At 44.5% G+C, this 224,044-nt stretch overlaps 12 protein-coding genes and 6 long non-coding RNA genes across 25 annotated transcripts; 9 read left to right on the top strand and 9 right to left on the bottom strand.

The window, feature by feature from the left end:
* Positions 1–4,740: 4,740 nt before the first annotated feature.
* On the bottom strand, positions 4,741–8,044 carry LOC137478631 (selenoprotein Pb-like). Its single transcript, XM_068198603.1, has 5 exons — positions 7,900–8,044; positions 6,963–7,179; positions 6,651–6,863; positions 6,377–6,512; positions 4,741–5,751 (listed from the first exon to the last, which is right to left on the bottom strand). The coding sequence occupies exons 2-5, from the start codon at positions 7,163–7,165 to the stop codon at positions 5,506–5,508; spliced, it is 798 nt and encodes a 265-aa protein (XP_068054704.1). The 5' UTR covers positions 7,166–7,179; positions 7,900–8,044; the 3' UTR covers positions 4,741–5,505.
* A 1,201-nt stretch (positions 8,045–9,245) lies between these two features.
* HPDL (4-hydroxyphenylpyruvate dioxygenase like) lies at positions 9,246–12,406 on the top strand. 2 transcript variants are annotated; one of them, XM_068198629.1, is made up of 2 exons: positions 9,246–9,394; positions 10,527–12,406. In XM_068198629.1, exon 2 carries the CDS (start codon positions 10,538–10,540, stop codon positions 11,714–11,716), a length of 1,179 nt encoding a protein of 392 aa, XP_068054730.1. In that variant the 5' UTR covers positions 9,246–9,394; positions 10,527–10,537; the 3' UTR covers positions 11,717–12,406. The 2 variants fall into 2 exon arrangements, with proteins under 2 accessions (XP_068054730.1, XP_068054731.1); XM_068198630.1 differs by having other exon boundaries at positions 9,298–9,394; positions 10,536–12,406.
* A 323-nt stretch (positions 12,407–12,729) lies between these two features.
* On the bottom strand, positions 12,730–17,820 carry MUTYH (mutY DNA glycosylase). Its single transcript, XM_068198624.1, has 15 exons — positions 17,688–17,820; positions 17,348–17,481; positions 16,527–16,566; positions 16,159–16,232; positions 15,990–16,031; positions 15,842–15,913; positions 15,582–15,695; positions 15,223–15,320; positions 14,819–14,963; positions 14,657–14,732; positions 14,397–14,582; positions 14,070–14,215; positions 13,715–13,867; positions 13,524–13,574; positions 12,730–13,293 (listed from the first exon to the last, which is right to left on the bottom strand). Exons 1-15 carry the CDS (start codon positions 17,800–17,802, stop codon positions 13,189–13,191), a joined length of 1,551 nt encoding a protein of 516 aa, XP_068054725.1. The 5' UTR covers positions 17,803–17,820; the 3' UTR covers positions 12,730–13,188.
* A 306-nt stretch (positions 17,821–18,126) lies between these two features.
* On the top strand, positions 18,127–23,097 carry TOE1 (target of EGR1, exonuclease). The gene is made up of 7 exons (XM_068198626.1): positions 18,127–18,395; positions 18,475–18,515; positions 18,632–18,728; positions 18,887–19,045; positions 19,349–19,608; positions 20,921–21,092; positions 22,165–23,097. The coding sequence occupies exons 1-7, from the start codon at positions 18,282–18,284 to the stop codon at positions 22,945–22,947; spliced, it is 1,626 nt and encodes a 541-aa protein (XP_068054727.1). The 5' UTR covers positions 18,127–18,281; the 3' UTR covers positions 22,948–23,097.
* Positions 23,098–23,723: 626 nt separating this feature from the next.
* TESK2 (testis associated actin remodelling kinase 2) lies at positions 23,724–133,671 on the bottom strand. 5 transcript variants are annotated; one of them, XM_068198618.1, is made up of 12 exons: positions 133,251–133,671; positions 129,655–129,776; positions 91,824–92,124; positions 74,691–74,812; positions 65,549–65,597; positions 47,234–47,380; positions 38,866–38,948; positions 36,931–37,006; positions 35,138–35,221; positions 33,954–34,040; positions 30,366–30,501; positions 23,724–28,537 (listed from the first exon to the last, which is right to left on the bottom strand). In XM_068198618.1, exons 3-12 carry the CDS (start codon positions 92,040–92,042, stop codon positions 27,525–27,527), a joined length of 2,016 nt encoding a protein of 671 aa, XP_068054719.1. In that variant the 5' UTR covers positions 92,043–92,124; positions 129,655–129,776; positions 133,251–133,671; the 3' UTR covers positions 23,724–27,524. The 5 variants fall into 5 exon arrangements, with proteins under 5 accessions (XP_068054719.1, XP_068054720.1, XP_068054718.1 ...); XM_068198619.1 differs by lacking the exon at positions 133,251–133,671 and adding an exon at positions 131,910–131,992; XM_068198617.1 differs by lacking the exons at positions 129,655–129,776; positions 133,251–133,671 and adding an exon at positions 99,710–99,907.
* Positions 99,931–103,137, top strand: LOC137478666 (uncharacterized). Its single transcript, XR_011001723.1, has 2 exons — positions 99,931–100,177; positions 100,763–103,137. It is a non-coding gene; the product is annotated as an uncharacterized lncRNA (long non-coding RNA).
* On the top strand, positions 108,380–123,394 carry LOC137478646 (uncharacterized). Of its 2 annotated transcripts, none has more exons than XM_068198632.1 (5): positions 108,380–108,499; positions 118,096–118,527; positions 119,588–119,917; positions 120,250–120,410; positions 120,544–123,394. In XM_068198632.1, the coding sequence occupies exons 1-5, from the start codon at positions 108,433–108,435 to the stop codon at positions 120,568–120,570; spliced, it is 1,017 nt and encodes a 338-aa protein (XP_068054733.1). In that variant the 5' UTR covers positions 108,380–108,432; the 3' UTR covers positions 120,571–123,394. The 2 variants fall into 2 exon arrangements, with proteins under 2 accessions (XP_068054733.1, XP_068054732.1); XM_068198631.1 differs by having other exon boundaries at positions 108,382–108,499; positions 121,224–123,394.
* A 776-nt stretch (positions 133,672–134,447) lies between the features above and the next one.
* Positions 134,448–139,860, top strand: MMACHC (metabolism of cobalamin associated C). The gene is made up of 4 exons (XM_068198636.1): positions 134,448–134,601; positions 136,482–136,676; positions 137,038–137,190; positions 137,732–139,860. The coding sequence occupies exons 1-4, from the start codon at positions 134,530–134,532 to the stop codon at positions 138,041–138,043; spliced, it is 732 nt and encodes a 243-aa protein (XP_068054737.1). The 5' UTR covers positions 134,448–134,529; the 3' UTR covers positions 138,044–139,860.
* Positions 139,227–144,520, bottom strand: LOC137478664 (uncharacterized). Its single transcript, XR_011001720.1, has 2 exons — positions 140,573–144,520; positions 139,227–139,330 (listed from the first exon to the last, which is right to left on the bottom strand). It is a non-coding gene; the product is annotated as an uncharacterized lncRNA (long non-coding RNA).
* A 2,789-nt stretch (positions 144,521–147,309) lies between these two features.
* On the bottom strand, positions 147,310–154,546 carry PRDX1 (peroxiredoxin 1). The gene is made up of 6 exons (XM_068198642.1): positions 154,391–154,546; positions 151,571–151,687; positions 150,586–150,739; positions 150,193–150,315; positions 149,254–149,384; positions 147,310–147,691 (listed from the first exon to the last, which is right to left on the bottom strand). The coding sequence occupies exons 2-6, from the start codon at positions 151,674–151,676 to the stop codon at positions 147,606–147,608; spliced, it is 600 nt and encodes a 199-aa protein (XP_068054743.1). The 5' UTR covers positions 151,677–151,687; positions 154,391–154,546; the 3' UTR covers positions 147,310–147,605.
* Positions 154,547–155,875: 1,329 nt separating this feature from the next.
* Positions 155,876–177,413, bottom strand: LOC137478667 (uncharacterized). Of its 2 annotated transcripts, none has more exons than XR_011001724.1 (2): positions 172,716–177,413; positions 155,876–158,034 (listed from the first exon to the last, which is right to left on the bottom strand). It is a non-coding gene; the product is annotated as an uncharacterized lncRNA (long non-coding RNA). The 2 variants fall into 2 exon arrangements; XR_011001725.1 differs by lacking the exon at positions 155,876–158,034 and adding an exon at positions 159,932–162,662.
* AKR1A1 (aldo-keto reductase family 1 member A1) lies at positions 158,639–178,015 on the top strand. Its single transcript, XM_068198634.1, has 9 exons — positions 158,639–158,682; positions 160,914–161,009; positions 166,525–166,644; positions 168,344–168,495; positions 170,715–170,910; positions 171,505–171,704; positions 172,728–172,800; positions 173,740–173,826; positions 177,412–178,015. Exons 2-9 carry the CDS (start codon positions 160,920–160,922, stop codon positions 177,475–177,477), a joined length of 984 nt encoding a protein of 327 aa, XP_068054735.1. The 5' UTR covers positions 158,639–158,682; positions 160,914–160,919; the 3' UTR covers positions 177,478–178,015.
* Positions 166,651–168,196, top strand: LOC137478657 (uncharacterized). The gene is made up of 2 exons (XR_011001710.1): positions 166,651–167,716; positions 167,786–168,196. It is a non-coding gene; the product is annotated as an uncharacterized lncRNA (long non-coding RNA).
* Positions 178,016–179,904: 1,889 nt separating the features above from the next.
* NASP (nuclear autoantigenic sperm protein) lies at positions 179,905–191,145 on the top strand. The gene is made up of 15 exons (XM_068198616.1): positions 179,905–180,063; positions 180,817–180,867; positions 181,652–181,762; positions 182,271–182,351; positions 182,520–182,617; positions 183,346–184,203; positions 186,024–186,106; positions 186,967–187,043; positions 187,175–187,248; positions 188,230–188,418; positions 188,635–188,801; positions 189,211–189,264; positions 189,358–189,429; positions 190,347–190,478; positions 190,976–191,145. The coding sequence occupies exons 1-15, from the start codon at positions 180,002–180,004 to the stop codon at positions 191,027–191,029; spliced, it is 2,163 nt and encodes a 720-aa protein (XP_068054717.1). The 5' UTR covers positions 179,905–180,001; the 3' UTR covers positions 191,030–191,145.
* Positions 190,751–194,024, bottom strand: CCDC17 (coiled-coil domain containing 17). Its single transcript, XM_068198643.1, has 7 exons — positions 193,925–194,024; positions 193,683–193,809; positions 193,525–193,584; positions 193,314–193,444; positions 193,103–193,225; positions 192,701–192,870; positions 190,751–192,401 (listed from the first exon to the last, which is right to left on the bottom strand). Exons 4-7 carry the CDS (start codon positions 193,315–193,317, stop codon positions 192,261–192,263), a joined length of 438 nt encoding a protein of 145 aa, XP_068054744.1. The 5' UTR covers positions 193,318–193,444; positions 193,525–193,584; positions 193,683–193,809; positions 193,925–194,024; the 3' UTR covers positions 190,751–192,260.
* An 8-nt stretch (positions 194,025–194,032) lies between these two features.
* On the bottom strand, positions 194,033–195,650 carry LOC137478662 (uncharacterized). Its single transcript, XR_011001718.1, has 3 exons — positions 194,577–195,650; positions 194,156–194,347; positions 194,033–194,054 (listed from the first exon to the last, which is right to left on the bottom strand). It is a non-coding gene; the product is annotated as an uncharacterized lncRNA (long non-coding RNA).
* Positions 195,651–196,679: 1,029 nt separating this feature from the next.
* On the bottom strand, positions 196,680–212,593 carry GPBP1L1 (GC-rich promoter binding protein 1 like 1). The gene is made up of 10 exons (XM_068198627.1): positions 212,473–212,593; positions 212,053–212,182; positions 211,406–211,689; positions 208,700–208,772; positions 207,375–207,568; positions 203,303–203,443; positions 199,672–199,830; positions 198,820–198,944; positions 197,852–197,954; positions 196,680–197,612 (listed from the first exon to the last, which is right to left on the bottom strand). The coding sequence occupies exons 1-10, from the start codon at positions 212,530–212,532 to the stop codon at positions 197,466–197,468; spliced, it is 1,416 nt and encodes a 471-aa protein (XP_068054728.1). The 5' UTR covers positions 212,533–212,593; the 3' UTR covers positions 196,680–197,465.
* Positions 200,369–213,832, top strand: LOC137478656 (uncharacterized). Its single transcript, XR_011001708.1, has 2 exons — positions 200,369–203,207; positions 208,854–213,832. It is a non-coding gene; the product is annotated as an uncharacterized lncRNA (long non-coding RNA).
* Positions 213,833–224,044: the final 10,212 nt, after the last annotated feature.

A 224,044-nucleotide genomic window follows, 5' to 3' on the forward strand; every position in this document is an offset into this window, starting at 1 on the left:
AGTTATTCCTTAGCACCCCCTTAGATCCAATGTCCAGGAAGAGGCAGAGAGCATTGTCTTATAAAATATTTGGCCTTGCAAGCAAGAGGAGGGACACCTTGATTTGGTTGCCCATGGAGTTTAGCACCATTTTTAGATTTTCCAGTGCCTAGTAAGATCTCCAACAAAGCATAGACTGGAGTTGGAGCTTTTTGCTGTCAAACTGTTCAAATCCCCTGTGGATTCTCCACTGATTCATTAGCGCTGAGTTATTGCTGTGCTCCTCTTCCAGCAGGGACTCTAATAAAGTGGCTTTTTGCTAGCCAGCCAGTTATTTTATGAAACTTTCCAGAACTGACAAGCTCAAAGACCTCCTTCAGGTGTGACTGCAATTGTCTGTGTACTCAAAAGAGAAATGCAAGGACTGAAGTACCATCTCCCCTCTCCAAGCACAGGCTGAATTCCAAGATTAGGTGTGGGATGGCTGTTCTCACCCTCATGTTGACCCAGGAACGGCTCTGCTTGCCTGTGTGTCCCTGTGGTTGCTCAGGCTGGGATGATGCAGACCCAGACACCCCCTTGTACCCAGGCAGAAACTTCTGTCTGTCAAAACCTGTTGTTCCCTCTTTCCCCCACACATGACACTACATCTCTGGCTTTGCCAGGCCTGCCTTCCCCCAGCCCCTGGAAGATCAGCAACGTGCTGAGCCTCTGTCTTGCCACGGAGATTTCAGCACCCTTCCAGCAAACGCATTTGCTGTGCAGACAGCAATTAAGCACAGAGCAGCTGCTGGGAGAAGACCCTTGGCTTCCAGGAGGAACAGCCACCTCTCCAGCACAAGTCTAAAAGCACAGAGTGGTCCAGAAAGTTACTCAGTCCCATCTCTCCAGAGAGATGTCCATCCCGGCCAGGCTGGCTGTCTCAGGGCTGAGCTCAGCAGAAAACAACCCTCTTGGGCCACCGCCTCCCCCTTTCAGCCACTGAAGTTCCTTCTCCTTAATTAGGGATACTAAAATAAATGGGGGATCATTTTTTCAGGATACAAGAGTATGAATAAATGATGGCAAAGCAAGGGGTAAACAATGCTTCTGTTAGCTTTTAGTATGGGGTCTGCCCTGGCTTTGGAACATGAGTGGATCACAGGGTCCAGCTGGATGGGAAGTTGTAGTCAGGCATTTTGGCAGCTCCACCAAGCTGTGATTCCTCAGCTGCACTGAGGACCATCACTGTCACATCTGCCATCATCCCAGGCCGCCCTCAGCAGCGGGATTTGGGAACCCAGCATCACAGCTAACCTGTATCCAGGAGAGACATGTGGAGACACACATGGCAAATCACCCCTCACATGGCAGAAAAGGATTATCTTGCTGTCTGCTTTCCTGGCAGGAGGGAGCCTGAATCTCAGCAAAGCTCCTACAAACACAAGGACCAGGGTAAGATCCAGTCTCAGCCCTGGGCACCTGCCTGCAAATCCATGCATGAGCTGGCCTGGTGAGACATGTCTCTCCCAGAGTGTGGGTCGGGCTTTTTCTGCTCACACTGGGCTCTTTCAACCCCCTGATCTAAGCTGTAAATAACAGAACCAGACTGTGCTGGGCGGACAAAGAGAGGAGGTGAAGCCATAGAAAGCTATGCAGGGGTGAGAGCCTTGATATCTCATGGGGCTGGGGCTCCAGCTCTGCCTCCCCCAAATCACTCTGGATCCATCAGGAGGGAGGGAGGGAGATACTGGGATGCATCTCTTGTAGGGCATCAAATGGCCATGGAGTGGCTTGAAGGCCTTTGGAGGAAGGAGAGAGGTTGTAGGAGGAAACAACGGGAGAGCAAACCTGTTGTGTGCAGCTTTGCTCAGAAATCAGAGGCAGCTCCACCCTCTGTCCCTGGGTACTGCTTTGGGATGACTCTGCTCTCCCTCTGCCAGCAGACAGAAGATGGGGCATGCCAAGCAACTGGGTTTTGAAAACACAGGGGTTGGATTCTGTCCTGCTGGGGGCCTCCTGCCCAGTCTGGTCCCATGTTTGATGCTGAAGAGGGAGATGGGAATGAACATGGCCAAAATCTGACTCAATTCTGCAGCCCCTGCATCACTTCCATCAACCCCCCTGCACTGGTGGCCATGCAGGGAGCACAAGTCCCTGCTGCTGGCTCATCCTTGCTGCTGTTTCTCTGCTCTGTCCCATCTCCTTGGCCAATGCTACCCCAAAATTAACCTGGGCCTCTTCACCAAGGTCATCAGCAAGCTGGCCAAAGCCACAGATGACCTCTCCAGGTCTCATTCCCCAGCTCCTAACCCACAATGGAGATAGATGGCTGCCACCCCCAGGCAGCAGTAGCCACCCTGACCCCAGAGAAGCCAGAGGGGCCTGGCTGGGCTGGACTTGGGGGACAAAAATGCAGCCGCCTGCATTTATTTTGCCTAACAACAGTGATCCCTCTGTATATTTTCATTCTGTTTTCCTAGGCTCAGCTGCCTCCTCAATGAAATGTTTCCAAAGCAGCCTGGCTTGGCAGCACGCCAGCCACGGCTGCCAGATGAATGGGTGGAGGAGGAGGGACCCATTCCTCTTCTTGACACAGCATCGCTGCACAAGAGGCCTCTGTTGACATTAGGACTGGCTGTTCCTCCTTTCCTGAGAGGATCTGCCTGGCCCTCGGCAGGAGCAGCACACAGGGCCAAGGATTCATGTGACATGAAACTGACATCTGTCCTCCTCCAGGGTGGTGGCACAGCCATGGGTACCAGGGTACCATGGTGCACCCTCCTCCAGGGTGGTGGCACAGCTACAGATAACAGGGTACCAAGGAACAGCACTGCTAGAACCTGAAGTCAGCCCTTGTTTCTGGCCCTTGACCCCCCAGCTGAGCCAGCCCCCCAACAGGTGAGGATTTCTTGGAGCTCTCTGACTGTATTTACACCATGACTCTCCAAGACATTGGTGATGTAGAGAGCCTGTTTCCTCCCCAAAACACCTCTCCACCCCACCCAGAGCAAAGCTCTCCCTCAGCATCGCAGGAGTACAGACACTGACACAGGATTTGCAGAGCTCCAGGTTTCTGGCATCTTTCAAAGGTGAATCCTGTCATAGGGGACCCAAGCGTGGCACCCCAAACCCTTCAGGTCTTTGGACAATAATATATGGAACAGGATCAGTTTCACTCTAAAGCCTTGCCCCTACTCAGTCACGTAGGACTTCATCCAAACAATATGAACGCTCTTTCCCACACCTCAGTGTCTCTACCCAAAGCAAAATGCTCACCCAAGCTTTCAGGGCCAGAAATTTGTCTGCTGGCAGGTAACCAAATTGTAGCTGTTGCAGTGGACTACACACCCAGCACCAGATGGGATCCCTCTCTCTGCCATGGCTAATTGCAGCACTGGTCATCAGTGAGGGAATGCAAATCCATGTATGCCCACTCATCACCTGTCACCTCCTCCGCAGGGACACCTTTAGGAGTTGCACAAGGAAAGGATGTGGAATTTAATACAAGTGCTGATAATGCATCAGAAGGCAAAAGAAAGAGATTAAAGTAATCAGCATCCTTCCAGTCTGCACCTCTTTCCCTGACTGGCTCCTCTGGCATCTTCTGCTGGTGGCCAGCACCCAGCTGAGGCAAGCCAAGGACCAGAGGCTGGATAAGAGCAGCACCCAGCAGCACACCACAGGAACACAGTCTGCTCCTATCAGCTGTGGCAGGGAGACTGCTCTGCCTGGATCTGGTGGAAAAGAGGCCAACCATGCATCGATAAGATGAATTAGTTGTCTCAGCAGCACCAGCAAAATGAGCGAGAGGAGCCGAGCCCGTGAGGCCCGGCCTGCTTTGTTTCAATTACAGCAGCTGCCAGAAGAAAAAGATAACCTCAATATTGATGGCAGGAGCAGCAGACAGAGGTGCCCTTGCAGGATACTGGGAGCAGGTAGAGGAGGAAGCAGGAGGAGATGGAGGAGGGGGAGCAGGGGCTCAGCTAGCACCCCATGGGAGAGCCTGGCTGGTAAGAAAGACACATCTGATCCCATTGCTGTCATCCCTGTGAGGAACAGCTCCTTTTCACCCTGGTTCTTGTCCCAGTCACTGTGCAGAACATCCTCCAGCAGAGACGGGGTGCAGAAACCCAGCATTGGGACACAGCACCATGAAAACACTGAGCAGAAAATCATCTCTCTGCTCCCCAGTCAGGCTGCAGGGCCTTTAGAGGCACTGAGTAGGGCTGTGGGGGATGATGGATGGAGCTGGAGTAAAGGGCAGAGACAGGCCTGGGGCACCACAAGCTGCAGGCAGGCGTGACTACCTGCCAGGGGCACAGCACCCACCTGCCTGAGGGCTGGGGAGCCCCACGATGTGCCTGCAATGGGGACTGGTCTGGGCGCTGGGACAAGATGCCCATGGTGACTTTGGACTGCATGTGGGAACCGGCAGCAGCTTGGGGCAAGCACCCTGACATCACACCTACAAGCCAGGTATGGAGGTGCCAAGTCAAATATCCTCCAAGCAGTGCGGTGTTAATGTCCTGGACGCCCATCCTGGGAGGCAGCCAGAAGATAGGAAGAGATGGGGTCTTCTCTTGGAGAAGACTTCAATCTTAAACTCCTTTACTTCCAACTCCTGCTCGGGGGACATAAACCATCCTTGGCTGCTGCACCTTGGGGTCTACATCCAGCACTGTGTTCCTCCCTGTGCCCAGGGCACAGACCGGCACTGAGCAAGACCCCTCCCCCCCGGGCCCACCAGAGGCCAAACTGAGCAGTGGCCACTTCACTTCACACTTCACAGAGGTTTTATTCGTACTCCGGATATCCACGCTGCCCTCCCACCTCGCTTACCCCCAGGGAAGACCTCAGGACCCTCACCCTGTCCTCCCCGAGCTGTGCCCATTGGATACAGCCCCCGGGTCTCCAAGAGGGGACAAGGCCACCATCTTGCGGCCACCCAGCACCACTGCACATACCCGTGCGCACGGTCTGGGGGCGCCCAGGATGGGACAGCCACGGGGGAACAGGGTGTGGACCATGGGGAGCTGCCACATCCCACTGCTCTTCGTGCCCTCGGTCCCCTGGGGCCGTGTCCTGCGGGGCACACGCTGTCCCTCCCCTCGCTCCCTGGCCAGGAAACTGGGGGATTCCAGCACACCCAGGAGTGTCTGGATGGGCAGATGCCAGCAGTGCTGCTCCCATCCCAGCTCCGGCCCCTCCAGCCCCGCCCCGCTGCTCTGTGCAGTGTCAGCCAGCAGCGACCAGGGACCTCCTGGTTTGCACAGCGGGCTTCATTGAGCACAGAAAGGCAGGCAGTGCCGGATGAAGGCTCAGAACTGAGCCCTGGGGCTGAAAACACAGCACTGAGCAGGGTCCAAGGGGAATGTCCATCCCTATCACAGCGTAGAAGGGCAGCCCACATGAGGTATGCTGGAGGGAGTTGTTAAACCAGCGCTGCTGGTGACCAGCAGCCCAAAGCAAGTCCTTCCATGCCTCTGTGAAGCGAGTTGGGGTCATCTGCACACTACTGGGTTCTGCAAGGCTGCCCAGCCTGGTTTAATGCTCATCCCCCTCCTTCTGCTTCTTCCCCTTGTGATGGAGCTGGCCATGGTCTCCATGGTGGTGGTGAGCATGGGTAGCAGGCTTGTCATCCTCAGTTGGGTTTGTGTCTCTCTCGCTGTTGACCTCGTGATGGTGGTGAGGATGGAGGGGCTTGTGCTGGTGGACGGGGGACTCTGACTCCATCCCCTCGTGTTCAGGAAGGGAGCTCGGGGTTGCAGGGCCCTCCATGGTGCTGTTACCCTGAGGAAAGCAACACAAGGACTGGTGTGGTATGTGAATGCCCACAGAACCCTGCAGAAAGCCTGGGGGCACAGCTGTGAACTGGGAAGGCAGACCAGCAGTCATACAGAAAACTATGGGTCAGAGCAAATGCTCTCCAGCCCTGAGCCAGGGCACAGGGAGGACAGGAGAGGCTGGAGCACACAGGGCACAAGCCTCTAGACTTGCATCCCTTGGCTCAAGCTGTCTGTGGTCCAGAAACGGGAATTAGCATTTAGTATTTCTGGATGTACTTTTCTCCTGGGAAGTGACTAATCGCCTGCCAAGCTCAGAGCTACACCCTTCTCTTTGCTCTGAGCTTGCCACCTCTGCATCCACCGCCTGCCCTTTCTTATATGGGAACAGTCCTAGTTAGCATTCCTAGACATGGGATATGACCCCTTTAGTCAATTCCTTTTCAAACGGAAAGCTCTGACCTATTTAAGTGCCCTTATTCCAGACCTTCCATCACCTTTCCTCTCAAACACATCTGAGGGGAGCTGCCAACCCAGAGCCCATCCCCAACACGGACATAAGATTGCTCTTGCTGATGTGCAGTGCCAAGGACAGAAGGGATCCTGGCTCCAGCGAGCATTCCAGCTCTTACCTCCTGGGTAGTGTTGGGGTAGAGGGAGCAGTTGCCACAGAAGTCCTTGATGTGACTGGAGCGGATGGCTGCCTCCACATAAGGGAAGTGGAGGAAGCTGAAGGGCAACTGGATGTGGAAAGCCAGGCGGCCACACCTGAGGGGAGAAGTCATGGCCTGAACTCAAGACAGGGGTCTGGAATCCCCCCAGCCCAGCCATGAGAGGAGATTTTGGAAGCCCATCAAATGCTCTGTAACACCTATTAAATCCTCAGGCGAGTGGGGGGACACTCACCGGTCATAAACAAGGAAGTCGTCCTTGTCACCCCCCAGGACCTGCCAGACGTCAGGGTCCTTCTGCTCCGGCTGGAAGACGGGGACGCCGGGCGGGGCATGGCGCTGCAGCTCGGGGAGCATGGCGCGGGACAGCGGCGCCTTCTCGTTGACGATCATGTAGCGGACATCGGCCGTGCCCTGCCGGGCCAGCCGCTCCCGCAGGCCCCCGAGGCTGCGGGAAGGAGGCGCTGGGAGGGGCTGCCGGGGCAGGGGGCTGCCGTACACCCCCGAACTGGCGGGGACTGTTGTGGGGAGGAGGAGCGGGGCTCACCTGTGGGCCTGCCTCAGGCAGAATTGTCAGCTGGCCTTCAGCAGGGCCACCACCGTCACCTGCCCTGCCGCCCCCTCCATGGGGCTCGAGCCATTGATGGTCCATGCCGGTGCCTCCTGGCAGATCCGGCTGCTGTTGGCCGTCTCCTCAGAGGCCAGCCCCAGCCCCAGCCAGGTGGCCAGGGCCAGCACCAGCAGCCCCATCCTGGACCCTGGCTCTGGCAGGGGGACACAGGGTGTTGCTCTCCTCCCAGATCCACTGCAACCCCAAAACACCTCCCTGCACCCTGCTCCAGGGCAGACAAGGGCTGTGGGCAGTATTGGCCTGATCCTGGCACTGGGAGCCAGGACCCCTATCCCAGGCGGCAAGGAAATAGGTACAAGGTGGGGAATTGGGCTTCTTGCTACCGTCTTTTGTGGGCACCCACGGCTACAACATCCTGTTCTCCCCTGGCAGTGAAGACCCACTCCGCATCTCAAGAGATGAAGCTGCTCCTCCGCCCATGGGCCTTCTCCATTTCTTTGATCCCACAAAACAAACCCAGCCCCAGAGAGAGATCTGACTTTGCCCCAGAAGGGAGCAGGGATATGGCCCTCATCATCTCAGCTGCCAGTGAGCAGTCACTGGGACAGAGATGGTTTCACCTTCAGGTCACCTTGAGAGTCCTTGATGCCCCACAAAGCGCTTTGGGAGTACGCAGAGCCTTTAAAGCCCTTGAGTCTCCCAAAATTTGCCTGAAGCCCTGTCCTCCAATCTAACCCTGCCCATCCCAGGATATTGCCCATCCCTCTAATATCCAGCACACTTAATGGGCAAGAGGGAGGATATGGGTCTGGGGGGAACGGTCTGGGGAGGGAGCAGGGAGATGCAGGATCTGGTCAGGGTGGATGTGCCCCCACTCCCCAGCCCTCTCCCCGCGAGAACGAGCCCTCGATACCTCGCTTCTCCTCGCTGCCGTCCTCCCTCTCTCCCGGCCCCAGCAGCTTTCAGCAACTTCCAGCTGGCCCTGGTCCCCCTTTTATCTCCTGACCACTCTCCCCGCCCAGGAGGGAGGAGAAGAGCCTGGCTGGAGCGGGGACTGCGCTCCGGCCATCACCGCCCGCCTCGAGGGGACAGCGACAAGGCAGGCACTGTCCCCGTCGGTGCCATGTGGCCTCGGGGTGCTGCTGCCACAGCCCAGCCCAAGCCGTGCTGGAGCAAAGCGGTGCCTGGTGCCGGGCTGACGCCAGAGGGTGACAGGCGGTGCTGCAGGGAAGAGATGGACACAGCCGCTCCAAACCTGGCAGGCACAGGAGGGCTGGGGGCGTTGCCAAGGACACTGCTTACACCAAAGGGTTGCAGGACTGTGGGGTGACCTCCAACAGCGCCATCCCTGCACGAGGTGCCACAGGAGCCACCAGTGCCGTCTCTGCTTCCCTGCAGACAAAAAAGATGGTGTCTCCCATACACAGCGGGGTGCTGGAGCTCCCTGCCCTGTGGGGTGTCACCTCAAAAGCCGGGCTGTTCTGTTGTGCCCATGGCCGTTCTCAGGCCAAGCTTGGCCCCACAGCAACTCCCCAGTGTCCAGTTCCATGCCTCCTGTCCGGCCCCACACTGATGGGGCTGCGGTAATGTCGGTGTTTCCTTGGGAAATCACAGCGACACTGGATTCCACCCCCCAGCCAAATAAGAGGAGCTCATCACTCTGGCAGCACAAGGACAACTCTGCAAATATTTGAGCAGTTTATTGTACCTGGGATCTGTACAAAAACATGATAAGGCAGGGAAGAGCAAGCAGCCACAGTCACAGTGGGGGCAGAACATGATCCCAGACACACACAGAGCAGGGATTCGTCTGAAAACAGCAGGGGGAGAGGGGATCGCTGCTGAGGGGCTTGAGGGGCCCAGAGGTGTCTGCAAGGATGGTGAGCAGTCCTTCATGACTGACACTGGACTTTCCTCAGAGCTGTCACCCCCCCCACCTGCACGCTGTGCCCCCACAAGTGCCCACCGGGTACCCCGGACACTGTGAAGTGCCCAGCACTGAGCAGGGACACGTTTCCCCAGTTCACGTCCTGGGACTCGGGCTGGCAGGGAATGACCCTGCACAGACACGAGCTGTGCCCCAGGAGCCGCCGCCGCCGCCTGGCAGGCGCTTCCCCTCGGCTCATCCCGAGCCGCGGTGCCTGCGGTTTTCAGCCTGGGCGGCTTTTCGTCCGCAAACCGCGGCACCCGCAGCGGGCAGCGCGTCCTCCGTGTGCCGGCCCCGTCTCTGCTCGGGGCGATCCCCCCGATCCCCCGCCGGGAGCGCTCCCGCGGCCGCCCCGCAGCGCCCGGGCAGTGCCGGCGCCGTGCCCGGCCCGCCGTGCCTGGTGCATGCCGGGGAGGAGCGAACTGAACCGCCCCCGCGCCGGCGCTGCCCGGCGTCCCCTTCGCCCGCAGCCTTGACCCCGGTGAGCCGCAGCCCGAGGGCGAGCGGGGCCCGCGGGCACGGGGGTGGCGGGGCGGGCACGGGGAGCGGGGCCGGCGGGAGCGGAGCGGGGATCGCGCCGGTGCCGCGGCGCGCAGCGGGAAGCAGGGCCGGAGGGAAGGAGCGCCGGCCCCCTGCCCATGTGCTCGCCGGGCTCCACGCGGCCCCTCCGCCCTGGGCCGCTGGGAAGGAGCAGGGAGAGCTCGGTGCACACAGCCCCTTCAAGCGGGCAGGTGAAAGGGAATATTTCAGCAGGTGTGTGGCCCCCAGCCCACTGCACACCTGTGAGGACTGGCCAGAGCGGCTCGTGCATGCCCTGGGATCAGGAAGCCTCCGTGGGTGCTCTGGAGAGGTGATTCCGATTGGGGTTTTGAGCAGATCTTTTTTCCCCCTTGAGCATCACAGATATTTGGATTGTTGGGAAGGAAGGTCACTTTCCCGAAGTGTCCCTCCTCTGTGCCCCTAGGGCAAGGTCATTGTTCCCGGACTGTTGCAGAGAGCATGGTGGCTCCGCGCTGTCCTTGTTGGGGAGGGGAAGGGCACATCAGCCTATCGTGACCCCACTGCTCCCCTCCACTGGTGGGACACACCTGACAGGCGCTGGGGCAGCACAGGAGCGTTTTAGCTGTAACCAGTGTGTTGCTCCATGTTTACCAGTCCATGTTCCTGGTACAGGACATTCCCACCATAACCCTTGTCCCCATAATCTTGCTTACACGTGCAGCACACCTCCTCCACTGGGAATCCCCGCTCACCTCCCTTCGGCACTCCCAAATGACACGTGGCTCCAAAGGGGACCCGCAGACCTGCATCCAGGGCTCGGGGCTTTCCTGCTCTGGGACCTCAAGCATGGGGCAGGGTAGCAGAGGGGAAGGCTGGCAGGAAGGCTTGGCATCCTTGGGCAGCTCTTTGTAGCTGGTCCCGAAGGTGGCTGCCCTTTCACAGTGCAAATTGGCTCCTGAGACCCACTTATTTAAAACACACACGTTTAAAAGGTGCGAGTTTACACACATATGCATCTGTGCTTGCAAACACAGGTGGGCTCTGTGCAAGGTGGGGGAACGGCTTTTCCCCAGGGCCAGCAGCCCCCCTGATCCCCTGCATCCTCCCCGCAGCCTGCCCAGCCATGGCAGCCTCGCTGAGCCGCCCCTGCTTCATCTCCCTCCACCTGCCCTACAGGCAGGGCTGGGGCCAGCACCTGGCCAACACCTTTCGCTTCCAGCCAGTGGCCGTGCGGGAGACGCCGCGTGTCCGGCAGGTGGCCTTGCAACGAGAATCTGCCATCTTCCTCGTCAACGAGCGCCTGGCACCTGCCAGCACCTCATCCCGTGATTTTCTCTATGACATAGATCCCCAGCCCACCTTGGGCACGGCCTCCAACGTCTGCTTCGAGGTGGATGACGTGCCGGGGCTCTGCAGGCGGCTGCAGAGCCAGGGATGCTCCTTGCTGGTTCCCCCCACTGAGCTGAGTGATGATGCTGGTTCTGTCACCTACGGGGTGGTGAGCTCTGTCGTGGGCAACATCAGCCACACCCTTTTGGACCGATCCTGTTACCGGGGGCTCTTCCTGCCTGGCTTCCAGCCCATCCAAGGAGCCCCCTCAGCCACAGGGGATGGGATCAAGATCTCTCACTTTGACCACATCACATATGTCTGCCCCCGGGGCGGGGCCCGGGCGGCTCTGGACTGGTACCAGCGCTGCTTTGGCTTCCACCGCTTCCTGCTGAACCCCCAGGAAAGGCCGGCTGAGGGGTATGTGCTGGCGGGGCAGGGGGTGGGCATGCTGCTCCTCGCACTGCAGAGCGCCCAGGGCACCCCAGCAGACGGGTGCAAGCTGGTCTTTGCTGAGTCTCTCTCCCAGAATGGCACCAACCAGGTCGACACGTTCCTGGAGCAGCACGGCGGGGCTGGGATCCAGCACGTCGGCCTCTGCACCACTGACATTGTCAGCACGACCAGGGCTCTGCAGCAGCGGGGGGCACGGTTCTTCACACCCCCCACCACCTATTACAGCCAGGGGGGCAAAGCGGAGGAGATCCAAGGAGCTGGGCAGGACCCCCACATGCTGGCAGAGCTTGGCATCCTCCTGGACACCACAGTGCCTGGGGACAAGGGTCGGCCAGGCACCGATGCCACAGAGAGACTCTCTCAGGAATATTTGATGCAAATCTTCACCCATCCCATCTTCTCTGAGGAGACCTTCTTCCTGGAGCTCATTGACCGTCGGGGAGCACCCGGCTTCGGGGAAGGCAATATTCGGGCACTGTGGAAAGCTGTGCAGGTCTACATGGACCAGCAGCAGTAGTGCAACGCTGAAGTCCTCCTCCCCCAGCTCCCCATCTTCTCCAGTCCAACCCTGGGACAAGGACCATAAGATCCCATCCCTGGCAGGGCCCAGGTGGGCAGGGACCAAGGGATGGCTCCACATCAATCCAGAACCAGCTCAGTGTGGGAGCAAGATGCTCAGGGCCAAGTCCAGCAGGGGTGTGAGCATGGCCCAGGATGGGTGCATTTCTCCCCTGCCCTGGGTTCCCAGTGATTTACTGACCACATGTAAAGAACTTTCCGCCTTAGTTTCTGCTTAATTTATTGAGACTTGAGCCTGAAGCATGGCCAAGAGTGTACTGGCACAGAAACGCTCCCAGACGCTGAGAGATGAGGGGCTGCCCAAGGGGTGGATAATCAGAGGCCGTGGATTACGGCCGCTTACTGGCAGTTACCACCCACAGCATGACCAGCCCTGCGGGGTGAGTGGTGGCCTCTTCCTCCTCTCAATTAAAGAACTAACTTACAGGCACTGCTTTGGGTTTTTAATCCTCCTATTTAAGATGTGCTGAGTGCCAGGTCAGGATGAAATGGCCATTTCCATCACTCAAAGTGGGCGTATCACTAAAATTGAGATCACTGCCCCTAGCATCCAGCCAGGACTGTCCCTGCCAGCCCCCAGCATTGTGCATTTGCAAGGGTGCACCACACTCAGCAGGAACAGTGCCGAGCAGCCCAAGAGAAAAATTATAAAAGGAGGATGAAACCGTGCAAAAAGCCCTGGGGGCAGTTCTTCAGCCCCAGGGAGGAGCAGCCCACAGGCAGAAGCAGCACAGCCCTTGGGGGCTGATACCTGCCCTTGTAGGAGTGGTGCTCTGGGTGCTTATTTGGGGTCACCAGCAGTTAATGCTCAGCCAAGGGGCTCTTGGGTGCGTTAATGAAGAAATCCCTGCTCTCCCCAGCCCAGATCTAAGGATCCTGTAGGCTATCTTCACATTCCACCACAGGCTGCCCAACACCCCCAGCTTAGCACACCGCAACAGAGACAGTCACTTAAAAAAACCCACACACTTGAGATTTATTTTCAGGTCCAGTAAAAACAAGGGAGGGTACAGCAGCATCCCCAGTCACTGGCTGGGGCATGAGATGCAGGCAGGGGACAGGGCTGCAGGAGCCATGTGGCCACAAGCCTTCCCACTGCTGGAGAGAAACCCCTGCTGTCCTGAGTCCACAGTGCCAACGTGGTGGCAGTACAGGGCTGAACAGCCCTAGAAGGGCTCCCCCAGAAGGGCTCCAGCCAAGGAGGGCAAGTCTGGCTCCAGGATTAATCCAGGACCAGTGGCCACATCCAGGCACAATGCCCACGGGGGAGGCAGGGGAAAGGAAGAGTGAGAGACCATTGTAGTGCCATGTCCTGGGCTTGCTACAGCACAGGGACAGCACTGCCAGGCCCCGGGCAGGACTCACCCCAGCGAGGGGCTCTGGTGTCTCACACGAGGAAGGTCGGTGGCCTCACGGGCCAGTTGGTGCCCGGAGAAAGGCGTGGAGGGAGAGCTGTGTCCCAGGGCAGGGGCTGCCTGCTCCCTGTGCTTTTGCCCCCCGCTTCCGCTTGGAGCCCTGCGGGAGACACAGCAGGGCTCAACCAGACCCCAAGGGCCCCCACGGTCTCCAGGGATCCTCCCCTGGGTACTGGGGACACCCAGGGACAACGCCAGTCAGGCAAGCTCCCCTGCCACGGGCTGGAGATGCTCCTTGGCCTGATCCCAAACCCTGGGGCGCCTTCTGCACAGCACACCAGAGGCTGTCCCACAGCACTGGGGCTCCAGGCACCCTGGAGCACTGCTCACCTTGACAGGGCTGCTCTCCTTCCTGTGCTGCTTCTTGTGAGCTTTCAGCACCTGAAGGAAGAACAAGAGAGCCCAGAAATGAACAGTAGCTGGGTCCTTGAGCTGGGACAGCCAAGAGAAGTTGAGGGGATGCCAGGGGTTTTCCCAAGATAACTGAGGGAAGGGAGGAAAGGCCCAAGTGCCCCCCATACCTTCTTCATGGCTGTGGAAACGGCCGAGGCATGGAACTCATCCTCTGTCACCCAGCGGGATGGGGACAAGGCAGGGTCCAGGGTCACATCTCCATCTAGGTACAGGGAGTAGACCACATATGTTTGGTGGATGTGGGAGAAGATGTGGATGACCTGTGAGGGGATGGAAAGACACATGAGATGGGCAGCTGGCAGGCAGTGGGGGATGCAAAGCGCACTGAGCCTGCCAGGGTCCTGAGCAGTGGGGCAGAGCTTGGGAGGGGTGACAGTGGGGAAGGGACACCTTTCTTCTGTGTGCTACATCCCCATGGCTGAGCACAGGGGACTCACTGCATCCCTCCAGCTCCAGGCTCACCTCTCCGATAAACTGCAGGCCTTTTGCTGCCACCGGCTGCCCCATCCAGGCCTGGAGGTGATCAGCCAGCTCCTCCCTCTCCTTCTCCTCCTGCAGATCTTGAGCCAACGGGAGACTTGGGAACTCCCAGAGTCCAGCCAGGAGACCTGGGAAGGAGGCATGACAGAAATGTGAGACAGCAAGGGACACAGCCAGGGACACTGAGCCTCATCACAGCCCCAAAGAGCTCCTTTCCCCACCCCAGCAACCAAAGCCGCTCCCTCTATCCCTCATGAAGTGGGAAGGGTCTGCGTGGTGCCTTCATCCCCTCCTTCCCAGCCCCATTACCCGAGCTGGGTCTCTGCACAATGAGGTATTCTGGGGCCCCGTGGCAGCCCCTCCGCTCCAGCACACACGTGGCCGTCCGCATCACCCGCGGCGGCTTCTTCGCTGCCTTCCGGGGAAAGTTGGTCACGCCCAGGCTGCTGTCCCATGGCTCCGTGGCTGGGGGGCACAGGGGACAGTCTCCAACACCTGCAAACACCAGTGTAACAGTTGCTGCAGGGCTCAGACCTGGAGCTACAACAGGGATCTCCCCACATGCTTACCACAGTCTTCAACATCAGGCACTGGGGGGGCTTTTCCAAACAGCTTCTGGGAGGTGAAGGCCAGCTCCTTCTCCACCTGCAAGGGCAGACAGAAGTGAGGACAGGCTCATCCACCAGCCCACCTTGTCCCCAGGCATGGCAAACCCTCGGGACTACACTTACTCTGCGCCATGCCTGGCAGTGCTGTTTCACCGGGCACTCCCTGCACAGTGGGGATTTGGGCACACACACAGTTGCCCCCAGCTCCATCAAGGCTTGGTTAAAATCCCCTGGGCGACTCCTGTCCACCAGGACATTGGCCATGTCCCTGGAGAAACAGCAGTGAGAGGCACAGGGATCTCTGGGGAGAGCATGCCAGGACCTTTGCCTGCCTCCTGCCTGTCAGGGGAAAGCTCCTAGGTAAGCACAGGCAACAGAGCTCCTTTCACCACCAGCAGCACCAACTTCCCAAGAGTTCCCATACTCCACACCTGCCTCCCTTCACAGGCTCAGGTCCCCAAGGCTCCTGGGTGATCCTGCCTTTAGCCACAATCAGCACAGCTCCAGAGACAGAGCATTCCCCTTACCAGAGCCGGTCGATGACAGCCGGGCTGCTGGAGTCGGCACCAATGCATCGCAGGCGGCACAGGACCCGGATCACGTTCCCATCCACAACTCCCGTAGCCTGGCATCAGGAGCTGGGATTACCATGCTGGGATGTGCTCCGGACAAGGAAGGGAGCTGGGATGCTCCCAGGATGGAAAGTGACACAAATGAGGCCAACCCACTGGTCAAGCTGGGTGGGGGCTGCGATGCATCCCAAAGTGGGGGGAGAGCCAAGGGCAACCCTGGAGAGCCCTTGGCTTGTGAGACCCAGCAGCAGGACCTGTCAGGAGTGGGGCTGGGCAGCCGAGGGGGAGACGAGTCCACTGTCACCAGCTCTCACCTGTCCGTACGAGATGGACGCGATGGCTCCTGCCGTGTATCGGCCCACGCCCGGCAGCAGCTTCTGCAGGTCCTCAGCCGTCTGGGGCATCCGGCCAGCCAGCTCGGACACCACCTGGCAGGGAAGGGGCCAAGCTCAGGGAAGCAGCAGGAGAGGGTGTGTGCAAGGAACCCATTTTGCCCATGGGAAGATGGGATGCCAGCACCAGCCCAGCAGCCACAGAGCGCTTTAGAAATACCCCTTCCCCCCCACTCCAGCACCTTCCTTGCTGCTTCCTGCAGACGCTTCCCTCTGGAGTAGTAGCCAAGTCCAGCCCACAGCTCGTTCACCTCCTGCTCCGAGAGACACAGCGTGGTGTTAGTGAAAAGTCACAGGGCAGGGAGAGCACCCGGTCCCAGTGATGCTCACCTCCAGGGACGCCTGTGCCAGAGCTTGCAGCGTCGGCCACTTCTGCAGGACAGAGGGAAAGGGACAAGTCAGGGACAAGCAGAGTTCTGGGGATCTGCCACAGGCAGGAGGCAGCTGTCCCCTCCAAAAGGGGCAGCCTGTGGCACAGGACTGTGTAAGGAGCAGTCACCTGCATCCAGCGGTTGTAGTAGTGGATCACCGTAGCCACCTGCGTCTGCTGGAGCATGATCTCCGACACCCACACTGCAGGGAGCAGGGCAGGGGTCAGAGCAGAGGCACCAACCCCACCCACACCTCGTGCTGTGGCCACATTAGCACTGGCTACAAACCCTGCACAGCATCCAGCACATGGGACACCCTCCCACCCCTCACCTTCCCCATGTGCTGCCCCACAAGAGCTCCCCCAGGCTCCAGGTGGGCTCTCCAACCCCCCAGCACCTTGCAATGGGAATCAATGGCTCTCGTGGCCGCTTCAGGCAGCTTGTTCCAAGGATGGCACACAAAGCCACACCTCACAATGCAGTCCCTGCTCCTCACCTGCATATCCCCGTCTGTCGGCATCCGGCTCCGTCGCTGCCTGGAAGAGGAAGAAGATGAAGTGTGAGAAACAAGGTGACACAGGACCCCACTGCAGAGGGGACCTGTGTGTAAAATAAAACAGTCCATGGCGTGTTTTGAACATTGCAATAGAATCTGAAACGAAAACAAAATATTTTCCCCAAGCACTCAGAAGTTCTGAGTTTGGGTTAATCAAGTGACAGCCAAAGAACCTTCTTGCTGATGAAATCCCCCATGAAGATTTACTTATGAGGTTCAAAATCCCACAGAGAGCTATCCCATACCTGAGCCCGCCTGCACAGGAAGCAATTGGAGGCAGATGTAAATCCCATAGAGGGGCTGTGCAGTTCCCACCATTCAGACATTGCTGAAAAGCTGATGCCCACCCTCAGCACCACAATGACTCTCGAGCCACTGCTGCCAGGCTGAGCACAGAACAGGCAGGAGTTCTAAAAACACGTCCAGCAGGCTTAAAACAAATACATGGGAAACCTTCTCCATGCAGCACTCGCTGCTTCAGGGTATCATAGAGGCAGGAACAAAACAGGATTAAAACACAGCTAGACTAACCTTGCCAGAGATAAGTACTCCTCTTGAAGGTTATATTGGAGAAGTGTGCCCTGCTTTTACTCTTCACACCTAGAGATTTGCTCCAGACCACCCACCACAACACAGCCACGACTAGCTGGGAGCACTTCCATGCAGGTAGGGATGCATGACGGCGGGAAAAACACCATGGTCACATCAGCCAGGCTCCCTTAAGGGAGCTCCCATCCCCGCTTCCCGATGTCTCCTCTTACCAGTGTCCTCCAGGGAAGGTCCCGCTTGCATCGGTCGTACCAGGCGAGCAGATTCCGCCGCAGGGCCTCGACCTCAGCCGGGTCGCTGAAGAGATGCCGGGCGGGCGGCGGAGCGGGCGCTGCAGCCGGGGCCCCTGCCGGGAGAGCGGCGCGAGGTCAGCGCACGGTGGGAGACGGCGAAGAGCCGCGGGGCTCAACCGCAGCACAGGCGGGAGCCCGACCGAGCCGCTGCCGGGTGCACGCGCACCGAGTACCGGACTTTACGAGGACCCAGCAAGCACCGGAGACTGCCCGGGCTGAGAACACCCCACACTCCCCCAGCTCTCCCGCTACCCGGCACCTCCGCGGGGCGACGCGCGCTTCCCGCTCCGCCCCTGGGGCGGGGCCGCGCTCCCGCCGCTCCGCCGGAGCGCCCCGGCCGCCGCCGCCCGGGCCCGGGCCCGCGCGGGGCCCATGGCGCAGCCGCCGCCGCGCGCGCTTTCCCGGGAAAACGTGTCCCGCCCCACCCCCGCGCGAGGGCCAATCAGAGCGGCGGCCCCGCCCATCGCCGCCCGCCAGCCAATCGAAGGGAAGCGCGCGGAGCGGGCTCGTACCCGCCCTCCCCCGGAACGCAGGGGTGGGGGGCGGGGCCTCCCGGCGCGCTGGAGCCAATCAGCAAGCCGGCAGCGAAAGGGGCCCGCCCCTGCTCCCGCCGGCCCGGGCGGCCTCGGCAAGGACCCGAAGGAGCTGTTCCAGCTAAGCGCCTGTGGACCCAATTCCAAATCTCGGTTGGAAACGGATTTTGAGAACGGTAAAAATCCCCACCGGGGCCGGCAGAAGCCGGGCCGGCCGCGAGGGCGGGCGGCGCCGGGCGCGGAGCGGGCAAGGCGTGCGGGGCCCGCGGCGGGCAGGCGGCGGGCAGGCGCGGCGGCGGAGGCCCCGTGCGAGCGCGGCCATGGCGGGCCCGGCGCGGGTGCCGGTGGTGGATGTGCAGAGCGACAACCTGGCGGACCTGTGGCCGTCCATGGTGCTGGCGCTGCGCTCCGCCACCTTCGTGGCCGTAGACACGGTGAGCCGGGGTGGGGGCGGCAGCGGGGCGGGGCGCGGCGGGTCCCGGGGAACCACTGACGGTGTCTGTCGCCCCGCAGGAGCTGAGCGGCCTCGGCGCCAGAAAGTCGCTGCTGAGCCCGTGAGTGCCCGGTGGGGCGGGGCAGGGGGGTGCGTCTCTCGGTACCGGCTGCGCGGTGTCCTCTCCTGGGGCTGCGGGCAGGCCGGAGCCGTCATGGCCCGTTCTCCCGTCGCCAGGTGCATCGAGGAGCGCTACAAGGCCGTCTGCAGCGCCGCCAGGACACGCTCTGTCCTGTCCCTCGGCGTCGCCTGTTTCAAGCAGCTCCCGGAGAAGGTGCGTGCACGAGCCGTGGTGCGGCCGTTTTCTCTTGGTCCGTCCCGGGAGTCGGGGACGCGCTGGGAGCTGGAACTCCCCCCTGGAATTGTCCCGGCTGTTTCGGCAGCTCCCTCTGACAGGTGTCCCCGGGTTCTTTTCACGCTCTCCTTGTGCAGTCCGAGAACACGTACCTGTGCCAGATCTACAACCTCACGCTGCTCTGCACTGAGGACTATGTGGTCGAGCCCCAGTCAGTGCAGTTCCTAGTGCAGCACGGCTTCGACTTCAACAAGCAGTATTCCCAGGGGATCCCTTACCACAAGGGCAACGACAAGGTACAAACCCCCTCCCTTTTGTACACCTCAGCCTGCTCTGCTCCAGGTTTCTGGGAGTGTGCTGCCTTCCCCTGCTCCTGTGTGAAGGTGGGCGCACGCTGGGGTCCCGCGTGCAGCATTATCCCTTTCGCCTCCCCGCTGCTTTAAACCCACTCATTGCAGTTGCTTTTCCAAATGCTTGTGTGTCTGGTCAGAGTAAGTCATAGCTGTGGGCAGCATCCTGCTGCTGCAGGCTCTGAGGGCTCTCCAGGGTGACAGCCAGTCAGGGTGCTGAGGCTCACTGACCAAGCCTTCCTCACGCAGGGCAACGAGAGCCAGAGCCTGAGCGTTCGGACGCTTTTCCTGGAGCTCATGCGGGCGAAGAAGCCGCTCATTCTCCATAACGGCCTGATCGACCTGGTCTTCCTGTACCAGTGTTTCTATGCTCACCTCCCGGAGAGCCTCAGCACCTTCACCGCCGACCTCTCCGAGATGTTCCCGGCAGGAATATACGACACCAAGTACGCCTCGGAGTTTGAGACTCGCTTTGTAGCCTCCTACTTGGAGTACGCCTACAAGAAGTGGTGAGCAGCACACTGGTCCTCAGAGCTTACAGGAGGAAAGGCAAAGGGAAAGTCAGTGTGTGTTTGTTTTTCCAGGCAAGGGGGCTGTGTCCTTTCACTGTCCCACTGACTGAAGGTGCTTTTCAGGTGACTCTGCCCTGGGCTTTTTCTGTTTCTAGAATGGATTTGTTTTTTAATAGACCTTACCTGTTTGGTGGGCAGCAGCTGAAAGAGAACTTCGGAACTGATGCCAGTAGAGGACTGATCACAGTGGCCTGATCTGAGATCTAGTTGGGTCATTGCCTGGCTGTGGTCCAGTAGTGCCACAGGGTCATGGCAGGAACTCACACAGAAAAGAAACCAGGGCTGTCCTGCAGGTCTGCTAATTATAATTCTGTTTTGTGAGGGATACTGCAGTTAAAGGGTGGGTGCTCCCTGCATTCCTTGGCACTGACCAGCTCTGTCACACGTCCTGCACATGAGATGCCCACGGCCCACTCTGACTCCCGTCACTTCCTTCCAAGCAAGGGTTGTTCTCTTGTTCAGGACACGCGTCTGTGCTTTGCAGTCTGGCCCCACATTCTGCAGGCCTCACACAATCTAAACAAGTCCCTTGCAGTGATAAAGCCCCGGGGATCTCCATAAAGCTCAAGTCATGCTCTGTTTTGAGGAGAAATGGTATTTTTTGTGACTGTTTTATCTCAGGAAATACCATTTTGACAGGTCTGAAAACATTCAAGATGGCTGTTCTCAAAACATGAGAGTGCTTTGTTTTGACAAGATAAAAATAACTTTCTAAGCTGACATCTTAAATGTTTTAACCCAAGTTCTCGTTAGGTAGAGCCTTCCAAAGGTTTTGGCCTTTTAACCAGCTCTTGGGACAAAACAGAGATCAGATATTTTTTCATGAAATGAAAACCCTTTCCTTGTTGTCCGCATTGCCCAGGTTTAACCTGCCTGGGAGGTGACTGCTGGATGTTCTGCACAGTACCTCATTTTGGGGCATCTTTTCCTTGTCCATTAGCATTATGAAGACAAAGACATATCTTAGTGCCCTTTACAGTTAAAAAACCAAACTGTGCATGCCCTTCTCCTGTAACTTCAACAGAGCATCTGCTTTCCCTTCCTCTATGTCAACATAAGAAAAAAAAACCTCTGAATCAGCACGAAAACAACTACTTACTATAGCTGCTCTCCTGGGATTGAATTCCTTTCCAGCACCCCGGGCTGGAGCTCAAGAGCAGGAAAGTCATGGAGTCGAGAGCTGGTGGAGAGCAGTGTTTGCTCCCTGCCCTGGTCCCATCCCCCAGCAACTGTGCTCCTCTTGTTCCAGCAAGCGAGAGAACTGCAAGCTGAGGGACTCCAGCGGGCAGCACCTCACGGTGGAGTTCTGCAGTTACCCTGCCAACATGTCCCGCTACATCGACTACCGCTACTGCTCTCTGGAAGAAGACGGCCACAGCGCTGCAGGGGGGAGTAAGGTGCCTGTCTGTGAGAAATTTTCGGTAAGCAACGCAAATCCCCGCTTCCTTCCTGACTCCATGGAAAGGGGCACATGTGACCCGAGCCAGAAGTTGTAGGAAAGCATCTAGCAACTTCCCCTCACCTGCTTCATAGCACAAGGAACATTTTCGAGCTTCAGGTGGCTTCATGACAGACAGCGCAATAGTGTGCTTTGCTTTGAGGCTGGGAATCCTACAGGCTTCATTAGGAAGAGTCCAACAGAGTCTATGGCCCTAAACAGAGGGACAGTATGAGTTGCAGTATCCCTTGCTGTCTTGGGGGGGCTGCAAGTTCTGCGTTAGTTTGGCTTGTCCTACAAGAAAGAAGTGCCACCACTACCCTTCCCTTTATCTTCATTGGATATAAAAAGTTATTACCTGTCAGTAGCTTCTGGCACTGTAGCACAGGGTGATCCACAAGAGCTCGTCCTAGCGCAACTGCAGCAGCAAAGAGCCCATCTGGTCAGATCATAACTGGCTTCAGGTGCTTCATGGAGAAAAGGAGCTCTTCCACACGTTGTATATTCTGTCACAGAACATAAGTTGGGGAAATCTCTGGAAGGTTCTCATCCAGCCACCCCCTCAAGTGTTGCTCAGAGCCTTGTTTGGTAAATTTTGAAATTGTGTAAGGACAGAGATTAAAAAACAACTCCAGGTACTTGTTCCAGTGCTTGACCACTACGTGAAAAATGTTTTCCTGCATCTCTAGTCATAATTTCCCCTCTTACCAGGTCCCCTCTCTCTGTGCTCTCATGAGAGTTTAGCTTCATCTTGCCCATAACCTCTGCTGTAGGTACTTGCAGACACCAACTAGATATCCCCTTCCCCTTCGCCTTGTCTTTTTCAGGTAGAACAAACCCACCTTTCTTAGCCTCTGCTCATGTGCTGTGTGCTGCACCCAGTACAGCGTGTCAGCACCTTTCCTGTGTGCTGGGGATCTGTAACTGGACACTGTCCCTGCTCCAGCCTCGCAAGCCCTCGGTGGAAGGGAATGATTAGCTCCACTCCATGTTGTTGTAATTGCTGCTCTAACCAGTAAGATGGAGGCTACAGACCCCTTTCTCTTTCTCCCTAGGCCTATGGGTGGTGTCCAAAAGGGGTGAAGTGTCCAGAGTCTCATAATATTGACCTCATCATTGATGAGGACGACAAGCTTTGGGAGAAGCGAAAGAAACGGAAGCACAGATGGAAGCATCGGAAGAACCCGAAAGTGCTCACGACAGCATTCCAACAGGAAAGCTCAGGGGACAACATGGAGCAAGCTCAGAACGGGGAGGAGGGACCGCCACGGAAGCAGTGCTGCTATGAGCCTGCAGCTGCTACAGAGCTGGCTGAGATCCCACCCAACGGGGAGGGCAGGCCACTGGAGGACATGGAAACAGAGGTCAGCTCAGACACCAGCACACAGTGGGAAGAGAATCTGGGGAGCACTCAAAGAACTGACCAGGGAGCAGCTGCCCAGAGCCCTTCTGCCAAAGGAAATGCCTCCGACAATGACCAAGTGGAGAAGAAGTCAAAGGTTCCCGCTGGGTTGGGCTCAGCCAGTCACCCAGCCACCCGTGAGACTGAAGCAGCAGGTGCTGCAGGAAAGGAAAAGGAAACCCATGGCCCTCCTTCGCAGGGGGGCACACACCGAGCTGGCTTTGATGCGTTCATGACTGGCTATATCATGGCTTATGTCTGGATGCTCAAGCAAGGGAAAAATACAGACGCCGGCGCAGGGCCCTGGTTGCCAGACTGCCATAATAAACTGTACCTCAGTGGGAAATCAGTGCCACTGCAAATAGTGAAGAGCTTGTTTTCTAAATCTTCCAAAGCTCACAGTGAGAAGATAAAGTTGGTGTGGGACAGTGCATAGAGCTACAGATCTCCTCACTGAACTGTGCTTTTTTTGTCTCCTCCAAGTTTTGGAGGTCTTTCTTCCATCAAGAACTCACCAAAAAGGGAACAGGTTTCATATTCTTGTTTGTGTTTTAACATCTGACCAATTAAATTGCTCTCAGTTGGAGTTGCCCGTGTTCCTTAGTGGCATGCTGGGATGTGAAGGCAGGGATGAGGCTGAAGGGGGAAATGCGCCTTTGGTTAGAGCATGCACAGATGAGACCTTTGCCCCTACAGAAGAGAAGGGAAGGAGAAAATTCCTCTCACGTGGGCCAGCTGATTCTAGAGCTGGCTAACTGCATGCAGAACCAAACCATAGCAGGTCTTCAGACTTGTTCCAAGGGGAGAAGCAGTGGGGCTGAAAGCCAGATATGTGATCCTGAGAAACTGCACAGCTTCCTGTGCTGCTGAAGCTGTTTAGGGCTAGAACAGAGCAGCCACCATGGCAAGCGCCCTCCAGGCTGCTATCAAAAGCCATCTTATCTGGTAGCTCACAAGATACAGCCTACCCTTCAGAGCACTGTAACACAGAGCAGAAAAAATCCTTGAGTCTTATGGATTCAATAGTGGAACTCTTCAATGAGATGCAGGAGAGAAATAACATTTACTGAGGATGAGTTTTCCTTAGGTATAACTCAGCACTGAGTAATAGCAAATACAATCTCAAGCCAGGTATTAATGGCATTTGTATTTTAAGTAAGTATTCAAGCCAGCTTTTTTAACTTAAAGCACTTGTCCTCTTAATCACAAGACTCAGACCTTGATTTCATTTTTATTTTGAAAGCAAGTTGGGAAAGTTTACAAAACCTGACCAAGAAAAAAATTATGAAAATATTTAAGTGGATTCATCTTTGGTTACTTCTTATTGCAGTTCCAATAAAACATACACCATTTCTATAGTTCAAAAAAGTCAGAAGGTCAATCAACATAAAAACAAGACGTGCTTTCTTTACATATTCATAAATATCTGCAATATTAGAAAAGTTGTTTTGCAAAGATTTTTTTCTGGCAGTGTTAACTTACTATTATACACAGGCTACAAACTTCTTCCTAAGCCTTTAATTACAAGTTCAGCTATTTACAGACTGCAAAATATTAAGACGTAAAACTCCTTCATAAATACGAAAATAGATCATCTCGCAAAGATCTTTATACTTAATCAAATATCTGGCTGCCCCTCCTCCCAAAAAAAAAAGGTTATTTATTTTGCATAGAAATGTAGTGACATGCAATATAAACAATAGCATTAAGTGCAAACAGGAATTATTCAAGTGTCTTTAGTTGTACTGGCAAAAAATACCAACGTTATGTTACACATAATACATCAATGCCTCTCCAACAAGTACAAGTCTGCTACAGCCCCTTGGCTGTGCTGCTTTTGAGGGGCAGCAATTCACATGCATTCTCTTGGCTGCATTTCATCAGCCTGCAACCACAACAAAAATAGCTTATAACAGACATTTAATTGAACTCAAGATGGATTTAAAGTGAATTAAAAACATCTTTGATCTCTTCAGGGAGATGTGTAGCAATGTGTAGAAAGTACTTTAAAAGAGCAAGAACTGCTCCTGTAAAGTGAAAATCACGGTAAAATCCAATCATGATAAAACTTTGTCACATCACTATAAAACAAGGAGTTTGCTGACCACATGTTCAAATTCATGTTTATCAGTATCTGTCAGAAAATGGCCCTCTGTAGAAAAGCAACCTCAGTAGGCACAAAACCTAGGAATTACTAGGTGCAGCCTAGATTCAGTTTTATGCAGCCAAAGGGATGAGATGTTGTGACTTCCAACTGCATCCTTGGAAACAGTGGGTTTCAGCAACCACTTTGCAATTTTAAAATGACCTTTTACTCCAGTTTCATACATGTGCCTCTTCCCACGCAGACCAATCCAGGAGAGGCCTGAGCTGCTACTCCTTGGCATTTCTGTTTCTGACATCTCCACCTCAGTACCAAGAGCCAGAAATGTTGATAGTTGTGCCCAATGCATGTCAATTGGTTGTGCTTAGAGCAGACAATTAAGAAAATAAAATTTTAGCTCTGCCACTTTGTAAGAGCTGTTCAGGGCAGGGAGATGTTGCAAAGACAGCAGTGTAAGAGAACTGTGAGGTCACTGCAATGGGTGCCCTGGGGGTACCCCAAGCCTGACTGCTCAAGCTTTGCAGTCAGTGTCAGGGAGGGCAACAGGCTTCATGATGAGGTGTCAGCACTGACAGCCAGGGCTCGCTCACAGGAGCCCCAGGGCAGCCAGAGGTGTGCGTGTGCTCTCTGGTCAGGCTGCTGGACAGCTTGCCTCAGCCTGGTGATCCAAAAGTAAACTACTCATTATTGCTTGTCTGTCTGAAGTCACACCTAAATGCATCTTCTGACAACAGAAGCTGGTGCTGATCGTTTCCCTCCCAGAAGATAAAATTGTAGCAAAGATAAAAATATATTAAAAAAAAAAAAAAAAAAAAAAAAGGCAAGCAGGCACCAGGAGGCAACTGAGTTCTAGTGTTTCACTGTCCTCGAAGTTAGACACACACAGTGGCAGCCATACAAGCTGCTCTGCACTCTGCAGACACAATACAGAAGACAAACTACTCTGCAGCACCTTCAAAAGGCAGAGAGCTGTGGGCCAAAAGGAGTTATCTTAGTGAGCACAGGCATTTTCTCTTTCAAGCAGCCAACAGCTGCCTAATCTGGCATGGAGTACTAAACAACTCAGCAACACTGGGCTTCTCCTTTCATTCATAACAGCCACTGCAAAGGGAGAACTGCTCAGGTTAACAGACTCTTCACTAGAGGAAGTCATAGCTGTAACTCATGGAATAGCTACCTACACCTCAGGAAAGATACACATTCCAGCCAAGAAAGGCTTTCTCCATCCTTTCTTTGAGATGGGAGAAGAGTAGAAATAGTCTGCCTTCCATCAGAGACCAGCTTACAGTATCCAACCTTAAAAGAGAGCAGGAAGAATGTAACAGGCTACCTGGCTGAAAATCTGGACTCCGCTGCATCACCATCTTCTCAGCAGGTGTGCAATGTTTCCCTCATTTAGGAATGATGATATAGGTTAAAAAAATCCCATAAAATAAAATCTTAAAAATACCAGGTTTTTTGGGATGATAGTGGAAAAAGGCAGGATGTTGCACAAATGTCACATAACGAGCTTTCTTACACACTGCATCCCAGAGCAGGGATCGCTGATGCTGGTTCCAGCAAGCAGCATTAAAGCTCATGTTGGGTTTTTCACAGGTACCTGCTGGTGGAGGGAAATAAAAAAAATAAATAAAAAAAAGAGATCATCCTATTCAGTGACAGGAGAAACCAATAAAGACAGCAGATTCTTTCTGTAGAGGAAACAAGTCAGTTTAGGACAAGCTAATTTTCTTCAGTTTGACAATTCAAAGCCCTCCTGTGAGTTGTGCTCTCCAAGAGCACTTGTGGGGCTGCAACACTGCTGGCAACTTCCCCTGAGCAGGAGATTCCTGTCCTCTGTCAAGCAGGCTAGTGAGGAGCCATCATTACTGCAGTGAAATCAGTGAGATGGGATGTTGTACCAGAGAAGGGAGGTGAATATGACCCTTCTAGCTTAGTGATAATAGTCAGTTGTGATGTAGCTACTGTATTTAACTATTGTGCAGAAACAGACTATGATGTCCACTCAGCTATTCAGAGATAAGGGCCCAACCTCTGCAAAAGCTCAGTACAGCTGGCACTTTCAGGAGCAGTTTCTTCAGAAGCCCAGAAATGGCAATGCTGGAATATGCTTCTCTGTGCCCTGGGCAAATCTTCCTCCACATTTGGGCTGAGGTACATAAAGAGCTGTACAAGGAAGCGAGCTTCCCTGCACAAATGTATTAAACATCATTACTAAATCCCAAGGGAAAATGAAACACCAGGGAACAGATTCTTCTTGTTAATCACAAAGTACTTGTCATGTGACTCAGCCTGCAGATTGTGACCAGCATGAGGGGTTTTGTTTTTGCTGCTTTTGAAAGAAGAGCTTGTTTAATGCTACAACAGCATTCAAAGCAGCTCTGGGACTAGAGAGCATTCCTATCTGCTCAACATAGCTTGGAAAGACTTCTGTGCCTGTTTCTGAAACAGAAGCTCAGACCCAGGTGCACTGATGCAGAATGTTAATGAAAAATCTGCAGTGGCTTAGAGGAGATGTTCAGTTAGAGGAAGAGGGAAAAATCTAAGGGTCAATCTTTCTACTCTTCATGGAGCTTAAGACCTTAAAATGCCCCATGCTGGAAATCCAGGTCAAAGTGTTTATATGGTGCCTACTCTGGCTGCTGCCTCCTGAAAGGACTGTGGGACCCACATGGCCATTCTGGCTGGAGTAGTTCCCCTTCCTAATGCAAATCAGGAAAGGGAATAAGCACAATTTGAAATACAGTTTTATAAAATAATCAGTCTCTTCAGACACTATCTGCAGCTATCTGTCCTACAGCCAGTTTCCACCATCTGTTGAGTTTCCTTCAAATGTGAAGCCCAGCACTGCAGAAAAAGTTTAAGCAACTGGGAACAACTCAAGGACACATTCAGTTTGAGCCCTCTCTTCATATGTCACAAGCTGACTTTGTGCTGCCACTTTGTGAGATGTTGGAGGAGGTCTGAGACAACAGGGCAGGACTGTCCCCATCCTGCTCCCTGAAGGGCCATGTCTCTCTCTTCAGCTCAGTGGGAGAACTAACACTGAATAGAGGCTTTGTAGACTCTAACAGAGTAATGTTCAGCAGATCATCTTCTACCTCCATCTCTTCAGAAGGGAGATAACCTGCAAACACTTGTGGGGAGCCACGTCCCTCAGAGTTCACTGAATTCTCAGCTGGGAGCTTTTTGTAAGATAGCAGCCGAGACTGGGCCAGCACTAATGGTTGATCACATGCTGGATCTCCACATGTGTTCTCAACAGGGCAAAACCCATTTTCCTCCTGGGCCACTGGCCCATCTGAACAGTCCATATCCTCTTCTTGTCCTGGTGCAAGAAGAAACTCTGGTCTCTGAGGCTTGGCATGAAAGGGGGGAATCTCTGACACACCATATTTAGTGCTACTCAAGAGTTTTTGCCGAACCTCTGCACCTAACTGGGCTGGGTCACACCTGCCAACAGTTGAAGACAGTCCCCCAAACAGGCCATATTCCTTGTGTGGTAATTCAGGAGAGAGCGGAAGTGATCTGCATCTCCTCCCAGGAAGAAGGGAAAGGTCTTGCCAGTCTGTGCTATATGCCTGCCGGAACTGGGACGGGCTGGCTTTCAGGCCTCCACCTGCCTCTGGAGAATGCAAGTCAAACACGAGGGAAATCACAGACTTGCTTGGCATGTCAAAGAATTTGATCTTTCCCCCCTTGAGGTCCTCCCGGGCACTGAAGGGATTAACTTTGCGGCCTAACCCTTTGCTTGGTGTGTAGTAGGGGTCCTGCACGTTTATCTTCCTGGAAGGTTTGCGAGAGAAGATATCCGACTGGCTGCGTGACAACCAGATATTCCGCCGCGGACGGGGTGACTTGGGTGGGATCTTATCATCCAAGGAACTCAAACGTTTTACTCCTGGTCCTTTGTCAATTGATCCTGAGTAGAAAGAGAGAAATACTCTTAGCTTAAACAAGCTCCATATAGCTGTGCTCCCCCTGCTCACTCACAGAGCTTTCATGACCACTGTAAAGAAAAAAGCTGTGTTTCTGATATTCCAAACTATGTTCCATAATCACATGTCTGCTCCTTCCTTTTAAATTCCTGCACAAACACAAGTACACTGTTCTCTTCTCCTCAGTGTATTTTAGAGCCCCTGCAAACCTCTTTGCTGCCAGTACACTGCCACAGCAGAGATGGCACAGGGTGGTGTTGAAAAACCTTTTGCATGTTTCTAGATTTATTGTCCTGGCTTCCAGCAGAGGTTGCCCAAGGTCTGTTGGTGCTACTGACCACGAAGGAGAACCAGTACAAAATATGGTTGTCCAAGAAATTGGCACTTTTTCACCCTGATGGGAAATGTCTAAGACAAACAAAAAAGGTCTCTCCTTGTACCATGCGGATTTTAAATCATTCTATCCCAGCCTTCTTTCAGTACATTATCCAATACAAAAGTGGAGATATATCAGAGTCTGACCCTAATGAATAGGAGTTTAAAAGTTGTACATATGTCTGTGTATTTGCACCCATTGCACACATACACACATTTATAAATAAAAGCGGTATCACTGGATTAGGATGAGAAACTGGTAGATGTTAACTCCCCAAATGTTTGGAACATGCATCTGTCATGGGCTCTCAAGGTGTCTCTGAAGAGCTGTGTTAGAGCAATAACAAATGGGTATAAAGAAGCGATATCTCCTTTTGATTACCATTTCCAGAATAAGCACATATGGATTTTTACTTTTCCCTTTAAATACTGCCACAGTTTAGACTAGAGCCATTCCATGTAGGAAAGACTATGGAAGTCAAAGAGCAGCATGTAACACTTCTTGGAGAAGTACTTGTTTTGTACATGTACTCCAAAGGGAGAATGCCAAGGAAAAAAAAAAAAAACACCAAAAAAAAACCACCAAAAGAAAAAGCCCAACCCAAAAAAACCCTAAACAAACAAACAAATTTCCTTTTTAACTCACACCTCTTTTAAAATGCCTTCCAGGTATGGGAGAACTACCACATGCACGAACTCTATGTGGTTTCATGTAGAGAAAAATTATTTCAATCTACAACTACATTACAGATCAATAGTTATGTCCATATGGTGCATATTTGTATATATAAAAAACTATTTTTAATGTACTCTTAAATTTCTAATGCCAGAAGTGTACTAACATAAAACACCCAAGTCAGAATACAGCCCAGGCTACAAGAGTTTGCTCCCCACACCAGGTGGCACCAGACAGCTTTAGAGAAAACCTTTCAAGGCCAACATTCCCAAGCAGACCTGGGACTCATCTGTTCTCGTCTTTCAGAGTATTTCTAGGTACTTTATAATACTCGTGCATCTTCTGTGCTCTTCCTCCTGAAGGAATTTAAGAAGCCTCTAAATATTACAAGTAACATACACCAAAGAAATTATGTATATGTACGAAGTATGGCAGCAATAAATCAAAAGTTGATGGATTTTTATATACTATTAGCAATTTACAAACCCATTCCCAAATGAACTCTAAATTTCATCTCAAGATCTTGGGGACAGAATATTATCAAGCACTTTAAGAAACAGTTAGCTGGTTTTTTCACCAAAGGACATTCTGAAATGCAAAGCATATAGCATTGCTCCAGAATAATTTTCAGGGCTTGTGTAAAATCATTCATAAACCATAAATAAAACCATATATAGCCAAAATAACAATTTTCAAAATACGAAGCTTTTTCTCCTCTTGCTGTGAGCACCCAGCAATGTTTGTACAACACAGACACCTACCTTTTGGTTTTCTTTCATTGTTGTCAAGGTTCAAGAACTTTCTGTCTCGCTCCGAGTCCTCATTTCTCAGGCGGTTTAACATTTCCTCCAGTGTTTTGACAATATCAGCAAATGAAGGACGCAACTTTGGATCCATCTGTGAATGCACACAAATCAGGTAAGTCCACGTGGGTTTGTCCATTCTATTCTGCTTACACAGTGGACAGAGAGAGGGACAATCTAAGGAAATGAGAAAATTCAAAATGGTTTTAAGTGTATTATCATTGCAAAAAAATATTACAGAAAGAAGAGGAAGACAGTATTCTATTACACCTCTCACATTTAATCATCAATTTGTAAATATTCTATGAAAAGGAAAAATTTTAAATTGAAAACATGGGAAACTATCAGATTCATGGCTTGTGAGGGGAGTTGGTTGGTTTGCTTGAAACAGCTTGGATAGTTCAGGATTTCTTTCTGGACTCTGGTTATCAAACAGAGATTATGTACCAATGTTCTTTCAAAAGGATTACGCAAAACAACATGGCTATGTCAGTCTTTAAAAGATTGTAATTATCCCATCATCTCCTTGTGGCTTTAGTTAAAACACACCTAAAATGGCACTGCTGATCTTAAAGCTGAAAATGTTGTACTTTTCCATCTGTTAATTAGCCATACAACTCAGTGCACTGGTCTATCTTGTAAGGAAACAAGGGTGGTTATAGAATTTGACAAAGGTTTAAATTAGGAAAAAGAAAAATCCATCTTTCCCAGGTAAAATATTCCCCCTGCTCATCAATATGTATTAGTCTCTATTTCTCAGTACTTATTTGGTCTCAGTATTTATTTATTCACTTTAGCAGATATAGATCTCTAAACAAAGTCCAACACTAAAATTATACCACAGGGCAAGCAGCTTCCTTTGAGCAGTAACTTTAAAGCATTTCATCATTCTGAGCACTGACTCTGTATATATGTCACAGGCTTCACTACTGTAGGTATCAACATCTAATTCAGCAGCTGAAAGTTACCTTCATTCCAGTAATAAAATCAATTCTGCTTGACCTGATTGCTGTTTCCAGCCTGCTAAAGGCTTTCTCAGAGTGGACAAGCCCAGACAGATCCCACCTCTACAATGGGAACAGTAGTGCTTTGTACACAACAAACCCCAAAGACCTCCGTGATACTGCCCTGCAAGTTGTTTGAGATGGATCCTTCTGAAGACAACTGGTATGATCAGCAATGCCAGAACACCTTCTAGCAACAAGGGGTAAGGTCTTAAAAATTCCTATGAACAGTAACAAAAATTAAACAAAGAAACCACACTTGAAGAACTCAACAGCAGCAAGAAAATTGTTCTAAAGCAGCAGCTGGAATTTACTGGCATTAGAAAACATTATTCTGCGTTCCCTATTCCACTGAAAGAGTAGGGCAGGGGCAACACTGAAGCACACACTGTACTCTGACAAACTTTCTAATCTGGGAATCTTACAGAGCTGCTGCAAGCTACAGGAAGTTAGAGGAAGTAAAAGAGCTCTCTATTTTAATTTCTGCTAGGTAAGATCCAAGACAAGAGCAGCAATGGAAAAGTTACTCAGAGCAGTATTTGCCTCTTCCATCCCTGAGCAGTTGAGATTCTGCTCAAATGGAAGAGAAGGTTCTTTCTCAAAGCAGCAGATGCCAACAGCTTAGCTCATCCTGGTAAGCTTTTTGCATGATCATTTATGATAACATTTATTAAATATTCCACAAGTAGGCTAATAATTGTTGTGTTCTTGCAGGTGCTAATAACAACTTCCCCCCCCCTTAAAAACAGTAAGTTAAATTTTAATCCACTACTCATACATGTCAGTTTTTACTGGTTTCCTTAGGGTGCCTTAGAACACATTTCCTGGCTGTAGAGAATCCCAGGGCTTTGCACATTAGTTCAGCTGGGCTATACAGTTCACACCTTGCTGACCTATTAAATAATAAAAAGGTACACAAATGTCCATGTCTCAGAGAAAACTACCACACCGATCATCTCTTACTGAGGCACAGCATGCTTAGGAAGATATCTGTTTACTCCTTCCCTTCTCCTAGGTGAGTGGTATGTGAATTCCAGCATGCCCCACACTGAAATCAGCATATTAATGGCTGGATCACAAGACAGTAATTTCCATTTCAATTCAGCAAAGGGACATTTATTATACAGGAAGCTGCATTTGACAATAATGAGTAGTAGAAAACCCTTTTGCTCTGAGCACACCAAATTTTACATGAGAATATAAGGTCACTGCCCCTTCCTTCGTGAGAAGCTTTACTCTGAATTTCTGAGCTGAAAAATTGCTTTGAATCATGCACCATGTGTTTGGATGCAATACCATTTCTGCAGTCTGCAGGTGGGAGCTGAGCTTTCCAAAGTCAAATCCTACCTCTAACCAAAACATTTAGTGCTCATGTAATCAAAGGGCTTCATAAACATGAGTGAGATGTACCCCTCCAGGTGAAGCAAGCTCTGCTGTACTAAGGTGAAATAAGAGGAGTTAAATAGCTCATCCATAGTAAGTTCCACAAACAGTTTTAGAATTGAATTATACTATGTGGTGCCAAGAGCAGCAGTCACTGCCCCCATTCTCACCTTTATACCACTCTCCCCTTGAGCATGGGCTTTTGTACTAATACAAAGTAAAGAGAGACATCAGGTCAAAAATAACCACCAAAAGCACAAGGAGATGAGACTTCTTAAAAGCATTCACTTAGACACAATGCTGGCATCAGTTCCAGCACAGCCTGGTTGTGAATCCAGGGCCAAGTTTTGTGCAGTAAAATTTTTTAAAGTTGCCTCTACTTAAGTTGAGCAAACTGGAGATTCCCAACTTCAGCTGAATGTGGTGGAAGATCAGGTTCTCTTATATTATATAAACTGGTTTACTATGCATTGGTACTAGTAACTCTGTTGCAGGATAAACAGCAGAAGAGATCTACTGCCCTGGAGTTTTCACAATAAGGAGCCATGAAGGTATCTACTATCACAGTTTTACTTGAATAATTGCCAGAAAAATTTCTCCATACAGCACATGGCCTATAGGCTTACAGATATTAAATCATTTCAGTCACAGTTTGGATTTTATGACACAGGCTAAGCATTTGGATGTCAAACCCCTTTTCCAAAAGGCATCATACAGACACTTCAGAACAGTTTAATGCCTGCTCTTATTTTGTTTGTCCCCTCTGTTTATAAGAGCAACTCAGTCCTTCTTTCATAGCTCAGTAGGTCTGCACACAACAACAGCTGGATTTTGTCAGCCCGAGGGATAGCCAGTGTCAATGGCATCCAACTGGTTATGGTCAGCCTGAGCAGCCTGCAAGAAGCTGCTCAGTGTGCCAGACCTGTTTGTTTGGCAAGACAGAACACAGAATTGCAGAAACACAAGACAGACCTTTGAGCAAGGGGAAGGGAAGGATTATAAAAACTGAAAGGGACTTCCGGGGTTGTCAGAAGGTACACTGCTTCTAGAGGCAGGCTCTTCAAGTCTCTTCTGTAAATGCTTTAAGCTGTGTCTTCAGAAACCAGAGGGATTTAGAGAACTCCAGTTCAGGCCTCTCCCCTTCAAATAAGATACTCACATTACAGCAGTTGAAGGCCAACTGGAGGAAGTCAGGAGGACAGTCTCCCACCATGTGCTGGAAGGAATCATAATCTAATCCAAAATTCTGTACAAATGACAACAAAGTGTAGAGAAATAAATGAGGTCTTCTATCTAGCTCAAAGCATCTTCTTTTAGGGGGTCCCTATGTGAAGTTACCAGGAATAACCATGAACACCTTTCTCAGCAACCACATAACAGAGGAGTTTGAGAAAACTTCATGCATACTCCAAACTGCAGCATTCCCAGTGGGGATTACTGATACAGGATAGCTGTATGGGCTGACATCAAAGCCCATCTTTCCTCCTGGATTCAAATGCAATCCATTGCACTTGAAATGTTGCCCGTGTGGATTTGGAAACAATACCATATACTATGGTGTTTCACTGTAGTGATTTTCATAGTGCAAATTAACAGCCTACTCCAAAACCAGAGGCTTTGCTGTGATGGTAATGTATCAGTTAAAATGGCTAACTTTTCAGTGGATGGTAGACTGGTAATACAAATTATCCAGTTCCTTAAGTGCATGTCTATAAAATCTGAAGGGCAGACTAAAAAATAATCTTTCATTTATTGCAGTCTGAGACTTAAGCAATTTTCCATTTTCAGAAATGGAGGGGGATAGACAATTTGGAATAACCCCACAAAGGGTCAAAAGCTGCCCTGTCGATGGGACTAATAAAGAAAAAAGTATCTTTAGTTAGTCAATTATAGCTCAGATCCACTGTGCTTAGCAGAGTCCACACAAAAATAAGGGTTAACTTATTTTAGCTGCTGTTAACACAGCTCCTACCCCTTTCACAAGGGGGGGGCTGCTTAGTGCATACAGAATGCCAAAATGTCTCACTGTGAACCTGGCAAGAAGTCTACATGAGCTATCACTCCACAAAAGGAAGAGTTCGCATTGCAATGTTTTCAATGTCCTGCCAGTTAGGGGCAGAAAGGATTCCCATGAGGATTGCAGCTGCACAAAGTCTCTGAGAAACTGTCTTCAATGGAGCTTCCTACAGCAACAGCATAAAGAGCAAAAGCCTTTTACAGGCTATTTCTAATGTCACACCTATTCATCCTATCTTTGACAGCAGTGGCAGAAGTTCTAAAGGCTGAGCTGTTATCATGGCAGACTCACCACCTCCCACCAGTGTTATAAACACAACCACTCACCTCTGTGCGAGGGAGATAGTCTGGGTCTGCCTGTATTCTTGCTATAATCTCACACAGAATTATGCCATAGGAGAACACATCTGCCTGAGAGAGAAAAAAAATTAATAGACACATGGTTCAACTATGAATGCTCAGCATCCTTATCTGCCATTGAGTTTCTGCTTACCCCAAATGGCTATCATGAAACAACTAAACAACACCATAGCCTCAAACACTGAGCAACTGCATTAAAGCTAACATTTTCCATGTGAAGAAACCCATGCTCACAGAAAGCATTCTTGTTGTACAAATAGCAATGATAAATTTAAAATTCTTTCAAGAAAAAAAAAAACACCAAATCACTCTTAATTCAGCAATGCAAAAACTAAAAAAAAAAAAAAAAAGTTTAATCCTTCCTTGCATGAAGAATAGTGAAGTTCCACTTGATGTCCTACACATGGGAATAATTAAAAACATAGCCAAAACATGACATGCCCATATATCACTGTGTTTAGAAAAACAGGTTATGAATACATGATTCACAGCCTAGCCAGAACATTAATGCTATTTTTAAGAAAAATTCTATTTTCCTCTTCTCAGTTCAGTACCTCTGGAGAAAACTGTCTTCCCAAAGCTTGAGATACCTAGCAGCACTGTATATCAGGTTTAATTTCCATGACGTTTAGTAACCACTTATCTGACTACCTCTGGAGCTGCACAGCTCCTCAGATTTCCACCCACCTGAATTTTTCAGGTAATAAAATTTAGGAAAACATGTAATGCAAGTCTACAGGGCAGAAGCATGAATCCCTCATCCCTTATCAGGCTTGTTTATATGTCACCTTTCATGCTGATGAGATATGACATCTCCTTCCTCTTTTTGTCCTCCCCATGGTCGAGTCAATGAAGAATGTAGCATCAAAGATTTGGTTACTTTATCATTAATTTAGGTCAATTAATCTCTTTAAAAAGCTTTGAAATGGTAATTATGACATTAATTACTGAGGCAGTTACTGCTTTCCGACAAGTTAAAAGTACCACCAGTTAAACAGAGTATTAACTAGTAGATATAGAGAGGTACAGGATGTGGGCTTTATCACATAAAAGCTGCACTGGCAGAGCTGAAGTAATGGAGACAGAATCCTGTGTAAAGAAGAGACTGATTGAAAACACCACTTCTAAAACCCAGTGTGACCTGATCCTCCTCTGAAAGAAACACTTCCCAATGACACAAACAGGAAAACTTAGAAAAACCTTTGGAGAACATTTTGTCTTATCAAGGCGTCTCACCTTAAGACATGCTGGTTTACTTTTTAAATTTATACACACATACATAGACATAGATATATACATAGATGTGCATATATATATATATACACACACACACACATATACTAACACACACACACAGAGAATTGTGCAAGTTTACACACAGACCTTTTACTTCTACCCAGATTTCACTGGTGTACAGTTGCGAAGCAACTTTACTACATTTCTCAGACTTGGTTAAATTAAATTGTGTTAGGTCAATAAAACATTACTATGTATCAGTATGTGGGGTATTTCAGAATGGAGATAGCACAACAGAGAACAATCATGAAGCCAATTCTATTTTCATATAAGATTAAACACCATGAATTACAAATATTAGGTATTTAATTCCCACTCTCCCTTAGCCTGAATGATCTACTGAGTACAGAAATATCACAAGTGAAAATAACAATAGTTTTAATATGATGGAAATTCTTAAATCTTGCATACTGCTACAGAAGAAAAATATTTGACAACTAACTGCATTTATATCATGTACCTACCTTTTCATTGTAGGGCTCATCTCTGAGAACTTCTGGTGCCATCCAGAAGGGTGAACCCACAACTGGTAACTTCTCACTATATAGATGTGGGATAGATAGGGATGGGAGGTGGTGGGAGAGAAGGAAGGACCATTAATTAAATACTCAAGCATTGCTACTAACTTTCCCAATCAATTACTCATATTTTCAGTTTAAAGTGCACAGCCACTTTAAAAGAATGTTTTATTTTAAGGTCAAGCTGTTCAATAGTTTTTATTGCCTAACTCTTGGCAGAGTTGGCTCCTTCATCTACACATAAAATAAAAAAAACACCATAAAGGTTTGTGGACATCGGTTTTGGGCTAGATGCCAAGTTCTCCATTCATCCAGCAAGACATGCAGGTATCCATCCATAGATGTATATGCAGCTCTGAATGAAGTCAAACTTATTTATTATTAAAATAATAAAGATTTTAAAACTGTATTAAAAACAATTAAAAATCAAGGTCTACCTATCCTTGCTATGGAAAAATTGAAAGTACTCAGAATAGACTCAATTTGAAAAACTTGCAGTTTCCATAAAGTTGAATACTGGAGCCTTAAGAAAGGCTCTAGCCTGTCACCCAGCTGATCTTGAGGGAATACCTATTTAAAAAAGAAAAGGCCTCTGAAGGCCTCAAAGTAGCATGGCTTGTTACCAGCAAACTGGAAAGAACAAAGCTGCTTTTGAAAATGGAGATAAAACTAGATAAAAGCAAAATAGTGGTTAATAGTGCTAATGTAGCAATTCTATTATGTTGCTGGCTTTAGTCTCAAGCTATCTTAACTGTAATCTCAGTTTTCAGGGCATCTCAAAGCTGAGTATTAAGGGCACCTTAAGGCACCTGTAGTGTCTTCCTGATTTTGTCATGGAAGCTTCACCTGAATACAGCTGAAGCTTTTAGCACCTCACAGGGTGCTCCCCAGCAGCTACAAGACAGACATTGGCTCTACTTATCAGTAAGATAAGTAGATCTTGTAAATTAAGATGTTCATTTTGTTAAGCTTTTAGATCCAATATTTCACCAATATTAATGCAGACCTTCAGATCTCTCAATGTATGGTTTTGGGATATGTGCATTTTAAAAAACTGTGCAGAGCTGAGATCAACTTTTATTGTTTCCTCTGCAGTCAGAAGTGCTGGAAGGCTTTCATTTATTTCACGCAGAAGCACACACTGGAGAAAATATGACAGCATTTCACAGTCAGAATACTCTGCAATACACAAGTCAATATACAGAGAGAACAATGAAATCCTTGTCCTTGATCTCTCTAATGGAGGGACAACAAAAGGACTATTTTCAATTGTGACAATAGCTTGTGACAGTCCTCTGTGCATTCCTCAAATGAATTAAGATTATCATTTTATCCTAGGGAAAATTGTAAGCTACTGTTAGACAGCAATTTAATATTTAATTTTATTTTACTCTGTTATAATCCTTAAAAACTAACCCAGGGGTTAAATAAGAATAATGCTGGAATGACAATAAATATTGTTTATGAAAGTGCAAAGAAGCTAAAGTTGCTTGAAATCAACAAATGACATTTATTACAAAATAATCCCAATCCAGAATGCTGGACAGTATTTTTTTATTATTGTGTTTGCTTTGTGTTTTGGGGTTTTTTAAACCCAGAATTCCCAGTACCACCTTAAAAGATCTACCAAAAAGCTTAAGCAAATCCTTTAGTGCTTGGAACATTTTTGAAGCATAAATGTTACCACTAAATATCAAAATGGACAGTAATTAAGGCAGGAACTTTTTGGCTATCCAGCCTGCAGTTCCAGACTGAAGACTGAGGGTATTTTTTGAAAGTTCTGTACCAGAGTGCAATAACAGTCTCAGGGATCTGGCTCACTAGAGCTTCTGACCTGCACTTGTACTACAACTCTCTCTCCATTTAGATTAGCTCACATACCTGTGATCAGGAATTTTCTCTGCTAAACCAAAGTCTCCAACTATTGCTGAGTATCCATTCTCATCATGTTTGATTAAGCAGTTCTGGAAAAAAACCAAAACAAAAACCAAACAGAAGAGTTACTATCTGGGCATGAAACCTCTGTAACATTCCAGATTAAAAATAAAACAAGACTACAAATATAGTTTGGAAGATATTCATCTATGAGAAGCTTTTGTCTAAGAGCAATAACCCTTTTTCCCCACCCTCCCCCTGCACAATCACATGTCTATCAAACTTAAGATGCTGCAAACAGCCTTCCACTTAGATAATAATCCACTTTAAAACTTGCTGAGAAGGCAGGCAGCCACAGGCAGCACATACCCTGCAAGGTTTTAACAAGAATTAAAATTATTTAGCTCCCTTATGCTCAAATATGCAATACATGCTGTTCACTATGACACCTTACATTTTCTCTTTACAATTTGCCTGCACCTGACCAGAATACAAGATCAGAGCAGACTCTAAATGCCTTTATATGTTTGGTTGCATTAACTACTGAAAAGGAACTCACTGCTTTGCAGTAAACTTCCATCAGAAAATCTAAGATGTGACCAAGTTATATATGCTTTTACAGTCTCAAAATTCTTTATTTTACATTACATCATAAGACATTATTTAAGAGAAAAGTAATAGGGAAATGCTGTCAGTCTTTTCCTTTCAGATGTGCCCTCCAGTGTCAGGATGGAGGGCAACTTAAGGACACACACAGATAATTGTGCTCTAACAGATCACATCACACACAGGGTATTATCAATTTCTTTTTGTTATTTATTTACAACTCTGACAAATATGCTTTGACCATTCCAGTATCACATCTTTTCCCACTTCACCAAACGAATCGATAGCTGATTCCCTGCATTTTGTTCTGTCTGGCGATAGATGGAACAAGGCAGAGAATTCGTTCCTTTCCCACATGTTGTTCTGCATCCTCCTGCGGGCAGTACAACAGCAGTGACAGGCAGCAAACCCACTGGACTCCTACCGAGTGGTACCCTGCATTAATTAGCTAAACAGCAGGAAACACTTTCTGCCTTTATTGTGCCTGGGTATACAAAAGCCCCTCACTGACCCCAGAGCATTAGCTTGTCTGTGTAATGCAACTACCAAGAAAAGTGAATCCCTTGTCTAAAGATCAAGTTCAGGTCATCACTGTTTACATTATTCAGAGATGATTGTGGCTTAGGCCATGAAGTGAGTTTTCTTCCTGCCAATTAAAAGGTTAAGCGAGCCACTCCTGCAATCCTGTAAAGAAAATGCATGCCAGCCTCTTGAAACACATGCCAGGCTCCTGAGATGCAAAGCTTTATTTGTTTAGCATGACTCAAGTATAATAACTACAGTTAGTTTGGGGATTCATAAACATGTACCAAGTTATATCAACTGTGCTTGCCCAAAGAGCAGCAAAGCTTCTCAGTTGCGGGCTTTGTTATCTTTTATCAAAGAGTGCATTCATTCCGCTTGCCTCTCTTTAAACATTTGGTCACAGTAAGTGGACTTAAAACTGAGAAGGATAAAACTACTGAAAAATCTTACTCAAATGATTCACACAAGTGGAATTTCATTGTGTACCACACAGAAACAAGTCCATGAGGACACCAAAGATTTTGCAGTGTTCAAGAAGGCTGATACTATTTTATGCAGAAAAAAATTCAGGTTACTTTTCTGCCATAGATTTCTCAGTGACTAAAGATGATTCTTAATTCAACATTTCTTTTAAAAAACTCTGTAATTCATAATCACTAGTTTTGAAATGTAGATTTCCTTCTTCCATTATACCTTTAATTATTTACATTTTATTCATTTTGAGAAGCAAGACTGCAGTACTTAATTTTACCTTCTCGGTTTTACGGATCATTGTCATTCTCCAATAACCCTTGATGTCCAAAATTTTGAGGAAATATTTACATCCCAACTAAGAACTACTTTCAACGTAACTAAAAATCTGTCTACTGATCTTAAGATCCACAATAATCTACAAGCCTGCTTTGTTACCAAAAGGAAGCTTAAATGAAACATCATCCTGACAGCAAATATTCCTTCAGCTTCTTACCAGCATCTAATCTCATCCCGTTAGACAGCAATACATCAACTGAAGCTGAACAATCCTACCCCCCCACCAAGCCCCAGGCAGTCTCAGCTTTCAGGTGCAGCACTGAACTATTATACAAGTAGGTTATTCCTAGATAAATCATACATTAAATCAATGCTGTCTGACAGCTCTGAGCCCCTCCCCAACGAGCAGGATTTGCCGGCAGCAGAGCCAGGCTCCCTTTCAGCGCAAGCCTTTGGAGAGAGCCAACAGCGCAGGTACCCCACTGCTGTGGGGTCCACAGGTTCTGCAGGAGAGGTCTCTTCACCAGGAGAAGGCACCAGGGGAAAGTCTTGGGCATTCCTGCTGTAGGGTGAGCTGCTCTGCTGTGGTGGGCTGCACAAACTGTTCTCTCTCATTAGTGGATGCTTGTCTTTTGTTTGCACATGAAGAAGCACTGAGTGTGAATTTAAATTCATTAGGATACATATTCCAATACAAGAGTGACTTTTTTATTCACACTTAAATCAGCCACAGGCAGGTGACATGTACCATACAATAAAATTCCAGTGTCACTATAAATGCTCACTGTAGTGAAATTAAATTGATTTAATTCATCTGGGGCAAATTTTTACATTGCTAAGCACTGACTTCCTGGAACCCAGAAAGAATGAAAGCCCATTGCTAACAAAATCAGTAGTAAACCCTTTCTATATACACCAGCATGGTCAGATGTCACTTCTCCAGCCTGTACTGCTCATTCAGGGCAAGATTGTGCAGATGGCAAAGTTACATTCTGTGCTGAAATTCTCCAAGCAGTCAAGGAGAACCCTCAGCTCCACCATATTCCTTTTCTCCACACTTCCCACCCTAGTAAAGCCATTACACAACACTGTGCCAAACCCACAGCACAGACAATGGAGTTACCAGATCTAGATGCAATTCATAAATAGGTGACATAACACAGCCCACTGCGGTTCACGTGCACTCAATGAAAGACAGAAAGAATTCACATTCTAACAACAAGTTAAATCAAGATCACAAAGGGACAAAGCTTTGGTAGAATCTAAAAGGTTGAAAAGAGCTTTTGAATTTAATCTGGAAGTGGTATCTTAGTAGGAAAAGCACAATAGTACAAACTACACTGTTTCTTCTAACAAAGTGATACTTCTCAGTTTCTGTAAAAAAATAGTATATCAGGTATGCAGGAGTTCCATTAATGGATTTTAGCTCAGAGATGCAAGAGTTCATACCCCTCAGTAGTGCAAAGAGCCTCTCAACAACTGCCTGTGAAATGAAATGCCAAGCAGCTTCACAACACGAGCTTTGAGAAAGCACTTTTGACTTACTATTGCACTATTTATATAAGCTGTAAGGCAATAAAACTTGGTGACCTTTTCAGGCTTTCTTTCTGGACCTCTAGAGACAGGGATGTTCTTTCCTTTGGCAGCTCACACAGTCAAAGAGGGCAGTATTTGACTTCAGCTGAATTTTTGAGGGTTTTTTCCCCTACCAAAATAGGGACCTCATCAGTCCTTCCCGAGGCAGTCTCTTAATAGAAGCAAGGAGCTCTGTACATGAGTCTGAAAGAGTTAACAGAGCTGTTTATGCAGACAGATGTGAAAGAACATAAAGCCCCCTTTGTGTGTTACAGGAGCTTAACATCTGCTTTGCACAGCATAATCCTACTAAGACGAACGCAATAGTCGACTCCCCCTTTTACATAAACAAAAATTAAAATAGACTCAAGATTTTCAGAGTTAAAAATAAGTTACTTAGATGAAGAAACATCATAGTTTCATTTTATGGTATTACATACAAGCTAAACTCCTCAGAGATTTTACTGCACTCCAGAAAACACAGTGCAGTGTCATTTGCAACCTTCTGATGACTGTTACCAAATTAAAATACTTAAAGGCCAATTGAGATGTATCAGCTGTTCAAAAAGTGCTATTCCCTAGGAGAAACCCCACTGAGAATTAAATGGGTAACAGGAAGTTTACAGTACTAGACACACTTTTGAAACTATTATGCTTAAGGGAGAGGGTCCATTTGGTTCCCGAAGTATCCGTGGAAGTTTAGTATTGAGACTATCATTAGAAATAGCCATCTGCAACAGCTAATTTTTTCAGTGCAAACTGTCCAGACAAACTTATTCCAGCACAAAGGGGACCTTGCAACTGTAGCACCAACTATGAGACTCATCAGACAAATGTGCTGTTCACAGCCTGGGGTTTATTTGTTTTAAAGAAGCAAACAGCAAGGTAGGAAGGCAGGGCATGTCACTTTAAAGCTCAAAGGCAGTGAATTTATGTTACATCAGATAATCCACAGTAGTTGCTTACACACATGACTCTGTCCCATAGTAACTGAAACTGCTCCTCTCTCAATGACAGAAGGCTGAGCCATTACACACTGTGAAGTGAAAGCAGATGTTGGCAGGAATACACACACATACACATGTGTTTATATATATATATGTGCCTAGAGATTACAATTTCACCATAGATTTTATCATCAGTGAAGCTCACAATGTTCCCCTAAACTGCTCACAACCTACTATTGATTATAAAACCTTGTTTTCAATTATACATAATTCTGCAAAACTAAAAGGCATTTGGAGGTTTGCCTGTTTGTTTTTAATCCAGAGTTTTGGTAGTGGATTTTTAGGGAAGGGATGTAAACTGTCAAAATATCAGTCTATGATATCATACCGAATTTGGCCTGTTCTTGACTTGAAACATGGTGAGACCTCTGTATAAGATACTTCTGTTGCCATCTCTGCAAAGAGTAAGCTGGGATAGAGTAGAACAGTATATGCTGTGTGAGGAATTTGAGAGCACAACTAAGGTGACAAGACAGAACACAAGCCCAAGCCAGGGACTGGCAGGGACCAAGACCAGGGAAGAAGCCAACAAGGCTGGCAGTCAGGACACATCTATGGCTTCATTTCCATGTAAATCTTTTAATGACAAGTCAAAAGTGCAAACACCACATTTCTTGGCCTATACAAAGCCCAAGTCACTCTGCCAACACCCCTGCTCTGTGCAGGCTGCAAATGGCCAGTCTGACCACTTGTACCTGCTGACAGATTCAAGCCAGGCTGTTGCTATCAAACTAGGGCAACTCATCCTGATCAACTCCAGCAGCCCAAGCCCAGAGCCCAGGCACGGGGCTGCTCATGACACGGGGAAGCAGCGGCTGTCGGGGCAGCACATCCCTTCTAAGCAGTACTGCTTCTCTTTTTGACAGAAGGTCATCAGGAAGGGCACCAGTGGGATATGAGGGCTGACATGCCCCTGGGCTGTCACATCGACTATAATGACCTACATCTACTCTACTGCTCTTCCCTCTGGCCTCCTGCAGTATCAATGCTGTTCTGCTCCTCTCCACATAGTGCAGTTAGGAAGCGAGATCACCCTGCTATATACTAATGGCCCAACCCACTTATTTTCCAATCCTAGATTGGCAGGGGACAGGAATTTTTCCTCCTTTAAATTGTTAGGCATCAAATACATTGACACATATAATGCTAAGAGCAAGACAACTCTGCTGCCATAACTGACACAGTAAAAATCTATGTAACACACTATCCACTCCAGGAAGCTGCAAGAATTAGAGGTTTACCAGAAACAGAAAGGCACAAGTATGGGTCTAAATTAATTAAAATTAGTAAAATTCATAGTAAAGGGACAGTTTGCAGTGGGCTATCATCCCAAGTGTAACATGTAAAGCATGGAGACATTCCTGCACAGAAAGTCTCAGTTTCATTCTGTTCCCACTTCAGTCAAGGCCAGCAAATTTCATAGAAAAATACTCCATTCTCCCACTTTGCAAACTCAGTCTGTTCTGACTTTTGCAGATGTCTAAACTCTTGTCTTTGCCTTCATTTGAATAATAAAGCCATCCCATCAATTAGTGAAGTTTACTGAAGAAAGAAGGACAATACAGAATAGTATTGAATTTCCCCTTGTTCAATCCAAGTTCTCTCCCAAAGCAGGAGTCCATCACATCTTCCTTCAGCTTGCTCACACACTGACTATTTACTAGTAAGAATGAAGACAACTCATCCTATCACCAGTACAAACCTGGTAAAAGCCAAGGCATATTCTCAAGAAGCAGCCAAAAGCTGTAGTCTGAGAACTATGTTTTGCTTTTCATTGTTTTGCTTTGGAACAAAGTTACTTTTTAAAAACTTAGCCAGCCAGCAGTGCAAACATTTGCCCAACAGATTTCAAGTTTATTTCATCAATACCTTAATATGCTAATAAAATTCATGAGTTGTTTAAGGTGAGTGTTTAAGCCCAGGTGTTTCGTCTACTTCCTTTCCAAATAGAACAAGGAAAAGTGCATACATCACATTAAAAAAAATTATTAAACTTAAAAAAAACAAAACAACACCAAAACAACCCAAAAATCCTGAAAAAATTGAAAAATACAGACTATAGCTGTCATCAATTAAATTCTGTATTATTCTTACAGCTGACAGCTTCTGATGTGACCCACACAGATACTATAACTTTAGTGCTAAGAACCATCCAAATATAGCATAACTGCTAGTGAATTTTTAGGGTTTGATTTGTTGTTCATTTGTTTTTGAATAACCTGAACCACTTCCCGTGGCCTCTGATGAGTTTGCTCTTCCCGGGACATCCTACACCCCTCCCAGCGGGTGCAGCTTTCCAAACAATTGGCATTCAACAATAGATAACACTGAAGCATTGGCAGGGCAGCTCCAGAGAATGACATACAGTTATGTAAAGCTTGGAACAAAGGCATTCACAGGGAGCCCAGGAACTGGATTTTCATATGACTGACCATCACAGTTACATTTGTAATAAATGCTGCAGGCACTCAGTTCTCCTTAGTTACTTTGGTTCCTTGCAGTAACTCTACTCTTAAATGCACTAAAATATATCCTGAACTGAAAAAGAAAGGGGAACACCAAGCTGTCTTTTCAGATATTTTTATGGATCTCTTACCTGCACACTCCAAGGTGACTGAAATGGAGCTTTCTGAGTGTATCATGTCAAAGTGACATGACTCCCAGTTTGGGCATTTTTCACAAATTTGATATTCATCCTTACAGAATTCAGTGCCTTTCACTTGAAAGAACAGCCAAGAAAGTATTTTATGACTTCACCGAAATACTTCTTTCATCTACCAGCTGAACTTTTTTTTTCATCTTGACTAAATGCAGACTCTATGTCTGTTTAACACTGCACTAAGGAAGCTTTAAAAAGACCCCTAAAACAGGATAAAGGACTAGTGGCCTCATTGGCAAACACACTCTGTTGTAGTTTTATTTTTAAAAGCTGTTTCTAATCCTAAAAAATAACACCTTTTAGACTAAATTAACATTCTTCTGGATGCTTCTGACTGAAGCGACATGATGAGGCCTTCTCAGGAAGAGTTTTGAAAGACTTTCATCTTGCAGGCCCCCAGTGAGTTTAAACCAGCTCATTAGCACCAGACAACAGGACAGACAGGACAGCAAAGCTCTCAGCACAGGCTGCAATGGGTGGTAAGAGCCAATGTGAATACTGGGACAATCTGCTCACACAGCTTAGTGCTCCTATGTCAATACTTCTAGCTGAGCTTGAATTATCCAGCTACTTCAGCCAACTAAATTCATGCAACTTGTCACCAAAGCAACTAGAAAAAATACATCTATATCCACTGAAAACTCTGCCACTGATATATTATTCTGGGGGAAAAAAATCAAAATTTGAAAATTTTAGGCAAACTATATTGATTTTACTGACTTTAAAAATGAAAGAAACATAATCCAGAATTGTACACAGCACTTAAGGCAGAATTAGTAATGAAAGGTCACTCTTCCTACAGAAGATTTGTGAAATACACAGGGAAACAAAAACAACAAGGAGATTTTGAAGTGTGTTTGTAATAATCCCCTCAATTTGGGTTCTTTATATGATTAACCTGTTCCAAATGTTAGATTGTCGTGCTTAATTATCCAGGGATTTAAATACTTTACTGAACCAGAATTCAGAACTAGAAAAACTCTGCAGCTGCTTTATGAGAAATCCTAATCTGAACTCATTTAAGGGATGATCTTTCTTCATGATAACAATTTCTCTAGTTTCCATACCAACTACAAATATGTTTTCAGAAAAGTTTTAATTCTATAGACAGCATTTCAATTTGTTTCTCAAAATGTCTTAGATCACACCTCATATAATAGCAATTCTCTGCATGGAATGGAAGAAGGGAGAAAACCCAACAATCAGTTGCAGCACCTTCATTAGGAAGTTCCCTTAATTTTATAAACAATACCTTGGATGTAAGGTCTCGGTGGAAAATGCCTTTATAGTGAAGATAACTGATTCCCATAGCAATGTCATATGCCAGTTTCACCCTCACTGTCCAGGGCAGATGCTGGTTGCCATCTAGTAGCTGTTCCAGGTTACCACAATTGATGTACTGAAAAGACAAAGCAACATTTGTAATTAATTATTTAACTTAATATTTTGTCAGGAAGGTAAAATTCATCACTACAACAAATGACTTCAGCTCAGTTACACATTAAAACCTGTTTTTCATATGGGCTTGGCAGGCACAAAGTTTGCAGATTAAGAGAAGCTGAAAATGTCTCCCTTCACCACCTCTACCAATGCCCTTATGTTAAAGATGTAACAGCCACCACTGTATTAACTCTATAGTATTTAAATAGACCCTTCAGAAACACCTACAATATATCACCCTCTCATTCCAGTTGGAGGAAAATTAGCGCAAAAACAATGCAGAGTTGACTTTCATATAGAATTAATCAACAAAGGCAGAGCTAAGTATCCAAGTGTAGGTCATGGAGCCTGATCAAGTTCCCAGTTTCCTTAAACTGAGACAGCATCAAAGAAAAATATTAAAATGTGCTGCTGTAAGTTCTGTTTTTTCATTGCTGTATCTACGAGTTCTAATTAGCAATATGATTCCCACTGTGTTCAGTACTACATCAACCCCATCAAATGGTAGCCCTCACAAAAAGGAAAGCACAGTAAATAAAAGATAAATGCTACAAGAGACAGTGAAACAAAGCAGCACCTAAATGATACTAAGTAATATAGCCCAGGTTAAGACAAGGGTTATGCTTTATGTATAGACCCTTTATAGCACACCAGCAGCTATGCAGTGTTTAAGCAGCTTCTTGTTACACACCCAGTCCCCCACCAGGGACCAGGCAAAGAGTAGCTCACTCCAGAAGGAAAACCTGGCAGCAATGCAGTGACTTCTGTCAAGGAAACCCAAGTTAAGCTGACAGAACAATTTGCTCCCAAGCCTGGCCCACACATGTGTCCCTCTGCCAGACTGCACCAACTTCACTTCTTTGTGCCTCACAGGTCTCCAACTCTTTCTCAAATGATTTTCCTGTGTCATTCACTCGGACAAAACATGTGGCACCATTCTCATGTTTAAAAAAAAACCCTTAATTGCAGCTTTTGCTGTTTCAGAAACTTGGAACCTGCTTGTATTTTGTTGCTCTTCCTTGTGTCTTGGAGCCTGGGACACCAGGCAAACATGAGCCATACACCCTGTAGTGTGGATGGATGTAGCTGATCTCCCGAGGCTGTGCTACAGCAAGGAAAGAACACACACAAGTTGGATTCTACTGGTAAGTCTGGGGGGGGTCACAGGTCACCTCCTCAACAGTTTGCAAGAAACAGCTTCTTCCTTACAGCTTGGGTCCACCCAGTCACTACTGATCTCACCAGTGAATTCTGCAAACCCTTTCAGCAGATACACACGTTCCACAGGTAACTATTTGAGGAGGCAAAACAGTCAGGGCAGAGGAGGCACAAAGCGATTTTACCTGGCACAGAGCCCATCGGGAGGGGCTGCCGCAAAGCAGCCGGGGGCTCCCGTGCGCATCCCTTGGGAACGGGGCTCATCCCAGCCCATGCACAGCAGCGCATTTCACTGGCAGTCCAGGGCATGACCCCCTTCTCTCCAGAACAACCTGCTCCTTGTGTTGGAGTTCATGTGCCAGGAGAGCAGAGCAGCCCTGCAACAGGTCACTCTGAGGCTATGCGATCTCCCATCCTTGGAGAGTTTCAAGACCAACCAGAGCTGTAGCCAACCTGGTTCAGTGTTGGAAACAATGCTGCTTTGAGCTTTTCCAGCTTTGATCTTTCTCATTTCTTTTATCTGAACCCCTAAGGGAACCAGATGACCTTATAGAGCATGCAAGGGAAAAAAAAAAACAAAACCCCCCCAAAAAAAAATCAAAAACCATGCTCAAGAAATTTAGATTTTTTTTAAACATAAGTTGCTATCATGCTTAAGGAAAAGACAGTGGCTAAGATTTCTACAGTAACGTGTTATATATTCCCAGCCTCCTTGAAACAGTGCGAACAGCACTTCTCATCCAGCCATGTTCAAATCAGAGCAATTCTGATCAACCTGGAACAGAAAGCACCAAAGAACCTGGCTGAATAACTCCATTATAAAATGACACTTAGCAATTATGCCAAACCATTTCACCTTTCTGACAGGCCACTAATAGACCATCCATAAAGCACCACCATACTTTAATTCATCGGAAAGACAATGCAAGGGGGGAGGGAATCCCTGACCTAGCTTCCATTTTCTGTTCTCTGAACTGTGCCATTCCATGACACAAATCGCTCCAGAAATGCTAATAAACAAGCAGCCCCGAAGAGTATTGACACACACAATGAAGTGGGACAATAGCTGGATACTATATCGAGCATGCTCTTACTTTGCTTTTCAATACAGCAGCCTACTGATTTGATCCATTGTTGCCATGTTAGTTAAGTGCATCCAATATATACATTCCTGCAGCACTCTTCCAGTCAAACAGGCTTGCAGGGTCATTCACCCATCTTAACTGCAAGGACTGGATTCTAGCATGGGCTGGGTGACAGCTGACACACACATTGCACACAGCATCCATGAGCTACAGAAGCGACAGTCAAACCTGTTTCCAGCATATCTACAAAATCCTACCAGGCCTCTTTGCCACCCAGCAAGTGCACAGCCCTCATTTATCAGAGATGTGAGTTCTGGCTTTGGCTCTAATTTCTATGCTTATGAAGCACATGAGGCTGACCAGCAAGTGAACAACTGAACTAAGATTTTCCTAGACATCTTTAAGGCTTCAGTTGATCTCAGGTTTTAGCTGGCCAGCAGGCAATATTTGCATGCTGAGATCTGAATTGTTCCTAAGGCAAGCACTGCACAGTGCTCCCTCAGTGTCATATAAGTAATCCAAGTCTTCCAGTCATTCAGGCTAATAATGCAAACAGCCAGCCTGATGGCCTATTTTTTCCAGAGGACTTCAACAATGCCTTTTCAGGACAGACACAAAACTATGTACATTACTTCCTAATTGCCAGTGCAACTGAAAGAGAAAAATACTCATTCTCAGTCTCTTACTGGCACAAATCAGCTCTGTGTGGTAAGAATATCCTGAAGGATAGAAAATGTACCTCTCCCAAAGAGAACGCTGGATTTTATTCTCTCCCTGACACAGTACTGGAACAGTAAGGCTACAGCTCACAAATTATCTCAAAACATTATTCTACTACAACAACAACAACAGCCATCACATAAGTCTACAAGCAATTGGAATAGAGATCTGACTGGGCTACGACAATGAAAGCAAAGGGCACTACATTTCTTAGGAACATCGCAGCTAAATGGAGCAGTGTTCAGACCTTTTCAAACCCTGTATCATCAGGTTGCAGTGAAACAGCTACCCATTATTCCTCATGCTACTTTTCTGTCATGTAACTGGACACCAACAGCCAGGTTATCTGGTTGCCATCTGAAAGCAACAGCTATAGGTTGTTTATTTTTGCATTTACTACAACTTAACACAGCAAGTTGAACACTGGTTTAAAATACCTTGGCATCTTAGTCCACAAAAATATTCTTTCTTTAAAGGATCCGAGATAAGAGCTCATACCTTTGTTGTGAAAACAAAAGTTCAGCTAAATTGCATTTCTGGTACCTCTCCCAAATGTTATGAAGAAAGAGGGCAGTAGCTCCTTTGAAGGACAAGTTACTCGGAATCTCAGCCAAGCACAGATGATTTCTGGATCAAAGAACCTTGAAGAGGTTTCTGATGTTATCATTTACTGCTATGAAATGCAGAAGCAGCAGTGTGTAACTTATCCCTGTACAACAGTCATGCTACTTTAACCTAAAATCAGCATAATAGGACTGCTACCTTTTAACACAATTGCAGTCACATTATCAGACTCAAGCATATGAAATGAAGAAATTCAGCATATACAAGTACTTAAGCACAGTATCACATGCTTCATTTCAAGAGACTAATAATGAACTTCAGCTGTAAGATAATACCCAACTTCAGTTGTCAGATTTTAGCTTCAAAAATCAAAATAGAAGTTTAAACACTAATATGAGAACTAGAAGCTCTTAAAGAAAAGGCACATCAGAGTCACATAATTCTAACAGTTATTTCTCAAAAACAAAGATTCCAAATATTGCCAAGTCCGAGTGAGAAGACTGATGGGAATTGCAAAGAGTTTTCAATGCTGTTTCAGTGTGTAGGTCTGATATAAATAAGCCAACAGATACAACACAGGAAGGCAAAAAAAAAAAAAAATTGGCCTGCTATTTAGATGACTTTAAATGTCACTGCCTGTCATTTGAAAAGCAACAAATAACCACAAGACGCCCCTGTACTGTTGGCCAAATGTTGCCGAAGACAAGGCATTAAGTGGTTAAGAAAAGTATGTGTGGAGAGTGTATTTAAGGTGACAAACCAAATGAGGCAAGTAAAGTCAGGGACCCAGAACACTACAAGACAAACATTGAGATAGCAACAAATGAATATACTGCAAAAACACATTGAAGAAACAGATAAAGATGCAGGAGAAAAGATAAACTAGAATCGTGGCTGTAGCACCTTCTGCATGGAGTAGCAAGACATCAGAGCAAAACCCAGAATAAGTAATTATAGACTGAAGGGAGACCTGGAAAGCAAAATAAAGTATTGCAGACATTATTAACAAATGGATGAAAGAGTGTCAAAATAGACAGAGCTTGCACATTTGTATAATTTCTGATGCTGGATGTAAGAAGGTAACTCTCATGCCTAATAAAAGGAAATCGAGAGCTTTTCACCAAGCTTTCTGCAGAAGTTTAAAAGCAGTTTTAAACCGCCTGTCTCAAGGAAGACACAACCTCGTCTTCAGTTCTCATCTGTCACACTCTGCAGTCTCTAAGTGACTACTCTGAAGGCTTCTGCACAAGCCACTGTACCCTTCTGTCACAACTGGCATAACTCGCTACAGTGGAAAGACTGGAAGTTTCATCTTTTCCCCAAACTGTTTTCATTAGCTTCAGCTGTTCAGAACTGGAAAAGAAAGACAGAATCATGATATTCAAAACTACATTATGAGATACTACAAGTTGATACAGCGAGACTGACGATGCAATTGACTTTTTTTTTTTAATTTGAAGTAGGTTCCTAGACATCCAGTTGTTAAAAATCCCACAATTTAAAAAATCTACAAAACTACCTGACCTAAGTAACCTTCCATTTCCATTCATTGTATCAAACAATAAATTAATCATTGAAACAGAACAAGTTGGATATTCAATTTGGTCTGTGTGAGTATACTTTTGCTCAGCAGGTCAAGTAATGTTGCCACAGAGAAACACACAAATACTGAAAGAGAACACAGGTGAAGCAAACACATTTCAGAACAAAGATCAAACTTTTTAATGGGGGCTGACAAGGGCACAAGTGGCTTGGAAAAACAGCTTGATTGAAAGAACAGAAGCAAAGCCAAGTCTTCTTTATCTGAAGGCTCCTTTACTTTCCTGCTCCTCAGTTCTGAAAACTGAAGGAAAAGAATCTGTAACCTGAAATCAATTTCTCATCTGCTTTTCTACCAATACAAACAATCCTGCTCTTCAATTAAAAAAATATTTATTTTCTTTAAAGGTGTTAACCATTACAGGATTAAAATAAATTTAAGTGCCAGCTATTCACAGAGGAAAGGGTCAGCTTTGTCAACTGCCATAGCCTGGTCACTCTTCAGAACTCAGAACCAAAAGCTAAGAAATGCAACAGATCTACCTCTGTTTCTTCTTCTGTGTCAGTTGTGGCATTGATTAATTCATTGGCTCCTCCTTCTGAAAAGACATGTACAGGCATGGCTTCTTTTATAAGGGCAAACAAGAATTAACATGCACTAACTCAGGAAGGAGCTGTAATGAAAACCATTTGTTGCATTCCAAACATTCAAGCATTGGCGTGGAAAAGAATTCAGCAAGATTTGTCTTCCCTTAATTCTCTAATTCCAACAGCTCTTATGGTCAGTATGCTGAATTTTGCCCTTTTCTGTCATTCCATTCAATCAAAACATAACGTTCACTTGGCTGCTTGCTGCTACAAACAGATTCTTGTTGGTAAGGCTTCAGCTGAGGCACATAGCAACAATGCACTGCTGCAACACAGGGATGAAGGCAGTTTTATGGACGCTCACTCATACTCAGGTCTGAAATACTGCAGGAAATAAGCTTATTTTGTTGGAACCGGAAAACACTCCCAGTATATCTATACAAACTGACCTTGATAACCATTTTTCCTGCAATTATATTAGTAGAAAAAAAAACAGAAAGCAAAGAAGGCCTAACAAAAACCCCTGCATTTATAATCTGAAGTCGTAACCATTTGGATTCAAAGTGGAGCCCAGTCTCAGTGCAGATAAGAATCTGGAATATGGCATAAATTAGCACACAGGCATGGAAGAGAAAGTACCTTGTTGCTGACACAGGCAAGAGAAACAGCATCTCTACAATAACACTTCTGTTAAGAGCAGAAGGCTCTATCCACACTGACAGCATTTCAAACATACTAGACTCAGTTCTGCTGAGAAGCTGCAATTCCTAACAAGGAGCTTCTCATTTAAATAAGGTCTTTCTCACCTTTCCCACATAAATACCAGCAGCAGCAGCCCACAGATTATATGCCTGCAAGATGGCAGAAAAATAACCCTTTGCTTCACTTTTTGAAGTCTGTGAAACAGCTACAAGGATCTACTGAGAGCAAACTTACAGCACATGAACACCTCTCATAGTACAAACTTTAAATTCTGCACAAGGAATACTCTCCTTGAGCTGTTTCAGAGTACTTTTCCAAGCCTCAACACTCCCACGTCCACTCAACACATCCACTTACATTTGAGGGTGCCCAAACACTTTATTGGCAATTATAGAAGGCACCAAGATCCTCTAGTAATAGCAGCGTGCAAAAGCAAACATTAAAGGAATTTTCTTGTACAACTCAGCTTCTGAATGTTTTGGATGGCTGGTAAGTACAGCAAAGTGAGGAAGTGAAACTACAGAACACTTGTTAATTCAAGAGTATGTTTCCTGGGATCCTGACTGAAAAGCAGGGAAATAAGAGAAAGCACTACATACAAACTAAATTTACTGAAAACATATGAGAAAAAAATTCCAAAGCAAAAAGTTAAGTGGCCAGCATCACAGTACCTAACTGGACTGCCTCTCTTCATATACAGAAGTAACAGGAAAATCTAGAGCTCAAGACAGTGTTCAGTTCTCCTCCTCTCTCTCCCCCCCATACTGTGACAGCTGAGTTTACATCTCCTCACTCTTGTTAATCTAGCCACCAATAAAAGAATTCAGAGGCTGAAATTCAAAAATGTTTTCATTTTTTGCTTGAGGCAATGGCAAATGGTCCAGTTGGCTTACAGTGAGTGTCAAAATAGATATTAAAAACCCCTCCCCAAAAAAACCCACACAACCCACACACAGAGCACCCACCCACATGTGTGTGCCTCACACATGGGCAGAAGAGAGGCAAGGAATGAGACAATGGAACTTGCTGTTTGCAGTCGAACATTTATCTGCCTCTTATCTTTCTTCAATCCTTGAGACATTCTAAAAAGGAGGACGAGACTAGCACCAGCAAAATATTTAGCAAGCCTTCCTCAGACCACAACATATTTAGATGCACCTATCTCAAATAAAATAATGAATAAAAGTTGCTTGTGCACTATTACAGGCTCTGAAGTGATAAAACAAGTCAATCATCCTCCTGTGAGAGAGAAGGGAGAAATAAAAAATTTTAAAAATAGAGGAGAGGAAGGGAGAAAAGCTCAGAAGTTCTCACTGAAATAACTGGTTGCTCATCACATTTAGCACCTGCATGCATAATATAGACTGTGCACCTCAAGTTAGACTTTTAAAGTCTTGGCTTCTGCCTTTAAATGAGGACTTCTTTAGTGTCTCTGATTATAGCTCTTTCTACATCTGAACTTTCCTCTTGTGAGAACCCACCCTTCTCGCCTAACCACACAGTGCCAGATGCATCTAAGCAGCTTGCCACTGCCTGCAGCACAATGCAGGGCTCACACAGCTTTCACCACTTACCTGCTTTTGGTAAAAGCACAGACTTTGCCTGGAGAGTTGTCCCCATGTGTTTAATCTACCTGGTCACCACCAGCCCACAGCAGGTTCTTCCTTTAACTGACCTGCCAGCATCCCTCCTCAGAGAGTGCCTGTAATGCCAGCTTGCATCCTCCAGAAGCCAACATTTTTTGTCAGCTTTTTTCCTTCCTGTAACTGAGCTTTCTACTCCAATTTTTTGATAATCAATTCCACCTTTCTGTCTTCAGAATAAGTGTGAAGACCAGGTAGAGCCACACGAATTTCCTTCCAAAATGAAGGCCCCTGCATGGCCAGGTACAACCTACCCAAACAAATTTTTAAAACTTCTCTGTTAAGTATTTTTCTGGAAACCCAGTTCTTTGATCAAGCAATCAGACAAGATGGTTAGTTTTCATTCATTAAAAAAAAAAAAAAAGTAAGCATCAGATGTAGGGGAAAATATTTGAAATATCACCTAACTTAAATAAGGTCCTTTACATGCTTTCCAAAAACCTGACTTTTGATATTTAAGCACTCAAAACTGCAAAGCTACAAATCAGAGAGACTTAGCTGAAACTCCTGTGGAGACCTGTATCATTTTTGCTGGAGAAAAAACCAAAGGGTCAAGCACACCACGTACGCCACAACATGAAGCTGCAAGAATATGAACTGGAGGTGGAATTTCAGTCAGAACACTAAATTTCCTGCCTCCTGTCATTGAAAGCCAGGCTCCCTTGTGTGATTTTAAATGGACTTTTTGGGTACATGCAGCACATCAAGCTGTGTTTGGGACTGAAGTCTTCTTTCTTTTTAAAAAATTCATAAAAATATCGGGTTCCCAAGGAAAACCATATAAAAGTAAAACATATGTACTTTGTCTAACTTCTGTGAAATAACTTGACTGTGTTGGACACATTGCCTTTTTTTGTTACAAAATACATGAAGCCTTAAAGTTACAACATAAGGTTTAAATGAAGCCTTAAAGTTACAACATAAGGTTTAAACGGTGTGACACTTTCTAAAAACCACGACCATCCCCTTCCCTTTTCTGCAAGCCTTTAAAACTCTACTTACTTTGAACAGTCTAATTTACTTATTACATGTACCATGTTTAGATTTGATTTTGCATCCACTGGTGCATACAGATGTCAGGTCAACACCTATTATTAATCAGCCTGACTCAGCTCTCACACATAAGGTACACACAGGTACCAGTCTGCAACTCTCACAGCTGGTTGAACAAGCTCAGTGCAAGTGTCTACAGAATCATTTCAACAAAAAATGAGACATCTTTAGCTGATAAAACAGATAAGGTTCTTTTGACCTTCACTCAGCTTTCTCAGAGTTGATAAACTATATTGAACCGTCACTGTTCGGAAAACAGGATTTTAACTTTTGTTGCTTTCTCATGCACTCTTTCAAAAAACACAGTTAGGGCAGACATCCCCGCCACTAAACCAGTACAGCTGGTTTGGTCTAGCTCTCTCCAGTTAATCAGGGCATGGCTGCTTCCAGAGGCACCTGTGCTTCTTGACAGGATCAAGGGACCAGGAATGGGTCTCCATTTCTGCAAACTGGTATGTGTCTTTCATATGGGGATGTCTCAAGTTGAAGAGAGACATGCTGTACTGCTCTGAAGAGAATAAAACCAGAGGAAAAGGGACACCGCTTTGAAGATGAAACAGTACAATGCCTTGCATAGCACAAAGAAAGGATGAGGTAGAGCTGGCTGTCAAGGCACAAACTACATTTGCTGAGAGCACATTCAGCCACTTTTTATAAATTAAACTGAGAACCTAAGTGAACTGTTCCAGCAAAACTGAAACTGACAGTCCATATGCTGTGAAGAGTGAAAAAATAAGACCAAATATGGCTCAAGTGTTGACAAGTATTTTTAAAATTGTATTATGAACAATCAAGAGATGAAGGGAAGTGTCAGCACCAAACCAAGTTTATAAAAAGAATTATAACTGCATTTCAAAATTATCAAAGATGTAGTAGAAATCATTTTGCAAGTGACACAGAAACAAGTAAGCCCAAGGTCTACCTGTAATACCAAACAAATACATACACACATCCATGGACTTATTATTCACATTTATACTTTTTTTTTTGGTCACAATAATTTAAGCAAAAGCTAAAAAGTATACTTTGATAAAAGAAATCCAAAGCACATCCCAAAACTTTTCACTTTAAAGAACTAGGATTTTTATAATTTCAAAAAGACTGCTAGGGACTTTGCTAACACCCATTGCTAGATGGTTTGCCATCTTATAAACACATTCATATTGGAATATAAACAGAAGGTTTCTGATTTTCAGCTGTAAGAAAAATCCCTATTGCCTATGCCTTTCTCCTTTCAGCAGGTAGCTGCTGCATGCAACAACAAAGGTGGTAAAACTTTGAGCTCTTCCTAACTGAGTCCTGGTGCTCATGTGAAATGAAGTAGAAAGCACAGGCAATAGGCTTGTCTTTCTGTACAAATTTAGTTGGTTGGGTTTTTTAACCCCAAAAGATTAAGTCAATATTCAGATGTGCCAGTAGGCAAGCACACAGTAACAGCTTTTTGCATCTTGTAGGTTTACCTTATCTCTATTTTAATAAAGGATGATAGAATTAACAAGATATTTAAAAGTACCTACTAACTTGCAACAATTTTTCTGTGGTAAGTGATTTTTCTCAAGAGCAGAAATATAAAGGGCCATCAAGATGGTCAGAAGGATGGAGCACCTCTCCTATGAGGAAAGGCTGAGAGAATTGGGATTTTTCAGGCTGAAGAGAAGGCTTCAGGGTGACCTAATTGCAAGCCTTCCAGTACCTGAAGGGAACCTACAAGAAAGATGGAGAGAGACCTTTTAAAAGGCCTAGCAGGAATGTTTTTAAACTGAGAGTAGGTTTAGATTTAGCTCTTAGGAAGAAATTCTTTGCCATGAGGGTGGTGAGACACTGGCACAGGTTGCTCAGAGAAGCTGCGGATGCCCCATCCCTGGAAGTGTTTAAGATCAGGCTGGATGGGGCTTTGAGCAACCGGGTTTATTGGAAGCTGTCTGTGTCCATGACAGGGGAATTTGAACAGGATGCTCTTTCAAGGCGCCTTTCAACCCAAACCATTCTGTGATTCTATGACCAGCTCTTGGCAACCAGCCTCAGCCAGCCCTAGGTGGCCCTGCTTGAGCAGGGAGGTTGGACCAGGTGACCTCCAGAGGTCCCTTCCAGCCTCACCCATTCTGTGATTCTGTGAAAAAAGCACTATACAGACAGCAAACAGTCCTAAGAGATATCTCATGATCCATTCACTGTAATTTAGTGCTGGAAAAAATAGTGCCAATGAAATGGAATGATTTCTCACCTTTTACATTACAGACTAGCCTAGTATTGCTAATACCTGAGCTAATACCCCACTTTGTTTTAAACTCTACTTCTGGTGCCACGACCTCGCTCTTCTCGGGTCCTACAGTGAATCCTCACACAGTCATTAATGGGGAGTGCAACTACTGCTGCATCAGACAAGGTTACCATTACTCTTCTCTAGAGGTCAAATCCCTGGGCTCAGAGTGAATGGTTTTCTGTTGACCCTGAGGCAAGTACATGCAAGGTCTCACTCTTAATGATTCCTGTAAGGGAAAAGCTAAACAACCCAAACAACCAAATTAACAGAGGAAATAACATGGGTATGTGCTGGCTGGACTTCTAGTCTTATGACAAAATCAGCAAAAAAGGCAAGTAAATAATAGCAACAGACACTTCTAATTTTATACCACATAACCATTCTTGTCATCAGAGCATATTTTCCTGGAACCAAATTTATCCAGGTCGAAAACTCCAGTCCATTCCAGGAAACATACAGAGTTACCATAGCTTAGCAGAGGACTCAATACCTCTGACGTATTTTCAATAGGACTAAACTTACTCTTCTGGTGCTCGGGTTTTATACCTGTGGAGGCCCAGATTGCCTCTGCATGTTGCTTTCCAGCACTAGCACAGCACCACTGAAAGCACTCTTCATTCATAAAGTGAAGCTGTAGCACCAATTAATGCTACAAAAAGTATCTGAACCACAGACAAAGAGGATAGAACCTCTGCAAGCAGAGGTTTATTACAGCATTAATCCACAGGTCATGTTATTCATTGGCTGAGAGATCACAAGGATAAATTTAATCTGCAAAATTTTATGCATACTTTGAGTTCTAATAAAGTTTAAACCACAGCCCTTCTGCTGCATCCCACAGCCAGGAGGCATTTAAAAATTTTGGCTGTCAGAAGTCATCCGAAAGATCATTTGTCATCATTGCATGGGGTTTTTTTTAAGTTACTCCAAAGTAAATACCCTCTTTACACTGTTCTGTATCAAGATTCATTCCCCTAAAGAGAAGATACTTAGAATTAACAAGTATATTCTGTATCTTCTGAGCTGTAAATGGAAACATCCAAGAGACAGCTTGCACCATAGCTCATGTTGTTCCTCCAGAAAGCCAAAGTAGTGACCAGTGCCACAAAACCATAAAACAAATAACTTTACATACTGCCCAAGACCTTAATACATTCAAGGAAGATGATTTATGTATGCAAATGAGACCAAATTGAAGCAGAATTGGGTCCCAAATCTGAGGAGAGATAAAGGAAAAAATTACCTTTAGAGTTCTCCCACCCCTCTGCTTTTTTCCTCCTCGTTTTGAGTTTTCTTTTTCCAATACTTCAGTCAGAAGGACTATACAAAGCATCTAAGAAATATTTCAACAAGCAAGGGGAGGTAATGCACAAGCATTAGGTAAATAAAAGATACTAAGGAACACAAACTGATCTGGGAGCCTCTAGTCAGTACAGCTTTATTGAACACATTAGGTAGTACCTAACAAGAATTCCAGGACTTCCCTAATAAATCTCTGAATTGTTGGGGTTTTTTGCTAGAAATTGGACAGCAGTATCCAGGAAATAAGTAATATTTTCTAACAGGATGAAAATGAGAGTCCTTTAATTTATTTTAATTTTCTACTTGGTGCTACCTTAAGCACAATTGTAATTTTCTTTTCAGTTGTCTCCAAGCTCAGGCTCACCAACTTCACACCACAGCTATTCCATTTTTTTTTTTGGTTTTGTTTGTTTGTTTTTTGAGAAATACCACCAGAGCCAACTTATCCAGGAACTAAATGTCACCTGGTAAACAGGTAATACCTAAAGCAGGAACAATTCCTTACCGGCATGAAATATTTGCAGAATGGCTGCTAATGGGAACTACAGTTCCAAAGACACCAAGTTCTCCAGAGTTGACAGCCTACTGCCAGCACCAAAGCTGAGCTACATATTTGCAGTGCTAATGAGTAAAACTAAAGTTACCCAAACAGTATGAATCACACTGGTGGAACAAAACTAGGGATTAGAGAGTCTTACAGGAGATGAGGAAAGGAGGGAGCAGGGAAGGAGTGGTATTTCAGGCCTTTTTAAAACTCTCACATGTGTGCAATTGCCATCTGGAAGGCAAGGTATGACTATATACCTTTACTACTACTACAATTTTAGCTGTAGCACAGAGCTTCAGAAGAGGAGACCTAAGTGATGTCTGTTTGGTTTTCTCTATTCTAGGGTCAAAGGGCCTCAACAGAAAGATAACCAAGAACTGAGGGGAGGAAAATGAAAGAAGAATGAGATACTTTTAATTATTTATTCTGCTTGTGAAAGCTGTATATCAGAAGAACTTTCTCACTTTAAGAACTTACCTTCTCTTCCTTGTAAAAGGGCAACTTAGCACAATTGAAACAATTCAGAGATTTTAAAGCTTCCAATAACTTTTCCTTCTAATTAGTGCTATCTCCAAAAGTAAAAAAGAAAATATGCTAAAAAAGGAAGGTCTCCAAAAACCTGAAACTCCACTAATTGCATTTATTGTTTACTTAAATTATTGGTGCTGAGGTAACAGCACCTGAAAACCATGGCTGTCCAACTACACGGAGTGCTTCTGATTCCACTCCAGCTCTCCGGTGTGGTGTCACGTGTTCCATGAGTCTGACCGCACAGTTCACCAGCAAGGACCAAATCTGAAAGACTTCAGGAGAGCATCTCGGGCAGCTCTCAGCTCCTGGCTGAAACAATACTGTCCTACCCCTCCATCACCTACCACATGCTCCGATCACACTGCAACAGCCCTGCTCTCTGCCTGAGAAAGTTCCAGTGCATGGCAGATCCCACACTGAGCAATCAGATTTTACTATCATCCAGTATGAATTAATAGTCATAAAACTTCTGTTGCAACAATTAACTATTGTCCCTGAAGCACTGCAATTTCAAGATATCCTAATCAACACACAATAACTTTCCATTCCTCATCATCTATACACACAACTGCCAATGCTTTAATTTCCTTCAAGAAGGAATTACCAAGCTGCATGACTCATTCTGTGCATATATAAATATACATCTAATTATAACAAGATTTTAGCCTGACCTGTCTCTTAGAAATTCAGATAAACCTGTTTAACTGAGTTCAATAAACAATTCAAGATCTGCAAGAAGGTATTAAGTGGCTTTTATATGCTAGACTTTATGCTGCTATGTTATCTGCTTCAATATAATAGCACAGGCCTATAAAACCTACAACACACAAATTTGTTTGTCTTCCATCTAAAATGGATGTTTGCTCATGCAGCCATCCCATGGTAGATGTGTATGGGATAAAATCATACCCAGCTGCTGTTGAGCCATGGCTGTTCCCCCCTGAGCACGCACTGTCTGCTTGCCTGGCAGCAGCACCGAGCTGGCCTCCGAATGCTCTGCAGCATCCCATGCTGACACCTGAGACTCTGCTACTCTGCAAGTTTCTCCAGACTTATGATACTGCTGTGTGCCAGGAATTGGAAGTGAAGAGAGTTGTCAGATTAGGAAAGTGGCTGGAAAACACAGAGAGGCCTGAGGGAAAGGCTGAAATGAGTTTGGAGAGGCATGTGAGTACAGCAGGAAGCACTGCAGATTCCTGTAGCTAAAGAAACAAACCAGCAGCTTCAGATTAAAGCCGAATGCTGAGAAAGGAATACCCAGTTTCTGGTTTTAGAAAAAAAAAGCATGGCAAATCTCTGCTCATGAGTTCAACACTAGTGAGGCAGTCTAATGCCTGCCAGCTCATTTGGGTGATACACCTATTAAAGCATTTACTTTGCTTTCCTTAAATGTTTCTTAACTGAGTGCTCGCAGGGATAGAGGTCCTTGGCAGCCTAAATTGTTCTGTCAATCTAAGGATATTGAATTACTTTAGAAGAGGCATGTACCATAGCTTCTGGCCTGAGAACTTAAAAAAAACATATTGGATTATCAAAACTGATAAGACTGTGGATTCAGAACAAGGCCAAAGTCCTAATGAAGTCTATAATTAAACAATTCCATTCTTATTTTGAAAAAAAAAGAAACCAAAACAAACAGAAACTGCCTCTTGCTCAAGAGTTTTAAAAACAAAAGCCACTTGAGAGAGGAAAACTAAATCAACACAAAACGCTGCCAAAAGGGAAAATCCCAAGGCATACATAGGATCAACACCTTCCTCAGGCAAAAAACCTGCTCTGCATGATCCATTCCTGTGTTCAAGCCACCTGTGTCTGTAAACATGCAAGAAATCTGTAATGCTTCTAACTCTGCCTTCCAATAACTAAGTGCTGCATATTCCTAATGTAGCCCCTTAACAGGCTTACAAAATCCCCAGTGCTCTTCTAACACCATTTGAGGTTGCCCTGCCTGTTAATAGCACAAGTTGTCTAAATCCAGTCACCAAACATCTGGCACAAATTCTCAGCTTCTTCTGTTATGAAAATATATAAAATAAACATGATTTCCCATCATGCTGCCCTCAGACATAAGCTCTAAGTGATGCTGTATCCCTTATACATAGGCATATCATCAATTGTACTCTCAAAACACAAGAAGGGATAATTAAACTCATTACAGAACAGGTCCAGCACAGGCAAGCAGGAGAGGACTCTCCCAGCAGTGACTCAGACACCTACTGACCAATGGGCCTCTGAATCAACAGCTTCATCTCCAAAGGACTGAAACCCTGGCAGAAGTTCTGAGCACTTGTAGTGCCAGGCTGGTGTCAATTATGCTGAGCACTGGGAGCAAGGAGACCACCTTTGTGGACCACAAGCTGAAAAAGCCACGAGACAGTGGCCAATTTGTTTATCCTCCTGGGCTATATTTGAACTGGTGATTCACCCTGTCTTACTAATAACTCCTTCAGCTCATCATTTCAGCCCCCTTCTCCAACCTCCAGAAGTCTTCAGAATTCAACTATTACTCTACACACACTTGAAGATGAAAAATGCTACTACTGTTGCCAGAAAAGACAATTGCACCACTTGGAACATATACAGTTTTTAAATTTTAAAAGCTCTCTAAAATCAAAGAATAGCTATGTTTCCCTACAACATCCATTTCTGTCATGGATTTTCCTATTGAAGGCATTAATGCTCACCTTTGTCCACAGAAGAAAAGCAGTAATCACTAATTATACTTTTATAATGTCACTAAAGCTATTCTGTTTCTCAAAATGTTGCAGTAAACTTCATCAGTCTAAAACTTTTCCTTTTTGGTCTCAAGATGTTTCAGGAATCTCTTCTGTTATTCTGAATTATAACTATAAAAAGTTATTCTTTGAAGTCTTTCTTAGATTTATTTGCTTGCCAAGAACTCAGAAATAGCTGAACAAAGCAGCAGCTACAAAGTTAGCTCACTATGAGGAAGCATCTGTGCTGTTTTCATTTTCTTGGCTTTTTGGGTGGGGAGGGTTATTTAAATGGTAAGCAACTGCTGTGAAGGAAAGGAAAAAAATAACCAAACAAAAAAACCCACATTGAGCAAAATCCTCCAAGTTTTAGTATGATAAAACAATATGAAGCTCCACCTCTTCTACGATAATATTTAGTGAGTGGAACAGCCCAAAACCTCCCTGTTTTAATTTACCAGATATCCAAAAGAAATCAGCAATAATATTAGCAAAGCCTCCCTGAATAACTTGATCAGCCATCTTAGGAATGTTTCCTCTACTAAGCACAGGGAGGGGGGAAAAAAACCCAGAAAGAATAAATCAAATAAACTGTCCCTCTCATGGCAAAGTGCTCACACTCATGCTGTGTCTTGAAATTTCTGGAACTGTCTTTACCTTTGTTCCTCTAGAAATACAGACATTGAACCAGAGTGCATCACTCCAATAGCAGCTAGAATGAGAACTGCAAAATTGTCACCCCAGAAGGTGAAGAAATTCATTGCCCACATATGTGCATCTTTGCCTCAGAGTGGCATCTGTAAGTTACAGAAAATGATGGTGACACATATCCTGCTAACTGGCATACAGCTCCTCAGTCTCCTCATTTTACAGCAGTTCTTGGCAAGCACACCACACCAGGAACCTGCTAAAATTGCTAATTAAACACACTTGTCTTTGGGAGGGTGGGAAAGGGGTAATCTTTTAATTGAGCAGTTCCTACAAAACAGAAGTAAATAAGAAGCATTAACTTTACAAACCATGAGTTTCCTTTCAGTCTGTACCCAAACTAATACAACAGGCAAAGCATTTTATTGATTTTGACTCAAAACAGGCAGCACTATTCCTAACAAGAGAATACTCTCATCTTGTTTTTCCTGAGCAGTACAGGGGGATTAAAGAAACAACCCAATAAAGCTGGGTGGGAACTCATATGAATGGAAACTTCAGCTTCATATTTGATACCTAGATCTTGGCCAGGGTACATGGGCAATGGAATAATTCCTTTTTATGGGACCCAGATTAAGCTGTAATGTGAAAGTGGTAGGGAGTGAATACAATAACATGACCCAGATGAAACGTTACTGATTCACTTGTGAAATGTACAACTGGAGTATAAATAAGACAAATACAATTCAGTGTCACTGAAACAAATAATATTTATGAGCAGCTCAATGGTAATGCACATCTCTCATTTAGAACATTTTCAGTGAAGTTTTATGTTCTTACTGTGATTTTTTTTCACCCCAGTAAGTGCTTCTGAGGAGAAAAGACATACAAGGCTGTGAGGAGAGCTCTGAGGACTGATTCTGCAGTCTTCCCTTAACATAGCAAACAGTGAGTGATTAAATCATCAGTCACCATAGAAGAAACTAAACTCAAGGTGAATGACAATTGCAGAATCTGTCCTGAGAACAGAATATTTCATATTCAGTATGTATATTATGAAATAGTCTTACCTCAGTAAGAGCGTGCAGCTGTCCTTTATGCACACAGACACCCATAAACCTACAAGAAACAAGAAAAGAAAAGTGGTTTGGGCTTTTTTCCCCCCCTCTTTTTTGTTCTTTAAAAAAAACTATATAGCTATATAGGATACACCAAAAAAGGAGGAAAGAGAAAAAAATTCAGCCTCACAGACACTGCATACCTCACCATTGATTATTTAAACATCTCAGCACAAAAAATCATGTAGCTACACTACAATATAATTTGAATTAGCAGTTCCAAGAGAGCACAGGAGACAGCTTAACCTCAAAATGGAAAGTTACTAATTTAACTATAAGCAAAGGCCAACATATAAAGATTTATGCAGAAAGGAACAGTCTCAGAGTCCTATTTTAAGGAAGTTTAAGCCAAGTAATCAACTGCTGGTCTGCATAAACAGAAAATTACTTCCCTTTGCCTTTTGCTGTTTAAGCATAAAGATGTTTCTTCCTATCCCATTCTTAACCACTCAGGAATATGAGGGCACATATGCAGTGTACGCTTCCCCTCCCCAAACTCCTCTTTCCAACACTTGGATAGAAGCAAGTTTCAATAGTATCCAGCATACACACATTCCTCAAGTGTTACCTATACTGCACAATTTTCAGACTCCTGCTGTTAATAGCAATGATTTCCAGCCTCGGTTTGTCTGGAGAGCAACAGAATGTGCCATAAACAACTGAAAGCTCATTTTTACTACCATACAAGCTGAACTTCAAAGTGACAAAATGCAAATTAATGCTACTAGTAAACATCTCCCATGAGAAAGTTCAGTAAAGCTGAAATTTTAAACACTTTAGAGCCCTTCCTGCACAGTTCAAGTGTTTGTTCTTTATAGATTAACTAATTCTCAGTTTTAACATTTAGATTCTGGTCTCAGCAAGCAGAAAACAAATTGTCTATAATTTCCATAATGTTCAGAAATTTCCATTTTGCAAGTAAGAGGTAGACATGTATGATCTCATTAAATGTGACAGGAATCTTGTGGACAACCACTCAAAGGAAAAGGACCTTTTATATCCTGAAACACTTCCGAATTTAAACACAAAATGATGCAAGACATGTAGTGCTAGTTCAGCTAAGCTGCTTTTGAAGAAATGAATGATCCTCACTGTTCTCTTGTCTAACAGCTGACTGGTAAATTACAAGCAGCCAAAGAAAAATAATATAGGTAAGGTCCTTTGCATAATCTGAGCTGTGGAAATCTGTTTTTAAAACCAAAGTAGCAGCAAGACTTGAATTAGAACTTCTACTGCCTGCTCTCACCTCAAGCACTCAAACAATATTCCCTGAATATTGGAATTTTAATTTGAGAGACATTGAAAATCCAATTCTTCTTGTTTAATGTAGAATTATAGGGCATGATCAGGTCCTCAGGGGAAAGGGAAGAAGCTTCTTTTAGATACAGCAGGTAGGCAAAGCATTTCTTGTTCTGAGTTTCACTTCATACAGCAATGAATGTATGAACAATTTTGTAAAGAAACTGACAAATTAAGCTTCCTGAGGTGAAGAAACCCAGACTTCTACAGAGCAGAAATCTATTACTTAGAGCATTCAGACGGTCTCCAGAGCTATCAGGCCTAGTTTTAATGGCTTTATTCACAAGCAAAAATGGAAAGAACACAATTCCAATATATTAATTTCTCTATAAGACAACTTTCCAAAGTACTATCTAGTCTATCAATTACACAAAGTTAACCTGCTATGGCAACATTTTCATTCAACAAAAACGGAGATTAAACAATTAAAATAATATTGTTTTTATCTGTTTTGGTCAAGGGAAATCTCAATGGAAACATATTCATTACCATTGTGAACCTATGCTTAAGGCAGCAAAGACACATTGAATCAAGTTACCAAGAGTAAGAGTTTAAAAATTCTCACATGCTTAGGATTTCTACTAAGACTCAAAAATCAAAAAACAAAGCTCCATATCATGATCTCATGGAAAAAAAGCTGGACATAAAGATACATTTATGAACCCCACATATTTAGAAACTATTACCCGGGAAAAGAGAAAACAAATACACTGATAAAGACAGAATTAATGAGTTTACAAGCAACATACTGAAGCCATTAAAACTTTGTGTGAATGAATCTCAGTTTTCAGGCTCTGGAAAATAGATTGATAGAACAGACCTCTAGCAATCCAAATTCCTGGAAAACTTCTGCTTAGCTGTTTTATCAAGCAATAATAAGCCACTTGGTTAAGCCAAGAACTGCTACAAGACATTTTTGGAAAGGATTTTCACTAAAAGATAATACACCAGCTGCTACTGGGAAATACAATTAGCAAGCAAGATTTAACATGGTTTCAATTTCTGAGATTGCCCCAGATGAGATTCCAAGCTCTGTGGATAGGAAGCTGACATGCTGGTCCAGCACAGCTGAGATTATTCCTGTTGGCTAGACACACTGTCTCCTGAGCCAAAATGTGCTTGTAGGTGAACTTCAGCAGAATGGCTTGTCAGCCAAAGGTTACACTTCCTATAAGCATTTCTAGCTGGAAGGAGCTCCAATAGGCCAATCATCCACAAAACAGGAGATCATTCGCAGATTTAAGGAAGTTTATTTTCAAGACAATGTATCTGGCCTTATTAGCAAGCTGAAACACTTCCAAAATTTGGTTGGAAAAGTTTTCCTAGAAGTTGCAAATAGGATGATACTTGAGTCCATCCAACTAAATACAGTGCAGCATATTTCCACTACCAAATGCTTTCTAACAAATGTCAGCAATCTATACACATATTGGAAATCTCATTTTATAAATAATCAATCTGGAAAACCTGTCCTCCTAAACAAAACCAAGAGAAGTCTGGATATTTCTGTGTCCTTCACAGTGGTTACACAAACTACTTTCAGTTCAGTCAGATGGCAAGGGAGAAAATCCTGGACAGAAAAGGGAAGACTAAATACTGTAGCTTCACTCTGAAATCTTTACCTTAATTTATCAAGCAAAACTAATATCCAGATCATACAGCCTCTGTGGATATCCAGACACTAAACACATGCTTCCAGTTAAAAGAACTTCACTGGGACACATTCCTGCTCTGTGGATAAATCTGGGCCAGCTACAGTTCAACAACAGAAATTGATGCCCTCAAAAATTTACTGCTTGTATGAGAAAATTCAGCACTTTGATAACATTAAACAAAAGAAACAAACCAAACACACCAATGCAGAAGCCTCTAGTACAAGTTCAGTAACAGAGACAAAAGTTCAGAAGACACATGATTTTTTCATTGCACTGACTTGGAGAAGGAAGAGGGCAAATAAAAATATTAAGTCTGCATTAAGGCCCTCCTTAATGATTTAGGCACCATGCTAGATTAAAAATGTATTTTAAGTTTTCTACACTTGCATCTTGATTCTAGAAGAGGTAAGGCATTTAATCTAGAATTTCTGTAACATATTCAGCCTCTCTTCTGCTGCCTTATACACTGTATTTCTAAAATACTCCTTTTTGATAACCACATCACCCAAAGAGAAGAAAAAGCAATTTTCTTTCCTGTTCAGTACAGGACAAAGGATGTTAAAAGACAAAATCCATCCTTCTGGCTATTGTAACAAAGTCCACCACAAGCAATTTTACGAAAAGGAAGGTCTGAAAGGATAAAACTACACACCAAAAAAGTCCCTGGTATTGTGTTCCCAGGGTGATAGATTTGTCTCAAAGGGGATGAAATAAAATTCTTCTTGAAAGGAGTTCATGGAATATGCACACAGTGTGCTTATTTGTGTGCTGCACACACAAGAAGGTGGATTTAATCAATGAGTCAATCTGCCTGCATGCTCACAGCCAAACATGCAGCAATACCTCCAAGTGCTCCCATGAGAACACTTAAGACATGAGCTAAGACTTTCTCTGTACAGAATGTTTTAAATTAAGTCCCCAAGGTACAGATCAAATAAAGAAATACTTTTTTATGCAAACAATAGTGATATTAAAGACTGAAATTCTACCTCAAAATTGAAGATACACCAATTTAAGAGACAGCACAAGAGATGGAGAATCATTGGTAGCACACCACTTCATTTGTATGAGAAAAACACATCTGCAAGATATTACCAAAAAAAAAAAAGCTATCAGGTCTCTCAGGCAGTAGACTGGAGGCTCCCAAGCTCAGGACACAAGGATGGAGATTTCCTGAGTCCTTTCCAGACCACTTTTCTTACTTTGATTTGAGTAAAAACTCATGACTACAGCAGCACATCAGCATTCAGGAAAGTAACAAAATGGTAAAGCACATCTACAAGCATACACTAGACCTTTCATAACCATGGTCCTTGATCTAACCCAACCTTTGAACAGCACTGCACTTTAAACAGGACACAAGCTAATAAAGATGTGGAGAAATGCTCCAAACCCCTGTTTTCCTTAACCCCAGCAATTACAGTCTTGCCATGTATCAGCTAACCTGTATGAAAGTGGTTATAGTAAACATCACATGGTACAAACCCCAACCTCAGCTCACTTTTCCACACCTCCTCTCACCATCTGTCTGAGGGAAGATGTGATCAAACCAGCACATCCCACAGCCAAGGCACGAAGAAATGGAGATCAGAGGAAGAAAAGCATTTTAATTCTCCATGTTTATCTTGTATGCAGGAGTGAGATCAAGACAGGAGATGAGGTTGATGGTAGAAACAGAAGAAATCACTCCTTGATTTGTCTGCTTCTGCCCTGTCCACTCCTAAAATGTCCCCAACCTGGACCCTGGGGAACAACCAGCAAACCAAAAAGATAAGCAGGTCTCATACATAGTTTGTTATAAACACCAGACAGTGACTGAACAAAAAGTTACTACATTGTAGATAACACCTACTCTGCCTCTAGAATCACATCTGCTAGCTGAAATAGGAAACAAGAGGAATGGAGACAAAAAAACTCCCAAATCCCCTATTTATTACCATCATGCCTGCATAGCTGCAAGAGCTAGAGTTTTCTATTCTAAAATATCCCTAACAGACTGAAAAAGAAGTTCAACTTTTTGCCAAAATAAATTCTCTAATAGAGGGCAGCCTCTCATTTTCTTCATGGAAAATACATTAGAAGCTTACACATACACATATATTTGACCACAGGAATCTTTATGATCCTACCATGGGGACGGTAGACTTACTGGGGACGTGGTAAGTGAAAACTAAGCTCTTCACTTACATCTCTCTTCTAATCAAGATGGATCTATATAGCTGGCCCAGAGCAGAATTTGAGTGCAGAAATACTGAAATGAGTGTGGAGAGTTAATGTTAGCCTTTTACTCCATGGCAAATAAAGCCTGTTGCTTTTAAAGCCTAAATACCCAGATCAGTACTTCTCCAAGTAAAATTGAAACTCACCATGAGAAACTGAAACACCTTGACTCAATTCCATCTCTTCAAGATGTGCAAAATGTCAGTAATGAAAAAACACAGACAGACCTTTAGGTAATCTCTACTGAGCTAAGGAATGAAAGGAAGTCAGCAACTACTGACAAACTCACACGCCAGAAGAGTGACCAGAGTCTGTAACTCTGAAAAGGAGTTGATATGGACAGCACAGAAGCAAAAGCAGTTTCAAAGAGTCAGCAATATTATTAGTCACATCAGTACAATCAACAGCAAAAATACCAAAATCTTCACAATAACATCTTGAAGTTAACTCTGGGCACATTGGAATTGACAGCTCGTAAAAAGTTGCTATATATTTTAGAGCACAGGCAAAGGGGTAGGTTTTTTAATTACCCAAAGGATAAAGATGATCCTGGGCTACCAAATGCACTACGAGGAAGAAGAATCTCTTCTTTCCATAACACTTAACTATATAAACTACAGAAGACTTCTCAGACAAAAACACTGATTCAATAACAAATTTGAGGTATTACTCATCAGGATGGTCAAAAACACAACCACACTCCCAGCTTAAGGAAGGTTTTAGTGTACTAAAATAAATGCCTCATTGCTGAATCTGACATTCGCTTTCTAAAACATTAACTTGCTATCCTACACATGCTGAGATGGTTTGAGAACAGATTTTGGAGTCTGTAAAGCCAGTATTTATTCAGTTTCATAATTTTACAAGCCATTTGATAGCAGAGCACCTTGCAGGCCTCATCTGGTTCAATTAACCACTGCACAATATGATCTCAACATTTCAGCCTAAGAACCCATTACTATCCATACTGGCTAGCAACAGGAAGGAAAGAAACTTGTTTAGAGTGGAAGTTAACAGGAGGTAGTCCCAGAGCTCAGAGGAGATGAAGAAGCTCAGAGATGTATTGTGTAAAAATCAGAGGACACGTTCAAGGCATGTGGAGGAGATCCAGTGGCTAATCAACAGAGAACTGAACTTGATGCTAGTGACAAAACACCTTACTCAGTAACACAGAACTTCAAATGAAATAAATTAGGTGAAGAAAATTAACAGCAAACTGAGATAGTTCATAGCCCCTAGAAAGTTATATATTAGAACTTCTTGGAAGAGGATGTTCCCTTTAAATACTAATACAATCTTAAAATTTCCAAAAATAATCCCAGAAAATGTTTCAGTGGGAATACATTGCTGTAGAACATTTTCCTAAAAACCTCTCGGCAACACAACTCAGCTGCTCTTGTCTGACAGCACAATGTTGTCAAACAAGCAATACAACCTCTCACCACTTTAAGTGCAAATTCATATTAATTATTTTTTATGTGTTTCTAAAGTAGGAAACAGCTGTTTCACAAGACTAGTAGAAGTACCAATGATTTACACATTTATGAAATCTAAATAGAGAGGCTTGCATGTGTGTGTTTATAAACAGGTATATACAGACACCTAGGCAGGTAACATTTAAGAGAGGCAAAATCTTCTCCCAGACAAAGAAATTGAAAACACTGCAGTAAAATTTAAACAAAAACTTAAATGACATCACTATCACATAAAACCATCAAGTTGTCTCCTACACAGAAAAGTAGTAGTTTTTACTGTGTATTATAATTCAGTAAAAAAACAACTAAAAATAAATCTTGTTTTCTTGTTTGCATTTCCTGTAGGAATAACTCTGCTCCCTGTTGCAAGGGGACTTACCTAACAGATAAGAAAAAGGCAGTATTTTACCAGAGAGCCTGCTCTTTTTGAAGAAGCCTCAAATCAAGCAATTCACAAATCAAATGCAGTTTATTCTTCTAAATAATCTGTGCAAAGACAGACCATTTCTATTTAAGTAATTTATTTCTGATGTATTCACTCATACCTGCTTACTTGAGCACAAAAAGAAACAGATTTCTCTGTCAATCCTGGGTAATAACTGCAAGAACAAATGAAATTCCTTTTCTGCTTCATACATAAATCAATACATTATTGTTCTTCCTTCAGGGCCATCTGTGTAACACTGCTGACTTCTAATTATTCATTTGCTCTAAGGCCAGAGGGGACCAGTACATCACAAGCATGATCTCTTTTACTTCACAAGACACCTAAATTTCAGCAATTACTCAAGACTGAGCACAATTTTTGTTCTCAGCAACACCTCTGTAATTCCATTCAAGAGGAGGCAAGGTTATATTTAGGTACAACTGAATGCTTTTGGCCTGTCAATATATCCCTCTCCTACTTTCCTTCATGCCAACCCAAATTAAATTCTCGATTTTGAACAGAGCTGTAGAGCTAGATTTTTTTTTTAATAAGATACACCAACCACATGAAGTTGATGAAGAAACTGATGAAGTGTACCGAGCTGATGATTCTGACAATGCCAACTTTGGAAAGTTACTCTTTCCACAAACTTTATTTAAAAAGCAGCTTTATCAGTCCCAGGGTCATACACTGCTTATGAAAGGATTCAGAAAAAATGAAATTAAGGAAAAATGTGGGGAATAAATAAGACACAGTTAATGATCCTGAAATCTAAATAACCAGATAGATGATACAATTTAAATTTAAAAAAATAATAACAAATAAACAGAAGGAGGAGTTTCTTGGAATGCACCTCATCTTGGAGCAGAAAAAACAGACTAGGAATTGCATTTAGGGATAGTTTACTACAACACTTGAATAAGTATATTATGATAAAACCAACACAGTTTACTATGAGTAAGAATTCTTTAAGTTCACAGGTTTTTGAGGTTTTAAGAAAAATAATAATAGAAAACAGACATGAAGTAATGGAATGCTCCTTACAGATATTTCAAATGCTTCTGACACGTATCCTCATAAATACTGAAGGAAACACACAGGATAATACTGATACAAATCAGTTGATGAAAACTGAGACAGGATTTCAAGGATCAGAAAAATGGGTTGTAAAGGATTTTAGGAGTCAGTATTAAGATTGTACTATGTAACAGAATGGCAAAGAAAAGGAAATTAAGTAACAGAGTTCACTGTGTCTCCAAAACTTTTCAAAAAGAGCTGAGATCAGAAATGGATGCCAGGTGTGCAACAGCAGCCTAGGAGAACTGGTCATTTGGTGCACTGTCATCACATCTTTAAATTTCATAATGTTACGGCTTCAGCCAATTATGTTAATTGCTTGTCACATCACTGTAGAAGAGAAACCAAGACTAAAATGGTTCAAGAAATAACAAGATACACACTGGAACATTTTGGATTTGCATGCAGTAATCTAGCCTTTTCCTTCCAGGAGCATATAAATTATTTCAACTCTAGTTCTTTTCTTCAGTCCTTCGTATCCCACCTTGCAATACTGCAATAAGAAAGTCCTAAAAACTAAGAAGCAGACCTAAGAATAAGAAACAGCTATGGCATTTTGCATTGTTCAATTTTAAAATTAGTAACTGTCAGTTGAATAGCGTTAAATTTGCAATAACTTAAATTCACAAAGAAGCCAAACTTCACTCTTCATATCACTTTATTGATTCATCAGAAATTTAAAATGTGAGCACTTGTTTTTTGCTGACCTAAGTTACTCATTACTGGCATACTCCAGATATCAAAATTATGTCCACATTTCGGTTTTTTTTCCTCTTAAGTCTTTTCTTCTTCCTCCCATTCATCTATTAAATTAGCCATTGATCCTAACACATTCAGAACAGATAAACCTACAACAAAAAATAGCTAAATAAAAACTGGAAAGAAGAGAGCCCTACTAAAGACAACCTATCTCTGTATGATTCAGAAAAAAGCCAGTGTACCTTAAGATGTTCGGATGCGAGAGTCTATTCATAAGTTGAACCTCTTTCAGCATGTTTGCTCTGTTGCTGTTCAGTGTGTTCATCTTCAAAGCCATTACCTGGTCTGAAGTTCTGTGCCTTACCTATTGGATAGAAGCAAAAAACAGTAAGGATATGAAATGAAAGACTGAAGAAACAGTATTGTTTTAGTGCAATGTAGAGATCCTTCATGACAAAAGTGATCCATACACCAATTTCTGCAGTCTTTATCACAGAGATGACTTTCTATAAGCATACTATGCAAATGTGAAATGGCATTTTGCTCTTCTCTTGCAACTCATTATGACAGAAAGCTTGAGAAGTTGAAAAAAAACCCAACTATCAGCTTCTTAGTACAAGTGAAGAAGCCATCTGTTTGTACACAAAGTTTCCCACTCCAAGACATATGAAGCTTATTTTCCTTCCACCCATATCCTTTTTTTCCCCCTGCAGTGGTTGCTGTCATTGTTCACAGAATTTGTTATACAAGGACCTGTTGCTTACAGCTACGGGGCAGACTGGAGATACTCAGTGTTTACTTCTGAAAATAGACTATGATCCAGTTTCCACATCCAAGGGACTGAAAGCATTCCTGCCAAGCCCTGCCGCAAAGCAGAGAGGCTCCTGCACAGGAGATAACCTCACCCAGGGTGTCAGTAGTGGCTGTACAGCGTCGGCAGGAAAAGGGATTTCTCTGGCAACTGCACAGCACCAGCACCTCGTTCAGCGTGACTTTCCCCAGCCAGAAATGCAGGGCTGTGGCCATTTCTAACTTGGTACACAAACTAGCCCATCTGTCAAGTGTTATATAGATGTGTGCTACTATTAGAAAGGAGCTGTCACAATAGTGAAAGGCTTGCCAAGCCTTTGAATTTCCTTGCAGTTGGGCATTCCTACACACATACTGGTAGTATTCATGGAAATTATGTTCCCATTTTCTTCCTGCATCAGTACCTGCAGCTCATAAATAGAAAACATATTTCTCAAAACACTGAATTAACCACATGGCAAATTCATTCATGTTTATGGAGATTAGCTTAGGAAGGCCTTTGTTCTCGGAATTTAAGACTCATCAGATTTCTAATTTAAAACTGAAATCAACATTATGACTTGGGTACATACAAACTACCTATATTTTAAACAACAGCAGCCTGTCTGCTTTTATGCCAGAAAACTGTTCATCTTTTCCAGTAAGAGGCTTCTTTAGCTGTGATATGTTAATTACAGAAAGAAAAACTGAATCCATGATAACCAATGCAAGAAGAAAATAGGGTATGGGTTTTGAAGGTAAGGCTCCCTCCCTGACAGTTCTGTGGCAGCAAGTGGTATCTATTTTCAAGTTTTATTTGCACACCACTATCTGCAAGAAGAAGGGGCGTGTTTCAGTTAAACATTCTCACCTAGAGACAAAGTCCATGGATTCAGCACAGGGATGTACGGGGGAGGAGAGGGTATCATGTTTCAGGTGTGTGTCTGGTTTAACACTTCTAAGTTGCCTCTTCCCGTCCTAGTTTCAAGTATAGGATAGCACTGGAAACATCCCAGGTGAGTGTGGTAAACAACATCGAGGCACTGAGTAGAAAAATAGCCCTCAGATGCTTTTCCTCCTCCTTCCCCGCTTATGTACATGAGCTCCTCAAATGCATCACCTACAGTCACCCAGTAATCCCAGTGCAAGAAGGATCAGGGAAAGGGGGTGGAGAAGGATATAGAAACCAGCACTGAGCAGAAACCAACAGCAAGTTCACAAGCATGGGACTCCTCCTTTCCGTGGTTTTAAATATTGGTTTTAAAATAAAACTGGTCAAACTACAGCTTTAGTGCATTACAACAAGATAAACTAGAGTCATTCTCAACACAACCTGTCTTGCCTGTTTGGCATGCTTATTGGTTTTAAGCAGGATGATTGCATGTTAAGTTGATGAGGTTTATTGTTACTTGCCAGGTTTCTTGTGTCACTTGTGTACTTTCATTAATTTTTAATTTTACCCAGCCATTTTGAATGAACAAACTAAGTTGGACAGGTCAATGTCTACACAGAGCCTTTTAAAACATATTTTAGTTATAGCTTAGTTTTACTAGAAGTAATACCTTGGGTGAGGGAGAAAAGTTAAAAATGCTTTCATAGACTTAGAAAACTTCAACAAAGTAAATTTAAATAAAGAAAAAAGTACTATGCTTTGATCCTATACATAGCAGCAGCTAAATCAACACACTTCCTCTGAGATGAAGGTTAGGAATCTTGGGTGCTGTGGTGGAGTAATTTGGGGGTTTCAGGGAAGAGGAAAGGATTTGAAGTAACTTAACTCCTACAGTCAGAGATGCTCTCAACAGAATTTCCTTCAAAATGAGCTTTCCACCAGCACAGAAGCTTCAAGGTCTGCCAAAAGGGAATGAATACAGGTAGCAGGTGTTCAGGAACTCAGATGGAATGTGGTCTTAAACAGTATTTGCCTTCTCATTAACTCTGCCAGCTACCTCTTAATTTCTTGCCCATTTCTATAATTCATTCAGTTTCATGCCAAGATTTCCTGCTCTTTCACCTCAACTCTGAGGTAAAAGTAGAATTTATCATAGGACTTTTTCCTTGTTCAGACTCTTTTTTTAAGCTAAGGAAACCTCAGAAAAGAAGGTGGGCAACTTTTTGGGTCACTGTGTTCTGCATGCTTCTTGGATATTCAGGTCTGATACGTAACAAGAAGTGGTCAACAACTGTTTCTCAAAGGTCTGACTGTTCACAGCACTAACTGCACATCCAGAGAAAACTGAGCTGCTTTTGCAAAGACAAAACTTTTCATCCTCTCCTTTAGGCTATCCTGCACTCTTTCCAGTCTTAACAGACTGAACAAGGTTTGGTGGCAAGGTCAGTAGGCTTTTCTTTTGTTTGTTTTATAAAATCACTTTTCACGTGCTTGGAAATTTCTCGAGTTTCTGACACACAGAGCAGCAGACTCTGCCCAGTTACCTGGTCTCTAAATAGTACCCAACATCGCACTATGCTTTGTTTCACTTTAAGGGACACTGAAAGGTAACAGCAGCAATTTTATTTGAAGTTCTGTATATTCTTCTGATTTTGGAGGATGCATTCCTGCAAGATCTCACAGCACAGCAAAACTCCTAATCAAACCAAAGGAGGGGAGGGGGAAAAAGTGGACTCTTCCTCTCTCGCTAGTTATCCTTTAAGCAAGGATGAAGAAGCAGAACTGGAGGGGAGAGAGCATCTTTCTCAAGAGGACAATACTCAATACTATGAATAAAACCAACTATCAGTTTATAAATTATGGAGCACAATGCTAATCACTTGGAATACACCCAAGACTAACCATGTTCTCTTCTCTGAAGCACAAATGGCAAATAGCATTTCTATGGCAAGAACAAATTGATAACAAGGAACTGACAGGTTCTGTCTATAAGGTCTCAGTCAAACTCTGAATCACGAACATGGAAGGAGCTGTCAGCTCTGCCCTCCATCCCTACTTACCCATCAGTCACACCCTAGACAAAATTTGTGTCTATCCTGGCATGCCTTGCCAAAGCCCTGCAAAACTATTTCGTTTTAATCCTTCTTCTCCTTTCAGGCCACCTCTGTGCCATAAAAACACGGAAGAGATGTTTCAACCACCTGACTCCAGAAAGAAAATGAGTAAATATTTTGGCAATACTGCTGATCCAATTTAACGTTTACAAGGCAGTTTGCCTCAGGCATATGCCTGTAAACTCACCATAAACAGGGATTCACTCATGCAATTCAAACCTCTCCCTGATGCAACTTGCAGACTGCTGTGAAGCTTTTAATGCCGTTGACATTATTATTAATTATGGCCCCTTGCATATCAGACCAAACAACCTTTCAGCAATATCTGGATCACGGCGTCTCTGCTTAGGAACATTCTGACAATCCTACAGCTGCTTTGCACACACTTCCAGCTTCTCAGTCTGCTTACCTATGGTGTGACTCCATCTCCAAGGTCACAGTAACCAGATAGTGCCTCCCTGTTTTATTGCTGACAGGCAGTTAAACTGTCCCTTTGCCCTCTGATTCTTCTAGGATCAAAGTACTTTGGACTTTGACCTGGCTATGGTTACCTGTGTGGTTCTACTCACAGCAGACCATGTTCTGATCCTTACTCCTTTCTTCAGAAGAAAGTGGGAAATAGAGGAAGTCATGGACACAGGTAAAGAAATAGTGATGCATTTGAAGGAAATATCATAATACTGATTCAGCAGGGCTCACATTCCAGAGAAGTAGTCACTATATAAAGTTCATGAGGATTATCATGCAAAAATTGGTGGGTTTAATGTTCAGCTTGCTGCTTAGCTGTAAAGATCTTTATTGTTAAAAACCTTAAATATAATTTGGATTATTATTTATCTATTACATCATATACATCTGTCAGGGTTCTCTGAAAATCCAAACGTTACTTCCACTTTCTGAAGGGAGGGGGGTATTTTTAAGCAATAGCTGAAATCTAGCCTGATTTCATCTTTCACAAGGCCTTTTTGATCTGTATTCACTGTACCTTTCCAGGTGGCCCTGGAATAAACATCTGAAGAAAATTTCCTAATAATGCTATTGTAAATCTGCCAACACAGCTTTCAGCTGTGCTTCTAGTTTTTGATTGAATTTTCATTATTTTCCAAATCATCATTATATAGCTGGAAGTATTTTGTCACAGTTCTCTTCCAAAACTTCATTTAACTGCTTTCCAGTTTTTCCTTACCCTCTCCTCCTTCTGGCATCCAGCCTAACTGCTTAAATACATTTACAGATCTTTACTTATACAGCCTACTCCATAAAATCATGTTACTGCTCTAGCACACACACCAATTTTTTTTCATTCTTTTACACACCTTGGTCTTCATCTGGCCATTTCACCTTCACCTCTGCTGCCATCCAAAGCACCATTTTAAAAGCAGTCCCCCCTGGTCCAAATTTTTTACCTTCCTTGAGTTTGCTTTTCTGTCTTTATTTGATTTACAAGAATTTTCTCTTTGATGACAAGAGATGAAGACATTCCCTTAGAGCTACCATTCTAGGCCATTTGCACTAAAGGTTTTACACAGTTTAATTTTGATTGACTGAGTTAACAATAAAGCTTGTGAGGTACGTGAGATGATAGAAGTAATCACTGTTAGAGTGAAAAGGCTTCATCATAAGAGTGCCTACCAAATAACAGGAAAAAAGTCTTTCACAGGGAAGCAGACCAGCAATTTGGCTCTGATACAAAACTCTTAAACACAGACTACTTCCTTGCTGTAACAGCAGAAGAAATATTAAAAAAAACCCTATAGGGTCAGCTGTATTTTATCCAAGTCTCACAGCCAAGCCACCAAGTCATCACACTTACAAGGACATATTCATGCCTTGAGGACGAATGTGTAAGAAGGATGCCTTAACTCTATGGTTGATTGAAAAAAGCTCCCTTCAGCAAAGATAAACCTCTTCTTCAGCTCAGATGACAGTGCTTATAAGTCTGTAATCTGAAATGTTTTTCTTAACATTAAAATGTACCTACCGTCAGATACACATACTCATAGCAGTGATGCCTATATCAAATCAAAAATTTCATATCACTAGGAAAATTTGCAATGACAAATAGAGGCTGAAATACACCAGTCCAGATAACACAAGCTGCTGTGTTGATTCCAGAGAGTCAGATGGGCTGTGGCTGTTTTCAGAGTAGCATTACAGAATGTCACTATACTACAACTCCTTGCAGCAAGAAGAGAGACATGCCAAATGCAACAAAACTTTGCCAAACAAAACTAGTCAGCATGTGTTACAAGAGCTTTAGCACAGGTTCAGAAGATCTACAGAAACTAGGCACAAAATAAACCCCAAAACCTTTCAAAAGTCTGGCAGTAATTGTGATTCTACTAATTTCTAATACTAAAAAGAGTTGAGAGAAATACACTGAGAAAAATACATTGAGAGAAAAAAGCTGGAGACTTCACCATTTCCCCTTTAGTACAAAAGCTCAGTATTAGTTAAACAAAGGTCCCAATTTGGTAACTTTAGTAACTTCTAGCACCACCAATTCAGCAAAGAAATATGTTCAATTACTAGAGAATATTCCACAACTATGGTCAAATTATCCAATTTTTTTTTTCCAAACTAAAGTGAATTTCTAATTAGTAATACAGCAGTACCATTGATACTATGTAAATCTACTTGTGTGCCAAAAACCCCTAAATTTTGCTTTTGTATTTTGTTATTCTTCATTTCCCACAGTAATCTAGAACCAGGGTCCAAAATAGAGCACCCTTTTATTTTAAACAAACCATTTATTGATAGGAATCTGTGCACATATCTCTGCCTCTGCCATTAACTTGATCTCAATCAAGCCATAAAGGCAAAAAGAGACTACAGTCTTATTTTGAGAGAAAGCACAAATTCAGAGGACTATTGTTCCACAGTTTGAGATGAGAAATAAACAGGCATGGCCCAGGGTGGGGAAGTTGACCGATTTTGTAGCCAGTTCAGCAGAATGTAACTATATAAATTTTCTTCTGCAATCCAGGACATGGAACATGGATGCTGGGTAAACACTGTTTTATCTCAACCTCAGTAAACAGCTTAGCCATGTACTTGATACCTGAGTAATATTATAGTCAGGAAAGAAAAAGAAATAATGAGTTTGAAGTTCATAACTGAGAGCTTATTCCCAATTTTCAATTTTAGCTATCCTCAGCTCACTGGGCAGCCCTGAGCATGCTACTCCCTTTTTTTTTTTTTGTTACCTAACTGGTCTATAAAATTGAGGTGATATTATCTACCTGCCAGAAAACTGGAAGACTGACATCTGCAAATGACTGCTGTAACAGCCAAGGATAATACATAATCAGATACTGTATCTGTGTTCCTATTTTCCCATTTAATTTTTAATACTTATGGTTAAATATTTTCCATGTTACTATGGGTTTATCCTGTATAAAAGATATTGATACTTACATAATCTGCAGATGTTTTTGAAGAAATCAATACTTTGGACTGAGTTCTCCTGACACAGAAATTGTATCTTCTAACTTTTACACTATATGAACAGTTTGGCACGGAGCACACAGCACCCCCCCCCCCAATAATTTCATAATTGGTATTCAAACACATTTGTGGGGTTTCTTTTCAAAACTATATGGGAGCCTTGACAGAAAGTTCTGTTTGGGGCAGAAATAATTTTCTTAGATTTCCTTTATAAATCTTTTAAGTAAGCATTACCATGCATGAGTAAAGAAGTCTGTCTCACCTTTCAGAACAGAGCCCACTGACATACAACTATTGCTGTTATAATCACAGCACTTAGAACTTGATCACAACCACAAAAAGAGAGCAGGGAGCAGGAAGAAGCCACATTTTGCTTACTTGAAGATACTTCCGCTTTTATAAATTGATACAGTTAGTAACATTCACGTTACAGCCAAAATAAAAAAAAAATCTAAGTAATTTCTTGTTATTTAAGCCTTCATTGAAACTGTTCTTCCTGAGAGTGAGGTTCTTACACAAGTAGCTAATTAAATATGCCATGCAATTTCTTAGTCTCCTCATGGCCTGTATAGGCTGGGAAGCGCAGGAATTGGATTTGCAGGACTTAACTGCAGGCAGCTCATGTGAACAAAGCAACAGCAGTGAGCCAGTGGGAGACACTCTGTCAGCTCCGGATTAGTTAACAAAGCAACGCTGTCTCGGTATCGATCACTCCAGGGGTGTTTCAGAGCTCTGTCCTCTCCGCAACCCATAATGCCACCAGACCATCAAACAGAGGGCCCCCACCTTGCAGAGCTGCTCCCAGTGCAAAGGGCCCTGCAGCCACCCCAGAGCACGGACAGGAGAAGTTGTTCCTATAGTTTGGACACGGCCTTAGCATCTATTGGGAACAAGTTTGGATTGCTTGCATACAGAATACCAACAACTGCAGAAGGAAAGATTAAAAGAAGCTCTGTCATACAGGCTTTGGAGCTCCTTTCTCTAATCACTTCCAATGGCTGCTAAGGAGCTATGGAGAAGTATTCCCTAGGGACCTGAGACTCTACTTTGTTAGTGCCATCAATAGTAATTTGCAGTTCTCATTTTTACGTTTCATATTAGGCAATAACACATATGTATTTGTATGCATTAACAACACAGACACTCCCCAGGCACAGGCAGTAAAATCCATCACTGAAATATATTTAACTGTTCCCTGCTGCCAATCCCAGTAAATAGGAGTCCAGAGATGTGCCACAGAGGTGTCTCACAAAGTCTTTAAGTGATGCACTCTTGTTCTCTAGGTGCAGTCATGTTAATACTGGACATATGCCAGCACAGTTATTTGAAGAACAGTAAATCAGCACCTGTCTCTCAGTATCAGCTATGAATGAGCTTACACAAATGTGCATGTTTGCCAGCTGGCAAAACACAGAAAATCCCAGAGCTGCCAACCCAGCACATCTCCATCCAGAAGAGAAAACTAAACAGATCTCATTTAACTGTGCTTGAGAAATTATTATGGAAAACAAGACAAAAAAGCACACAAACATTTTAGTGCCAATGGAATCTTGCCACATGTTTTGCCCTGGGAAAACTGCACAATGATACCCAGATTGGCACTCTTCCAACACAAGAAAATCAAAGGCCCAAAGGACTCTAAACTACAGCAGTCACTGTACTAAACACTAAATCCAAATGGGGGTTATCTCCTATTGCAAGGTACTTGTTACAGTATCAGTGTCTTACTGTTGACAGAATTTTTGAGCGTTCTTTCTATTTGTGAGGACAACAAAGACTTACCTTGGACATTCCATGTATCAGCTCTTCAGCAAGGCTGAGGAGAGGCCAGGTTTTCAAACAGGTGAAAAATACATTACAAAATGGGCAATTTTACATTAAACTATGTTCCTTTTTTTTCCTCTTTGGGTATTCTTTAACATCAAGTTTGTTTCAGTGATTTTTATTCTGGCTTTTTAGTCTTCAAACAAATTGCTCATTTCAGGATAGTTCTATCATATTTTCTAAATATTTCCTTCTTCAACAGAGAAGCTGTCTGACCCAACCTGAGAAAGTGAAACAGTGTAAGAACTGTTTCACCCCGTTTTAATTTGTGTTACTCACAAAGAGAGTTCTAGACTTGACAGTAGTGATGCCAAGCAGGACTGTAGGAAGAAGCATTATGGAAGTATAGTTTTGGAAAATTTCTTAAATATTTCAACACCACTACAAAAGACAAAGCTTTCATTAAATCTGCTGCCTGGTTCTCCTTCAATCCCAGTGTTTCCTCAGCTGATGTTTTAGGATGATTATAACATGCATATCTTAAGACTTCTACCCAGAAAATAAATTAATAAGAACCAGAACTTCAGATAGTAAAATATGAGTTAGCCCTCCATTCTACCCTGTATTTCAAAGCATTTTCTATTCTACTAAAAGTAAGAGTGCTCTACACTTTAGATACATGCAAATGTCATTAAAATTCAGAATTGCTAAGTGGGGAGGAAGTGAGTATTTTGCCCCGGTGGTGCAATCCATAAAGACTAACAACACAGATGAGGTTTTTAATTCCTATATTAATGATCTGTTGGAGTGCAGCCTATTTATTACTACTTCTCCCTGTAGCCTATGCTCTATAAAAGCATTTGCTAATTAAGTGACAAGGACTAGGATGACAGCAGCTTGGCATCTCAATAGCAAAAAAAAAAAAAAAAAAAAAAAAAAAAAAAAAAAACATTAGCAAGAAGAAGACAACTGTCTGGTTAAGTGGTTACCATACAAATCATCTTAGCAGTTGGAAGAAGGGCTGCAAAGGACTGATACTTCACACATCAGTGTGAGAAAAACCAAACTCACTAGAGTTCTGCATTTATGCCTCAGTTTCACAGTGGCACTTCCTACTCCAGACAAGAACCAGAATAGAAAGAAACAGATTAGAATCAGCTCTAATAAAACCCCAGAGTTTGAAGTGAAGTTTCAGAGTTATTCTAGCCTCCTTGGCTACATTACATAATACAGTGACTGTATTCTCAACCAATTAGTAGCTTGTTTTAACATCCTAACTTCACAGGAGAGCCCTTTAGCCTCCAATACCTTACTTCTGTCACCTTAAGCAATGTGAGTTTCCTTCATTGGTCAAAAGGAAAAGATTTATTTTCAGCTTAAAATTCAATCCTATAAAAACATTAGGCCAAAAGGTATACATGGACAAGAAGACATGCTGTCTGTTTTTCTTACTGGCATCATATCACACAGGGAGGGCAGGGACAAGAACAATGGCTCTACACCTGAATGAAGGAAGATAGGCCTTGGTCAAATGGGTGTCTCTTTCCAGTCACAGAGCATATTCCTTATGCCTAAAAGATTAAATCTTCCAAACCAAAACAGGATAATCCACATACTCATTCCCTACTCCTTTGCCACCCTAAAAAGATGGCTTCTGCCACCATTTATCATAAGCAGACCTTGAAATATTTCATTTCACCTGATGTAGCTACAGCAGATCCAAGAAAAAAAAAAAACCACACAGTTAAAAAAAAAAAATCCTATTGTCTAGACCATGACTTTCCAAAATTGGTGGTATTATACTGCTGAAAGCTGTAACTTCCTCAACACCTTACCAAACTTAATCAAGAACATTCTAAAAAAAAAATAAAGATGGCCACAAATATCATTAATAAAGCAATAGAAAAGAAAAAATTTTGGTTGGTAAGGCGTTTTTCTAAAATAAGTACAATTCCTATTACAGCTTTTAGCCATTGGGCTTTATCATGTCTTTCTCATTACACTGAAGAGCACCTTCAAACAACTGTTTCCTTATTTTAAGTCTGTTTATGCACTCTAATGACAACTTTTATGCAGCAAACACATTAAGACTGAAGTCATCTACTGAATCACTTCTCTAGTTATTAAACCAAGTTTTATTGTTTCTTTGTCCTCAAGTGTTAACACCAAGTTACCAACTTGTGTTCTCCAACTTTTCTGAAGTCAAATATCCAATGCTGAAAAAGTATTTAAAGCCTAAAACTTGAAAGTTAATACTTAATAGAATAATTAAAATTAAGTATCTTTTAAGCCTATCAAATTGTATCACAAATATAATGGATACTGTGTGATCTCACCTCTAATGTTTTACAAAGTTTTTGAAAAACACTTATGTGTTCAGACACTTACACTTAGGCCTCTGATCAGGCTGCTAATTCCAGAGGCAAATAAGATCCTTTCCCAGTACAAATCTTTCACCAAATGTTCAAAACAACACATGACAAAGTGAGAGAATTTTGAAACTGAAGCCATAAGGACAAAGAAAAAGCACTGCAAAGATTTGAGATTTCCAGTGAAATTTTACATTATCAATGCTGCTGAGTACTCTCAACCTGAATATCAGAAAATCTACGTGTTATGCAGAAAGATGTTTTTGTTGTGTTTCAAAATTCTAAATTGACAGTGTTACTATTTTGTTCCTTAAGATAAAGTGACAGTCATTTAGATAGAGAAGGTATGAGGAAAACATTTATTGATGATGGAAAGCAATTCTTCCAGATGCTTTTTCAATTCCTCAATAAATTTGTACCATCCCTTTTCCAGGAGCTTTTCCCCTTCCAGCTCAACCAGGTGAACGGCCATCCTGCAAAGACCAGCAATAATGCACAGACTCACATTTAGATTTAAAACACTTTGAGAGTTCAAATATTGCAGTGCCTGTTTATCTGATAAAACCCAAGTTAATAAAGATTCCAGTCCAGGAAAATGTTGTCTGCAAACTCTGACACTGTTTCCAACACCTTCTGCAGTGGGATTTGCTGAGCGTGGGCTGAAAACCAAACAGCAGGTCCCTTGCCTTTTTTTCCTGTACCTTTTCCGTGTCCTTTTTGTAGTCATATTCTCCTTTTAATATGAACTGGCACTCCCTTCCCTGCATGCTCATTTTACTCAAATATCTGCTTCTCTCCTTCCACACACTCACAGACATGTTACTCTTCTGACTAAATGCCACAGGAAAGTGGAAACCTCTGTCAGTAATGAGCTGCTAGTAGAGTCAATAAGCAAATAGGAAGGACCAGCTGTAGAAACAACTCAAACTGGGAGGTTCTATCTATAAAAGGATCATTTAAAAATAATAAATTATAGCCTGGATACACCAAAGGAGGCTGTAGACTCTTTTATGATGGAAGTTTAAAGGACAAGCCAAAACTAGCTGCCAAGAACAGAGCAGAAATATTTATGCCTGGCTTAGCTAAGGATACTGTACTAATTCTCATAACATCCCTGCCTAGATTTACATTAATTTTCAATTTAGGTAATAAGATTTATTAAGCAAAATGTATACATATTTTGCAATAGTGATATACATAGACTTCTGTAAGGCATCTAACTCCACGCCACAGCTGACTACAGCCAGGTTACAGACTTGCCAGGCACAGCTGAAGATACACTTGGAAGTGACAAAGCAGGGAGCTTCCTAAGGAGCCAAGCGAGGTTTCTGCCTTGCCTTCCTCCTGAGAGAAGCTGCCACTCGGAACAATCTGAAACTTATCAATTTGGACCATTACCCTGTTCATGTTATTTCACTAACTAGTGAAGGTCACTTCATATCTTAAATCTGAACAAAAATCAACATACTCAAATAAAACCTTCATTGCAAACAAGGATTGAAGGCTAGAGAACAGGAGGTCCACACCCATTAAATATAAGGTACTAATGTGCCATGACAGCAACAAGTGATGTGCATTATAAGAGTTTGACACAAAGCTGAAGGATGGTTTTTATATGCTGTTGTTGAGAAAACTAGGGCATGGTATTGTCTTTGAGATCTTCAATTCAGAAATGAATTTAAAAACCAGTAAGGGAGGTATACCTGTGCTATATGCTGTATGTGGTGTCAACATGTGCTCTAGACAAAGTTCCAGTTACAGCTAAAATTCAAAGACCTTAGGTAATGTGGCAGTGTGTGTACACGACCCAGTAACTCTTCCAAGCCTTAAGTGTTCGAGAAGTTCATAATGCCTTTATTTTTAGACAGAGTTAAACTATGAGACATTACAGGCAAAGTATAACATGATATAGATATTCATGCCCACCAAGACAGATACTCTTTTTTTTGGTCAAGAGACCTCTTACGGTCTGAAATCTCATGAGTTAATCCCCTCACTCTACTGTTCTGTTCCTACTCTGCACTGTTATTCTAGTTAAGCCCTGTCAAACCTAGGTCAGAGGCAACAGAAGAAAGTGACATTAAACATTTCTGCACTCGACTCCTCAAGGCCTGCAAAATTACAGACAAACACAAAGAGAAATGTTATTCTGAATGGTAATGAAGTCATAAAGTACAAAAAAAAAAAAAAACCCAAACTTCCCTTTGAGTCACTTTGGGAAAGCCAGATCAGTAATATCTCTTAAACCTCCCACAGCCTAGAACAACATGTTCCAGAGATCAAGCCCACCACCATGACAATGTGCCCATGACACACCATATCATAAATTATACACTATCTAGTATCACTTATTATTTGTATGTTTAGAGATGACAGAACTACCAGTTTTATCCTAAGTGCATTACAAGTACTCGATAAAAATAATTATATATGTGTTCTTCACAGTACCTGTGAGCACAACTCCAGCCTCGTTTCTCCTTTCACATCAGACAGTTGGATGCTGCTTATCTCTAAACACCCTGAAGACATTAAATAAATACTAGAAACAGGATCCTAGCCTCAGGTACGTATTTGGACAGGCACACATCTCCTGATCAGTCAGCACTTTTGAAAGTCAAAGAATATTAATTTGACCACACAAATAAAGACTGACAACTAATTAATGAATTGGGGACCATCACTCCAGGGTATTCAAATAGGAGGCCTCACAGTATAAGCACATACAGCACAAACACCTTGAGGATACTGATCCTTTTGCACCCACCACCCATCTTGTTAAGACATCCAAAAGTATGATGCCCTCTCTTTGTATTTATACTTGGCCTTGTACAATTCTGTACTGGATCAATGACTCCTGTTTTCATGTGTACACAAATAATAAACTGCAAAAAGTCCATTTTTAACACCGGAATGTCACAAGTATTTACAGTCTCTCTCAAAAGTTCAGCTACAGAATGCAGAGACAAAAAGAACCTGAAGGAAATTCACAGCAACTTGAATAGTACTGAACCTGAAGGTAAATGTGAATAGAAGATCATCCTGGATTTTAGTCTGACTGCTGCTCCAAAACACACATTTTATAATTAATAGTAACTATTTCCTAATGCAATAGTTCATTTCAGCATAATGCTTGGATCCCCCACAGTTCCTTACAGCTTCATCAGCTGGTTTTCCCAACAGTTTAAGGGTTTGGGATCATGGCTGTTCATTTATACAAATAGTGTCTGCCCAGCTTGATCTTAAAAGCAAACCTCAGGGTGCTGCACTTGCCATTGAAATTTGGAACAGGCACTAGTCAGTCAGCTGCTTCAAACTAGACTGCGGATATTTTGACAAAGTTCAGTTTTTCTAAACTAGTTTCCATAACATCTGGTATTCAGGTGAACATGAATTCGAAGTGTTATTGTGATGGCTAACAAAATCAAAACACTAGTTTAATACTCTGAATAAACCACAGATTTTAATATGTTTGTGAATAAAGGTGCACTAGAAACGCTAAAAGATCATTCATAGCATATATGACCATGAACACACACATATGAACTGTAACATACTCTTATTCACAAGTTCAGAGAAGGCAACTTCTATCCACCACAAAAGACTACATTTTAAAAGACATTTCCACAGAAAAGGATAGAGGGGAAGAAATTGCTGAAAAATTTTGTCAGCTACCTAGAAAAACAAAAATCTCAAACCCTTAAAATAGTCCAAGCACTCTTTGCTAAATCACTTGAGTGAACCCAATGTATGATACAAAACAATAGACAAATGCATTACTGAAAAAGCTCTGGAGACATGGTGGGTTTTGAGGCACCTTTGATCATTTAAAGGGAAGGCTTCATTGCTCTTGTAAAATTACTTACACAGTAAGTTTAGAACTATCCTGGATTTTTCTCAACTTCAATCATTTAGCTGTGAGCCTGCAGATCAGACTGAAATTTAACTGTGTCAAGCCACGACGCTCTCTTTACTGGAAGCACATCAAGGTTCTCACATGAAATCTGATCATCAGCACAGCAGGATTAATGACAGAGGTGGTCAGGCTGATAAAGCAGCAGAACAGAAACCTGCTTAAATGAGTTTGGAACTGCATCTATGATAAAGTTGTAATGCATTCTCATCCCTTCGTTCCAGAACTGCAGAGCTCTGGTCGAAACTGATGCAAAAGAAAAGAGTTTATCACTCAGTCTCTGCCTGCAGGGGGACTGTGGTTGTTTCTGTGAAAACAGACACCAGATACTCAGACTACCACCACTGCTCCCACAGGAATGCCACCAACTCGATCCAACATCTTGGGATGTCTACTTTAGCTCACTGCAAAGGAGAAGAGCAGGGGAAGGTTTTTAAAGAATTAAGAGGACTTGTTTATGCACATAAAAATAAACTGGGTATCAGGGATTTCTCTCAATCAACAAATTCTCAAATTAATCCATTACTATGAATGCTGGAAATTCATCTTTACTTTTAGCTACCTTTTCCCCCTCCACCTGAATTCTGAAATTCTCACATGTAAACACGTAACTAAGGTCTGTTATTTCCTAGTTTTTTTAGACATGACCCAAGTCTATTGGTACCTTTATATATATAGCACAGCAGCTTCATCACAGAAGCTGTAACGATGAATTCCAGTAACATACAGAACTTTCAAAGATTTAACATTAGAAAATATCTCCACACAAAACCAGTTGCTACAAAATACATTACAGAAAGTTTTCCAAACAAGGAAATAAGACAAAAACCAACCAAACAAAAACCACGAAACCAACCCTTGTTTTCAACTGTTACAAAAGCTGGCTTTATAAAGAAATGTCCTTCACCGAGTCTCCTACACACCCCAAACAAAGTTGTTCATGTCTAGCCATTTGAAAGAACTAAAAACTTGTGATAGTGAAAACTAAAATTTCATATATCTAGCTAAACAGAAAAACTTCCGGGTAGTGATTTGCCTTTACACAAAAGAAAATATAAACATGGAGATCTCAATGCCTTTGGGTATTAAAGCAATATAAAAAAAATTCCATTTTCTAATGCAGGTATCTATTTACAGCAATAAAACTGGAAAAAAAGTTTTTTTGTTTAACTTAAAGAAAAAAAAACAGATTAATTGTTATTGAATAGACATAATATACTGTAAGATAGCTTCCTGGCATTTCACTGAAATGGAAACAATGTGGAGGGTAACTCCACGCAAAGTCAGGACCTGGAACACGGAAAGAAACTATTTTTTCAATGCCTGAAAGATAATTCAATGCCCTGTTCCTCTACAATAAACCTTACCAGAAAAGTCAGAGCAGCAGAAATGCTACCAGCACTGTAAAACTGCATTTGACAAATTGCTTTAAAAAGGTCTTTTTCATGTCCCATATTCAGAGCAGCAAGCCACTGACAACATCAGATTTTCTTATTCATATTATTTACTTCAAACCAATCTCTGATTATTGGAGTTAGAAGTGTGGCATAAGCAGCAAAGGAAACAGAGAAGAGCAGTTAATTGTATTGTCATTTCAGTGCAATAAAATCTGTGGTTCCAAATTCAGCAACCATGTATGGAACTCTTTAACACATGCATCTAAGTGTTGTGAGGCACAGACTACCAAAGCAATGTGTACCATCCCACAAAACCAATAAACCAGCTAAATTAAAGACACTTACACTTACATATGGGAGAATCAACAGCCATCACTGTTTAACACTACATGAATGCAAAAATACATGGCAGAGGTCAAAAAATAAACCTATTATTTTTAGCTTTTTCTCTTTCTCCCAAAAAGCTCTGCAACTCCTCAAATAAATTATAAGTGACAAAAAAAAACAGCTAGAAGAGTGATTGAAGAAATATTTGGAGCCTGAAAGTTCTTTATCACTCACTCATTTGGAGAGAAGCAAATACAAGGACCATCATTTGACTTCAGTGGAAAGTACTTTGGCTGACAGTCTTGTACATTCTCATCATCAAACATGAAGCAACCAACACTGAGAGGAAAAAAACTAAACACACACCTTGAACACCTCGGAGAAGAAACCAGAGCCAATTTTCTCACATGTGAAATCATCAAGACGAGTAAGTCTGGAAAAGGCACTTATCAGGGCTCTGTATGAAGAGGTACAAACTCTTCCTAGCTGGGATGCAGTCCCTTCTCCAGTGCTACCATCAAAGTCTTCAGCGCGCTCCAAGCGTGGTGGAAATCCTGCTATTGAATTCCGCTTACTTCGGTCCATTTTGAAAACAAGATTTTATTTCACTACGTGAGGACTTCTCACATCTTAGGTAGTTTGCTGTCTTCTCTACTCTTGTTGGATCCTAAAATACAAAAAATTGAGATTACCATTATTGTGAAGATATCTAATTAGTTTGATAGGAGTCCAACAAAGCTTACACCCATTTAAGAGAGTAAGAAAGGAATGAAGCTATCCAAGCAGGGGCACAAAAAACAAAGAAATAAAACAAACCACCACACAACACCAACAGTAAAGACAGCAACCTAATGAACTTTTCCTTTAGATCCATGGAAATACCCTATGCTTTGGCTACTCTGAGACAAATAGGCTTGGAACTCAAAATGTAGCTGGTAACAAACAGCTTTCATTCCCTTCCCCCAACCTTTTCTTTTTTTCTTAAATTCTGGTTGCTACAGCAAGCAAGGGAGCAGGAGGAAACCCACAAAATGTAACATTTTATTCCACTTCAGTTGCAGTTGGTGACCAATCTACTGCTACAGCAAAACTATTTCACTTTCAGGAGTGAACAAGGGATCTCCAACTATAAAAAAAAAATTTAAAATATTTTCAATTGGCATAAGGAAAGTTATTCACTTGAAGCATCAAAACCTTGTTTTTAAAGCTTCCATTTATGAGCATTCCAAGATGAATTCCTTACCTGGCAGGAACACAAGGTTATACCCACTGAACACCTAGCCCCTAAATTCCTAAAAACACCAACAATCCTGCTACAAAGTATGCTTGTAACAATCTGCCAGACAAATTTTCCCCACAAAGGTATTTTTTAAAGCTATATTAATTTCTGTTGAACTGAAAACACAGGAAACATAGCTACATTTGCCAAGTAGGAGAAAAGGGGAGAAAAAGGAGGGGGACTAATAATTTTTTCTGTTTTTAAGAGGATGATGAAGTAATCAGGATGACTCCGGAGCCCATCAAATTCAGCTTGGAATGGCAAACTTCACAGGTATTTTAAAATTTTAATTATAAAATGCAGGTATTTCATATTTTTTTTCTTTAAACCTTAGACTTAGGAGGTTATTCATCTATTCCAAACTTCACTAGTCATTTACAGCAATTTGGTGAGCGCCTACAAAGCCTGAACAAAGTGAACAGTGACAAAGAGGATACTTTCCCCCCCCCCCAAGGGTGAATAAAAAAACTAGAGGGAGGGGAAGAAAACAATAAAATAATTTTTTAAAAGGTGGGTAAAACAACCACAGAGCAGGCAATTACACTTCTATGTACAAAGATGTACAGAACCTGAACAATACAGTACATTTGGAAAGCATCTCAGAGGCACAGCAGCTGCCCTCTGTAAACACAGCAGTGCTGCTATAACATGCTATGTTTTGCATGCAGTGTATCTTTTAGAGGTGCTCTGTGCCAGCACATCAGGCAAACACATAGTCAGTCCTTCCCTGCTTTCAAAAATAAGCTCTGCTGAACTGTCTGGAATTAATTTGAGGTTGTCCATTCCAAAAAAGAAGGGTGTTTATTTTAAACATCTTAACACCTCTCTAAATGGATGTCAGTGGGTATAAGGGAACCTTACCAAGGCATGATTATGAAAATTTAATCTCTACCAAATCCCACCTCATGGTTTTCCTACAGAATTTTGTATGCAGACTCCCACATGCCTGATCTTACTGCACTTTTCAGATTATAGTGGCCAACCGGCACACAGGAGACCAGGATCCAGTTTGTGATCTCGTATTCTTGACTCAGGAGCCTTGAGGGTCTGGAAAAGGCACAGAAGCACCACAGGAAGATAAAGGCTGTTACATGTCCTCGATAGAGAAAAATAGCCCAGAGAACCTCCTCAGCTACAGACAAGATGCCTGGGAGTTTCCAAGGCTTGCTTAAATAATTCCTTTTGATCTGAAAAGGACAAGCTATATTTTGGTTACTTTTCACGGAGATAAAGAAAGAACTGCCTATGGAAGGAGAACAGACAGAAGAAACCACGGTATTAACAATTCATTTGTTGGATCAGAAAATGCTATCTCTGAAGACTGACCAGAAAACCTACTGTAATTGAAGGAACAATTTTTTAGAAATTATTTCCATAAGAGTAGCAGCCACATGCATCAGTCACTTTCCATGGAAGGAGGCAAGCATTTGCCCCCGGAAATGCACAACCTGACAACCCGGTACCACAGGATCACCACTCCACTGAAAGTGCACAACCCCAGAATAAATCCAGTGAGAAAACACATCCACACTGCAACTCAGCAAACTAAAGATTAGAAGTTCCCAGGCAAAGCAAGATAAAAAAATAAAATAGGAAAGACTGCGGTTGTTTTAACTAAAGGAAGATAGACCAAGTTAGATAAGCAGTATTAAACAGGAGGAAAAGCCTAAATCTCTTAAGTATCCAGATACCATTAACAAAAGATGGCCTCAACACAGTTTCTACATCTATTTAACAAAGCAAAAATCTCCCTCACACATATACACATCCTTTTGATTGAAATCACATGGTGAACTTTGCAAAACTCTGCACAAATTCCACAATGAGAGAAGCCATTCACTGTACTTCACACGAAAAAAAGCCCCAAAAGGTTTTGCCATCTGGATTCCCAAATAACCCATTCCTTCATTTTTGCCTGCTAGAGTTTACCTTTCCAGACAGCTACACAAAATCCTTGGAAAATATTAGGATACGGCTCCATTATCTTGCCCAGGATTGCATACACAGAATTAGAGGAAAATTTCAAGTGGGCACAATTCCAAGGGGGCCTCCTGTCATTTTGGCCAATTACACTAATGATCACATTCTCAATGAAATCAACCAAGGTTTAATTGACTGTCAAGTCAGTCTGAGGTACCTTAATTTACTACCTTGTATGGTTAATTAAAGTGCACTGAACAGAATCTAAGACTATCCTGTAAATCCTGTAACCCACTAAAAGGTTGTTGGGTGTTTTTTTTTCATATTAAGGTTCAGCTTAAAAACTCTTAAGCTGTGCTCAACAGACAGTTAAAAGACTCTACACACTAGAAAACAAATTTCCTAATAACTTCTCAGCTTCCAGAACAATTTTTCTGACACCCTTATTCAAGAAAAATACACCCCACTCTGCCAAGACCAAAGTAATTCTGAAATTCACCTCTCAAAATGCATATCTGCCCTATTCAGCCATGTCTCACATTTCTAAAAAGTACAATTTCAGAACATTTCATGCCCTACTACATTTAAATTTCTTTGCTTAACAAAACACACCTTGAAGGAAAAAAAATACATATTAATATTATATTAAGATCACTTTATTCACTGAATGAATGCATTCATTATTTAATCATAGAAATTACTATTAATACAACTATTATCAGCATTAATTGGGTTAATTAGAGATTTACCTTTCAAAACCAGTGCCAGAGCCTGCAATTATTTAAAGATGGAAACCCCACAACAACACATCAAGTTATACCCTAAACATCAGTGTCGAACAGGTGGCATATATTAGCCAGTAATTAACATATTATAATTCATAGCTATAAAAATGGGTAAGGTTCCTCAACTCCAGCAGCATCCCTTTTATGCCTCAGAATATAAAACAAGATCCTTCCAAAAAAATTTCAACTCATTACTAAGAGGTTTCCTGTCGCTGGTATCTTTATAATTATGTGCATATTTGCACTCTAATGTCAAACTCACTATTTCCTAAAAGATGGCCCTAATAACTACAACCATTTTTAGACAGAGACCGTCACTAGGCATTCAGCCTGGAAAGCAATAAATCTGGCAGAAGCATGTTATTAATTTGAAAAGGTTTTCTGAAGAACAAGATGCCAAAGCTTTGATAAAAGTCATTTGCCAAGAGTTAACTATTTAAACTTGTAGTCTGATGAAGCTTCAACAACCAGCACTACAAAAACATAAAGGAATTAAAGGAATTATGATGGCAAGTGTCACTCCACAAAATAGTAACTCGAGGGGGAAGAAAACTTCACTGTACTACAGTGCAAACTTCAGAAGGGCTTCAAAGAAATGCAAAGAACAAACTTTTCCAAAGACTGAATTGACTGAGGTCCTTAGCCTGGAGAAAAAAAATAAATAACAACAAGGAAAAATATTTTAAAATTAATCCCAAGAATTTAAACTGAACAAGTAAAGAGAACCAGGCACTCAACAATTCTGTTCTCAGCCACTGTCACCTGCTCCCCCTAACAGAGGAAAGTTCTTTAGTTTGTCCATAACTTAGCTTCTTGTCCTTGAGAGGAAGACAATATCAAATATTTCCAGATGAGGTAGCTGCAAATACCAGAGCTTGGATTATGTTTGGCCCAGCTCATCCTGAACCTGAAGCCTTTTTGACTACTCTATGGGACAAGTCTTTAGGTTCAATTTATAGTCTTAGTTACCACACTGCATTAGAATATGAAAATCCCAGTATTTTCTATTTTCACTTACATGACATTTTGCTTTAATTTCATCTCCCCTGTACAGGATAATTCCCAACTTTAGCCAGTACTGTCATAGCATAAGCTTCCTGCAAACTAGGACTGACATTCCTCAGAAGAGACCTGCATTAGCCCTACTACACCATTCCAGAAACTGGAAGTCTGCTGAACTGCATCATGGTTTTATAATGCAAACAAACCTCCACGAGAGGCTAAGCTGAAACAAACAGTTCATTTATTTTGTGACTGTAGCCAAGTCTGAAATGAGTAAGAAAGACCAGCTATTACTGCAGAGCTCAGGATTCAGGGCCAAGGTTGTAGGTTTAAAAATATTTTCATCAGGCATAGGCATAGCTTCTAACACATATTTAGAAGGCAAATATAACTGAGGGATAATATTAAAAACTCACAAACAAACAGAAAAGTACTTGATCCTTATGCCCATAGTGTAATTACCAGCATTTTCTAGGGTCCAATTACAATACAAAACTGAAGCTCTACTAAGGTCCTTGCAACAATCCATTCCTCTCCTAGCCTGGTTTCAGTCACCCCAATCACAGAGCAGACAGGTTCCAGCCTGGTTGCAGAGCATCCTTAGAGTTAAATAACCACTCAAATAGATCATGTACGAGACACAGCTGCTGCTTCAAATGGATCATTTTAATACATTATGTTTGCTTAACAAAACAGCCCAGTAGAGACACTGAGAAGCTGCTCATGCCTTCCGGGTGTCAGCAGGCTGACATTTCCCGAGCGCCTAACGAAAAGAAAGGGAATCAAAGCCTTCTAAAACCAACAGGTATTGTAACATCTCAATCTAGGAATTTCTCCCCCAGCCTCTCTGCTGGGTTTGCAATGAGGGTTGACAGCTCTTTTAGCACTGAGGGTTTCACATGAGACTGGAAGCAACTTTTGCTGTTTCAATGCAGCCAGTGAGACAATCCAGAACAGGAAAGGAAAGAGAACACGAATGCCTGAAAGAGGGATGAAGACAAAGTAAACAGGCTGAATTTCATACCTGACTGACATCTCTTGGACACAATTATATTTATGCATCCCCACACAAGGCAGTCAATATTTGTATTTTCCAGCTAAAATATCATCTCCTGAAATATTTAAGACATTCTGTAGACTACCCTTACTAAGCACAAGGCTGTGCTGCACCTTACAGTGAAACACCAAGTACCTTGTTTCCTGCAGTAGCAGCTGCACAAACGGTACAGTAACATGGTCTTCACTAATTTATGACTTTTGGAAGTGAGAACAGGGCTTCCCAAACCCATTGTTCTTAAGGTACTGCAGACACTGATGTCTGCTGGTATTTACAAACCAATCTGAAGCTCCCTGTACAATGGAAAACACATAATTCATAGCGTGAGAGCCATGGACCTGGAGTGTACAAGGTCAGCCTTCAAAAGCAAAGTTATCTCAACCAACTCCACTCCTGGCTGCAAAAGCTGTTACATTTCTCCAGTGCAACCAACAGGACAATCACACCAGAAAGTGGTTTGGCCACTACCACCAATGTGTTCAACTTAACAAAAAGTGACAGGATCATATGAAAAGAAGCTTACAATCTAAGTCAGAAAGAAGACTTGGCAACAGACAACAGATGGAGCCAGTGTGATACAGTTGCTGATTATTAGATGGACTTAGTGATGAACACACAGCTCCAAATGAGTATGTTAGGGAACTAATAAGTAGGAAAAGGGCTTTAAGAAAAAATTATGAGCATTGACCTTTTTTTGATCTTACCTAGCAGAGCTCTTATTTTTGTGCCAGTTTGCAGGATGCCACACTGCAAGGACACAGTAAAGAGCTCTGCCATTGTGCAAATGCATGGCTGTCTGCTCCAGGAAAAACACAGAAAGGGAACCTATGATGCAAGTGAACCACAAGCTTCATTCTTTTCTGCAGCAGACAGAGAAGCAACAGAACCCTCCTTCAACCCTGCTTTTCTTTCATGAGTCTGTGAAACCATTTGCATAAAGGATTACAATGGCAAAAGCAAATACCTGGAATTAGAGGGTATAACTAAGTTACAGGAGGCCCGTGCCATCAGAGAAGCTCTTGTGAACTAACTCTATCCTTCCACAAAAATACAAAGAACTGAAGCAAGGCTTGCTCTGTAGGCCCTAATTTGTGCTTGGTCCCACCTGCCAGCTGTTCATCCTAATGAAAAGCCACAAAACAAATCAAAGCAAAAAACACAGGAGAGTACACACTTGCCACCAGGTATAGGGAACACACCTTTGCCTTCAGTTTAAACTACTCGTTCTGCATGAAGGTTTTACACAAACCAAAAGGGACAATGGAATTACTCAGCCATGTCTACAGCTAAACACTGCAAGAATCAGAAAATGACATTTTTATTGGCATGCAACAATAATTTCCAAGGATGATGACTAAATGGAAAGGTTTATGACTAGTCCACAGGGCATGTCAGAGTTTCTCATTAAAAAATCTTATCTTAGGTTGCAAATTCCACTGCCTAATTAAGTCCATGGAACTGTAAGTCTGTTGATTATGAAGACAATAAAATATGCTAGAACTCTGATCTCTATTTAAAAAAAAACAAACAGTCAAAGCACAAAGGCTTCTCATAAACTAACCTAAATGTTAGCTGTTGCTTTTTTTAGAGGGGCAAACAGAAAGGTTTAAATAAAATTCAACTCAGTACTCTTCCAATTCATTACTCTTGAAATTGCAGCTTTCAACTATTACAGCACCACTCACAGGAACGCACAAGTGGAAAGTCCCCGGTACTTGAAGCAAAAACCCTTCCGACCCTCCGAGGAATACAACATCAAGAGTGACCACCTACATTTATATAGCACGTCTCACCTGAAGGCCATAAGGCAAACATACGCGCACACACACCAGAACACTCGAGCCTGTCATTAACGCGTGATTCACGTATTCTTACAGGGTACACTTAAACAGTAAAAGCCGAGCCAAGCCCTCGCACCTCTTGGCAAAGCGAACACTTCCAAGACAATCCTGGCCGGGCAAAGATCCGCGCCGGGCGCTGCCAGACCTTGCCCCCGGAGCAGAGCGCGGCTCTCCCGCGGCGCCCGCCGCCCCTCACCTGCCGCCGCGGGGCGGACGCGGCCCGTCCGCGCACCTGCTCCCCGGAACGCCCCGCTCACCTGAGCGCAGTGAGACCCCCGCCGGAAGGGAGCCCCTCCGCCGGAGCGGCCCCGCTCCCCGCCGCCGACCCTCCCGTTCCTGCCCCGCGCCGCCCCCGCGCCGGCCGTTACCTGAGCGGCGGCGCCTGCAGGGCCCGCGGGCGGCGCGGGCTTTCATGGCCGCATCCCGCAGCCGCGGCCCCTCAGCACCCCGGCGCGGGTCCGCCCCGCCGCTGCGGCCGGCGCGGGGCCCCCATGTGAGGCGGGAGCCCGGCTGCGGGACCCGGGGCCGCGACCGCCGGCTCCGCCTCCTCCTCCTCCTCCTCCCACGAGCGCCCCCGCCCACAGAGCCGCCCCTCCCCACCAGCCAATCGGCGCCAGGCGAAGTGTGATGGACAGTGCTCTCGACCAATGGGAAAAGGAAACAGGGCGGAGAGATTCGCAGGTAGTCTGCGTGAGTGCCCCTTTCCAATTGGTGGTAAGCCCTTGAGCGACACGCTGTCTGACCAATCACAGAGGAGACGACAACTCCCGAGAGACGCGCGGGAGGCAGCGGCAGGAAGAAGAGGGGGCATTGCTATGGGCGCCTCGCTCTCATTGGTCAGCTCCAGAGGGCGGGTTATAAATAAGAGAATCAGCCAGTAGGAGAGAGGCCGGGCAGTGATGGGCGGGCGGAACAGCCAATCACCGTGCGGCTATAGCGCGGTGGCCGAAGCTGTCAGTGGGGCGGGCACTGGGATGTCCCGAGCCTGCGGCCGCTCCCGGTCCCGCTCCCGGTCCCGGTCCCGCTCCCGGTCCCGCTCCCGGTCCCCGTCCCGTCCCCGCCCCGTCCTTGAGCCCTTCGCACGCGGCGCGCGGTGACCGCAGCTGGGCTCCGTGGTGGCAGCCCTGCTGTTACTGCCTCTTGTTACCCGTCCCCTGCTAGGATTCCCGCAGGACTCATCCTCTTCTCTGGTCTCCTCCTCTCCCCAGGACTTGCAACTCCAGCCTTTACTCTTCCCGTCCTTCCCATCTGCCTGCCCCCCGCTCCTGGTGTCGGTCACACGGCTCGGCCCCCCGGTCCCCGCCTGGAACCTGCTTAATCCAGCTCAGATATTCTGGGGGTTCGGCTGCCAAGATGAAATAAGCCTGGGATTTTTCACATACAAACGGCTATTTTTCAAATTATCACTTATGCACATGTAGGCAGTCTGTAACAGGTATGGAAAAAGAGACCTTTCTTCCTGCTGCGACGCAGTGCCAGATTCCAAGTATCCATTCCAAAGCACGGCAGGACTAAAACATCTCATGAAACATTTGTGAGGGGGATTTGGTTTTCGTTTACATTGGCGAGAGGCTGATTTTTTCCCTGACCTCATCTTTGGCAGGGGCTGAACTATTTTTACTGAAACTCTTCAACAAACAAGGTTCATTTGCTATGCAGTTATGGATAGAATAACCAAAGCATAAACAGTTAAAAACTGGATGAGTTGTAACTAAAGAGGGTCTTGGGCAAGAATGTCAGTCAGCTTTCCCATACCATATTAGTAATATGTTTTCTCATTATTGTTCGTCATTAGTTTTACATCTAGTCTTTTCAGTGTGATCGAAAATGTGCTAAAAGCAGTTTGATGTCAGACACATTAGCACCAGCTCTAAATACTGAACAGAGAGTTATTCTTACAGCTGGATTTAAAATTCTCTATTCTGCAATGTCTTGATTAAATTTAGTCTCAGAATTTCAATCAAGAGTCTAAAGTGAACCTTTCTCCATATGTTTAACTACAAAAGGTATAATCATCTTTGCACAGGTAACAGACTAAAAGTACTTTGTGTGTGGGCAAAAAAAGTGCTGTTTTCTTAATTTCCTCCTGGATTTCCTTCACAGGAAATTTTCCCACACTCACAAATGTTAAATATCAACCACCTGCAAACAACTGTTCTAATGACATCTCAAACACAGAGTGCAGCAAAGCTTTGGTAATTAAGCCGTTTAAAATTATTATTGTATCAATCATATTTTAAAGTGACAAAGCAAAAGGAACTACCCAGATCCATCAGTCTCTTTTCTCTATATTCAAGCAGAATTGAGTCTCAGAATAGGTGGTTTTAGCAAGATTTTTTTCTTTATATCTTGTTTTTTTTTAAGTTAAATTTCAATGTTTTATATTTTGCCGGGATTTATCTCAGCAAGATTTTGTAAAGCTAACTCTGGGACATCCCGGGGTCCTTCACCATGTCAGGGTCCAGTGATCCCTGCGACTTTGTACCCCGTTTAAAAAAAAGCAGTATCTCGCTATTCTCCGATATCCTTGTCCCTGCTGTTTTGGGAGCTATTAGTTGGCTTTAAGATGACATCTGGTGGTAGGTTTTGATTACCGCTCTTTTTAGGAACTGATCCCAGAACTACGCAAATAAATTGTCATTGCCCTGTTTCCCGACAAAAATTTTACCTCCTTTTTGTTTCCCAAGCAAGATAGGTGTAATTTCTGCTTTTGAGCTGCGAATGTCTTACTGGTAATATCCAGGAATAAGCACTAATCCCACAGTCTGGTGCAAAGTAACATCATCATTAAAACGCCCCAGCGCGATCCGGTAACGCCGAACCTCAGTTGGAAACACTCCCACTGTGTTTCATGTAACATTGCAAGAGGTCCTGTGACTCGTGACCTTACTGAGCCCTGTTCTGAGAGGGAAATAAAACCATCTTATGGGCCCTCCTATGGCTTCATCTCAACGGCAAGTCCTATTTTTGAAAGCAGAAAAAACCGGACCTGGCAGCAGAACCTTGTCTCACTAAGTCCCTGTCCCCGCTAGGAGCTGGCAGAAGCACCGGGGCAAATCTGCAGCCTTGAAATCTGCAGAAGACGAGTGACTTTTGTGGCCTTCCTCCGTTTCCCAGAGAGAGGAAAATGAACGCTGCATTAAAAGACTCATCAAAGAGACTCATGAAAGGCAAAGCCTTGCAGATGTTGCAGCGCTCTCCGTCCTGCAGATCTCCTCTCCATCCCAGAAGGGCTCCCCAGCCTGTAAATGCCTGTGCTCAGGACAGGTATTCATTCCCCTCTCATCCGGATGCCCACAGGCTGCTCCATGCGAAGATCGGCCACTCCAAAAAGCAGCTCTGTGGCTTTGTGGTTTGCACTTCTCTGCTCTCAGACCGACTCTCTCCTCCAGACAGATCACTTTGGCTTTTTAAATGTAACTGGTTTGGCAAAGGAGCAACGGAGGGTTCACTCATGGTTGGACATAAAAACAGACGTGAGAAGGTGGATGAGAGCAGGCAGAAGGGGAAACTCCCTTCCTCCGGGTTCTGGAAATGCCCCGGAGGAGAGAAGTTTGGGAGATTTCTCCTTCCCAAGAAGAAATCTGGTGCAATGAATCCATGTAAATTTGCCCCCAGTGCAGCAGAGCAGGTGTCTTCCCCAGCTTCTGTGGGCTCCAAAATTAAACAAGTGTGACATGACAGGGACTGTCTCTCTTCCCTCCCAAGGGACCAAGACAGTGGTTTGACCTCACAATATTGTGATGAGATTGGGCATTTTAGTGATTTAACCCACTAAATACTTTATGTAATGAAACCTGTCAAGAAAAAACATCTTTGGACAGTATTGGTCAAAATTCTGCTCTGATTTATACCTGTGAGATTTTAGATTTCAGATCCTGAGATCTGAAATCATGTCACAGGAGCTGGAAGAGAGGGTCCCTATGGGAATGCCAGGAATTTGCTCTTGATTAATGTCAACATAAGCCCTTTTCTAGCTCCTGTCCTAGGTGGACCTTTAACAGAACAGCCGTGAAAAAATGATGCCTTTAGGGTTTCCGTCACACACCAAACCCCTAGATATTGAAAACCATCTTAATGGGTTCCCTGGGAGGAACATTCTCCCACACATGCCTCCCTCAGCCAGCCTTGCAGGTGGCTTTTGCAGAACAGGGACAAGTTGGCTTGTGGGTGAGAGGGCATTTCCTGCTACTCTGAGCAGGGGAAGGGGAAGGCACAGCTGGGGCTGTGCTCTGACCCCCTGCCCCTTGTCTTGTCATTCCCATACTCCTGGCAGCAAGGAGGGCTTCGTGGGGGCAGCCTGCACGCTATCCTCTGCACAAGGATGAACCCGCCTGCTGCCCAACTGGGTTAACAATTCTGTCTCACCACTGCAGACAAGGTGGCCAGCGTGTCCTTGTGCTCAAAGCTGTGGGCTGCCATGTCAGCCCAAACCCAGCACCACATATCTCTGCACGAGACCTGGCAACCATGGGAATGTCAGAGCATCTTCCATGTTCCTCTTCCAGGAGGCTGGGCAGAGCCCAGACAGGAGGCTGGCACAGCACCAGACACCCTGCCTTGGGAGCTGGAAAGGGATTGTTCTAGGGCAGATGGACATGCCCAAATTGACAGCTCCTGTATTGGGGCTGGTGCCGCAGTCTTGTGCTCCCCTGCCTGTTTGCCATGGCCATCTGCTGCCTTGGCTGCAATCTGGAGCCTGCCCGCCCTGGCACAGTGCTGTGGCATGGCTATCACCAAGCTCCCGGCGGCACCCTGGTTATGGAGTGGCACCAAGCTGACCAGCTGGCTCCTGCCTGCTCTGAGGTGCTCCCAGCCATGAGGCTGTGCAAACACTGGGGCAGTGAGCCAAGACTGACCCTGTGTCACTGTGCCTTGCTTCAGCCCTGGGCAGAGCCCATCACACCATGCTCCAGCCCTTGGGATCTGAAGAGCAAAGGGGGAGACCCCAATATTCAGGGCAGGCCTGGGGCATGGCTTCTCTCAGCAGCATCTGAACTTTTGAGATGTCTGAATACCAATTTTGTAGGGGAAAATCTTAAACATCTGATGAAGCTGTATTCGCTTTGTATTCACCCACCAAAGTGCAGAAATACAGATTTGCACTATCTTGGACCATGGTGGATGCTGAAAGAGGCCATGCAGTCCTGTGAAGATCAAGGCCAACAGCCCAATGGCCCATCAGACCCACCTCTCCTGCCTCATGTTGAGGCACAAAAGGGTTTCTGCATTGCCTGGTGTGCTGTCCTCACTCCCCAGCTAAGCTAGGTTATCTCTGGGATGAAAGCACAGCTTTTTGTCTCCTCAGGCTGCACAGCAGCCTCTCCTCCTCTGGTTATGCTCCTCACACTTGCACTCACTCCTTATCTCAGCAGATACAACAGTGAAGAGACTTTTCCCTTTTGTGGCACTGAAATTGGAGACCTCTGCCACCACAGAGCACTTCAGCTTGTCCCCCCCACCAGTCACCCCAGGCTTGGGCACCTTTAGCTCTGTCCCTGCTTTCTCCAGCCCTTTTTGCAGAGCTGCAAGACCTACAAGTATTCAGATGCTACTGGATCCCTGCTCAGCTCTCTGAGAGATCCCACTCTCTGATCAGCCTGCCCCCAGATACATTTAGGTTTCCCAGACCCTTAATTTTCCCTGGCTCCCTGAGCCAGTGAAGTCACAGTGTTAATTGTTTCTTGCCCAAAATGATTCTCTAACTCTTATGCTTTGCTGTCTGATCCACGGGGTTTTTTGGTTTTTTTTCAGTTTTGTTCCTCCTTTCTTCCTTTGCTGGGCTACCAAGCTGTGGAGAGCTCTTGGAACAGAAGATGAGTCAGGACAGATATGCAGAGGGAAGAAGATGATATTCCAGCCTTGAAGTCAGGTTCACTGCCTGCGTCATTGTTATTAAAAATAGATGAATGGCAGCAGTCTTTGCATTGGAGGAGAGGCACAGGAGATGTAATATCCTGGGCTGCTGAGCAAATGCTCCCTCTGTCTGCCTGCAAGTCCCCCAGTGGCATCTTCTGCTCTTTGATAAATTCTCTTTTGGCTCTGACTTGTGGGATTTAATTTGCCTTTCATAAAAAAATTGGCTTAATGTTTCAACTTTGGGAGGGGGAATGACTCACTCAATGATTAGCTCTTCTGCTCCAGTCAGTTGACTTCCAGCTTCCTTGAGAATTGAAAATCCCTACAAGTGCCAAGTTGTCTTCCTTTGAGAGCAGGCCTTCTCCTCATTCTGCACTGAAGAGCTTCTGGAGGATGAAAGCTCATGTTTAGGGATGATACCTGGGCCTGTCCACCCCAAGACCATCCTGATCATGCCCCATCCCCTCAAGGGGACAGGGGCAGGCTGGGATCTGCTGGGCTCTGCAAGGCCAGGCTGAGCTGTGCACCAGCCATGCTCCCAGTGCCCCTGCAAAGGGCAGAGGGGAGAGAGGCCAAAGCACAAGAAATTGGATGATTTACATGAGCCCAGAGCCCAGGTGAACCACCCACATGTCCAGAGCCATCCCTCTGCTCAGGACTCCTCCTGCTGCACTCACTCACCCCTGGGCTGGTGAAACAAGTGATCGCTCTTCAGGTTGTGGGGGGCTGCAGGTGATGGTGACAGTGAGACCAAAGCTCTGCTCACTCGGGGGACACTCATCCTGTGTCATACCCTGGGCTGGGGGGCACAGCCCAAGGACTGAGTTTACTTTTCTTTCTCAGGGCCAGCACCTCCATCCCTCCTGCCTGTGCCCTTTCTTCCCCTCAGCTCTTTTGCTGCCACTATTTTCTATTCACTTATTTTTCTATTATCTGCTTCTTCCCATTAAATTACTGTAACCAACATGATCATCTCTGGTCTGCTCCATGACTTGGCTGGCAGCCAAGAAAAAAAGCATGGGAGCTGAATAGAGCCACTGCAAGAGGGAGGTGTGACAGTGGCAGAAGTTGATGTTGTGGTTTTTGAACACAAAACTTTCTTTCAGAACTTAATTCTAAGTCCTCAACTCTCAATGCTACCCAGACCTGTCTGATCTAGACACTGCTGGGGCTTGCAAGGGTGTTTTCAGTCTTACTCAAAAACAAGCCAAGAGCCTACACAGACATGGGGGGGCTGCTGCCTGCCGTCTAAGGGGAATGGTTTTGCTTATTCCATGCGAAAGTGGCTGTGTACCAGTGGGATGTTAAAGCTCCCCTGGTTTTTGCTCCCTTCTCCAGGGTGGGACATCGGCAGTATAATCTTAAAGACGTTATCACACAAATGCAGTCCCTTTTCTTGCTCCCAATTGCTCCTTCCTTGCTATGGGGAGCCAAAGGTACCTCATTAGTGTGTTAATAATGATCCTGCCGAGTGCGGAGATCAGCTAGATAATAGCGGTGACCTGCAGGGGGTCTCATCTGCCCAGACTTATGGTGCTGCTCACCAACCCCTCTGAGGACTGCCAGACCCCTTCCTCCTTGTCCCTCAGCTGTTGAAAATACCCCGTGCAGTGTCTATGTGCTTAATTAAAGCAGAGGGACCGGTAACCTTGATGACTGCGAGCCACCCTCTGTAAGCCAGCTGAGGTAGATATTATGGTGGATATTATGGCCAGAGCAGAGAAGTGAGTCAAGCACACAGGTGTTGGACACCCTGATGAGCCGGGGGCACAGCCAGCAGTGCCCATGTCCCCTGGAGCTCATACCCTCCTCACTCAGGGGTGGATGCCTGGGGACATGCCCTGGTGCCTTGCTGGTGAGATGCAGCTCCTGGCCCGGGAGATGCACAGTGCAGCACTGAGAGACCAAGCCTGTCTGGAGCAAAGGAGGCTTTGGTCTGTTGGGTAGCCCTGCAAGCTCTGTGGGTAATAGAAGACTCCTATAACCAACTCCATAGTTGTAAATATGCTTAAAAGAATTCCCCTTAGAACTGGGACATTTGTACAAGCACAATTACCTCTGCCAGAAAATGGTACAGCTAGTTTTCTTGGCAGTAAGTAGCGAGCAGCTAGAAACACATTTCCCATGACAGGCTAAAATTGAATCTTACTTTTTCTTATAAAGCTGGTAAAAGGCATGATCAGTTCTGTATCAGATCAACTCTCTTCTACCTCAGAACTGAGAGCAGGAGCTACCAAGTAGCTCCATATTGAAAAAGGAAGGCAAAACCTCTTGGGTTAATACCGATTTCTACTTTCCTCCTCTGTCCCCTGGTGCTGCAGGCACGGGGATCTGTTGGAGAAGGGGACCCACAGCCCCACCTCTGCCAAAGCAGCCTGAGAGAGATCAGCACAGACCACGCCATGACATGGGGCCCTCTTCAGAAATACTGGCCAGAAGAGAGCAGTCAGACTTCCTGAAGGATGGCTCAGCCGGCACAGTGCCTGGATGAGGCTGGCCAGCCCCCCAGAGGCTGGAAGGGATGTGAAGCCATAGGATGTCCCAGGGGCTGCAGGATGCCCTGAGAAACCAGCCGTGGTACACTGAGCTCCCAGCTGAGCCCCGGCCAGGGCAGTTATCCAGGGGTGCTTGGAGCACCTCTGCACCCAGCTGTGCCCACAGACCCAGGTACCCTGAAACTACCCGGAGGCCCCAAGTTGATGCCCCACATTGGGCTCATCTGCTGTTCCCATACCTGCATGGGGCAGAAGTGGGGGTGTCAGGCAAATCTGGGGGTGCCAAGAGCAGATTTGGAGGTGGTGAGATCCTCATCTGGGGTCACTTGAACCACTGCTTATGGGGGGATGAGGTGGTGCAAACCTGGGCTGAGGATTCCCAGAACAAAGACGGGACTGGGGGTGTCCTGTCCAAACCAGGAGTGACCGCTCTGAGGATGCCGAGGCCGGTGTCGGACTGTACCAAGGTCCTGCCCGAACCCAGAGTGCCAGGGAGCAACTGGTGATGCTGGGGGCGGTGCGAACTGAACCGAGGGTGCCGGGGACCGAATCGGGACTGGACCGAGAGTGCGCTGTCCGACACGGAGATGTGGGGTACCGGGCCGGCAGCTGCCCCCTCCCCGCTCCTCCGGGGCCGGACCACGTGCCGCCCGCCCCGCCCCGGCCGCCGGCCCGCCCCGGCACCGCCCCGGTGCCGCCCCGGTGCCGCCGGCGGAGCCAGCGCGGATCGGCCCAGCATGGAGGGGACGCGGCGCGCTCTGCTCCACCTCGCCGCCGCCTGCTGCCTGCTCTGCGCCCTGCCAGGTACCGGGGCGGCCGCCGAGGGGTGCCGGGGCGGGGGGGCTGACCAAGGGATCCCGCCGGTCTCGCCGCGGCGGGGAGCGCAGCGCCGGGACAGCCGTCGGGGCAGCGCCGGGACACGGGCTCCTCCGCCCGCTGGTGGGGCTACGGGAGAAGGGTCTGGAGAGCCCCCACCCAGGGCTCCCCCTCCGGGGAGCAGCAGTTCCCCGGGCCTGCCCCCCGAACTCGGGCGAAATGCCCACGGACCCGGGCTCAGTCGCCCCGGCGGACGCGCAGGTGAGGTGGCCCAAGGATGCTCGGGGGGGTCCCGGGTGGGCCCCGCGCTCCGGGCAGCAGCGCGGCCGCCGGTCCCGGCCTTGCCCATACAAGGCAGCTGCCGGCAGCGCTGCTCCCGCCGGCGGAGCCACCGCGGGCTCGCCTCCCGCCAGGCGGGATCCCGAGGGGATGTGCGGGGAGGGGGGCGACGGTCCTAGAGGCGCTCGCCCTCCGGCATCCAGCCCTGCGAGCCTCCTGCCTCCCGCCCGGCAGCTCGCCCGGCAGCTCGCGGGTGCCTACGAGCCGCTGCTGAGCTTCCCCCGAGGGAAGCCCGGACAAAGCCCGAACCCTGCCGCCTCCCCCAACACGACGGGACGAGGGCCCTGTGCCTGCGGGGAGAGGGGCTGGACGGATGGAGCTATTCGGGACGGAGCAGGAGCCAGACCCCGGCCCCGGGCAGACTGCCGGGCCGTATTTCGGCTCTCTACGATCAACACGTCCCCACGTGGGCAGACGCAGTCTGCGGCGTGGCACTGACAGCCCCGTCCACCGACACCACCGAGCTTTGCCGCGTGGCTGGACTGTGCCCCAAGTCGGGGGACTGTCACCTTCCCCGTGACCCTGGAAGTGGCAAAGGCTCTGTGCAATTTAGGAACTTGCCTGGGGCACAGAAAGCAAAACGTTTCTTCTTCTTTGTCGTTGAGAAAAACCCTTGGCCAGACCCTGGTCAGATCCTAGCACCGTGGCAGCAATAGAGACCAGGGGGTAACACACAGAAACTCGGTTTCTATTGACTAATTAGGTCTGGGAAAACCCTAGAATAGATGGCTGTAGGGCTGAGCCCCAGCAGCGAGAGTAGCACTCAGGATGAGGTTTTGGGTGCCGGATGCGGCTGGGTTTGAGGCTGAGCACTGGGAGCGGTCCCAAACCAGCGCCCTTTATGTGGGCGAAGCTGCACTCCCCACTCGAGAGTGGCTGTGCTGTGATGGGATGTGGGGAGGTGACCAGCCACTGGCAAAGGAAGGATTCAGGATTTCCACCGCTGGAAGGAGGAGGAGCTCTGAGCTGCCGGGGGCTACGTTCTGGCCCCGTGTCTCACACTCTGGGCACACTGGGAAACCCCAGGGAGCCCCTTGTCCCAGCTGGCTCATAGGAACCTTCTTGCTGCAAAGTCCAAGATTCAAACTGCCAGAATGTACCAGAAATTAAGATTTATTTTCCTCAGTTAAGACTGAGTTTTTCCTGGGATCTTTGTTGCTTAGTGTCCCAATCTAAGATCCTTCACAGTCTCAGGAAATGGTACCTATGCAGCTGACCTGGCCCTTGCCTTCATAGCTTTTGAATTTGCTACCTAATCCCAGCTATGGTTTGTGAAAATAGAAAATAGATGGAAGAGATGCTGCCAATTAAAAAATGCTCCTTAGCAAGCACAATCCATAATGAGACACCAGAAAATCTCAGCAGGACAGTGGTGCGGAAAAGTAAAGGTTCACCCAGAGATTGGCCCCAAAGTCAGCAGTCCCAGATAAATTTGTCCAAAACTGGGCTTGTCCCAGCTCCATGAGCTGCTCTCTGCACTGCTCCCAGCACAGATTCCCTTTGCCCCTGCTGTCAGGCAGTGCCTGCTCCCACTCCCCATCAGGGTTTGCAGCAGGGCCACAGAGAAGCTCAGGCTCTCCTGTGCTCTGCCCACCCCGGCCTCTCAATGCAGCCTTTCTTCACTGCCTGCGGAAATCCACTTCCTCCAGCACCGTCAGTCTTACAAATAAAACCCTAAGTAATTTTGGTCTGGGCATTTTTGTGCCTCTCCCTCCCGTGCCGAGCTGCCTTGCAAGCAGTGAGAGCAGAGCAGGGCTGGGAGCAGCAGGAGCACATAAAGCCCCGTCTGTGGGCACCACCGGGGCCATGCACACAGGCAAGGCAGTGTGTCTGCTTCAAGGTCCCACTGATGATTTTCTGGGATTTTTTTCCCTTTGTTTGCCTAAGGCAAGGACAAGTGGATGGACTTGGCCCCACCCTGACAGGACAGCTCCAGCTCTGCTGCACCCAGAACTGAGCCACAGCTTGGTCCTCTCCTCTGGGTGTTTCCTCCAGCTGTGTGACCCTGCATTCCCAGCCCAACTTTTCATGGCATGCCATCAGTCTTTGATGCCATTTCTACACATGATTTTCCCTCAGCCCCAGGGACAAGGTGGGCCTTGTCTCCCTACTGCCCTTCCAAGAAGGCTTGACCTGCTGGGCAGGGGCAAAGCACTCACCTCCTTCAGCTCCCTTAGCCCCATCCCTCCAGACAAAGGGGAGCAGGGACGATTTAAAGCACAGAAGCCTCTGTCCCTCCTTCCTTTCCACCTAGACCGTCTGGGTGGACAGACCAGGGTCTTCCCTAGGTCTGTAATCATCCCCACAATGCTCTGTGGGGCAGCTTTCATAGGGCTCAGCGCCACTGAGGTTTGGGGTCACATCCTGAGCCCTGTAGGGCTGCCCAGGGGAGGGCAGGAGGCATCCCCCAAGCCTCAGAGCCCATGGAACCAGCAGTTACACTGCTGGAAGGACCTGGGGGCTGCTCAGGGCTAGGCAGGCTTCCTGATGTCCAAACTGCCCCCATTTCATGCCACACTGCACTAGAGAGTAGGCTCCCTGCTGAGACAGGGCTGCTATTAAGGCAACTGGCTTATTAATTTCTCCTAACAATGTGAATGCTTCCTCTACTGCAGCTGTGACTCCTGAGGTAAGCAAGGCCAGGCTGTCTGATGCCAGAGCTCCCTGCTGTTGCCATATTGCTGGAGTTACACAACCCCAGAGAAGGGCAGGCTTCTGAGGCCCTGCATGCCATGGGTGTGCCCAGCAGCTTCTGGGCAAAGGAGTCTTCATCACTGCTCAGTCCCCTGCTGAGGAACAAAACCAGACAGCAGGGGAGTCTCCCAGGCACCTTCCTGCCAAGCAAGGTGCTCCGTAGCTCTATGTGATCCATGGAAAATAACTGGCTGCTCTGACAGTGGTGGCTGAGCAAGGCAGTCTGATCTCCCTTTTCCCTGCCATAGAAATTTGGGATAAGCCCCCTCACCTCTAAATGGGGATCAGTGATAGACCCTTCTGCAAACCTGTAGGAAAGAAGAGTTTTGCATTTCTCTCCCCTGGCTGGGTGAGGAGGGTCTCATGTGGCAGGGCCAGGCAAAGCGTGACACCCTGGGGTGCTGTTCCTGCAGGAAGTGATCAGGCTGGTGCTGCCCCAGTACTGTGTGCTCTGGGCTGTGCTGTTTCTGTGCTGTTTTATGTGTTTTCCTAGTACTGAAGTACCTGTGCTTGGCATTTATAGTGCTGTTTCCAGGGCTGCTCATCCCAGTTCCTGTAGCTCTTGCTCTGCCCTGCTCTGCCATGCCTCCGGTGGCTGGTTGCCCTGGTTGTCCCGGTTCCCAGTGCAGTGCCATCTGTTGAGGTGGTAGTACTGCCTCCCTTTTTTGTTTCCCTGTGGTTCAAGCCTGTGGCCTGGTATCCACAGATGCCCTCAGGAATCATCTTCCTGCCTGCCTGGGCAGGTTGGGTTCTGGGCTGTCTCTCCCCAGTGCCACACTCGCTCAGCACCCCATATCTAATCTGCCCCTGTCTCATGCTCTGCTCGTGGCCACCTGCCTTCCCAGTCAGGAGACCTGGTTTCTATTCCTGTCCCTTACCTCAGCCCTTGCTTTGCAGCTTGCCTGGCGTGGCAGCTCTCCAGGGCTGAACTGGGTGCTCAGCACCCCCAGTTCAGCTCCCCCAGTTTTGGTGCCTGCAGAGCAGCTCACAGAGGCCACAAGGGGTGCAATGAATTAAACTGCTGCCATGAAGAGCTTCATGTGGTCCCCAGGCAGGCTACAAGGTCAGATCCGTTTGCCTCCCGCCTGGGCTCCTCAAGCAGAGGGAGACTGTTCAGCCTCTCTCAGCCAGGATGGGGATGGGAACAGTCTGGGCATCAGCCCTGGCAGGGAGAGCACTGAAGCCTGTGGCAAATGCAACCCCTTTGGCATCCTGCCTCCATCGAGGTCCTGCAAGGTATCCAATGAGCTGAGCTTACAAAGCAGCTGCCCCTTGTACTGGATCCTGTCTCTGAGCTTGCTTCATCACCATGAGGGTGTTTGCTCTACAGCATCTCTGGGTGCATCTGGCAACTTCCTGAAGGGCTCCAGAAATCTCTTCTGCTGCTTGTTTGGTTTTTTTATTATTATTATTCCAGGAAAAGAGATCAGGCTTAGCTAGTATCTAATCAGGAGCTATACCAATTCTGCTTTTAAATGAAATTAAGAGCCTTGGTTTTAAATCCCTCTATATGCTTTTATTTGCATTTATACCCAAGCATTTTTTCCTTGAAGAGATTGCCTAATTACTGTTGGTTGGTAACCATAAAATGTAATAACTGGCAACAAAAGATAATTTCTACACTTAATGTAGTACTTTGCTAAGCAATAAGATATAACTGCTTTGATACATACAGGTTATAGTTTATGCTTGTTCTTTTCAAACATTGTGTTTTTCCATTTTACTAGGTTGTTTGCGAGTGGAGCTGTTACACTTAAATGGAAATTGAATTAATTTAGTGCACCAAAATAGCATTGTAGAAGGGTTTGGGTGCCTTTTCAATGAATCAGAGCAGTGATTTGACATGCATTCTGTAGGAAGCTGATTTAAGTGAGGTGCTATCCTCAGACAGTGACAGCCTGTGCAGGAGGATACATCAACACCAGGGAGTCCTGCTCCCATGGGCACTTTCTCTGAAATCCTGGGTGAATCCTTCTCATCTTTGTGCTTAGCTCTCACCTGGGACTCTGTGCACTTTTTCCAGTGGTGGCTGCAGCCTGCACCCTGCTGCCCTGCTCTCTCCCTCAGTCCCCAGCCTGCCATGGGCTTCCTCACCTTCATCTCATCCTAAAAGGGATTTTTAAAAGTGTGCAAGTCTATGACTGGAGCTAGGTTGGTGTTGACCTTTGGGGAGCTCAGGCTGCTGTTTCTGTCAGACAGGAAGGAGGGTGCAGAGGATGCTGCTGAGAGCAGCAGGAGGGTTGTGGCAGAAGCTTGTTGAGGGGCTTGTCCAGCTGAGGCCCTGCTCTATGTCATTGCTTTATTCTGAGAAGCAAATTGATGGTGGGGTGGCTGCAGTGGCAGAGGAGGGAGACCATGATCTCCACTCTGTGTAACTGCCCTGGCACAGCAGTGACTCTGTGCTGCTTGTGCAAACCTTCCTCAGCCCCTCGCTTGGCCCCAGCCCTGAATCTTGGGCAGGGAGCACAAGGCAGGAATGGCCCCATTTCCTGCAGAGCTGGCTTCCTTCACTCCTCTCTGTTTTGGCATAATTTAACATGTCTGTTCTGGGGCTGGTGGGAGCTGGGGTTGATACGTGGAGGTCCCTCAGTGTTGTCAGACAATGCCGGAGAGGGGTCGAAGCTGTGGGCTGATGTTCGGAGCCCTCCCTTCCCTCAAAGAGCTGGGAGTGTTTCCCACCCTTGTCCAATGCAGGGGCTGCTTCTTGGTTGGCTGCATCCCTCCTCCCCTGGGACCACTCTCTTCCTTTGCCCCTCTTGTTTCCCAGACAGAGGTCACTGCAGTCAGCACAGTCTGATGGGAGCTGCTGCTCCAAATCCATCAGCCCTGCCCTAATGTGGTCTGGGATCTCTGCTTCTCACCACGCACAGGCTGAGCCTGGAGGCTTAACACAGACACAGGGCAGGAGTGGGGCTGTAGCCAGGGGACCAGCTCTGCTTCAGCAGGCTGAAGTGTAACCAAAGAAAGCTTACCCTTGGTCCCCTGTCAGGGAAAGAGATATTGTTATGGTCAGAGGTCTTGCTTACAGATCCTGGGACAGTCGTAGCTGGTCTGTTATGGATTCAAGGGTGAGCGCACCTCTCCCAGCTGTCCTGGGATGCTGCAACTATCAGGTCTTGGAGAATCACAGAAAAGGTGAAGCATTCACACTAACTCTTTTCATTTGCATCTGAAACAAGAAGGACAGTGGTTCCCTCTTGTCTCCTGAAGCAGGTGAGGGCGATGCCTTAGGCAGTACAGCCATGGCTTTCCTGGCATGTGCTGCAGGAAGCAGAGCTTCTCCAGGAAAACTCCAGAGGAACGAGCTCTGACCTGCATCTCTATAGGTAACTGATAAACAGCTAAAACCATCAGCACCCAGTGACTGGGGCAGCAACAACTGCGCTGGAGCCGGGGATTTTCCGAGCTGTTGGGTACCAAGCTCCAGAGCAGACCAGGAGCTGGACCTCTGAGGATCCCAGCCCTGGGTCTCCCCCAGCACAGGCAGCTGCAGCAGTGCTCTGCTCTCCCCTCTGTAACCCAGGCTTTGCCCCGGGTTTCGTTTACGTGGCAGTAGGTTGCCCTTTTGGATGGGTGATAAAACTGGCAAACAAAGCTGTGTCATTGCAGCAAGGCCCTTTGGAGGAGTGGTTTTATTTTAAACTGAAACTGAAGTAAAACTCGATGCTTGTACCTTTTAACACCTACAGCTCACAAGGAACAAGTTGCACCTCTGGGGGTTTTCCCCAGGTGCTTTGCTTGGTGACTATGTCCTGGCTTTCCATGTGCCCTTACCCCTTAGGAGCTGACAGATGGGTGATGGGAATCTTTTGTCTGCCTGTCCCCGGGTGATCGGGATTTACTCAGTCCTTTGTTTCCTTGGCCATTCTAAGGCTCCTGCATTCTCTGTCTTCCCACCATCATCTCTTAATGTCTTGAATTCTTGTGTTGGTCTGGATTAGGCTCTCCTTTGTTTCTGAGCTGGGTGTGCTGTGATGTGCTGGGCTGGATGACTTGCTAATTGAGGTGCCATCAACACTTGCCATACTCAAAGCCAGTCCCTTGTTCCTCTCACCTGCTAATTTAAAATCTCTTCTGGAATTCTCTACAAACCAGGTTTCACACACCACAGTGCTGTGCTAAACCGGAGCCAGAGCGGCCCACCCAGCCGGGAACCATTTGCTTTTGCAGCGATGGACACGAGATAATTTTGTGGGAAGAAGCCAAGTGGCTTCTCGGAGAGAGGAGCGTAGGGAAATGCCAGTCCCACTGGCTCTCCCTCTTGCAGACAGCAGGAAGCTGTGCTTGCAGCGGGGTGGGGGGAGCTGCTGGTCCCCACAAGCCCTCCTGTCCCGCAGCACCTCGAGGCGAGGATGCCAGTTCCTGGCATGTGTGGAGGTGTCCTGGAGCGTAGGGCCCAAACTCATCTGCCTTCTCTCTGACTTTCCTTTTTGTGCACATTTTCCCTCAAAGTTCAGGCTACGTGGGTTCTGCAGATCCACCAGAAATTCACACTGGGTTCTGCAATGAACTTTGCAGCTCGAGGTGGGTAGAGACATTAAGACCCATTTCTCCTAAAGACCCTCACCCATCGAGCTGCTTGTAAAGACATTAGCACCTTCTTGCCCATCACTTTTCTAGTCAGAAACTGGCATGATGGCTGCAGAGTTGCCCAGGCCTTTGTCCAAGACAGCTCTCCACAAATCTTTTTTCTGCATGACTCAAGTCATGACTTGCCACCCCGTGAGAGACTGTCCCGGACACAGGCCAGCTATTCAGAGCAGCACATAGCCAGGCTTGCCACTGGCCAGGCACCTGGCCACCACCTTTCCTGTTTACCCCAGGGTGACAGCACGGCTCTGTGTCTCTGGCTGTGTAGGAGCAGGTAGGGGCGTTTGTTTACTGAGCAAGCATCCGTCAGTGCATCCGGAGCTGGTGGGATCCCACCCCGTGCTCAATAGCCGTGCTGTGTTTAGGGCTGGAAATTGTCACATGAAGACCTGTGCCTTTTGGTGTCTGGTCCCAGGAAACCCAGCACTCAGCTCTTTTCCTTCCAGGTGTTACTGATGTATCCTATGCCTGAGCTTCATGGCAGAGCAGCTGGCTTTATTTGGAGGTATCTTCTGGCCATGCACATCTGGATCCAGGCGAGGCCAAAGGGAGCATCACTCAGGCCTTTGGTCTTCACGTTTAAGTTGCTCCAGCTGAGGTTCCCTGTGAGAGCTGGTCCTCTGAATGTGCTGAGCAGGGTTGTGCATCCCTGCAGGAGTCCTCCTGGGACTGGGGCCCCAGGCTGGGGAAGCAGAGCTCCATCAGGCTGCTCCAGGGCTTTGAATTCTCCAGCTGGTGAGGGTACTGCAAAGGTCTTGAGAGTGCGATGTATTGTGTCTTTTTTTAGGGCCTGTTAAGTGCTGTAGCTGGAGAAGAGCTCTGATAACTCTATCTGTTCTCAAGAGCTTTTAAAAACTGCTGAAATTTCCCCAAAACAGTATAAGAATGGGCTGCTTTGTTAGTGGATGAATGTTTCTTGCTGATAGCATCTGCTTTGGATGCTTCTTCACTGTGGGGAGAAGGGGCATAATGATGGATTTGCTTCAGTACCTTTATTTTTTTCTGTAATTAGCTCATCAGTCCTCTGTGGCTTGGATAGAAACTTTAACAGAAATTGTCAAAATATTGACTATAAGACGTTTTTAAATTGGAGAGTCCATCCTGATGTGGGTACATTTCTCTGTTTTCTTCCTGTTTATACCCTGAAAAACCCTCACAGGATCTGTTTATGAACAGGCAGTGTAAGAGCCTTGTGGTTTTCCTCCTCCCGTATGCTGTCACACTATCTAGCAGCTATGGATCTGGGAGGATCCTTGCTTGCTGCAGGTTCCCTTTTTGCTGTAGTGGGACGCCGAGTAGCTCCCCATTTCTGACAACAGTTGTATTTCATGCTGGTGATGTGTTCATAAATAGCTCAAAAAGGCACCTCTCAAAGCACATCCCCAGCCCTGTTAGCTGCAGTACTCTTGCTACCCATTTCACCTTTCCCTCCAGCAGAATCCCACACTACTACTAAGGTGACTCACAATATGTGCTCTGCCTTTGCCATCTGCAGTCTTTGTAAATATCACTTCTCTCTATTTCATTGGGCCAGGGGAGCTAGAGAGTCTTCTTCCACATTTTCCTCATTTGTATTTTTTCAGCACCACTTTTGACTCTTTCTCAATGAACCAAAGAAGACTTATATCCAAATTTCTTACAGAATCAGGTCTCAGGTGATACTTTTAACAGATCCAAATCCTCTAAAAAAGTTTAAAAGTTGCTCGAGGTTAGAGGGATTGGTGGTGCTGACCCTAGAGAACAACAGCACAGGACTGGAGAGAGAGGAGGGTAAAGAAAAAGTCCCCTAGAAGAGGTCCCTGCCTCAAAAACCAGGAGGACAGAGGAGCTGTTTGAATCCCTTTCCCAAGTGTGAACCTGTGCTGGAATTGGAATTAAGGGGATAAATAGGTTCCATTTCTTCCTTTCCCTCTGTTTCTCCTCTCACTGTGGGATCTCTGACAAACTTCTCTGTTCCACAGCAGAAGGTCAGAAGACAGCAGAGGCCTTGGTGTCACCAAGGGAAGCCTCTGACTTCAGTCCAGTGACTACTGCCATTCCTCAGACAAGCCTGGAGAAAAACCTGACTGCTGCAACACTCAGTGCCACTGGGGCTCACGCTACAGAGGTGGACGATGCCTTCATCCCCACCACCACCATGGCAGGCTCCAAGGCAGAGAGACTGCAGGCTTATACTACTGCCAGTCCTGGGGACATCACAGTTACACATCCTGAGCATGACAACATGAGCTTGTCAGTCAACAGCAGCACTGAAATCCCCTCCCCTACCTTGACTGCCAGCACTCTGGAAGAAAACCAGCCCAGCCATGAAGCCACAGAGCCTTTCAGCACAACTGAAGAAACGGATGATGCCAGCAGTGCAACCCCCACGCCTCCTCTGAACACTGTGCCGGGTGAGGTTTTGCCTTTACTGCCTGTGCACAAAATCCTGCCTCAAGGATGCACAACCTGGAAATGTCTCAGCACTCTCCTGCTAACTGGAGAGAGGGAGAAGAAGGGAATGAGACACTAAGCAGAGCCAGTTCAGTGCAACTTATTTGCAAAGATGTTAGTTCAGCATCCTCTTTGCAAACATCATTGATTTTGGCATTAATTGTGCTGGCTGCTTTCTGATTGCTTGTGTGCAGGGACATCCTTCACATATCTAGTCTGAAACAACATGCTTTAGCAACACTGCCCAGCTGGGCCTTTCTGGCATCAGGGCTGGGGGCTCAATGGGAGCCTCCCTGGAGAAACACACCCTCCCTTAACACAAAACATGGAGATGGGCAAGCACAAGTAACAGCTCATCCATCCCTGGGCAACCTCAGGAAACCCTACCCTACCTTCAGATCCCTCTGGGCAGCATGGGGACTGGCTATAGGGTCTGCAATTCCAATTTTGTCTATCTTGGGGCCTTGCCAGGCTGTCACAAACCCCTAATGCAAAGCAGATACTGATTGATCACTGATTTACATAGTGTTCATGCACAACTGCATTGTTTTCCCTGGCTTGTGTCACATGGTCCTGCTGTTCTGTGACACACTGACACAGCCTCAGGGGATGCTGCTACTCAGTCCCTGGGCAGCCCCCTTTGTGCTCCCTGGTAGGAGGGATGAGAGGCCTTTCCCAGTGTCTTGCTCTGGAGTGATCCCCAGCTGTGTGTAGAGTTGTTTAAGCTTGTCTGCTTGTCCTTTGTCCCCAAGGACAGGTCTCGTGGGCCCAGCTGAGGTTGGCTGACATTGCAGATTGGCACATATGAAAACTGAGAGGACTTTCCAAGCACTGTGGGTTATAGCGTGGCTCAGCTGTGGCTGTGCTAAAGGTTCTTGTTTTCCAAAGGTTTGACAATAAGCTGCTATTCCAATAGTCCCAGCAGTCTTTCTTACAGTCTTGCTTCCAGCTTGTCCAGTCCCACAGAACAGTGTGCTTGCACTGGATCCTTTGAAATAACTGCTTGTTCCTGTTTTGCAGCAACAACTAACAGCTCTCAGTCAGGGCTTTTGGATAGGCAGACCCTGAGGCCCACAGCAGCAAGGTCTGAAACAAAGCCAGGAACGGTCCCTGTGAGTGCCACAGAGGAGAGCACTGTGGAGCCCAGAACCTCCTCTGCTCCCATCTCCATTGTACGGAGCACATCCTTTGCTACTGCCTCCGGTACTGTGACGGTGACACCCCTCGTGACCAGCTCCACGTCTGCCAGCACAGCTGCCATCCCCACCAGCACGCCTACACTGGCACAGTCATTGGAGCCCAGGCATGAGAAGACTTCTGTGTTGGATGTGGGGGATGATAACAATTCAGGTAAATGCTCTGCTTTTAAGGGGCTGCCCAGGGAGGTGGTGGAGTCACCGTCCCTGGAGGTGTTTAAGGAAAGACTGGGTGTGGCACTCAATGCCATGGTCTGGTTGACAAGGTGGGGTTAGGCCATAGGTTGGACTGATAGTCACAGAGGTCTTTTCCAGCCTAATAGATTCTGTAATTGTTTTGTACTTGCTCTCACAAAACATGGCAAAGGGCTGGAGCTACCTCAAATTGCCTCTTGGTTGTACTGATCAGAACCAGAAAAGACAAAGCTTTGCTGTTCCAGCCCCTGAAGGCTCTCCTTTGGCCTCATTCCCTTGGTCTCCTTGCAGAACTACCCAATCTGGCTGGTAAAGCGAGGGCTGATCCCTTGGTAATCACTGTGATCTCCGTCTTCATTGTCATGGTGGGCATCCTGGGCCTGGTGGGCTTCTTGCGATACCGCCAGCACAACAGCCGCATGGAGTTCCGGCGCCTGCAGGACCTGCCCATGGTGAGTCGTGCCTTCAGCCCGGCCCCATGTGGGCTGGCTTGCCACTGGCTGCTTTGCAGTTCTCCTTCATTAGCAATGCTTTGGGGTTTTGCAGCAGCACCGATGCTGATCACACACTCCTGTTCCTCCTTAGGTCCCTCTCCTTCCATCCAAGGTTTGAGTCAAGACAGCAAGTCTCAAGGCTGGGCACTAAAGAAGCTCTCTGCCTTCCCCTCACTCTGCAGGGGAATGCTGAGAGGTTAGAGAGAGGAAGGAGAGCTCCATCCAGGCTAGTCCTGAAATGACACCCTCCTAACCTCTCCTCCTGTTTTCTGATATATTTGCTTTGTAACAATGACAAAGCAGATTTTATGCTCTGTTCCAGGGAGGTTGTCTGTTTGTCTGTCTGTCTGTGTTTGACCCTTTGGGAATATAAAAATATATGAGGGTTCCAGAGGCTGGACTAGCTTTGAGGAAGCTGCAAATAACTCCCTGAACTTTCTGGAACAGAGGAGTACTGCAGCTAAGCAAGCAAGCTGATGCTGTTTCAAGCTGAGTGGAGTTTTCAACAGCCAGAGTTTTCCACATCCCTGCAGCAGGCAGGCAGTTCCTGTACACACCTCTTCTCTCCAAATGCTGCAGCAGGAGGGAGACTGACAGTCCAAAGATCCAGGAACTGCACAGTGACAGCGTTTAGGTGGATGGCTGGGCAGATGGCCACACTGTGACAGTGTGGCTGAGAAGGCTGTGCTGCCTGCACAGCAGTCTCCCAGGCTGGGACCATGATGCCACCGTGCAGACATCTCATTAAAGCACCCTCTTCTCTGCTTCTAGGATGACATGATGGAGGACACCCCTCTCTCCCTCTACAGCTACTAGGCAACCAGGCTGTCTACTGCCCAGAGGAAAAGGCCTTGAGGACTTGGTCCCAGACGATCTGCTGAGGAATGAGGGGCTGTGATTTGCACGCAACTGAAAGATCCTTTTCAGATGGTTTTTGGTTTTAGACATTTTAAATAGTTCAGTGTTGAAGTTTCTATGCTGCGAATCAGAGCCCAAGTCTGACCCTCTTCTCCAGACTCTCCTCAAAACAATGCCCTGAAGAGGTGTCTCCTCCTTCTAGTGTGGCAACCAATTAGCCAAGACAATCTTTGCCATGGTGTTCTGCATGGATCTCTTCTGTTGATCTTGGTGGCTACCGCCTTCTAAGGAGGTGAGCAAGTGTTTCAGACTAGGGCTCTTAACACTGGTGGTGTCAGCACAGTGCCAGCAAAGGAGACTGCTGTTTTCTGAGGAAGCCAAGGATGTGGAAATCAGTTCTCTTGGGCTCCCTCTTGTTGTTTGTTTGGGGGTTTTCTTGCACTTTTTTTTTGTTCCTGTTTCAGCTTTAGTCCCAGGATTGGCATTACCCATCCTGAAACACCTACAGGAGGATAAAAGACTACTCTGCTTTCTTCCTAGATGCATACCTTTTCTCTTCAACCAGGGAAAACAGTTTTGTGGCCACTGGAGAAGTGCCCCTGCTACTTGATGTTGCTTTGAAGTTGCTGAGAGGAAATTGAACATAATGTTAGCTTAACCGATCTTGATAGGACTCGGATTATTGCAAATTAGACACACTAATTTGGTCTCACCAGAATTAGGAAACCGTGTCTTCTACACTTGATGCTTTTGGCATATGTCTAAACTCCTTTCCCAGGCTCAGTAAATGCTTGAGTCCATTTCCCTGCCTGGGCTAACACAAGCCTTTCCTCAGGTACCTCCCATTTTGCTTCTAGCATCTGGTTGCTGGAAGTTGTTGTACAAAGCTGGTGCTTCGTTCCCCCTCCTGTGCTATGCAAGGTCAGAGCTCCTCTACTTTCTGATGTTGGTCTTTTGAGCCAGTTGGTGTCTTGTCATGAGGACAGATCCTGGATGTAGGTGCCTTCCTCCCCCTCCCTTTCTTAGTGTTATGCTGATTAGATTCTGCACTTTTGCCTCAAAATATCACTGCTGTAGACTGCATCCAAAGCTCTTGAGGCCTCTCAAGGAAACCCATAGACCAGAGCCTCTGAGTGTAAATCAGAGGAGCTTTTGGTGCCCTTGCCTCAGAAAGACCGGAGTGTGTGTGACATGACAATCTTCATGTAATTACACTTGCTCCTGTTTTCTAGCTCACATTTGACTGCAGGTAAATGCAAACACATGCCTTCTCTAGAGTGTTTGATTTTTGTCTAAGCCAGTTGCTCCCTCAGGATACAGCAAGGGCTAGAGTTTATCTGCCACATTGCTCTACAAGCCTCAGTTTCTCCTCTCCTTTCAGTAACAACATCACTGAACCCCACAAAGGACAGATACCAGGCCTCACTTGCAAAAGTACCTTTTTTTTTTTTTCCCAGTGCTGTTGTAGCAGTGAAAGGGCAAATTCCCCATCAGCTGAGCTCAAGTTACCTGGAAAGCCCAAAGGTGGAGCAGAACCAGTCAGGATCAAATAGATGAACTGGGTAAGGCAGCAGTTCCTCCTCCCTGTGTTGCTGCTTCCAGAGTGGCTGAGAAATGGCTGCAGTGCAGTTGGGCTTCAGTTTGGCCTTCCATCTGTGTATTGATGCCCAGTAAAATAGGGAAGAGGGCTGGTTCTCTCCTATGATTGCATGAGAACTAAAGAGCAATTGTCACAACTCCAAAGCTTTTGTATCAAGCATTGTCTGCACAGAGCGATCTCCCTAGCTACAGACTTGTTTCCCCTGCCGGAGGGCAGGGTGCTGCTGGTTTTCGGCACAAAGTTGGCAAGTTAGTGGTGGAAAATAGAACTCCATCCTGGCTGGAACTGGTGCAGGCTGGCATATCTGGGAAGTGTGTCTGCACACAATCAAAAGGGCAGAGGCTGGCTGTTCTGGTTTCCCATGCATCACTGTGCAGGGGAAAGGGGTGAGGAAAAACTCACCCAACACCAAAGTGCAACTTTGTTTGTAAAATATGTTGATAGTGGATTTTTTTTTTCTGCAATAAAGTTACAAATGCTGAAAGTGTCTCAGTCCTCATATTGTCATTGCAAACATCTAACTGAAAAGCTTTTATAGATCACAATGAATCCTGTGATAGATAAACAGCAGCAGTTTGGGGCACAAAGACTCACAGAGCTGATAACTGGAAAATGCCAGACAGCCATGAACCATAGCCCTGACAGTTCAGAAGGACACCACCCCCTGCCTGTGCTCCTTCTTGTCAGGGTCATTCCTGGTCTGAGTCGAGTGAGATTAATATGTATACGGTTAAATCAGATTAAAACTGTTTTAGAGAACCACACTAGACCAAATAATCTAATCTACACTTTTAGACTCCCTTTGCCTCCGATTGAAGATATTCTCATGTTGTCGACTGTAACCCCAAACCTTATTTTCAGAAATATCCTGAAAGCCATCCTAATTCAAACCTAAGTAGCATCTGTCATGCTTCTTTCTATAGTACAGCAGACAAAGCAAACTGAAAGACACATATTTGTTTTTGTTGAGCTTTATAGCTGTTCTGAACTCTTCCCTTCAGAGCTCAGACCTGCAAGGAGGTAAGTGCTCAAAAGCCCAGCTTCTGCTACGGACCTGGTAAGACTCTTTCCTGAGCTAAGAGTCTCTCCTAGCTGTTAAAATACTTTGGCAAAATCAGTCAGCTCATGTCATAGATTGCTTGTATTAAAGATTTTCTATTGCAAAAGCAAAATGTGGCAAGTGAAACTTCTTGGTAATTTGGCTTATGCTGTTTTCTAAAGAGTTCCCACAACAAATCTAGAAAAGTAAATCCTTGGAAGATCTAGAGCAAGGGGAGAGCAAACAAAGACTTTTAGCCTAGCAAAGTGCTTGCTGAGTAATCTGAAGACATGAGGGTGAACTCTAAACCCTGCAGAGATTTCAGTCCTGTCCCAACACACAACCATACAAAACAAAACAAACATGCCACAACTAAGCCGGTCTTCTCAGGTCTAAAGTCAGCATTATTCTGGTGGTTTATATTGGAGTGTTCTCTGTTCTGCCTTTTTACCGCCAAACCCATTCAGAGCTGATTCATTCTCTGCAGAACAAACTGCTTAGCTGCTTTGTTGGAGAGGCAGCTCAGAGCAGGGCTGTGTTAGCTGGAGAGGCAGCAGCAGGACAGGCTTGTGCAGGCAGCCACCCCTGGGACACACCAAGCTTTGGGCCTTTGCCCAGCTGAGTTCTGACCTTCCAACCAGACGATGCAACCTCTGAGCTGGCCGGGTTTGGAGATGGACCATGGGCCACTTGTGTGGGCTTCACCTTTCCTGAGCAGCAAAGAGAACTGACAGAACCAGAAACCAACTGGTGCCAGCTTATGCATTTCTCCTTGGACACAGCTGTTGCTTCTGATGGGGTTTAGTTTTAATGGCTCTTAGGCTACGGCACGATTATATTACTAATTTGCAAGGGACCAAGAATCAACTGAATCACTTGGGTTTAAAGTTAAATAGAAAGGAAAGAAACACAGGTAAAAGAAAACCAGAGTTTGAGACCCATCTGCCTCTCTGACCTTCCCTCCTCTCTCCAGACTCATGTTTTGAAGGGAAAGGGATCTGAGAAGCTGAAAAGTGACAGGTCTAGAGCTGCTGTGCAATGGGCAGGGCTACCTGTGTTTCATGCCATTTCTGTGCCTACTCAGTTGTCCTTCATGTGTCAGTGTCTGTATTTTAGCTTTAGACACAGTATTTAACCATCATATCACACTGCAAGTCTGTAAATAAGGCTACAGAGGGTGTTCAGGGACTGAGAAACTGCCACGAGGAGCACAGGAGTGGACAAGGCAGTGTGTGGGTCTTGTAAGACTGAGCATCCCATAAGGATTTCCCATGGATAATAGTCTCCTGTGCTTGCTACCACTTAAAGCAGAATGAAAAAGGCATTCCACTGATCCAGGGAGCAGGAGTACAGAAGCAAGCCAGGGAGGCAGAGCAGTAAATTTTCAGTAATGAAGACTATGAAATTATGCAGAACCTGGAAGATTTTACTAGCTAGTGTTCTTCTTATACCCAGGGGAGAACAGAAATGCCTACTGTCATTTCCCAGATACCTGTGAAGGAAACAGCAGGCTGCACACTTCCACATTATTTATAGTTAATTTTCTATAACTACATCAAATCAGTATAAATATGGCTTTGTCATGGGGGAAGGGGGACAGTTTTTCTAAGTGTACCTCTTGAGCTTCTGCCTGTGACATGGCTACCTCTGCTTCACTACATAGCAGAAGTGAGACAGGAATCTTATTTCCAATATTCCTTTCCATCCCCCACAAAGAAAACAGAAACCATGCACTTATTGTCCATAAAACAGACAAATTTTCAGTCCTACTGACACATACCAAAGTGATAAGCAAAGCTGGAAGACCATGGCTGCAAATATAAGTCTCCCAGCAGTTTCCCAAAATTGATTGTGGTTTGGTTTGTTTTAATCTCCCAGAACTTTGTAACAAAACAACAGGCTTCAAAGTTCCCCACCCAAACACATTTGAATGAAGACTCTTGCTTTAATACTACTGGGATCATGTTTCCTCACAGAACTGAAAAAAATCAACCTTCATCCAGAACACAACTTCAAAACAATGTCAGAAGATAAAGCACTTAGAAGCTCCCAGAAGTGGACCTTCTAATTGTGATAGAGAGCTGGTGAACTAAATCCCCCACCACAGTTAATTCTGCAACATTGGTAAGGTTTTATAAGAAATCATTAACTACTACATGAAGGAAGCATAGATAGGTTGATAATCTTGTGCATTTCAAATACAAAGGGATCGATTTATTCATCTGCCTGACAGCCTGCACAGTCTTCCTTGTGCTTGTTCCCACTTCCTGCCCAATAAGTATACTTGAAAGACATATTCAACACAGGTCTGCTTCACATGCCCCAGCAGTTTAACAATGGTTAGCCTCAGTTCCTCTGTAATATTTTTCCTATTCAATGACCCATCAGCTAAATAACCCCCTGAACCACAAAACCAGCTTGATCTTGATCAGAATGACAGTGGTCACAGCTGCAAGAAAACAAGTACATGTTTGTTCCTACTGTTCAGCTCCCTCTCTGTTTACAGGTAGACCAGATTCCCCACCCTCAGATCAAATAAAGAGCTAAGTTCGTTACCAGAGGTATCCTCCCAGTCATAAAACAGGTCTCCCTGTGAAGAACTGCCCAGAATTAATATATCCCTGCAGCAGAAGTCTTTTGCTAGCTCTCTTTGAACTACAATGGAACATCTGTTGACAATCTCCCGCAGGGTAACTTCTCTCCTCCCCTGTTTTAATCTTCTCTCTCTTTCAGAAGTACACATCAGCTGCCACAGCATTAGAGTGTTTCCTTTCACTGGTCTTTCTTGGGACCAGTAGGAAGAGGGATGATCAGTAAGCTCTGTTCAGTATTTTCTTAAAAATTTGCTGTTATGTCCAGACTCCTGAAGCTTTTGATGCTGAATTACAGGTTCTGCTCGGAACAAGACAAGATTCATGGGTTCTTGAACATGACTTTCAGCCAGATTTAGACACTCATTTGGTTCTGACTGAGAAGAGTTTTACTAGGGACAACTGTAAATTAGCAAAGGATTCCTTTGCACTAGTCCTGGCTATGCCTTCTGATCACACAGACAAATAAACACAGCTAATTGCTAATTGCTTCAATTTCCCTTCTGATAATCTTAAGGGCAGGATGAGAAATTTTGCCCACTTTTTCAGAAGGATCTCAATATTTTTAGGTGGAAGGCAACCGTGGACAAAACTATTTGTGGCTGTCTAGCAGAAAGGGAACCTGTTTTCACAACGGACTTAGAGAAGTACTGGGAAAAGAGCTCCCTTTATTTTACAGAGTCTAAACTGGTGTCATTCATTCACCTCTTCCCTTCTCCTTCAACAGACAGCAATTATTAAATTATCTCAGAGGGAAATGGAATTAAAAAATTCAAACCACATAAGGAAAGTTCACAGAACCTTTTTCTACCACTGTGGCACTCTATTCTCATAAAGCAAACCAGCAACCTCCCCTTTAGGAGCGTCATGGAATTTTCTGTTCAAATAACAAGATTTCTCCACCTGTTTGTGGCACACAAGAGGAAGCATTTTACCAGCACTTGTCAAGTCAGCTGCTCCATATTGGGTCATGACAGGGTAAATCTATGGTCATTCTATATCTGTTCTTGCTGTGCACAGTCTCCCTAAAAGGAACAATCCAAGCTCAGCTCTGCATCCTAGAGCTTTAGATAGCCAACAGTGTAAGCACAGTCCAACATAACACAAAACTTACTGTATAACTGGGAGAAAACCCCTAAACATTTGAAGGCATTAGTAGAGAAAACACACTAAATTCTCTCAATTTGTTCTGGTCCACCAAGCGAGAGCTCAGAGGGCAGAATCATACATACCATCCCATGGGAGAGGGCTGAAGCAGAGGACTGTAGCTAGGAATTCTCTGACCCTGGAGGAACACCCCCACTGTAGCCAAGCACCACAGCATCTCTCTCTCTGCAAGCCAGCTGGCAGCTGCCAAAGCTGATTGACAAATCCCAAATCAGGCCCTGCACCAGTGTCTGGCCCCTGCAGAGAAAGAGCAGGACACAGAAAGGGTAGAAGGGACAGGTCTGAGCAAGGGGGCATGAGGTGGCAAACAACAGCTCAGGTGTCTGGCCAAGTGTGGAGCTGGGCAGTCTGTGAATGATTTCTCAAAATGGCTATTTCCCTTCCTGGAGTTGCTCCCCTTGGATCAGCCCCACACCTCACTGCTTCCACTTGTGGAAAATCCAGGGCACAAACAAGTGAAGAAGAGTTTGTCCACCCAGGGAAGCCAATATCCTTTCCATTTTTCAGTTGTTCCTGACAGTAAAGAGTGCATCTTTTAGTTAACATTAAAGGTCATGCAGCTCCAGCCCAGGCAGGTCATTGCTGAGATCATCACTCCAGCTATTTCTAGCCACTTCTCCAGCACTGCTTTCCTCCAGCTCAAAACACAGCCTGGAGATACATGTGCAATCTACACCAAAATACCAAAGAATAATCCGTCCCCAGCCTTTCTTACCCCATGTACCAGACCTGAGAACAGCAGCAGTCTGTGTCTATCCCCTCCAGCACTGCTGGTTCACTGTGCTCTGCAATTGTCTCAATCCCTATTAAAAACATCCTCACTTATCTCCCACTGAAACCAACGGAATACCAAGCAGAAATACCAACGAGCATCCTCACAAGCCATGTAAGCTCAAATAGAAACAGGTGCCCGTGGTTCCAAGTGTCCTAAGCTAGCAAGCTGCCAACACAGCTCCTGGGTGCCCCTGCCATAAGAACTCCTGCAGGGTTTCTCATGCTACTGTGTACAAATATTTGCTACCATAGTACAGCAAGAAGTACAACTAGCTGCTTACTATGAAATGAGGGGGTTTGCATGAACATTGGATCAGTAAAGCTCTGTATAAGAGTCCCCACCTGGCATGTGCCTCAGAATAAATGTTAGAGGAAAGCTTAACCCTTTGGTGGGACGTGCAGGCTTTTCAGGCATTGCCCTAACAGCAACCTGACATGTTACAACTGCATCTACAAAGCAGTTAATTGTAGCAGGTTTGCTAGTCAAGTCTGAATCAGCAGGATTAGTAAATTGGAAAAACAGCACACAGGGCAGTTTAATATGCCTTACAGCCTCCATTCATAAGAATCTTAAGCATCTTACTAAAGTAGGGCATGATTTTTTTTTATTTTAAAGGAGCATTAGCCCTTTGTTCCTGATTTCTTTTAATGCTAAGTGTTAATGCAAACACAAGGGGGTTTTATATCCTGAAAGCAAGGCATAAATCCAAAAGGATGAAGAGGCTAAGAGGCAAACCTTGAAGTGAGCAATTTTCACCTTCTCACTGGCTGTGTGTCAGCACCAAAACAAAAATGGAGCCACATTAAGAAATAGTATCTTGGCACTGTCAGAGGAAGTGATAAGTATCATAATTGGCCCTCACATGCAGCTTTTCATTACCCTGACACTACAGGGGGAGGGAGGATGAAAGAACAGACAGGCACACACATGTTACCTCTGTCCTGGCATAGCAATACTGCTCTCAGAACCAAGTTTTAAATCTGGCCCAAGTGCTAGGCCACTACTCCAAACTGTACTGTCTTCCTGCCTTGAGGCACCTAATACTCAACTGAGCCTCTAATCTGTATGACCTCTGGAATGCCCTGAACAGTAGAGCTTTGTCATCCACATCACAGCAGAAAACCTTTTCAGGTTCTTAAGATCCTGAGGGTGCAGGATCCAGCCACACTTACCTGCAGGCACCTCGATCTCCATGGCATTGGAAAGCTCGTTGGAGCTGAAGTGTCTGGGGTGGGAACCTCAGCCAAAGATGGAGAAAACCACTCTGCCTATCTCAGCAAGTTCTTGCTTCTCTCTAAATGAAATGAAAGAAACCAGCAGATTAGGCCAAAAGTTCAAGGATAGACTTGCTGAGTCTAAGCATCCTCTGCCTACATTTTGTGGCACCTATTATACATGGAGAAACTGCTGTTATTCCAATTTAATAGTATTTTCTTATTCTTACATGGGTACAAAGCAGTGGAAAACAGGTTCCATGACAGTCAGGAAAATATACTGGCAAAAATGTTCAGGCATTGGACTTCACCTGTCTGTGGCACCAAAGAGCTCCACATCATTCACGTTTAAACCACGAGGAATCAGCCACCTCATTTCTACTCTGAGACATGGCCACAAATGCCAAACCCTTCCCATACAGGGGTCAGTTTGTGTTGGAAAGGGACAACAGGACACCTGACCTTCCATAAGATTTCTAAACCAGAGGCTGGAAAACCATGTCCCAGACTGTTAGTAACATTGGAGTAAGTGTGAAATCATTCCTGTGACCTCTTCTTTCCCTGCAGGTGCCATGGAAGTTACTTCCTTCCAGAAGAGACTTTACACTTAATCTTTCAGCTCAGAGACTGTAGAGCTGATTGAAGGATAATGCTGACAGTCTCTGACACTCAGCAATGCCTGCTGGAACAGTAACTGGGGGTGAGGATGGGGTGGCACCACTTCGATGGGGTTTCCAACGGTCGTGCCTCATGCAGCAGAAGGCAGCTCTGCTGAGCAATTCAGTTGTGTTTTCAGAGATAAATGGGCTGGCAGCAGAACCTCTGCCTCCCCACCTAGCCCTGATCACATTGTTCTCTCAAATGTGCCAGCACAATTTTTTCCTGCAGCAGCACTGTGAACCACACCACTTCAGGGAAAAAAAAAATACAACAAAAAAGCCCAAACAATGACGCACTTGTTAGAACCAGCTCGGCTCCCTGATCAGATTTACAGCACACCAACAACTGCAGTGGCAGAAATTTGGGAGGCAATGTGCTGTGAGGCCAGGGCAGGAAAATGCAGAGAGATTGGAACATTTTAAGCTGATGTTGACAGCATAGACAATGTCTCATGAAATCAGAGCTTAACAGGTGGGAGGGTGACATAACAAGAGAAGGCATTAGGCTTTTGTAGAAAGAAATAAGGAATCAATATTTAATTACACGAGAACTGCAATGAAGTTGCATTATTGAAACCATCTCACCAAGTTGATACAATATTTTTTATCAAAGAAAACCTAATAATGAATCTACATTAACCTCCAGACTCAGTGTTCACCAACACTTCCCCACTAATAAAAATAGACATTTATATGCTTGTGGTCAAGAGCTAGAAAGATCAGAAAACAGACAAGGAATTAAGATGTCCTTTAACTCCATTTCAGTTACCAAATTGCCCTGACTGTTCAAACAATTTGTGTGAGTCTGTCTCTCTCACATTAGGTTGCTACCTAATGCAGAGCAATTGCTCTTTGCCAAGGTCAGAAAAAGGTTTCAAGAGCTGTGGATGGAAAGCAGAAGGAAAATCCCTTCTGTTACAATCAGTACAACATTGTGGCTTTGTCATTTACTGTTGTGAAGAACAATGAGAACTAATGATCCTTTTTTTATAAATGCTTCATGATAACACCAAATCACACTGTATCCCACGTGATAGCAGCATTAGCCTGAGGGAGATGAATGAGAGTATTGTGGTTTTCCTAATAATAGAAAAACCCACAAAGCCATACCTGGGACACAGACATATAGCTGCCTTCCCCCAGGGAAGTGAACCATATTCTCTGGATGCTGTTTTGCTGTAGCACAAAGCTGTCAGGGAGGAGAGAATGCTGGAAACAGTGACATGAACTCTCAGCTAGACCTGTGACAGTTCAGACATCTGGCAGCTGTCTGAGGGCAGCTGGGGTTGGACAGAGGGTACAATGAAACAGAGCCAAAAAGATCTAAAGATCTTCAACAAGGAAGCTGAGATGTCACTCATTTCTCTCCAGGGAGCAGGGCAGAGCCCTTGGTAGGGGTGGGGGTGAGCAAGGGCCAAGCTAGCAGAGGTTTGAGGCACAAACAAAGCCAGTTCCCACCATCTGACCTCGGGGAGAAAGGAATGTGAGAGATGGGGAAACTGGGAAGGAATTAGAGCTCAGGCATTGCAAATGAGCACCTCTACTTAAATTCACCAATTATCTCAGTCATTGCAGTAAAATGCAAGTAAAGTACTGTCCAAACAGCAGCAAGGAGACTGCCCTGACAGAGGGCCTGGGTAGGAGACAGCAATGCTCCTGGTTAAACAAGGCAGATGAGGCGGCTCAGGGAACAGCTCCAAGGACAGCTGTGAAGGGAACAGCAGGTACCCATCCTCCACACCCACGCGGAATGAGCAGATGATGCCGACCCTCAGGATACAAACGTCTCAGCACCAGAGGCTGCCATTTAGAATCACAGAACATCCTGTGTTGGGAGGCAGCTGTAGGTTCACAGTTTGTGGTAGTTGGGAGTGGGGCTGCGATGGAGCCTCATCCCCAGGGGGTACAGCTGTGCAGGACAGGTGACCAGCACTGAGGGTAATGGGACATGGAGGGCTGAGGTTACTGACCAACCACCAAAGGGAACAGCGGGCACACAGGTGTAAGGCATGGAAGATGAGGGGAATAAAAGGTTGCACTGAAGAGCAATAAATGGTGGAGGCTTTCTGATGGGGTGTGGTGCTGGGCTGTACGGGGATGATTAAAGCTTTCTGATATTGTTCGGTGGTGCTCTGTGTATCGTGGCTGTCTTGACTGTGGCATGTGCTGTGACAGGGACTCACAAGGATTGTCGAGTCCAACTTCTGGCTCTGCATAGGACAACCCCCAAAATCACCTGTGCATCTGGGAGCATTGTCCAAGTGAACTCTGGCAGGCCCAGGGCTGTCAGCCCTTCCCTGGGGTCACCCCCTTCATGAGCTGCCTCAGAAGGACTGAACACCTGTCCTGCACTTAGCCAAAGATCAGCTCCAGGAGAGGGCAGACACAGAAGTCAAACCTGCCACAAGCCTTGCCAGTTCAGGATTGAAATGGAAGAGCCCACCTCGCAAAGCTGGCAAATCTGTCACCTTCTGCACCAGTAAAGCCAGAGCCACACCTGGAAATGAGCTGTGCTCCACAGGCAGCTACAAAGGACAGCTGGCAAAGGAGAACAGCAGGATGAGATCAGTTCCCAGCATCTCTGAGCTTGCCAACCCAGCACCTGTGGGAGCCATTTCCACAGCAGGAGCTGTCCTGCAGAGCTCTGAGCAGCCGCCAGCCAGCAGCACCCTCCTGTGACACATTCCTGCCGCTCCCACACAGCTGCTCCGCCTGAAACCCAGGAGCTGCACTTGTTCCTGCAGCGGACGTGGACATGGGCATCCCAAATTCCCTGAAGGGGTGTCCCCTCCACCTGATGTGGCCCAGCCTCTGGCGAGTGCTCCACGCTTCCTTCCTGAGTTTGTACGAACTGTAAGATTGCGCTCTGTTAGACTGAGCTTTGTGGCTGCTCACCTGAAAGACAGGGGACAAGCACTGCCAAGTGTTTTCCAGAGGCAGCCTCTGATCCAGCACAGCACTAAGCCCTTCAGACAAATCTCGGAACAACTGAGAAAAAGAAGAGAGCTGGACATATAACATGCCAACACAGGCAAAACCCTCTTATTTCCAGCATCAAAGATGCAAAGCCCTTTCTGCCTTGTATCCAACTCTTTCTGCTCACTTGTTGAGCAGGGAGATGAAGCAACTTTGTGCCAGGCTACACTCAGCCTGTTGTTTCTTCAGCAGGACTTCAGAAACCCAGACAAGAAGTGATCTGTGAAAGAGGCTCCTGTAACTATCAGTGCTTTGGTTCCACTGCCTTTACTTTCACTACTCATAGCTTATGGATCTGCTCCTGCGGGAGCTCTTTCTGCTGTTTTTGTCAATCCACAGACTGATACTGAATGTGAGCGGATGGGCGGAAACAGGATTCTGTATGAGGATTACTTACAATTTAGTCCAAAAAAGAACATAGTTAGTGGTCTGGTGCAACTTCACAAGCTGGAAATACAGGGAGGTCTGGAAAGAACAAACCGTAATTCTAAACATAACTGACAGGATCCATCTGCCCTCCTAATAGAGAAGGCATGGATATAATAAGGAGGAGCTCTTGGGCTACTAGAAGATACAAGGAAACTCCACAAAGCAGTAAGTTTGCACATCTGAGGTAGCTCTGTCCCCAGGAACTTGCACACTTGGTGTCCTGAACTTCATGAACCCCAGGACTACAGGCTGGAGAGCATTGCACAAGTACTATAAGGAATGTGATAAGCAGCTATAAAGATTAGGGTACGGAGATCCAAATCTGAGGCTCAGTCTCCAGTATGGCAAGTGCCTTGGTAGAGAATGCGGAATCTGCAAAGAACGCGTACTTTCAGAAGGGGAAGGAGAAAGGCTCGCCAGCACAGAGGCCTCACTGTTTCAGTGAGCAGCACCCTCCCACAGGCACAGGTGGGGCTTTCCCACAGAGTGTGAGGTCAGGAAAACGCGCCTAATCCCTGGCGGTGTGACAGGGACGGGCACGAGGCCGGGAACGGCGAGGGGACGGCGGCTGGACTGCGCTTCCTGAGCATGCTGGGACATGGAGTCCCCTCCGGGGGGGCCGGCGCGGAGGGGAGGGAGCCGCGCACTACAACTCCCGCGGATCTTTGCGCGCCGCGCCGTCTCCTAGGAGACGCCAGGATGCGCGCCGGGGGTCCCGCCGGGCCGGAACTACCGCTCCCGTGGTGCCCCGCGCGCCGCCGCCGCCGCCATGGAGCGGCGCGTGGCGGAGCAGCTCCGCAGCGTGCTGGGCCCGCTCGGCCTCGAGGCGCACGCCTTCAAGGTAATGACGTCACCGTGACGTCACGGGAATGGCGTCACTGCTCCCGGAGCTGAGGGACGGCGGGGCGGGGAGCGGGTCCCGGCGCCGCGCAGGGGCCGGGGGGTGCCGGGGGTCGGTGTCCCGGGGAGCTCGGGGCGCCCCTCGGCCGAGCGGGGCGGGGAACGCCCGGCGGAGCCGCTGCGGCGGGCGCGGGTCGATGCGCAGCGCGGGGTCCGGCCGGCCCGCCCCGGAGCGCCGGGCAAGGTGACCGCAGCGGCTGCGGCTGCTCCGGCCCTTGGTGCGGGCCCCTGGCCGGCGGGGTCGGGGAGTTACGAATGACACATCTGCCCCAGCAGACGACAAAGTCCTTTAGGTGAGCTTAAATTTTAATCTGAGTGCGGGAGCACCTGCCTGTGGAAGTGCTGACCACCTCATCCGCTCCTCTGACCTCTGTTCTGCCCGTGGAAGGGCCCCCCTGCAGCCTCTGCCGCTGTCCCCTGTCCAGCTCGAAGTGCGGAGGCTCCTTCCTTGCCTGCCCCAGGGCAGTCTGCAGTAAATCAGTCTGCAACATCAGATACAAATCAATCTGCAATCAACGTGCCCTGCCCTTGGGGAATGTTGTATCTGTCACCTGAAATATTTTTATTTCCTGCTATGATCTTGTTTGCATAAAAAGTACAAGGTAATGAGAGAAGAGCCTCTAGAATTTGGAAAAATCACTGCTGCTTGCCTAAAACACGTCAGCAGAATTTGGGGCAGAACTCAGATGAAAAGACTGTAGCTACCGGAGGGGAAACCTTTTAGTCCTCTAGCTCTCTCCAGGTTCCATTCTGAAACACCCAGACCTGGTGCACTGACTGATGTTCACTGGGAAACGAGCAAAGCTTAGATTCACATCTCTCTAATTCCTTGTAACATCTCAGTTCAGCACCTTCAGAGCCACAAAACTGATTCAACTCAGCGGTTCATATAAGAATGTAAACTTTATAGTGAATCTGGTTTTTGTTCTGTTTCCTCATGGGCAGTCTGGCTGCCACTGCCAGCTGCAGAGTCACTATCAAAATAATTGCACTGATTATTTAGAATAACCAGTACATTTAATTTTCAAACTTTCTGTTCCATGACTCAGCATCTCTCTGACTGTTAGACCTGGCCTTGTGGCACCTCGGGAGAGAGGGAGTTGTCATAACCTATGAAAAGACTGATGTTGCTGTGCAGGGCATTAGGAGTGGGGTGCAGGGGGTTTGGGCCATTTCCTCCTGCACTTGGCAGTTGCAGGTCTGAGCCCTGTCCTCCTGGTCATGCTTCCTGCTGCCCTGGCTTGATCTCTCATTTCTGGACTGTGTTATAACATGTCCAGCCCTGGGATCAAATATCCAAACGTGGCTGTGTCATAATCCACATGCTACTGGTAACAAATATTTTTAGGGGGGGCTTAGCACTGCCAAGAGCTTCACATCCTTCATTCCACACAAGTGTTTCCTGCAGAAGTAAAACATGCAACTTGTCACACAAAACAGAAGTGCCAGTTTCTTGCTGGCCCAAGATAAGAGAAAAAAAAACCCCAAACCTGTAAAAGCTTTATCTGAACCAAACAATCTGATTTGCATTGGCAAGACTGATTGCTCATACTTCCCTCTAGGTTTCTGAGCAGAGCTGGATAAAGGGCAGACTGGAGCTGAATGCTGTGTGTGATTCTTATCTCACAGCTCTCAGCACAGCTTTCCCAAACTCTGAATCCTGGTGTGCAAAACAACTTGGTTTGAAAGGAAGGCTCTGGGCAGGTTGCCCATCTGGGTTGCAAATGAAGGGGGCTACAGTTACTTCCACATTTTTACATTCCTGCATGTCCACTAGAGTGGTGTCTGTGTTCTAATGGAAATTTGTGTTTCTTTGCCAAGGTTGGGTGGTACAATGCTGTTCTCCAGCCAACCTTCCACCTCCCCTACCCAGACGACACACTGGCCTTCGTGGTCCTTAGCACGCCGTCCATGTTCGACAAGGCCCTTAAGCCTTTTGTGAAAAAAGAACGATTGAAAATAATCAGGGATCCTGTGGATCAGTGTGTTTCCCATCATTTATCACGTGCGAAGGAGGTAAGAAGCCGAAACACCGATTCCATGTAGCGTTGTGGCACATCACCAGGTGGGTTGAGCGGCAGACAAAGCCCTGCGGGCTCCAGCCCTGCTCTTTGGAAGGGTGAAGCATTATTCATGAAGGCGGGAGCATCAGCAGGCTTTGGCTGCTTTACTTGTATGTTCTGCCTCTGGATTACACCGTGCAGCTGTGAGGCACAGGCTGAATGCCCACAGCCTCAAACCTGCCAATAGAGATAAAATTCAGCAGCAGGATGGGAGTCTGCAGGCTTCCCATGTGCCCGATTTGCTGCCATCCAGCAGTTCTGGAGTGGCAAAGCTTTTTCCATGAGCCTGGCCTGATGTTTTCAAATTTTCCCAGAAATTCCCTGACCAGAGGGTGGATGTCATGTTTGACTACGAGATGCTGCCGAGCCGAAAGCCCAAGTTCCTGGCACAGACAGCTGCCCACGTTGCTGGAGCTGCGTATTACTACCAAAGGAAGGATGTGAAGCTCGATCCTTGGGGGAAAAAGGTGAGGCAGAAACACAGTCTGGGAAGAACCACTGAACTGCAACCATTGAACTGTACAATGATTGTTTGCTCACTAGTCACTAGTTCATCTTGCAGGAAACTACAAACTCCAGAGGTTCATAAAGTGTTTCATGTGGGAATTGGAAGCTTCCAAGATTCTTCAGGGTGGTAGGGAGATGTGCATGGAGAGAAATATCTTAATGTGTTAAACCTACTTAGACAGAAGAATAACTGGCAGTGTAAAGGAAAACCTGTTGCTTAGAGCATTATAGAGTGTGGGGGGGGAAATGCTCTGTGGTTAATTTCTGTAATAGATTTTCAGAAAGGAACCTCTCCCCACATTCCAGGGAGGTGCGTGTGGGCACAGGAAAATGGGAGTGAAATGCAGTGCTTCAAGCAACATGTTCAGGAAAATTTTCCCTTCTGCTCTGTGCAGCACTGCAAGAGAAGGTTGGGAGAGTGAGAATCATCTGATGCTTCAAACTCTAGCCTTGATTAGACACAAAGTGAGGCAGCCTGGATATTTTTTTTTTTCCTTCCAGAAGATCTTTGGCGTTTGTATCCATCCCAAGTATGGTGGCTGGTTTGCAATCCGGGGTCTCCTGCTCTTCCCAGACATTCAGGTGCCGTTCCTGGAACAGCCCACCCCTGTTGACTGTGTGAGCACGGAGGAGAAAAGGATTGAGCTGCTGGAGCAGTTCAATTTCCACTGGCAGGACTGCCGCTACAGGGACATCATTGAAGTGAAGGAAAGGTACTCGGAGGAGCAAAAAGCCTATTTTGCCACTCCTCCAGCCGAGAGGTTCCGGCTGCTGGGGCTCTCACAGGAAGCCCAGAGAATCACATTTCACTGAGAAACCGGCTCGGTGGAGGGCAGAGGGCAGCAGAGGGTAACTCATGAGCACCGGCATTTCCTGGTGCCGAAGAGGAGGAGGAGGATGGTTATGCTGGTACAGACATGGCAAATCCGAGCAGCCTCAATGCAGACATTGCAATCAAAGCTTCCCAGAGAGAGGAGCGCTGCTCCGCGGTCTGGGGAAGGTGGGAGCCGTCTGTTCTGTGCTGCTGCTGATCTGGGGTGTCCTTTGGGGAGTCCAGTAAGGTGCCATTAGCCTTTGGTTGGGAGTAGTTTAGAAATCCTGGCAACTTCAAAATCGGTGCTGGTCATTGGAGAAATCACTTTTGTTCTCAAGAATTTTCTTTCCGAATGTTCTGTTTCTATTCTTTGTAGGTGTAAAAAAAAAAATCAGTCATTGTACTACTTAGTTGGATTTTGTCCAAACTTGGGGCAGATACTTTTTTAGATGTAGCCAGCATTTTATTATCCTGTGTCATGACTCTCCCTAGGGAACAGATGTCAAGTCTTTACAGTCTTGCCTAGGTCACAATTAAGCATTTATCAATTCATAGAGCTGACTGGAATATTTGGAAAGATGCTGAGTTAATGTCCATTGGAGGTTTTACTCACATTAAGATAACTGACTGAAAAAGACAATTCTCGTGGCCTTTTCTAAGGTAGACCACATATGTGTTAAAAGTATTTTTCAGTGCCAGCACTCAGCACACCCCCACAGTTACTGCCAAGGTTTCTGGTTGCTTTCTTTGTGGCAAAGATTGTAAACCTGCACACACGTAAAAGCCATGGCACAAGGCCTTGTCACGTGCACAGGCAAACAAGCACAGAAAAAAGGGAAATATTAATGACACGTTACTTATATTGCTGCATAAAACATGTTCAGACAGAAACATTTTTTACATGACTTTGTCCTGTTACATTTGTTCAGAGGCTACAATGCACCTGGAAATAAGGAATTAATTTATCTTTGAGCAATTTGAGGCTCAGATCTTGTTAAAGTAATATAATACATTAAAATAATATTTTGTGGGAGTTGTTTTACTAGACTGCAGTGCAATGCTGCAAATGGAGAGGAACTTCTTTCCTTTTGATGGTATCAACATGATGATGAAGAAATACTCACTTTGCAGAACTGAGCCCTTTCTTTTTATGTCAGAATTCTTCAAAGCTTTTGGAGACTCCACCACAAAGGTTGCCCTCACCATTGTTCACTGCTTGATACAGTTGCTCAGAGTCCGTACACTAACTCATTGTAATCCAAATTCAGGATAACAAATTTGCTTCCCTGTAAACAGAGTAGTGAGCGTGTGATCACTGGGTTTGTTCACTGCATTTACTGTTACAAAAAAGTCTTTGTTGCTTTCCATGCTTTGTTCATCTCTGACTAAGGCAGACACCTGACTTAGAATGTGATAGAGGTATTGTGATGTTTAATTTAATGAAAGAATGAAATTTGTTTAAAATCTGTTCTTTTGTTACAGATTTACTTCTGGTTCTAATTTGTTTGATGTTTCAGAACTTTTAATCTGAACTATAATTTAACAGGGGCTTGAGGTAATGGCCATGTTAGTAACAAAGACAAAATACTGATTCTGTTAGAAGGATAAATATAGATTTGAATCAAATCTATCTTTTTATATTACAATTTAAAGTAAATTATTTTGATTTTTTGGTATTGATTTCTTACAAATATTTAATATTTTGTCTTAATTTATTAAACAGATTATCACGGTCACTGCATTTCAATTTCTGTAATTTATTTCTCTTCAAATGGTATTTTGGTTACTAAATATACAAAGTTGTAAGTAAACCTCAGTACTGAGTATTTTTATTTAAACAATGCAGTTCTTAACTTGTGGAGAACTCGAGATGTTCAAGGTAGAATCAATCATGGTGTTTTAATATCCTGAAAAGAGTGAGATACCTAAGACACACACAGTCCAGTATCTGAAAACTAAGAAAAAAAATGGTTATCTTAGCAGGAGTTGGTAAACTATTATCACAGGCCCACTGGGATATAAAAAAATAAAACCTACATCACATTATGAGTAAGTCCAATAAAGGTTTATCTTTCCCAGGTCATTTCAGCAGGAGCATTAACAGCAAGCACCATGGCAGTGCAATTCTCATTTCTTCCTCTGTTCTTAACAGTAACAAAAGTTCCAGATGTCCAGTGAGACATAACTGAGGGACTTTCCCTCAGCAGCATTAAAGTAAGACCTGTAAGTACTGGAATTTTTACTGGTTACAACCTATTAGTGAACAGAGTCACAGATCTGTGTTCCTTGTGCTTCTGGGAATACAGTTGTGTCAAGCAGAACAGAGTGCAAATATTTAGCAATATCCATTCCTACTACAGTGATTTTGGAGTGACTTGGACTGGGCACTACTTTTTTTCTCTCAGCCAGCTCACTGAGATCCACAGCTGCACAGTGAGATACACAGTGACTAGATTTCTCCCCTTCCTGGGTGGAGTATAATGGCTTTTGTCTTATAAAATTGAAGTTTGAGAACCTGTTTGACTTACCTCATCTCTTGGGACAAGACCAGACATGATGAGGAATGGATCAGCCTTGGATCCTGAGGCATTGTGAAGGCATTCTTAGTTTCAGCCCTTGCAAATGTCAAACAAGTAATTGCAAATACTTGGATAGATTTACTAGTTCAAGTATCACATTTTACATTTTTAGACAAGCTTTTCTCTAGATCGTAATTTTTAAACATTTATTAAAGACTCTTTTCCTCAGTATAACCAGTAGGGAGAGTATTCAATAGCTGAACAGGAAAAATAAAAGAAATTAAAAGCAACTTGAATTTAAATTCAGTTTTAGCAACAAGGTATTCAGTACATTTCAAGCTAATAAAATAGTTTATGGAGAATTAACAAATTTGTAATACATTTACAATTCTTACTATCCTTATGTTTTCCCTATTTTTACTTCATTAACCTAAAAAAACCTGAGATTTTTATAACAATTAAAGATTTGACAGACAATACCAATTAAATACAAAGCATAGTCTAACCTGGTGACCAGCAGCCATCAGAGTTGTTGCTCAGAAAAACACCTCTGAAAATACTGTTGGTGGTTTTTGGTACCAGTTTGAATCAGTTACATCTCTGTGGTACAATAATAAGCACCAAAGTTTCTTTGTGGTATGAAGAAGAGTGTGGCAAACTTAATTCCTGATACTGACTTGTTTCTTTCTCCCATAAAAAGAGTGGCTTGTAACAATGCTGTTTTCCTCTGAACTGTGGAATACTAAAGATGTTTTGCTGTATAAATCAGTGCTGGTGTGTCAGACAAAAATAGCCAACCTGAGGAGAGCAGGGAACTCTTCTAGTTTGTTGTTTTGATGAGGGTTTTAGAGTCTGCTTTGGGTTGAGTTTTTTGCTATGTTTTTGTTTTGGTGGTTTTTTTTAGGGCTAGATTGCCCTCCTCTGGATCAGAAGCATAATTTTACTCATTCAGTATAATACTCATGGTCTTATTCATTTGTGACCAAAATTGTTGCTGTAGCTATTATTTGATATGGGTTGTATTTCTGAGAATGCACATTGACTTGAATTGAAATTGAATCAAAAACCCCTTGAGTTAAGACTGATGTATTTCAAAAAACAATACAGTGGCAGCTACTGGTCAGTGCCAGTGTGGTCATCAGCACTCTTTGTTAAGCCTCATGCAAAAAGTGTATTTAATAAATTAGCTTTGAATACTGACTTCAGCAGCAGCAGTTCAAAACTCTTCCTCTGAGGGAAGTGGTTTTGCTGTTCACTGCAGCAAAGAAACAGCTGCACCTCTGCAAGCTGAACCTTCACAGATTCATCCACCAAAATAGACAAATGTATTCATGAGAGGGTTTTTGCTGTTACACTGGCTTCCTGTGCTATCATGTATCCTGTGACAGATCATCCATCACGTTTCCTTCAGAAAACAGAACAGAGCACTTCCCTTCTAGGTTTTCAGGGAGGAAACAGAGCACCAAGGAACATAAATGAGCTTTTCTTTTACCTCTGTGATTGAAAAAGATGTTCACATTCCTTAGGAAATATGGTGGGAAACTTGAAAGAATTGAATATTTTGTCATAAAATGAGCAGGAAGAAATTTTAGTGGAATGATTAAAATCTCTCCAGTAGTATACCAAGAGCTGCAAAATGTGATTATATATGCATACAAATATTTGAAATGGCTACAACCATCCACTAATATTACATCTATAATTCTCATGTTATCTTTGTTGATGTATGTACATAACTCAGTGAGAAAGCAATTTTACTTTTAATAACTGCCTATGTTTTCCCTCAAAAACGTTGAAAAGTTCTGAAGATCAGACACATTTACACTAAGTTGCTTGGGGTTTTTTTTCCTCATGTAGAACAAATCATGGGACAGGAAAATTCCTTTAAGTGGATTACAGAAGGAGTGGAGGGATTTTTCTGTGCTTCCTAAATTTATGCAGAATCATTGCTTTTTCTGTGAATGTATAACCCCTCTTATTCCTTTTAAAGGAATTAGTCTTAGGTTTTAATTTCATGTCATAACCTTTTTCCAGTATTGTTCAGACTAGTCTTCCTGACTCATTCACTGTTGCTTCAGTCTTCCAAAATGTAAAAAACTGCCTTATTGTTGTGAAAGGTGAATTTGATGAAATACATCAATTTTAGGCTATGATGTTTTCAATCAAGTGTAGACTGAAGACTTTTTTTCCTTCCTAGACAAAGTACTGGTTTCATTCATCAGTGCAGATACTTCAAAAATCTGTTGCTGTGGAATATGGAACATAAACTTACTGGACTTGGTGTCAGAGGACAGTGCAACCTTAATGACTTCACATATATTTAGTCACATATCTGTGCCCAAACGGTTTCTTGCACAGAAACATTCTAAATTCAGACATGTGTCCCTATAATATGTACAGTGATTCAAGTTTCAGGTGAAAGAGCCAAATTTCCCATTGGAGTCCAAACCTTTCATCACTAGGTGTGGTGAGAATTGCTGCTCACAGGCTCAGCTCTCATTCAGGAGCACTGCAAACAACTCACAGCCTGTTCTCCTGCAGCCACCCAGGGGTGTGCAGCACAGGGCTGTTGGTAATGCAGAGCTGTTTGACTCTACATTAAAGGCAAACTCCTATTTTTTCTTTCCAAGGATTAAAAATAGAGCTACTATATTCATGAGCAAAAAACGTTGCTTAGATTTCCTTGTTCAGTATTCTTTTTGTATGTACCATTAAATTGTATTGTATAAAAAGGAGACAATAACAGCTCTAACACTTTCTGAATTAATTGTCCAAACATGCTGCATTCCACTACTCTGCAATTCCCTCATTTCACCCTTTGCAAATTAGAACCAAGACATTTCTGGTTTACGTCCTCTATCTGTCTAGCAATATACATCAGAATACACAGAGCAGACTGTCATGTAATACAATACTGAACACCAGACCCACTGAAAATTTCAGACTATTAATGCAATAAACCTGAATATTTTAATATAATCTTTACATAACTGTTATTTTGATGTGTAACTTCACTAAAAGCTGCTTTCATGGAGCTTTTGCAAACAGACTTTCCTAACCAAAGGGCATCATTTTGCAATACCTGTGAGATACAAAATGCTTGCTTTTGTTCTTTGAACTTTATTGATTTGCTGGACAGTCCAATAACATATTCAACAAAGGCCTGATAAAAAGGATGGAATACTTGTTAAGAGAAAACACTAGATTGAAAAAGAAAATAGTACTTTTAAACTTTATTAACTTTTTATACTGTTTTTCAGAACTACTGAGAAGCTCACTTTGTAACAAGGTTATAATTCTTTAAACATCAAGAGGCAATTTCCTTCTTCTAAGCATCTAAATATAAATATGCAGTTGTTAATTTTGAAATAACTAACTCAGAAGTTGCACAAAGTTGAGTAAAGGTTAGGTTCTGTATGTTGAATATCGAACATCACATCCTGTATATGCCAAGATATAATATATAGAATTTATGTCTGATGCACAGCTTTGAATTATACATTCCAAAAAAAAATCAAGTTGCTCCTACACAAATGCTATTTTCTGAAAACTTAATTACAAATATCTGTCACAAACATGAGGGAATATTTTTTTTTATTCTAGATATGAGAGAGCACAATGTGTGTGTATTGGGTTTGTGGGGGTGTGACAGGGGTGGTGGCTTCTGTGAGAAGCTCCTCAAAGCTTCCGAGGAAGCCAACCCCAGCCATCTGTGGGATAACAGAGCTAAGAATGGGGGACAATTGTGCAACAACCTGCAACTGCAGAGAGGAGTGAGAATGTGAGAGAAACAGCTGTGCAGACACAAGGTCAGTGACAGAGGGGGAGGAGCTGCTCCAGAGCAGATTCCCCTGCAGCCTCATTATTTCTCATTATCCTATGATTGGTAATAAAATTAAGCCAATTTCCCAAGTATGTTTTGCCTGACACAGTAACTGGTGAGTGATCTCTCCCTGTCCTTACCTTGACCCATGAACCTTCCACTCTATTTTCTCTCCCCTGTCCAGCTGAGGAATGGTTACATAAATCCCCAGGAATCACAGCAATCAGCAACAAATTAAGAGATCTAGGATAGAGACACAGTAAAATATATTTCAGTTTCCCTTCACCTGACTATTCTAAAGAAATAAATGAATTTATTCTTTATAATAAGCACTCAAACTAGGAAAATAGATGTGCAGTCACTCACACATTAAAAAATAGCAAATATCCTATCTATCCTTTCTGATTTACATCTTCAGGGAAAATCCCACTAGGCAACTATCCATCCTGTCAGATTCATGTACTGCTTGAGTGAGTTTTTTACCTCACTGGGAAATATGGCACCTGTTGATTGTGAAAGCAAAAGCAGTTTGTAATTGTTATGAAAATACAATCTACATCTTGGTACATGGAAAAACTCATCGTTATTAAATTATAGTTATTTGAATATCATAAAAGTTACACCAGTCTAAGATGTCATGATGCAAGGAGTGGGGTGTAAGCCCCAGAACATTTACTGGAGGAGATTCCAAGCTACGTCTGAATCAATACAGACTTAAAGAAATAAACTTAGACTCTTCTTGGTTTGAAGAAGTTCTGTTACCCATTTTTTGTTTGTTATTTTCTTGGAAATGTAAATAATGTAAACATTAAAATGACAGCATAGCAAACCTTCTTGGGAATGACTCATGTGGCTGAAGAATAAAAACAAAAAGTTTAATGGCATTGATTCCCACTCTCAATCCTTAGGCGCACACATGCGATACAGTTCCTAATCCACATGGATTTTGTTTCTCAGCTGTTTGCAGTTTCCGCAGTATCAGCACTCACCTGTGACTGTGATGCTTAAGCAGGTACAGTTTGTAGCCTCCCAGTGTGGGGGAGCTCAAGGTGGGCAGGGCACACAGGAAATGACAGCATGTGGAGGAAACTCCTCACACCAGAGGAGTGGGATGAAGAAATGAGCACAAGGGGCGCTTCTACAGGACACTGCTATGCCCAGATGTGCTGCAGGGCAGCTCTGACCCCTCCTCCTGATAGCAGCCACAGTGGGACACAGCAGCTGCTGGGGTTGGAACCACCCTCAGACCCTCACCTTCCTCCCAGGGCCTGGGATGGGCACATAAAGATCCCTTTTTGGAGAGAGGTTCAGGAGCAGAACATGAGAGAACCCCTTTATCCTCTATGTCCAGGCGTAGGTGACTGAGTAGTTACAAAATCACCCTGTACAACTACCTATAAGGGGGTCATAGTGAGGTGGGTTCAGTCTCTTCTCCCAACTAATAGACAATGAGACAGGAGGAAATGGCCTCAATTTGCACCAGGGTAGGTTTGGATTAGATACTAGCAAAAGTTCCTTCACTGGAAGGGTGGTTGGGCATTGAAACAAGCTTCCCAGGGAAGTGGTACAATTATCATCCAGAAAGTATTAAAAAAATTATGTACATGTCACACTTGGAGACAAAGTGCCCTCCAAGTAACTGCTGTAATTGATTTACATTTCAAGGCTAATGTAACAACTAAGGTAAGTTTTGCATTAGCTTAGCCCAAACTTTACTCCTTTTCACTTGCTAGAAAAGAAAGTTCGGTAACTTCTTACTCAGCCAAGCTAATTTATATTCATTTTACTTTGAACCATATAAATGCCCCTGTTACTTATCAATGTCTTCCTGGGAAGCTGGCCTCATTTGTTATCTTGAGACTTTGGATTTTTAAAAAATTAAGCAGAAGTGATCCAGCTAAACACTACTTTCACATATGTTCATGGGGATTAGCTATTTCAGTGGATATTGAAGTATTTGGTACCAAGGCTTCTGTCACATACTTTTTGGAGCTGTACAAAACAAGTTTACTACTCAAGGCATACAACTTTCACTTCTGAGTGACACAAGTAGCCCTGGGCCTCATCTTTGGTGTTGCTGACTTTAAGCAGGACAGAACTTGTTTACAACTTGAGCTGAAGATGGTTACAAGGTCTGCTAAGAATTTAATCGTTACAGGTACATTAAGATCACAGGGCTCTAACTCCCTTACCTTGTCAGGCAAGAGCTCACACCCAAGTCCTCAGCTTTGAAGTTTAGCCCTATCACAAGCCACACTGAACTATGAAGCTACACAGCAGTCACAGCTTTGGTGTAACTTAAGGCCAGTCATGTGCCCTGAGTTTTACATAATCACTTGAAATACGAAGATTAAAGACAAAGCTGAGCACACCTGAGTACCAGATTTTGTAATTCCACCCTTTTGATCTGAATCATATGACTACAAGCTAATGGATAACTGGCATATTATCACCCACCCCCATGACATGTAGTGGGAAAGAGTGTGGATGAATGTTGTATTTCCAAGGAAGTTTCCTTTCCAGAAAGCCCAGTATTCCACTCCCATAGAGACAGCATTCAAACTCAATGTTGGATTCCCAGGAATGACATGAACAGTCAGTTTTGACTAAAGTAGATGCTAGAATGACTGTGTTGACACGGTGCATGAGGAGATGCCCCATCTTTGTCAGTCACGTGCTCCAAGCAATACCACAGTGCCGAGTTTAGGCCTGACAGCCTGACCCTCCACCTAGCAGCCAAGTCATGAAGAGTGTGAGGACTACTTGATGACTTCAACAGGCAAACCAAGTCTTTTCCTCTCCATTCTAATGGAGCTGTAGTAAAAGGCCTTTAGGGGTCAAGATGTCTACAGAAAGCTTTCAGAAGTGCAGCCTGCTCTGCTCCCAGGTCTCCTGATGACTACATACAAGAACAGTAGACATGTGCTCTTTTCACAAGTTTAATAGAGTTACAAAAGGATACCACTGCTCTATGTAACACATGGCTAACCACAGACACGGCATTGTCACTAAGGTCAACAGGGCTTGATGTACAGATACTGATCGTTAGCATTTTCTATGAAGGTACTGTCAACAGGACAAACTTTCCTTCAAGTAAAAAAGTTACTGTTAATAACTATAACATGATCCCTTGACTCAGATGCAATGACTTAATCAAAGTTCAGTAACTGATACTTGCTCTTTATGTAAGGCATACTAGTTTCCACTCAGGCTGAATGTTTATTTCTGCTTGGCGAAATACTCTTTACTTTTCTGAACATCAGGCTTGATTGTGTCACTCCCAGGCTTCCAGCCAGCTGGGCACACTGAAATGATAAGAATGTTTAAGTCTTACCAGCTGCTCCTGCAGAACATGTTTTACACAACATTAAAGTGAAGTAGCAACTCAGAACATGTACAGATCTTTGCAATATACAGACCATGCATTCAGTGTCACATGATGCTCTGTTTTGCTTGTTTCTATTTGTTTACTGGGCAGTAACACCCAGACCAGGTGTCTGCCCAGGCAACAGTGGGTTCTTTACACAAGCACCTCTCTTAACCCCACTTAAAAGCTTCTGGGAAGTTTGATAGCAAAGGTAACACCAACTCCAGCACCCAGGTCAGAAAGGCTCTAACACCATGCTACACTTATCTCCTTGGATCCAGCCAAGTCTGTATTCCCCTTATCTTTAATCCACCCTGGTCCAGCCCTCCAGCTGAATGGGGCAGGGGGAAAAGCATTCAACTGTCACTGGCTCCCTGACATGGCTATCCAAAAGCCACCATGATGCAGAGCTTGCATGGTCTCAAACTTCCAGCAGCTCCTTGAGCAGCATTTTTTGAACAGTGTTCCTTCTTTACTGCCATGGAATGCTGGATGCTAGCTCCATTCAGGACTGGCAATTTTAGCCACAGAATGCTCATCTTGTGAGTGTTGCTACACATCTTACTCTGGTCTGTCCTGATTTAGATGTGACTGCAGTCCTAAAGTTCTAAAGGAAAACCTTTTGCCAGGTTTTGACTACTCAAAGGCACAGTAAACCCCAAAAAGCTTCATTTGCATGATATGTGACCTCTCAATCATCAAATGTTTGGGATGTCTCCTCACATGACATATGTTCATATGCCACAGTCACGAGAGCAGCTTATTTTAATAAAACCTGCCACTGATTTACCACTTCTGAAGCACAATAAGTATGACCAGCAGCAACACATGTCATTAGTTAATGACAACTGATGACTACTAACACCTGCATAGCAATTTTGAGTTTCTATAACTTGGTTCTAACTTTTTATCTGCAGTGCCTTTTTTTCTTTCACACCAGTAGAAAAGCTGGCAGTATCAAACACCTTATTCCTTCTGAACTATGGGGACAGAGACTCTAATCCATTTTACCCTCACTATATACTGACAGAAAGATCAGCAGACCTTCAGGAATTTAAGTAGTTTGTCCAACAGACTGCATAAAACACTACATTAGTATTGATGGTCTCAACCTACCAAATCTGAGAGCAGAATCTAAAATCAAGCTTACTCTTACAGGCTAAGTTGTTACTACATGTTCTTAATTTCTGTCTCAAGTATTTTTTGTGTCTAACTGAAAGAGACCACTTCTATGTGCTGGACAAGACATCCATCACCAAATTGATTTAAGTGAAATCTCAACATGAGCAAGTACTCAAGGGATAAATAACTGGAATGGAATAAAGCATTATGGTGTCCTTCAACAAGCAGATTTACAGAACCAGCTGCATTTCAACAGTCACAATTACCTGCTGTGCACAGATTGATACATGTACTTAGTACCTTTCAGTAACCCCTGATTTAACCTGCCTAGTTAATACTGTTCTGTAGAGTAAACATTAGATTGAAAAGCTCTCTTACCTTCTCCATGTTTATCTGTAAACTGGAAGGCCTGGACAAGTCTGAGGGTTTCATCAACAGAACGGCCAACAGGAAGATCATTGATTGTAATCTGCCTCAAGATCCCCTTCTCATCAATTATGAACAGACCCCTAAAAACAAAGAAAAACTAGCCCTGAAGATAAGCACAGGTTTTGAAAGGCTGATTAGACTGACTTGAGTTTCAGAACCTCAGGTTCACTATTTGATTACGGCACCATTTGTGCCATTTACTGAGACCTCTTCCTAGGAACTAACACCTTGGTGCATGCACAGCAATGGAACAGTAGCAGCTGGAAGCCCAACAGGAACTAGGAGGGACAGGAGGCAAGTCAAAGCACTGACACAGGAAGATACTACTTAAGGAGGCTACTAGTAGGGAAAAAAAAAGGAAGAGAAACCCAAGAAAAAAACAAATTCAAGGAGAGACATTCTCACGTTAAAAAAAACCTCACTACACACTGTTTTCAAAAAGACAAGCAACAGCTCATCAGTCCTCCAACATCAGGTTAAGAGTTAGTAGAAGTTCAGCTCCCTTGGCAACTTTTATGAACAGCAGACTAAAGACTTGGGGTTTCATTAATCTGCACTTTGATCACTAAAAACCTGCAATCATGTTCATGACTATGTAGGTCTTGCATTACCACTGTTTGCAGCTCACCTGCATGAGACTCCTGCACTGAGCAGCAGGCAAAGGGAAGCAGAATTTAACTTAAAATCACAGGAAGCCTAAGCACCACAGAGAACCAGGGACCGGCTCCCCTTGTAGGAGTATCTGACAGCCTGCAGGAGCTCACACCTAGAACAGCCAACAGCTTTAGCTGGCTGCAGGTGTTCAAGTCAGCACAAGCTCTGTGTTCATCTCTCATGCCCATGCCTTGCAAAATAACTTTATCAGCTCGTTCCCCTCTGGCACATTACCTGTATGCAATACCTTCATCCTCCTTCAGCACTCCGTAGTCTTTGGCAATGGCACGCTTTGTGTCAGAAATTAGGGGGATTTTCATAGTGCCCAAACCTCCCTGTTTCTTAGGAGTGTTGATCCTAAAAGAAAAGTTTACACGTTAAAAGCATGGGCAGTTCAGAATGAGGGCTCAAGGTACAACAGAAGCTGATCTTCCTGCAATATCATACTCAATCTGCCATGCAGCAACAAAAGACTGAGCATACTGAAGTCCAGTATGCTCAGCTCTGTTCAGCAGCACCTGGCACTACCAATACTTACCAAGTACCTTTGAATATGCTCAGGACTCAGTTCCTGCAAGAAGTGAGGCCAGGCAGAACAGTCTGTTGGGTTAAAAGGCTGATTCTTACCAGGCAAGGTGACAGAAGTGAGAGTCAACAGAAGCTCCAATTACTTCACAGTTGATTTTCTTGAATTCATCAGCTCTGTCACTGTAGGCAATGATTTCAGTTGGACAGACAAAAGTGAAGTCCAGGGGGTAGAAGAAGAACACAACATATTTTCCTAGAAAAGCAGTACAAGCAGTTAATCTGTTAGTTTTTTAAGAAAAAGCAAAGAAACAAACCCCACCAAGACACAGGAAAAAACCTTAGCAACAACCTTAAAACCCCTCCCAACTGAATTCCCCAAAACCAGACTGTCAAATTTAACAGGGAATGCTTGTCTCTTGGGTCTACTTCCACAGGCCTGCCCCAAGTACAGCTCTGGGTATGCTACACCAGAAGACCCCATGGCTGACCCCTAACAGAGAAATGCCACAGATCTGAAAGGCTACCAACCAAGGAGACATTTTAACTGAGTAGTTGAGTAGTATATACCAATTCATCACCCTTGTGTAGCCCGCAGCATCATTAGAAATTTATTTCTAAAGCCATCAACATGAGTACTTGATTACTGCAGACTTCCCTTTGATTTTAGAGAACCTTTTTCTGGCAAAGCAAACATATTGCCAGCACTCTAGAGAAAGGGACTTTGCTGGTTAGATGAAAGAATTTTCTTTCCATTAACAAAGATGAGATGGAAGATGTTGCTGTTCCACAGGCTGGAAATGTTACACCAGTCTCGGTATGATACAGGGCAATGAGCCTGATGCAAGGTAAGAGTTTAGAGGAGTTTTATGCTCACTGGTAACAGTTATCACAGCTGGGACATTCAGTCAGGCTGCTGACAGCCTTCTAAGCATACTGCAGCCACCGCTGCACAAGTTCTGATCTTCAGTCCACTGCCAAGTGGTCACCAGCATTTCAAAGCCAAACCAAGATGCACCTCCAGATACCCCCCCAGTCCTTCCTACGGCCAGATTATCTGTGTAACTAGAGAAGCACATGAAATTACCTTTGTAGTCAGAGAGTTTGATGTCTTTGAACTGTCCATCTGGCATTACAGCCGTGGCAGTAAAGTCAGGAGCTGGTTTTCCAATGAAAGCCTTTCCTGAAGACATCTTGATTTAACCTAGACAGGAGTTAACACCAATACAGTTTAGATGGTAGTACATTTGCACCTGGAAGTAAGGATTTATTCAAAGCATCTTATCAATCTAGATTAAACACCAAAGACAGTTTATCAGCACTCGGTCTTGCAACAAGGCTTAGGTGTTAAATGAGTTTTGTCACCTGGGTAGTTGAGCCACTATAGAGACTGCCAGCACTTCAAAAAGTATGGCTCATGGCCTCCTAAAGATACAGTAGTGGTTATCTAACCAGTAACAGCTCAGAGTCTGGGAAACTGCTAGCCTAGAGCTTTACTGGTACTCAGAAAACCATACTATTCCACATGGTGGAGGAGTAGAAAGTATGTTATTAGAACTTTCAATGAGAAGAACCTTGTTCAATTTTACAAGGGAATTTAAGACCTCAAACTTGAGCTTCCTGTTGATTCTGAAAGAAAATAACTTCTGTTAATCCCCAGGGAACACTGCTCTGCACAGCTACACTTTAACCTTTTGAACAATTCAACTCTTTTTTATTTGCAACCAGAAAGACTCGTCGCACACATGGAAATCACATTCTATGTTAATTACAATTTCACCAAGCCTAAATCAGTACAGCCAGGTAGTATCCCCTTTAAGTCTATTGAAAAAGAATAAAAGGGTACACAAGGATAAGAGAATGCTACTTCTGGCTGTCTGCCCCAAAAGTTTGTCATCTGCAACACATCCTGTGCAGTATTTTTGCTCAGTCTGGGAGTTTAGTACAACTCTTTAGACTTCCAGAGCATAACATTTCAAATAGGCAACTCTACAAACCTAATTTCTGCAGATCACAAAACATTCTTAGAAGCTATTTCACTTCATTCTACACACTGCAGCACTGGCTGCCTCGAAGATGAAAAACACCTCAAAGGTTAGCATGACTCTCATGTTGCTAAGGAAAGCCAAGAGCCAAGGATTGTTCCAAGTTGTGCCTGCAAGGCACCAAGTCCGTTCTAAAAAAAGTTGAGAGCACCTCATTTCTTGGCTCTTTCCCTCTTGCCAGCCACTTCTTTTTCCTGGAGAACTAGCCCACAAGTCAAACATTTAGCTTTGAACCCACACCTAGCCTTTTTAGAGATGGTTTGCTTTTGGAAGTTTCTCTCGCACACCCTGACAGTAATAATCCACCTCTCAGTTTTCATTTTGAGAAGTGCCCACACATTCAGCATTTCTAACTGTACAACAAAGCTTCTTATCCCCATGTTCATCCAAGGGTTTTAGTCTTTAATTGCAGCAGAGTGGGAGAGAACATGGTGGCCAGGACTAGAGATCATTTGTAGGATGCAGTGAAGCAGCCTGGCAGGAGGACATCAAGAATCCTGTACCCACAAATGCAGCTGTGGTTCTCAAAGCGCAGTTCTGCAAGAGGGACGGGGAACAGCAGTTGCACAGTATTTATTTGAGATGCCTCCAACTAGCGAGTTTTATAAGCAAGAGCTGCTCAGCCTTGAGTGCATGACCCCACATTTTTATCACTGAATTACATTATTTTCTGATATCCAAGCTCAAGGTCATCCTTTTGCTCAGTACTATGCCAGTCCTTCTATATTTGTTCCATCAGCAATCCTCCGGAGTATTTCACTAGGTATTCAAGGTCAGACTGCTCTTTGATACTTCCCCTTTCTGAACTACAAGTTAGTACCCCTTTCTCTGGTAACATTAGAATCTTTTCATATTTGCAGGAGACCTTGGTTGCCTCACAGCAAGAGAGCCATGTGCTTTCCTCAGAGCACCTGCTGTGACCTGCCAACCCTTCTGCTATTCCGTGTGGGGTCAGCGCGTGTTCTGCTCGGATTTTTAGCCACAGCATTTCCTAACCCGCAGAGGAGCAGACCACAGAACCACTGTTACTTCCTTTCATTCTGAAGGAAAGTAGAATGAGCACCTTAAATCAAATACACTCGAATCCGGTCAGAGTCTCTCTGTTACTCATAGCCGCAGACGGCCTCAATTAGCTTCAAACTGCAATTATAATGAGCCAGGCCTGCTCTCTCGAGCGGGCGATTTCATACCTTTAGGGTGCCTTGAACAAAAGCGAAAGGCCGCTTCAAAACGCACCATCAGCCTCCCCCTCTGCCACCTTCAGACTGTCACCAAAGCGCGGTCAGGGCACCGCAGCCGCGGTCGGGCTGCGACACCGAACCGCGGCACGCGTGGTGCCCACGGGGCTCCGAGGCGACCTCCGAGCCTTCCCCCACCCCGCTCTGGGACAGGGGAACCCCACCCCTGCACGTCCCCGAGCCGCATCCAGCGCTCGGGTTTGGGGTTATTTAAGGCTTAGGAGCGAGATGCCGCCTCGCTTGTCGGGGAAGGGGCCGCCCGGCTCCCTGCAGGCTCCCCGCGGCTCCTCCCCGCGCAGCGCTGATAAAGGCCGGAGCGTTGGAAGGACGTATCTGCTCGCTCTCCCCGCCAAAAAAAGCCCAAACCAAAACCAGGGAAACTGAACGTGGCAGTTCAGCTGGCAGCCGCAGCAACGCGATTCTTCAGGAGCAGGACGCGGGGAGAAAGGGCTCGCCCTACGCGCCTCGCTCAAGGGCGCATCTGTGCGGAGGGGGAGGGGAAAGCGAACAAAAAACCCACCCAAAACAGTAACAAAAAACCACATAAAATTAAAATGGAATTAAAAAAAAAAACCAAAACACTGTGGAAAGCCCCCAGCAACCCCCACGGCCCCGCACACTCACTCGGAGCGCAGACGCGATCCCGCACGCACGGCAGCGGCAGCAGCTCAGCTCGGCTCGGCCCGGCCCGCACTGCCGCAGCCCCGCCGCGCCGCCCCCTTTATAGCAGCGCGGATCTCGCGAGCGGACGCGGCGGGGAGGGAGGGCGGACGCGGCGGGGAGGGAGGGCGGCCGCGCCTGCAAGGGCAGCATGACTTGGCAGATCCGGGGCCACCGGGCTGTGAGCGAGCGCTGATCGTTCCCTGGAGAGAGTCCCGGCAAGCGCCGCGCAAATATCCAGTGCCGCGGTTATAAACGATTGATGGGCTTGGTGCAAGAAGCGATGGCATTTTTAGTGCCTTAATTGACCTAGCTATGATTATTTGAAGTCCTCAGAGGGTACGCAGGACTTTGAGAGAGAGTAAGGGATGACTGGCATGTCATTCATGTGAATTAAGTGTTGGCCATTGACAGAAGTAAAACGAAACCTCTCACGAGCAGAGCAATGTGTGTTCGCAGTGTTAGAGGTGCGGTGTCAAAGCTCCATCCTCTCGCTCTGCACTACCCACTGCCCCCTCTCCCTGATATTCGTTCCCGAGGCTTTCATTGATTCTTCTCCATCAATGGGAACACCAATCCCAGCCATGCAAGTCAGCAAAAGAAAGATGAAAACTAAGTTTAAAGTCTAATCGTTGAGCTTCAGTGGTAGGATGGAAACCCTTGGAAGATACACTTACTTCAGGGAGCTTTGCATCATTCAGTAGTGAAGCTGCTCTGAGGGACGTTTAACATCAGTGCTTCCACATAAGCACTGTCTTTGAATCCAAAAGTGAACAAGCAGTGTGGTACTTTTTAAGGGCCAATTTTTGAATTTAAATGTGAAATTATTTTTTTAAATAATTAATACTAAAAGCCATTAAGCCATATCAAAGACAAAAATGCTTGCTTCTGTCAAAAGTGATAAATGTGCTCACCAACTGATTTTTACTCATCTGTTTTGCAGTTTACAGTTGTGTTTCTTATATTTGTTAAAACTTGATTATAAATATTGATGAGGAGAAAACCACAAAGGATTTACAAACTTTAAAGGTGTATAATCAAGATCACTGTGTAGTGTTGCTGGGTAACAATACCCATGTGGTGGTTCACCCAGAGATGTCTCATTTGGGGACCAGATGAAATTAATCCTTAAATAATGAAAGCAAATAACATGCATATATGTACTCAGGAAAAAATCTGCACTCACTTCCATGCAACTAATTTATCTACTTCTATTGCTAGAGCATGCTTAATCTTTTACAGGAAGAAGTTTACTTTCTTAACATCAGTTTGTCATGAGAATTGAGGTCTATATATTGAGATATGTATGTACTTCTCCATCACCTGAGGCCAATGAGCCTGTGAACAGATTAACCCCTGAAAGGTCAGGCAGTTCTAATTAAAACCTCCAGAACAATGCAGTGCCACTGCAACTCTGGTGTGTTTACCAATGGACAAAGTAATCATGACTTTCTCGTGGTTTCTGACTCCTTTAATGCTTCTTATGCTCATTTCTCATACTTTCAGATGCACAATATACCCAGTATGGTCTGCAGGTTGTTCCAGGTTTGTGCTGTAAGCACTGCCTTTCCATTCATATGTCTGTGGCCTCATTACTTTTGATTAATTTCTGACCTTGTCTTTCCAGATGTTAGGTTTTGGAGGTTTTGGAATAATAAATTGTCAGAGCCACTCCTTGTTCAGTGAGCACCTGGGTTTCTGTAGCCTTTCTCAACCTCTAGATGTAGGATGCTACTCAGATTAAAACAATTATGTTTTCCAGGAAAGAAAAGGCATGTCTACCCCCGCAGGTGCTGGAAGGATGGAGTTCTCTCCACACAGCAGTGTAACTGTGCTGTCCTGTTCTGATAAAATAGCTGCCAGACAGGATCAGCTTGTACCTGATTAGCATGGAGCATCAGAGGCCAGTGCAGGCCTCTCTGCACCCAGACAGGGAAACAGTAAATACTTCATCTATCAACAAAGAGGAGCTGGCAGCCCCTGCAGTGCCAGAGCACTGAAACTACCCAAACTGGGAGCCAAAGTAGCTTTCACTAGTTTTCCATCATTTTGATCACAGTATCTCCCATGTATCTTGGTTGGGAATGGGCCCCCGATGTGAAAAACAAACACCCTGCTGTGTGAAAAAAGAAAGGCAAAGAAACTGGACCTGTTTCAAAAGATTACCACACATTTGGGTTTCCATGCATTTGAGAATGGTTTTGTGTAAGAGTATCAAAGATTTCCAGAATAAGATAAACTTAGCTGGAATAGTAATGTATTTGGCAACACTGGGCATGCCCCTGGAGTACACAGCAGAGGTAATCCCTGCATGCCCTCCAAAGCCAGCGCACTGGGACACCCCCACACACTCCCTGCGCAGTTCATCACTGCATGTGCCAAAAGCCCACTGGGTCCTGAATATACCAAACCTCCTACGTGCACATGGTACTACCAGAGGCACAGAGTCAGTCCTGGCCATGTGGGGGCAATTTAATTTAATGTGTGCAGAAAGTCAGCTAACAAGTCAGCAACTGACAAGCTCCATGGGGCATTTATGCACAAGCAGCTGGTGCACAATCATTTAAATGAAAACAACTGCATGCCATTAAATATACAATGCACATATTAGCTTCCTTTGTTTGAATCAAGTTTTGGACCTATTTCTAGGACAAAATTACCTCTTCTCTACATATTTTTTTTTTCAATTAGCAGGTTATTACTGTATGTTTGGATAACCACTGCTTTTTGATGACAAAATGTTTCATGTTCTTTTGTTCCTTACCTTTTCTCTTTTACTACTCTATTACATTACTGGAGGCTGAGGTTTGTTAAAGTTTTCATATGTGAGATTTACATAATTCAAGCATCTTCTTTTGTTTGAAGATTGTGGATTTTCAAATGGATGTGAAGGCCAGGGTCTTCATAAAAATCAATCAAACTCAGCAGCGATTCCTTCCCCTTTATTATTTCTTTTCCTGTTTCCTGTTACTTATAATAGATGTCTTGTCCTTGCACTTTTCTTCCACTTTCCTTTATTTTGTCAAAACAGGCTGTGCAGCAGAAAAATCTGGTCACATGCATGCCCAAGAGATTAACTGACCTTTGTGCTTTTAAGGCTCCTGAGCAGTTCAAGTCAGAACAGCAAAGACAGAATCTGCAGCAGATTTATCTTTTGGAAATAAGTAACAGGCTCTTCAAAGCCCCACCAGAGGTATCAATTGCCTTATTTCTGATCTAATCTTACTCTAAGTTCTGAATGTTTTTAAATTGCTTGTAAAGATGGAATCCTGGAGTAAAAGTCAAAGCTGATTATCTCTTTTTAGTTGTGTTTAAGATTGGGTGCACAGTTGATTCTCGATTACAGGCCAAAGTCTGCTCCAGCGGAAGGCTTTGACTTAGCAGTAGCGGGGCTGTCCCTGAGCAGTGAAAGCACTCAGCTGAACGAGCCTGCTTTAACCTCCCTGCGGTCCCGAGCAAACGAGGAAATCAATTCCTGGCCATCTGCAAGGAGAGGAGCCCCAGCCTTCCCGGAAAGTGCAACTTCTCTGCAGACCTTAGAGTGCAAAAGCTGGCGCAAAACGAGTGCAACCGGCCTTTCACTCTCCCTGGATTCCTGTTAATTAGATCTGCAAATAAAACTGGGTATATTTGGTCTTCCTACAAGTACAAATGGCTTCAAGAGGCCACGACTAACAGCAGTCAGGGAGATGCAAACGCTTCTTGTCAAATTTATGGGCCGGGGTCGTCTTTTGTCTCTTCCCCCCGTGCGGCCCAGCCCATCGTATTTATCACTTCCCCTCTCGGCGGGAGCGGCGAGGCTGGGCTGCCTGAGCTTCGACGGGAACCGGGCCGGGAGGGCCCGGGAGACCAGCGGGGCAAACCCGATGAGTAACAGGAGGGGGTCGGTGCCGGGGGCCCGATCAGTAACAGGAGGGGGTCGGTGCCGGGGGCCCGATCAGTAACAGGAGGGGGTCGGTGCCGGGGAGCCCCGCCGGGCGCAGAGCTGCGAGGGCAGCTCAGCCCCGCTAAACGCCCCCGGCTGGACTTTCACATTTGAACCCGTCACGGGCACCCGCGCTGCCCCGGCCCGGGGCGCGTTCCCGGCGGAAGCGGAAGGGCCTCGGTGACGGCGGGAGCAGCAGCCTCAGTGACGGCGGGAGCAGCAGCCTCGGTGACGGCGGGAGCAGCAGCCTCGGTGACGGCGGGAGCAGCAGCCTCAGTGACGGCGGGAGCAGCAGCCTCAGTGACGGCGGGAGCAGCGGTCCGTGGCGGCGGTAAGTGCGGGGGCTGCGGGGCCACCTTATCAGCCCTCCACCGCCCGCCGCGCCGGGCGGGCCCGCCCTGCGCCGCCCCGATAAGGGGCGGTGGGCGCACTCGGCCTCTCCAGGGAGCCCAAATGCAGAGGGGTTACCCCGAGCTGTGCGGTAGAAGCTGCTCAGTTGCAGTGACTTAAGTGTTGCTAATATGCACCTATTTGCATATTAAGAGCACGCATAGCTATGGTTGTTTTACTGCTGAAAGACTCGTTGCATTAGGTTAAAAATGAGCTGTAGCTATGGGTTGATGAACCGGGGTAGTTTGCGTTATTGTGGTTATTGATGCATCCTCCCAGCCTTACACCGTCCTTGAGTTACTCTGAGCTTTAATCCTTTCATGTGAATGTGGCAGTAGGTTGGTGATTTTAAACCATAGCCATATCTTACTTGTCCAGAATTAGTTTGCTTTTATGTTTGTTTTTATCTCTGCCCTTCTAAGAAGAGGCTTTCAGCTTTTTAATTAACTGAATAATTGTGGCTAGCATCCTAAATGTGATTCTCCTAAATCCCCTATTTTAGGGAAGAATCTGAGTGGAAAGTATTAATTATAATTTTTTTCCAGTGTCTGCCATTCTGATGCGTTCCATCCTTCCAGAGGCTGTAGTTCAAATCTCTCTGCAGTGTTAATGTGCAATGCTACATGAAGCAAGATGGTTCTTAAAAATGTGCTGATGCTAGTTATTGATTAAATGTGTACCTTGTCTTCTGGGCTGAACTCTTACCTTTAAGATGATTGCATAACATGGTTGTGTAAAGCATACAGTTGGTATCTTGTTTATATTCTAGGCCAAAGTGAATCAAAAAGCTTTGCATTTTTGTTGTGTTGCTTGATGTAAAATGTCTTTATTTAGGCAAGAAAATTCTGTTAAACAGCACCTACTTGCATGTAACTGGCTACAAAATAGCTGTGGAAGTTCAGAGTAGAAGAGAATAGTGTTGGCACCATCACCCCGTCTTCTCTGACCTCCTACCCCAATAAAACAGATGTACACCTGCAGTTTGGTTCGCCAGTGATTGTCTTCAGCACCAATAGCTGGACTTAGCTCAGTGCAAACCCAGGGCTATTAGTTCAGTGTAATGATTGTCTTGCACCAGGAGATGCTGGCCCATTACAATCCTGATAAGAAAGGCACTCAGACTCTACGGTATTGTATCAAACGATGTTTTATAGAGCTAACCCTTTAAAGAAAGAGGAGAATGTTGATAGTTGTGCATCTCTTCAGGTGCTGAGAGCCCCAGCTTGTGCAGCATTGAGCAGATCTCACACAGCACAGTGTGCAGACCCTGTCCATAGCAGGGGTTACCTTGTTTTGGTGATTTGAACTGCTAGGGATTCTTTTACAGGAAAACACCTCTATTCATCACTTCTGCTGTCAGACAGAAAGGATGCTTGCAGGAGAACTTCCTGCTTCTTTAGATAAAGGCAAGGATGCATTGGTATTAATTGCAGGTACAAAGTGTGAGCTACCTGCACACTCCTGTTGCAGGTTGCTGCTGAGCTTATCCTGTAGCTTGTGCATCCCACAGCACAAGGCTGGGCATGAAGTGCAGCACACCACAAGCCTGGACCTACTCAAGTTAACTGTTACAGGGATCCCTAGCTCCTTGGTGTACAGTGGCCTTCAGGTCAGGATCACTCCAACAGCTCTTCTATGTCCCTCTGAAAAACAAGTGTGCTATTTGGTGTCTGCTGTTAAATCTACAAAAGTTTGGCTTGAGAAGCTAAGCAAGGAATTGAAAGCATAAACTCTGTGAACACATCCATCATCTGGGACATAGTTATGTGAGGAAAATGACAACACTGAGAAGGCAGACCTATTTTGGTATAGTATTCTGTGTGGATGCTGAACTCTGAAAACATCCATTCCGCCTTCATAGTCAGATGTAACTAACATTGCATTCTTCCACTCTTGGTTATTTTTGTTGCTTTTTGTTTTTAAACAAATAACATTCATTATTTTGGATGCAGCAGAGCTTGGGAAGTAATTGAAACCAGCTAGCCAGCTTTGGAGCTCATCCTGAATGCAGTTTCTTTTTAACTGAGCAGAAACATAGATTGTGAGGATGTTGGGACACACTGTAAGCCCTTCCTTTGTTGATGAAAAAAACTTTGCCATTGTGAGCAGAAAAGGTAAATTGTTGCAACTTAAAGAATTGCTGCAAAACTGTTTGTTCTTTTTATTCTTTAGGCAAAAATGCCTGCAACATGCGACTTTGTTACACTCCACACTGGGCAGAAGATGCCTCTCGTGGGACTGGGAACTTGGAAAAGTGACCGTGGCCAAGTAAGCAGGGAACAACAGGATATTGTGCTCTCAACTAGTATGTGTGTTTGTGCCCTTTTTTTTGAAGGTCCCAGATCTAAGGTCTGGATCCTTTGCTTGAGCTGTTCTAGTCTTGAGTCCACTGAAGTTGAATGTATGTATGTGGATATTCTCCTGCCTAAGGCCTAAGGCACAAAGACAGCAGATCCTTCCAGAAAGGAAGATCCCTTCCGACTTGTTAGCCCTGGCCTCGGGCAGTGGTGCTCTGGGACATAAACCTCGAAGAAGTCAGTGAATGGTATTTCTATAATATGGTGTTGGACTTTTCCACTGGCAAGTCCTCAGGCTGCTGCTCTGACCAGACACCCCTCTGGCTTAGGCTGATGACTCAGCAGAAAGCATTATTTTGGGAGGCAGAAACTCAAGTTGTTCTTGTAATAAGTGCTGTTCCAGCAGCCAGCCAATGGTTAGCAGGAAAACAAAGAACTTGCTTGGGTCAGCCTGCTTTCTGAATAAGAGTACTCATGTATCATTAGACATTCACTCTGCTTCTGAATACAGTGAATTGGCAAACAGCACCCTTGGAAACAATTCTGTGTGTTACTACAAACAGTCTGTGGGAATGTTTGCGTGCTCCATGGTGTGCCTGCTATTGTAATGCTTCTCCCCTTCGTCTGTCTTTTCGTATCTCTTTCATTTATTTAAAAAATACATTTTTTGGGGAAAAATTGTATGTATTTCTTGTGAAAGGTAATGTCCACTGCTTGGTGGAATTCCTAGCTAGTATTCAAAGAATTGTGGAATCACAGAACGGTTCGCGTTGGAAGAGACCTTAAGGACCATCTAGTTCCAATTCCCTGCTGTGGGAAGGGTGACCCTTCCACTAGACCAGATTGCTCAGAGGTCAATCCACCCTGGCCTTGAACATTTCCAGAGATGGGGCATCCACAGCCTCCCTGGATTATGCACTCCACTGCATGTCTGTGCAGTAAATGGATGTCTCACTGCTCCTCTTGTGTGAGCTTTATGATGTTTTTTTGAGTATGTTGGATGAGATTGTGCTCATGACTGAAAGTTAAAACTCTTCTCAAGACGTTCAATTCTCTCGCATCAGCTAGAGGAAAAGGTGGGAAACAAGCTATGAAAATTAAATCTATTCAGAGCCATTTTACTGTGGGTTTTCCTGTCCAAACAACTGTCAGGACAGTGGTATCTGTTTGGAATAGTTGTTTCTAATGTGGAAGCCGAGTTGGTGTTAGAGCTCAGTCAGCCTCTTAAATGAGGAAAAGGGTGAATGTGCAGATCAAATAACACCTGAATTGAGTTTGTTAACATGCACAAACTTAATGGATGAGTTTCTGTGCACTCAAAACAGTTAAATATGCTTTGTCTAAAGCAAATGTCTGAAACTAAACAAACAAAATATGAATGTGTTGTTTATTCTGTGAACTAATTGTTCTGAAAAATGTGTGGCCTTAGAAAGGAACCAGGACAGATCCTGTTTGTGCATAATTTAAACCTAATTCAGTTGGATTTTGCCATAATCAGCAGTGCTGCTGGCAGCTGAACTCCACACAGGATTAAGCCAACTTCTCTGGGTTTCCTTGGGAGTCACTTCTTTGGAATATCTGCTGTCTTCAAAGACTTCCTTGTAGAATGTATTGAAGGCAAAATCTAGGAAGCACAGTGAAAAGGGCCAGAGTTACAGAAGTTGCTGCTATTCCTATGGAATAAATTAATTTCTGCTTACCACTTTTGAAAATTCAGGGGCATAGCAGCAATTTGGCAGTGTCCATATGATTTACCCTTAACAAGACGTGATGTAGTTCAGGGATAATAATTACTATTATGAATTAAAGACTAGGGGCTAAAAACCCAGAGACGTAGAAGAATTTGCATTGATTAAATTTGGTTTAGCTGTTTCCCAAGTAGAGGCTATTTATCAACAGCTCTTTTGTTCAAGGGCTGCATTAGAAGCAAGTGTGGAAATGGATGGCTTTTAAATTATTTTGGGTAAATATTTTGCAGATTGTAATTCTTTCCCTTGCCAAGCTTGAGTAATTTCTTTATTACTGCTGTTACTGTTCCTGACTGTAAACAAGCCTTGACCATGTAGACAGATCTTGGCAGTCCACTACAAAGGTGTCATTGCAGCCCCAGTTTCCTAGATATAATAGGGGGAAAAGAATTGACTCTGATTCCATATGGAAAGACTATAGGATTTTATAGGATTGACACCGTATAAAATAATAGGATGTTTTGTGTTTTACATGATCAAATGCTAGAAGAGAAATTTGGTTTACATGTTTCCATAGAAATATGATGGAGGGCTGTTGAATGGAAGGGAGCACAGTACAGAAGTTTATGAACTGGCAGCATGAATGAGTTCAAAGAGAAATCCATTCAAACAGGAGCATCAGGAATATTGGTACTGTGGCTTTTTGATATTGCAGCTGGATTAGCTGTAATCCTTTAATGCTTTGTTCTCTTCTCTGGAGTGAGCCATGCTTTCAACTTGGAGGATTGATCCCCACCGGATGAGCAGCCTAACCTGCAGTGGCAGAGGCTGGTTCTGTGGGACAAGGAGGCACAGGGCTTGTATTTCTGTGTGAAACCTTGGAAAAGCTGGAGAGAAGTGCACCTCAGAAAACCAGTCAGACAGGGTGTCTTGTGACAGGATTGCAGCTTCGGGGGGGAATGTTTAGTTCTTGAAGTTTGTTAGACAATATAGAGATTCCTGGTTACGGGCACAAAGAAATTCGCTGCTGTTAAGGAAGGGATTTAAATTCAACATTTGAAGGATAAGAGGCAAACCCCTTTATTTTAGGGAACACCATATTATAAATTGGCATTATTTATCTCGTGGTGTGAGTTCCTTTTCAGCCAATTTTAGTGCAATATTTAGAAACTGTGATATAGCAACACTTGGGTTCTGGGCACAGTGCATCTGAACATCATGTGTGCTGATTATTTGGTTTTTTCCTACTTCCTCTCAGCAAAAGGACTGCTAAAATGTGTCAGCTTTGCAGGAAGCAGGGGTGGCTGGTCAGAGCTTTTTCTTTCCCAGTAGTATCCCAGTAGACTGGAAGATGTCTCAAGATCCATTCAGACATACTTTTAGTAAGACCTAACTTTTTAGTTCTGTGGGGATGGATTGGTGAGTCACACTTGAGCTGTGTGACTCAACTTGCCTAATGCAAAGTAAACTCACTAAAGTAAACTCACTCCTTTCATAGCAGTATTGACAGGCTAAACTAAAGAATATATGGGAAGTTTGAAGGATCCTTCGGCTATTTGTACTTCACAACAACAAATACCCACAGGCATATGAATCTTCAGCTGTCTCTATTGTGTATCTGTTCTCTATCCCGTACCATGAAATGCATGTACCTCTCTGAAGTTAATCTCAAAAATACAGAACTTCTTGTTAAAAAAGTACTGTTTAAAAACTTATGTTATTATTTTCCCCTCCAAAAATGCCTTTTTTTTTTCATGTTTCTTCTCGATTATTTGCCTTTTGTATGGAACAGGAGCTCTCAAACACATTGAAATGTCTTAGTAAGCTGGGAATAGCTTACCCAAATACAGATTATTTTCCTCAGCTCCAAACATTATTTAAATTATCAGTCCCAGTTCTTCAGTGCTAGAAATTTCTCAAAACATGCTGATAAAAAGATACGACTCTTGTTGATTGCTTTGCAGAGATATGTTTGGAGTGCTTTATCTCTGTTTTTCTGTGAGTTGTGCCTACTTTCATTTATGGTAAACTTTGTGCCTGTTTGATTCAAAATATTATTAATCTGATGCAGAAAATAGGGGGTTCCGGACACAGAACATTGCTGTTTTTCTGTCCCTCTCCACAAATTTTACCTTTTTGGAGGATAGAAGCTGAGTCTTAAAAGTCCTTACTATGTCTCAAGTGATTTCTGAATTACCCTGCCCTTGATTTTGTAGTGACCTGAGAAATATCTTTGTCAGGTGAAACAAGGACTGTAAGTACCATCCTGCTAGAGAAAGGAAGACTTCACTGCTATAATAGAAGTGCTTTGTCATCCTGGCTAAGGGAAACTGAGCTACACTCCAGTTTTCCTCTCAAAATGCCAAAGAATGTAGTCAGAATATCCTGTGTCTGCTTTTACTGCACTTCTTGACAAGAAAAACAAATCAAATCCACCAGTAGGAGAGAGGTCTCACATGTGATTCTCCATTGCCTTTTTGTAGCATCTGAAAGCAGGACTGTACACATCTTTGCTTGGTATTACTAATTTTGTCAGCTTTAAATTTGAAAATGCTGGTACTTTGATTAAGTTGTTAATCAAAGTAGCCCTCTAGCCTTTGTGGACTTATTTTTTAATCTCATGACAAGAGGTGTGATCTCACTTAACATTTATGGCCTTATTGCATCAAACATTATATGCAGAGTAATTTACAGTCTCCCACAGTCTTGAAAGACAAGTTAGTGAGGTGCAGTGTATAGAAATCCCTGTGCAGATGGGGTGTATTATTCTTTCTCTAGTACTTCAGAAGACAGATGCAAGAGAGAATGTGTGCTAACTGTCCACTGGAAATTAAATGAAACAGATTTTACTGAATGGTCATCAGCCTAATGGGAGATGATGATTACACTGGCAACTGTAGTAATTCTTCATTCTTGCACAATCATTTATAGAAAATCTTTTTTTTCCAAAGCTCCTTAGAAGTACTCACAAAGATGCCATTCTGTGTTTTCTCTGGTTTCTAGACTTGCTCCATATCTGAGGCCCACATATGAAGACATTTGGTGCTTGTGCTTCATTAGAGCTTTTAAAAACAGTTACAGATTTGAAGTAAAGTGCCTTGGTTTCCAAAAGCCATTCTGGCTTTTGTGTGACAATATGGAGCAAGAGTTGTGTTGCTGTTGGCAACACTTTCATTGTCAGCAATGTTGAAAGCAAAACGTAAAGTTGTGAGCATCATCAGGAGTATCCCAGCAGCATGACTTTTGCTGTTGTGCAATTATGAGACAAGAAAGAAAAATGTTCCATAAAAGAGCGTTGTCTTGGTGATTAAGTGTGAGTGGCTGAACCAAAGACAAACTGTGATGATTCTGGAGTTAGAAGCCAGGCTCTTTCTTTACTGGACAAGGTGAAATATATTCCAGGTTTGACTGATGTTGATTTGTCACTTAGGTCAGAAAAGTTGTATTCCTAAGCCATGACTTATTTGAAAACTGCTTCTTAGAGTTCATTCTATATTGAAGTGTAACAACTGTAGTGAAGAGTAGGGATTTGTTCTACCTGGTGCATTCTTGCATGCTGGCTCTGTGTGCATGATCCATTTTCTTGATCCTCTTGGAGTGCCTGCCAGCAGTTTGCTCTTCCCCCCTATGGACTATGCCACTGAGACTCCAGATCCTTGTGTGTGAATCGCATGACCTTATACAGGTCTGTGTTTTATCTGGGGGTGTTCCTCACTAAGTCTTGTAGTGTTTTGTAACTTTTCCCCAGTGCCACATCCCTTTTCAGTGGCTGCATGGGCAGTGTGTTTGTGGTTGCAGGTGAAGGAGGCAGTGAAACACGCCCTCAGCGTGGGCTATCGCCACATCGACTGCGCAGCCGCCTACAGCAACGAAGCCGAGATCGGGGAGGCCTTCCAGGAGTGTGTTGGACCCAACAAGGTAAAAGCACAGGAACTGCCCTGCTGACTGTGTGTTGTGCCAAAATTAGAGTTGTGGTTTTTCCTGCTGGTCTACCCCAGCTGTTTGCTGTTTATCAGGAGAAGGCATGAAAGAGGGCTTTCTCTCCTCTGAGAACCCTCCTGGCTGTAATGGAGAGGAAGGATTGTCAGGGATATTTGGATGGAACGTACAGAAAATGCCTGTGGTGGTGGTGGCTTTTTTCCTTTTCCCCTTACAAAGTATCCCAGTTTGGATACTTTGAGGTTCCCAGAATCAGTAATTATAATGTAAAATATTTGTCATGATTTATATGAAAAGTTACCTTGACTTTCCAGTCTAGCATGCAATGGGGGATAGTCACAGCAAATTTATTTTTTTTTTTGTTATTGATAAAATATCAACTGTAGGTTTTTTGGTTATAGATAAAATATGAGTGAGTAAATGTGGTGAATTTTAATTTTTTTTAAACAGTGATTGCATGTGAAAGTTTCATGTGACTCCAGAGTCTACACCTGAGAGTTTGAGGCCTAAGTAAAATGCAATGTGACGGGCATTCCTATGTATGAGCTGAGATGGAATCTTAAATTTATTCCCTAAAGGGACCAAAAGGAAAACCTGTACAGCCTCATAGCCCATGGAAAGGAAGTTTTCATGTTCTTGCTCTCCTGCTGCTCTTGCCTTGGCTTTAGGGCAGTCTCTTTGTTATGTGCTTGAGAGGCTGTTTTCAGCTTGCCCCAGGGATTCCTTCCTATTAGATGTGGTAACAATGGCAAGCATTTTGTTCAGTTCATATTAGCTAGCTAATTTAGAACTAGAATTTGAATCAAAATTATTTTAAAAAGAATTTTTAAATATCTTCCTTTTAAACACAACATCCTTGTGTGAAACACAGAAATAATTGAATGGTTGGAAGAGAGAAATGAAGGAATTAATCATTCAAAATTCTTCCAAATAGACTTGAGTGAAGTTTTGTCAGATATGAGACAGTGAGAAGTGTCCTTTCTGATGGAATTCTGTGCTTTGTTTGCCGAATGTGATCTCCCTTTTCTGTTTTATACTTTCTAGATAACCAGTGTTTTATTTATAAAACATTGTTTTATTTCTGGTTCTTACCCTTCCAATACAGGGTACAGGGCCTCAGTTCTTAACTGTGTTCCTTTCACAGCCTAGAAACTCCAGTGCAGAGGTTTGGGGAATCTTCTAATTATTTTCCCACACTCTTTCCACAAGAAGCAATCTGGGTTTATAGCATGTGATAGTAAAGTAAGTTAGCTGGTTGAGCCTGGAATATGTGAATTGTTAAATGGAAATTTGAAAATTAACATATGAATAAGATGAGTAATCTTTCTTTTGGCCACATCACACTTAGTAATGGCTTTAACCATTGAATTGGAAGGTTTGGAAGAGTGAGTATGTGGAAATAATTTTTTTTGTTTTTCAAAACTTGGAATTGATAAAGTATTTGATATACTTTAAGACTTGCCTCTGTGTGTATTTCTCTGGCTCTTCTCCATCCAGTATATTTTTGAAAGTTTTAATTTGTAGGTTCCATGCGTTACCTTAAAAAAAAAAAAAACAACCAACGTAACAAAACACAAAACTTCAGTTGTTCTCTTTGTTTTAAAACTAATTGGGGAATTGTTGCAATTCTCTTTCTGAACTTGCTCCAGTATATTATGCTCTCCTTCCTTTCTTGAAGGTTATTAAAAGGGAGGACCTGTTTGTAACATCAAAGCTCTGGAATACCAAGCACCACCCAGAAGATGTAGAGCCAGCGCTGAGGAAAACACTTGGAGATATGAAACTGGATTACCTGGACCTGTACCTCATGCACTGGCCTCATGCCTTTGAGTAAGTCCTAGATGCAAAGGGCACAGAATGCAGAAACACCAGTTTTACATAAGTGGCTCATGTTATATCCTGAGGATGTTCTTTCTGAGCTGTGAATTTATTCTGTTTATGCTGCCTGCAAGGTGTTTTTTGGTGTTTAAAGTTCAAACAGTCTAGTGTCTTCCTCTAGGCACTGGAGAAGTATAGCAGCTGTTCTTGGTTCTGCCATTGGCCTACCTGGTAACCTTGAGGAAATACCAGAACTGCTTTGTGCCTTAGTTGTACTGATGTGTACAATGGGATTTAAGTGCTTCATAAAGACAACACTTTTCACTTGTAGTTATTAACTGTACTGGAGTGGACAAGCACATGCAGTATCATGGTGGTATCTGTATGAGGTGGAAGTGAATTGACTTCTTATGACAGAAATTGCAGTAATTCTGTTATTTGAGGAAATAAGAGACAAGAAAGTTTTCCAGTTATGTGTTAAGTGCACTTATCCTACAATCCCATGAGAAGCACAGTTCCATACTCTATTTCCTTGTAGATGTGGAAGTAGTTGTTTCCCCACCCAACTACAATCAGCAAAAAGGCAGGAGGAATTAATCTCCTTGCCAAAGGTTTGTTGGTAGAGTTGGTCCTGCCTTAGGACAGGTAGAGTAGATCAGAGGGGTCCATTCAGGGCCTGGATCCATGTCTGAGATAGTTCACATGGACTGTTGCCATTTCTGGGACCTGTCTTTCAGTTTAAGGGGCCTCTGTTCTGCAAATCTGAGAATGTTTTTCCCCTTCTAGTCACATGAGCTGAATTTTACAGATGTCATACACTAATGATAAGATTAAAGATGCTCAAAGTATAATATATTCCTCAGCATAACAGAATGAGGAAGTGTTTTAAACTAGAACTGGTATGGAGGAAGAGCTGGTAGAAATTCCCCCTGTTGTGCAACAGGTTTGCTTTTCATTTGCTTGAAAAAAAAAACCACCCCATTAAACATTGCTTTGATAATGACACATAACACATACAATAATGTACGTTTAGATAATACTAATATTTAAATTTGGATTATATTGTGACACTGTTGACAAAACGGACAGTCTAATAAAGCAGTTTCGTTTCTTTTCTCATTGGAAACAGTATACTCTGCAGTTTTCCATTATTATATGTAACTGTTTTAATGCATGCTTATTTATAATGTCTGTTTCATTGGGAGGCCAAGTTAAGGAATATTATTTACAGAAAATTAACGGACCTCCAGATGAAAATCACAGTGCCTTTAGGTCTTGAAAATTACTCTCACTTATTACAGTACTCTTGACATATGAAGCTGCTCTTCTGACTTGGGGGCTCGTAAGGCTTTCAGGGTTATTTTTGGTTCTAGATTTAACAGTGACATGAAGAACCCCTTATCCCCAAGTACTGCCATTTCTCCCACCATTCACTGCTTAGCTAGAGCAGTGTAAAAGTCTCATTGCTGAACTAGCAGAGTCCTGTGGTGATTATGGAGCAGGACTTTCTCAGGGGGATGGCTGGTACCCTTCCCAGCATGGACTGCTCATAGACCAGTCATAGGTCTCACCCCTTTGGCTGTGGGGGTGTCACCTGGCGCACAGGTGGGTACTTTGTGTCTGTTTGCGTGGGTTTTTTTGGTTTGTTGGTTGGTTTTTTTTTTTTGGTTGGTTTTTGTTTGTTTTTTTTTTTAATGTGTTGGTATGACTAATTGGAAGGAAACACACCTAACCTATAAACAACATGTAAATGTTAGGACTTCTGAGAGAATCTGTGCTTATATTGAGTAGTGACACAGCTACAGAATCCAGAGGGAGTGGGAAGGCCAGTGTCCTTTGAATACAGTTTCTCCTAGATAGCTCTTAAACCCAGATCCCTTTGGTAGCAACTCCAAGCCGCCCTCTGCATTACTGCTCCCTAAATCTGCTGTTTTATGGGGATCAAAGTGTGCAAAGAGCTGCTGCTGTGTATACAGTGGTTTATCAGTTCTGTGTAGTCACTGCTCTATAGGTGAGCACTTCAAAGTGCTGTGTAACAACTTTAGGAAAGACTGCCTTATGTAATAACTGCTTATAGGTTAAGTCACGTAATGGAATTGAACAGACAGATTCATTCAGTTTGTCCTTCAGACGATGTAGAAACTTTTAAGACTACTGTGAGGAAGGTTTCTTTGAGTGAAGAACTAAAATAATTTGGTGCATGTACTTATGCTTCACCTTTGATGCTGTAGACGAGGGGACAATCTCTTCCCAAAGAATCCCGATAACACGATGCGTTACGACTACATTGATTATAAGGATACCTGGAAGGCAATGGAGAAACTGGTGGAAAAAGGTCTTGTGAAGGCCATTGGGCTGTCAAACTTCAACAGTCGTCAGATTGATGATGTATTAAGTGTGGCTACTGTGAAGCCAGCTGTGCTTCAGGTAAGGTGGACAAAGGAGACAAATACTTCTCCTATTTGTTCAAGAGTGAAGAATTTGCAAACCAATGTCATGTGTGTAGCACAAGAGGTGCAGCTTCTTATTTGTAGGGAAGAATATAGCCAGCTCTGCAGGAGCAGGCACACAGAGGCTGTTTTACAAGGCAGATTGGAAAGGAGGCCTACATCCATGTTCCGTGGGCATTTATACCTGCTCAGATGAATGGGTCTTTGGAAGAGTTCATTTTCCATGTGAGGAACAATTTAGTCTGTAAAAAGGAAAGATTGTGAGGGAGTAACTTGGATCCCTACTGCATAGAAGTTCCTTGCTTGTTGGATGATCTGTTTGGTTCCAAGGGAAAGTCCAGCACCAAGTTTAGGTGATCTGATCTTTGTTTCCTATAAGCTTAGGAATGCTTCTTTCTCCTGATAGTGACTTGAGTTACTAAGGTTAACTTAAACCTTATCCTCAGAAGGTTTTCTGGAATCTGGAATGAACTCCTGTGATACGTTTGGTTCTTTTGTGCTTGACTTCTTGTTTGTTTCATTGTATGTTGATATCTGTTCTGTAGCCACTCATTGTGGTTCATTTTAATAGGTGGAATGCCATCCTTACCTAGCTCAGAATGAGCTGATTGCTCACTGCCAGACACGAGGACTGGTGGTCACTGCCTACAGTCCCCTTGGCTCTCCAGATCGCATGTGGAAACACCCAGATGAGCCTGTGCTGCTAGAGGAACCTGGGGTCCAAAAAATTGCAGAAAAATACAGCAAGTCACCTGCACAGATCATCCTCAGGTACAGAATATTTGTGAGAGGGGTGGCATTTGGGACCCAGCCTTCAGTCAAGCAAAACATACAACCTAGAAGGAATCCACTTAAAGTGTGTCAGGGAGGGGTTAAAATCAGAGGGAGTCCCAAAAGCAAACCCCACTTGGTGCTTGTTTTACAAAGCTGGTGGAGTTGGTCCTGCCTTAGGGCAGGTAGGCTAGATCAGAGGAGTCCATTCAGGGCCTGGATCCATGTCTGAGATAGTTCACATGGACTGTTGCCATGTCTGGGACAGTACCTTTTCTGCCGAGGACAATTAAGGCAGCGGTGTACCACATGTGAGTGCTGCCAACTGAATTTGCATCTGGCTGGTTCCTTGAAGCCTCTAGTGCTTGCTGCTGCACTCACGTGGGCTCCCAGGAAGGAGGGCTGAGGAAAAGGCTTGCCTCCTTTGCACTGAAGAACTATTTGCTGTTTTGTTGTTATATAGCCAGGTACTGGATATTAAGAAACAAGGTGACTGAGTGATACCCAGAATGTGATCAGCACCTTGTAAACTAAGATTGGATTTTTATCCTCATTTTTCTTCACTGGCTTTGTATCCATCAGTGTCACTACCAGTCTTGGGCAGCAGCAGGTTACCCAGAGAGCTGAATGTGTTCAAGATTTTTTGCTCAAGCCTCTAGACAGGCATTTCAGGGATCTGGATTTTCATTTAGTTTCTGAGTGGTTGTCAGGTTAGAACTTGCTTGAAACGCCTAGGTATATTTTTCTGACTGTTTCTTGGGCTTTTAGCTTGAAACAGTTGAAACCTGGGTGCTTGTTCCAGGGCATGAACATCCTCCCCTCTCTGATTAATTCAGTTGTTACTGTCTTGCTTGAGCTTGGACATACCAGGTCCTAATGCAATACAGGGCTGTGTCACTCCTGTGGAGACTTTTATTTCACAGAAGTGGCATCTCTGCTGCCAGAGATTATTACTCAACTAAAATAAGTACTTATTGTCCTTGGACTACACACACAGACAAAGTCTCTCACCTCCTCTTGCAGATGGCAAGTGCAACGTAAAGTGGTTGTCATTCCCAAGAGTGTCACTCCTGCTCGCATTCAACAGAATCTGCAGGTAAGCTGAAATGGAGGAGAGGAGTTTCAGAAATGCCCTTTTCATGTGAGTAATTGCTATACAGTCCTACAACTTGCAGAGCAGCAAGCTGAGGCACTTGGTTCATACTTGTTCATCAATGTATGCACACGCTGGGGAGGGAGGGTAAAGATGCTTTTTGAAAACAAAGGATGTGTTTCAAGCAACTCTGTGTGTGTGTGCAATGTGTACATGCACAGTCTTGTTATCAGAAGGTAAAGAATGTACTTTGTAGAGGTCTAAATGAAAAATCTGTACTTAATTTTTTTGAGAAACAAATTTATTGAAATAGAGAGTCTTCTAATTATGCTCAGTGACTCTTATTTACGAGTAATAGTTGCTCTATTCTGCAAGTGAGGGCTGGTGACTACTTCTCCAGCAAACTTGCCATTCTAGTGATGCTGAAGGAGTAAGTGTGGTTCACTTCTGCTCTGAAGTAGAGACTTCAGAAATTATTAGAAAACCCTGGCTTGAAATAATCTCGAGGGCTCTTTCTGAATCACCTCCTTGGATCTTTTTTCATAAAGATTGGCTGGTTACCTACTTGTTTTTAAGTAAGGAGTTGTTTAAGCCACTGTTACTCCCATTCATCCAAATTCTGGCATGTAGTGTGCTGCTAGAAATCTCAACAAATTCCCATAAATTCTGCAGTTGCTCAAGGTTTAGATCTATGTGGAAACAGAATATTTATCAAGTAGGCAGCACTTACTGTGAGAAGCAGCCCCACTGCTCTACCTTAGTGGCAGAGCACTATGCAGTACCAGTGTAAGCTTTGAGCTGGCAGGTGTGTGAACAGCTCAGACTTTAAGCCTTTGCTTTGGTGTTTGTTATGAGTTTCATTGTAATTTCATATTTATTAGCAGGAAACAAACTGATGGCAACCTATGGTTATTGAGTAAAGCCTCTGGCTTTTGTTCTCAGGTGTTTGACTTCAGCCTTACCGAAGAGGAGATGAGCCACATTGGAAGCCTGAATAAGAACTGGCGTTACATTGTGCCAATGATCACGGTAAATTTCTTGTGTTTCCCATAGTTTTCAATATGTGCATATGGCCACCACTTGGGATTTTTAGTTTTGTTTCTTTAGTGTTCCCATCAGAACTACTTGCTCAAAAGAACACTGCATCTTCTTACGGTATCTAAGATGAAAGAATTTTTCAAAAGCTGGGTACAGAAAAGGCAGCTTGTTGAAAATTTTTGTCCTCTGTTTTCAACATGGGTGGCTCTCTCTTGAGTTCCCATTACTGACTCCCATGGGTCTTTAAGTCAGAGTCCCATCTTCAAAGCTCACCAAGCTCCTGCTGATTTGTTCTTCTCAAGTCCAAGCAGGCTAAGCTCCATGGCATTCCTCCAGAAGTACTCCTTGTGCCAGCTGTCACTTTCTACTTTGTACCATAAACCTCTAAGATCAGTGAAGACTCAGGGTGCTGCTTCTTCTCCACGTCCATGGTGGAAGTCACATCAGGGAATTGGTCCCCTCCCCTCCGCTGCGTGTCCCCCTTTTCAGAATCTGTTGTAATGACCTTTCTCCAGTGTAAGGAGTTTGGATTAGGCTGTTCTATTTTTCTTCCCAAATCCATTAGCTGCATGTTTTAACATCAGTGATTTACTGTGTCACATGAGCCCTTACCTCATGTGCTAGCAGATGCCAGTTTGTTTTTAGAGAAGCCACTGCCTTGTAAGCGTTGAAGTCCTCTTGGTCTTTCCTTTATTACATTAAAGGACCTAAACTTGTTCCTTTTCCCTCACTGAAAAAAAGATAGTCAGTGCCTTGTTATCTCCTGTCTTTATAGTGTTTCTCATTTCTTCTTGTCCTCCTTCTGACTTTACAACAGAAAGCCGTTGCCATTCCCTGGTGCATCACTGGCCAGGATATGGCAACTATAACAAGTTGCCGTAGTTGTGCTATAATGAATCTGAAGTGATTTATCCCTTCTCTGCCATACAGAACCACTGTACAGATACAGGAAATCTCAGCAAATTTGGGAGCTGTCAGGCATAGCCTGGCCTCTTCAGTGCTTTGCCTGTAAATTATACTTCAGTAGTGGCTGCTGGCTGTAGTAATTCCTTGGGGAAAGCTTTTCTCCAGGATTTATCGTTGTGGGTTTTTTGAATACTTGAGAGTATATCAGTGACCAGCCCAAGTTAGAAAAGAAGCTGTGAATGTGTGGGGAATGATTGTCTCATATCAAGGGTAGATATGTGTTACAGCTTTCACTGTTTGTCATGCTTACATGAGCCTCAAGGCCATCCTTTTAACTGTATGTGTGCATAAATATAAACCCTCACATGCCTGCAGCCAAAATTGTCTCTGTGGTTATGGATCAGGAGTCTGTATACCAAACAAGCTTAGCTACTGATCTGTGTGAATGGGGTAGTGACAAGCACGCCTGCTGCTGACAATATGTTTCAAGTGTTTTGCTTCTCATGCTGCAAACAAAGTTGTTTTGTTAATGAAACTGCAAAATACATTCAAATGTAGCCTGGCTTGAATGAGCCAGGGATAATTCATGTGCTTTTATTACCTGGGAGACCTGATCAGATCACAGGGATTCACAAAGGAGAGATGAAATACAGTTCAAAGTGGCAGCCCATCCAGCTTGAGAAAGGGTGCATGTGATGCAGCTGAGCTTCAAAGATAGTGCCATATTGTCAGATAATGAGACAGGAAGAAACAAGATGAGTAGAGTTAAATCACAGCTCTGTAGCTCTAAGATCTCTAATGGAACCTTTTGTCTCCTGCCCATCCCTTCTGGGCTTATTGGAAAGATTTTTTTTATCAACTATGAATTAAAATTCCTGTCTAACCTTTCATGCCTATCTCTGCTATGAATCTGACTTAGTGTCTGCATTTCAAAGTGTGATATGACAGTGACAAGAGAGCTGCTATCATAACTGATGAGACAGTTCTTCTAGGCTTTACTTCATTGATCTATAGCCACAAGTTCTTAAAATTGTGCCACTCTCTTCCTCGTTGTGTATGTTTAAAGCCTGAGAGGAGGCTATTACATTGCATGTAGACAATTAAAGTTGCTTTATACTTTTAACTGTTCATTATCTGAACAGAGTTTGGAAGTTATCTTGCACCAATCTGAAATCCAAACTTTTGGAAGCATATAATTGGCCAAGGAATATACTTAAGTGAAACTTAAATGACTGTCAGGGCAGGAGAGGAAGAATGTAATGAGCACATCATGATCTCTTTTTAAAAGTTAGCTACTATTGACCTGCAGGTGTGTTCATTGCTGATTTTATCCCCCCCGCCACATTCCTGGAGTAGACTGGAATCAGTGATGTGAAACATTGCTTCTGGCAGCTGCTGTCTTGGCCTGCTGTGAACAAGAATGCTTGCTTGTTCTGTGTGGACAAATATGCAGGGGGACAGAACTTGGGGGGGAGAGTGAAGAGTATGAATTCTAGGAACATGAGGAAGCTTTTGGCTTTCAAGGACTTGAGGAAACCTGAAGCTACTGTGACACTTCGTCCTGTTTAAGGATTGCCTTCAGCTGACAGCTTCCTTGCAGGTCTATTTTATTCGTAGCATTAGTCAAATGTTACACAGCAACATCTTCGTTCTGCGCTCTGTAGTGCCCCCAGGTGACTCCTTTCATTTAAACAGCTCATTGCAGGAATTCAGTCGCTTTAAAATTCAGATTTTATATTCGAAGCTAATGGGACACTTGCTAGTGGATACTTGGTTTGGAAGTCTCTGTGCATTCCTCTATGCCCATAACATTTTGAGTGATCACTACCATCACGTTTATATGTATAAAGACCAAGAATTTCTCTAATATAACTTTTATCGAGGCATTAGTTGTTTAACTTAAGTTTTGGCTGGCTGGTGCTTGCCTGACACGTGGGGAGGTGTGTGTTCTGGGCCAGTGCTGCACCCAGACTTCCCCAAAAGTTACAGATGAGGTTGTACCTCAGCTACACAGAACTTGGGGATGTTGCAATGGACTTGGTACAACAGAAATGCAAGTTGTCCATGCTTCAGGGTGGGATGTAGGAACTGAGACTTCTGCATGGCCATGTCTGATTTTGGGCCAGCCCAAGCCTCTGGTTATGTGTGAATATTGGTTTCAGTGCTCCCATTTTACAGATGGACAAGTTGGTCTTTGGTGGAAGTGTTGCTAAAAGGAGTTCAGTGACACTATTAATGCCTCAATACATGACCCTCAACAAGCCTCTCAATGTGTTTCATCTTATCAATCTCTAAAATTGGCAGCCCAGCAATTCTCTATCATGGAAACATGGACAAAGGCTCCAATTCCAATAAAGTGTTTTGAAGCGTGCATGTTACAGCACTTACTCAGCAACAGCTACAAGGCACGAGGCTTTTAACTATCCTTAGTCTAATTCTTCAGGTCTCTGCAGCTTGAGAGACTCTTGCTCTAGGCTATAGAAGTCTGTCTTTTCGTTTAAGAAAGGCTAAGAGGACCTAGGAGTAGAGGGAGGAGCTCTTGTTTAAGCTGAAAAATGCACTCCCAGATTTTTGGGATACAAAGTGTCAGAAATCTAAATCATGGAGAACTTGAAACTGTAAGAGTGGATTTTATTTTCCTGACTTGAGTCTGTCTTGTTTATTTCACAGGTGGATGGAAAGCTAGTAGCCAGAGATGCTGGACACCCTCACTACCCCTTTAATGACCCCTATTAACTACTGGAAAATAAGGTGTTAAAGTAATGCTCCTGTAATTGCCCTTCTACAAAGTAATTGTTGCCACGATTTGTCAAAAGCACTGTCCAAATGAAAACCCTCCTTCCCAAGTAGGTTTTCCTACAATGTACAACTTCTAATCGACCTCCTGCCTGGAGATCCTGTAGCTTCTGTTCCAACGTTGGTGGATTTATTACAATGACTGCAAGCTGGCTCCTGGAGGCATCAGATCTTTTGGAGATAAGATAAAGAGTAATAGAGTCTAAGTCAAGTTCCAAACACATCGTTATCAGACAAGGGCATTACTTGGAGTAATTACTTTGGTTACTACTGTGAAATGGTTTTGAAAACTTCAGTTACTATCATGATGAGGGAAAAAAAAAGAAGGGTGAAGGCATGAAAGATTTTTAAGGCTAAAGAATTGCTCAGCCATCAACTTTTATAACTTTATTAATAATTTTTTACACAGGGAACAAAGTGAAATGTGCTACAGTTGCCCTATGTCTATAAACCATTCATTAAAACCCAAGTAATCAGCCATACCCAGTGCTTTTATCCACTTCATAGTACTTTTGGGATGGAGAGTTGTCAATTTTCTCTTTCTTTTAATTTGCCTGTAGATTTGAGGAGAATAAAAGCAGACCCTGGAGCAGGCCTTCAGGGCAATCCTCTCTCTTGCTTGTCACAGTGCTGGGTTTCAGCTCTGACAGCAGCTCTGATCCTATCACAAAAGCCACAAGAACTTTTCAGCAAGTCTTGCAGAAAAACATCCTGCTTCTCCCACGAAGCTGTCCAGTGTTTCTTTACCAAAGATGTCTATTTGGAATTCTGGAGGGTCACAAAATTAGTTCTAATTGTACAGTAAGACCAAAGACCTGTCAGAGCTCCCAGTGTTTTAATGTTGCATTTTTGGCTGCTGCCAAAAAATGTCTTTGGTTGATGCTTAGGAGAGCTGCTCCTGTCTCCCACTGTTCCACTGACCTGCTGGTAACTCGGGGTGAGTCATTTGCCTTTTGTGCCTGTTTTCTTACTTGCCATGTCTCTGTGTTCGCCTGGCAGGGACTCATTTGCTGAGTGCTGATGCACCCCTGGACTGGAACTCCAGCTCTAAGCAGAGTTTTCTTTTGTTTCAGTCTCCTAATGAACTGGCTGGTCATCTGAGCACAAAGGGCATGAGGTGTTAGTACCTACCTGTGCTCTGATGGTGACACTTTCTTTGGCCTTAGAAACATCAACACTTTATTTTGGTCCTCTCTACCTGTTAAATAGGATTTTTTTTCCCCATTGTAGTAGCAAGCAGTTAGAAAAATAGTCTTGTATATCAAATAGTTCAAAAGTTAAAGAATTAGACACTTTAATTTGGATAACCTCATTTGCCGTAGGCCTATAGCAGATCGGTGTATTCATTTTGAGTGTAAAGCCTTCTCAGGTAATTCCTGCCCTGGGCCTCACAGTGTGCAGCTGTACTGGAAAAAAAAGAGTGACACCCATTTATCACTCCTTGTAAACCGCAGGCAAAATTTCAGGAACGTCCTTTGTAAAATGTTTCCGAATTCCTGATGAATTTGCCTCAGTGGAGGAAGCCATTGCACCTCATTTAGGATTCTTTACTAGACTGGACATTTTCTCCTAAGGAAAATTAAGTTCCTGTTGGTTTCTACTCAGACACGGTGACTTTGAATATGGTTCTTGTTGCAGTAATTGAGCAAGCAATTGCACTTTGAAGGCACTCTGGAGACTGCAGCCATCCTGCCAAGGACAGTGGCTTTTCTTGCTTGATTCACTTGCATTTTTACTTGTTTAAATAAATCCTGTACACACTGTATGACTTTGAGACTTTTTCCCCCTGCCTCTTATCTCAAGGCCCCAATTAACTTTAGTTATTTCTCTGAGCAAGAGTACCTAAGTGGGCTGGGAGAATTCCCAAGAAAAGCACATAAAGCTGTAGCCCTGTGAGCCCCACACTTCCAGCTCTGTTCCTGCAGGGAGAGACTGAGCGGGGTTGAAGCTGGAGAACTTTTACCTTGCAATAGCAGAGCCGGAAGGTCTCGGTGCTGGGCCGTGCTGTGACAGGACAGCGGCCATGTCAGCTCTGCCTAGCCGTGCGTTCATGTGCCAGGGGAGAGCCGAGCATCTGCGTTAGCCGGGCAGGAGCCCGGGGCCTGTTCGCCTGGAAGAGGCCGAGGGCGGATGCAGAGCCCGGCCGGGCTGCCAGAGCCTGCCGGGCTCTCAGCTGGGGCTGAGGGAGTCCCACAGGCGGGCTGAGGGAGCGGGACTGCACCTCCCGCCATGCCCCGCGGGACCCCGCCTCCCTCTGCGGCACTACGCGTCCCAGCGCGCCCCGCGCGGCGGCGCCCCCGGCGTCCCGCGGCGGGGCGGGCGCGCAGCGTGCCGGGAGCGGTAGTCCCCCTGCGGCGCGCGCGCGCCGCCAGGCGGGCCGGGGCGTGTCCTCGGGGGTATATAGCCAGCCGGAGGGGCAGGGGGCTGCACTCTGCCGCCGCCGCCCCTCTCTCCAGCAGCGTCTATGCAATCCTCAGCCATCGCCGCTCCCCCCTGCGTTGAGCCCGCGCCGGCCTCCCAGACTAGGTAGGGCCGCGCGAGCTGGCCCCGGTTACGGTGTGTGCGTGTCGGGGACGGGGGGCATCAGGGGAGAGGGGGGGGCGCCTTCGGGCCGCAGGGTACCGGAGGGGATGGGGGGTAGGGGGGCGGCGGGCCGGATTTCCTTAGGGGGAGGGCTGGGGGTGCTGGTCGGGCGGGCGAAGCTGCACCCCCTCCTCCCCCCCTCCCTTTCCTCCTCGCCGGCGGTGGTACCTGCGTGCCCCGTCCCCCCCTCGCCGCCTGTGGTACCTGCCTCCGCTGTCCCCCCCCGCCGGCGGTGGTACGCGCCGCCGCCCCGCTCCTCCGGCGCCAGCTGGGCCCGCGCGGCTCGCGCGGAGCCACCACGTGACCGCTGCGCGGCCGCCGCCATCTTTGTTGGGGGCAGCCGACGCCGCGGGGCGGGCTGGGGGGGGGGGGGGGGAGCGGCGTCACGTGACCGGCGGCCCGTGAGGAGCCGCCGGCGGGGTTTGGCGCCAAGGGCGGGGGGCGGGGCCGGCGGAAGGCGGGAAAGGCCCCATTGTCTGCGCGGGACCGGCCGGGCAGCGGCTGGCGGAGCCCCTCACCGCCGCCCTTCGAGCCATCAGCAGCGAGCTGAGCGGCCTCAGCCCGCTCGGGGGGAAGGGCACCTCTAATCCAGACTCTTGGTGCCGGCCTCGCACCCCCGAGAGCTCAGCTGGTGCCGTGAAATGGGTGGCCGGTTCTAAACGCGAATAAAAAGAACATTCGCTTTTCTGTTTGCAGGATGGAAGAGGAACTGGCAGCTCCTTCCACATCCACAGACAAGACAGACAGGTGAGACGGGAGTTAGGATTGTCAATATCAAATAACACAAAATCCTGGAGTTACTGTGTGAAACGCAAAGGACACCCTTCAGATCACTTGTTAGGATTTGGGGTTTAACTCCCATGTGTGATGTAAGTGCTGAAAACCTGTGCTCACCAGAGGTTTGCACAAATCATGTGCATCAAGGCCTTTTCGGGGACTGATACGTACAAAAATACCAGCTGTTCTTGAAGTTTTTGGGGTTTAATTAGTGCTGCAGAGGCACAAGTATGCAGCTGGCATGTGATAGGTGATATTCCTTTGTGGGCAGCTCCTCTTGTCCCAGTCTGAGATGCTGGGCTGGACCTTCTGGAAATGAAGCTATGCAAGAGGCACTGAGTTGAAACTGACGCTTGCATCTGTCATTCTTCTCAGATGCACCATGCTGTGCTATGAAAAGTTTTAACTTAAGTTTATCTTTCTTTTTCTTGATTTAGCATTGGAGTCTGGAGCACCGGGTGGTGCGCAACTGGTTGGTGTGCAACTGCTAAAGTATATTTTTTAGCAGTCTTTGTCACAGCAGATTCTCATACTTGTTGCAGCGATTGGATAAATTTACCTGTTTTCCCTTGGTTATTGGAACTATCAGTTGTTTCAGATTTACACAAACAAAACCAAACAAATCCTACCTGCTCTGGTAGTTCCGACCACTGTAACATATGCAGCTCACTATTCCAGAAAGCAGATTAGGTTTTGAAAGCTAAAATGATTGTGAAGACTAACAGAATCCTTCCTTTATTTTCCCTTCCTCCAGCACGGATGTGGATGGAGAATCAAAGAAACTATTGGGTTTGGGACAGAAGCACTTGGTAATGGGAAATATTCCAGCTGCTGTGAATGCGTTCCAGGAAGCTGCGAGCTTACTGTGAGTAGTAAAACGTTCTGTGTGTTTTTGCTGGGCTTGGGCTTCAGCTTGGCTGTTCTGATGTGGATTATGCAAGAAAGATTGGGGCTTTTACCTAACATGTTTATAATTTATAATGCAACTGTGGCAGGGGCAAAGTAAAGTCACCCAAGAGTTGGACAATGCTGTAGCTGGTGTGCAGTTTAGGTGGATTTTGTGATAGGCATTGCCAGCAGAGTTCCCTAAGGAAGGAAAGGGATTTGGTAGTTTATTATGCAGGTGTCTTCTCTAGTAACTTGTCACTAGTCTTGACCAGTCTCTTTGAATTTTACTGTTTGGGTTACAGTTTAATTTCCTCATTTGGGTGTTTGAGAGCTGTATCTAACTGAGAGAAGCATTCAATATTTGCTTAAAGCAACGGGAAATGAGCCAAGAAAGTGATCCTTTTGTCAAGGAATATTTAATGTTCAAGTTCACATATCCAAATCTGAAGCAGACACAGGCAAATAATTCTTTATTATTTTTGTAGGGGTAAAAAGTACGGTGAGACAGCAGATGAGTGTGCAGAAGCTTTTTTTTATTATGGAAAATCTCTCCTGGAGTTGGCAAGGTACAGTGACGGTTTGTCATTTGATGAAGAGTGTATCTGATGCAAGAGGATTTCACTCCTTTATGGGCAGGATTGCCCTGGGTGGGATGGGCTGTGGCATTGCAGCTTGTGCAGTTCAAATTATGATATTACAAAATCCAAGGGATAACAAACTCTTATTCCCTTTAGAATGGAAAATGGTGTGCTGGGAAATGCCTTAGAAGGGGTGCAGGTGGAAGAGGAAGGAGAAAAAGCAGAAGATGACTCTGCATTGCCAGCTGCTGATGGTATGTAAAGCTGTCTGCCCTGCCATGGAGGCTCTGGGCTGTGTTTTCTTGTTGGAATGATCCAAGTTTAGTCCATGGTATCTTGGGTAGGCTAAATCATTCTATTGAAACTCTTGGCAGTCTGAATGGACTCTGTTTCTGTTTGGTTTTTTTTAGTCTTGCTTAAAGATGAGCAGAATCTGTAAAACATCTGCAAGGAGCTGGTCACTGAAAGCATGTGTAAAGGGTCACTAGGTGCCTGTGTCCTGAACACTGCATTCAAACTCGCTTTCTTAAGCTTCACCGCTGACTCCAACTGCTTTGTAACCTTGTAGCAGTACAGTGTGTGTAGTTCCAGAGGTCAGAGTCTCTGTACAAAGTCCCAAGCACAGTGGCTATTTCGTGCTGCCTGCAGCTGGAGAGGATACAGGAGTTCCTGTCCATCCAGACTGTTAAAGCACTGGCACCTCTTGCTTAGCTGTGACTAAAATCGCTGCACAACCGCACACTGCTTGAGCGGCCGCTTGCAATGCTGCAGTCTGGGGAAGGGGAAGGGACTTGAATAGATCAAGCAGCTATGTTGGTTGTCTCCTAATTCCTTGTACTTGGAAAATGAAACTTTTAGGAGTGTCCATCCAACTTGGTAACAAACCAACACACTGGAGGGTCTTGAGGGTGGTGTTGTCAGTGCCCGTTAATGTCTTTATCACTAAACTCGAAGAAATGTTTATGCTTCCTCAATCATGTAGAAGAAGCAAGGGAGGAGTTGAGAGAACAGGTTTATAACGCCATGGGGGAAAAGGAAGAGGTCAAAAAGTCCACGGAAGAGTCTACAATACTCTCCGAGAAGGAAATCAAAGAAGAGGATGTTGAAATGAAAGAGATTAGAGAAGAAGAACCCAAAGAAGCAGCTGCTGACAAGGATGCGAAGCCCAAAGAGGCTGAAGAGAAGACTGAGATTTCTGTGGGAAAAGAAGAAACTTCAGAAGAGCAGAAGAAGCAGGTGCCTGTGAAAGAGGAGATAGCTGTGGAAGAGGAGGTAGAAAAAGAGCAGAAGATGGTGCCTGAGGACAAGGTAGAGAGGGCAGCTGAGGAGAAGAAGAGAACAGCAGAAGTATCAGACAAGGAGAGAAAGGCAGCTGGAGAAGAGGCTGAAGCAGGAGAAGTGGCTGTGGAAGAGAAGGGAGAGATGGGAGAGCAAGCAGCAGAAGCAACAGAAAAAGAGCCAGCTGTGGAGAAGGGAGAGGCTGTAGAAGGGCAGGCAGAGACAGCTGTGGAAGAGAAGGCAGAAGCACAGGCAGCAGCTGCTGTGGAACAGAAAGAAGCTGCAGAAGGGGATGCAGAGGTGGCTGAACAGAAGAAGGCAGAAGAGAAACAAGAGCCAGTAGAGACAGTTACAGAAGAGAAACTGGGTGAATCTAAAGAGACAGAGTCCTCCAAGGAGCCTGTGCCCACAGAGGGCAAAGAGCCACCTAATGACATGAAAGAAAAGGCTGAAGTTGCTGCTAAGGTAGAGAAAGAGGAAAAGAAAGATGACCTGATGGAAGAGGGTGAAGGTGCTAAGGTAGAAAAAGAAGAGAAAGATGACCTGATGGAAGAGGGCGAAGGTAACACTGAGAGGAGAAAAGTACTTGTGGGTGGATGACTTGATGGATTTGGCTAACAATGGGTAAAAAGTATTCCATTCAGGATTTTCTGTTTGCCTTAGAATAAGGAAAAGGCACAGTAAAGGGGCTCTTGAAGGACTTTACATACGAGTAAAGTTTCAAGGAATAGTGAATAGTCTCAGTTTCTCTAGACTAACGCTTAACTAACTGCAAAGCAAGTCTTGAAAGCAAACTGACAGCCCTGTGAAATGTGTAAGTAATGGCTAGGCTGGTGGAGAATACTGAATGGATGTTCACTTGCATGCATCTGGGTGTATTGCACTAACCTTCACTTAACTTGAAGCACAAATTGCCTCTGGTAATAGCTGTGTTTTATTTTAAAATGGTGGTGAAAAAGCAAGAACAGCTGAACACATAAAGTAGTAAATTTACTTCTGGTGGAGGAAAGGAACTCTTCAGTTGAGTCTTTCTGATGGTCATTGCTAGCAAAAATTCAGTTGGAAAATCTAAACTTGATTTGCTGAAGGCTTATTGCTGCTCTAGTATGGTCTTCTGGCTGTCCAGCTTCTGCCCTTCTGCTTCCCTGCTTTATTAGAGCTGTTTCCAGGGCTCTGTTGAAGTAAGGCTTGCACCCTTTGCTGCAGCAGTTCTTTGTGGCCTTAGTGGGCCCGTGCCTTGTATTGCACAAGTTAATTGGTGAACTGTAATTGCAACTTCGCTTGTCAGTAACTCATCTTCACAGACAGTGCCTTACTTCAGGAATGGCAGATGTTCAGACTAAACAGTTCTGACCCTGTAAGGATTTGTTCTGCTAAGCATAGTGAACACTCGGTGGTGGAGCAGTGGCCTAACAGGGTGTCTGTGTGAAGGGAGGATGACTGAAAATAAAGTAAGAGTAGTTACCTGCTCCTCACCCTCAGTGCTGAAAGGCTGCTGATGCACACATACTGCTGCTTTTTTGCCCCAAGTCTGGGAGTGTGAGGACCCTCTGGAACATCCTGGCCTGGTGCTGTGTCATTCCAAACTCCTCCCACTACTTAAATCTTAGAGCCCTGACATCTCTTCTGTTTACCTTTATACAAGTGTCTTCATGTTCACAGGTTTGGCCCTCTCAGTGGTGGGTGTGTGCTGGGGGTTAGACTAGTGAGTTCACAGGCGCTCTAGTCCCTGCCAATCAAGCTTCTGTTCTGGAATAGCCAGAGATTGTGAAACAGAAATTGTGTGACTTCTGCCTGCAGACCAGCCAGTGCTCTGAAGCTATTAGCCATATTTCTTTACTGCACATTTTCCCAAAATGTCTTTTGCTGGTAGAGCAGATGACGTGATGCTTCTGCACAGTGTCAAAAGTCAAATTAGTACTACACAAGAGGAGGTTCATTAACACTGACACTTAAATGCCTGACAGGAGGATCGTGAACTGAGAAACAGACTAATTTGTGTTCAGCTTGGCAGCAGCTATCTTGCTGAAAACACTAACATTCTGTAGCATGAAGTTTAGCAGCTGGCCAGTGCCTCTAAGGCTGCTCAGGATCTTGTGGCTTCAGTGGGAGCTGACAACAGATTTGTGAGAACTGAATTCTGTGTAAGTTTCTGTTGAAGATAGTAAGAAGTTGAACTTATGGACTGCTTTAGTCTACAGTGCTGAACAGTTTCAGCAAGATGGCTGCTCATGCTGAGACTTGAATGTATCTGCTCTTCTTACATCACACCTCTAACCTGTCACTGAGAGGATAAGGGTTGGATATAACATACTCTGCCTGACTCCATGTCGAGCAAGCACAGTAACCAGAAGTGTCCTCATGCATCTACTTGCCTTCTAGAAACAGAAGAATCTGAAGAGGAAGATAAAGAAAATGATAAAGCTGATGATGATAAGGAGAATGAATTGACAGTGGAAGACAAGGTGAGGTTGCTGAGGTCTGACACCAGTGCTCATGGAAGGATATGCAGTATTAGGCCTAAATACGATGTTGATGTCCTTCTAAAAGCTCACTCAAGTTTCATTTAGTTCTGTGTAGGAAAATACTTCTGAAAGCCAATATTGGCCAGTGTTAGGCCTTACCTGCATTGTACCATCTTGCTCAGCTGTGTCTGTAGACTTGGGTTTGTTCAGCTGCTCTGACAGAAATGCTTGTGGTGTGCTGAGCTAATGTGGCCTGGTGGGACAGGCAGGGAGAGCTGTTCCAGCCTGTCACTGGAGTTACTTGGAACAGTTAATTGCTTGTCTGGTTGTCCAGTAACCTGTGATTAGGATGGGAATTGTTTGAGAAGTGTAGTGCTCCTCAAACCTGAGATGTACATTGATGTAGTAGTTAAAACACCTGGAAAAATCTGTAGCCTCGTAAAGTGGCACTAAGCATTCAAGATAACTGTCTATCCCTTTTTCAGATTATGCTAACAAAGTTCAAAGGCTCGTTAAAAAAAGCTAGACCATCAACTTTATTTGGTTCATCTAAAGAGAACCTTAATCAAGATCTTGCTCTTGGGATAATAGTGGTGCTTGGTGCCCTGTTATTTCTGAAAAAAAATTTAACCATGTCACAAAACAATGTGAGTTCATGTTCCATTTAACCGTCTTTACTCCAGGCAAAGTCTTGGTTGATGCAATAACCTCTTCTGCATTTTTTTTTTTTTCTTCTAGTGGTAAAATGTTTACCTCTTGCAGAAATGGATTCCTTGATAACACTGGGTGGGAATTTAGTGGTGGTGTTTGTGGTCTATGACCAAGTCACTCAATCTGTTGTGCACTTCTGGTCTTTACAGGAAAGTGAGGAGGATGAAATTGGCAATCTTGAGCTAGCCTGGGACATGCTGGAGTTAGCAAAAGTCATTTACAAGAGGTAAAGGCTAAAGTTCTAATTTGAGTGTATGCCACTGAAGCTCATTGTAAATTTGGTGGTGGTATAGCCAGTTAGAGAACGTGGCATGCTCTGATCAGGATTTGAAAACTATTTTTGTCTTCTTGCTGTAGACAAGAAACAAAAGAAGCTCAGCTCCATGCAGCTCAAGCTCATCTGAAGTTAGGAGAAGTTAGCATTGAATCTGGTAAGTAATGGTAATTCTCATGTGCAAAGTGTTTGGTTCTACTTTGTCACTGGGTTTTGTGCTTTAAAATGAGCAGATGTGAGTTAAAGCTGTCAGGATGAGAACAAATTAGATCGTGATAGTTGCAGCCATGTGAGAAGCTTTGGAAGTAATGGTTGAAGTAATCCTTAAATAGGATAGTCTGTGCCTTTGCAGAGCAGTGGAAGAAAAAAGTTTGAATAAGTAGCAGTGTGTTGCCAGCCTCGTCTTCTGCTTTCTGAAATGACCAAACCTTGTTTGTGAACTTGAGAGACTTGCTGAAGTTGTCATGAAAAATAGTTGACTCCCGTAGACCTTCCCAAATTCTAGGCTATAGTCAGGAAAGGCTCTTGTGTTACGCAGCAGAAAAAAGGAATGGGAGGCAAACCCCAGGTTTGTGCCTTGCAATGACTCACTGGTCTTTCATTTAAAAATGTATTCTAATCTTGTTAAATCCAAATGTACACTTTCTCTGGGGCAGGCATTGGAAATAACCCAACAGGTTTCTGGGCCAGGGCTACAGAACAAGGGTTGTGTCTTATGTCACTAGAGCACATTCGGGGAGGGCTTGGCAGGAAGGTGGCACTGTCCTTAGCTCCAGATCCGTGCTGCAGTTGGGACCAATTACGTTCAGTTCTTGGTAGAAGGTAAAGCAGGAGGATTTGGTGCCTGCTTTGACTTGGCTGCTCAGTTTTCTGTGCTGAAATTAGACAAAGCACTTGTGGGAGAACCAGTGAAGCTGGTACTCCAGCTGGTTCTCCAGAGGCCTAGACAGTCTCTCAGGGGAGGCAGAGTTGTCACCTGATGGTCTGAAAGCAGCCCAGCACTGCTGTGTTCAGTGGTGGTTCTGTTTGCAGACTGTATGATGTGGAACAAAGCACAGAGTAACCAAACCAGGGTTTAGATGGTGCTGCTGCGGATAATTACTGAGGTTTGTAAAGACCTTGGGGCTTTCTCCTGTAGAAAACTACACACAGGCAATAGAGGAGTTCCAGGCCTGCCTGGCCCTGCAGCAGAAGTACCTGGAGGCTCATGACCGGCTGCTGGCCGAGAGCCACTACCAGCTCGCCCTGGCCTACCACTACAACAGCGACTTCGACGAGGCCGTGCTGCAGTTTGGGAAGTCCATGGAAGTCATAGACAAGAGACTGGGTACGTGGAATTCTTAAGCTGCCTAGTGAGTTTTCACAAGGCAAAGTAGTGAGTTGTGCTCATTGTCTGCTGTGTCCTGCTTTATCTGAAAGTGGTGAGACTACACCTGGGCAGAATTGATAAAACTGTTTGTTAGCAGATAGTTGCCTCTGGATGTTGTAACTGGACAGTTACTTTGTCTCGAGGTGTTTTGCCCTGATAACTGTTTCATCCCAGCAATACTGACTGAGCGAATAAAGAAGACAGACACTGGGTCCCCTGAGGACGAGAAGGAGATAGAAGAACTGAAGGGACTGCTTCCTGAAATTAAAGAGAAGATAGAAGATTCAAAGGAGTCACAGAAGAGTGCAAAAGTAGCTGAGCTAGGACTAAAAGCAACTCTGGTGAGTGTGTCCTGTAGTTTCCTTTTGATCCAACTCTTCTTCCAGTGGAACTTAGAATAAATCAGTAATGGGAGGAGCTCAGACTTGATCAGGGACTGGTGGTTGCTCACAGGTGTTACCAGGCTGTGGTTGTGAGTAGGAAACTGAGGCAGGTAACATCTAAAGAGGATATTTACTAAGAGCCCTGATACTGATTGTTCCAAACTAAATAGGAATTTGATAGGCTTCTGTGGCATTTAATGTATCAGGGCTGGAAATGATGGGTCAGGCAAATGTGGAGCGCACATTACATCTGTCCTGTACAGAAGTGCAGAATCCAGTGTTGGGATGTGAAGGACTTGGGTTTTCTGTATCTCACTAAGTTCACATGTATTGTCTGCCATAGTGTATTTTTTCTGCTTTTCTTAAGGTTGGAACTACATCTGGCTTTGCACAAAGTGAAGACAGTGGTTCTGTGTCCACAGTAAGTTAATCTAAAATGGACGTTGTTAATTCTCGTCTGCTCTAAGGATTACTGGTTGTGTTTGCTCATGTGTCAGTGTCTGTCTTGTAACAGATTCCAGTAAGGAAAGGAGCTGATGGTGCATCTCAGTGTGTAACAGACATCTCTCATCTAGTCAGGAAAAAGGTGAGTCCAGAAATTACTTGTTAAACAAGCAGTTTGTTAAAGTACCACTAGCTTACTCTGTAATAATAGGATTTGTCATAAAAGTATTTTTTATTAACTTAGTTGTATAATGGGAAAACACTTCCAAAAATAAAACCAGTAGTGTATGAAACTTTTCCACTGGGAACCAATCAATCTGGGAACCATCTGGCCTCTGGTTTAGCACCCTGCCTGACTCACACTGATGTAAATCTGACCCAGCTGTGTGGCTTCTGCAGGTGTTCCCTGAACAAGAGTTTCCTCTGCTGAGGACCCTCCAGAGCAGCAGGGTCACCTGCAGATCCCAAGGAAAAGGCAGGCAACCAGGCTGGGCTGGGTTCCCTTCTTTCCAGGAGGAAATTGGGACTTGGACTTCTAATAAACAGTGAAGCCACACTGGTGGTAATTATAAACTGCCTCTTTAAGAGATCACATATTGAGAACTTGGTTCCTTTAAGTATTGTGTGTTCTCTGGAAGTGTTTGCTGCTAAAAACTAAGATCTTGTAGGAGATACTCTCAGTTTTATGTTGCTTCTGTTCCATTGGTCTGTCAGTTCAGGTGTGCCTGGAGTGATTTGGAGCTTCCTTAGGTGATTTCAAATGTTATGGATGCCCTAAGTCTACCTGTTAGAGGCTCAGTGGTTGCACCCTTCTTTACCAGACTGTAACTACAGATAATTCAGCTCTGGAGATCCTGGCACCTAAAGTGTCACTGTGGTCAAGACCTGGGTGTCAGAGCTTCAAAGCTCTGGTTAAATCCCAACACTGGGGAGTCTGTCCTGAGCCTGGCAAGCAGAGGTTGGGTAGATGATGTGCAGTGACATCTAATGCTAAGTTTCTCAAAAAGATTTAAACTTTGATTTGTACTTAGTGGAGATTATAAACAATTCTGTCTTCAGAGGAAACCAGAGGAGGAGACTCATCAGGGAGACAATGAAGCCAAGAAATCTAAACCAGAACCAGCTGTCAATGGTGGTGGAGGAGATCCTGTCCCCCGTGGAAATGAGGTTGCAGAAAAAATGGAAGAGGAGGTGGGCAGCTGAGCCAGGAGTCTGGGCTGTGCTTTTTATTTTACTTCTCCCCTCTCTGTTCAGGGAGGGTTCTGTGCCTGGTAGATGTCCTGGTTTTATTGCCTGCTGTCCTTCACAAGATTTCCCAGATGAGATGAAGACTATTTCTAGTGGGCAGGATGCATGTTGTGCTGTGGTGCTGACCCTGTGAGGGCTGGACAGACCCAGCTGTGGAGCCTTCTCACCTGTGGGGTGGGACAGAGATAGGTTCTGGGTGTCTTCTTGCTGGGCTCTACTCCAGCACAGGGTCTTCCCCAGTTTTTAATGTTCCTGGGTTTTATTACTTACCCTCGGGCTGCACTTGTTACTATCAATGCTTTAGAGTAGTGTTGGGCTCTGGAGACTGGCAAAGTTCACATAGTTAAGTCTTCAAATTACAGAACCCTTGGGCTGCTGCATGACTTGGTGCTGTAAGACTGTCTTGACTTTTAAAAATAAACCCTTATCTTCTCTTTTAGACAGAGAAAAGGCCACAAGCAGAATCAGGGGCTGCAGTTGAAAGCACAGTATGATAATGATTCTTTAACTTTGGACACTCCTCTCCTTACAAGGAAAATGGTTTTGTATATAGTGTATTTTTTCACTTTTTGGCAACTTTTGTATTACTTCAATAAAGATTGTAAGCAAATAGTCCCTATTTTGACCTTCCTCCTGTGACAGGTTCCAGCCTCTGCTCCTGGCTGTCCCCCTGGGCTGCAGGTCTCAGCCCTGGCCCACTGCTGGGCTCATGCTCCCTTTAATTTCAGCATTTCCAACCACATCTGCCTCCTTAGGAGCAGAGAGTCGGATGGGCCAGGCAGGGCTGGCTGCTGCAGGGAAGAAGAGCATTGCCTGAACATCACTTGTCCAGGGACCTGACCTGTTTGTCCTTCTGCTGAGGCCTTGTCACAGCTGGGGCTGTGTTTTGTTCATTCAAGGCTGAGCCTGAAGTGGGTTCTGATAGTGCCTCCCTCAGCTTTGAGCAGCCTGAAGCTGGTGAGGAATGCTGATAAAGGAGGATCTTTGTAACATCCTGGGCTTTGTTGCTGTGTATTTTTATCTCTGCTCAGCCTCTACTTTGCACCCAGGAGGGGGTTCAGGAGCAGGTGCTGATGGTTGGAGGCGGGGGCAGGACTGTCCCCTGAGCCAGGTTGAGTGCCCAGGTGGGGCTGGGACCCTGCCCTGGGTTGTGTGTGTATAAAACAAGCCAAGAAGTGAAGAGTGAGCTGAAGCCTTTTATTAAACATGTAGCACACGGCCTCTGACACTTCGGGAAAGCTGGCTGTGGTTTTTGCTGGTTCCTAGGGCTGAGCCGTGCATGCTCTGGTTTAGGGTTTCCCTACAGAGGGCTGGATGTGGGGATGTGCCTGAGGGCAGGGAATTTATTATGCCCCTCTTTGCCCTCTGCCTGTCCCCTAACCACCCTTGTGAGAAGGAGTGGTTAAACCTCTTCTGGCTGTGGGCTCTGTCCTGAGGTGGAGCCTGAGCTGTCACTGTTTGCTGCTGGCTTGGGGATTTGCCTGTCCTTTTCCTGATGAAATGCCCAGAGCCTCTTGGTCCCAGCAGTGATCCCATACACTTCCACCCACCCCAGCACTGTGGGATCCTGGTACCAGCTGCACAGCTGGTCCCTGAACCCATCTCTGCAGCTTGATCACAGGTTTTGCCTTCATCATCCCAACAGTTACTGAAGCCCCAGTTTGCCACTGAGGGGGGTGGAGGGGGTGGCAGGGCAGTCCCGTGGGGCCATGGCCTTTTCCTGGCTCACCTTTGGGGAGCCCTGTCTTGAGCTGGAGGCTCCTGAGCAGGAGGAGGGTCCTCCAGGGTCACAAAGGGGGTGAGGGGGAGTCCAGGGGGCACATGGCCTGTGGGTCTTCCAGGACCCAGTGCTGGCCCGGGGGGCTCCTGGGAAAGGGAAAAAAGTGATGGCAGGGGGAGGAGAGTCCTGGCAGGGGGGGAGCTGCCTGGCCATTCCCTCACATGTGGCACTGGGTGTGCAGAGCAAATCACACCCCTGGTCCAGCACTGGTGGGGACTTGCCTCCTGCCCTAGTGGGCTCTATACCCAAGTGCAGCAAAGGGAGCTGTTCCCAAATGCCCCCAAGCTTGTACCTCCACACCCATCCTGTCTCAGTTGACAGCCCAGTCCCAACTCCCTCTTCCCTCCTTGGAGAGCTGGAAATCGCCCTGGACTGAGGCTCTTACCATGAAAAGTTCTGGCACAGCGAGGGCTGGTGGCAGTGGGGGGGCTACAGGGTGTGGGAAGACAGGAGGGTGCAGCCATGGCCTTTTCTGCTCTGCGTGGCATCGCAGCATTCCCACCTCTGCCTGGAGCAGGGCCAGTTCCCCCGTGTGCCGCTGGGCTGCCCGTGAGCCTGGGCAACAGGATTTGGTCACCGTGGGGTTTACAGCAGCCATTTTCCTGGCACCTCACCAGGCCCGTGTTCAGTGGACCGGGACTCTCACTGCAGAAAGTCCACCCCGAGCTGCAGCCCCCCCCTCCACCTGCTAATATTTCCAGGAGCCATCTCCAGCCCAGAGCTCTGATGCTGCAACCACAGAGGCAGCCAGGGGCTGTGGGGTGCAGATGGGGGACCCATCACCTACCAGCATCTGCTCTCCTCTCCCTTCTGACCTTCAGTGCCACCAGTTCATCTTCCAGACGCTGGTTCTCCAGCTCCACGGCCAGCAGTGCCACATCCAGACCGTGTGTGCCAGTGCTGGGGGGCTCTGCTGGCATAGCCGGGGGTGTCTCAGGTGCTGTCTGGGGGCCATGGTCCCTGAGGGGGACAGGCCTGGGCCAGCTGTTGGCGCTTACCCATCCGCCTGCCCCTGCGCAGCCTGGCAGTTCCTTTCTCCAGCACCGTGGCCTCCAGCTGGAGGTGGACAAGCTGGTCCAGGATGGCCGGGTCACGTCCCCCCGAGCGCAGGTAGGACAGTCGCAGCTCCCTGCCGGAGCCCCGGATCAGCCATTGCCAGGGCTCGGCCGGGCACTCTGCTCGGAGCCGCCATGGCCCACAGACCCTCACCTGGCCTCGGCCGCGAGCGGCCCTGCGGATGGCAGGAGGGTGTCGAGGTGCAGGGCGGCCCTGGGGAGGAGGTGGGCAAATGGGGGTGAGGGAGCCTTGATGGCGAGCACGCCTGGGGCCCGGGGCTCTGTGCTGTGAGCCCTCAGGCCAGGGCTCACCTGTGCTGTGCTGTTCGGACCCGTCCGGCCTGGTCCCGTGGGCCTTGGCTGGGCTCAGGCTGCCCCTGCTTGGGCTGGGGGCCCGGAGGTGCCCCGGCCCCGAGTGTTGCCAGCCGCCGGCACAGCCCTGAAGGACCGTGAGGGGCTGGCGGCTCAGCACGGCCCCCACAGCCCCACTCTCGGGGGGTTACTGCATCCCGCATGTGCCTCCCCATCGCCCCAAAACCACTGCCAGTGCCTACCCTCTCTCTGCCGCTCCAGCTGCTGGGTCCTGGCCCGGATCTCGGCCACCTGGCGTTCGTGGGCTTCCAGCAGCTCCTGCGGCGGCTCCCGGTGCCCCTGCAGTGGGAGTGGCTGCCGGGGGGGCTCTCCCTGCGGCACACGGGGTTCACCGGGAAGGAGGGGCTGGCTCCCCAGTCCTGGGGAGCCGTAGGGCTGCCGATGCCCGCCCTGGCATTCAGGATTCACCGTACCTCCACTGGCAGCCTCCTAGAAGTGGGGTCGGCCGTGCGGAGCAGGGCCCTCTCGCGGGGGGTGAGCACATCCCCCAGGGGAGCTCCCTGCACCCGTCCTGGGCCCCGCTGTCCCCGCACAGCTGGGGGGACCCCACGAGGCACAAAGTGATGGCGTGGCTCAGCATCGTCCATATTTTGGGACACCCCGACCTCACAGACACAAAGGGAAGAAAAGGGTGACACTCCCACCCTCCCCCAATCCCCCCGCCAATAATATACTTTTCTGGTTTTGGCAAAATAAGCACCAAGGGCTGCCTGTGTGGTGCAGGGATGGGAAGATGAAGCCTCAGACCAAGCTGGATCCAGGATATGATACCCAGTTTCCCAGCCCAGCACCCGTCCCCGTCCCCATTCTGTGCCAGACCCTGTGCCACACTACCGAGACGTCCTGTGGTTTCCTTGCCGTGCCCTGTGCTCCCTCCACAGGCAGAGGGTTCCCCCCACGGAGGCAGGAGCTGCTGGGTGCCGTGGGCCCGAGGCACAGCTTCTCCAGGTGCACCCGCAGCAGCGGTCGGGATCTGAACGATAGGCGGCAGCGGGGGCAGAGGAAGGTTCCCATGTCCGACACCCTGGCAAGCAGAGCGGGTGGAATCCCTCGGGGAGGCCACCCTGACAGGCAGAGGGGGTCCCCCCGCGGGGCTGGCACGCCGGGACAGGCTGGAAGTTTGCACAGACCCGCTGGTGGCGGTGGCTGCAGTGTTTGAAGCCACTGTTGCTATGCTGGACGCCGGGCTGGGCAGGGAGGGCCGCGCCCCCAGCCCTGGACATTCCCACTGTTTACCGCGGGCCCCGGAGCAATCCACAGAAAACAAGATGAGGGAGGCCCGGCTGCCCCGTGTCCCTCTGTGGTTAAAAAGTGCTCGCTGACAGGCATGCTTGCCCTGGGGCTGTCCAGGAGTGCCCCTTGCCCACCTTGCAGCAGCTCCCACTTAGCTGCTCCTTAGCGGACTTTAAGCTAAGGGGAACCTCCACACAGAGGTGAAATAGCTCCTTCTGCCCTTTCTTGCCACAGGTGTTGTCCATGCCCTGCCCTTTTTCCCAAAAAGGCTCCCTGCAGTCCATCCTTGCACCCACCTCAGCTCTGCTTGGCAAGTCCCTACAAGCTTTTCCCCTCACCTCATTGCCAGGGGTACCTGCACGGACTCGTTATTTGCTCAGGAAAAAGCTACCATTTGATGGATGGGGATTTGCCCCGCCAGGCTCACCCAGGGGCTGCCACTGCCACTTCCAAAGTTTCATCGATGTTTAAGCCCTGCACAGCCCACAGAAGGGTTGGGGCACAACATCTGGTATGAAGCACGAAGGAGCTCCTGGCACACACAGGCCAGGCTGTGCTGTCCCAGGGCAAGCCAGTCCCACTCGAGTGCTCAGCAATCCAATTCCCATTCCAAATGGCTGTCAGCATGGATCTGAGGTGGAGGGGTTTTTAAATTTACCCCATTTCTTGAGATCAGTGCACACAGATCTCCATAACTTGGTTAAAATGGATATAGGAAATGAAACTAAAAAAAAAAAAAGAAATGGATAGGCTCTTTGAGACAAAAGCAGTGTTTGAATATTCAGAAGGAACAAGATGGTTTGTGCAAAGTCATACAGGAGCCCCAGCACTTCCCCAAGCACTCCCAGGCAGCCTCAGCCCCTGGACCCTGGTTTCCAGAGCACAGGGATGAAGAAATGCCCCACTGCCCCTCTCCTCTGGGGTTCATGGCAGAGCCAGCAGGAGCTGGAGGCACAGGTAGCAGAGTTACACCTGATAATGCTGAGTGTGCACCCTTGAACCCAGATGCAAAGATTCAGGACTAAACATTATAATTTTCTTACACCTCTGTCCTCTCTGTCTGGCCAGGAGTGGATTAAGAACACACAGGCACAACCTTCGGACAAACCCCCACAGGTCAGCAAGACCAGGTTTTGTGTGACTCCGTCCAACCCCACTGCAAACACTGCACAACCCCGGAGCACCTTCCAATCCAAAACCTTTGTGCACAAGCTGAACTTACACCGGACACTAAAATAGCTTAGGCCACAACTGAGTTGTTTGTAAAATTCTTTTTAATCTAATAGAAATGTTTTCATGAATTTTTAAAAAAGATTTCAATGAAAACAGCTTTGGATTCAGACATTCCCTTGCCACGTTGTGAACATAAACAGCAGCATTGCACTAGGAACAAGTGACACCGACCGGTTGAGCTTCACCATTTTGTATGAAGCGGAAAAAAAAGCAAACTGCTTTAGTAGAAGATAATTTTGAATTATTTTCTTTAAAAAAAAATCCTCAAACATGGACTGTCATCTCAGCATTGTTCTCCCTCTCCCTTTTTAAAGGAAGAGTTCAGCTCCTGCAGTCTGAGCACTACAGCAATGTTTGCCAAGTGGAAAAATAGAGCGGGAGAAGAAACTGTTTATCCCCAGTGCTACTGAACCCCCAAAGTTGCAGGTCCCTTAGAGGAAAGCTCCTCTTACATAAGAAAGACAATTAGAATTGGCAAACTGATGCAAAATATTTATTCCAAGTTAGTTATTTTTGATGCAGTAGTTTTTCCCCCTCATACAGACTCAATGTGATAGTCACTTTTTAAAATCTGTAAATAATGTTATCAAAATAATCTTAATCTTTGAAATCTCACAAAAAATTTATATTTTACAATCCACCCTGAATATCAAGGCTGCAAGAAGAAGAACACAAACAATTCCTATATCCAAATATTTTACAGCTGTACCCAAAAAAAAAAAAAAAAAGAAAACCACAAACGCCTGGTTAAGTGATGAAGCTCCCCGAGCCGCCAAAAAAGAATAAAATAAAATAAAATATTCATGTTATTAGCATTAATTTAACATAATTAGAACTTCAAAAGCCATTTTGTCATCGACAATGATTGTTTTAGCACACCGTTACCGCGCGCTGGGCAATGCGGCGGCACTGTTAGAAGCTTGTTGTTGCAGAGATCAGTCAGCCACTTGTGTCCTGCTCACACGACTGAACTTGTGCACTGCCCCACAAGGGATTTTTGTCAAAATTTGCTAGCTGCACAAACTTCTAGTAAGCATTAGGGCAAAACCAAAAGAAAAAGCTAAAGAAGCCAATTTCTCTCTTCTTTGGGATACAATTATTTCCCTTGTGCATGAAGTATCAACAACAAAAGAAAAAACTGAACAGACTGGAGACAGAATAAACTCTGTTTAGTTTATACAACCCCAAACACGTGTTGAACTATGAACTGAGTTTATTGGGTTGGTTTTATTTATTTTAATTTTATTGTGCCCAGTTTCAGGCATCGTCATCTGACGTTTCGCTGCTACTTGTTTCTGTGTCTGAGTCCTCAATCTTTGTCTTAAAAGTGCTTCCCCAGTGGAACAACAGGCTGGATCTGCGGCCTTGAAGAAATCCATTCTTCCCAAATCCGTTTCTTCTTCGCTGTAGGAATGAAAGTAAGTTTTAAAATGAGCAGAAGTGTGGAGAGTAACTGTCACCAACCCTCTGTGGTGGACACAAACGCTACATTTAACTGTGTATACACACATAGATAATGCAGAATCATCCATTCTACTACAGTCTCCCTTAAATGCTTGGTCCTTCTGAACACCCTTAAGAACAAGCCCTTGAGAAAGGAGAGAAAGAAGAGCAGTCACAAGTAGCAAGAGCTGTAAACATACCTGCTCTGATTTAATCTGGAACTCTTTGAGCTCATCCTCGGTGAGGGGAAGGTAGTTTTCATCATTTTCAGGATATTCCTGCCAACCCATTTCTTTCAATAACCTGATTGTGGAGAAAATAAAAGGGGCATGGGAACTAAAGCAAGGGAACAATGGCAAAGGAAGGAACACTTTATCCATGAAAAACAAGGTTTCATAGTAAATCACTCCAAATTCACCAGGGAATCTTCTCTATCACAGACCACTTCAACAATCCTTTGTGTTTACACACCATTTTCCAATGTCTTTTACAAATATTTAACCATCAGCAGCCCTGTACAATGGGTACATAACCAGTCTGGTGGAAGGCAGGGATTTGAAATTCTAACTCAAGGACACTGAAGGAGGACATGAGGCAACCAAACCAGTATCACAGCTCAGAATCTCCTGAACCTTACTATCTGCTTGCACCAGATACTCACACTGCTTACTCATGTAAGTGAGATACAGCCTGAGATAGCAGGTAAACATTTTCTTAACTCTCCTCCACTTCTTTACAGCATCTAAAACAGCACAGGAGTATTCTAAGTGCAAACAAAGTGTGGTGCGTGTCTTCAAATCATTACATTTAGGACACCTGCTTGCAAATTAACCAGAATCACCCTTGGTTCATGCTGACTTCCACCGTGGGCAGATAAATATCTCTAGGCAGCATTAACACACGGGGATGTGGCATTAAAGAAGCACTGGAATTTAATTACAGACCTTGGTAAGGCCTTGGCTCACCTGTCATTAGTGTCTTGTTTTACTTTCAATAGGACCCCACCCAGTCCAGCACTAGTCACAAAGCGCACATACCTTCTTCCCCATACACACACAGCTACTGCTGCTTCCCAAAAAATAGTTTTCTTCAAAATTGCTTCCTTCTCCTCACACAGCCCAAGGATTCACTTCATTACGCCAGACACTTTATTCTGCCATTTACTCACCTGTGTTCTGCCTCCAATGAATGGGAGAGGTTTTCCCCCTCCTCCGGCAAAGGGAGAGAAAGGCCATTCTGATGGCAGTTCTCTTCCCAGTTTTCCTTTGGTTCTGGTGTGCTGTTGCTCTCCATCTAAAGAAAAATAAAACCATCAAAGTGTGCTTGCACAGACCGTGCCAACAGCACAGTTCCAAGTTTAAGCTTCTCCCTTTGGAAGTCCAGCCAAGCCTTTCACCTTGAGCCAGTGTTTTTTACAGAAGCTGCAGCAACATGTACCTGGCTGTGACAGAACAACACAGGACAAAGGACGGCCTGTGCTGCTGTGCCAAAGGAGTGAGTGCCGGCATTGCAAAGCCATCACCAGCAGCTCAGAGTGACAGCAAGAAAACAATGACAATTAAATGCTCCTAACGACACACTTTACATACACATTAAGGCACAGATCTATGCATTTGGGGCGTCTGGTCTGAGGCTTGAGCCACATTCCTGCACCTTTCAAAAGCACAAAATTCTACTTTTCTGTGAATGTGGTTTGACAGGGAAGCTGGAAAGCAACCTAAGATGTTAAGATACGATACTGTTCCTCTCTTTAGAGAATCCTTGCAAAAAATCTAGATGACTTTCAACATCTTTGACTTTCCCTTCCACTTTATTTACTACTTATCCACTTGCATTTCACTGTGCTACACATCTCCCTCCATCACTGCTGTGCACTATTTCCACTGGCATGTGTGCCAGACCAGTGGGAGTCATTCCCCTCCTCTTCCAGAGCATGAATTACATACACTGCTTAGGGCTTTTTCAGCCCCAACTCCTTCGACAGTAATGACTGTATACACAGCAAGGACATTGATCTTACATCATCCAGCTTGTCACATTCCCTGTTTTCTGTTATCTCCCCATTTCTATCATCCTTCAGTGCCTTCAGGAATTCACTCTTTTTATCAGTGGTCCGGCGCATCAGCTTTGTCAGGCGTGAGGAGCAGATCTCGATAGGAGGGGTGGTGCTGGAAGGACTCTGCATAGGGAGGGAGAACACAAAAATCAAACTGCACTGCTGCGAACCTGAGGCCTCTTCAGTGGCTGTGCTTACACTTTTCAAACACGCTTTGGGTGGCTCTCAACCCCTCAAAAAACCCCAACCTAATGTCAAATTCCCATCAAAATACTAATGGGTGTTGCATATTCACTTCTCCCATCTATTAACTCAATTTCTTTTCTTCCCCTAGGAGTCAATTCATACGGCCATGAATATGTTTATTTTGTTCCTTTGTAATGTAACTCTCTCAAGCAAGCTGGTGCCTACAACAGAGTATTAGGGCAAAAAACTTCAAGCAGGATTCCTGCCCTACAAAAATTAGCAAATTAAGCAGATCAGACTCACTTCAAATTTGTGTTTTAAGTCATCCTGACAGACTCTACCCTGAAATTAAGCTATGGGGAGGTAATCTCCTCTCAGGGAGTGGTCACATCCTTAACTAACCGCAACCGGTGTGGAACAGGCAGCCACAGCCTTGGAATCCTCCCCGAAGAGAATGCTGCCAAGTGCTGCTCTGTACACTCAGCCCAGATGGTTCAGTGTGGAGCCAGACACGGACAACCTTGGAGCCTGTGGGAAATCTGCTCAGCTCAATGCAGGAACACAAGGAAACCTCCTGTGCTCTTCCACGATGTTTAAGCTTTCTTAATCTGGAGTCTGTGAACCAGGCCCACTGGCAGTATCTGGCCATGATCCTGCAATAGGAGCACTGCTAACCAAGGTGAGCTTTCATTTTTATCTGCTCCATGTTTTGACTTGGCACACAAAAGGAATCTAAGAACATGTTATGGGAAAGTTCCCGGTATCTCAACCTCCTGCTGGTGTTCATGTCTGGCTACTCTAAAACAATGAGGAATTTAATCATTATTATGGATAACTGACACCAGAATCTTGCATGCAAAACTACTTTTTCTTCATGTACATGCTTTGAATTTTTAAAAATCAAGATTAAACCAGTAAAATTTCCTCAAGTTTGTAGTGTTTTTCTCCCTGCACACTTTTTTAAGCTGCAGGGAAAGGCTGCAAATTCAGGCTCTTCAAAATGAATCTCCTGTGCCAAAAATTTTTATCACACTCAGTGCTCTGAGCAAAGATCAAGGGAACTAGACCAAAAACAAGGCAGCAATTGCTGCTTATATTTCTAATGGGTGTTGCATGTGAAACACTGGTGTGAAATAATGCCTTCAAGGAAGTAAGTGCAGCCTGGAAGTAATTTCTCAGGCAGACCTTCCAGATTTTGTCTAATTCAACAGAGTAAGAAACAAATCAGCAGTTGTAACAGACCTAATGAGTGACTGCAACTATCAGGATAAAAAGCCAACACAAGAGTGAAATTAAGCTCTCAATGTAACTATCAGTTTGACTGCAGTGACAGAAGGTAACAATGAACAAAGGAAACTAAAATTAGATGTCTTCTGGTAATTTGAAATACTCAACTTGAACTCTTTGCTAGTGACTGTTTTAATCTCTAATAAACTACAGAGGTATTAAAACTTAATTTCTACACATCAGGGGAAGACAGTTACAGCTAAGTTCAGAAACAACAGATTTCTGAAAGGGAATGAATTTCACCTCAATTCTGGTTTCATGCATAACTTTCTGTAGAAGGGTTATGTTTTACAAAATATTCTTCTTTAGCACTAAAATAGTAAACTGGCATCTCTTCTAAAGTAAGCTCAGCCCTTTGACTGAAACATCAAGGCATCTCGGTCTTTTGGTGTTGCTTTTTTTTTTTAGGTGTTTGGGTTTTTATGAAGGAGAGCACTATGCATCACCTCAGATTTGTTCTGATGTCTGTCTATGTAACACAGCTGGCTACTCTTAAAGAAAAGTAATCCTGAATTTAACAACTCAGGCTATATTGTAAGCTTGGATGTCTTACACTGGCTTGTGGGGACAGGGCCAGTACTACTTGGCACCGTTTTAGTTTTCAACACACTGTGGTCTCCTATGAATAAAGGTGCTATTTTTACCACTTCTGCAGGAAGTGCATTAGCCTCCTTTCAGAAACAAAAAGCCAGAGACTATGTGTAGTAGTCCTGGAAAACCAGGACTGCAGTACTATCTGCTAGCCACAGACCTGTGTTTTCATATGGTAAATCTCCAACAGATTCAAAGAGAAATTTATTTCAAGCGTCCAGTTTAGCTGGAAGGAATTCTTAAGCCCTTTATGTTTAGCTCTCAGGTTGGTACCAAACATCTTCACTGACTGGAGTTTCACAGAAGACCTTCTTGGGGGCAGGTGAAGGAAACACTTTCATTACTCCTGTATGATATAAAGTAATGCCTCTCTCCTGTCTGCTGAGGTGAAAGGCTATTGAAGTTTACATATTTACACTGACCATATTGTGCTGTGCATTACACAGAAGGAAAGTTGTCAGCAGCACAAAGAACTTGGTCTAAAGAGAGAGAAAAGCAAGGTAAGAGAAAGGAACAGCGTGTAAGATCTGTCAAAGTGACAGGTGCCTGTGTATTAACTATTGTCTTTAATGACTCTTGGACACTCAGCTGTGGCTAAGACAGAAAAGTGCAGGTTGCTGCAAAGTAAAGTACAAAGCAGAGAATCATAAAGATGACAAGGCCTTATTTTAGAAGTAATGCCTATAACAGAACAAGACAAGTGCACAACTGGATAAATCCCCCAATTCTACAGTTAAAACAAGCTAATTTCAGATGTTGTGAATCATCATTTACAGAATCACAAAATCATTAAGGTTGGAAAAGACTTCCCAGATCATAAAGTCAAATCTGTAAAGAGCAGCTGCACTGGCCAGGAATTTATCACAGTCTGTTCTATTTTTGTTATTTTTTTTCCTTGTGCTCTGTCAGTTATTGCAGAAATATGAAGAGATTTGTATTTCAAGGTTCTCTCTGTACTTCAGACCAAAACTAGGGGCAAGTCAGTTTCCATCTCAGCATATTACCTCCTTCCAATGTCAAAATTAAAAGGAGATACTGTAGCTGAAAAGCTATATGTACACATATTAAACTCCTTCAGCCCCTCAGATATGAGTGCTTGTGCTGTTGTTCCAGAGAAAGGAAATTAGGCAGATCACCTTCCTTCCCCTTCCTTTCCTATACTGAAAAACATCATGGGAATCAATTTGCCTACCTATTCACATCAGTTCTTAGTATCTGCACACCCATAACACCAAGCTGACGCATGTCTTGTTACACAACCATTTAAAGCATTAGTACTTTTTTTTTTTTATACTGGAAGGAAATTCTAATACAGTTGAACAAACACCAATGGCTTTACAGCCAGACAAACCCCATTTTTATTTCTTCTAGTGTATCATTGATGTGGCAGAATGTTCCAAGAATGTACAAGTGAGTCATCCCTCAACGGTGCAAAGGTCGGTACCACAAGCAGAGAGGGCCTAATCATGTTTATGCTCTAGCTGGTGATAGTGACAAAAGCTCCCACCCTATCCCCAAGCCCAACTCTTACCTCTTTGGGAGAGGTGAGGACTGAGCCACTTGCCAGTACCGCTGGTTTGGTTACAGACACTGGACTGGTAAAGGCAGAGTCACGGGTGGAGGACAGCGAGCCTGGTTTATGTTCACTTCTGTTGGCTTTCCATGGGCTTGGCTGTATTGAAGAGAACACAAAATAAAGGGCAGTAAATGGTAAGGCACGAGACAGGGTTGCTTGCAAGTATTGAAATAAACAAGCAACATTATGTCGGCTGTTGTATAGATTTCCTTTTCTTCTTCCCTCTCCAACAACAGTCTCAACAGGTTTATTTCAACCCCTATCGTTTTCCCCCTGGCATCTTCTGTTTGCCCCAAATCACACACAATTCTGGTTCAAGGGCACCACCCTTCAGTAAAACACCATTAAGAGATCGCAGAGAAAATCCAGCACTGCCCTTCATTAATTGGAATCACCACTGTGTAATGCAATTCATTTTACAGCTGCCCACAAATGGGAAATAAAAAAAATCCCAATTAAAATGACATTTCTTAGGGGAATACTGCATGCCCAAAGAAAGGCTTCCAATCACTTGACAGGAAGTTTCCCTGTGTGAAGAAGATGATCACCATGCAATACTTTTGTTTAGAGTGAGAATGAAAATTATTTATTTCCCAGGGCCCTGAAAGCATCCATCATTGCACCAATTTAGCAACAATAACAAGAAAAAGAAGCTAAAGCAGCCAATTTATTACAGTGCAGGATCACTTGCTGTTTGGCCCTAGATACTCTCTGCAGTATCCCTTTGAGTATATTGGCCATTTGGCTGAAGAGCAAAAACTTCAAGATAAGTTTTTGTTACTCGGAATGTTGTTCTTGAAGCTCTCTTTATCAGTCAGGGACAAACACTGTGAAGTGAGAGTCTTTACAAAAACAATCCTAAGAAGGAACTTGTACCAAGTAGCACTAGCAAGACACTGTCAGAACATTAGAACATACAGGTTCCTTTGACCCACTGGACCTCTGAAGCCAGCTTCAAGTCACTAGTAAAATATCATCACAAACAGGATAAAATCATGCACAAACAGGATTCAGTTAAATCTGAGATGCAACAGATCTTACAATCTGCCAGCAATGAGAACAGTGGCACTATTTCAGTATGTTGTCACTGTCTACTGCATTCTACGATTTTTAAAAAAAAATACATTGCATGGGGAGGTCATCAGCTTTACTCTTTCACTCTAACTTAAAAATGAGCATCCCACACTATCAAATAGATTCTATGGCACTCAGAGCACACATTAAAAACATCTCCTTCAATCCTCAGAAATATCCTGATCTCCACAATATTCACTGCCTGTACTAAAATTAGGGTGCAGTATGACTCTGACAAGAAGTTTCTCTCCACAGCTCCAGGGCTGCACTCTTCCATTCCCAGCTCTCAGCTGCACAGTGCTGTTCTCCAGGCTTCCACAAAGGGGCAGCTCGCAGCTCAGACAGATCCAAAGACAGACCCCTCTTGCTTTACCTGCGTGGCTGAGTGTGACCTTCATGGATTGCTTGACTGTGAGCTATTTGCCATCTTGATTAGCCAGAAAGAACACACTCGTTTCACTGCCATCAGTTGTCTTCCCTTCTGAACTACTTGGTACAACTTAACAAAATCATTTTTCATTCAGTTTTCCTGTGACAGCTTTCCAATACTGCTGACTTTGTGGAAAGGAATGTTTTGACTCCTCTATTACTTTATGCACAGCAATTCCCGGATAACTTTCTAGAAGTCTTCAGGCTAATGCATCCTACTACAGCTGCTTTAAGGTTGTGACTTTAAAAAGGCATCAATGCACACAGCTTTTCTGCTAAGGATATGCTGATACCCCACCTCTGGGTTTTGCTAATGGTCACCATTCATTAACAAAAGCACTGTTGATGACATCAGCTGATGATTCTTCCCCACTGCAATCCCTACCAGCGAGGAATATCACACTGCCCCAGTAATCACAGTACCACTCGTGTGTAAACACTTAGAAATTAGCAGGTAAATCACTAAGTACATATTTACAGCCTGCTTAATGTGACTGATCTCTTGGGCTACATATTAAAAATTAATACCTTTTCCACTAGCCAAACAACATTTCCTTTGTTATCAATACTGCAATATTTCAGGTATAAATCGAGTTGTAATCCAGGCCTACTGGATTCAATGAAGTAAAAACTTAATTAAAAGGAACTTAGGCAGGTACCACTACACATTGCCATAATCTCTGATTTAAATACAGATAAACTATCTAGAATGCAAATGAACTATGTAACATGTAAAGCAAGCTAAAAAAAAAAAGCCCTATCACTATATTTTGATGGATGCTGAACCTTCAGATCATAGTCAGTTTTATTCCAGCTGTGAGCACTGAATAATGTATTCTTTTTATGTGAAGAATCAGAACCTACATAGTCTGAATTTCTGAACATGGTTAGCAAAAGCCTCGAGAGCAGCTCTCCTTGACTGAATGAATGAAAAACCTCTGTCCATGGGCTTCAGAAACTGCTACAACAAATGCAACAGTAATTGCACAGCAAGCTGCAAGGAGCAACTTGCTGTGCAATTACTGTTGCACTTGTTGTAGCTGCTCCTAAAGATACTACATTAGCTACGCAGATTTTAATGCCCAAATTCTACATTGTAATGCAACAGGTATACCATGACCAGCAGTAACAACACATATTCCCATAACTTTTAGAAGTGCATTTTCATCTCTCAATCTCTACATTGGTATAGCATTAACTTTCAGGCATCAGAAATGATCTCTGCATAAACAGCCAGTAACACAGACAAGCTATGCATTGTGGTTCACTAAAATTCTGTTTACTTTGAAGCCAGAGACAATCTAACAGTCTGGTCAGAAGCTGTATCTCTGGCTTTTTGTTTCAAAGAATACACAAAACTTCCAGACTAAACCCAGGTCAGACTATATCTACACATGTATCAATCAAGCTGTAAAAGCAAAAATAAAAGCCACAGGAGGCTCCCTACTCATTAGAAGTTGCATTTTGTTTATCTACTCTAAACAAAAACATATATGGACTGAAAACTGTGTGTGGAATGAAAATCTCCTTATAAATACCCTTTCTAATGGGTCAATTTATCCCATCTCACCAAGAAGTAGATCAGCTGTCAAATTAAGTGTTTAAACAAGATTATTTGATAATCATTTTAACCACTACATTTTTTTTGTAGCTGGCAGAATTTAACCTGAATTAACAAAAATTTACAAAAAGGAAAGAAGCTCTAAACTTGCTTTTTTACAAAAAGAAGCTGTGAGTCTCTTATTCTGCCTTTATCTCTCAAGTGTGTAAGAATTATCTACTGTACTCATAGGGAAGATTTTGTTGAAATGTCACAGCCAGCATTAGTAATTAATACATTTTAGAACTCAAAGTTATTTGGACATCTCTTTAAAGAGTAACCTAGCTAACATTTTTTTTTAGCTTTTTAAATACTTTCACTATTAATTCTTCAAAATTTCTAAGGCATCTATACACGTTGATTGTCTGGAAAAATCGGCAAGACTAAGCCTAGAACTAAGGAAAAAAAATTACTTGTTTTTTTTTAGCACGACTGTATTTCCTTCAGTAAAAGAACTGTAAGCACAAACCCCATGGCTTTTCCAGATTGTTTTTAAGCCTCAGCTAAATTACACCTGAATTGCAGGATGTTACAATCTAATCTGATCTTAGCCTCTATTGTTCTGGACACATCAAAGTATCGTAACCCAACAAAGATTTTTCAAGGTAGTCATGTGAACCGTTCAAGCACATAGCAGCACACATTCCACCTCTCCAGCAGTGCTCATTTTGTCTTATTAAGATAAGGATTTGTCTCATGCATGAGGACACACCCATTCAAATAGACTGTAGTGTAGTCAGAGGTTAGTTCTCCCTATGGACAAACCCAAATGGCATTTTAACAGCAAACAACAACTTTTGTAGTAAATAGACCTCTACTGTAAAAGCCACTGCCCAGAAACTACTGGATTCAAACTCCTGCTGCTTATTGGGGGGTTGATTCCTTTGATTCGCAGTTCACTAATTTGGTCAGAACCCCCTGTACCTTGGAAGGAGGAGCTGCAGGTTTAGGAACCAGATTTTTGTAGACACTTGGGACAATGGTGGTGGCTTTGTTGCCATTTGCCAGGTGAGAAACAGGTGATGTAAATGCAGCTGAGAAGGCGGCAGAAGGATCCTCTTTTGAAACCTTTTTGATGACCAGCATCTTGGTAGGTTGCTTGGCACTAGGGGGGTTTTCTGTAAAAACAAGAGATTCTCAAATACAGATATTCAGTTTCAGAACAGCTTCAGTACACTGCTCCAGTTCCTCCCTCCCCATCTTAGACACTGCACATCTGATTCTGAGACCATCAGCTGCTATTTAGTTTCAGCTCTGAGAAGGTACTGGATGCGGATATCTAAACACCATCTTTTCTAATTTAAACACAACAGCTCCCTTGATGCTGAAAGGAAAAACCTATACTGACATCAGTTAACAGCCCTGCACCATTCTAGAGAAATCAGAACAGGTATGAGCATTTTTTTGAGCAACCATGAATCAGCTTTGTTAGTTCACTAACACAGCAAAAATATTTACATAACCTACACCTCAAAAGACACACTGCTTTTACAAACAAGCACAGTTAATGTTTCTGAGGCCAAATAAACACATTTCCAGGAGCATAATTTTAAAAATACTAATAGCATAAACAGATAAAAGCTCCATAACGTTGTCATTAGGTTTTGAGCAGAACAACAGCTACCTGACAAATATGCAAAAAGAATAAAAGCCAACAGTATCGCAAGAAGTGTTTTTGAGTTTCTTTTGCATTTGTACTATTTACAGTATCTAACCCAACTAATCCAACTAGTTATTAACAAATTTGTGTTTAACTGCTAGAATTGGTACCTTGTTTCACTTTTTTTTAAAGGCATAGATTCACAGAGTCCATCAGGATCAAACGCAAGGCTGTTCTGAGTTTAAAAAAATCAACTAAGCTCAAACCACAGAACTATGACAGCTTTGCTGTATTTCCACTATGAAGATCCCAAGTCAGGAACTAATGTCTAGTTCATTCCAATCTGCTCTGCCCTTCAAGTGATGTCTGTGTGAAACTGTAACTGCAGCACGACAGGAAGAGAACATAGAACAGTGACATTACTGCCACTGGCTATTTTTTTATGACAAGACAAGCACAGTTTCAAATAGACAAAAAGGCCAAGAGATTAGGGAAGACTGTGGGAGGAAAACAACAAAGGACAGAAAGCAACAATCTGTCTGCTTCACTTAAATCTTCAAAATATTTTTGAGTGAAAAACCCAGCATTTAAACACCAGTTACAATTTTCTGCTCCATCATCAACATTGTGTACAGTGACCTTTACCTACCCCATACTCCAGAAGGTGTCCCTAAAGGTTTGTTCTGGTTGTTCTGTCTTCCAGCTTCTGGATTCAAAGATGGCTGTAAAAAGACAATGTAAATGAATATAATGTTATATCACATAGAACAAAAATATAATCAGTGTTAACATTTTGTTTCCAGGAACCCAGAGTATGGATAGTTTTCTCTGAACAGCAGCTGAAGTGGAAGAGAGTGCTTTGCCACAAGACATCCAAAAATTGAGTCTGCCTTCTCCTTGGTTTCTGCTGTATTTCCAATGGAACTACCAGAGGGTCCAGGATAACTCCTCTAGTCTTCTACTCTAATTAAGTAGATTCTACCAACCATTACATGTATAAAAATATTAGGTATTTGATCAGCAGCTCAAAAAATAAAATAGAATCCACATCATTAGTATATGAAGAATCTATTTTCATCTAATAAATATTTTAATATAATAATTATCCATGAGCAGATTAAAAAAAACCACCCCAAAGCAATACTAGATTCATAATGTAAAGGAATATATTTACTAACAAAAAAAAGCTACACTTAATTTTGTATCAAACCTCAGAGTCTACTTTTTAGGACAAGAGTGCATGCAGACTCTGTGCTCTCTGCAGACTTACATGAAATTCAGTTTCAGAATTCAACTTGGTGGAACAACTACAGACATGTCCAAGCCCAAAGCAGAGTGAAGAAAATCTAAGCACTCAATGACAAGTGCTCGTGATTAGCTATTCCTCTTCCTCTGTCCCAAATAACCTCAGTTCAAAATACAGCCATCTTTTTCCTCATTTTAATGAATTCCTCATATGTCAGTTACTATGGTGACAGCGTAACTCTCCAATAGTGAGCATCTGAAATAGTAGGTATTTCTGTTCTATAAGAGTAAGGAAAAAATGTCACACCGTAGCATAAATTCCTGCCTCAGTCTCCAGAAAGTCCTCTGTTTAAGTGCTTCAATTTTTAACTACAGTTCAGTTTTATAGCAGGGGTGCTCACACTTAGACTAACAGCCTGCTTTGCAGACCTTTCAAGAAAAGTGCTGTCAGTCACACAGGCCTAACAGCTACACACTTAGCCACAGCATACATCAGTTTCATCACTATGGCAGAGACAGTACAGGAGTTACTAAACAAAGCTTGCTGCTAGCCAGCGTGTGGGATTACAATCTTAAAAATGAGGGAAGTAATTAGAGAAGAAACAGCCATGTAGTTGGGGAAGGCACTCATCAAGGCATTGAAGAAGAGAATGAAGGACATGGAAGAAAGATTTAGACCAAGACAAGACAACAAGAGACTGCACAGTTGCAATCATTGCAATGTTTCTAGATTTTGACAGACTTCTGACAGTCAAAAAAAACAGGCTTATAGAAAGCCTGAATTACAGTATTCTTGAGAAATCAGCTAGTAGAAATCCACACACAAGCTTTATCCCCACTCTCCAGCTGTTAACCACCCTGTGATGCAGGCTCTTGCTCCAAGCAGCAGCAGCTGAACAAGAGCATGCAATCACTTCCAAGGCCCTTCACTGAAAAATCCTAGCAGCTTAAATCAAACTACCTCCTGTGGCAATTTAAGTGTAGGCTCTGGATTGTGGCTGAAGCAGCTGTGGGTATTCATGTATTTCACTCTGACTCCTAAATTCCTGAGCAGAAGCCATCAAACTGCCACAACAATTTCAGCTGTGAACAGCCTTCCAGAGACAAATACTGAATAAGACAGCAAAAACCTCATGATGATGATACAAGTGTCACATCACCAGAACCTCTCATTATAGGAGGAGCAAAGGCTTTAGCATTGAAGATGAAGACAGAGGAACTGCACTAGGGGAAGGGACAGAGTTACCAAAACCTTACAGAGGATATTCTCCTCACTACACTGGTCAAGAAGAGGCAAGAGACGGCAAGAAATAGATGCAGAAAGAAAAACACATGGTCTGATAATATAACACTCTTCAGGGGTCAGGAGAAATAGAAATAAATTGAAAAGAGAAAGCAGAAAAGGTGCACATCTCTCCAAGCATTAGCATTAAGGAAGGCACGTGGTAAGGATGAAAGCTGTAAGTCCAAGCACTCTTTGATAAAGTTTGAAAAACTAAAGATATTCCAGTAAAAATAGAGCCAGGATGTAAGAGACTGTCATACTGATAATACCACATGAATCAAAATGCTGAATAAGAAGAAAGTTGGTGAGTTGGAGATGTTGATGGAAGAAATGGCTCAAGAAAGTCAGAGCATATAATGAACAAGCTTGGGAAGGTTATCACAAACACCAACACATAACAGAGCGAAGGAGACAGGAAGACTGAAGCAGGCAGGCTGAAGATAAACTGAACAGATGTATTTCTAGGAGCAAAAAAAAAAGGCTTTGTAAGCAAAGCCATGAAGTCAATACAACTACTCTTCCTCTGTCACCTTACAGATTTTGCTGAAGACCTGGCTTGAATGTTACAATGCCTTCAGTTCACAATAACCATTTGGCAAAACATATGAGCCAAACTCCATAATCCAACAGGTCTTCAAGTCCTGAGGGCTCTGGGTACCAATCAGCATCCTATCAGTGCCAGAATAATTTTGTTAAATCTCTTGTGTCTCAAACATGGAATGGAATGCAATTCTAGATCCTCACCACCTATCAATGCTAATGCAAACAAGATCTGAAAAGCCCTTTCTCACACCTTCCACTTCTAGTGAGAAACTACACACTTACAAAGTCTTCCTCCTCAAACTGCAAATGCTCTTTATCTTCCTTCTTCTCTTCCCTGGATTCAACAGGCAGCTTTTCTTGAAAGGCGGAACTTTTCCGGGAATGGAAGTTGCCATTCCAGTGGCGATGAACTCCAGTTCCTCCTCCTCCACGCTGGCTCACACCATCATGGCCCCGTGAGGGACCATGCCAGCCAGGCTGACTGCCAGAAAGCCCAACATGAGCTCCTTTAGAAACACCAGAATCTACAGAATCATGGCGGAGAAGGGATGGCTGATGCCAGCAGTCTAAACAAAAGGAGATAAGGATGCAAATTAAAAAATCAACACAGTATGCAGAATACTGGAAATATCAGGTTGTATTTCTTGTTGTTCAGCCAGTGCTCACTAAGGAATTGCTGAGCTGAACTTATTAAGTACCGTGTGATTATATCAGAAAACAAATCAAGCTACACAATGCACATACAGCTACTATGAAAATCTCTTAAGGCCTCAGCACATTGCAAAGGACAAGAGAGTAGCACAACTTCCTCATAGGATGCTTTGAAAAGGTACAGTTTGGGAAAATATTTCTATTCTGCTGAATTCCTCATTCTGTAGAATATTTCAAACTGTTTGCTCTTAGGCTGAATTCTGATCCTTCTTACTCACCTCCCGCAGTTCGGAGGGGCCCATTATTGAAAAATCCATCGGAAGAGTTGTGTCTCCTGCGGCTCACGCCAAAGCGGCCCTCTCCCCGTGGAAGATGCTCTCCATGTTTCTCAAAGGTGGCTGCAGGGGACTGCAGAAAGTAAAGCCATGCAATGAAGAACTCATTTGGACTCTCCAGTAGCCTGTCAGCCCAGCAGTGACATTTTGCTAACTGAAAAAACCACCAACACCCACATTCCTATATCAGTTTTCAGTAGAGCATCCATAACTGAAATTGATTAGCCAGCAACATCAAGGAGTCTGGATCTGATCAGAAGGGCTCACAAATCCACCTGTCTCACACAGAATCCCAGAGAAACCAACACACTGATCTTGCCCTTGGTCAGAGCTGTGAAAGGAGCTGATCTGTATTACTGTTACCTTGGTTGACTGTGGTGTTGAGAAGTTAAGCCAGGCAGGAACAAAGTCATGCTGCGCCATTTAGGTCCAGTGTCTCCCTTCAATAAAATGAGGCATCAAACCTCATGGCCAGGCTCTGTAAATGAAAAGAACACTTTCTGTCATCTTATCCAAACGGAAATAATAATACAATTTATCTCTCAAAGTTTGGCCCATATAAATAGGAGGGGGAAAGTGCTGAAGCTTTTTGTATTATACTTAAGCATTTTTCTTCTCCTGCTTTGTTCCTCTGACTGAAACAGGTAAGAACTTCAACAGTCCCAGTTACTTCCTGTTTACAATTAACACACCCATGAGGTTCATGACAGAATGGGTGGGGAAGGGGAAGAAAACAGAACCAATGGCATAGAAAAGCCATACAGGGCAGATGTAAAAATCAAGACATGACAAAATTTGGGGTACAATCTTTCATTGTTCATTGTCTCCCAGTCTGCAAAGGGGTAATCACTGCATGTTTTATTCCAGAGGCTGTAAATCAAATATGACCAACTTGTTATGTTAAGAGACATTCAAAGCAGATCAGAGACCTGAAAGACAACAGTATGCCAGCTCCTGCACCCCTATGTTCTTTCCAACGTATCATAGCAATTTTTACTGCTCAAAATGATGATCATTTCAATATTGCTCCGCATAACTGAATTCCACCTTTTTTTTTGTGGAAGGTTCTCCAATTTACCATTTTGCTTTATCTTTCAACTTTAAGTTTATCTAGAAACAAGTCAACACAGTATAAGCAAAGTAGCAAATACATATGATCACTTACCCGGAGTTTGGCCTCTGCAGTCCAATGTCCTCAGTTTGTGTGCTTCAGTGACCTCTGGGTTCCTTCCTTCTCCAGAATTCTGGAAGGCCAGCCTTGAGGCAATAGTGCGTCTCGAAGCAGAGCACGAGAGGCCGCACTTCGTGCCAACTGCGCCCTTCACCCCCTCAGCTGCTCATTTTACCCTCTCTTTGCACTCTCACTACAAAAAAAAAGATACCTAAGAAGGTAATTTATATTTAAAAAAGCCACGCCCACGTTCACCTCATTAAATTTTCTCTGGTCGTGGTAGTACAGAAATCAGCCTTTACATTACAAAAAGGTTTGTCAAGTCTGCATGACAACATTCAGAGCAACATCATGGTTAATACTGAACAGATACACTCAAGGCTGCTGGACAGTTCATGATCTGCAGCAGATCAACCTAAACACTCTGGAAAAAAGATGTTACATAAAAATGTTTGCCCTAAATGCTGAGATCTAAACAAGATGCATCTACCCAAGTGCTCTTAAAATATAAATTTCGTTTTTATCACATACATCTGCTAAAAAAAGGTAAAATATTTTTAAAAATGAATGTTAGGATATACTCTTCACGTAACTTGGCTAATGCTCCACAGAGCTAAGCACTACTTGATATAAAGCTCAGAAGCAGGCACAAATGTTCTCTCTGTTTTTCACCATTTACATGCTGAAACATAGGTCACATGAACAAAAAAAAGCCAGGTCCAAAAATAATCTCTTCTACTCTATTTTTTGCAGACTGGGTGCTGCTTTTAAAGGGACACAATTAATCCACAAGAGCGTCTTGTTCTACAGTGAAGAATTCACTTCTGGGTCATAGTCCTCTTCCATCAAAGAGGTGAGACAGGAACTGTCGTCACTGTAAAAAACCAAACATAACTCCATCAATACAAGTGGCATAAACATGACGAAGTATGACTAAAGACAAAAACAGAAAGGGAAATTGAGCAACTATAGTGCAAGTGCCAAAAGCTGTTTGCCCTCTGATCAAAACAAAACCTGAAATACCCTAATTTAAAAAGAGTCCCTGAAAAGAGCATTTTTACTTTTAAATTATCACTTCCCAAATTTAGTCCACAAAAGGGCAACAAAAGCAATCAGAATAAAGGGAAGATTGGAGAAATTGCATGCAGCTGATGAAAGCGATTCCACACTTCATAGCAATTTTAAAACCTGCTGCTAAAATGAGACTCTGGGCTGCAGGTAGGCCTGGTCATTCCAAATGCCTCATCTCTACATGCCCACATCATTCCTAACCTGCTCCAGTACAGCCAGAGTCCCCTCTCAAGAGGATGATGACAGTAATACAAATGGTATTCCATTAACTTCTCCATGGAAAATACCACCATCAACACCAAAACCTAAGTTATTCTGCTATGACCTCTTTTTCCTTGAACCATCCTACCTAACCAGAAGCAAATAGATAGTTTAGTGATCCTGAAACAGTAACTGAGAAGTTTTATTACTGTTTTGATGCCATCAGCTGTTTCATAGGATGCCTTCAGGTGTGCTTTATTATGCTTTTATATTTAACTTATCCGAGTTTGTTTTCTTTTTTTGGATATAGTTCCATTCTTTGATCACTTATGCTTTTCCCTGGGTATGTTATGTCATTCTTTACTTTAGAAAAAGTTTTAAAGGTGATTTTGATCAAGGCTCAAAATAAACACACCCTGGGGAACAGCAAAATAATCATCACCTTGTATCTTCTGGGTCACCCCTTCAATAAACTCCTTTTTTTTTTTTTGGTGTTTCTTTCTGGAACTAGATGTTACTGTTGTATAGAGGAGTTTGGAGAGATGGAAACACTTCTGCACCTAAGCTCTGAGCCACAATCACATTTCTGCAGACAAAGTAAGAACAAGCAGCCTCACAACACATATAAACTACCAGCCAAGATGAGGAAAAACCCGAGTGCTCATGGCCACACACAGTATTGACCTGGGACCTTTCTGAGCACCCCACCCTGTGCTACAATCTACTGAGCGTCACACACTGCAAACAACTAAAGTTCTAATCTACAGAAATGTGGTTTTATATTACAGTGTGCATAATGGACATAATGGAACATCTGCTGCAGACAGAACAGACATCCCATCCTGCTGAACTCTGTACAGGTACAGAACTCCTCCAGATGTGACCTTCTAAGTCTACTACCAAACGTTTGAGCAGTAAGTAGAAGATAAAAGAGGGACAAAGTCAATGCAGTTGACTACATTTAAACAAGATTCATTACCTTCTGAATAAATATGCTTTTCAGAACAAACTGTATAGCAATTAAGCTATGTCAAGCTATTGATAGAAGTTAAAAATTTTAAGAAGTTGATTTAATGAACCTTGAGAATGGTTCACAGCAATGTGAAAAATGGACCTAAAGAAAGCCCACCGAGAACTGTTCCCTGGAGTTAAGGTATCTAAATAAATGAACACCACAGAACTGCAGTTTTGAAGTAAGAACGAGGTCTGAGCACAAAATAAAAATAAGAACACCACAGAAGTACAATACCCAGGTTCCATTTACCAAAAAGGTTCCTAGTACCTTTGGAAAAGGCAAGGGAAAAGCATATCAACAGTTTGTGTTGCTGTGAGTCTTCCCTTTATATTTCAGCACAATCAAAGCAAAGGTGAAACATTTTGTAAAACTCCAACCACCAATTTATAGATGATCTTGCAGGGATTTGGGTCTCCTAAGCTGCTATTCTGATATCACTGTTAGTATGAGTGACCAGGGTAGTTCCTTAAGCAGTGCCTAATATGCAAGTAGACAGCCTAGGACAACGCCTAGACCTGACTCCAAAATTCAGTAGGGACATCCACAACTCCTCAGTCACTGACTTCCTGGGCACGTCCCAGCACAAAGAGAACAACAGATGCCACATTTACTTGCAATACTTTTTGCTAAAGCAAAAACCTTGTTAGATGAAGTGCTGTAAATTGTAGTAGCACTGAAACCCTTCAGTCTCCAGGATTAGCCCACGTGCCCCCTTCTCCCACACACTCTGAATCCTGTCCAACAGCACACCTGCAACCTACCTGAGACCGTTTCCATAACCTACCACTCTACTGACAACAACATCACAAAATCCTAATGGGAAAGACCCAAAGTCTCTCCATTACCTTCTCTGACATCAACCTATAATAAATTCTTGAGGAAAAAAAGTGCAAGACCAAGAACAAATAGTGTCAGAACTCCCAGGATACTTTCTCAGACTTTTAGGCCAGAGTCTGTATTATCATTTAATACCAGTCAGAGTTCTATGCAAATCTGTTCAGTTGTTTTGTTTTCAGACACATTTATACATTTTTGCCTCCCAAATGAGAGTGGGCAGAGTTTATTTGTGCTTTGTGTAGAAGTCAACTTGGAGTTATAAAAAAATACCAGCCTCAATTCAACTGGATATTTTCTTGTGCTACCAAAGCGCCCAACCACATTCTATTCAGTTTTTCATGATACTCAGGATTTTACCCAAGATACACGGACTCAAGTCATGTCTCTTCCAAACTAAGAATATCCATGGAAGCCTTCTGAATACCTCTAATCATCCTTATTAGCCATTACCCTATTCTTTAGGTACATCATCACTAAAACAGCATCAAATGTTCAAGATCTGGGAGCACAGCCCATTTATACAGTGGCAAAACTGTGCATTCCTAATATCTAACATAGTTATTTTTTCCCCTGTTACTACACAGAACTGAAATGACCTTTGACAACTACTCAGTTCTTCTATTATTGCATTTACAGTTCAATTGAACTGATCTCTGCTTCACTATAGAAAACACAAGGACAAAGATCATCAGTAGACACTCCCAATTGCAGAAAAAAAGCAAACAAAAGTGCTTGTAAATGCAAATGTAATTAATTCTCGCTTTCCTTTTAAATGAATTAAAATGTGAATTATTTCTGGTAATATGAATCAGAAAAAGAGAAAATAATAGTAATATCACTAAATGAAATGTTCTCTAAAGGCATACCTCCTTTCAGAACAATGAAATCTGCATTAAGGAGCTCTGGTGTAGAAAAAAAAGTTACCTGTCAACTATCCCAAAGTATTATTTCACCCATCAAAATGGATAAGTCTTTGGTAAGTAATCTAAGTATGAGAAAGAATTAAACTCTGTATTAGCACCGGGGTTCCACTTATTTTTAAAGGTTAATTAGAACTGTTAACAATTTATATTATCACTTTTTACAGGTAACATTAAAAATGTCTTAACTGTTACTTCATAGCAACCTATTTTCTTCAGTTTTTGTTGTTCCAACAGTATTTTTCCCTTGTTAAGTGCCTAAGTTTCACAACTAAATATCACCGTGTCATTTTACATGCAAATAAAAGTGGTATTTATCACTGAGTCAAACAAAATTGTCAGGTGTTCTTTTATATACCAGATTTTATAGTGTATTTGTCTAAACAAATATTAAAAACTGGCATGAAGACAGAAGGAACATACAAGCACATTCAATTTAAAGAGATACAGATCACAGTAAGAAACATCTGCAGAGACAAACCCCCATTTTCACCCCCATTTTCCAATACCCCTTCCATAAAGTTCTTGCTGTACCTCAGTTGAATGGAGTTGCCTGCTTGTTTTCAGCCTTCCGCTTACTTTCATTTCTGCTCCTAACACAGGCTTGATCAGGCTTAATCTCTAAACCAGATATTCTATAGCTTTGAATCTCAAGCTGAGCATTTCCCAATGCCTGGCAGTGGGAACCAAGGAGGTGTTCAGTATGTAAAGACCTACACTGACCAGAACACGAGCCTAGAGAGATGAGCTACATATCATCAGAGCCACTAAGCTATGACATTTTTCACTGGAAACAGATCAAGATATTTCAAAAGTCCTAATAAACAGAACAGATAAGCCTTAGCACTGGTGCATTTTTATTTCCTCTTCCATCTCCTGCTTTGGCCTACAAGGCTGTAAAAGCACAAGGAGAAGCAGTCTCCCGAGTTCCAGGCTGGCTGCTGTGCCATGATGTGTGGTTCCAGCTCCTCTTGGCAATAACTGGAATTAGGGCTTCCAACCTTCGTCCACATTACGCACTGCAGTGCACATTTCTGAAATGGACACATCTTACAAGGTGCTTTTTCTGCTTCACAGAATCCTGCAAACATCCCCAGCTCCCTTCAGCACTGCTGTCTACCAAGAATCCTATTAATTGCAGCCTCTAATTCAGTTTCTCCTTTCCTGCAACAGCAAATCACGAAGATGTAGAACCTTTAGCAGAAAACCAACATAAAAGTAAACTTTTACCCTTCATTACACATTTATCAATCCAGTTAACAGCAGCTGTAAAAGGTCATAAGGACAACACCTGTCTATCCCTGCCACAGTTTCAGTTCACTGCATTTCTATCTATTACTCTAAATAAAACATGTTTACTTCAAAGAAGTAAATATTTGTTTTTCTAACCAGCCAAGTCAATGGGGATTTCATTAATATTCCTAAAGATCAGATGTCAGCTGGGTTGCAAAAGCATTCAGAAGCATTAGTGAACAATTTAATGGATGCAGAAGACAGAACAGAATTTACTTCCCTCATCAGTTTTCTTCCTGTGAAACTCTTTTAAAGTTATTTAATCAAGCAGATATGCCCAAACATTCAAAACAGACCACTTTCCACTTAGCTACTTTTCAGAGTAGTGTCACTGAATAGGTGTATGTTACTTTATGATAAGGAATTACTACAATATGTATTCACTAAAATATCTCTTTCTAATAACCTTCAATTCACCCAATACATTAATGGAAATAGGGAACCACAGCCTGGGGTCCAACTCTGGAAGAGTCAAAAGTATGCTACTGATTTCCTTAAGGATATCAAAAAGCCTCACATGAAATTTCACTATCCTGAAAAAAAAATAACCCAAACAGAACATGGCTTGGTCTTACATAAACATCTAATTAAGATAATCATATTTGGGCACACAGACTTAAAGAGCATCTAGTTACAGACCCCCTGCCACAGGCAGAGACACCTTCCACTTGACCAGGTGGCTCACTTCCAGTGATGAGGCATCCTCAACTTCTCTGGGCAATCTGTGCCAGAAAATTCCATTTATAACATAATTATAAATTCTTCTTCAATTTTGCATGCATTATTAGGCCTCACTGTAAAAGACACAAGTGCAGCATAACTCATTCAGTTGTTGTAACAACTGGTGAGCCACACCTTCACAAGTTGAGATCATTCATTTCCAGTTTACCAACAAAAAGTATCTACACAAAAACCTAACTTTCCTTTTGCTTTCACTTCCATGAATACAATTGTCTAGACACACCTTCACCGTGTCTGCACAACTGAAAACCAGCTCCCTTTGGAGAGGACAAACGCAGATGTTCCGGAATGGCACGTACAACTGGTACAGCTCACACACCTGAGGTATTAGGAACCAGAAGAACTGTATCCCAGATATGCCATCACCACTTGTTTTTTTCCCATTATATCCCACAGTCAGTCCTCCAAAATGACTGCACAAATATAAAGGACAGCCCTATTAATTAAAAATACTGCAGAAAACATTGTTTAAATGGTATCTGGTTGCTGAAAAAAACCTAGTATGTAAAAATGCAGAGCATCACTCATAACAGGTTTTCTAGAATTACAGAAATATGAGCCCATTTTAGAACACTAAATGATGGATTAAAATGTTAATCATGTACTAAACTAAAATCTTCCCAGATACAGTTATTAAATGTTTTAGTGAAAAGCAGCTATTACTGAGAGATTAACACCTTATTTTTCAAGTTTAAAGCAAATGAATCTATCTTGCAGAGTCATCAAAACTGTTTTGCATTCTAGACAGAACACTGCTATATAAATCTGTATTCCAAGATGAAAACATGCCAGAAGCTTGGTCACACAAATTTCTTCCAGAGTAACAGGCTAGGGGTGGGGGAAAAATCATACCAATGGTTACATACCTGACCATTTATACAAACCAGATGACAAACTTAAATGAACTGAAAATAAGTTAAGAAAGGTCCATACAGAAACATCTATGTCCCAATCCCCTTTTCTCTACTGACAGTCCTTCAACTGATATCTCACACAGCTCTGCTTCACAAACAACCTGGCCCTTCACATACTTACTTTCCACTTCTCCAAGGTCATGCTGACCCAGTCTTACCTCCTTCAAAACTTCTGGACAAACATATACTCCCACAAAACCATACACTGAACAAAGCCTTAGCAGTCTGGTCTTGTGAACACATACTGAGATCTAGAGTGCAGGGGGTAAGGAGATGATTTTTTTTCCTTTGCGACAGCAATTAAAGATACAAGGGCATACAAGAGTAACAACCAAGTATCAGAGAAAAGTGACTTCTAGGACTGTAAAAAAGATTCTCCACTGAACAAGAAAACACCAATGACAAAAACATCACCTTTAGAAATGCTATTGATTGAATGATCAAGCTTCAAGCTTCTGTTGATCCAAGTTTCTGCAAGCAAGGTTACCATACAAAGCCAGCAAACTTGTCTTTGGAAGCAAGTTGTACTTAACTCAAAAGCCCAAAGCACATTTTGGAAAAGGCAGCATCTGGGGAACCTGTACAGACGCCTGTGTAAGACGATAAGTCTCTGGCCCTCAGCCAGCAAGTGTGATACATCAAAAATGAACCCTTCCAAGGGGTTTTCATGAGTTCACTCCTCAAAGCAGCAAGAATACCAAGATAAAGCCATTTAAAACATGTAAAATCTAAAAGGTTCAAATTCTCATAAGCACAGAATAGGAAAGCACAGACTTTTTAGATATTATGCCTACCACCAGTTATTCCTGGGTGTTTCACACTGGGCAGCCACTGGCAATGCTGTCATCCCTTATACCTCTCTCCTATTCCTGTGAGGATTCCAGTGCCCCTTTAACTGTCTTTAGTACTGTTTATGTTAGAGAACTGTGGTATTTACCTGAAATATTAAAACCTGTTTACTGCTCTACTCTGCTGCAGGGAGTAAGGTCTCAGAGACTACACAACTCTCTTAAACAAGTGCATCTATTGACACTACTGATACAAACCAAAGAAACACATTTTAAATAGCTTTAGGCTTTAAATGTGAATAATGCTCTGAACTTTCAAACAGCTTTAGCATTTTATGGAGTAAGGTATTTCAAATCTGCAGAAGATATTCTACTATTTTAATCAAATCCAAAGGTCTTTTTAGCTCTTTAAGGAATAAAATCAAACATCTATTTTGTACTGCACTTTGATCTACAGTCGTTTTGCAAGTGAGTCAAGGTAAGGCTCTGTTCTGCCCAGAAGCTTGCACAGCACAGCACCTTGTCATGGATGCCTTTAAGGTACCACTCTTGTCCCCAAACCCTCATGACAGAATGAGTGAAAGGGCAATGAAGAGCCCATCTGTGCTGCCTGCCCAAAGCCTTAAGGAACAAAGTCAGTTCTACTGCACAGCAGCACACACCAGGATAATGTTCTCCATCATCAGGAAGGAATTGCAAATATGTAATTACTGGCTTATCCCCACTGTATGCTACATACATCCTGCCTACCTGTCTTCCAGAAATGTGGATTGAGCCTAAGCAGAAGTTAAGTAAGTAGTTCTCCAGCACCTTAAAAAAATGGGATGGGTATTTCCCACTAAGGGTATTTTATTTTACCAGGGTTATTATTGCTACTATAGCACATTTACATTTAAATATATTCTGTTTGGAGTGGAGAAAAACACATTTCCTTTGGAAAAGAGCCTCAAATGCAACCAGACTATTCATCAAATATTTGTGTCAAGGCAAGAGAGACTACAAATCAAGTAGAGGGAAGTACAGATCTGCATTCCAGATGAAGGATAAGCAAGTAGAAGGCATGTCATTTGCAAAGAGGAAGGAGAATTGAAAGTCAACAAAACAGAGGACATTCAGAAATAAGAGACCGTTCTCCTAACCAGTACTGGACTAATTCTTCCCCTCAATACCACTGGCTGGGTCCTACAAGACCAGTACTACAAACTGGTAAGGGAGGTGCATTCCTTTATAGGTTATAGGTACTTCCCCTAAAGACAACCTGCCAAGGCTGAGGGACAGCTCATACCTCTGCCCCACCCTGCATTTGGATTATTTCCAAACCCTTGAACATCAAGACCAGGACAATATGATCAAACTCCACATTTACTTGTCTCTAACTAGGACATGAGAAAAGACATGTTCACTCAGCACTTTCAGCATGTGTACAACACCTGCATTACAGTTTGTAAAGTTTACATGGTCTGCAATGGTTTTAATTTCACTGGTTTAACATTTTCAGCACTTTCTCTGATTGAGAAAGTATTAACAAACATCAATGCAGAAAAGTCACTGAACACAAGTTTAAAACAACTCTTATACATAAAAAATAAATTGCAAAAGTAATATATATGTTCTACTAGTTTGGTCTTGGCTTTAAAAAAAAAAGGGGAAAAAGTGATCTCTAGTCTGGTGATCTAATGATATGCTGCAGCTGGGACATATATCCTCTTTGCATGTTCACAGTGTTTTCCTGGAGTTCTCTCTATGAACTCCACAGTCCGTGAAACTGAGTTAAAATCAAGCAAGGAGTTATGGACAAAATGGTGTCCAGCTGGTTTGGGCTTTGTCTTTAGATCTTGAAGAGAATTATTGTGCTGTTCTTCTCCAGGTAATCTATGCAGGCCAAGACTCAAACACTGTTATTCTTCTATCCTAGTGTCCTACAATAAATTAGGGAATATAAGCAAAACATCTGTGCATTGAGGGGGGGAAAAAATCTTTATACATTGTATGGTTAAAGACCTTTTCCAGAGATTTAAATAATTTAGCTCTACTCTCTTCCATGAGATGTCTTTGAAAGTCAACTAAGCAATGCTCCCCCCTTCACCAATTTGTATAGTGATCTTCAGCCTGCAGAGGTCCAAAAATTAATCTTCAAATGTCTCATGAAGTATCAGAGAAACGAGTTTGTTATCAGCAGACTGAAATTCATTATGCAGCTAATTTGAACCCCAACTGGAATTTTTGGAAGCTGTTAAATGAAACCAGATTAGCACACCAGCATTCTCCAGTGTATCCCTACAATCTGTTTTGGTTATTCCATGGCTTGAAAGCCTGTCCCTACATCTAACACCTCACCTGAACAGATTCTGCTGCAATTTCGACTCATAACTGCTTGTTTTATTCATGATAGATGTGGAAACTTGACTAAAATCTCCTAGCAGATACGTTTTAAGAAATATTTTCTTCAGACCAAAACTTCAGTATTCCCTGACTGAAAGGCAACTTTAGCAGGTTTTTTTTTTTTTTTTTTTTTTGTTGGGGGGAGTCCCACAGTCCCACAGACCACCCTGTATCCCAGCACTGTTTGGCAGCAGAAAAAGGATCTACTATCATATTCTGGGATCAAATATAGCCATGCTTAAAAAACAAACAAACCAACAAACAACCCACCCTCAACCAGTCAAATTTTACTGGCAAAGATCAAGCCCTCAAGTTCAAAGCATCAATGATGAAAAAACTGATGTGACCCACCTACCAAGTGTGACAGCTCACAGGCAGTGACAGGATGTCTGAGCTGCCTCCCAGTTATACCTGCAGGTAACTTTTTAAAGCTGCTTTATATATCACCTGCTTATATCTGATGAAACATGATGTATAAAACCATATCAGAGCTAACCAATCCATTTTTTCCCCCAATCCTTAATTACGGTTTCTCTTTCAGACTTCATTATTTTCTTTACAGATCTTGTTCCACAGCCATAACTTTTTCAAATATCACATTA

This window comes from Anomalospiza imberbis, chromosome 9, assembly GCF_031753505.1.
Source record: "Anomalospiza imberbis isolate Cuckoo-Finch-1a 21T00152 chromosome 9, ASM3175350v1, whole genome shotgun sequence".
NCBI lineage: Eukaryota > Metazoa > Chordata > Aves > Passeriformes > Viduidae > Anomalospiza > Anomalospiza imberbis.

Bases quoted from the DNA above. Each gene is read 5' to 3' on its own strand.
- HPDL (XM_068198629.1), top strand. From the start codon at position 10,538: ATGGCAGCCTCGCTGAGCCGCCCCTGCTTCATCTCCCTCCACCTGCCC.
- MUTYH (XM_068198624.1), bottom strand. From the start codon at position 17,802: ATGGGCCCCGCGCGGGCCCGGGCCCGGGCGGCGGCGGCCGGGGCGCTC. The intron at 14,216-14,396 runs GTAATGGGGCTG...CCTCCTTCCCAG, and splicing joins TGTGCAGAGACCCAGCTCGG to GTCTCCTGGCTGGACTCTGG. The intron at 13,575-13,714 runs GTATGGGGGGCA...TTCTTCCTTCAG, and splicing joins TTTCCACAGCCATGAAGAAG to GTGCTGAAAGCTCACAAGAA.
- TOE1 (XM_068198626.1), top strand. From the start codon at position 18,282: ATGGCGGGCCCGGCGCGGGTGCCGGTGGTGGATGTGCAGAGCGACAAC. The intron at 18,516-18,631 runs GTGAGTGCCCGG...TCCCGTCGCCAG, and splicing joins AGAAAGTCGCTGCTGAGCCC to GTGCATCGAGGAGCGCTACA. The intron at 21,093-22,164 runs GTAAGCAACGCA...CTTTCTCCCTAG, and splicing joins CTGTCTGTGAGAAATTTTCG to GCCTATGGGTGGTGTCCAAA.
- TESK2 (XM_068198618.1), bottom strand. From the start codon at position 92,042: ATGGACCGAAGTAAGCGGAATTCAATAGCAGGATTTCCACCACGCTTG. The intron at 47,381-65,548 runs GTAAGACTATTT...TTGTCTTTTCAG, and splicing joins AGCTGCACGCTCTTACTGAG to TACATCAATTGTGGTAACCT. The intron at 35,222-36,930 runs GTAGGTACATGA...TTTCTCTCTCAG, and splicing joins ATGAGCCCTACAATGAAAAG to GCAGATGTGTTCTCCTATGG.
- LOC137478646 (XM_068198631.1), top strand. From the start codon at position 108,433: ATGGAGGGGACGCGGCGCGCTCTGCTCCACCTCGCCGCCGCCTGCTGC. The intron at 118,528-119,587 runs GTGAGGTTTTGC...CCTGTTTTGCAG, and splicing joins TCCTCTGAACACTGTGCCGG to CAACAACTAACAGCTCTCAG. The intron at 120,411-121,223 runs GTGAGTCGTGCC...CTCTGCTTCTAG, and splicing joins GCCTGCAGGACCTGCCCATG to GATGACATGATGGAGGACAC.
- MMACHC (XM_068198636.1), top strand. From the start codon at position 134,530: ATGGAGCGGCGCGTGGCGGAGCAGCTCCGCAGCGTGCTGGGCCCGCTC. The intron at 134,602-136,481 runs GTAATGACGTCA...TTCTTTGCCAAG, and splicing joins TCGAGGCGCACGCCTTCAAG to GTTGGGTGGTACAATGCTGT. The intron at 137,191-137,731 runs GTGAGGCAGAAA...TTTTCCTTCCAG, and splicing joins TCGATCCTTGGGGGAAAAAG to AAGATCTTTGGCGTTTGTAT.
- PRDX1 (XM_068198642.1), bottom strand. From the start codon at position 151,676: ATGTCTTCAGGAAAGGCTTTCATTGGAAAACCAGCTCCTGACTTTACT. The intron at 150,316-150,585 runs GTAAGAATCAGC...CTTTTCTTTTAG, and splicing joins CACTTCTGTCACCTTGCCTG to GATCAACACTCCTAAGAAAC. The intron at 149,385-150,192 runs GTAATGTGCCAG...CTTTGTTTTTAG, and splicing joins GATGAAGGTATTGCATACAG to GGGTCTGTTCATAATTGATG.
- AKR1A1 (XM_068198634.1), top strand. From the start codon at position 160,920: ATGCCTGCAACATGCGACTTTGTTACACTCCACACTGGGCAGAAGATG. The intron at 166,645-168,343 runs GTAAAAGCACAG...CCTTTCTTGAAG, and splicing joins AGTGTGTTGGACCCAACAAG to GTTATTAAAAGGGAGGACCT. The intron at 168,496-170,714 runs GTAAGTCCTAGA...TTGATGCTGTAG, and splicing joins CACTGGCCTCATGCCTTTGA to ACGAGGGGACAATCTCTTCC.
- NASP (XM_068198616.1), top strand. From the start codon at position 180,002: ATGCAATCCTCAGCCATCGCCGCTCCCCCCTGCGTTGAGCCCGCGCCG. The intron at 180,064-180,816 runs GTAGGGCCGCGC...TTCTGTTTGCAG, and splicing joins GCGCCGGCCTCCCAGACTAG to GATGGAAGAGGAACTGGCAG. The intron at 180,868-181,651 runs GTGAGACGGGAG...CCCTTCCTCCAG, and splicing joins TCCACAGACAAGACAGACAG to CACGGATGTGGATGGAGAAT.
- CCDC17 (XM_068198643.1), bottom strand. The intron at 192,871-193,102 runs GTAGGTGATGGG...CCTGTTGCCCAG, and splicing joins GGAGAGGAGAGCAGATGCTG to GCTCACGGGCAGCCCAGCGG. The intron at 192,402-192,700 runs GTAAGAGCCTCA...TCCCTTTCCCAG, and splicing joins CTGTGCCAGAACTTTTCATG to GAGCCCCCCGGGCCAGCACT.
- GPBP1L1 (XM_068198627.1), bottom strand. From the start codon at position 212,532: ATGGCGCAGCATGACTTTGTTCCTGCCTGGCTTAACTTCTCAACACCA. The intron at 208,773-211,405 runs GTAAGTGTGTAG...GTCTTTTTACAG, and splicing joins AGTTTGAGGAGGAAGACTTT to CCATCTTTGAATCCAGAAGC. The intron at 203,444-207,374 runs GTACAGGGGGTT...TCTTCAATACAG, and splicing joins CTGCAGCTCCTCCTTCCAAG to CCAAGCCCATGGAAAGCCAA.